This window comes from Bufo gargarizans, chromosome 2 (assembly GCF_014858855.1).
Source record: "Bufo gargarizans isolate SCDJY-AF-19 chromosome 2, ASM1485885v1, whole genome shotgun sequence".
NCBI lineage: Eukaryota > Metazoa > Chordata > Amphibia > Anura > Bufonidae > Bufo > Bufo gargarizans.
In genome coordinates this window covers 398,563,336-398,851,693 of record NC_058081.1, presented here as the reverse complement: position 1 = coordinate 398,851,693, position 288,358 = coordinate 398,563,336, and positions in this window count along the sequence as shown.

Sequence of the window (288,358 nt, the reverse complement as noted above, 5' to 3'; positions counted from 1 at the left end):
TGTCAGTACTATACCATTTAAAATTAAACAAAATAGTATCCTTCTGTAGCGGTCAACACAAATGATAAAACCTCCTATATAGATAGGTAATCCATTGTCAGTCTACTGCTGCTGTGAGGTGATGATGGTATAAGCAAGGTAGTCTTCATTATAACAGCAGGTGTAGACCTACCCCTGAAGTTACGGCGGGCACTTTATATAGAAATTAGATTGTGTCTTGGGTTTGATTTTTGTTGGTACATGTACAAACTGGACTGGATGATCCTTTCACAGTGGCCATTTTCTGTTCAAATTACTAAATGAAACAGAGCTGAAGCCTATAATCCTACAAAAATGTTTGCAGAAGTGTTCTAGCAGATGTGATGTTACACTGATTAGCCTAAAACCTTCCCCTTAAAAATCATACCATGGTTTGCTACCAAATCATTAATCCAACTGGTAAATGTTTTAGGCTGACAGTATTTATAGTAAACCAGACAAAAAAATAGTACAATAAAAGGAGAATACATTGACATGTTCCATTTAACTTCTCCCTGACTGTCCGGGACTTTAAAGATGGCACCCGACAGGGATCCATAGGAAAATTGTATAATTCCCATAGACTCCAAAGCTAATGCATTGAAGTGTATGAAAGAAGCAATCTAATTATTGCCTGTTATAGTTCCCTATGGGAACTATAAAAAAAAGTGTAAAAAAAACCCCACAAAAATATAAAAATTCTAATCATCCCCCTTTCCCCAAAATTAAAATAGAAAAGCATAAAAAAATAAAAATACACATCATTGGCATTGCTGTCTGCGAAAATGCCTGTACTATTAAAATATGAAAAATATTTATCCCATATGGAAAATGACAAAACAGTAAAAAAAAAAAAGTCTACATAGCCGATTTGATGTTTTTTGGTCTCTTCTTATAGGGGGTCACAATATGGCGATGAAAATAAAAAACTCATTTTTTTTCTAGGATTTTTTTTTCAGTATAAAAAGGCAAGAAAAACATATGGGGTATCGCCATAATAGTACCGGCCTGGGGAATGAAAATAACTGGTCAGTGTTCCAGTATGGAACAAAACCCATAAAACTGTTCCAGAATTGCATTTGCTTTACAATTTCACCCCATTTGGATTTTTTCCCCAGCGCTCCACTATATCTTATGCTATATTTAATGGTGGAATTAGAAAGTGCAACTTGTCCCGCAAAAAACAAGCCCTCATACAGCTATGTGAATATAAAAAAATAATAATTATGGTCACAGAAAGGCAAGGAGTAAAAAACATGAACGCAAAAATGAAAAAAACCTTGGGGGCTGAAAGAGTTGAACAAATATACGTGCCTTCTCATCCTGCTGCTGTGTATGATCAGCAAGAGCCACCAAGAAGTTCCAGCAACAGCAAGTCAAATACTGAGTTGTGTCTAACGCTACTGTCACACTTGCGTTCGGGGCTCCGCTTGTGAGTTCCGTTTGAAGGCTCTCACAAGCGGCCCCGAACGGATCCGTCCAGCCCTAATGCATTCTGAGTGGATGCGGATCCGCTCAGAATGCCTCAGTCTGGAACCGTTTGGCCTCCGTTCCGCTCAGCAGACGGACACCCGAACGCAGCTTGCAGCGTTTTGGTGTCCGCCTGGCCGTGCGGAGGCAAACGGATCGGTCCAGACTTATAATGTAAGTCAATGGGGACAGATCCGTCTGTCCTGGCTCCGCTTTGACACGGATCCGTTAGAAACCGTTCACGTCTCTGCGCATGCCCAGTAACTTCCTGTCCCTCCCCCTCATCGTAGGCCATTTTGGATTATCGACTTGATTTGGATTATCGACTTGATGAGTATATGAAGTTTTGTCTGTTTGTCTGTCTTTCTTTTTTACTATCTATCTATCTCTCTATTTCTAGGGTGGGGGGGCTGCTGGCACTTGGGAAGAGGTGTGTGTGTGTCTGGAACAGTGGGGGCTGCTGGCACTGGTGGTGGGGGCTGCCTTTATGGGGGGCTTCTGGCACTGGGGGGGGGGGCTGCTGGCACTGCAGGGGTGTTTGTGGCTGGAACTGTGGGGTCTGCTGGCACTGCGGGGGTGTTTGTGGCTGGAACTGTGCGGTGCTTCTGGCACTGCGGGGGGGAGGGGGGGAGCTGAAACTGTGGTTGCTGCTGGCACTGCGGGGGTGTTTGTGGCTGGAACTGTGCAGTGCTTCTGGCACTGCGGGGGTGTGTGTAGCTGAAACTGTGGTTTCTGCTGGCACTGCGGGAGTGTTTGTGGCTGGAACTGTGCGGTGCTTCTGGCACTGCAGGGGTGTGTGTAGCTGAAACTGTGGTTGCTGCTGGCACTGCGGGGGTGTTTGTGGCTGGAACTGTGCGGTGCTTCTGGCACTGCAGGGGTGTGTGTAGCTGAAACTGTGGTTGCTGCTGGCACTGCGGGTGTGTTTGTGGCTGGAACTGTGTGGTACTTCTGGCACTGCAGGGGTGTGTGTAGCTGGAACTGTGGTTGCTGCTGGCACTGCGGGGGGTGTTTGTGGCTGGAACTGTGCGGTGCTTCTTGCACTGCGGGGGGGGGGGTGTAGGTGGAACTGTGGTTGCTGCTGGCACTGCGGGGGTGTTTGTGGCTGGAACTGTGCGGTGCTTCTGGCACTGCGGGGGGGGGGGTGTAGCTGGAACTGTGGGGGCTGCTGGCATTGTGGGGGCTGAGGGCACTGTGGGAATTTTTTTGGGATGTCACTGTGGGGGGCTGCTGGCACTATGCGGGGCTGCTGTCTCTCGGGGTTTTTTATGGCACTTGGGGGGATTTTTTTATCATTTTATTATTAGGATCGTTTCCCAAAAAATTAAAAAAATTAAAATTTAAGAAAGTTCTGTGGTGGGCAAGCACAGATCTATATTTAAAAAGTAAGTATAAAAAAAATAAAATGTTGATATATGAGGAAATAGTGCTCTACAAGTTCCTTTAACGTTATCTGCATTTTGTCTGGTATTCTGTTGCGTACAGATGTCATCAAAGAAGACAACTATAGACTGGAAAAACCCACCCAGAAGGCGACGTCGTATCCAGTGGCCGGTAAGTATAAAATCAACACTTGGAGTTTTTACTGTTTGATTCATTGCATTAATCAGTATGTGCTCTTATTATAGATTTCTTCATCATCTGCGGAGGGCTCTCCCGAAGTGGCCGGCTCACCTGCCGCATCACCAGCATCCAGGGGAGGTGGACCAAGCCCGGAATGGGGCTGTCAAAAGTAAGTAAATATATATATATATATCTTAATTTTTTATTTTTATTTAAATCTATTCTTAAAATTGTTTTAGCAATCTGCACCTAGAGCCGCCAGCAAGGATCCCCCAGTCCACGGGAATGAGCGTGGCGGTCGTAGACGTATAAGTGTTGAATTAAGTAGTTTTAATTTGCATTTTGTTTTAGGATTTACATTAAATTTTGTATTTCCTTTTTTTCAGGGTTCCGTAGGCTCCACCAGGGAAGATGAGGAGTATGGGGTCCCGACCATCGATAACCTGCTCCTCATCCAACTGGTGGAGGCGCGTCCAGCATTATGGGACCACTCCGACCGCCACCACGCTGATCATTGTTGTACCCAGCGGCTCTGGAGGGACAACTGTGGCAAACTTTTCGAGACCTGGGGGGATCTAAATGCGGTGGCTCAGGAGAAATATGGTAAGTAAAACAATATGTATTTTTATACATTAAGATATTGTTCTTTTCCTTTCATCATGCTGATTTTAGTTTTTATAGTTTTTTTCTATAGTCAAACTGGTTACAACGCGTTGGCGATCTATCCAGGACCGCTTCAGGAGGGATTATAACAAGGAGGTTCAGGCCCCGAGTGGCTCCAGAGGAACCTCAGGGACCACCTACATCCATACGGCGGTCCTGGGATTCCTACGAAAGGCGATGGCACCAAGAAGGTAAATATTTTTAACAACTGTTAAAAAAAAAATTGTAAAGGGGCTGTCCCCTACAGTCAAAGGGACAACTGCTCTCTCCGTCTGAGTGTAAGGGGCTGTCTGAGACAGGGTAGCGTTTGGCTCCGCTGTTTTGGCCAGCCCCCTACAGTCAGAGGGACAACTGTTCTCTCCGTCTGAGTGTAAGGGGCTGTCTGAGTCAGCGGAGTGTTTGGCTCCCCTGTTTTGGCCAGCCCCCTTCAGTCAGAGGGACAACTGTTCTCTCCGTCTGAGTGTAAGGGTCTGTCTGAGTCAGCGGAGTGTTTGGCTCTCCTGTTTTGGCCAGCCCCTACAGTCAGAGGGACAACTTTTCTCTCCGTCTGAGTGTAAGGGGCTGTCTGAGAAAGTGGAGCGTTTGGCTCCCCTGTTTTGGCCAGCCCCCTACAGTCAGAGGGACAACTTTTCTCTCCATCTGAGTGTAAGGGGCTGTCTGAGACAGTGGAGCGTTTGGCTCCCCTGTTTTGGCCAGCCCCCTACAGTCCGTCTGAGTGTAAGAGCTGTCTGAGTCAGCGGAGTGTTTGGCTCCACTGTTTTGGCCAGCCCCCTATGGTATACGGTAGACATAGCATAGAACATGGATGTTTTAATTAAAGAACAATTCCTAACTTTCCTTATTTTTTTCCTACAGAAGTGCCAGCAGCACTCGGGAGCCCGACCAACCTCCTGAGGCGGAACCGGAAGAGATTGCCAGCGCCAGCCCTCCTGTCCCTCATGTATCGGCTCAGGATAATCCCCTACCGGGTCCCTCCGCTCAACAGAGGCTCTTAGGTTTTCGCCAAAATTTGAGAGCCCTGGTGAGCAGGCAGAGATCCGGTAGGCCAAATCGAGCTGATTATGCAAACCTTGTAGATGTCGTTTCTGACACTCTAGAAGGTTTTGCCCAACATCAGATGGAGTTTGGTGCTGACTTGATTTGCCGCTGGGAGGGGGCGGAGTCGGCGTTTCAACGCAGCCCAAACTACCATTATGGGCTAAGTATAATCAGTTTGATGGACTCAATGACGCCCGAGCAGTTGCATGAGTTTAAGATCATGCTAGAGAATGGGTCATGGGAAATCAAAAAATATTATGTTTATATTTATTTTATTTATTTACTGAAAAATAAAAAATGTTTTATAGTTTACTGCACTGTGTCTGTGTTTTTATTGTCCTGTACAGGGAACCTTGGCACTACAGCTGTGTTGAAATTTAAACAACCCTAGTCTCACTACTGTGCGTTTATTATAACACCCTTGGTAGTTTTTATATCAAAACAGCATTAGTGCCAATGTCGTAAGATCCATTAAAACAGGACCATCAATAATGAGCTATCTTTTGGCTCTTTATTGATCGTAGACCCTATGATTGGCACATGAACAAGCAAATGCTTGTTCATTGTTCAATCTTGTGCCCTTTCATATGAGCCCTTGTGGGAGTCACGGTCCATCAGCATCATCAGGAATTCATTAATAAATTGTGATTTTAACGTTTAATGATTTCCCGATGACGCTCTAATATAACTAGTGTGATTACCACAAGGGACACGCAAGGGACATACAGTTTTTAAAGGGGTATTCACAATGAGGGGATTTCACTTGAATATGCCCCCATTGTCTGATAGGTGTGGGTACCATTGGTAGGACTTGCACCTATATCGAGAACGGAGCGGGGAACACTGTTTCTGGAGGACAAGAAATTTCCCATGGTACGTCCACCACCAAGCGCTAATCCCTGCCACTCCCATAGAAATGAATGGAGGGTGGCAAGCGCAGTGCGACCTCATTTACTTTCTTGGCTTCGTTCTCAATATATGTGAGGGTACCAGCCGTGGGACCCGCACCTATAAGACAATGTGGGCATATCTTAGTGGTATGCCCTCATTGTATGAGATGAGAAAACCCCTTTAAGACCTCTTGCACACGACTGTATGCCCCAAGAGACATACGGTCCGTGAGCGGGCCATATGTCCCATAGTGGCATTGATCATGCACACGAGAGTACACAGCATCATAGTGTACAATCATCCTGTGCAAGTTGAGCTGCCCGCGGGGATATTGTCTTGCACTAATAGATCATCTGAGTGCGGGACAATAGCCCAGTTTGCGGCACAACATGGTCAGCATCATGATGCTCTGTACTCCCGTACGCACGATCAATGACGATCAGGGACATATGGCCCGCTAACGAACACTATACATCTTTAAGTGCATGTAGTCGTGTACAAGAGTCCGAAAGGTGTGGTCCATTATCAAAGCCGGATCAACTTTGAATTTCAACAAGATAGCCCTGGAGGAATATAGGAGCATTACGACCCTATGGATCTGAACACATGAAGATGGAACCTATGCTTACTTTGCTTCTCATTCCAAAACGGATCCGCTAAACGGATGACAAATCTAAAACCAACGTGACAAACGGATCCGCAATACATACGGATCCATTCAAACGGATCCGTCTGATTGGCTTCCGTTTGGCTCCGTTTAGTCAGTTTATTGACGGATCCGTTTGAAATGCCTTTCAAACGGATCCGTGAAACGCAAGTGTGAAAGTAGCCTTAAACTGTTCTGGATTGAACTGCACCTCTGCCTGTCACCTCTCCTGACATGTCTTTTGTAGTAAATACTTGCATCCCCCTTGTTATAGCATCTATTCTTATGAATCTATGATGTGTCATTGCTGATAGGCGTTATGATTGAATTAATTGCAGTTTGCAATGAAGGTCCAGTTGGTTCTTACCTGTTGGGGGGTGGCACTGCAGAGGAATAGCACATCATAGAGTCATAAGAAAGATCAGATGCTTCAGAATTGATGTTAAATGGGGAGTGAATGTGGTTACTAAAATAAACATGTCAGGAGAAGTGACAGTGTTCTTCAAACACCACATATTACACATCCCTTAACGAGGGTAGAGAATTACAGGTCATTTATTTTAAACAATAAAATCAGCCTTTTCCTTTTTAATGTGACATTGAAACTTGCCTGAATAGCTGCAAAAATGTAGGTACAATCCAATATCCACTCCTGTGTTGTTCTGGATATATGCTTAGGAAGGTGAATCTTTGCCCCAGTCTGAGGTCCAGAGCAGAAAAAATACTGTTAAAAAATACTGTTACTAATGTGAAGGCTGTTTTGGTTTTGTACAATATATGTTTTTATATGTTACACGAGTCGGTGTGTTCACACTGTGCGGTTTTTTCTGGACTTTCACCTGTTTCCCCTCCCCCTTTTTTAGTGAATGTTCACAGAATTTGGACCAGAGTCCTTAAGGGTTAAATTTTGTTAAGTGCCAGCACAGTCTGCAATGCATTAACTTGGTAATGAATGGGTGGCAACTAGGGTGTGATGCACAGTGAGACGACCAATGGGATTAATGCCGCCTCCCATGGATTGTAGGGGGGAATGGCTATCTTTTTCCTTTATATTGGGGTATCTCACTGTGCAACAACGTTACGACTAAGGGTCTCAGTACCCGAAACGCGTCAACGCCAATCTGTTGTACTATGTGGCAGTCTGTCATGTTTGTATGATGTCCAAATAAAGAAGCGATTTTAATATGGATCCTACTTGAATCTGAGACCTTCTTCCAAATTACCTGCAGCTTGCGACGGGGTCACTCCCCTAGAGTTTCAGAATCGGGATTATACTTACTGGGAGGTGAGCTGGATTTAAGTTTTTCTCTCTGTTTCCCAAGTGGTTTTTCCGTGCAACGCCCCCAGTTCCCGAAAACTATCAGTACCAACAATACTTATATTGCTTCATTGGACGAGTTATTTTGCGGACTGCCACAGAAAGTCACACAGACGCACCTGCCCATCATGGCCTTTCACAGCTCACAAGACCGACAGTTAAAAGCGGACTCAGTCTTCTCAGCGGAGGATATGATTGGCACCAGGGACCTGGATTTAAAAGGTCTAATGAACAACCTGGAACGTTTGCTAAACCAGGAGACTCGGGTCTGGTGGGACTGTACCACGCTCACCAAATACATGGAAAAGAACATGATTCCGCGTGGGTTAAGAATTAAAAAAATACCCACCACAGTTTTTTCAGACGACTTTGTCTGCAAATGGAACGATATTTTGTCAGAGTGCTCTCTGAAGCTAATGAAGCTCATTGTGGATTCAGAAAATGAGAAACTGACTGGCCTACAACAGGATATCCAATTATGTAAAGACAAGCTCACAAAGTTTAACAGCAACACGGAGTTCTTATCCATGGAGGAGGACACCAAGGCTTCAATTAATAAACTGGAGGACACTATAATGGAATACAAACATTCTAAATACCAGCGAGACCTTCATGATTATATGACCAACCAAGTTTATGAATGGGGAAGACGGGAGAACCTTTACTCCACGCCGAAATCTATTTTAAAAAACCGCAAGAAGTCTAAACCACATAAAAGAGTATCAAGAGTCAGTTTCTCTTCAGACACGGAGGTGTCAGATTATTCCAATGTAGCCGGGACCTTTGATCCGGAGTCTGGTGCTTCCGTTCCGCTGGCCTCACCAGAGAGGGTTAATATAGCGTCATATTATAAAAAATCTAAAAATGAAAGAGATAAGAGGGAACTGGTGAATACACCAAAAAACGCAGAGGGAGAGCCGGACGGAGACACCAGACTGCCGCATCCAAGATCCACCCGGCTCCAGACCAGACAAAAGTAAGCTCTGACTACTTAAATGTTGTAAACCTGTCTAGTATAAAACTAAGCAAAGATCAGGAATATGTGTTGTCTCTTGGTCTCAATTTTGCGCCATCTGCGCATTTTGATATGTTCTCCACAATGTTGGATATTAACAAATTTGTGCGCAACATTACAGTTTCTCGGCACTTCCATGATATCCCTGCCCCTCCTGAACACCCGCCAGCACAGATAGAGACTTATGAGGAAAATTCCTATAAGGATTTAATGTTTAAAGAACAGCTGTCTCTATGCTGTCTTGCGGGTCTTCAGGAGGAACAGGGAATCGCGGAGTTAGCCAGACCTGTCATGAGATTACAAACTCGCAATACTAAATTTTATCCGGTAATGTCGCGCACAAGTAGCATGGACATTTTTCAGGGCACATTGGAAAGAGAGTTGGAAAGAATCCAAAAGGAAACTAAGGTTACCAAATGTCCAGATAATTTAGGCCACTCCCATTTTCAGGCCCTTATGGAACTACAGCAATGTAGTGAAATAGTTATCAAGATGGCGGACAAGGGGGGGGCGGTGGTCATCATGGACAAGGATCTATATGGCGGCCAGATGCAGGACATGCTAACGGACGCATCCACATACAGAATATTAACTAGTAACCCACTCAGTGAATACATGATTGAGTATACCTCTCTAATACAAAAAGGAAGAGACATGGGTATTTTTACAGAAACAGAATATAGGTATCTGTGTGTGGATGCGCCCGTGACCCCAATCATGCATGCTCTGCCGAAGATCCACAAGGGTGTCCACCCCCCCCCTCTTCGCCCCATAGTGTCTGGCATGGGATCCCTGACGGAGCGCCTGGGCAGTTGGCTGGATAACATCCTCCAGCCACTTGTCAGGCGCACGCCGGGTTTCCTTAAGGATACATCAGACGTATTGAGAGCCATGTATAGCCTAAAATGGGAAGCCAACTACATATGGATCACGGCGGATGTTGTGGCTCTGTACCCCTCCATCCCCCACGGGGTCGCCCTGATGGCCATGGAATACCATCTCCATAGGTATACGGGATGTGGCCCCAACTATATTGACTACGTGTGTGAGGTCACGGCCTTCTTGCTTATTCATAATTATTTTATGTTCGACGGTGTGCACTACTTACAGACACGCGGAGTGTCAATGGGAGCGAAATTTTCGCCCTCGCTGGCAAATTTAACCATGGCATACTGGGAAGAAAAATTTATATATAATGTGGACAACCCTTTTGGGGTTGGATTGGTCTGGTACGGCAGATACATCGATGACCTGCTCATGATTTGGGCGGGCGGTGTATCTGCCGTCCCGGACCTCCAGATGTACCTTAATGCGAATAATTACAACCTACGTTTCACATGTGCCTTCGGTGAGACCACCATTAATTTCTTAGACCTGACGCTCCGAGGTTGCCCAGGTGAAGTGGTGCACACCCGAACATATAGAAAAGAGGTGGCCGGAAATTCCATCCTGAATGCCAGGAGCCATCATCCCCTACATACCATCAGGGCGATCCCCGTGGGGGAATACATACGAGCAGCCAGGAACTGCAGTCTCCCTGCACTTCTGGATGAAGAATTTAATAAGGTAGATGTCAGATTAAAAGCCAGAAATTACCCCACTTGGATGCTAGAGAGGGGCAGAGCCATTGCACGGAGAAAAAATAGAGGGGAAATGCTTTTTGGCAAAATAGCAGCAGGAGGCAAACGGGATACCCCATCCAGGAAGATGGAGAGGTATGGGAACAGTGACCAGGACAATGTACCAACGTTATCGTTGGCATATAGCAAGGAGTTCAATAAAATCAGCTCCATTATTAAGGGCTGTCTGCCTATTTTGTATGATGACGAAATATTATATAATGCCTTGAAATCAGGTCTCAAAATTGTTTCCAGAAAAGCCACTACATTGTCCTGCTCGCTGTCCCCATCCCTCTTCACAGCCAATAGGATTGGAGCCAGCATGAAGTCTAGTTGGCTCAGATATAAGGGCTTTTCCAAATGCGGGGGCAATCCCTGCAAGACTTGCATCTATGCCACCCCCTCCAAGTCCTTTGACAGATCTGACCACTCCTGCAGCTTTCCAATACAAAGCTATATTAATTGCAACACTGCAGGAGTGGTATATATTATACAGTGCAAGGATTGCGACTTAATGTATGTAGGAAGTACGATCCGAAGATTCAGGAATCGCCTTCTGGAACACTTAAATTATATTAGCAACCCTAATGCACTTAATATTTCGAATGTAGCTAGACATTTTATACAAATACATGATCGTCAAGTAAGGGGCTTTAAAGCCTTCGCGATAGAGAGGGTTTTTGCCCCTAAGAGAGGTGGGGACCACCGCAAGAAACTCCTCCTACGGGAGGCGTTTTGGATCTTCAGGCTGAACACTAGAGTTCCATATGGCCTTAACCTGAAAAAGGAATTGATGTACATATACCAATAACAAATATGTTCATTTATATATAAACATGTGCATTTATGTGTATCATTCCTGCGTGTCTATTCTTTCTCACTGTTTCCCCTTCCCCCCCTCCCCCATTCCTTTCCTTTTCTTGTGTCTGTCCATTTTGGTCCGTAGTTCTTGGTGCCATTATCATTATCAGTGGTTCTCTCCTGTATAATAAGATTACTAAGCGTGGCACTAATGTCCTAAGCAGAAAAAATACTGTTAAAAAATACTGTTACTAATGTGAAGGCTGTTTTGGTTTTGTACAATATATGTTTTTATATGTTACACGAGTCGGTGTGTTCACACTGTGCGGTTTTTTCTGGACTTTCACCTGTTTCCCCTCCCCCTTTTTTAGTGAATGTTCACAGAATTTGGACCAGAGTCCTTAAGGGTTAAATTTTGTTAAGTCCCAGCACAGTCTGCAATGCATTAACTTGGTAATGAATGGGTGGCAACTAGGGTGTGATGCACAGTGAGACGACCAATGGGATTAATGCCGCCTCCCATGGATTGTAGGGGGGAATGGCTATCTTTTTCCTTTATATTGGGGTATCTCACTGTGCAACAACGTTACGACTAAGGGTCTCAGTACCCGAAACGCGTCAACGCCAATCTGTTGTACTATGTGGCAGTCTGTCATGTTTGTATGATGTCCAAATAAAGAAGCGATTTTAATATGGATCCTACTTGAATCTGAGACCTTCTTCCAAATTACCTGAGGTCCAGAGCACACTGGATCTGGTTTCATTAAACCATTGCAACCAGCATCGTATATGTATGGCACTGGGCTGGGCGCCTGCTGTTTTAAACAGAGCCTAATGTCCGCGTCCAGCAGTAATGCCGATCGCTGACTTTTTACCCCTTAGATGCTGTGGTCAAATGTGATCACGGCATCTGGACGTGAAAAAACCCGGAAGCCAGATCCCTGCCATATAGTGTAATCCTCATAGACTCCAATGCTATTGCTATGAGAGAAGCAATCTGATGATAGATTGTTATAGTTCCCTATTGGAACTATTGGAAAAAAGATTTTTACCTCCTAAGGAACACCGTAAAAACAAAACCCATAAAACTGTTGCGGAATGTTTTTTTTCCAATTTCACCCCCTTTGGAATTTTTTTCCAGCTCCCCACTACATTGTATCCAGCATTACTTGGTGAAAATAAAAAAGTACAACTTGTCTCTGAAAAAATAAGCCCTCATACAGCTATGTGAACAGAAAATTTTAAAAGTTATGGGTCCAGAAAGGTAGGGAGTGAAAAACAAAAACGCAAAAATGAAAAAAGAAACCTCTGGCCTAAAAGGTAGTAAAGTTATAAAAAAAATGGATTTGGCTGCTTCACCGGAGTTCACAAAGAAATACGATTTGTAACAAATTAGTTCATCACGAATCACATTCCATTGTATGTAGCTGGCGCAATGATGGGGGAATGGCGATCGCTCCACCCCCTGTCATTGAACCTTTCAGATGCCGGGTTCAACGCTGATGGCAGCATCTGACAGTCACATTGAGGCCTTTCAGGGGTTAATCAGAACTTAAAAACTAAAAAATAGCGTGATGATGTGGTGGCATCACAGGTCAGCGAACGCGAGATTTGGTGTGTTTTCTTCAATCAAGATGGCCACAACTGCCTGTCCGCAAGCAAATGAGCAATTGGATAAAGTGAGTATGTATTTTTTTTTTTTTGTTTTTAACTGCCATTTCAGGAAAAAAATTATTCTTTACCACAAAGTGCAAGGAAATTTGTGACAAATCAAATTTATCCTGAAATTCAAATCAAAGTCCACTCTGTTAATTTTGTTTCATTCGACACTACTGAAAGGGTTAAGAATATCACTATACTTTGCTCCATTCAGCTTTCCCTAAACCCTGACCAGTTTCCCTGTCCCAGCCGTTGAAAAACAGCCCCACAGCATGATGCTGTCACACCATGCTTCACTGACCATAATGGGATCCGGCAGAGATAATATGCCCAGAATCGGGCGGAGAATAAACGCTACACGTTGCAGTCTTTGTTCAGCCGATTCCCGGCATTGTCTGACGGATCTGCCAGCAGGAACACCAAGTCGCAGGTGTGAAAGAAGCCGAATTAAAATATTATCCCCCTCCTCCCCTCTCTCAGCACACAGAAACAGCGGGAGAGGTCCTGCTGCTGCACCCTTCTACTTCCTGTCTAGCATTTACTATTTCAGGGTTTGATTGGATGGATATTTCTGAGTGACGAAGAGGTTTCTGTACCTTTACAGAGAACCTGCGGCCAGGATAAAAAAACGGACCTACAGTCTGAGGAAGATGTTAGGCTATAAAACATATTCTGAGGTCTTGAATTAATTAGTTGTTGAATTTTAACGTGGGGAAACAGGTGGGGATTCTGTTGTATGTTGATACAGATGGGAATTTGTCTTGCTTTAGAATTACCAAAAATGATGTCCTGACTAACGATAAGCAGAGCATATAATGACACTCATAACTTACAAAATTAGTTATGTGACCTTGAGGATGCAAGAACAAAAATGTCTTCTGTTTATCACACAGGGTGTTATCTGTGTTAGGACGAATTAACATGTTTCCAGAATACAGTCACTGTTCTGTTTCTTGGATCAGTTCCAATAACTAATGATAGGTAGTCTATCTGTATAGCTGGGTACTTGCTAGATGAGATCTCAAGTGTTTAAGTCAATTCCTATCTTATTTAAGAGCACTGACTATAGCTTTCCTGCCTTCCTCTAATTTGGCTTATTTCAACAAATAAACTATATGAAATTAATATATAGAGATACATATGACATATGCAAACAGTTTGACAGGAATCACACATAAAACTACTTTCACACTGGCATTTTTGGCTTTCCGTATGTGGGACCCGTTCAGAGCTCTCACAAACGGTCCAAAACGGATCAGTTTTGCCCTAATGCATTCTGAATGGAAAAGGATCCGCTCAGAATGCATCAGTTTGCCTCCGTTCCGCCTCCATTCCGCTCTGGAGACGGACACCAACACACTGCCTGCAGACGAAACTGAGCCAAAAGGGATCCTTCCTCTATTGACTTTCATTGGTGTTCAAGACGAATCCATCTTGGCTATGTTAAAGATAATACAAACGGATCAGTTCTGAACGGATGCAGACGGTTGTATTATCTGAATGGATCCGTCTGTGCAGATCCACGACAGATCTGCACCAAACACGAGTGTGAAAGTAGCCTAACTATGGTATTCTAACAAATCTTATGCTTTTGCTTAAAAAGGTTCTCCCAGGCCAGGAACCCATTTTTACATGTGCAGGTAGGGTGCAGGGGTTAAAAAAAAGACTCATTTTGTCACTGGCAATCCATTACCAGCACCAACATCCCTTCTCTTCCACTTCTGGTGCCCACTAGACTGGAAATGTAAATTGCTGTCTACACGTATGTCACTGCTGTTGGCCAATCAATACCTCCAGCATTGACATCGATTAGGCTTATGTAGACAGCTTGTCACAGTTCTGGTCCAGTATATAACAGAAGCTGCATCCTGCCTGCCCATATGAAAAGGGGCTCCTGGTCTCAGAGATCCCTTTAAATACTCCCAGTATAACACTTTCTTTTTTTATATGCTGACACACAGAGCTGTACTGGCACAGATGTTTGAAACTGTAATGACCAAATACCAGTTAGCACTCCTACTGCACCCTTCCAATCCTGACAATGGAGGGAATACTTAAGAAGTCCAACAACTTGACAGTATTTTGTTATTGCCTATAGTAAGTATATTCTTTTCCTTTACAGCTTTCTTTATGATGGATTGTTATAATCTTGTTATGTTTAGTTTGGTATTTGTTATATTTAGGTTGGTATTTTCATACCAATATAGTTAACAAGAAAAGAATGAAATCGTATACAGACCAAAAAAAAAAAAAAAAAGATAACGCTAACCTGTTAGTGACTGCCAATATGCCTTTTTATGGTGCTCCCTAATGGACTCATATAACAGCAGGGCTCCTGCTCTAATAGCCTGGATTGACAGAATCGCTGTTCTGGGCCATTGAACCTCTTAGATGTCACAGTCAGTAGCATCCGCAGCATCTATGTGGTTTAGAGAGAGGAGGCTCCCTCTCTGTGTCTGTACACTGCAGCTGGGCCCCTAATGAGTGTATGCCTGCGCCTCTCTGACAGTGCTGACAGTATAATACAGTTTACTGCATAAGCAGTACAGTGTATTATATAAACAATCAGAAGATCCCTTGTAAAAGAAAAATATACACCTTTTTCTATTGAAAAAATGCTTTTCAATAGAAAAAAATAAAATCCTCCACCACATGTTTGGTATTGCTGGAATTGTATTGACCCAGAGAATAAGCGTTGCAACATTTTCTCATCTTCCCGACTGAGAAAGAGTTAATAAAAGTTAATTAGTAAGCTATGAGTGCCCCCAAATGGTGCCATTAAAAACTACAACTTGTCCCACAAAAAGCAAGCTCTAATATGGCTACATTGACAGAACAATTAAAAAGTTCCAGCTCTTGAAATGCGACGATGAAAAAAAATTGCTTGGTCACTAAGGCCCAAAACAGGCCAGTTACTAAGAGGTTAATCTTACCTGATCTGGTCAGGATACAGCTTAAGGTTAATAGTTTGTAAATATGGGAGTTTTTCAATATGTTGGACCAGTCAAAACATATTTACCAGCATGATGGTGAGAGCTTACGGGCAGGGCCATCTTTAATATTGATTGGACCCTGGGCAAAAATTTACTTGGGCCCCCTGGATCCCGCCTTCCCACACCTTAGCAGGCAATCACGCCCTCCACCACAACACACACACACAAAAATCCACACATCTGGTAGAGTCTAGTGAATGACTGTAAATACTTCCAGTTCTGAAGACTCCAGCGGCTCAGGATCAGTGTTCTGGGCAGCTGGGCTCAGGCTGGAAGTGGGCACCGCTCTGCAGGAAGGAGACCGGGGCTCGACTCACCCTAGTGTTACAGTGCACCCCAGCACCCCACAGTATGCAGTATAGCACCCTATAGTATACAGCATCACACAGTATGCAGTATAGCACCCTATAGTATACAGTACCTCACAGTATATAGTAGAGCAGTATAGCAGCCCACAGTATACAGCACCCCACAGTATACAACACCTCACAGTATTCAACACCTCACTGTATACAGCACCCCAAACTATACACAATACAGCCCCCCCACACTATACAGTACAGCAGTATAGCACTCCACACTATACCGCACCCAGAGTATACAGACCCCCACAGTATACAGTACAGCAGTATAGCACTCCACAATACACAGCCCCCCACACTATACAGCCCCCCCACACAGTATACAGCCCCCCCACACAGTATACAACCCATCACACAGTATAAGTCCCCCCCCCCCACAGTATACAGGCCCCCACACAGTATACAGCCCCCCCACACAGTATACAGGCCCCCCACAGTATACAGGCCCCCCACAGTATACAGCCCACCACACAGTATACAGTCCCACACAATATACAGTCCCCCACAGTATACAGGCCCCCACACAATATACAGCACCCCACTATACAGTAGTTTACAGTATATTAACATAACAGCCCCTGTCACTTTTTTCTGATGTAATCTTTACACAAAAAAGCTCCACGGTTAACTTCTGCAACACTCCTGCTAGGACCTGTGATGACCTCATAGCCATGTAATTGCTAGGTTACTGGTCACATGGTGATGATGTCATCTAAGGTCCTAGATCACAACGTTAAAGTACACAGACAGCTTGACACCCGGGGCAGTAGCTAGCAGGGCTCAAGAGGCAGCTGCCTTGGGCCCCCCAGGAGCAACTGGGCCCGGGGCAGCTGCCCCTTGGTAAAGACAGCCCTGCATACGGGTTTCTGCATCTTGCATGCCCTTAGAGTTTAAATGATTTTTACTGCTCAGATGAATGTGTTGATGAAGCCTCTTGTACTTCACGTAAAGAAGATCCTTTTTAGATAAGAAAAATAGCATGCATGATTTACATTTCATAATACAAATAATAGATAAAGTCAGCTTGTTCGCATCTGACTCTTTCGTTTTCAATTTAAAGCATCACTAACCTTTCAACAAACTGTGAATGAATCAATAGTGCAATATGTGTACAATTTCTGGCCATTATATAACTTGCATCTGGCATTTTAGTACTTTCCCAAACATGGTGGGTGGAGACTAGCTGCCATCCACTGCACACAGAAAGTAGAGGAGAGGCTGCTTCCTATCCTTCTCTTACTCACTCAGAAGCAGTCCGAGGATTTTGGAAGATAATACAGAGAAGTACTGACCCGTATTGTTGTGAGTAAAGGACTTGTGGTGAGATATAAACTTCCTATTGACATGTGTAAAATGATCTTCCTGTGGAGCTGATCAGTCTAGGATGGGATAAGGCATTTTTCAAAGTGAAAAGCAATTAGCAACAGCTGATAACACGAGAGCTAGACTTTTCTCACTGATAAAACATATTACAAAGTTTCTTGTGGTCTCATGTATTATTACATTATGCAAAGTTATGTGAAAACTTAGCGACCATTTAATAATCTTCATCACCATCAGAATGTTTGTAACTAATACATTCTGTATGTATGTTAGTGTTATTTATGTAGTCATTTAATCTGTAACCAAAGAATTTAACTGATGCTATAATTGCTTCTATCATAAGGCACAGATATACAAAAGTAATAACCAATTAACTATTCAAGCAACACAATTTTTACATACAAACCATTGTCTAAAAAAATTATATGATAACAGAACTCACTGAAGACCTTCTGAGAGATATTTTATCAACATCTGTCATGAGTGACTAAAAGGTCCTTTTAAATAAGCCAAAGACTGGGCTAATTATCATGGATGAGCCTTCTAACAAACGCTCATTACCGATAACTGTGCAGTGTTAATGTGTCACCAATTGCATCTTTCATTGCTTGCCAGCAGCATATTGTCCTGTGTAAAAAAAAAAAAAAAAAAGGATGTGCTACCGGCGAACAAAGAGTGCAGGAACGAGAAGGTGATACACCTCAGATGAAATATTTGCTGTATGTAAATACAGCTATCAACTTTGCTCATGAGCAGGCAATTACAGGGAACATTTGGTTAATTCCAAATAATAGCCTCTTTATTGGCACATGTAAAAGAGCCTTATTGAAGCTAGGTTTTGTAACTCCCTGTAACTCCCTAGCAGAAGTGTAACTTTAAGGTCCTATTTCCCCATCAAAATCATTATTTGAATCCTTCAACTACGCTTAAGTAGTACTACTCTCCGCAAATTGGGTATGGATCATCTGAGCGCCTCAGGCCCCAAGGCTGCAATGCTACAACAACTTTTGCAGAACCTACATTTATGATTATGGCAAAAGTATATGAGTGGAGTCTAAGGTTTGATGGCCAATTTATGGATTATTTCATATGTGTATATGAACACTAAAACTGAAAAAATCCCATCAAAGGTCTGAAAAGTCCTTTATAAATGAATGCCAGTCTTTGATAGTTTATGCGCTGGCTGTAGATATGCAGGAATAAAGACATGGAAAAAACTAAGAGGAAATGAGCAATTTATTGTTTTTGTTGTCCAGAAAGTTGATGGTCAATCCGGCAGCAGATGCTGTATGCAGACTGTGTTCACTCAGATGGAAAGACATTGACTGAAGCCTCAACAGAGGACATTCTGTCCCATCATGAATCCAGTACAAGGAGAAAATAGGTCATTTCATTTAAATGTAACAGCCACTTCACATATGTTACTGTCTCTTTATGACAGACAATAAGAACCAGTAGTGCAGTAAATAAAGCTTTGGAGATGAGCATTTTAATAATGTTTTAAAATAAACAAATGTTTTAGACTTTTATGGACTCTATAGAGGACAATCATATCGAGAGAAATGATAGTAAATATATCCATTTTAATTTAATCACTGATGGATCTGAAGAAGACCTCTCAGGTCTGGGATTTTAATCTAACAACACAACAATGCACTGTTCACAATGTATCCTCACAGGAAATGTTGCAAGTCTTGGGTTCAAATCCAAGTGTCTGCATATAGGCACACCCTATTTGTGTGGGTTCTCTGGGTAGTAAATATAAAAGGACAGTTGATACTTAGCCAAGATTATTAAAATTAGGTTACTTCATTTTTGCTAATAAGAGGAGAGCACATTTAATTGAAAAAGAATATTGAGAGTGTCCTCATTTAAAAAGCATGTTTTTCATTGTATTTGACCTATTTACTCATTTCCCTGGGATTGATAACCTACCATAGAACCACAATAAAGGGCTAATATCACAGATCTGTAATAGAAAATATATACACATATTATTGTGTGTGTGTGTTGGCTTGTAGTACAAACATGTTTGAAAGGGTTATATTAGTTGCTCCAGTTTTCTGTCGCAGGACCATATGCTCACCACTACAAAAACTCCACTTAAATAAACTGTAATTACAGCCTAACATGAGCTAAGGCACACAACAAAACCAAGGCGGCCAACTGAAAGGAATGGGACCATATGGTGCGAGCTGCTCTGGCTTTGCCTCCTAACACTGAAGCTCTTGAATTTTTACACTGCTTTCTGATACATTTCAGCTTTGCAGAGAAAATCTGGTCGTTGTCAGACGTTAGAGACAGTCCATTCACGGTTAACATGCCTTGGCTTCACATTCTAAACTTATTGTCCAGGATACACAGCAGAAGTTAGGAGCTGGGCCAACGCCAAGAAGTGCACAGTTTGGTTCTAAAGAATGCTGTGCAGTCTGCCGCTGCCGGGCTGAAATGACATTCCCATCTGGTGGTTGTTTCCTGAGCGTCCCAACATCACTAAAACTTTTTTCCCTGAGTACTGACTACACATCATGCTAAAATTGTTAAAGACATATGCCTAAAAAGGTTTTAATTAATGTTAGCTCATGCAAAAATAGAATTCTAGCGCAAGACGTTCCTGAGGAAATTTCTAGTATTCTTTATAAAGTGAAATTTTCCATTACAGAGAAGTTATGCACAAAATTCTGAGCATGGGACCACACTGAGTGAAGCTGTCGAGAACCGTGTGCATCCTTTGTAGGCTTTGCTGCTTTCCTTCTTTTACTCTTTATTAAGTGTGTACCGTTGAAGAAGAACCATAAGTAAAATTGTATTTGGTTTTCTTTAGTCTCCACATATTTATCTCTGCATCTAATAATACTTGTTATTATGAAGGACCAGGTTTACATGTAATGATCCAGTCTATGGGTCACTTCGAGGCTTTAGCAGATGATAAGACTTTCATCACCCAAGTAACCCTTTATCGAGCATATGACATATTGGAGAAAAGGTTTATTGAGTAATGAAGTACATAGTTAGAGATTTAAACGGATTGAAGGACAAATATCTGTTAAAGGGGTTGTCACATCTTGCTGTTTCCATGGCAGAGATGGCAAATCAATAGGAATTTTTTAAACTGCGATTAGACAAGAGTGCACCCATCTAACAGCCATTAAAAATGGGTACACTAGTGCAAAAATGGCCTTTTACGGTTTAAAAAAATGATGAGAGGCAGTTATTTCTCTCTTGATGCTGAAGGATATACAGAAAGATTGCGCTCCAAGCGTGACGACATCACCATGTGCTCCTAGCGGGTCATGCTGGCAGAGCATTGTGACATCATCACTCTCAGTAAACAGGTTCTTCAGCAACAAGAGACGAGTGACTGCAAGTGGATGAGGTGAGTTATTTATTTCTTTTTGTTTAGCTTAACCGCCTCCGGACCGCCTAACGCAGGATCGCGGTCCGGAGGCGGCTGTCCCAGGCAGAGTCACGCATATATGCGTCATCTCGCAAGATGCGAGATGACGCGCTTAGCCGGCCCGTGCATGCGCATCGCGGGCCGGCAAAAGTTAGAGGGGGGTCACGTCATCAGCTTGCTAGCCAATGATCGTGGCTGGCAAGCTGATGATTTTAAAAAATGCAAATCAGAAGCCAGTTAACACATTATATTTATAAATATAATGTGTTAAATGGCTGCTGTGCTCCTCTGCTGGTCCTTTTCGTCGGTTGGTCCAGGCAGAGGAGCACAGTTCACAGTGAGTAGCCACCAACAGCACACTTAGCCCTAGATCACCCCCCATCACCCCAATTAACCCCTTGATCGCCCCTGTCAATCACTTAGTGAAAGGAAAAAAGTGATCAGTGTAAACTGTAGTTAGCAATCGGTTAGCGCCCAGCCCACCGCACCGCATTCACAGATTCGCTGATTATCGTATCGCTAATCAGCATTTGTACTTTTAAAGAATCTGTAAGTGATCACAGTCAGATCTATAATAGTATTAGTGTCACCTTAGCTCCCCCTCCTCCCAAAACGCAGTGTTTGCCCGATCAGGCCTGATCGGTCGCCCACACGTGCGTTCACCCACGCCCGCCCCGCCGCAGTGACAAAAAATATATATATATATCACTGCACAATCACTTTCCAAGCGCTGCGGCGATAAAAAAGATCAGTTGGGTAGTCTCAGGGAATACCCCTAAATTTAGTAGTCCAAATGTCAAACAGGGGGTATTCTTCTGAAGAGGCCTACAGGCTTCTGACCCAGTCGGATGAGGAATGGGAACCCTCATCTGACGAATCTAGCGGGTCAGAATATGAACCTGTAGAAAGCAGTGGCAGTCTGACCCAAAGTTCGGACGAGGAGGTTGAGGTCCCTGATACCACCAAGCGTACCCGGCCCCGTGTTGCTAGACCACAGGTTGCACAGGATCTGCTTCAAGGGCAGCAGAGTGGGGCTGGCGCTGTCGGATTACGTGGTGAGGCATACACCAGCAGCGCAGCCCATCCTGGACCTAGTACCAGCACTGCCGTACAACATGGTGAAGTGGCGAGCACCAGAAGGGCAGTTAAAGCTGGTACGGTGGCACGTGCAATAGTTACCCCGTCGCAGCCACCGCACAGACAGGCCCGCAGACCCCCTAGAGTCCCTGAGGTGCTGGCAAACCCTCATTGGCAGTCCCCAACTTCAGCCGCACCATTAGTTCCCCCTTTTACCGCCCAGTCTGGAGTACGGGTTGAGACAGCTCAGATCGGTTCGGCCCTGGGATTTTTTGAGCTGTTCTTGACTGCGGAGCTCTTGGACATAGTCGTGGCAGAAACAAACCGGTATGCCACTCAATTTATATCCGCCAACACGGGAAGCTATTATGCCCAGCCTTTCCGGTGGAAACCAGTCCAAGTTTCCGAATTAAAAAAAATTCTGGGCCTTCTCCTCAACATGGGTCTAACCAAAAAGCATGAATTGCGGTCATATTGGTCCACGAACCCAATTCATCACATGTTCTCTGCTGCCATGTCCAGGGCACGATTTGAGGCCATCCTGCATTTCCTGCACTTTAGTGACAATAGCACCTGTCATCCCAGAGGCCACCCAGTTTTTGACCGGCTCCACAGAATTTGGCCCCTCATAGACCACTTCAACCAGAAATTTGCAGATTTGTATACCCCTGAGCAAAACATCTGCGTAGACGAGTTCCTTATACATTTTACCAGGCGCCTTGGCTTCAAACAATACATCCCAAGCAAGCGCGCCCGGTATAGGGTCAAATTGTATAAGCTCTGTGAAAGGGCCACAGGCTATACCCACAAATTAAGGCTCTATGAGGGTAAAGATCAGACCCTGGAGCCGGTCGGTTGCCCTGACTACCTGGGGAGCAGTGGGAAGATAGTCTGGGATTTGGTGTCACCCTTATTTGGCAAGGGGTACCATCTTTATGTGTAGACAATTTCTACACAAGTGTGGCCCTCTTCAGGCATTTGTTCCTAGAACAGATTGGCTGCTGTGGCACCGCGCGAACTAGTCGCGCGGGATTCCCCCAACGGCTCATTACCACCCGTCTTGCAAGGGGGGAGAGGGCTGCCTTGTGTAATGAAGAACTGCTTGCGGTGAAATGGAGAGACAAGCGTGACGTTTACATGCTCTCCTCTATTCACGCAGACACGACAATCCAAATTGAGCGAGCAACCATGTCATTGAAAAGCCCCTCTGTGTCCACGACTATAATTTGCTCATGGGAGGGGTGGACTTCAATGACCAGATGTTATCTCCGTATTTAGTTTCCCGATGCACCAGACACTGGTATAAGAAGGTGTCTATATATTTAATTCAATTGGCTGCATATAATAGTTTTGATCTCTACAGTAAGGCTGGGAGAACAGGATCCTTCCTCAAATTTCAGGAAGAGATCATCGAGAACCTCCTGTATCCAGAAGGTTCCGTGGCCCCATCCACCAGTGTAGTTAGCCGTCTACACGAGCGACATTTCCCCAGTGTCGTTGTCGGTACCTCAACCCAACCGTCGTGTCTGTAGCAGGAGAGGAATAAGGCGCGACACCCGCTATTTCTGTCCTGACTGCCCTGACCACCGTGGCCTATGCTTAGGGGAGTGTTTCCGGAAGTACCACACACAGGTACACTTAGCATAGGGATCACATCTCACAAAACAGGCACACAGGGCTATTAGGGCCCATTCACACACAGCTGCTGCAAACCTCTCCTTTCATCTGGGACAAAGTGCATAATGTACTTCGCCACATCTTTGGGCGATTTGCGCTTTGCACATTGTCCCATGGGGAAGGAGAGGTTTGTCCTATAAAGGTAAAAAAAAAAAAAAAATCACCAGTAAGCAAAAAAGTTAACGTTATGTTCAAAAAGTTAAATTTTATATGTTCTGTTCAAAAGTTATTATAAAGTTAATACATTTATTGCGTTGCAGCCTGGTTTTTTCTTTTTTCTTTTGTTTTTTTTACCTTTCAGGTGGACGAACCGATCGACTAGCTGCATCACTGATGTGCATTCTGACAGAAGCATTGCGCTGCTGTCAGATTACACAAAAGTCGTGTATGCGGCGCTGCAAGACGAGATTTCTCCTCTGCAGTAAAAGATACGTTTGCCGAGGCATATGAGCTGAGGAGGCGGCGGTGTTCATATGCTTTGGCAAACACTTTGTATATATAAAAAATAAATAAAAAATCCCGGCAATGATTTATTCATCCACATCGATTGATGTGAATGGAGAAATCGGGTTTGCCAGAGCATACGAGCTAAGTGGGTATGGATGTTGGGCGGAGCTCCTATGTCCTGGCAGACGCCTTTCCCCTCCTTTTTTTTTGGGCAGAGATTTTTTCATCCACATTGATTGATGCGAATGAAGAAATCTGTGCCCAAAGGCTGAACGGAAAAAAAAAATCTCATTACCAGTATGCTCAATATAAGGAGAATAGCAGAAACTCCTAATGCTGGCCATACATGGAGACCCTCAAATGCCAGGGCAGTACAAACACCCCACGAATGACCCCATTTTGGAAAGAAGACACCCCAAGGTATTCGCTGAGGGGCATATTCAGTCCATGAAAGATTGAAATTTTTGTCTCAAGTTAGCGGAAAGGGAGACTTTGTGAGAAAAAACTAACATTTTTTTTCTATGAACTCGGCATGCCCCTCATTGAATACCTTGGTCTTCTTTCCAAAATGGGGTCACATGTGGGGTATTTATACTGCCTTGGCTTTTTAGGGGCCCTAAAGTGTGAGAAGAAGTCTGGGATCTAAATGTCTAAAAATGCCCTCCTAAAAGGAATTTGGGCACCTTTGCGCATCTAGGCTGCAAAAAAGTGTCACACATGTGGTATCGCTGTACTCAGGAGAAGTTGGGGAATGTGTTTTGGGGTGTCATTTTACATATATCCATGCTGGGTGAGATAAATATCTTGGTCAAATGCCAATTTTGTATAAAAAAATGGGAAAAGTTGTCTTTTGCTGAGATATTTCTCTCACCCAGCATGGGTATATGTAAAATGACACCCCAAAACACATTTCCCAACTTCTCCTGTGTACGGCGATACCAGATGTGTGACACTTTTTTGCAGCCTAGGTGGGCAAAGGGGTCCACATTCCAAAGAGCACCTTTCGGATTTCACAGGGCATTTTTTTACAGATTTTGATTTCAAACTACTTCTCACGAATCTGGGCCCCTTTTTGGAAAGAAGACACCCCAAGGTATTCTGTGAGGGGCATGGCGAGTTCCTAGAATTTTTTATTTTTTGTCACAATTTAGCGGAAAATGATGATTTTTTTTCTTACAAAGTCTAATATTCCACTAACTTGTGACAAAAAATTTAAACTTCCATGAACTCACTATGCCCATCACGAAATACCTTGGGGTGTCTTCTTTCCAAAATGGGGTCATTTGTGGGGTAGTTATACTGCCCTGGCATTTTAGGGGCCCAAATGCGTGCAAAGTATTTTGAAATCAAAATCTGTAAAAAATCGCCTGTGAAATCCGAAAGGTGCTCTTTGGAATGTGGGCCCCTTTGCCCACCTAGGCTGCAAAAAAGTGTCACACATGTGTTATCGCCGTACACAGGAGAAGTTGGGGAATGTGTTTTGGGGTGTCATTTTACATATACCCATGCTGGGTGAGATAAATATCTCGGCAAAAGACAACTTTTCCCATTTTTTTATACAAAGTTGGCATTTGACCAAGATATTTCTCTCACCCAGCATGGGTATATGTAAAATGACACCCCAAAACACATTCCCCAACTTCTCCTGAGTATGGCGATACCACATGTGTGACACTTTTTTGCAGCCTAGGTGGGCAAAGGGGCCTACATTCAAAAGAGCACCTTTCGTATTTCACAGGCCATTTTTTACAGATTTTGATTCCAAACTACTTTGCACGCATTAGGGCCCCTAAAATGCCAGGGCAGTATAACTACCCCACAAGTAACCCCATTTTGGAAAGAAGACACCCCAAGGTATTTCATGATGGGCATAGTGAGTTCATGGAAGTTTTTATTTTTTGTCACAAGTTAGTGGAATATGAGACTTTGTAAGGAAAAAAAAAAAAGAAAACAAAATTCATCATTTTCCGCTAACTTGTGACAAAAAATAAAAAGTTCTATGTACTCACTATGCCCATCAGCGAATACTTTAGGGTGTCTACTTTCCGAAATGGGGTCATTTGTGGTGTTTTTCTATTGTCTGGGCATTGTAGAACCTCAGGAAACATGACAGGTGCTTAGAAAGCCAGAGCTGCTTCAAAAAGCGGAAATTCTCATTTTTGTACCATAGTTTGTAAACGCTATAACTTTTACTCAAACCATTTTTTTTACCCAAACTTTTTTTTATATCAAAGACATGTAGAACAATAAATTTAGCGAAAAAAACACATGGCCAGTTTCCTAGCGATGACATACTGCATTCACATCACCACTGCAGCCAATCAATGGACTCAGCAGTTCTACATGGCCGATGTGTGTGGAAATGAGGAAAAGAACCCAAGGTGGGCAGCGCACACAGGTTGCTGGTAGTGAGAAAAGCACACATAAGGCAGTCTGCAGGGAGATAATCACAAAGGGTATCTACAAGCTTAGCCATGTCCAATCCTGGGAAAAGGGAGTATGGGAATGACGTCGCACAAAGACACGGTGGTTGGAACCAAAGATCTCAAATTTGGACTCATCAGACCAAAGCACAGATTTCCACTGGTCTAATGCCCATTCCTTGTGTTCTTTAGCCCAAACAAGTCTCTTCTGCTTGTTGCCTGTCCTTAGCAGTGGTTTCCTAGCAGATATTCTACCATGAAGGCCTGATTCACACAGTCTCCTCTTAACAGTTGTTCTAGATATGCGTCTGTTGCTAGAACTCTGTGTGGCATTGACCTGGTCTCTAATCTGAGCTGCTGTTAACCTGCGATTTCTGAGGTTGGTGACTCGGATGAACTTATCCTCCACAGCAGAGGTGACTCTTGGTCTTCCTTTCCTGGGGCGGTCCGCATGTGATCCAGTTTCTTTGTAGCGCTTGATGGTTTTTGTGACTGTACTTGGGGACACTTTCAAAGTTTTCCCAATTTTTTGGACTGACTGACCTTCATTTCTTAAAGTAATGAAGGCCACTCGTTTTTATTTACTTAGCTGCTTTTTTCTTGCCATAATACACATTCTAGCAGTCTATTCAGTAGGACTATCAGCTGTGTATCCACCTGACTTCTCCACAACACAACTGATGGTCCCAACCCCATTTATTTATTAAACCTGACAGGGCACACCTGTGAAGTGAAAACCATTTCAGGTGACTACCTCTTGAAGCTCATCAAGAGAATGCCAAGAGTGTGCAAAGCAGTAATCAAAGCAAAAGGTGGCTACTTTGAAGAACCTAGAATATGACATATTTTCAGTTGTTTCACACTTTTTTGTTATGTATATAATTCCACATGTGTTAATTCATAGTTTTGATGCCTTCAGTGGGAATCTACAATTTTCATAGTCATGAAAATAAAGAAAACTCTTTGAATGAGAAGGTGTGTCCAAACTTTTGGTCTGTACTGTACATCACACACATGTATACATCACACACTGCACTACATACATCACACACATATATACACCACACTCTTCACTACATACATCACACACATGTATACATCACACAGTGCACGATATGCATCACACACATGTATACATCACACGCTGCGCTACATACATCACACACATGTATACATCACATGCTGCACCACACACATCACACATATGTATAAATCACATGCTGCAGTACATACATCACACATGTTTAAATCACATGCTGCACTACATACATCACACATATTTATACATCACATGCTGCACTACATACATCACACACACATGTATACATCACACGCTGCACTGCATACATCACACACATGTATGTGGTGCAGTATGTATTGAATGCAGACAGGCTATTATAGCCAAGTGGTAAAGTACAGGGAGATCCGCCATATTGGACTGGACTTTATTACTTCGGTATAATAGCTTGATGTTATTTAGACCAGTAATGGTCCCCTGCATAAATCCCCACCTCTCAACACTATTTATTTCTGTTGTTCTCATCTAATGGAGCAGAACAACGAAAATAACAGAAGTGCTGGATCGGGCACGTAAGGCTGGGTTTTTGTCATACGATCAACATACACAACAGATGCCATACTGTGACACCATGGAGTTCCATTGTAAAAAAAAAAAGTACTTTTTTTTTTAGGACTCTGCAGGATGGGAAAGTGTAAAGTCCAGCAAAAAACATGTAGGCTAATGTATCTTTTTTTTTTTTTACAATGGTATTCTATGTCTGTCTGAGGCGTATGTTAATGTATACGTTTTTTGTGTGTACATTAAATATATGGCAAAAATATGTGAACGCGGCCTAACTGACAGGAAAGAAGCTGAACCGACCCCTCTTACTATGATAGAGTCCGTTCAGTTTCCATTCACTAGCCTGTCATTTTACCAGACCAAAAAAGTCCTGCATGTGAGGCTCTTTTGTCCGGTCTTTAGACAGAATCTGCAACACACGCTAAAAAACGCAGATGTGAGCAAGTGTAGGCAGATATATTATATGTATTTGAATTACTGCAAATTTCGTACTCCTCGTTTAAAAATGCTCCTCAAAAATGGTTGGAGGTGTATTTTTACTCTTCTGGAAAAATGTAGTGCGACCTCTGATATATATACACTACGTGCAGAATTATTAGGCAAATGAGTATTTTGACCACATCATCCTCTTTATGCATGTTGTCTTACTCCAAGCTGTATAGGCTCGAAATATCTCAAGACTGATTTTTCTAAGGTTTTATGGACTGATGAAATGAGAGTGAGTCTTGATGGGCCAGATGACTGGATTGGTAAAGGGCAGAGAGCTCCAGTCCGACTCAGACGCCAGCAAGGTGGAGGTGGAGTACTGGTTTGGGCTGGTATCATCAAAGATGAGCTTGTGGGGCCTTTTTGGGTTGAGGATGGAGTCAAGCTCAACTCCCAGTCCTACTGCCAGTTTCTGGAAGACACCTTCTTCAAGCAGTGGTACAGGAAGAAGTCTGCAAGGTAAGAAAAACATGATTTTCATGCAGGACAATGCTCCATCACACGCGTCCAAGTACTCCACAACGTGGCTGGCAAGAAAGGGTATAAAAGAAGAAAATCTAATGACATGGCCTCCTTGTTCACCTGATCTGAACCCTATTAAGAACCTGTGGTCCATCATCAAATGTGAGATTTACAAGGAGGGAAAACAGTACACCTCTCTGAACAGTGTCTGGGAGGCTGTGGTTGCTGCTGCACGCAATGTTGATGGTGAACAGATCAAAACACTGACAGAATCCATGGATGGCAGGCTTTTGAGTGTCCTTGCAAAGAAAGGTGGCTATATTGGTCACTGATTTGTTTTTGTTTTGTTTTTGAATGTCAGAAATGTATATTTGTGAATGTTGAGATGTTATATTGGTTTCACTGGTAAAAATAAATAATTGAAATGGGTATATATTTGTTTTTTGTTAAGTTGCCTAATAATTATGTACAGTAATAGTCACCTGCACACACAGATATCCCCCTAAAATAGCTAAAACTAAAAACAAACTAAAAACTACTTCCAAAAATATTCAGCTTTGATATTAATGAGTTTTTTGGGTTCATTGAGAACATGGTTGTTGTTCAATAATAAAATTAATCCTCAAAAATACAACTTGCCTAATAATTCTGCACTCCCTGTATATGAGTGTGATTTAAGATTTAGAATATTAGGGCTCTTTCAGACTTGCGTTCTTTTCTTCCGGCATAGAGTTCTGTCGTCGGGGCTCTATGCCGGAAGAATCCTGATCAGTTTTATCCTAATGCATTCTGAATGGAGTGAAATCCGTTCAGGATGCATCAGGATGTCTTCAGTTCCGGAACGGAAAGTTTTTTGGCCGGAGAAAATACCGCAGCATGCTGCGCTTTTTGCTCCAGCCAAAAATCCTGAAGACTTGCCGCAAGGCCGGATCCGGAATTAATGCCCATTGAAAGGCATTGATTCAGATCCAAGCCTTAAGCTAAACGTCGTTTCGGCGCATTGCCGGATCCGACGTTTAGCTTTTTCTCAATGGTTACCATGGCTGCCGGGACGCTAAAGTCCTGGCAGCCATGGTAAAGTGTAGTGGGGAGCAGCATACTTACCGTCTGTGCAGCTCCCGGGGCGCTCCTGAGTGACGTCAGGGCGCCACATGCGCATGGATGACGTGATCGCATGGCACGTCATCCATGCGCATGGGGCGCTCTGACCTCATTCTGGAGTGCCCCGGGAGCCGCGCGGACTGTAAGTATACCGCTCCCCGGCTCCCCGCTCCTACTATGGCAACCAGGACTTTAATAGCGTCCTGGCTGCCATAGTAACACTGAAAGCATTTTGAAGACGGATCCGTCTTCAAATGCTTTCAGTACACTTGCGTTCTTCCGGATCCGGCGTGTAATTCCGGCAAGTGGAGTACACGCCGGATCCGGACAACGCAAGTGTGAAAGAGGCCTCAGAACAAGTATCGATGTGCAGAAGGCATGGAGATAGGATTATGCGTTTAAAAAACAAGAGAGTTATATTGTATTTTTGAGTTACAGACATATTAAACCGACCACAGTACCTTACAGGATCCCCCAGTGTGTTGCTAATCATGTTTTTCTTTTCTCTTTGGGTTTCTTCATACTTGTTAAAAACGCAGTTTTAATGTCGGTTGGCGCTCTCTCCGAGTCAGGCTTGAAGTCAAGGGGGCAGCGGCCTCCTTGCTTCAAGTAAAGCTAAGCCCACCCCTTACCCCTCCTCTCTACAATTAGATGGACGTGCTGCCGGGATCGCGCTCTTCTAGCGCATGCGCGGTACGCTGCATGTTACAGCGTGACGGCCGGGGCGCGCGATTGAACTGGCTGGCACATCCGCAGTCAGCTAAAGGCAGGCGGGTGAGTGAGGATCGCACTGTAATAGGCAGCGTACTGCGCATGCGCTAGAAGAGCACAATCCCGGCATCACGGCAGCACGTCCATCTAATTGTAGAGAGGAGGGGTAAGGGGCGGGCTTAGCTTTACTTGAAGCAAGGAGGCCGCTGCCCCCTTGACTTCAAGCCTGACTCGGAGAGAGCGCCAACCGACATTAAAACTGCGTTTTTAACAAGTATGAAGAAACCCAAAGAGGAAAGAAAAACATGATTAGCAACACACTGGGGGAACCTGTAAGGTACTGTGGTCGGTTTAATATGCGTTTTCCAGGTGACAGGTTCCCTTTAATGTTGAATTTAAGGTAAAATGAACATCTCCCCCCTTTTTTTGAATACTTTCCACCAATCTCTTGTAAAAGGTTTTTTACATGTGCAACACTATGATTTTTTCTAACAGTTTTTTTTCTGTTTGTATACAGATGGAAACACCAATGTTGATATTAGTGGATTGCCTCCTTGGAAGCCACAAGGCAGCAGGACCAGACAGCCAGACATGGATAATTATCATTTTTGTTTTCTTATGTGTATAATTGTAATAGGACATGGGATGCCACAATCAGGAATAGACCATATTTATTGGAAAGTGGAGTCGCAGACGCTTCGTGTATTGCCCCTTTTTTGGGGGGGTGATGATGATGTGTTTGTTTACCCCATAGTTTAACATATGGTCTTGTGAGGATAGATGCAATTGATAGAGTGATCCAGGAGAGGGACGGAGATGCAGGGTTACGCAACAGTGACACTGGCATCTTCTGGACCCAATAGGGTACATTGTCCCCAGCCAGGTGACCCCTGGGGGGTGACTTTGTGCCCCCTGGATGAGAATGTGGTTGTGAGTTGTTTAGTGAGTGTGCCATGAGGAATTAAACATGGTGAATATATCACCTGAAATAGATGAATAACTAATGTATAAGAGCTGTGATTGACGGCGATGATGGCGATGTGCAATTAGCCCGATTTGTAATTCCAGCCCGTATTCCTTCAGAAGGTGAACATTATGGAGTGAATTGCTTTGTTTTGAGTGGCGGTCATGTGCCGCTATCATGTGATCTGAGTAATACATCAACCTCCTTATGGGCTTCAGCATGCTCAGTCGATTTTCACTACTGGGTCTCCATCTTGGTTGTGGTATCGGATGTCCTTTATGCAAAATGCTAATCTCGCAGGAAGAGAAGCACTCTAACGCCGATCAGGTCCTGCAGTTTCAATCTACATGTGAGACTCTGATAATGAGCTATTTGATTTTAATCACACAATTATGGATATTTTATGTTATGGATTGTAGTACACATATTTATTTATGTAATATTAGCACATTGCACTTTATATATGATTGTTTTGGTATTTTTGACAAAGAATCATGTGCATGTTTATGAAATCACTCCGGAATCATGTATTTTAACACAGTTTTTGAGTATATAGAGATTTAATCACGTAATCACTAGTGTTGAGCGCGAATATTCGAATATCAAATTTTTTTCGCGAATATCGGCACTTCGCTAATTTGAGAATATTTCGAATATAGTGATATAAATTCGATATTTTGAATATTCGTTTTTTTTTCTTTATTGTTATATTTTTTTCTTTCCCACTTCCCTAAAGTTGTTCTTACCTGTCCTTTGGATTCCTGGATTCCTGGCTGCTCCAGTCAGTGCCCGTTGCCGCTTCTGCCGACTTCCGTGCTCATGGAGCGTCCCCATCACCATGGGAACGTCTCCATATACTAGAATGTACTGCTGGATTTGAGAATTACGTTGAAATCGCAATTCGATTATTTCAAGTTATAATAATCGAATTTCGATTTTAACTTAAAGGCTACTCTCCTATTGAAATAGCAATGCGATTAATTCAAGTTATAATAATCGAATTTCGATTTTAACTTAGCACTGCTATATTCCATATTTGTTAATTCTAGCCTAATATGGAATATAGCAGTGCTAAGTTAAAATCTAAATTCGATTATTATAACTTGAATTAATCGAATTGCGATTTCAACTTGGACCTGGTTTACTATGGTTGGCTTGGTAGAATTAGCGAATATGACAAATATATTCGTTATATTCCACAAAACGAAGATAACAAAGTATTCTGCATCTTCGTTTTAGCTACCTACGTCAACTTCGCTAATTCTAGCAATCATATAGGAAAGTTTACTATAGAGACAGCTAAGTTTAATTCACTATGCGATTATATGACTGCTTTTTAAAAAAAAAATAGAATAATTATAATACCTGATAATTATTATAATTATTCTATTTATAAAAAAATCGCATAGCGAATTAAACTTAGCTGTCTCTATAGTAAACTTTCCTATATGATTGCTAGAATTAGCGAAGTTGATGAATAGGTAGCTAAAACGAAGATGCAGAATACTTCGTTATCTTAGTTTTGTGGAATATGACGAATACATTCGTTATATTCGTTTTGTGAAATATGACGAATACATTCGTCATATTCGCTAATTCTACCAAGCCAACCATAGTAAACCAGGTCCAAGTTGAAATCGCAATTCGATTAATTCAAGTTATAATAATCGAATTTCGATTTTAACTTAGCGCTGCTATATTCCATATTAGGCTAGAATTAACGAATATGGAATATAGCAGTGCTAAGTTAAAATCGAAATTCGATTATTATAACGAATTAATCGCATTGCTATTTCAATAGGAGAGTAGCCTTTAAGTTAAAATCGAAATTTGATTATTATAACTTGAATTAATCGCATTGCTATTTCAATAGGAGAGTAGCCTTTAAGTTACAATCGCAATACGAGATTATTTAAATCGCATATTAATCGTGATAACAAGAATAATGACGAATATTTGATTTCAACGAATATAAAACGAATATTCTATCGAATATTCGCGAATTTCGTCAAAATCAAATATGGCACCTGCCGCTCATCATTAGTAATCAATATGTTTAATCATGTATGCTATATAAGCACTTGACTTTGCACATTGTAACATGGCTTGACAAAGGCTCCATAGAGAGCTGAAATGTTGCTATCACATGGGTTAATAAATTACCCACTTTTTTTCACGGATATAAGTGTGCTGCCTTTGTTCTTCTTTTTTGGTATATGCAGCAAGACCTTGGTCCTTGGTCTTTTGAAGGTATTGCAGCGCTGATTTGTTTGTGTGCTGCTCTTTAACTTTTTTTTTCATGTAGATACATATAGAGAGAGATAGAGATGCAGATATTCCTCTTTCTCTATAATACATATATATATATATGTACATAGAGATATAGTTCAGTAAATATGCATCTCTATATACATTATATATATATTATATATGTATATATGTACAGTCGTGGCCAAAAGTTTTAAGAATTACATAAATATTGGAAATTACATAAATATCATCTTGTTAACACAGGTGACAATGTTGACGAGCACAAGGCTAGAGATTATTATGTCAGGCTGATTGGGTTAAAATGGCAGACTTGACCTGTTAAAAGGAGGGTGATGCTTGAAATCATTGTTCTTCCATTGTTAACCATGGTGACCTGCAAAGAAACGCGTGCAGCCATCATTGCGTTGCATAAAAATGGCTTCACAGGCAAGGATGTTGTGGCTACTAAGATTGCACCTCAATCAACAATGTATAGGATCATCAAGAACTTCAAGGAAAGAGGTTCAATTCTTGTTAAGAAGGCTTCAGGGCATCCAAGAAAGTCCATCAAGCGCCAGTATCGTCTCCTAAAGAGGACTCAGCTGAGGGATCAGAGTGCCCCCAGTGCAGAGCTTGCTCAGGAACGGCAGCAGGCAGGTGTGAGCGCATCTGCACGCACAGTGAGGAAGGCGGAAGATGGCCTGGTGTCAAGAAGGGCAGCAAAGAAGCCACTTCTCTCCCAAAAAAACATCAGGGACAGATTGATCTTCTGCAGAGAATATAGTGAATGGACTGCTGACGACTGGGGCAAAGTCATATTCTCCGATGAAGCCTCTTTCCAAATGTTTGGGGCATCAGGAAAAAGGCTTGTCCAGAGAAGAAAAGGTGAGCGCTACCATCAGTCCTGTGTCATGCCAACAGTAAAGCATTCTGAGACCATTCATGTGTGGGGTTGCTTCTCATCCAAGGGAGTGGGCTCACTCACAATTTTGCCCCAAAACACAGCCATGAATAAAGAATGGTACCAAAACACCCTCCAACAGCAACTTCTTCCAACAATCCAACAACAGTTTGGTGAAGAACAATGCATTTTCCAGCACGATGGAGCACCGTGCCATAAGGCAAAGGTGATAACTAAGTGGCTCAGGGACCAAAACTTTGACATTTTGGGTCCATGGCCTGGAAACTCCCCAGATCTTAATCCCATTGAGAACTTGTGGTCAATCCTCAAGAGGACAAACAAAAACCCACTAATTCTGACAAACTCCAACAAGTGATTATGAAAGAATGGGTTGCTATCAGTCAGGAATTGGCTTAGAAGTTGATTGAGAGCATGCCCAGTCGAATTGCAGAGGTCCTGAAAAAGAAGGGCCAACACTGCAAATACTGACTCTTTGCATAAATGTCACGCAATTGTCGATAAAAGCCTTTGAAACGTATGAAGTGCGTGTAATTATATTTCACTACATCACAGAAAAAACTGCAGTTTAGCAGCAAACTTTTTGAAAACTAATATTTGTGTCATTCTCAAAACTTTTGGCCACGACTGTATATTGAGAGATAGATCAGTATATCTCTATATACATATCTATATATATTTATCTATATTTGTCATCTATATATAGCTTTAATCATGGGCATGGACAGAGGCTTAGCTAGAACTGACTTGGCCCCACAGCAAATTTTTGTACATGGCCCCCCACACACACACTTCTTCACAAACCCCTTCCTCCTGTGCAAACCCCTCTCATATGGCTATTTTGTGACTTTTTATTTACTGTATTTATTTATTATGTCATTTTTAGCACAACTTTATTTTTAACATTTACAGTTGCTGACAGAGTTTATATTCAACTCAACCCCTTTAAAACCTATGCTGTAAATGTAATAGACATGTCAGCAGAGGATTCTGGCAGGCAGTTCTGTCACTGGAACTGCCTGCCGGATCTGGCAATCCAGACGCAAACGGATGTAGATGCGGATCCGTCTGACAAATGCATTGCAATACCAGATCCGTCTTTCCGGTTGTCATCCGGATAAACGGATTCGGTATTTTTTTTTCCCACAGATTTAAAGGTCGGTGCATACGCAGACTGGAAGAACGGATCTGTCAATGTGGAAATTTTAATGCCAGATCCAGCACTAATACATTCCAATGGAAATTAATGCCAGATCCGGCACAGAAGCCGCCCGGCAGCAAGATCGGAGAGAGAGGGGCAGGCACCCAGGCTCTGACGTTTCGTGTACAGAGTCGGGCCACTTTCTTCAGGAAGGGATAAAGCCTGTACACCAAACGTCACCACAGGGAGCCTGGTGGATGACGTCGCTGGTCATGTGACCCGCATTAGCGCCACAGAAACAAGACTACATTACAAAGGTATTATTAGATAGGTTATAAGGCACATGGGAATATATTTATATAACTCGGACAACCCCTTTAAACCCTATTGAGAATCTGTGGGGTATCCTCAAACAGAAGGTAGAGGAATGTGAAGGAATTGTGAGCCAGCTCTCTTTGTTTAAAGTTTGTATATAATTGTTATTTGGCATTTTTGCCACTAGATGCCACTGTTTGTTTTGCAGTTACAACCAGTACAGTCTGGGATTTGCATATGTAAAATAGATGATGACTCATGCAGGCTGTTTTTGTGAGGAGAACCAGGAAGTGAAGGTGCTGACATCTTGAGAGGATTGTATGTGAAGGAGGCCATCTGGTTACATTCTGGCTGCAGGGAGTCTGAAAGTGATCGTAGTTGCGGAAAGGAGAGACTGATCGCTGCTTTCTATTTGATCCTGCTTGTTGGAGAAAGGATTGCTTCCAGGAAGGCTGCTGTGAGCTGTGTAGTGAAACATCATCTACCTCGGCTAGGCCTCATTTGTGTAAAGGTACTTGTGGCCATCCCGGTCAAAGCCACCCTCTGATACAGAAGGGACTCAGGTCAGTGAACGCGTTTATGCTTTATGTTGCATCCGTGACTCCAGTACCAGAAACCAAGTTTAGGCCTGTAAGTAGTTAGATAGATAGTGTTCTATTTTTGCTAGATTGCACCGAATTGTTCTGCAAAGTGGTAACGCCTTGCAGGCTCTGCTGTTATGAAAGCACAATGAAATTCCAGCACTCACGATTTTGGTAGCTAAAATCTTCGTCTTTTATTCAGGCAGTAGACATATAAACAGGACATCCACCCACAAGTGCAGCAACCTTGACGCGTTTCGAACAGTAGTTCTTAGTCGTAACAATGAGCAGTGTCTCCTCTGGCACCTTTATACCAGTCTGTACCAAAATGTAATTGCTTTTCTCCTCCACCTGAGGGGTGGGGGAGTGTAGGAGGCAGGGAACATTTTAACCTCTTGTTTTCCAGGTGAGGCACTGCTCATATGTTTCACAATAGAAAATTCATGCATCTATACAAAGTCACTGATTATTACAAAAATTTGTGTTGAAAAATAACCATTAAATAAAAACAGTGAACATATTAAAATTGTCAAAGAATGTCAATTGTCAGGATAGCATCAGAACACCATATTGGTTATATATAGCCAACTTATTTGTATGGATCCACATATATTAGTGCTGTGTTGCTAATTCTGGCATGGATCCCTTTTCTCCATTGATGGAGAAAAGGGATCCATACATATGAGCAGTGCCTCACCTGGAAAACAAGAGGTTAAAATGTTCCCTGCCTCCTACACTCCCCCACCCCTCAGGTGGAGGAGAAAAGCAATTACATTTTGGTACAGACTGGTATAAAGGTGCCAGAGGAGACACTGCTCATTGTTACGACTAAGAACTACTGTTCGAAACGCGTCAAGGTTGCTGCACTTGTGGGTGGATGTCCTGTTTATATGTCTACTGCCTGAATAAAAGACGAAGATTTTAGCTACCAAAATCGTGAGTGCTGGAATTTCATTGTGCTTTCATATCAAGAATATACGGGCTTGCCGGCCTTTTCCGTGCACGCAGGTGGTGGAATAATTGGGTGAGCTGGACTTTTCTTTGTGCATATTCACACCGCAGGCTCTGCTGTGTCTGCCACCGACTAGGTTTGTCCCCTTTTGAAGCACAGCACAACTTGTAGGCTCTGTTGTGTGCGCCTTCGGTCTAGGCTTGTCCAGCGGAGAGGGACACTGACTGGGGGAGGGAGTCTGGAATACGAGATATTCTGGGTGTCTTTATATTGTTGTGTTATTTCTACTGTTAAAGTAAAGTTTCTGTTCTTGCATAAAAAGCTGGTGTGAAACCCCCAAAAAATAAAAAAAACTATAGCTCTCAGAACATGGAGACACTAAAACATCTTTTTTTGGCTTAAAAAATGTGACTATTGTGTTAAAGCGAAAAAAAAAAAAGTATACATATTAGGTATTGCCGTGTCCATAACAACCAGCTCTATAAAAAAAAGCAATTTTTTGTCACCTTGCATCACAAAAATTGCAACACCAAGCGATCAAAAAGGCCTATTTCCCCCAAAATAGTATCAATCAAACTGTCACCTCTTCCCGCAAAAAATAAGAACCTACCTAAGACAATCGCCCCAAAAATGTAAAAAAAAACTATGACTCAGACAATGGAGACACTAAAATCTAAAAAAAAAAATTCTTCACAAATGCTATTATTGTGTTAAAGTGAAATACAAAAAAAAGTAGATATGTTAGATATCACCGTGTCCGTAATAACCTTTTCTATTAAAATATCACATGAACTAACTCCTCAGGTGAATACCATAAAAAAAATTTTTATATAAAAACAGTGCCAAAAAAAGCAATTTTTGGTCACCTAACATAATTTGAAGTGCAATATCAAGCGATCAAAAAATAGAGCCCCCCAAAATAGAACCGATCAAACCGTCATCTCATCCCGCAAAAAATGATTCCCTACCTAAGACAATCGGTCAAAAAATAAAAAAGCTATGGCTCTCAGACTATGGAGACACTAAAACATCATTTTTTTTGTTTCACAAATGCTATTATTGCGTAAAACTTAAATAAATAAGAAAAAGTTGACATATTAGGTATTGCCACGTCCGTTACGACCTGCGCTATAAAAATATCATGTGACCTAACCCCTAAGGTGAACGCTGTAAAAATAAATAAATAAAAACTGTGCCAAAACAACCCATTTTTGGGGTCACCTTGCCTCATAAAGTGTAATATTGAATGATCAAAAAATCATATGTACCCAAAAGTTGTACTAATTAAAATGTCAACTCTTCCTGCAAAACATTAGCCCCTGCACAAGATGATTGGCAGAAAAAAAAATTATTATGTAAAACTGATACAAACAAATACATATTTGAATGTTGTAAAAAATAAAAACAGTGCCATATTTTGGTTACCTTGCCTCACAAAAAACTTAATATAGAGCGATAACAAAATCATATGTATCCCAAAATAGGACCAATAAAACTGTCACCTTATACACTAGTTTATAAAATGGGGTCACTTTTTGGAGTTTCTACTGTAGGGGTGAATCAAATGGGACATGGGACATGGTGTCTAAACCAGTCCAGCAAAATCTGCCTTCTAAAAACCATGCGGCAGTCCTTTCCTTCTGCGCCCTGCCATGTGCCCTTACATCAGTTTACGACCACATGTGGGATGTTTCTGTAAACCTCAGAATCAGGGTAATAAATGTTGAGTTTTGTTTGGCTGTTAACCCTCAATGTGTTAAAGAAAGAAATGGGTTAACAAAGTTTGTAAAATCAGTTTTGAGTAACTTGAGGGGTGTAGTTTCTACAATGGGGTCATTTATGGGGTGTTTCTATTATGCAAGCCCCACAAATTGACTTCAGATCTGAACTGGTCCTTAAAAACTGGGTTTTGGAAATTTTTTCCTAAATTTTTTAGACTTGCTTCTAAAATTCTAAGCCTTCTAACATCCCCAAAAAATAAAATGACATTTACAAAATGATGCAAACATAAATTATAAATATGGGGAATGTTAAGTAATAAATATTTTATGAGGTATTGCTTTCTGTTTTAAAAGCAGAGAAATAGAAATTTTGAAAATTGCGAATTTTTCCAAATTTTTGTAAATTTGTTTTTTTTTCATAAATAAAGGTGAAATATATTGACTCAGATTTATGACTGTCATGAAGTGCAATGTGTCACAAGAAAACAATCTCAGAATGGCTTGGATAAATAAAAGTCTTCAAAGGATATTCCCACATAAAGTGACACATGTCAGATTTGCAAAAATTAACCTGGGCAGGAAGGTGAAAACTGGCCCAGGGTAGAAGGGGTTAAAGCTCTAGTGAATTACATGCCCAAGAGAGTTAAGGCAGTGCTGGAAAATAATGGTGGCCACACAAAATATTGACACTTTGGGTACAATTTAGCCATTTTCACTTAGGGGTGTACTCAGGGGCGTAGCTAAAGGCTCATGGGCCTTGGTGCAAGTGTTTAGCTTGGGCCCCCCTCCCCTCACCTAACCTCATTGCTTTATGGCAAGGGACAGGGGTGCACCTAGCCTTTCTAGTGCCTGAGGCAAAAATTGAAACGTCCCCCCCATGCCAAAATCTCAACCTAACCCATTCCCTCCAGTCCTGCTGTTAAAGGGGTTGTCCTCTTTTTACTACTAATGACCTATCCTCAAGATAGGTCATCGATATCAGACCGGCAGGCATCTCCTGGCACCCCCACCGATCAGCTGTTTTAAGAGGGGGCAGCGCTCATATGAGAGCTGCTTTCTCTGCTCTGTTCACCTGCTCGCCGCTATAATTGCAGTGGTGAGCGGGTAAACAGAGCAGAGAAGGCAGCGCTCATACAAAAAAAAATCTGATAACCCCTTTAAAGACATACTTTGAAAACATTACATACAACGCTACAGAACATACAGGGTAATACAGTGCCACATATCTACCTCTTACATCCAGTGATGTCTCCTCTGATGTAGACATTCTCTTTCCTTATCTCCTCCTTTCAGACTAGGCCACTGTAACGTTACATTACCCTACTTCGTGAGATTTCCCTACCTCCTAACTTCTAACTGCACTGCTAATGACGTGAGGAGGCATTCCTGAGTTTTGACAATCTGCGCATGCGTAAACGGACAGTTTATGGAAAATCTCAGCGGAGTTTAGCTGCACACCGGGACACTGCGCATGCGTCGGAGAGCCTCAGTATGAAAAAATTACGGCCCAGTGCGCAAGCGCGGCTAACTCAAGAAGATCCATCCGATCTCCGCGCCTGCGCAGTGTGGGGGTAGGGAGATCTCATGGCCATATTTTCGGTTAAATATATATATATTTATAAATCCATAATTATTTATCTATAAATGTATCCACACTTTGCCTAGAGAGATCTCATGGCCATATTTTCTGTTAAATAAATATTTTATTTAACAGAAAATATGGCCATGAGATCTCCCTACCCCCACTACCCCAGAGGCCGGGAGGGAAGGGGCCGGCTACCAGTCAAAAAGCGCATGCAAGCCAGTGGGCGTTTCTTTTGTCTGAAGGGGGGGTCACATCGTGCCATGTGTTTACAGGGACCTGTAAACTGCTGACATCACTGCCACCCATGTGACTACAGCTAAGAACTCCTCACAACCCAAAGGACTCATCCATCTGGTAAACTGCCTTTTTGCTCTGTTTAATCCTGCTTGTACCATACTACCTGCATTTGCAACCTCAGACCAGAAACAGCAAGAATTCTGACTCTCAAAGACCTGTTACTGTGCCCTTAAAAGTCCACCTCTACTCCACTCAATCTAACTTAGTAGCACCTGTCTGAGCTCTTTAAAAAACCCTGTTCACCTCACAGTCAGTCAGACGCCAACTACTACCATGGGCAAGACCAAAGAGTTGTCAAAAGACACCAGAGACAAAATTGTGGACCTCCACAAGGCTGGAAAGGGCTACGGGGCAATTGCCAAGAAGCTTGGGGAAAATAGATCAACTGTTGGAGCAATTGTTAGAAAATGGAAGAGGCTAAAGACAACTGTCAGTCTCCCGCGGACTGGGACTCCATGCAGGATCTCCCCTCGCGGTGTATCACTTATGATAAGAAAGGTGAGGAATCAGCCCAGAACTACAAGGGAGGAGCTGGTCAATGACATGAAGAGAGCTGGGACCACAGTTTCAAAGGTCACTGTCAGTAGAACACTACGCCGTCATGGTTTCAAATCATGTATTGCAAGGTTCCCCTGCTCAAGTCATCACATGTCCAGGCCTGTCTGAAGTTTGCCAAAGACCATCTAGATGATCCAGAGGAGGCATGGGAGAAAGTCATGTGGTCAGATGAGACCAAAGTAGAACTTTTGAGTCTAAATTCACTTGTCGTGTTTGGAGGAAAAAGAAGGATGAGTTGCATCCCAAGAACACCATCCCTACTGTGAAGCATGGGGGTGGTAAAATCATGCTTTGGTGGTGCTTTTCTGCGATAGGGACAGGACGACTGCACTGTATTAAGGAGAGGATGAATGGGGCCATTTATTGTGAGATTTTGAGCAACAACCTCCTTCCCTCACTCAGAGCCTTGAAGATGGGTCGTGGCTGGGTCTTCCAACATGACAACAACCCACAGCACACAGCCAGGATAACCAAGGAGTGGCTCCGTAAGAAGCATATCAAGGTTCTGGAGTGGTCTAGCCAGTCTCCAGACCTAAATCCAATAGAACATCTTTGTAGGGAGCTGAAACTCTGTATTGCTCAGTGACAGCCCCGAAACCTGACAGATCTAGAGGAGATCTGTGTGAAGGAGTGGGCCAAAATTCCTGCTGCAGTGTGTGAAAACCTGTTCAAGAACTACAGGAAACGTTTGACCTCTGTAATTGCAAACAAAGGCTTCTGTACCAAATATTAACACTGAGTTTCTAAGGTGTTCAAATACTTATGTTCAGCAGTGCAAGACAATTAAATTCTTTAAAAATCATACAATGTGATTTCCTGATTTTTATTTTATTTTATTTTATTCTGTCTCTCAGAATGATAATGCACCAACAATGCAAATTTCAAACCCATCCGTGATTTCTAAGTGGGAGAACTTGCAAAATCAGGGTGTTCAAATACTTCTGTTCCTCTCTGTATATTCTTTGTGTGTGTATAGTTTTATTTCTAGTGAGCCGTTAAGGCGATTAAATATATAATTTAATCTTGCGCTGTCTTGTAGCTCGATCACGAATCCCCACGTCCTGTGTTTCGGCCTAATTATACACTACTACGGGTTGGTTTCTCCCCCATATAATCCCGTTAGCGGACCGGGCTTATAAATATCAAACAAGAAACTGGTGGCAGTATACTCAGGCTGAGGAAGCGCTGTTTCACTGGGGCAGTGAAAAGGCTCCCTCAGCTTGTTGCCTTTCTGTGCCCATGTGGACAGAAGTCTGTGAACACTGTACCAAGCTGACCTTACCTTCTCCTCAGGGACGGCGTAACGTCTCACGCCTTGGTAACCAGTGACTATACCGTATCTCGCTAGCTCAGCGTATTTGACGTCCGGCGGCAGCGAGGTGCGGTATTCGTCACACTTGTAAAGAGCTATAATGAGCTATAAACAGTATTACTGATAATCTTTATAATCCGTTGGCTGTCCGTGATTTTGAGCTAAGTTGTCCAGAAAAAAAAAAATTACGAGCTGAGTTTTTTTTTTTTTTTTTTTTGTTAATTTAAGGCTCCGTTCCCAAGTAATGGTAATTTTTCTTGATATGCAAATTAGTCCTTTGGTGCATTGAGGGTATCACTGTTGCTCTTGTTGCAGCCAAGCGCCTCTCATTTCTGTTCCCTTCCTGCGCTGTTTTCCACTGCTTGACCCTGTCAATCAAAGCAGCCAGGGAGGACCTGGCCAAAAAAAGCATTAAAGCTTGGGTGCAAGAAGAGAAATGGTAATACCCTCATTGCACCAAAGGCCTAATTTGCATATTAAGTAAAAGTGTCATAACTGGGAAACAGAACCTCAGATCAACAAACGAAAAAATAGCGTTTCGCTCATGTTAACCACAGCTGTGTGTCTATGCAAACAGTTGGATAGGGTGGTCGCTGGTGAGAGATTCAGTTTAAGGCACCATCATCATCTCTTAACCTCGTAAGGTAATGAGCCTTTATAATTTGCTGAAAAATTAAGGGGTTAATGTTTTCACTGGCATAAACTGAACTGAAAATTGGAATTAGAAGAAGAATCATCCCTGTTTAGTCTTCCTGGGCAGCTGCCACAAAGGATTTCGGCTGTGGGCAGAAAATGAGGCAAAGCCTTTCTAAATAGGGCTCTTCATAAACTGAACATATAATGACTCGGTTACAGGATAAAAAAAAAACGTAAGGAGTGCAGACAACACAAGAAGAGGAGACGTGACAAATCTACAAATGGCTGGAGTTAGCAATGTTCTTTTAATTAAACTTTTTGCATGCCCTCAGAAAAATGTAACCTGAAGTTTTATATGCATAGCTTAATGTGACCATAAACAAAGAAAATAGACATGGGAAGGAAGGAGAACATATCCTTACTGCAACAGCTTTTCATAGCATTTCATAAAACTCTGCTAGATATATGAGCCGCACATAGAAAAAAAAAATCCAATTGTCAGGCCGCGTATGTTTCAAATATGATACAATACACTCTCACCGCCCCGCACTTCACCTTAGCCAGCCATGCCTGGGAATGACTACAAGAGCTCCACTAGTGGTGAGAACACTACTTTTTTGTGGCATTCTAATCAATATTCAGAAATAAATTTAACATGGTTGGACAACCCCTTCTTAATGCAAACCTCAGATGAGTCCCCAGACCAGACCCCCAGAATTAATACAGACCCCCATACCAGACCCTCAAATTAATACAGACCCCAGATTAGTCCCCATATTCATATAAACCCCAGAATAAACCCCAAATCAGCCCCCAAATTCATACAGACCCCAGATCAGATCACACCTAAAATGTATAAAGATGCCAAATCAGCTGCCCCAACAGCCCCTGCCCAACCCTCTATCCCCTAAATTCAGACAAAAAAAATAATTATCACAGTGCAAGCCTACGAGCACTACATCCTGAAGCTATACGCTTTCAGAACATGGGGCATGACTGGGTGAAGAGGACCAGGGAGAAGTTATTAAGTGTCAGTGCTGTGCTAACGGTGCCATACTCACCGCTCCCTGGGCCTCCAGTCCTGAACTAATGAGCACTTCCACAATTGAAAAGCTCTTTAGTTAATAGTGTGTCCCCCTTAAGGTATCGCAGGCCACAGAAAACGGCCTCAGAGGGCCAAGTAAGACCCCTGCCATTGAGGGACATGTACAAGTCCATGCACAATAGAACCGTCTTTCCATACTCTTCAGTGTATTTCAGGAGCCCCAGTTATTTATTTTATTTTTTTACCATTGTTATAATTATTACTTATTTTAAAGCAACATTAATTTGAAGGTGCTGTTCAGACTGGTAAAGAAGGAGAGTGGGCCCTGCAGCAATCTGCAAAGGAACGGGACAGTAGGTGAGGGCATACAATACTGATGTGATACAATCCAAAATATGGACGTTTGGGAAGAAAAGAGGGAAGAAAAGAGACACAGAGGATTTTAGATTGAAATATAACCGCTCTGCGCAGAAATGTGAACACATCTACTTTAAAGTATTTTAATGTCACTGACAAATTCCAGTGGCCAAACATGAGAAATGTTTAAACTGGTCCCACTTCCTGTTACGGACCTTTGGACCTTGTCAGCAATATATTAGCCTGTCATGTACTTGCAATATCGCTTTTCTGTTCAAGGACTGCTTGTGTTTTGTAGGAAAACTGTTATCTTGAAAGATAAGGAGTATGTGGTCATATTGGCTGCCTCTCCCTATTTGTCAGGAAAAAATTCTGATAAGTAAAATGTCTATTTCTTTTCTCTAAAGCTCGGGCAGAGCTGTCCGGTACTAGAATTTTGGTGGGTCATTGACAGGCCATATGTTCAAGGTCTATAAACCTTACACCACATATTTATGTGCATAGCATTTATTACTCTGCTGTCTGTTCAATACAACATTGACTCAAACCTATTCTTAGGCTGTTTTTGTGTTTGTTTTGTGCATTGTTTTCCTTCTAACAATTACATATAATCAATTTTAAGGCCGCAACCAATATGATGTACTTCATACTGACTGGTCAAGCTTTTATAATGGACCACGCAGACCAAGAACTGCACCCATACTATGATATTATCATTCAATGCATAGAAAATGCATTCATGACACCAGGACCAGTATCCCTTTTAGAGAAGAAAAAGTTAAAGGGGGAGAGTTATCAAACTGGTGTAAAGGAAAACTGGCTTTAGTTGCCCATAGCAACCAATCAGATTCCACCTTTCATTTCCCAAAGGAGCTCTGAAAAATGAAAGGTGGAATCTGATTGGTTGCTATGGGCAACTAAGTCAGTTCTACTTTACACCAGTTTGATAAATCTATCCTAAAGCCTCTTAATCATTAGCAATTATCAGGAGCTAACGTTTCTACTGATAACTGACCCATGTAAAGGTGCTGCCAATCACCTGATGACCAAGCAAACGCCCATCAGGTGAAAGAATTGCTGATCTAGTCACCTAAATCATCATTTCTTGGCAGCTGACTGTGCAGAATAAGCAGCGACCTGCTGCCCAGATGCAATACACCTCTATGATGACCACTACCATGATCACTAGTCTCCATACAGAGATAATGTCAATATGTAAATGCATGCTCTGACAGCGGGCAAACATAGGAATCAACAGTTCATTCCCAAAAATTGCCTGCTCTGTCCCACGTGCAATTGGCCTTTACTGATGCTTTGTCAAAGTTAAACTAAAGCTGGCCATGAACATTAGACCTATGTCAGCAGAACCTGCCAATATCATTGAGTTTGACCAACCATCTAATGTGTATGGGACCTCTTGACTCTTCCCCGATGGCTGATGTCCAAGGAGATACAGATTGGGATTTTGGATTTCAACTGCCTTGACCTTTTGTTCTCAGAGAGGTAAACATCTGCCAGAGGTGTCTGGCAACAGCTTTCTTCCCTCTCCCCATTCTCTATATATGCATGTTCAGCTGAGGGAGGATCAGGAGAGCTAGCTGTTGGCTGAGAGAGTATTCAGGCGATAGTTTTTTTATTATTAATTTTACTCACTTACAGACATTACCCTCACTCTCTGTCACCAGTGAGGCTCACAATCTAAATTCCCTATCAAGGTGTAGGAGGAAACCGGAGTACCCAGAAGAAAGACAGGGAGAACATACAGACTCCATGCAGATGTTGTCCTTGGTCCGATTCGAACCTAAGACCCAGTGCAGCAAGGCGCCAATGCTCACTACTGAGCCACTGTGCTGCCCACCATGCAGTAACGAATCCATCGGTAAAGCGAACGAGCAATCACGAGACTTCAGACATGAGTAGGTCTTCACTCCCTGGTCCTGTCAGTCAAAGTGGTAAGGGTGTGATCGGGAAGGAAAAAGAGAGGAGCCTTGGGTGCAGTGAGATAAAACGGCACCACCCTCTTTGTACGCAGGGTGTAATTATCATAGAATAGAAAGCCTAATTTCTCCACTAATTTATCCACATTGGGGCCACCGATTAAAATAGGAACAACATATTAAAATGTATTGGCAAGCGTGCATCTGGCGTCTCCGTGTATATCCTGCTGCTGAGGAACCCTAACTTCCTTCATGAGCTATGCCCTGCCGACATCGAAAGTAGAAAGTGGTCATAATAATGTGACTCAATCGTCTGAAATAAATATATTGAATCCAAACTTCTAGAGCCACTTTTCACCCAGTCATTACGATTGTAGCATATAACTAAAAAGGCATTATTCTCCAATATGCTTCCTATTCTATGTAGCAATATACTACAGCATATAGCTGTAAATATCATAAATTCTATGCTTTTTCAAAACATTTTAAAGTCACTAGATCATACTTTCTGAGAAATAGTATAATATACCACAGGTAGAAATGAAAGGAATCCATTTAACTCTTTCAGCTGGGACCTTACATCTATTCTATTCATCCCACCAAAAATGCTTTGGTTTTATTTGCAGTTTAGCATGACAAGATATATTTCCTCCTTTTTGTATAACTACCAATAAACAATAAATGGCATAAGTTTGTCAGGGTCTTTCGGAAGCCTTGACTTGATTAAACATTCCATCAGGCCTGTGCTGCATGCTGGAGTGTCCTTGGCGAGGAGCAGCAGTTCCACATTCCAAAATGAACATGGCTGGCTTTTTATTCGGCTATTAATGAAACAAACAAAGGCGAAGGTTTCATTACTTCCGTTCCTGTTTTTCAAGAATTAGAACACAGAAAGGCACAGATTATTCTTATCTTTAAAAGGGCAAGGGTGTACGTAGTATGAATTATTTCTAAATGCAAGGTGGACTGGCCATAGACACTACTGGGAAATTTCCCAACGGACCGAGTCCTCGTCATGGCCGCCAGCTGGGTACATAACAATCTGATACTCTCATTATAATGATTTTGCTACTGAGAGAAAAACACGTTATTTATACTAAAATGAGCGCGCTGATTCCAAATATGATGGCTGATCGCATACATGTGCTGCGGGAGTCTGCTATTTTAAATAGCATATACACCAATGATAAATGACTCACAAACGTGAGTACCCGTGCTGAGCCTGCACGCAAAGTACAACACTAAAAGAAAGAAAGGCTAGCACAAATTACAATGAATATAACCTTTATTATAGTATCAGAAAGAGACAGAAGATCCAATAAAATGCAATACAATGGTGAGTGGAGAACAGACAGGATAAAAATGGGCCACCACTAGGCAATCCACATAACAATACTGGCAGGGTAATGCAAGTACAGCATAGTATATAAATAAATAACCCAAAGTAGGTATATAGTATACAAATCCAGCCAGGACCGTCAGAACAGTAATAAAATCTAATACAATACATACATGTATAAAATGCAGAGTGCTAAATGCATAGATAATATATACTAAACTGTTACTGAAAAGCCATAGATAGATACCTAAGTGGTGAACCAGAAACCCTAACGCACGTTTCGCGTAAGCTTCTTCAGGATGGGGGACGTGTGTATGAAAAATAGCAGAAACCTGATGGCTATGGCGCCGCTGCACGTGCAAGTGGGTGCCATGTTTGGGGACCGGACTTCCACCGTAAAGGGTTGAGTTATACATGCAAAGCCTATTCTATTAATGCATTATATTGGAGATATTCCAATGGACATGTCCAGACCTGTTCGGACGCACTCAGGCTGATGTCAGCAGTAAGTATATAAGGCAAGCTGGACAGATTTTGATAAAGTGATCTGTTATAGTGCTATCAGTTTAGAAACTTAAGGCTACATGCACACGAACGTTGTTTGTTTCCGTGTCCGTTAAGTTTTTTTTTGCCGATAGAATCCAAACCCATTAATTTCAATAGGGCCTCAAAAAACGCTGACAGCACACCATGTGCTGTCCGCATCAGTATGTCCATTCCGTTGCCTCGTAAAAAAAATAGTGCATGTCCTATTTTTTTCTAGTTTGCGGACAAGGATAGGCATTATTACAATGGATCCGCAAAATAAAAGGCCTCATGCACACGGCCGTTGTTTTGGTCCCCATCCGAGCCGCAGTTTTGGCGGCTCAGATGCGGACCTATTCACTTCAAGTCCACATCCGTTGCTCTGTTCCGTTGCCCCGCAAAAAAAATATAACCTGTCCTATTCTTGTCCGCGCGTTGCGGACAAGAATAGGCAGTTATATTAAAGGCTGTCCTTGTCGTTATGCAAATTGCGGAACGCACATGGACGCCATCTGTGTTTTGCGGACCGCAAAAAATGGAACAGTCGTGTGCATGAGGCCTAAGATGGATAAGTGCAAATGTGTTAACGATTCAGACAATTTCTGCCACATATGTGGCAAATGCACTACTTATGATCAGAACAAGAATCTGACAAAGTGAGTGCGTCTTACAGGTTGGGCTGCATTTGTGCTAGTATTGCAGAACTTCCTTGGGAACAGACGAGCTGCAAACTATGGTGAATTAGTAGACAACATGCTTACAACATATGAACAACTTGGCTGCCGAATGTGATTGAAAGTGCATTTCTTACATTCCCATCTTGACTGTTTCCCACCCAATTTGGGACACGTAAGTGACTAACATGAAGAGCGGTTCCATAAAGATATTTCTACAATGGAGAACAGGTATCAAGGTGGCTGGAATCCCAACATGATGGGGGACTACTGCTGGTTTTTGCAATGGGAAAATATGACCGTTCACAAACGCAAAGGCAGATGTCTGAAGCACTTTTAACAGTACTGGGCCTTGCTCAAGTAAGACATTTAAACTGAAAAACGAGACTTTTTGAAACTGTTATTCCATTACATTCTCGTTTACTACTCAAACTTTGATGTAGATCAGGCAATTGTTGAAGTAAAACTCGTTCTGTTCAAAATGAATCAATATTTTCCAAGTGCTTCATTCATTTAGGCATACTTATGTATAGCAAAATTTTGTGACGTGTTACAACAATTCTGACTTCGGATTTGTAATCTGTACACTCGATTTAGTATGTGAGCCCATTGGGGACAGTTGGATGCTAATGTCTGTAAAGCGCTGCGGAATATAGTAACGCTATATAGGTGCATGAAATAAATAAATAATAGGACAAATGTTTTTTGCCCAGTAGCAGACGAAAATTATTTTTTGTTGCGTGGTGTTATTAATTAATCCCAGGAGCATCAGGCACTTATGTACCTGGCCAACCAATAGCCGCAGGTGCCCTTATGTACTCAGCTGTATCACTGTCCTCAGGACAGGGATACAATTGAATACTTAGTGAAGACAGCAGTATTTTGTGCTGCACTGTGGTATTTGGTTCTACGTGTACCATATACAAAAACCTTTCTATGATACATCAACAATGTCTTTATTGCTTGGTCAGGGGTGAACAGCAGTTTGAGGAGTTTGTTGGATATTTGAATAATATTAATTACATGAATATGACATTATCTAATTTTGGTGATGAACAGGTAGAATTTTTAGATGTCAAGGTTAGTGTAAAAGGTGGGAATATAATTGAATATAATTACTGAAGGTTTTAGAAAGCCCAGTACCTCAAATTCTTTGTTACATTTTGACAGCTTCCACCCAAAAAAATCAATTCTTTATGGCCTATTCATTTGGTCAAGGAGGATTAATGATAATGACAGTAAATTTGATCAACAAGCTCAGTCTTTAGAGAGTGGGTACTCTTGGATAAAAATCTTGGACGAAGCCTTACAAAAAGCAAGAAGGTAGAGTCCCAAAAAAAAAAAAAAGGCAGCAATAAGCAAGCTGTTTTCTCCTTTCAGTAGAGCCCCATGGTAAAAGCGATCAGATTGGCTATTTATAAATATTGGCATATTTTGCTGCATGAAAATTACGTTACAATCAATAATCAAAGAAAACCAATTTTTACATTCAGGAGCAATTGTTCATTAAGGGAGTTAATCGGAACGGGATGCTGGCTGAAATCATTCAGCCGGCATCCTGTAACAACGTATCGGCGATCGCAGAAAGCCGCAGGTCAATTCAGACCTACGGTTTTCTGCGTTTCCGGTCCATTCGGGTATCCTGTGACCCGATGAACCGGAAAAAGACTGCGATCGGTGGCGTGATTATACACCACCAATCGCAGTACGAAGATTTGAAGAGGCGGTGCTGGCTCTGGTGCTGAATGCTGCTGTCCAGGGTGCTGATTGGTGCAGGGGAGAGAGGCGCGAGATTCAAACTTCCTGCGCTCCCCTCCTCTTCCTGTTCTGCACGAGCACCCTGCAGCACCATCCAGCACCAGCTCCTGAGTCCCCCTAATCGGCATCCATCACCCTCCTGCACCCATCGCCATCCAGTTAGGTTAGGGTCAGTGAGGGAGAGGCACCGTTAGGCAGGGAAAGAAGGGAAAAGTTAGTTAGGAAAAATAAATAAAAATAACTTTTATCTAAATCTTTCTCTCAGACCCCAGACCCCCCCTGCCACTTGTGGCTAGACGCCGGTCAGTGCAGCCGAGATGAGGACATTTTGGGGCCTCGTGCTGCATATGGGTCTAGTCCAAAAACCCAGTGTCAGGCAATACTGGAGTGGGGACGTCCTATACCAGACCCCACTGTACAGTATGGTCACGACACGTCCCCGGTTAGAGGCCATCCGGAAATGTCTGCATTATTCCGATAATGCAGCATGTCCCCCTCGAGGTGATCCTGCCTATGACCGTCTGTATAAGATACGGCCGGTCATCGATCACTTTTGGGCCAAATTCATGGAGGCCTACGTACTTGGAAGGGAGGTCGCGGTTGATGAGTCTCTCGTTGCATTCAAGGGGAGACTCAGTTTCCGCCAATACATTCCCACAAAGCGGGCGAGGTATGGCATGAAGCTATACAGAATTTGTTAGAGTACTTCAGGGTACACTTACAAATTTCATGTGTCCGAGGGGCGAGATTCCCGTATTCAACCCCCAGAATGTCCCCCCGCTCTGGGTGTTAGTGGGAAACTCGTGTGGGACCTTATGTACCCTCTGCTGGATAACGGTTACCACTTGTACGTAGATAACTTTTATACCAGCATTCCCTTGTTCAGGTCCCTTGCCGCCAGATCCACGTTCGCTTGTGGGACCGCGCGGAAAAATCAACGCGCCCTCCCTGCCTACCCCCTCCAGGTACCTATCCCCAGGGGTGAGACCCGTGCCCTTACCAGTGGAAACCTGTTGCTGGTCAGGTATAAGGACAAGAGGGATGTCCTTATGCTGTCCACAATCCACAGTAACAGCACCACCCCTGTCTCTGTACGAGGTGCCGCGGCAACGGTACTCAAGTCCGATTGTATCGTCGACTACAATCGGTATATGGGAGGAGTTGATCTCTCTGATCAAGTCCTCAAGCCATATAATGCCATGCGCAAAACCCGGGCATGGTACAAAAAAGTTGGGGTCTACTTGGTACAGGTTGCCATGTACAACTCTTTTGTACCATCCCGAAGCGCTGGCAGCACAGGGACATTCCTTCAGTTCTATGAGGCAGTCCTCAAGGCCCTGATCTTTTCGGACCGGGAAAGAGCAGGCCGGAGTACCTCGGGAACTGGAGGCGCCCGGATCATCCCTGGCCAACACTTTCCTAGGTGTGGTCCCCCATACTGGAAAGAAGGGACGAACCCCCAAAAAGTGCAAAGTGTGTCGCAGGAGGGGGATACGGAAGGACACCACCACTCAGTGCGACACGTTATCGATTGCTTCAGGGAGTATCACACTTCCATGGAGTACAAAATTTTTATAATCCCCAACAGTCCCCTAGAGAACATAAAAAACTATGGCTCTCAGACTTTGGAGACACGGAAACAATTTATTTTTCCCCAAAAAATATTAGTTTTAGTGCAGGCATCCTCAAACTGCGGCCCTCCAGATGTTGTAAAACTATAACTCCCAGCATGCCCAGACAACATACAGCCATCAGCAGGGCATGGTGGTAATTGCAGTTTTACAACATCTGGAGGGCTGCAGTTTTAGGATGCCTGCTTAGTGTCTCCAAAGTCTGAGAGCCATACATATTGGGCATCGTCGCGTGCATAAAAGTCGTCGCTATAAAAATAACATTTGACTAAACCCCTCGGATGAACAGCGTTAAAAATATAAAATAAAAACTGTGCCAAAACACCCATTTTTGGGCAAAATTTCCATTTGAATCCTTTTTTCCGGTAATAAAGCAAGGGTTAACAGCCAAACAAAACTAAATTTGTATTGCCCTGATTCTCTAGTTTGCAGAAACACCCCATATGTGGTCGTAAATGGCTATATAGCTGCACGGCAGGGCATAGAACGAAGGGAACTCCATATTGTTTCTGGAAGGCAGATTTTAATGGACTGTTTTTTTTTTTTACACCATGTCCCATTAGAAGCCCCCCCTGATGTAGTCTAGACTAGAAACTCCAAAAAAGTGACCCCATCTAAGAAACTACACCCCTCAAGGTATTCAAAAGTTACTCTACAAACTATGTTAACCCTTTAGGTGTTCCACAAAACTAAATAGCGAATGTAGAAACAATTTTTGAATTTAAATTTTTTTGTTACCTTGCCTCAAAAAAGAGCAATATAGAGCAACCAAAAATTATTGCCCCTGGGCAGCAGAGTGCAGAGTTTCGACAACATGATCTGCTACCCGGCAACGATGATTTAAGTGTCTGCACCTCAGATTATTTCACCCGATGAATGAGCGTTTTGCTCGTTCATTGGATGACATGCGGCACCTTAACATAGGCAGAATGTGGGGAACAAGCATTCATAGGAGCGCTTGTTCAAAATAACTGGCCCGAACATTGGGCTATGTAAATGTGGCTTGAGGCCTAAGTTCTACTCTGCTTCTAGAAAGTATCTCAGGGGCAGAATTAACCCATACTGTAGTTTAGCTTACAACCTATATTTTAGAGTTATAACAGTAATTTCTATGCAGATTACATACCGTAAATTACTATAGGATATACCTGACGTAACCACTAGCAGTGGCCTAGTGGGACACTGCAATATGAGCTAATGACCTGAAGATAAATGGTAAAAATAAAAAAAAAAGGAAAAACTGAACTGTGTTTCTATATATTTAGAGAAATTACATTATTAAATGTATCTTCTAGTCTTCTGTCATTCCTAAGCACTCTGGCTGTGCAGTACAGCTTGTACCGTAGTGGTGTTGTAAATAACACGTAGAACAGGATGTCTACAAAGCTGTGTATAGTAAAATCTATTTGCCTGCACAGCAAATGTGCACATGAAGCCAGAGAGACGTTTCTCAATAAGCCTTTCAGGGTTATATAATGAAATATTCTGTGTCATTGTTATCGAGCTATTGCTTAATATTTACATATGCAAATACTGTAACTCTCATCTCCAGGTAGGAACAATGGGCCAGATTTACTATAGTTAAGCCCCTAATGCAGTGCACAATTTTCAAGCCAACAATTGGAACCAAGATGCATTCTGTGGAAGCACACATTTCTAAAAACAGCTATAAACTGCCCGTAGGTAAGTTTTTAGACGACTTTTAGTTGACTCACTTTCTTTCAAATTTTGGTGGCAATAGTTGACTCAGGCCCTACCCAATTTCTGCTAAGCTGCACCCTTTTAAAAGCAACGCCCTGTGTGGAATGAGTCTAAGGCCTCATGCACACAAACGTATTTTCATTCCGTGTCCATTCTGTTTTTTTTTTTTGCGGACCATATACGGAACTATTCATTTCAATGGGTCCGCAAAAAAAAAGGAAGGTACTCCGTGTGCATTCCGTTTCCGTATTTCCGTTCCGCCCCAAAATAGAACATGTCCAATTATTGTCCGCGTTACAGACAAGGATAGGACTGTTCTATTAGGGGCCCGCTGTTCCGTTTTGCTAAATACTGAATGCACACGGATGTCATCTGTATTTTTTGCGGACCGCAAAATACATACGGTCGTGTGCATGAGACCTAAGTAAGAGTAGATATGACTTTTTGCATCAGATTGCTCCACATTTTGTGCCAAAATCGAGTCCCAAACACAATAGTAAATCTAGACTAACAGTCGTGTGAAAATCCTTTCACTGCATGAACCTACCGACACCAGAGTTCACTGTAAGCCTGCTAAATTGCTAGATTGCTGCAATATACCCTGGGAAAGCCAATCTCAGATCTTTAGCTATGTCCCATCTGATTCAAGTGGATTAGCACCTCTCAGTAAACAGGATGTAGAGGAGAAGAGAAGAAATATCAGCATGTTTTAATGAGACAAATGTAGACAGCATGTCTGGAAAGCAACAAACTCAAGACCTAATGAGAACTTTGGCTCATAGGAGCCAATACATTCTAATACTGTACGGAGCTCCCGCTCTGTACAGTATTAGAACAAAGTTTTATGCGAATCGACTTCGGATGTTTCATCCAAAGTTGATTCGCTCATCCATCTTCAGCATCATTATGAAGGTATTATTCAGTCAATGCTTCATTACATATCTTTTATCTTAGATATGGTATGGGGGTGTTACACAATCATGTTTGGTGGTGTTATTCAGACATATTATAGTATCTGCTCATTACCTGGTGGCATTATTCAGTTAACGTATGGTGAAGTTATACTATGTTGTGGTGTTATTCAGTCACTGTATGGAGGTGTTATTCAGTCATTGTATGGTGGTGTTTTTTTAGTTATGATCTGGCGTATTACAATACAATTTAACCCCTTTCTGACCAGCACCATACATGTAAATGGCTGGCAAGGTCTTTAAAGATAGTGCCTGCTTGTGTCTGTGACCGGCTTTAATGCCAAATCGGACTTTTAACCCTTCAGATGCCATTGTCAAATGTGACCACGCCATCTGTACAAAGAATAACCCGGAAGCGCACGCTTCTCAGTGTGCTCCGGCCCCTCCCAGCGAGGACCAGGGGAGCTGAATGCAGTGAGCCACAGCCTCTGCCCTCCTGAATGAAAAGAAGCTGCCGCACATTAGTTCCTATGGAGCCTCTGCCTGTGGCGTGCATGGGAGTGTATGAGAGAAGCAATCTGATTAATGCATGTATATAAAAATTCACTCCCCTTTCCCCAAAATCTAAATACAAATATGTAAACAATAAAAAAAAATCGCCACATGCGAAAATGCCAGTACTATCCCACACGGCAAATGGCGCAACGGGAAAAAAAAATGGCCCATTCGCCATTTTGTGGTTACTTCACCTCCCTCCAATTTTTTTTTATAAAAAGTGATCAAAATGTCATCAACACCTGAAATGGATCGCTCTTTTACAGGGGGTCACAATCACAGATTTCTCCCCTGACAATGGGGTTGAAGTCCAAATGGTGCTTTATTCTGGCACTTCAGCATCATCACACACATAAACATAGTAAAATAAAAACCTGCCAGTCTGGGCTCTAGCTAATACAGAGGTCTTCTCCCTGACTCACCTAAAAAAACGCAGTTTACACACAGGGTCTCCGGCTCTAACCCTCTCTGTAGGGTCACTTCTTCTCCCCAGTCATACAGAGGGTTGTCTTATCCCTCCTTGATTATAGCCCAGCTGACCTCATCTATGATCTCCTTGGCTAGAGGTTATATCTGTAGTGTACTAGTGGTGTGGACTGAGAGACTCCCACTACCAACCTGTCTCCCAGTCCAAAGGAATCTGTGAGGGTTGAGACTTGTGCCTTGTACAGCCATTTTATGTTATAAGTCTTAAACCTTTGTGTGTAGAATCTATAATATAAACTGTGAATTTCTCTGTGTAAGATTACTTTGACTTCAAGGTCGCTCCTATCTCCTCCAACTTTGTCCCTTTGAGAAATTTGTATAATTATTAGCAGGACGAATCCGTGATGAACACCCACATTTACGATTAAGTAGACGCTTCAGGCGTATAGCCAAGAAATGCTTATTTCAGATTGTGATTTAATGAGTTATGATGTAAATGCTTGATTATGTCTCCCACTGCGCCTGTTGTCAGTTTTCTCTGAGTACTCACATAAACTTCTAATTTGGAGTCCACCGCCCATCCGGCATTGGGTGTTTTTGCCCCAACAAATCCAGCCCATGCAACTTTAACCCTTTAGGGACTTAGGACATACCGGTACACCACGTTTGCCGAGACCACCACGTTTGCTGCTTTTACCTGGTTTGGCAGCGGTGGTCGGCGGTGCCATCGGGTCCCCATGCGGCTGTGGGGAGGACCCGATGGCATGGAAGGCATCGCGATGTCTAATGAAGGCATCGCGCTGCCTTCCGGTGACGAGCCTGTGAGATCCAGCCCCCTGGATCTTACAGGCCGGAAGCTGTATGAGTAATGCACACAGTATTACTCATACAGCCAATGCATTCCAATACAGAAGCATTGGAATGCATTGTAAAGGATTAGATCCCCAAAAGTGGGACAAAAAATAGAGTGAAAAAAAGTTGAAAAAATAAATTTTCCCCCCAAAAATAAAAAGTTTCAGGTAAAAATAAACAAAAACATAATTTACCCAAATAAAGTAAAAAAAAAATTGGTAAAAAACATATTAGTATACATATTAGGTATCGTCGTGTCCGTATGGACTGGCTCTATAAACATATCACATGACCTAACCCCTCAGATGAACACCGTAAAAAATAAAAAAATAAAAACTGTACTAAATAAACCATTTTTTTGTCACCTTACATCACAAAAAGTACAACAGCAAGCAATCAAAAAAGCGTTTGCCCACCAAAATAGTACCAATCTAACTGTCACCTCATCCCGCAAAAAATGAGCCCCTATCTGAGACAATCCCCAAAACAAAACAAAAATTATAGGTCTGAATATGGAAACACTAAAACATAATTTTTTTTGTTTTATAAAAGCTGTTATACTGTAAAACTTACATAAATAAAAAAAAAGTATACATATTTGGTATCACCACGTTCGTCTCGACCGGCTCTATAAAAATATCACATGAAATAACCCCTCAGATGAACATTGTAAAAAATAAAAAATAAAAATTGTGCTAAATAAACCATTTTTTGTCACCTTACATCACAAAAAGTGTAATATCAAGCGATCAAAAAGTCATATGCACCCCAAAATAGTGCCAATCAAACCGCAATCTCATCCCGCAAAAAATGAGACCCTACCTAAGATAATCGCCCAAAAATTTAAAAAACTATGGCTCTCAGAATATGGAAACACTAAAACATGATTTTTTGGCTTCAAAAATGAAATCATTGTGTAAAACTTACCTAATATGTATACTTTTTTTTAATTATGTATCTCCGCATCCGTTACAACCTGGTCTATAAAAATATCACATGATCTAACCTGTCAGATGAATGTTGTAAATAACAAAAAATAAAAACGGTGCCAAAACAGCTATTTCTTGTTATCTTGCCTCACAAAAAGTGTAATTTAGAATCATATGTACCCTACACTAGTACCAACAATACTGCCACCCTATCCCGTAGTTTCTAAAATGGGGCCACTTTTTTGGATTTTCTACTCTAGGGGTGCATCAGGGGGGCTTCAAATGGGACATGGTGTAAAAAAAAAAAACAGTTTAGCAAAATCTGCCTTCCAAAAACCCTATGACATTCCTTTCCTTCTGCGCCCTGTCATGTGCCCTTACAGCTGTTTGCGACCACATATGGGGTGTTTCTGTAAACTACAGAATCAGGGCTGTAAATATTGAGTTTGGTTTGGCTGTTAACCCTTGCTTTGTAACTGGAAAACAATTATTAAAATGGAAAATCTGCCAAAAAAGTGAAATTTTGAAATTGTATCTATATTTTCCATTAATTCTTGTGGAACACCTAAAGGGTTAACAACATTTGTAAAAATCAGTTTTGAATACCTTGAGGGGAATACTTTATAGAATGGGGTCATTTTTGGGTGGTTTATATTATGTAAGCCTCGCAAAGTGACTTCAGACCTGAACTGGTCCCTAAAAATTGGGTTTTTGAAAATTTCAGAAAAATTTCAAGATTTGCTTCTAAATTTCTAAGCCTTGTAACATCCCCCAAAAATAAAAATATCATTCCCAAAATGATTCAAACATGACGTAGATATATGGGGAATGTAAAGTAATAACTATTTTGGGAGGTATTACTATGTATTATAGAAGTAGAGAAATTGAAACTTAGAAATTTGAAATTTTTTACAAATTTTGGGTAAATTTGGTATTTTTTTTAAAATAAAAATGATTTTTTTTAACTTAATTTTACCAGTGTCATGAAGTACAATATGTGACGAAAAAACAATCTAAGAATGGCCTGCATAAGTCAAAGCGTTTTAAAGTTATCAGCACTTAAAGTGACACTGGTCAGATTTGCAAAAAATGGCCAAGTCCGTAAGGTAAAATAGGGCCGACTCCTTAAGGGGTTAAACATACCAAATCTCCAGCAAGCTATGCCTTGCTGTAGCAGCACTATTTCTGGATTTCAGTTATCTCACCCAGCTAAACTGAACGACTGGTTGAAATACACACCCCCATCTTACCGCTACCATGCATTTTATCACACACAGCAAATGGTATAATTTAAAAAAAAATATTAAAACGTAAGAAATTTTTTCCAATTTCACCCCACTTGGAATTTTTTTCCAGCTCCCCACCACATCGTATGTAATTAGAGATGAGTGAATCGAAGTTGACAAAATGGAATTCAATCCGACTTTCCGGAAAATTTTTATTTGTACTGAAGTCGAATTTCCTCACTCTTCTTGGTAACAAATCATATTTTTTCCTAAAATGGCTGCTGCACATGTTAGAACTTGGAACCAAGAACTCTGGAAACGCGTGATCACCCACAATGCCATGCATGCAGCCAATCAGCAGCCAGCCAGCCCTGTGATGTCACAGCCTTATAAATAGCCTCAGCCATCTTGGATGCTGCCATTTTCCTGCGCACTTAGTGCAGAGAGAGATGTTAGCAGGCGCTAGGGAAAGTAGTAGAAAATACTTTATTCAAAAAAAAAAAAAAAAAGCGATTGAGCAGTTCAGGGAAAGATCATTCATTGTGGGAGGCATTATCCACGCTATAGGAAGAGAGCAGGGAGTGTAAGGCCTAGGTAATAGGAGTTAATACTATTACACCTTGCTGCACTAATTGTGGATCCAAATTACTCTAATACTACTGCTTTTAGGTTGTTTGCACTATATGATAGATTAGTAATTTCATCAATCCTTGCTTGTTATTGGGTTGAAACTGCTGTGTTATACAACCAGTTTTGGGGTGTATTTAGGTGATACAGTGGGATGCGAAAGTTCGGGCAACCTTGTTAATCGTCATGATTTTCCTGGATAAATCGTTGGTTGTTATGATAAAAAATGTCCGTTAAATATATAATATAGGAGACACACACAGTGATATTTGAGAAGTGAAATGAAATTTATTGGATTTAAAGAAAGTGTGCTATAATTGTTTAAAAAAAAATTAGGCAGGTGCATAAATTTGGGCACCACAAAAAAGAAATGAAATCAATATTTAGTAGATCCTCCTTTTGCAGAAATTACAGCCTCTAAACACTTCCTGTAGGTTCCAATGAGAGTCTGGATTCTGGTTGAAGGTATTTTGGACCATTCCTTTTTACAAAACATCTTTAGTTCATTCAGGTTTGAGGGCTTCCAAGCATGGACAGCTCTCTTTAAGTCACACCACAGATTTTCAATTATATTCAGGTCTGGGGACTGAGATGGCCAATCCAGAACGTTGTACTTGTTCCTCTGCATAAATGCCATAGTGGATTTTGAGCAGTGTTTAGGGTCGTTGTCTTGTTGAAAGATCAAGCCCCGGCGCAGCTTCAGCTTTGTCACTGATTCCTGGACATTGGTCTCCAGAATCTGCTGATACTGAGTGGAATCCATGCGTCCCTCAACTTTGACAAGATTCTCAGTCCCTGCACTGGTCACACAGTCCCACAGCATGATGGAACCACCACCATATTTTACTGTAGGTAACAGGTATTTTTCTTGGAATGCTGTGTTCTTTTTCCTCCATGCATAACGCCCCTAGTTATGGCCAAATAACTCAATTTTAGTTTCATCAGTCCACAGCATCCTTTTCCAAAATTAAGCTGGCTTGTCCAAATGTGCTTTAGCCCACCTCAAGCGGCACTTTCTGTGCTGTGGGCGGAGAAAAGGCTTCCTCTGCATCACTCTCGCATACAGCATCTCAGATCTTTGATGCTGGTCTGTGGGTTGACTCTGACTGTTCTCAATCTTTGTCTTCAGGTCATTTGAGAGTTGTTTTGAGACCCCCATGTTGCTACTCTTCAGAGGAAATTAAAAGAGGAGGGAAACTTACAATTGACCCCCTTAAATACTCTTTCTCATAATTGGATTCACCTGTGTATGTAGGTCAGGGGTCACTGAGCTTACCAAGCCAATTTGAGTTCCAATAATTAGTTCTAAAGGTTTTGGAATCAATAAAATGACAACAGTGCCCAAATTTATTAACCTGCCTAATTTTGTTTAAACAATTATAGCACACTTTCTGTAAATCCAATAAACTTCATTTCACTTCTCAAATACAGGTCCTTTTCAGAAAAATAGCATATTGTGATAAAGTTCAGTATTTTCTGTAATGTACTGATAAACATTACACTTTCATATATTTTAGATTCATTACACACCAACTGAAGTAGTTCAAGTCTTTTATTGTTTTAATATTGATGATTTTGGCATACAGCTCCTGAAAACCCAAATTTCCTATCTAAAAAAATTAGCATATTTCATCCGACCAATAAAAGAAAAGTGTTTTTAATACAAAAAAAGTCAACCTTCAAATAATTATGTTCAGTTGTGCACTCAATACTTGGTCGGGAATCCTTTTGCAGAAATGACTGCTTCAATGCGGCGTGGCATGGAGGCAATCAGCCTGTGGCACTGCTGAGGTGTTATGGAGGCCCAGGAGGCTTTGATAGCAGCCTTAAGCTCATCCAGAGTGTTGGGTCTTGCGTCTCTCAACTTTCTCTTCCCAATATCCCACAGATTCTCTATGGGGTTCAGGTCAGAAGAGTTGGCAGGCCAATTGAGCACAGTAATACCATGGTCAGTAAACCATTTACCAGTGGTTTTGGCACTGTGAGCAGGTGCCAGGTCATGCTGAAAAATGAAATCTTCATCTCCATAAAGCTTTTCAGCAGATGGAAGCATGAAGTGCTCCAAAATCTCCTGATAGCTAGCTGCATTGACCCTGCCCTTGATAAAACACAGTGGACCAACACCAGCAGCTGACATGGCACCCCAGACCATCACTGACTGTGGGGACTTGACACTGGACTTCAGGCATTTTGGCATTTCCCTCTCCCCAGTCTTCCTCCAGACTCTGGCACCTTGATTTCTGAATGACATGCAAAATTTGCTTTCATCCGAAAAAAGTACTTTGGACCACTGAGCAACAGTCCAGTGCTGCTTCTCTGTAGCCCAGGTCAGGTGCTTCTACCGCTGTTTCTGGTTCAAAAGTGGCTTGACCTGGGGAATGCGGCACCTGTAGCCCATTTCCTGCACACGCCTGTACACGGTGGCTCTGGATATTTCTACTCCAGACTCAGTCCACTGCTTCCGCAGGTCCCCCAAGGTCTGGAATCGGTCCTTCTCCACAATCTTCCTCAGGGTCCGATCACCTCTTCTCGTTGTGCAACGTTTTCTGCCACACTTTTTCCTTCCCACAGACTTCCCACTGAGGTGCCTTGATACAGCACTCTGGGAACAGCCTATTCGTTCAGAAATTTCTTTCTGTGTCTTACCCTCTTGCTTGAGGGTGTCAATAATGGCCTTCTGGACAGCTGTCAGGTCGGCAGTCTTACCCATGATTGCGGTTTTGAGTAATGAACCAGGCTGGGAGTTTTTAAAAGCCTCAGGAATCTTTTGCAGGTGTTTAGAGTTAATTAGTTGATTCAGATGATTAGGTTAATAGCTCGTTTAGAGAACCTTTTCATGATATGCTAATTTTTTGAGATAGGAAATTTGGGTTTTCATGAGCTGTATGCCAAAATCATCAATATTAAAACAATAAAAGGCTTGAACTACTTCAGTTGGTGTGTAATGAATCTAAAATATATGAAAGTCTAATGTTTATCAGTACATTACAGAAAATAATGAACTTTATCACAATATGCACATTTTTTTAGAAGGACCTGTATAACTGTGTGTCTCCTATATTACATATTTAACTGACATTTTTTATTGTAACAACCAACGATTTATACAGGAAAATCATGATGATTAACACGGTTGCCCAAACTTTCGCATCCCACTGTAAATAACAATTTCTATTCACTCTTGCTTCTTTAAGGAAAGTGTGGTTTGTTACAGCCAGTTTTGGAGTGTATTAATAGACAATATAAGTACATCAACTCGCAGTTCTGTGGTGAAATGACAATGTGATACATCCAGTTTTGGGGTCTATTAATAGGAAATATAAGTACAGATGTAGTAGAGTTATTACACATGCTTTATTAGACGTGTTATTTAAACTAAATGAATTAAGAAAACACCTTCAATTGCTTTTCAATGGCTTTTGTTTCAAGAAAATTGAGTTAAGAGTTTGTGTGTTAACCCTGCTGCATCTGTACATCCATTCGCCGTTCTGCGGTGAAATTACATTGTGATACATCCAATTTTGGGGTGTATCAATAGGGAATATAAGTACATCCACTCGCTGTTCTGCAATAAAATTACATTGTATTACAGCCATTTTTGGGGTGTATTAATAGGAACAATCGACTCGCCGTTCTGCTGTGAAATTACATGATGATATAGCCAGTTTTTGTGTGTATTAATAGGAAATATAAGTACATCCACTCACAGTTCTGCAGTGAAATTACATTGTGATACAGCCACTTTTGGGATGTATTATTAGGAAATATAAGTATGTCCACCTGCCATTCCGCGGTGAAAGCACATTTTGAAACAGACAGTTTTTGTGTGTATTAATAGGAAATATAAGTATATCCATTTGCTGTTCTGCACTGAAATTACATTGTGATACAGCCATTTTTGGGGTGTTATAATAGGAAATATAAGTACGTCCACTTGCTGTTCTGTGGTGAAAGTACATTGTGATACAGACAGTTTTTGTGTGTATTAATAGGAAATGTAAGAACATCCACTCGCAGTTCTGTGGTGAAATTACAGTGTGATACAGCCAGTTTTAAGGTGTATTAATTTACTCTTAATTTAATTTCATTCTTTTAATTTACAGTATTTAAGACAGATGTGTGAGGCCCTTCAAGAGGGGCAGGCAGTGGGCAAAATGTTTCTGGTGCAGGCAGAAGTAGCAGCAGAAGAAGGGGGCGTGGCAGTAGGATTCGCAGCTACAGGCCTGAGCTCCCAGTGTCATCTAGTGGTTGTATCTTGAGCAGCAACCCAGCAGTGCTTGAATGGCTGTCTCGGGCTTCTACTTCGTAAGTGACATCAGACACCCCCAGTCAAAAGTCGGTGGGTTCCTCTGACACAACCCTTAGTTGGTATGGCCCAGAAGCAGGCCCTGTGCCCCCACCTGTCCTCAACCTTCCTCTGTCATGTTCTGTTCCCTCAACTCGAGAAGTATTTTATGCGGTAGGCTTGGCTCCACTTTTCAACAAGGACGAGCTTCTAGAGGACAGTCAGCAGGTACTGCCCAGCCAAGATCTGGAGGAGAGATCCACAGCTTCCTCTGGTAGACAGGCAAGTAGGGATGATGAGAGTTGCATGGGAGCTCGTGTTTCGAGCGGTCAAGCTCCAGGCTCTGAGACCGTTGACGGGGACATCAGTGACATGCAGACAGTAGTGGATGATGATGTAGCCGATCACATTTGCGAGCCAGGTGAAGAGGGGGCTTCATCATCATCAGGAGAAGAAAGTGGCAGCTTGCGAGAGTGGCAGCAGTGCAAGGTCAAGAGCCAAACATGCATGGGGTAGACCACCCTCTTTGCAGGAGACTACGTGCCTGGAAATTAGCGGTGCAGTGGTTCACGGAGGCAGTAGTAGTAGGCAATCAAATAATATGAAGAAAACGGTTCCAGCACTGAAATGTTCTCAATAAAATCTTCCTCTTTATTTTCATAACATTAACAAGTGCAACAGAAAATCTCAGTGCCGGAACTGTTTTCTTCATATTATTCGATTTATCCAAGGACTTGCTGGTTGGAATCCTGAGCACACGGGATAAGACACACCGAAAAGGTGAGCTGGACAAGCAATTATCTACAGTGGTAGCAGGCAGTCAGTGCGGAGTGTTGGAGGGAAAATGCCATAGTCAACGGTGTGGTAGTTTTTTATCAAGCTGCCCGGGGAGGTGAACATGGCCATTTGCCGGATCTGTGGGCAGAAGGTGAAGCGTGGCCATAGTGCCAATGTTGGCACTACTGCCCTGCATCAACACATGCAGAATCACCATAAAGTAGCTGTATCACACTGTTCTGCACCTAGTTTGCCTGTGCGAACGGAGTCACACAGGGGAGGAACTGTTCCACATCCTCTATCAAGAAATCAAATCCTGGCTTTCTCCTCGCCAACTCAAAATCAGAACCATGGTCACCGACAATGGGAAGAACATGGTATCAGCGCTGCATCTAGGAGGGCTGAACCATGCACCCTGTATGGCGCACGTGTTTAATCTGATTGTAAAGAGGTTCCTGAAGTCTTCCACCTACCTGCAAGACATCCTGAAAATGGCCAGGAAACTGTGCATGCACTTCAGCTACTCTTACACTGCAAAGCACACCCTCCTTGAGCTGCAAAGGCAGAAAGATGTTTCCCAACATTGGCTTATATGCAACGTTTCCACCCATTGGAACTCCACCATCCATATGTTGGACCAACTATATGAACAGAGAAAGGCCATGTGTTTTTTTGCACATGTGACAGGAGAGGAGCAGCAGGAGCAGCCGGAGGAGCTAAAGGGCGATGAGAAAGACCAGGCAGATGACCCAGACACTGTGGCAGTATGCAGTGGAGATGGAGGCAGAGAATCCCTCCGAGTCACTTGCATCATGCAAATGGCCAGATGCATGCTTATTTGCTTGCGTAGTGACAGCCAAATTGTCACCATCCGGCAGAGGGATGACTACTAGCTCTCCACCATATTAGACCCTCGATACCAGACCAAAATGGGGGACTTTTTCCCACCCGTTAAGAGGGAGGACAATCTGAACTACTATCGAGAAATCCTCAATGGCCGCTGCCTATGTGCTCCATCACCCATCCTCACAAAGGCCCTCTGCGCTCACGTTCCACTGCCACGGCTGCTGGGGAGGAGGAGGGGGGCAGGAGCAGTACCGGCTCAATCAGCAGCAACTTAAGTCTGGAGTCTCTGATGAGCAGTTTTCTTCACCCCCTTAGTGAAGAAACTACTCACCAGCAACAGCAGCTAGATATGGAGCAAAACCTAAGCCAGCAGTTGGTGGCCTACTTGGACTGCACTCTGCTACCTCACAACGAAGATCCCTTAGACTACTGGGCAGCCAAACTTGATTTGTGGCGGCAACTGTCTGAGTTTGCCATGGGCAAGCTTTCCTGCCCAGCTAGTAGTGTGGCATCAGAGCGGGTGTTTAGTACAGCGGAGGCCATAGTTACCCCAAAAAGATGGTGCCCAAACTTTGTCAATAGAAATGAGCGAATTAATGAAAAGTTTGATTCTGCTGATTCGTGCCGCCCATTCTGTCATTGTACCCCTCAGATACCGTGTTCATACATACATCAAACTTACAGCCTCCATTTGCTTGCGCTGGGCCGGCCACCGCTATCTTGCTTGAAGATCTGGAGCGAAATCTCACTCGGATTTCGGCCAAGATCTTCAATCGAGATGGCGGCTGTCGGCCCGTCACGAGCAAATGTAGGAGGTAGGTATGAATTTTTTTGTTTTTCACATTATTTCACGTTAAATCGATTTGCTAACACGAAGCACAACGAAATTCAGCTTTGAGGCGAATCAAATGTATCCCGAAATTGTCAATAGAGACCTGTTTCTTCTGGCTACTTTCTTCAGCTACTATTCTGATGCTGCCACCTGCCTGATGCCACACACCTGCTGCCTGTCACCACCAGACATCTGAGAAGCTCTGACAGACGTTCTTCAGAACCTCCTCCTTGAGGTTCCTTTTATTTTGCTTTCGTTTTCTCATCTCGTTAGCCTCTCTCAGCTGTCATGTAGTTGCACTGATTGCATACCTTTAAATCCCTTCCCATACTGCATCACTTTGCGGTTTATACAACTTCCTGGAGTGTGTGCATGCTGGATGCTACTACTGAGTCTTCTACAGATAAGTTTTGTTCATTCATTTGTGTTTCTGTTTGCTGGATCCCAGGTGACCCTGACTCCCTCCGTATCAAGTGAAGGGAGCCGGTGGTCGTGTCCCCTCACTATTATAGGGTGTTCAGGTGTTATACAGTCGAGGAACGAGGATATGCGATCATCTACCATTGAGATTTTTGCATAGGCTGAGAAGTTAGGGAGAGAGCCAGGTCTGTTGCAGGGCTCTCCCTTTGGTTCCTTAGTTTTGGATCCAGTCAGTCGGATCTTCATTTTGTGTCTTATAGTTTTCTGTACACCTTCCGTGACATTATAAACCGCCAAAACCGTCTCAAGCATGGATCCGGTTTCACTTTTGACTGAACACATGTAGGGTCTTTCATTGGAGGTAGCAGATCTCCGTAAAACTGTTTCTCAGTTTCAGGGGACCGGTTCAGCTTGCGTTCATGGAGTTTGTTCTAAACCTAAGATCTCGCTCCCGGATACGTTCTCCGGGGGTAGTGAGAATTTTGTTAGTTTTAGAGAGGCTTGCAAACTCCATTTTCGCCTACTTCCCCATTTCTCTGGTGATGAGGAGCAGAGGATGGGGATCATCATCTCGCTGCTCAGGGATAACGCTCAGTCCTGGACCTTTTCGCTGCCAGTGGGGGCACGGCCCCTCTGTTCAGTGGATGAATTTTTTTAGCCCTGGGTCAGATATATGATGATCCGGATCGTATTGCTCTGGCTGAGTCTAGACTACTTTTTTCATGCCAGGGTAAACAGTCCGCAGAGATATACTGTTCAGAATTTCGGAGATGGGCAGCTGATACTGGTTGGAATGATGCTGCACTCCGAAGTCAATTTTGCCATGGTCTTTCAGAAAGGTCTCTCATGAAAGATGCATTTGCCTTTTATGAGAGACCTACCTCCTTGGACTCTGCCATGTCTCGGGCTGTTCGTATTGACAGGCGTCTTAGAGAGAGAGGAGAGATCACTCCTTCCTGTCATACTCAGTCCAAGGACAGTGTGGCGGTCTCATTCAGTGCACAGGGGTCTCAGTCGCTCTCAATCCCTTCTGAGCAGGGGCCCATGCAGCTGGGTTTGCTTGCCTCTGACAATAGAGGATTCAGCTCTCATAGGAAGGTTTGTTTCTGTTGTGGAGGTATAAATGATTTGGCAAATGTTTGTTCCTCTAGGAGATTCAGGCAGTTTTTTGAGAGTAATAAAGAAACAAAAAGAAAAAAATCCTCTAAAAACGTTCCATCTGTTACTATTGGCAAGGTTGATGCAGAAATTGAAGGTTTTCCGTTTGCTTTTAGTTCCCGTTTTGTCCTACCTGCCAGGGTGGCGCTAGAGAGCAAGAACATTTTTTGTGAGATTTTTGTAGATAGTGGAGCAGCTGTCAATCTCATTGATAATCAATTTGCTATAACTCATGGTTTCCAGGTATGCACTTTGGGAAAGGATATACCTGTTTTTGCTATTGATTCCGTTCCACTTTCTCAGAAATCGTTAAAGGGCATAGTTCACAATATCCGTTTGATTGTGAGTGATACTCATGTTGAGGATGTGTCATGTTTAGGGATGAGCGAACCCGAACTGTATAGTTAGGGTTCGTACCGAATTTTGGGGTGTCCATGACACGGACCCGAACCCGAACATTTTCGTAAAAGTCCGGGTTCGGTGTTCGTCGCTTTCTTGGCGCTTTTCGAAAGGCTGCAAAGCAGCCAATCAACAAGCGTCATATTACTTGCCCCAAGAGGCCATCACAGCCATGCCTACTATTGGCATGGCTGTGATTGGCCAGTGCAGCATGTGACCCAGCCTCTATTTAAGCTGGAGTCACGTAGCGCCGCACGTCACTCTGCTCTGAACAGTGTAGGGAGAGGTTGCAGCTGCAACTGTTAGGGCGAGATTAGGCAGTGATTAACTCCTCCAAAAGACTAAAGTCAGTGATCGATCTACAGTTGTGGATCATTGAACTGCTGCTATTCAATTGCTCACTATTCAGGCTGCCCAGAGCGTTTTTCAGTCACTTTTTTCTGGGGTGATCGGCGGCCATTTTGTGTCTTGTGGTGTGCCAGCACAAGCTGCCACCAAGTACATTTAACCATCAATAGTGTGGTTATTTTTTTGCTATATCCTACATCAGGGGCAAGCTGTCACCAAGTGCATTTAACCATCAAAAGTGTGGTTATTTTTTGGCTATATCCTACATCAGGGTCAAGCTGTCACCAAGTGCATTTAACCATCAATAGTGTGGTTATTTTTTGGCTATATCATACATCAGGGTCAAGCTGTCACCAAGTGCATTTAACCATCAATAGTGTGGTTATTTCTTGGCTATATCCTACATCAGGGTTAAGCTGTCACCAAGTGCATTTAACCATCAATAGTGTGGTTATTTTTTGGCTATATCCTACATTAGGGGCAAGCTGTCACCAAGTGCATTTAACCATCAATAGTGTGGTTATTTTTTGGCTATATCCTACATCAGGGGCAAGCTGTCACCAAGTGCATTTAACCATCAATAGTGTGGTTATTTTTTGGCTATATCCTACATCAGGGGCTTGGCTGTGCTTGCTATTTTATTGAGGGGTGAAATACAATTGCCAAAATAGCAGTACCCTAAATCTGGTGTTTCAGCTGTGGCCAGTCAATTGTAATACTGTCTGCTGTCTGGCAAAGGATATATTTTTGTTTGTGGCCTCAAATTTATATTCATCGAAATCTGTGGTTATTGCTGTGGCTGGTCAAGTTATTTAGTGTCCGTCAAAGCACAGTTTTTGTTCTGGGTTGAAATACAATTCCCAAGTTAGCAATTCTCTAAATTAGTGGTTTCTACTGTATCAGGCCTACTTTAAATCTATCCCTAAAAGGGTATATTAGATTCAAGGTGCAGATAGGGTCATTCTCAATAACTTCACACACACGCTACTGTGCATTTCCAAGTCTAATTCTGTCTGTAAACGTATACCTATCACCCAGTGCCTAAATAATAGGCCTCAAATTTATATTCATCTAAATCTGCGGTTATTGCTGTGGCTGGTCAAGTTATTTAGTGTCTGTCAAAGCATAGTTTTTGTTCTGGATTGAAATACAATTCCCAAGTTAGCAATTCTCTAAATTAGTGGTTTCTGCTGTATCAGGCCTACTTTAAATCTATACCTAAAAGGGTATATTAGAATCAAGGTGCAGATAGGGTCATTCTCAATAACTTCACACACACGCTACTGTGCAATTCCAAGTCTAATTGTTACGCTGAGCGCTCCAGGTCCCCTGCTGGCTTCGGAGCGCTCACAGCGTATGCCCCCAGGCAGCACTCCAGCGTCTCGGCGTGTGCGTCCTCGCTCTCTAGGGCGCGCGCGCGCCGGGACTCTTAGATTCAAAGGGCCAGTGCACCAGTGATTGGTGCCTGGTCCAAAGGGGTTATTAAGGGTTAAGATTTGTGAGAGGCAGTGCTGACTTAATTAGGCTGCACCTGTGCACTGCCCATTTATACCTTCTCCTCCCACAGCTTTCTGCCGGATCTTTGTGCCTTGTGCCTCAGAGAAAGCGTTCCCTACTGTGTTAGTTTGCCTTGCCTGTTGCCAAACCCGTTGCTACCGTCTACTCGCCTTTGAACCTTTGCCGCCTGCCCTGACCTCTGTTACGTCCGACTACGCTCTTGCCTTCTCCCTGTGTACCACGCCTTATCAGCTGCCAGAGAGGTCGAGATGTTACTAGGGGACACGACCTGGTAGTTACTGCCGCAGCAAATCCATCCCGCTTTGCGGCGGGCTCTGGTGAAGACCAGTAACTGCTTAGAACCGGCCCTTTAGTACAACCCGCGCCATCGCTTCTCTGGTCCAGAGGATCCACTACCTGTCCTGCCGGTACGTGACAGTAAGATCTGGCCATGAATCCCGCTGATGTTCCCCTGCCAAGCCTAGCGGACCTCGCCACCATTGTGGCCCAGCAGGGTCAACAGCTGGCCCAGTTGACCGCTATGTTGCAGCAGCTCCATCCTTCTCAGCAACGAGCCAAGGTAGCCTTTAGTCTCAGTTTACTGTCCGGGAAAGCCCTGGCCTGGGCTACACCACTATGGGACCGCGCAGATCCTGCCACCGCTTCCGTCCAGAGCTTCTGCCTAGAGTTCCGGAATGTTTTTGAGGAGCCTGCCCGGGTTACCTCCGCAGAGACTGCCTTACTAAATTTGACCCAAGGAGGTTCTTCCGTGGGTGACTATGCCATTCAGTTCCGCACCCTGGCCTCTGAGCTGAACTGGAACAATGAAGCCCTTTGCGCCATCTTCAAGAAGGGACTTAACAGTGAAGTAAAGGACGTTCTGGCTGCACGTGAGCTTCCTTCCACTCTTAGTGACCTCATCTTGCTGGCCACTAGGATAGACAAATGTTTCGCCGAAAGACAAGAGGAACTCCTCCTTGAAAAGGAAAAAGCTCGTCCTAGACGCTTTCCTCGTCTGGCTCCCGTTTTTCTGCGTCCACCTCAACCCGCTACTGGGTTTTCCGCCGTGGAAGCCATGCAGGTGGATCGGTCACGCCTGACTCCGCAAGAAGCCGCTGCAGAAACGAGAACCTGTGTCTGTACTGTGCCAGTACCGAGCACTTCCTTAGAGATTGTCCTCTCCGTCCACCACATTTGGGAAACGCTCGCACCTAGTAAATGTGGGAGAGGCGTTGCTAGGTGTGGATTCTTCCTCTCCACGTCTCATCATACCCGTGCAGTTGATCGTCTCTTCCAAGTCCTCTTTCTCCGCAGCCGCCTTCTTGGATTCTGGTTCAGCTGGCAACTTCATTCACGCCTCCTTGGTTGACAAGTACCGTATTCCAGTAATCCGTCTACCCAAGCTGTTTTTCATCTCTACTGTTAACGGTGAGAGACTCTCTGCCACCGTGCAGTTCCATACCCAGCCTCTGCAGATGGACATCGGATTATTTCATACCGAGACTTTAGAGTTCTTTGTCCTTCCCTTCTGTTCCTCCGAACTCCTCCTGGGTCTGCCGTGGCTTCAACGTCATAGTCCTGTCCTGAATTGGTCTACCGGTGAGATTCTGCGTTGGGGTTCCTCCTGTTCGGACCGCTGTCTCAAGACTGCTCTGGTCAAACAGAACCGGCACGTTTTTCCGCCTTCTGGGCTGCCCAAGCGGATGTCTTCTGCAAGAAACAAGCTGAGGTCCTTCCTCCTCAGCGATCCTATGATTGCCCGATCGACCTGATACCCGGTTCTACTCCACCTCGGGGCAGAATTTATCCTCTCTCACCTCCTGAGACTCTTGCCATGTCCGACTATATACGTGAGAACCTACAGAGAGGATTCATAAGAAAATCTTCTTCTCCTGCTGGGGCCGGTTTTTTCTTCGTGACAAAAAAAGACGTCTCCCTCCGCCCCTGCATTGACTACAGAGGTCTTAATAAAATTACCATCAAGAACCGTTACCCTCTGCCTCTAATCTCTGAGCTATTTGATCGTCTCCGAGGGGCTAAGATCTTCACTAAATTGGACCTTCGAGGGGCCTATAATCTGATCCGTGTCCGTGAGGGAGACGAATGGAAGACCGCCTTTAACACAAGGGACGGCCATTTTGAGTATTTGGTGATGCCCTTCGGTCTCTGCAACGCACCTGCTGTCTTCCAGAAATTCGCCAATGATATTTTCAGGGACTTACTTTACACCTGCATGGTCGTATACCTGGATGATATCCTCATCTTTTCCTCCAATTTGGATCAACACCGGGTCCATGTGCAACAAGTTCTTACTCGTCTTAGGAGAAATCGCCTGTACGCTAAACTTGAAAAATGTCTTTTTGAACGGACCTCCCTCCCTTTCCTGGGATACATTATCTCAGCCCAAGGACTTCAAATAGACCCAGCCAAGCTCTCGGCGGTTCTGGATTGGCCACGCCCCTCTGGTCTCCGAGCCATACAAAGATTTCTGGGCTTTGCGAATTACTACAGGCAGTTCATCCCTCACTATTCCACTCTGGTAGCTCCTATCGTGGCCCTCACAAGAAAAGGAGCTAACCCCAAATCCTGGCCTTCCCAAGCCGAGGAAGCCTTCCAGTCCCTGAAATCCGCCTTTGCCTCTGCACCCGTTCTCTCTAGACCAGATTCCACCAAGCCTTTCTCTCTTGAAGTGGATACCTCCTCGGTGGGAGCCGGAGCTGTCCTCACCCAGAAGTCTTCCCGGGGCAAGACTTCAACTTGTGGCTTCTTTTCAAAAACATTCTCTTCCGCAGAGAGAAATTACTCCATTGGGGACAGGGAACTGCTGGCTATTAAATTGGCACTGGAGGAATGGATACATTTTCTCGAGGGCGCCACACATCCTGTGTACATCTTCATGGACCACAAGAACCTGGCTTATCTCCAGTCTGCTCAGAGATTAAATCCCCGTCAGGCTCGTTGGTCTCTGTTCTTCGCCCGCTTTAATTTTGAGATCCATTTCCGTCCGGCTTGTAAGAACATTAGGGCAGATGCTCTGTCTCGCTCCTCTGATGTGGTGGGCGACGAGTTAACACCTCAATATATTATCCCTCCAGAACGCCTTATTACAGTCACTCCCGTGGACCTGCGCCTTGTTCCTCCTGCAAATTCTCAAGTGGGGCCACGCCTCCCCTTTTGCCGGTCATCCAGGGGTGCTAAAGTCTCTCCAACTAATCTCCCAAAGGTACTGGTGGTCTTCTCTGGAGAAAGATGTCTCGGACTTCGTCCAGGCCTGTATGATTTGCGCCCGGGATAAATCGCCTCGCCAGAAACCAGCGGGTCTCCTCTTGCCTCTACCTGTTCCTGAAGTTCCCTGGTCTCACATCGCCATGGACTTTATTACAGATCTTCCCTCCTCCCATGGCAAGTCCATTATTTGGGTCGTGGTGGATCGCTTCTCCAAGATGGCTCACTTTGTAACCCTGCCAGGTCTACCCTCTGCACCCATGTTGGCCAAACAATTTTTCCAACACATCTTACGTCTCCATGGCCTTCCCAAACATATTGTCTCGGATCGTGGGGTACAATTCGTCTCCAAATTCTGGAGGGCTCTATGTGCTCAGCTCGGGATCAAATTGGACTTTTCTTCTTCGTACCATCCTCAGTCTAACGGCCAAGTAGAACGGGTGAACCAAATTTTGGGTGACTATCTGCGTCGGTTTGTATCCTCACGCCATGACGACTGGGGTGATCTACTTCCCTGGGCGGAGTTCTCCTACAACTACAAACAATCCTCTGCCTCTAACAAGTCTCCTTTCTTTGTAGTTTTTGGCCGTCATCCTCTTCCACCTCTGCCGCAGTCTCCCACTCCTTCTTCTGTACCTGCCATTGACAGTCTTGTACAGGATTTTTCCTCCATCTGGCGAGAAACCCACGCTGCTCTCCTCAAGGCTTCCGCCCGTATGAAGGTTCAAGCTGACAAGAGACGCAGATCTCCTCCGGAATTTCGCCCGGGTGACAAGGTGTGGTTCTCCTCTAGGTACATCCGATTTAGGGTCCCAAGTTACAAGTTGGGCCCTCGTTTCTTGAGACCCTATAAAATCAAGAGTCGTATCAATCAAGTTTCTTATCAGCTCCATCTTCCTCCCTCCCTCCGAATCCATAACTCCTTCCATGTCTCCCTTCTTAAACCTGCTGTCTTTAACCGTTTTTCTCCCAAGCTTGTTTCTCCCACCCCTGTCGCCAGTACCTCCGATATATTCTCTGTCAAGGAGATCTTGGTGACCAAGATCTCCCGGGGGAAAAGATTTTTTTGGGTCGACTGGGAGGGCTGCGGTCCTGAGGAGAGGTCATGGGAGCCGGAGGAGAACATCCTGGACCGCAGTCTCATCCGGATGTCTTCTGCAAGAAACAAGCTGAGGTCCTTCCTCCTCAGCGATCCTATGATTGCCCGATCGACCTGATACCCGGTTCTACTCCACCTCGGGGCAGAATTTATCCTCTCTCACCTCCTGAGACTCTTGCCATGTCCGACTATATACGTGAGAACCTACAGAGAGGATTCATAAGAAAATCTTCTTCTCCTGCTGGGGCCGGTTTTTTCTTCGTGACAAAAAAAGACGGCTCCCTCCGCCCCTGCATTGACTACAGAGGTCTTAATAAAATTACCATCAAGAACCGTTACCCTCTGCCTCTAATCTCTGAGCTATTTGATCGTCTCCGAGGGGCTAAGATCTTCACTAAATTGGACCTTCGAGGGGCCTATAATCTGATCCGTGTCCGTGAGGGAGACGAATGGAAGACCGCCTTTAACACAAGGGACGGCCATTTTGAGTATTTGGTGATGCCCTTCGGTCTCTGCAACGCACCTGCTGTCTTCCAGAAATTCGCCAATGATATTTTCAGGGACTTACTTTACACCTGCATGGTCGTATACCTGGATGATATCCTCATCTTTTCCTCCAATTTGGATCAACACCGGGTCCATGTGCAACAAGTTCTTACTCGTCTTAGGAGAAATCGCCTGTACGCTAAACTTGAAAAATGTCTTTTTGAACGGACCTCCCTCCCTTTCCTGGGATACATTATCTCAGCCCAAGGACTTCAAATAGACCCAGCCAAGCTCTCGGCGGTTCTGGATTGGCCACGCCCCTCTGGTCTCCGAGCCATACAAAGATTTCTGGGCTTTGCGAATTACTACAGGCAGTTCATCCCTCACTATTCCACTCTGGTAGCTCCTATCGTGGCCCTCACAAGAAAAGGAGCTAACCCCAAATCCTGGCCTTCCCAAGCCGAGGAAGCCTTCCAGTCCCTGAAATCCGCCTTTGCCTCTGCACCCGTTCTCTCTAGACCAGATTCCACCAAGCCTTTCTCTCTTGAAGTGGATACCTCCTCGGTGGGAGCCGGAGCTGTCCTCACCCAGAAGTCTTCCCGGGGCAAGACTTCAACTTGTGGCTTCTTTTCAAAAACATTCTCTTCCGCAGAGAGAAATTACTCCATTGGGGACAGGGAACTGCTGGCTATTAAATTGGCACTGGAGGAATGGATACATTTTCTCGAGGGCGCCACACATCCTGTGTACATCTTCATGGACCACAAGAACCTGGCTTATCTCCAGTCTGCTCAGAGATTAAATCCCCGTCAGGCTCGTTGGTCTCTGTTCTTCGCCCGCTTTAATTTTGAGATCCATTTCCGTCCGGCTTGTAAGAACATTAGGGCAGATGCTCTGTCTCGCTCCTCTGATGTGGTGGGCGACGAGTTAACACCTCAATATATTATCCCTCCAGAACGCCTTATTACAGTCACTCCCGTGGACCTGCGCCTTGTTCCTCCTGCAAATTCTCAAGTGGGGCCACGCCTCCCCTTTTGCCGGTCATCCAGGGGTGCTAAAGTCTCTCCAACTAATCTCCCAAAGGTACTGGTGGTCTTCTCTGGAGAAAGATGTCTCGGACTTCGTCCAGGCCTGTATGATTTGCGCCCGGGATAAATCGCCTCGCCAGAAACCAGCGGGTCTCCTCTTGCCTCTACCTGTTCCTGAAGTTCCCTGGTCTCACATCGCCATGGACTTTATTACAGATCTTCCCTCCTCCCATGGCAAGTCCATTATTTGGGTCGTGGTGGATCGCTTCTCCAAGATGGCTCACTTTGTAACCCTGCCAGGTCTACCCTCTGCACCCATGTTGGCCAAACAATTTTTCCAACACATCTTACGTCTCCATGGCCTTCCCAAACATATTGTCTCGGATCGTGGGGTACAATTCGTCTCCAAATTCTGGAGGGCTCTATGTGCTCAGCTCGGGATCAAATTGGACTTTTCTTCTTCGTACCATCCTCAGTCTAACGGCCAAGTAGAACGGGTGAACCAAATTTTGGGTGACTATCTGCGTCGGTTTGTATCCTCACGCCATGACGACTGGGGTGATCTACTTCCCTGGGCGGAGTTCTCCTACAACTACAAACAATCCTCTGCCTCTAACAAGTCTCCTTTCTTTGTAGTTTTTGGCCGTCATCCTCTTCCACCTCTGCCGCAGTCTCCCACTCCTTCTTCTGTACCTGCCATTGACAGTCTTGTACAGGATTTTTCCTCCATCTGGCGAGAAACCCACGCTGCTCTCCTCAAGGCTTCCGCCCGTATGAAGGTTCAAGCTGACAAGAGACGCAGATCTCCTCCGGAATTTCGCCCGGGTGACAAGGTGTGGTTCTCCTCTAGGTACATCCGATTTAGGGTCCCAAGTTACAAGTTGGGCCCTCGTTTCTTGAGACCCTATAAAATCAAGAGTCGTATCAATCAAGTTTCTTATCAGCTCCATCTTCCTCCCTCCCTCCGAATCCATAACTCCTTCCATGTCTCCCTTCTTAAACCTGCTGTCTTTAACCGTTTTTCTCCCAAGCTTGTTTCTCCCACCCCTGTCGCCAGTACCTCCGATATATTCTCTGTCAAGGAGATCTTGGTGACCAAGATCTCCCGGGGGAAAATATTTTTTTGGGTCGACTGGGAGGGCTGCGGTCCTGAGGAGAGGTCATGGGAGCCGGAGGAGAACATCCTGGACCGCAGTCTCATCCGCAAGTTCTTCGGTACCAAAAAGGGAGGGAGACCAAAGGGGGGGGGAGGTACTGTTACGCTGAGTGCTCCGGGTACCCTGCTGGCCTCGGAGCGCTCACAGTGTATGCCCCCAGGCAGCACTCCAGCGTATCTGCGTGTGTGTCCTCGCTCTCTAGGGCGCGCGCGCCGGGACTCAGATTCAAAGGGCCAGTGCACCAGTGATTGGTGCCTGGTCCAAAGGGGTTATTAAGGGTTAAGGTTTGTGAGAGGCAGTGCTGACTTAATTAGGCTGCACCTGTGCACTGCCCATTTATACCTTCTCCTCCCACAGCTTTCTGCCGGATCTTTGTGCCTTGTGCCTCAGAGAAAGCGTCCCCTACTGCGTTAGTTTGCCTTGCCTGTTGCCGAACCCGTTGCTACCGTCTACTCGCCTTTGAACCTTTGCCGCCTGCCCTGACCTCTGCTACGTCCGACTACGCTCTTGCCTTCTCCCTGTGTACCACGCCTTATCAGCTGCCAGAGAGGTCGAGTTGTTACTAGGGGACACGACCTGGTAGTTACCGCCGCAGCAACTCCATCCCGCTTTGCAGGGGGCTCTGGTGAAGACCAGTAACTGCTTAGAACCGGTCCTTTAGTACCACCCGCGCCATGGCTTCTCTGGTCCAGAGGATCCACTACCTGTCCTGCCGGTACGTGACACTAATTCTGTCTGTAAACGTATACCTGTCACCCAGCGCCTAAATAATAGGCCTCAAATTTATATTCATCTAGATCTGCGGTTATTGCTGTGGCTGGTCAAGTTATTTAGTGTCTGTCAAAGCACAGTTTTTGTTCTGGGTTGAAATACAATTCCCAACTTAGCAATTTCCTAAATTAGTGATTTCTGCTGTATCAGGCCTACTTTAAATATATCCCTAAAAGGGTATATTAGATTCAAGGTGCAGATAGGGTCATTCTCAATAACTTTACACACACGCTACTGTGCAATTCCAAGTCTAATTCTGTCTGTAAACGTATACCTGTCACCCAGCGCCTAAATAATAGGCCTCAAATTTATATTCATCTAAATCTGCGGTTATTGCTGTGGCTGGTCAAGTTATTTAGTGTCCGTCAAAGCATAGTTTTTGTTCTGGGTTGAAATACAATTCCCAAGTTAGCAATTATCTAAATTAGTGGTTTCTGCTGTATCAGGCCTACTTTAAATCTATCCCTAAAAGGGTATATTAGATTCAAGGTGCAGATAGGGTCATTCTCAATAACTTCCCACACACGCTACTGTGCAATTCCAAGTCTAATTGTTACGCTGAGCGCTCCGGGTCCCCTGCTGGCCTCGGAGCGCTCACAGCGTATGCCCCCAGGCAGCACTCCAGCGTCTCGGCGTGTGTGTCCTCGCTCTCTAGGGCGCGTGTGCGCCGGGACTCTTAGATTCAAAGGGCCAGTGCACCAGTGATTGGTGCCTGGTCCAAAGGGGTTATTAAGGGTTAAGGTTTGTGAGAGGCAGTTCTGACTTAATTAGGCTGCACCTGTGCATTGCCCATTTATACCTTCTCCTCCCACAGCTTTCTGCCAGATCTTTGTGCCTTGTGCCTCAGAGAAAGCGTTCCCTACTGCCCTGACCTTTGTTACGTCCGACTACGCTCTTGCCTTTTCCCTGTGTACCACGCCTTATCAGCTGCCAGAGAGGTCGAGTTGTTACTAGGGGACACGACCTGGTAGTTACCGCCGCAGCAAATCCATCCCGCTTTACGGTGGGCTCTGGTGAAGACCAGTAACTGCTTAGAACCAGTCCTTTATAAAACCCGCGCCATCGCCTCTCTGGTCCAGAGGATCCACTACCTGTCCTGCCGGTACGTGACAGTAAGATCCGGCCATGGATCCCGCTGATGTTCCCCTGCCAAGCCTAGCGGACCTCACCACTATTGTGGCCCAGCAGGGTCAACAGCTGGCCCAGTTGACCGCTATGTTGCAGCAGCTCCTGCCTTCTCAGCAACAGCCAGCTCCTCCGTCTGCTCCTGCTGCATCACCTCCGCCTGCAGTTGCCACCAGTTCCAGAATCCGTTTGTCCCTACCAGACAAATATGACGGAGATCCTAAGCAGTACCGTGGGTTCTTGTCGCAGTGCTCTCTCCACCTTGAGCTTCTGTCCGACCAGTTTCCTTCTGAGCGAGCCAAGGTAGCATTTATTCTCAGTTTACTGTCCGGGAGGGCCCTGGCCTGAGCTACACCACTATGGGACCGCGCAGATCCTGCCACCGCTTCCGTCCAGAGCTTCTGCCTAGAGTTCCGGAATGTTTTTGAGGAGCCTGCCCGGGTTACCTCCGCAGAGACTGCCTTACTAAATTTGACCCAAGGAGGTTCTTCCGTGGGTGACTATGCCATTCAGTTCCGCACCCTGGCCTCTGAGTTGAACTGAAACAATGAAGCCCTTTGCGCCACCTTCAAGAAGGGACTTAACAGTGAAGTAAAGGACGTTCTGGCTGCACGTGAGCTTCCTTCCACTCTTAGTGACCTCATCTTGCTGGCCACTAGGATAGACAAACGTTTCGCCGAAAGACAAGAGGAACTCCTCCTTGAAAAGGAAAAAGCTCGTCCTAGACGCTTTCCTCGTCTGGCTCCCGTTTTTCTGCGTCCACCTCAACCCGCTACTGGGTTTTCCGCCGTGGAAGCCATGCAGGTGGATCGGTCACGCCTGACTCCGCAAGAACGAAGCCACCGCAGAAACAAGAACCTGTGTCTGTACTGTGCCAGTACTGAGCACTTCCTTAGAGATTGTCCTCTCCGTCCACCGCGTTCGGGAAACGCTCGCACCTAGTAAACGTGGGAGAGGCGTTGCTAGGTGTGGATTCTTCCTCTCCACGTCTCATCATACCCGTGCAGTTGATCGTCTCTTCCAAGTCCTCTTTCTCCGCAGCCGCCTTCTTGGATTCTGGTTCAGCTGGCAACTTTATTCACGCCTCCTTGGTTGACAAGTACCGTATTCCAGTAATCCGTCTACCCAAGCCGTTTTTCATCTCTACTGTTAACGGTGAGAGACTCTCTGCCACCGTGCAGTTCCGTACCCAGCCTCTGCAGATGGACATCGGATTATTTCATACCGAGACTTTAGAGTTCTTTGTCCTTCCCTTCTGTTCCTCCGAACTCCTCCTGGGTCTGCCGTGGCTTCAACGTCATAGTCCTGTCCTGAATTGGTCCACCGGTGAGATCCTGCGTTGGGGTTCCTCCTGTTCGGACCGCTGTCTCAAGCCTGCTCTGGTCAAACAGAACCCGCAAGTTTCTCCGCCTTCTGGGCTGCCCAAACCATACCATTCCTTCGCGGATGTCTTCTGCAAGAAACAAGCTGAGGTCCTTCCTCCTCAGCGATCCTATGATTGCCCGATCGACCTGATACCCGGTTCTACTCCACCTCGGGGCAGAATTTATCCTCTCTCACCTCCTGAGACTCTTGCCATGTCCGACTATATACGTGAGAACCTACAGAGAGGATTCATAAGAAAATCTTCTTCTCCTGCTGGGGCCGGTTTTTTCTTCGTGACAAAAAAAGACGGCTCCCTCCGCCCCTGCATTGACTACAGAGGTCTTAATAAAATTACCATCAAGAACCGTTACCCTCTGCCTCTAATTTCTGAGCTATTTGATCGTCTCTGAGGGGCTAAGATCTTCACTAAATTGGACCTTCGAGGGGCCTATAATCTGATCCGTGTCCGTGAGGGAGTCGAATGGAAGACCGCCTTTAACACAAGGGACGGCCATTTTGAGTATTTGGTGATGCCCTTCGGCCTCTGCAACGCACCTGCTGTCTTCCAGGAATTCGTCAATTATATTTTCAGGGACTTACTTTACACCTGCATGGTCGTATACCTGGATGATATCCTCATCTTTTCCTCCAAATTGGATCAACACCGGGTCCATGTGCAACAAGTTCTTACTCGTCTTAGGAGAAATCGCCTGTACGCTAAACTTGAAAAATGTCTTTTTGAACGGACCTCCCTCCCTTTCCTGGGATACATTATCTCAGCCCAAGGACTTCAAATGGACCCAGCCAAGCTCTCGGCGGTTCTGGATTGGCCACGCCCCTCTGGTCTCCGAGCCATACAAAGATTTCTGGGCTTTGCGAATTACTACAGGCAATTCATCCCTCACTATTCCACTCTGGTAGCTCCTATCGTGGCCCTCACAAGAAAAGGAGCTAACCCCAAATCCTGGCCTTCCCAAGCCGAGGAAGCCTTCCAGTCCCTGAAATCCGCCTTTGCCTCTGCACCCGTTCTCTCTAGACCAGATTCCACCAAGCCTTTCTCTCTTGAAGTGGATACCTCCTCGGTGGGAGCCGGAGCTGTCCTCACCCAGAAGTCTTCCCGGGGCAAGACTTCAACTTGTGGCTTCTTTTCAAAAACATTCTCTTCCGCAGAGAGAAATTACTCCATTGGGGACAGGGAACTGCTGGCTATTAAATTGGCACTGGTGGAATGGAGACATTTACTCGAGGGCGCCACACATCCTGTGTACATCTTCACGGACCACAAGAACCTGGCTTATCTCCAGTCTGCTCAGAGATTAAATCCCCGTCAGGCTCGTTGGTCTCTGTTCTTCGCCCGCTTTAATTTTGAGATCCATTTCCGTCCGGCTTGTAAGAACATTAGGGCAGATGCTCTGTCTCACTCCTCTGATGTGGTGGGCGATGAGTTAACACCTCGATATATTATCCCTCCAGAACGCCTTATTACAGTCGCTCCCGTGGACCTGCGCCTTGTTCCTCTTGGCAAATCCTACGTACCTCCACGTCAGCGGCTGCAAATTCTCAAGTGGGGCCACGCCTCCCCTTTTGCCGGTCATCCAGGGGTGCTAAAGTCTCTCCAACTAATCTTCCAAAGGTACTGGTGGTCTTCTCTGGAGAAAGATGTCTCGGACTTCGTCCAGGCCTGTATGATTTGCGCCCGGGATAAATCGCCTCGCCAGAAACCAGCGGGTCTCCTCTTGCCTCTACCTGTTCCTGAAGTTCCCTGGTCTCACATCGCCATGGACTTTATTACAGATCTTCCCTCCTCCCATGGCAAGTCCGTTATTTGGGTCGTGGTGGATCGCTTCTCCAAGATGGCTCACTTTGTACCCCTGCCCGGTCTACCCTCTGCACCCATGCTGGCCAAACAATTTTTCCAACACATCTTCCATCTTCATGGCCTTCCCAAACATATTGTCTCGGATCGTGAGGTACAATTCGTCTCCAAATTCTGGAGGGCTCTATGTGCTCAGCTCGGGATCAAATTGGACTTTTCTTCTTCGTACCATCCTCAGTCTAACGGCCAAGTAGAACGGGTGAACCAAATTTGGGGTGACTATCTGCGTCAATTTGTATCCTCACGCCATGACGACTGGGCTAATCTACTTCCCTGGGCGGAGTTCTCCTACAACTACAAACAATCCTCTGCCTCTAACAAGTCTCCTTTCTTTCTAGTTTTTGGCCGTCATCCTCTTCCACCTCTGCTGCAGTCTCCCACTCCTTCTTCTGTACCTGCCGTTGACAGTCTTGTACAGGATTTTTCCTCCATCTGGCGAGAAACCCACACTGCTCTCCTCAAGGCTTCCGCCAGTATGAAGGTTCAAGCTGACAAGAGACGCAGATCTCCTCCGGAATTTCGCCCGGGTTACAAGGTGTGGCTCTCCTCTAGGTACATCCGATTTAGGGTCCCAAGTTACAAGTTGGGCCCTCGTTTCTTGGGACCCTATAAAATCAAGAGTCGTATCAATCAAGTTTCTTATCAGCTCCATCTTCCTTCCTCCCTCCCTCCGAATCCATAACTCCTTCCATGTCTCCCGTCTTAAACCTGCTGTCTTTAACCGTTTTTCTCCCAAGCTTGTTTCTCCCACCCCTGTCGCCGGTACCTCCGATATATTCTCTGTCAAGGAGATCTTGGCGACCAAGATCTCCCGGGGAAAAGATTTTTTTGGGTCGACTGGGAGGGCTGCGGTCCTGAGGAGAGGTCATGGGAGCCGGAGGAGAACATCCTGGACCGCAGTCTCATCCGCAAGTTCTTCGGTACCAAAAAGGGAGGGAGACCAAAGGGGGGGTACTGTTACACTGAGTGCTCCGGGTCCCCTGCTGGCCTCGGAGCGCTCACAGTGTATGCCCCCAGGCAGCACTCCAGCGTCTCGGTGTGTGCGTCCTCGCTCTCTAGGGCGCGCGCGCCGGGACTCATATTCAAAGGCCCAGTGCACCAGTAATTGGTGCCTGGTCCAAAGGGGTTATTAAGGGTTAAGGTTTGTGAGAGGCAGTGCTGACTTAATTAGGCTGCACCTGTGCACTGCCCATTTATACCTTCTCCTCCCACAGCTTTCTGCCGGATCTTTGTGCCTTGTGCCTCAGAGAAAGCGTTCCCTACTGTGTTAGTTTGCTTTGCCTGTTGCCGAACCCGTTGCTACCGTCTACTCGCCTTTGAACCTTTGCCGCCTGCCCTGACCTCTGCTACGTCCGACTACGCTCTTGCCTTCTCCCTGTGTACCACGCCTTATCAGCTGCCAGAGAGGTCGAGATGTTACTAGGGGACACGACCTGGTAGTTACTGCCGCAGCAAATCCATCCCGCTTTGCGGTGGGCTCTGGTGAAGACCAGTAACTGCTTAGAACCGGCCCTTTAGTACAACCCGCGCCATCGCCTCTCTGGTCCAGAGGATCCACTACCTGTCCTGCCGGTACGTGACACTAATTCTGTCTGTAAACGTATACCTGTCACCCAGCGCCTAAATAATAGGCCTCAAATTTATATTCATCTAGATCTGCGGTGATTGCTGTAGCTGGTCAAGTTATTTAGTGTCCGTCAAAGCACAGTTTTTGTTCTGGGTTGAAATACAATTCCCAACTTAGCAATTTCCTAAATTAGTGGTTTCTGAAGCTGTCTGTGTCCACCAGCCTAAATGACAGCATTTCATAGGCCAGTAGTTTAGAAATGCTGGCATTCAGGGCCAGGGATCGAGGGTGGCTAGGTGGGAATTTACGCTTTCTCTCAAATGTTTGTCAAATGTTAGGGTCATTCTCAATAACTTCACACACACGCTACTGTGCATTTCCAAGTCTAATTCTGTCTGTAAACGTATACCTGTCACCCAGCGCCTAAATAATAGGCCTCAAATTTATATTCATCTAAATCTGTGGTTATTGCTGTAGCTGGTCAAGTTATTTAGTGTCCGTCAAAGCACAGTTTTTGTTCTGGGTTGAAATACAATTCCCAACTTAGCAATTTCCTAAATTAGTGGTTTCTGCTGTATCAGACCTACTTTAAATCTATCCCTAAAAGGGTATATTAGATTCAAGGTGCTGATAGGGTCATCCACAATAACTTCACACGCTATCGTCCATTTTCAAGTCTAATTCTGTCCGTAAACGTATACCTGTCATCCAGCGCCTAACTACTAGGCCTCAAGTTTATATTCAGCTAAATCTGTCGTTACTGCTGTGCTTTTATTAGTGTAATACGGTACCTAAATAGATAGCCAGATAGTGTTAGGTGTCTGTAAAAAAAAAGGCATGAATTTGAATTCAATACATTGGGCCAAATAATATTTTTTATTGTGGTGAACGGTAACAATGAGGAAAACATCTAGTAAGGGACGCGGACGCGGACATGGTCGTGGTGGTGTTAGTGGACCCTCTGGTGCTGGGAGAGGACGTGGCCGTTCTGCCCCAGCCACACGTCCTAGTGTACCAACTACCTCAGGTCCCAGTAGCCGCCAGAATTTACAGCGATATTTGGTGGGGCCCAATGCCGTTCTAAGGATGGTAAGGTCTGAGCAGGTACAGGCATTAGTCAATTGGGTGGCCGACAGTGGATCCAGCACGTTCACATTATCTCCCACCCAGTCTTCTGCAGAAAGCGCACAGATGGCGCCTGAAAACCAAGCCCATCAATCTGTCACATCACCCCCATGCATACCAGGGAAACTTTCTGAGCCTCAAGTTATGCAGCAGTCTCTTATGCTGTTTGAAGACTCCGCTGGCAGGGTTTCCCAAGGGCATCCACCTAGCCCTTCCCCAGCGGTGGTGGAAGACATAGAATGCACTGACGCACAAACACTTATGTTTCCTGATGATGAGGACATGGGAATACCACCTCAGCACGTCTCTGATGATGACGAAACACAGGTGCCAACTGCTGCGTCTTTCTGCAGTGTGCAGACTGAACAGGAGGTCAGGGATCAAGACTGGGTGGAAGACGATGCAGGGGACGATGAGGTCCTAGACCCCAAATGAAATGAAGGTCGTACCACTGACTTTCACAGTTCGGAGGAAGAGGCAGTGGTGAGACCGAGCCAACAGCGTAGCAAAAGAGGGAGCAGTAGGCAAAAGCAGAACACCCCCGCCAAGAGACTCCGCCTGCTACTGACCGCCGCCATCTGGGACCGAGCACCCCAAAGGCAGCTTCATGGAGTTCTCTGGCATGGCACTTCTTCAAACAATGTGCTGACGACAAGACCCGAGTGGTTTGCACGCTGTGCCATTAGAGCCTGAAGCGAGGCATTAACGTTCTGAACCTTAGCACAACCTGCATGACCAGGCACCTGCATGCAAAGCATGAACTGCAGTGGAGTAAACACCTTAAAAACAAGGAAGTCACTCAGGCTCCCCCTGCTACCTCTTCTGCTGCTGCCGCCTCGGCCTCTTCTGCTGCTGCCACCTCGGCCTCTTCCTCCGCCTCTTCCTTCCTCCGTTGGCACCTGCCGCCCAGCAAACAGGGGATGTACCACCAACACCACTACCTCCGTCACCAAGCATCTCAACCATGTCACACGGCAGCGTTCAGCTCTCCATCTCACAAACATTTGAGAGAAAGCGTAAATTCCCACCTAGCCACCCTCGATCCCTGGCCCTGAATGCCAGCATTTCTAAACTACTGGCCTATGAAATGCTGTCATTTAGGCTGGTGGACACAGACAGCTTCAAACAGCTCATGTCGCTTGCTGTCCCACAGTATGTTGTTCCCAGCCGCCACTACTTCTCCAAGAGAGCCGTGCCTTCCCTGCACAACCAAGTATCCGATAAAATCAAGTGTGCACTGCGCAACGCCATCTGTGGCAAGGTCCACCTAACCACAGATACGTGGACCAATAAACACGGCCAGGGACGCTATATCTCCCTAACTGCACACTGGGTAAATGTAGTGGCGGCTGGGCCCCAGGCGGAGAGCTGTTTGGCGCACGTCCTTCCGCCGCCAAGGATCGCAGGGCAACATTCTTTGCCTCCTGTTGCCTCCTCCTCCTACTCGGCTTCCTCCTCCTCTTCTTCCACCTGCTCATCCAGTCAGCCACACATCTTCACCACCAACTTCAGCACCGCTCGGGGTAAACGTCAGCAGGCCATTCTGAAACTTATATGTTTGGGGGACAGGCCCCACACCGCACAGGAGTTGTGGCGGGATATAGAACAACAGACCGACGAGTGGTTGCTGCCGGTGAGCCTGAAGCCTGGCCTGGTAGTGTGCGATAATAGGCGAAATCTCGTTGCAGCTCTGGGACTAGCCGGTTTGACGCACATCCCTTGCCTGGCGCATGTGCTGAATTTGGTGGTGCAGAAGTTCATTCACAACTACCCCGACATGTCAGAGCTGCTGCATAAAGTGCGGGCCGTCTGTTCGCGCTTCCGGCGTTCACATCCTGCCACTGCTCGCCTGTCTGCGCTACAGCGTAACTTCGGCCTTCCCGCTCACCGCCTCATATGCGACGTACCCACCAGGTGGCACTCCACCTTGCACATGCTGGACCGACCATAGTGGAGTTTCAGCTGCAGCACGCACGGGTCAGTCGCACTGCGGAACAGCACCACTTCACCACCAATGACTGGGCCTCCATGCGAGACCTGTGTGCCCTGTTGCGCTGTTTCGAGTACTCCACCAACATGGCCAGTGGCGATGACGCCGTTATCAGTGTTACAATACCACTTCTATGTCTCCTTGAGAAAACACTTAGGGCGATGATGGAAGAGGAGGTGGCCCAGGAGGAGGAGGAGGAGGAAGAGGGGTCATTTTTAGCACTTTCAGGCCAGTCTCTTCGAAGTGACTCAGAGGGAGGTTTTTTGCAACAGCAGAGGCCAGGTACAAATGTGGCCAGCCAGGGCCCACTACTGGAGGACGAGGAGGATGAGGATGAGGAGGAGGTGGAGGAGGATGAGGATGAAGGGAAAACGCAGGACGATGACGATACGCCTCCCACAGAGGACAGCTTGTCCTTACCTCTGGGCAGCCTGGCACACATGAGCGACTACATGCTGCAGTGCCTGCGCAACGACAGCAGAGTTGCCCATATTTTAACGTATGCGGACTACTGGGTTGCCACCCTGCTGGATCCACGGTACAAAGACAATGTGCCCACCTTACTTCCTGCACTGGAGCTTGATAGGAATATGCGCGAGTACAAGCGCACATTGGTAGACGTGCTACTGAGAGCATTCCCAAATGTGACAGGGGAACAAGTGGAAGCCCAAGGCCAAGGCAGAGGAGGAGCAAGAGGTCGCCAAGGCAGCTGTGTCACGGCCAGCTCCTCTGAGGGCAGGGTTAGCATGGCAGAGATGTGGAAAACTTTTGTCAACACGCCACAGCTAACTGCACCACCACCTGATACGCAACGTGTTAGCAGGAGGCAACATTTCACTAACATGGTGGAACAGTATGTGTGCACACCCCTCCACGTACTGACTGATGGTTCGGCCCCATTCAACTTCTGGGTCTCTAAATTGTCCACGTGGCCAGAGCTAGCCTTTTATGCCTTGGAGGTGCTGGCCAGCGTTTTGTCTGAACATGTATTCAGCACGGCAGGGGGCGTCATTACAGACAAACGCAGCCGTCTGTCTCCAGCCAATGTGGACAAGCTGACGTTCATAAAAATGAAGCAGGCATGGATCCCACAGGACCTGTCCATCCCTTGTGCAGATTAGACATTAACTACCTCCCCTTAACCATATATTATTGTACTCCAGGGCACTTCCTCATTCAATCCTATTTTTATTTTCATTTCACCATTATATTGCGGGGTAACCCAAAGTTGAATGAACCTCTCCTCTGTCTGGGTGCCAGGGCCTAAATATATGACAATGGACTGTTCCAATGTTGGGTGACGTGAAGCATGATTCTCTGCTATGACATGAAGACTGATTCTCTGCTGACATGAAGCCAGATTCTCTGTTACGGGACTTCTCTCCTCTGCCTGGATGCTGGGCCTAAATATCTGACAATGGACTGTTCCAGTGTTGGGTGACGTAAAGCATGATTCTCTGCTATGACATGAAGACTGATTCTCTGCTCACATGAAGCCAGATTCTCTGTTACGGGACTTCTCTCCTCTGCCTGGATGCCTGGCCTAAATATCTGACAATGGAATGTTCCAGTGTTGGGTGACGTGAAGCATGATTCTCTGCTATGACATGAAGACTGATTCTCTGCTGACATGAAGCCAGATTCTCTGTTACGGGACCTCTCTCCTCTGCCTGGGTGCCGGGCCTAAATATCTGACAATGGACTGTTCCAGTGTTGGGTGACGTAAAGCATGATTCTCTGCTATGACATGAAGACTGATTCTCTGCTGACATGAAGCCAGATTCTCTGTTACGGGACCTTTCTCCTCTGCCTGGATGCCAGGGCCTAAATATCTGACAATGGACTGTTCCAGTGTTGGGTGACGTAAAGCATGATTCTCTGCTATGACATGAAGACTGATTCTCTGCTGACATGAAGCCAGATTCTCTGTTACGGGACTTCTCTCCTCTGCCTGGATGCCGGGCCTAAATATCTGACAATGGACTGTTCCAGTGTTGGGTGACGTGAAGCATGATTCTCTGCTATGACATGAAGACTGATTCTCTGCTGACATGAAGCCATATTCTCTGTTACGGAACCTCTCTCCTCTGCCTGGATGCCTGGCCTAAATATCTGACAATGGACTGTTCCAGTGTTGGGTGACGTAAAGCATGATTCTCTGCTATGACATGAAGACTGATTCTCTGCTGACATGAAGCCATATTTTCTGTTACGGGACCTCTCTCCTCTGTCTGGATGCCGGGGCCTAAATATCTGACAATGGACTATTCCAGTGTTGGGTGACGTGAAGCATGATTCTCTGCTGACATGAAGCCAGATTCTCTGTTATGGGACCTCTCTCCTCTGCCTCGATGCCGGGGCCTAAATATCTGACAATGGACTGTTCCAGTGGTGGGTGACGTGAAGCATGATTCTCTGCTATGACATGTAGCCAGATTCTCTGCTGACATGAAGCCAGATTCTCTGTTACGGTACCTCTCTCCTCTGTCTGGGTGCCTGGGCCTAAATATCTGACAATGGACTGTTCCAATGTTGGGTGACGTGAAGCCTGATTCTCTGCTATGACATGAAGACTGATTCTCTGCTGACATGAAGCCAGATTCTCTGTTATGGGACCTCTCTCCTCTGCCTGGGTGCCGGGGCCTAAATATATGACAATGGACTGTTACCACTGGAACAGTCCATTGTCAGATATTTAGGCCCAGGCACCCAGACAGAGGAGAGAGGTCCCGTAACAGAGATTCTGGCTTCATGTCAGCAGAGAATCAGCAGAGAAGTGGTGGGTGACGTGAAGCCAGATTCTCTGCTATGGGACCTCTCTCCAATTGATATTGGTTAATTTTTATTTATTTTATTTTTATTTTTATTCATTTCCCTATCCACATTTGTTTGCAGGGGATTTACCTACATGTAGTGCCGAAAAGTTCGGGTCCCCATTGACTTCAATGGGGTTCAGGTTCGGGACGAAGTTCGGGTCGGGTTCGGATCCCGAACCCGAACATTTCTGGGAAGTTCGGCCGAACTTCTCGAACCCGAACATCCAGGTGTTAGCTCTACTCTAGTCATGTTTCGTCCTAAGCGGGTTGCCTACTCCTCTAGTGTTGGGGCTACCCTGGCTCACTAAACATAACCCCACCATTGATTGGCAAGCGAGGCAAATAAATGGTTGGAGTGACTTTTGCAGAGAGAATTGCCTCACAACATCTGTTTCTGAGGTTTCTACTAAGACTGTACCATCTTTTCTCTCTGAATTTTCGGATGTGTTTTCTGAGAGTGGTGTTCAGGACTTGCCCCCTCACAGGGAGTACGATTGCCCTATTAATCTCACTCCAGGCGCCAAGCTGCCTAAATCTCATTTATACAATCTCTCCCAACCTGAAAGGGTCGCTATGCGTGCTTATATCTCTGAGAGTCTGAGAAAGGGACACATACGACCCTCGAAGTCACCTGTTGCCGCTGTTTTTTTCTTTGTTAAGAAAAAAGATGGTTCTTTAAGAACATGTCTGGATTTCAGGGAGCTGAACAGTATCACAATTCGTGACCCTTATCCGCTTCCTCTGATCCCGGACCTGTTTAACCAGATTGTTGGGGCTAAAGTTTTTTCCAAGTTGGATCTAAGAGGGGCATACAACCTGGTCAGGGTCAGAGAAGGAGACGAATGGAAGACGGCCTTCAATGCCCCTGAGGGCCATTTTGAGAATTTGGTTATGCCTTTTGGTTTGATGAATGCTCCAGCCATCTTTCAGCATGTTGTGAACAGTATTTTTTATCATTTAATGGGGAAATTTGTATAGTGTATCTAGATGACATTTTGATTTTTTCTCCTGATTTCAAAACTCATAAGGAACACTTACGTCAGGTCTTGCTTATCCTGCGGGAGAATAAATTGTACGCTAAACTGGAAAAATGAGTGTTTGCGGTTCCAGAAATTAAATTTCTGGGGTTTCTTCTCTCTGCTTCTGGTTTTCGCATGGACCCCGAGAAGGTCCGCGCTGTGCTTGAGTGGGAGCTTCCTGAGAATCAGAAGGCGCTGATGTGTTTTTTGGGTTTTGCCAATTATTACAGGAAGTTTATTTTGAATTATTCCTCTGTTGTTAAACCACTCACTGATATGACTAGAAAGGGGGTAGATTTTTCCTCCTGGTCGGTAGAGGCGCGTAAGGCCTTTTCTAATATCAAGGAGAGTTTTGCTTCCGCTCCCATCTTGGTACAACCTGATATTTCTCTGTCCTTCATAGTTGAGGTGGACGCTTCTGAGGTGGGTGTGGGTGCGGTCTTGTCTCAAGGTCCCTCTCCTGCCAAATGGCGACCGTGTGCCTTTTTCTCGAAGAAACTCTCCTCCGCAGAGAGAAATTACGATGTGGGACATAGGGAGTTGTTGGCCATCAAGTTAGCTTTTGAGGAATGGCGCCATTGGCTAGAGGGAGCCAGACATCCTATTACTGTGTTTACTGACCATAAGAATCTGGCCTACTTGGAGTCAGCCAAGCGTCTGAACCCGAGACAGGCCAGATGGTCTTTGTTCTTTTCAAGGTTTAATTTTGTTGTCACGTTCCGCCCTGGGGTTAAGAATGTGGAGGCGGATGCCTTGTCATCTTGTTTTTCGGGAGGTGGGAATTTTGAAGACCCGGGTCCCATTTTGGCTGAAGGTGTGGTGGTCTCTGCTCTTTATCCTGAACTGGAGGCAGAGGTTCAGGAAGCCCAGTCAGAGGCTCCTGATCTTTGTCCTCCTGGGAGGTTGTTTGTGCCTCTCGCTTTAAGACACAAGATTTTTAAGGAGCACCACGATACTGTCCTTGCTGGGCACCCGGGTGCAAGAGCCACAGTGGATCTCATCACTTGGAGATTCTGGTGGCCGACGCTTCGTAAGTCGGTTGAGAGTTTTGTGGCAGTCTGCGAGACCTGCGCTTGTGCCAAAGTCCCTCATTCACGGCCATCAGGTCCTCTCCTTCCGTTACCCATTCCTTCCCGTCCTTGGACACATCTGTCCATGGACTTCATTACGGACCTGCCTCGTTCCTCGGGGAAGATTGTGATTCTGGTGGTGGTGGACCGTTTTAGCAAAAAGGTGCATTTCATTCCTTTTCCTGGCTTGCCCAATGCTAAGACGCTGGCACAGGCATTTACTGATCACATTGTCAAATTGCATGGTATTCCTTCAGACATAGTCTCTGATAGGGGCACACAGTTTGTTTCCAGATTCTGGAAGGCTTTCTGTTCTCGCTTGGAGGTTCGATTGTCATTCTCTTCTGCTTTCCACCCGCAGTCGAATGGCCAGACAGAGCGCATCAATCAGAATCTGGAGACATATCTGCGCTGTTTTGTGGCGGAGAATCAGGAGGATTGGTGTTCTTTTTTATCCCTTGCTGAGTTTGCTTTAAATAACAGTCTTCAGGAGTCCTCTGATAAGTCACCATTTTTTGGTGCATATGGGTTTCATCCTCAGTTTGGGACATTCTCTGGAGAGGGGTCTTCTGGTTTACCTCATGAGGACAGATTCTCCTCGTCTTTGTCATCTATTTGGCAAAAGATTCAAGATAATCTAAAGAGCATGAGAGAGAGATATAAGCATGTGGCGGATAAGAGACGTGTGCCTGGTCCGGACCTGAATGTTGGTGATCTGGTGTGGTTGTCTACTAAGAATATCAGATTGAAGGTTCCCTCCTGGAAGTTGGGTCCTAAGTTTATTGGGCCTTACAAAATCTTGTCCGTCATCAATCCTGTTGCCTACCGTCTTGATCTTCCTCAGACTTGGAAGATCCATAATGTTTTTCATAAGTCCTTATTAAAACCTTATGTCCAACCCATTGTACCCTCGTCTTTGCCTCCTCCTCCGATTGTGGTTGATGGTAATCTTGAATTTCAGGTCTCTAGGATTGTGGATTCTTGTGTTGTCCGCGGTTCTCTCCAGTACCTCGTTCATTGGGAGGGTTATGGTCCTGAGGAGAGGATGTGGGTCCCAGTGACGGACATTAAGGCCACTCGTCTCATCAGGGCTTTCCATAGGTCCCATCCTGAGAAGGTGGGTTCTGAGTGTCCGGAGTCCACTCGTAGAAGGAGGGGTACTGTCACCACCAGACATCTGAGAAGCTCTGACAGACATTCTTCAGAACCTCCTCCTTGAGGTTCCTTTTTTTTTGCTTTCGTTTCTCATCTCGTTAGCCTCTCTCAGCTGTCGTGTAGTTGCACTGATTGCATCCCTTTAAATCCCTTCCCATACTGCATCACTTTGCGGTTTATACAACTTCCTGGAGTGTGTGCATGCTGGATGCTACTACCGAGTCTTGTACAGATAAGTTTTGTTCATTCATTTGTGTTTTCCTGTTTGCTGGATCCCAGGTGACCCTGACTCCCTCCGTATCAAATGTAGGGAGCCGGTGGTCGTGTCCCCTCACTATTATAGAGTGTTCAGGTGTTATACAGTCGAGGGACGAGGATATGCGATCATCTACCATTGAGATTTTTGCATAGGCTGAGCAGTTAGGGAGAGAGCCAGGTCTGTTGCAGGGCTATCCCTTTGGTTCCTTAGTTTTGGATCCAGTCAGTCGGATCTTCATTTTGTGTCTTATAGTTTTCTGTACACCTTCCGTGACACTGCCAGGTGATCCTACTGCCACCCAACATCTTGTGCTGGTACTGGCTAGGCTTTTGCTCCCCACTTCCCCACTCTGTCATTGGGCCACTCTGTGGTCTCTTCATGCTGCTGCCCCCTCTCCACTCTGTCAATGGCCACTCTGTAGTCTTTTCATGCTGCTGCCACCTCTTCACTCTGCCACCTCACCACTCTGTTGTCTCCTCATGCTGCTTTCACCTCACCACTCTGTCACTGGGCCACTCTGTGGTCTTTTCATGCTGCTGCCACCTCACCATTGTGGTCTCCTCATGGTGCTGCCACCTCACCACTCTGCCACCACACCACTCTGTGGTCTCCTCATGCTCCTGCCACCTCATCACTCTGTAGTCTCATGCTGCTGCCACCTCACCACTTTGTCACTAGCCCACTCTGTAATCTCCTCATGCTGCTAACACCTCACCACTCTGTCACTGGGCCACTATGTGGTCTCCTCATGCTGCTGCCACCTCACCACTCTATGATCTCCTCACAGTTGATGATGGTGAAAAAGGAGTGCACTATAGAAGAATCTTGGGCCGCTGCACGGTTCTTCATACCTGGCGCTAACATTGACCTATTAGGCTGAGTTCACACTTGAGTTATTTGATCAGTTTTGGCCCTGTAACTGACCAAACAAGCGAAGTGTGAAGTGATTCTAAGAGTGACGCCTGTCATCTGTTTGTCATACTGACAGTATTGTTTTACTACCATAGCAGACTCCCTATGCATGTTTCTGCAAAGCACAGTGTTCTACACTACTATACAGGCTCTCTGCAGCCAGGAAATAGCTGTTTTATAACGCGATTTGTCTCAAATAAATACAGATCGTATCAAATCTTTTTGAAAAATTCGCTTATCTCTATATGTAGTATTAAATTGTGGAATTAGAAAGTGTCCATAAGAGGGCAAAAAAGAAGCCCTCATATGGATATGTTAACAGAAAAATAAAAAAAAGTTATGGTCCCGGGAATTGTGGAAATGTGAGATCTGCACTCCAGTTGTGGTTGATCCAGGTGCTCGTGAGATGAAAGATAATCTGTAGTATAGGAATATCCATGGCACTGCAGGTATATTATTTTCAATTGCTTTTAATAATGATTTTTTTTTTCTATATAGTGTAGTCATAGTCAGGATGAGATAAATTATATTAGCCACATAATATTCCCCGGACGTTTTGGTCTGTAAAAAGACCCTTTTAGTGGGATCACATTGGTGGCAGGAGAGGGTGTCTGGTCTGTGAAAAATGTGAAAAATGAAAAGAACAATCTGATTGGTTGCTATGAGCAACTAAGCCAGTTGTACTTTATACCAGTTTGATAAATATCCCCCATAGTCTGCATTGATCGTCTAGATTATTGTGCCAACAAAAACCAAGGACAACTGCAAAGTATCTTTGTTACAAATTTCCTGCTCTTTGACAAGAAAAGTTGAGAACTAGTATATTTGACCGCTCTCAAATTAGGATTCTAGTTAAAGACTGAGAATTCCTCAAAACCATGAAGGCATAGAAAAGGATGCTTTGTCTGCTTTTTCTGACGTTATGATAAACTTTCTTGGCAAGATCAGGGCTGAATATTATGTAGTCCTAGTTCAAACTTTGTTGACTTCTTTTCATAGACTGGGAGCAAACATGGGTGTCAAGTTGCATTTCCTCCATAGTGATCTAAACTACTTCCTCTCAAAGCTTGGAGCTCTGAATGAATAGCAAGTAGAACGCTTCCACCAGGACATTAAGAACATGGAAAATGGATTTTAAGGCACCTGGAACATACAGTGCCTTGAAAAGTAAAAAGTATTCATACCCCATTGAACCTTTCCACATTTTTCACATTACACCCACAAACTTAAATGTATTTTGTTAGAATTTTATGTGATAGACCAACACAAAGTATCAAGTATGTGTGAAGTGAAAAGAAAATTACACATGGTTTAAATTTTTTTTAATAAATAAGAATCTGGTAAGTGTGGCGTGCATTGATATTCAGTCCCTTTGAGTCAATAATTTGTAGGACCACCTTTCGCTTCAATTACTGCTGCAAGTATTTTGAGGTATGTCTCTTCCAGCTTTGCATTTCTAGAGGCTGAAATTTTTGCCCATTCTTCTTTGGAAAAAAGCTCAAGCTCAGTCAGATTGGATGGAGAGATTCTGTAAACAGCAATTTCCAAGTCTTGCTATAGATTCTCAATGGGATTTAGGTCTGGACTTTGGTCTAAACCATTCCTCCACGGTCTCAAGTGTTTTGCAGCATCTACCAGGTTTTCCTCCAGGATTACCCTGTATTTAGCTAAATCAATCTTCCCATAAACTCTGACCAGCATCTCTGTCCCTGATGAAGAAAAGTTAAATTTTGGTCTTTTCTGACCAGAGCACCATCTTCCACATGTTTGGTGCATCTCCTACATGGCTTATGGGAAACTGCAAATGGGACTTCTTATGGCTTGCTTTCAAAAATGCCTTTTTCTTGCTAATCTTCCATTAAGGCCAGATTTGTGGAGTACATGACTATGCGTTGTCCTGTGTATTCTCCCACATAAACTGTGGATCTCTGCAGCACTTCCCCAGTGACCCTGGGCCTCTTGGCTGCTTCTCTAATTAGTGCTCTTCTTGCCCGGGCTGTCAGTTTAGGTGGACAACCATGTCTTGGTAGGTTTGCAGTTGTGCCATGCTCCTTCCATTTTCAATGGATTGAACAGTGCTTCGTGGGATATTCAGAGCCTAGGATATTTTTGCATAATTTAACCCTGCTTTATAATTCTCCACACCGTTTCCCGGACCTGTCTGGTGTGTTCCTTGGTTTTCATGATGCTGTTTGATCACTAATGTTCACTAACAAACCTCTGAGGCCTTCATAGAACAGCTGTAGTTATACTGAGAATAATGTAGGGGTACAGGGGGCTGAATACAAATGCACACCATGCTTTTCAGATTTTTATTTATAAGACATTTTGAAAACTATGTATTATTTTCTTTTCACTTCACACACACTAGGTACTTTGTGTTGCTCTATCACATAAAATTCCAATAAAATACATATACGTTTTTGGGTGTAACATGACAAAATGTGGAAAAGTTAAAGGGGTGGAAATACTTTTTCAAGGCACTGTGATGGGAAAATGATGGGAGATTACTGTTGGAGTGATAACCCAAATCATAGCTCTGTAAGAAAGTCCAAAACAAGAAAATTTGGGTTAACAATTGGGGTAGATTTATTAAAACTGGTGTAAAGGAACACTGGCTTAGTTATTCATAGCAACCAATGATATTCCCCTTTTCATTTTTCAGAGCGCCTTTGGAAAATAAAAGGTGAAATCTAATTGGCTACTATGGGCAACTAAGCCAGTCTTCTTTTACACCAGTTTGATAAATCTCCCCTAACGTTATTTATAGAACTACTAGCAGAAGGACCCGGCTTTGCACGGGTATATTTAATCTGTTTCGTTTAATGTTTGTGTGTGTCGTTAAAAGATATTGGCAGTATCCCTCATAACAGTGACATCTACAGTACCCCACCCCCTTAACAGTGGCCTCCACAGCCCCCACCCCTTAACGCTGACCTCCCACAGTGCCCCGCCTACTTAAAATGGGACCTCCACAGCAGCCCATGCCCTTAACTTTGACCTTCACAGTAGCCTGCCCTTAACACTGACCATAGGTTACAGTGCCCTAACTGTGACCTCCACCATTCCCGGTCCCTTTAACAGAGACCTTCACAGCGACTTCCCCTTTAACAGTGACTGCCACAATACCCCGCCCCCTTAACAGCCACCTCCAATGTACCCCACTCCCTTAATAGTGACCTTACAGTACCCTGCTGCCCCTTTAATAGTGGCCTACACAGTCCCCTTCTTCTTTAACAGTGACCTCCACAGCGGCCTGCCCCCTTAACAATAACATCCACAGCGACCTCTCCTTTAACAGTGAACTCCACAGCGGCCGCCCCTTTATTAGTGACCTCCACAGTACCCCGTATCCTTAACAATGATTTCCACAATAACCCGTCCTCTCAACAGTGACCTCCACAGCAGCTGCCCCCTTAACAGTAACCTCCACAGCACCCGCCCCTTTAACAGTGACCTCCACAGTGACCGGCCCTTAATTTGTGACCTCCACAGTACCCCGTCTCGTTAACAGTGATTTCCACAATAATCCGCCACCTTAACAGTGACCTCCAGAGAGCTCCGTTCCCTTAAAATGTGACCGCCACAACACCCCGCACCTTAACAGTGACCTCTACAGCACCCCACCCCTTAACACTGACCTCCATAGCAGACCGTCCCCTTAACTGTGACCTACACCGTTCCCTGGCCCCTTAACAGAGACTTCCACAGTGCCCACCTTTTAAACAGTGACCTCCACAGCATCCCGCCCCTTTAACAGTGACCTCCACACCGCCCCTCTCCTTTAACAGTGACCTCCACAGCCACCGCTCCTTTGTTAGTGACCTTCACAGTACCCCATCTCCTTAACAGTGATTTCCACAATACCCCTTAACAGTGCCCTCTACAGCAATCTGCCCCTTAACACTGACCTCCATAGTGGACCGTCCCCTTAACTGTGACCTCCACAGCACTCTGCTCCCTTACCAGTGTCATCCACAGCGCCCTGCCCCTTTAAAGCTGACCTACAGCAGTGAAGAAAAATAGCTGGGTTGTTTTGGAAACCTGGTGTAAAACGATGTGTATGTGGAGACTAGGGGCCTGCAGGCTTCTATTGGCTAATGTAGGTAATTTGATGGTACCATATTTGCTTTTTTTTGGGAATATCTCAGGAACGGTACATGCAAGAGAGATGAGACACAGTCTAAAACATTCCAGGACACCTGATTAGATTGATCTTTTGGTAAATTTACATACTAATCTTTGTATGACACAGAACTAATAGTATGTGTTACTATGTTCTTTACAAAGTTCGGTATTACCTCTAATTAAACAATATGTTAAAAAAAAACTTTCTTTGTTGTAAAAGAGTTTGACCTGACACATCTTCATTCAAATTATGTAAGATCAGTACAAATAGGGGAGCATAAATAAAATTATAGTAAAGTTGTCATTAACTTACTAACTCTCTAAGGATAATAAGATGGCTCTAAGCATTCTGTCCCTGTCTATACAGATAAGCTGATAAGTGGGCTACAGAAAATAATTTATTATGATTGTCTAAGTAGACAGTGTGAAAACTGGAATATCAAGACACTATGTAGTGACATAGAAAATGAAGACTTCCAAAAATGATTAAAATATGTTTATAATAAAACCTTTATTTCACAGTCCCTGTACCAAAAAGAAACCCAATGGTACACAATGATTGGTAGAAATGAGCAGTCAGCTCTGTCTGCCAGATCCTGTATTGTAACAGGTAACTGTAATACACTGTTGCTCAGTGTCTCCAGTGGTCATCTTGCCCACTACCCTACTACCTTTCGTAGATACCTGACTACCCTCCGCTGTGAGTGTGTATAAGTCACATACTACTCTGCACAACACAGTGACATTGTGACACAGTCCAAGTCTTCACAAATATAGGTACCATTGCACAGGCATTCAATTCGTTTCAATAAGGCTAAATGTTCTAACTTTAACTGGTACATGTAGAACATTTGGCAGGTAGCACTGAATAACTCAGGCTCAGACTGTCCCACAGGGGAACAGGGGAATCCACTAGTGGGCCCATAAGTAAGGTAGGCCCCTAGTCTCCAACTCTCTGCACAAGTGGCACATGGCACAGTAGAGTGACTGCACTACATACAGATAGGCAGCATACAACCAACCTATGTTCATATTAAAAAGTGGGTAGATTATTTGACAACCTACTCAGTTTATTATTACAGATGTATTGGATGGCTTAGGTGACTTGTAGGTACAGAGGCAGGCCAGACAGCATTCTCTTTCATCAGGGTCCCACCTTCTCGAAGTCTCTGCAGGGACCCCTATAATCAATCATCTTTAGAGTCTTGCTGCTGCCTGCCACTGTGTGAGCAGATAATATTTGCATATAGCTGCACAGTCGGCCCACAGAACAAATTTTACTGGTGAGCCCAAGGCACCCCAGTCCGACACTGTTCACGTAGCTGTTCACCCCAGTACTGTAGTGATGATCCACTTTGCTCCCCAGTACATTCACTCTTCTTGACTTGGATGGCTAGGCCCCCTCAGTAGGCCACAGGGGAACCAGTCTCTGTCTGTTGAACACTGAAACACTGGGCACCCACAGCCCACTCAGACCCTGCAGTGGCTCAAATAATCGTCAGTATCTTCACTAGCAGCACTCAGGTCTTTCTGCACAGCACTACTAAGGCTCCTTCAGGTCTTCTAGTCTCTGCTTCCAGCCCATCACATTATCTCAAGGTGGCTATACTCAGGCCATGCGGCACAGCACCACTCAGGTACTGTTAGTCTCCTCCTTTACCCCCAGGCTTATCTGTTTGCAACAACACACTGGCAGCATGCCCATTTATGTGGTCACTGCTGTACTCACCAGGGAAGGGGTTTTCAGAGGTGAAATAGCACATTCTCTTCCAAGGACTTAAGTCCTTTCAGCCCAAACTAACCCACGGTCCTTTTTTTACTATCTCTCTATCAGACCTTTTTTAGGGGGATGACCCAACTTTGTTTTGTATTGAGTAGCAGAGGAATCACTACCTGTGTCATGACACGCCAGACCCTACAGACCAGATTCCCTAAATTAATGAACAAACCCATACCAGACCCTATGTCAAAAAAACTGCCTAAATAAATGGACCCCAGATTAGACTCCTCAAAAATATAAATTGACCACCTAAAAGATATAGATCTCAAACGAAACCCCCTAAAATACAGACCGCCCATATACCTATTTACAAACCCCTGATCCCCTCTGTTCATAGATTCCAGACCAGACTTCACAGTTTACAGACCTCCTTGTTTACATCAACCTCAGAATAAAGTGGTTTGTTAAAGAGTCAGTAAAAATTCAGATGCCCTCTGCTGGAAAATACAAATATATATCTTGCATTAGCTGTAAAAAGTTGTTAATGTACAGATAAGCTGTAATGAATCATTACATATCTGTCAGTGAGATAATCCCTGCTATGCTTGAGTGATGATGAATGAGCTCTGCTTTGCATGACTAAAGGTGACCATAGAACTTAGATTAATGCCTGCTGAACACAACAATGTTGGGTAGAATGTCCAAATATCTAAGGCTGGGGCTACACAGCGCCAAGTGTTGCACAACCAATAGCAATTTGTGTGCAACTTGTCTGCAATTCGCTGTTGCATGACTATATTAGAGCAGAAAAGTCGCAGATAAGGCTACATTCACACTGGCGTTTTGATTTCGGTTTGTGAGATCCTTTCAGGGCTCTCACAAGCTGTCCAAAACGGATCAGTTTTTCCCTTAATGCATTCTGAATGTAAAAGGTTGTTCTCAGAATGCATCAGTTTGCCTCAGTTTGGACCCCGTCCGCCTCCATTCCGCTTTGGAGCCGGACACCAAAATGCTGCTTACAGCGTTTTGGTGTCCATCTGACAATACTGAGCCAAACAGATCTGTCCTGACACATAATGTAAGTGAATGGGGACGGATCCAATTTCACTGACACAATATGGCACAATAGAAAAAGGATCCGTCCTCCATTGACTTTCAATGGTGTTCAAGACGGATCTGTTTTGGCTATGTTAAAGATAATACAAACGGATCTGTTCTGAACAGGTGCATGCGGTTATATTATCTAAACGGATGCATTTGTGCAGATCCATGACAGATTCGCACCAAACGCGAGTGTGAAAGTAGCCTAAGTTGCAATCGAACATAACTTGTATTGTGGTCTTTGATGGCAAATCATGTCTCCTGTTTAGGGATGAGCGAACCCGGACTGTATAAAGTCCGGGTTCGGGTTCGGTGTTCGTCGCTTTCTTGGCGCTTTTTGAAAGGCTGCAAAGCAGCCAATCAACAAGCGTCATACTACTTGCCCCAAGAGGCCATCACAGCCATGCCTACTATTGGCCTGGCTGTGATTGGCCAGAGCACCATGTGACCCAGCCTCTATTTAAGCTGGAGTCACATAGCGCCGCCCGTCACTCTGCTCTGATTAGCATAGGGAGAGGTTGCGGCTGCGACAGTAGGGCGAGATTAGAAAGATTAACTCCTCCAAAGGACTTGATTAATCGATCGATCTGCAGCTGTGCATCAATGAGCTGCTGAAATTCAATTGCTCACTGTTTTTAGGCTGCCCAGACCGTTTGTCAGTCACTTTTTACTGGGGTGATCGGCGGCCATTTTGTGTCTTGTGGTGTGCTAGCACAAGCTGCGACCAAGTGCATTTAACCCTCAATGGTGTGGTTGTTTTTTGGCTAATTCCTACATCAGGGTGAAGCTGTCACACCAAGTGCATTTAACCAGCAATAGTCTGTTTATTTTTTGGCCATATACTACATCAGGGGCAAGCTGCGCCTGTCACCAAGTGCATTTAACCCTCAATGGTGTGGTTGTTTTTTGGCTAAATCCTACATCAGGGTGAAGCTGTCACACCAAGTGCATTTAACCAGCAATTGTCTGTTTATTTTTTGGCCATATACTACATCAGGGGCAAGCTGTCACCAAGTGCATTTAACCCTCAATGGTGTGGTTGTTTTTTGGCTAAATCCTACATCATGGTGAAGCTGTCACACCAAGTGCATTTAACCAGCAATAGTCTGTTTATTTTTTGGCCATATACTACATCAGGGGCAAGCTGCGCCTGTCACCAAGTGCATTTAACCCTCAGTAGTGTGGTTTGTCAAGCTGTCACACCAAGTGCATTTAACCATCAATAGTGTGGTTATTTTTTGGCCATATCCCAGTCTAATTCTGTCAGTAAACCTATACCTGTCACCCAGCGCCTAAATACTAGGCCTCAAATTCATATCCAGCTAAATCTGTTGTTACTGCTGTAGCTGGGCGAGTTATTTAGTGTCCGTTCAAGCACATTTCTTGTTCTGGGTTGAAATACAATTCCCAATTTAGCAATTTAAAAATTTAGTGGTTTCTGCTGTATCAGAGCTATTTGAAATCTATCCCTAAAAGGGTAGATCATATTGAAGGTGCACAAAGGGTCATTCAGAATAACTTCACACACCCGCTACTGTGCATTTCCAAGTCTAATTCTGTCACTAAACCCATACCTGTCACCCAGCGCCTAAATACTAGGCCTCAAATTTATATCCAGCTAAATCTGTCGTTAGTGCTGTAGCTGGGCGAGTTATTTAGTGTCCGTTCAAGCACATTTCTTGTTCTGGGTTGAAATACAATTCCCAATTTAGCAATTTCAAAATTTAGTGGTTTCTGCTATATCAGAGCTATTTGAAATCTATCCCTAAAAAGGTAGATCATATTGAAGGTGCACATAGGGTCATTCAGAATAACTTCACACACACACTACTGTGCATTTCCAAGTCTAATTCTGTCAGTAAACCCATACCTGTCACCCAGCGCCTAAATACTAGGCCTAAAATTTATATCCAGCTGAATTTGAATAAAATACATTGGGCCAAATAATATTTTTGTTGTTGTGGTGAACGATAACAATGAGGAAAACATCTAGTAAGGGACGCGGACGTGGACATGGTCATGGTGGTGTTAGTGGACCCTCTGGTGCTGGGAGAGGACGTGGCCGTTCTGCCACATCCACACGTCCTAGTGTACCAACTACCTCAGGTCCCAGTAGCCGCCAGAATTTACAGCGATATATGGTGGGGCCCAATGCCGTTCTAAGGATGGTAAGGCCTTAGCAGGTACAGGCATTAGTCAATTGGGTGGCCGACAGTGGATCCAGCACGTTCACATTATCTCCCACCCAGTCTTCTGCAGAAAGCGCACAGATGGCGCCTGAAAACCAACCCCATCAGTCTGTCACATCACCCCCATGCATACCAGGGAAACTGTCTCAGCCTCAAGTTATGCAGCAGTCTCTTATGCTGTTTGAAGACTCCGCTGGCAGGGTTTCCCAAGGGCATCCACCTAGCCCTTCCCCAGCGGTGAAAGACATAGAATGCACTGACGCACAACCACTTATGTTTCCTGATGATGAGGACATGGGAATACCACCTCAGCATGTCTCTGATGATGACGAAACACAGGTGCCAACTGCTGCGTCTTTCTGCAGTGTGCAGACTGAACAGGAGGTCAGGGATCAAGACTGGGTGGAAGACGATGCAGGGGACGATGAGGTCCTAGACCCCACATGGAATGAAGGTCGTGCCACTGACTTTCACAGTTCGGAGGAAGAGGCAGTGGTGAGACCGAGCCAACAGCGTAGCAAAAGAGGGAGCAGTGGGCAAAAGCAGAACACCCGCCGCCAAGAGACTCCGCCTGCTACTGACCGCCGCCATCTTGGACCGAGCACCCCAAAGGCAGCTTCAAGGAGTTCCCTGGCATGGCACTTCTTCAAACAATGTGCTGACGACAAGACCCGAGTGGTTTGCACGCTGTGCCATCAGAGCCTGAAGCGAGGCATTAACGTTCTGAACCTTAGCACAACCTGCATGACCAGGCACCTGAATGCAAAGCATGAACTGCAGTGGAGTAAACACCTTAAAAACAAGGAAGTCACTCAGGCTCCCCCTGCTACCTCTTCTGCTGCTGCCGCCTCAGTTTCTTCTGCTGCTGCCGCCGCCTCGGCCTGTTCCTCCGCCTCTGGAGGAACGTTGGCACCTGCCGTCCAGCAAACAGGGGATATACCACCAACACCACCACCTCCATCACCAAGCGTCTCAAGCATGTCACACGGCAGCGTTCAGCTCTCCATCTCACAAACATTTGAGAGAAAGCGTAAATTCCCACCTAGCCACCCTCAATCCCTGGCCCTGAATGCCAGCATTTCTAAACTACTGGCCTATGAAATGCTGTCATTTAGGCTGGTGGACACAGACAGCTTCAAACAGCTCATGTCGCTTGCTGTCCCACAGTATGTTGTTCCCAGCCGCCACTACTTCTCCAAGAGAGCCGTGCCTTCCCTGCACAACCAAGTATCCAATAAAATCAAGTGTGCACTGCGCAACGCCATCTGTGGCAAGGTCCACCTAACCACAGATACGTGGACCAGTAAGCACGGCCAGGGATGCTATATCTCCCTAACTGCACACTGAGTAAATGTAGTGGCAGCTGGGCCCCAGGCGGAGAGCTGTTTGGCGCACGTCCTTCCGCCGCAAAGGATCGCAGGGCAACATTCTTTGCCTCCTGTTGCCAGCTCCTCCTACTCAGCTTCCTCCTCCTCTTCTTCCACCTGCTCATCCAGTCAGCCACACACCTTCACCACCAACCGCAGCACAGCCCGGGGTAAACGTCAGCAGGCCATTCTGAAACTCATATGTTTGGGGGACAGGCCCCACACCGCACAGGAGTTGTGGCGGGGTATAGAACAACAGACCGACGAGTGGTTGCTGCCGGTGAGCCTCAAGCCCGGCCTGGTGGTGTGCGATAATGGGCGAAATCTCGTTGCAGCTCTGGGACTAGCCGGTTTGACGCACATCCCTTGCCTGGCGCATGTGCTGAATTTGGTGGTGCAGAAGTTCATTCACAACTACCCCGACATGTCAGAGCTGCTGAATAAAGTGCGGGCCGTCTGTTCGCGCTTCCGGCGTTCACATCCTGACGCTGCTCGCCTGTCTGCGCTACAGCGTAACTTCGGCTTTCCCGCTCACCGCCTCATATGCGACGTGCCCACCAGGTGGAACTCCACCTTGCACATGCTGGACAGACTGTGCGAGCAGCAGCAGGCCATAGTGGAGTTTCAGCTGCAGCACGCACGGGTCAGTCGCACTACGGAACAGCACCACTTCATCACCAATGACTGGGCCTCCATGCGAGACCTGTGTGCCCTGTTGCGCTGTTTCGAGTACTCCACCAACATGGCCAGTGGCGATGACACCATTATCAGCGTTACAATACCACTTCTATGTCTCCTTGAGAAAACACTTAGGGCGATGATGGAAGAGGAGGTGGCCCAGGAGGAGGAGGAGGAGGAGGAAGAGGGGTCATTTTTAGCACTTTCAGGCCAGTCTCTTCGAAGTGACTCAGAGGGAGGTTTATTTCAACAGCAGATGCCAGGTACAAATGTGGCCAGCCAGGGCCCACTACTGGAGGACGAGGAGGACGAGGATGAGGAGGAGATGGAGGAGGATGAGGATGAAGCATGGTCACAGCGGGGTGGCACCCAACGCAGCTCGGGCCCATCATTGGTGCGTGGCTGGGGGGAAAGGCAGGACGATGACGATACGCCTCCCACAGAGGACAGCTTGTCCTTACCCCTGGGCAGCCTGGCACACATGAGCGACTACATGCTGCAGTGCCTGCGCAACGACAGCAGAGTTGCCCACATTTTAACGTGTGCGGACTACTGGGTTGCCACCCTGCTGGATCCACGCTACAAAGACAATGTGCCCACCTTACTTCCTGCACTGGAGCGTGATAGGAAGATGCACGAGTACAAGCGCACGTTGGTAGACGCGCTACTGAGAGCATTCCCAAATGTGACAGGGGAACAAGTGGAAGCCCAAGGCCAAGGCAGAGGAGGAGCAAGAGGTTGCCAAGGCAGCTGTGTCACGGCCAGCTCCTCTGAGGGCAGGGTTAGCATGGCAGAGATGTGGAAAACTTTTGTCAACACGCCACAGCTAACCGCACCACCACCTGATACGCAACGTGTTAGCAGGAGGCAACATTTCACTAACATGGTGGAACAGTACGTGTGCACACCCCTCCACGTACTGACTGATGGTTCGGCCCCATTCAACTTCTGGGTCTCTAAATTGTCTACGTGGCCAGAGCTAGCCTTTTATGCCTTGGAGGTGCTGGCCTGCCCGGCGGCCAGCGTTTTGTCTGAACGTGTATTCAGCACGGCAGGGGGCGTCATTACAGACAAACGCAGCCGCCTGTCTACAGCCAATGTGGACAAGCTGACGTTCATAAAAATGAACCAGGCATGGATCCCACAGGACCTGTCCATCCCTTGTGCAGATTAGACATTAACTACCTCCCCTTAACCATATATTATTGGACTCCAGGGCACTTCCTCATTCAATCCTATTTTTATTTTCATTTTGCCATTATATTGCGAGGCTACCCAAAGTTGAATGAACCTCTCCTCTGTCTGGGTGCCGGGGCCTAAATATATGCCAATGGACTGTTCCAATGTTGGGTGACGTGAAGCCTGATTCTCTGCTATGACATGCAGACTGATTCTCTGCTGACATGAAGCCAGATTGTCTGTTACGGGACCTCTCTCCTCTGCCTGGGTGCTGGGCTTAAATTTATGAAAATGGACTGTTACAGTGGTGGGTGGCGTGAAGCCTGATTCTCTGCTATGACATGAAGACTGATTCTCTGGTGACATGAAGCCAGATTCTGTGTTACGGAACCTCTCTCCTCTGCCTGGGTGCTGGGCCTAAATTTATGAAAATGGACTGTTGCAGTGGTGGCTGACGTGAAGCCTGATTCTCTGCTATGACATGAAGACTGATTCTCTGGTGACATGAAGCCAGATTCTGTGTTACGGAACCTCTCTCCTCTGCCTGGGTGCTGGGCCTAAATTTATGACAATTGACTGTTACAGTGGTGGGTGACGTGAAGCCTGATTCTCTGCTATGACATGCAGACTGATTCTCTGCTGACATGAAGCCAGATTCTCTGTTAAGGGACCTCTCTCCTCTGCCTGGGTGCTGGGCCTAAATATATGACAATGGACTGTTACAGTGGTGGGTGACGTGAAGCCTGATTCTCTGCTATGACATGCAGACTGATTCTCTGCTGACATGAAGCCAGATTCTCTGTTACGGGACCTCTCTCCTCTGCCTGGGTGCTGGGCCTAAATTTATAAAAAGGGACTGCTACAGTGGTGGGTGACGTGAAGCCTGATTCTCTGCTATGACATGAAGACTGATTCTCTGGTGACATGAAGCCAGATTCTGTGTTACGGAACCTCTCTCCTCTGCCTGTGTGCTGGGCCTAAATTTATGAAAATGGACTGTTCCAGTGGTGGGTGACGTGAAGCCTGATTCTCTGCTATGGGACCTCTCTCCAATTGATTTTGGTTAATTTTTATTTATTTAATTTTTATTTTAATTCATTTCCCTATCCACATTTGTTTGCAGGGGATTTACCTACATGTTGCTGCCTTTTGCAGCCCTCTAGCCCTTTCCTGGACTGTTTTACAGCCTTTTTAGTGCCGAAAAGTTCGGGTCCCCATTGACTTCAATGGGGTTCGGGTTCGGGATGAAGATCGGGTTCGGATCCCGAACCCGAACATTTTCGGGAAGTTAGGCCGAACTTCTCGAACCCGAACATCCAGGTGTCCGCTCAACTCTACTCCTGTTGAATCACAACCCCGTGGACAACCCCGTGGACAATCGAGTGAGTGATACGTAGCTGCAAGCTTTGGACTACAGCTGTAACTCAGCAGTTCAAATCAATCAAAACTGCTGCAAGCTCAGGTACGGTATAGCCCTAGCCATAGTTTCTACAAGCACATCAAGCATCTTCTACAGGCTTCCATTATTTGCTAGTAGCATATACACAAAAAAAAAGCAGAGACTGCAGATATCGCAGGCAGGCAGTACCTGAGGCTGAATTTTAATTATACATTTTCAGGAGAAAAAAAAGAAATGACAAAAACTGTAAATTAAATATGAAATGTTGTAAGCCAAGGATCAGCAACCTTCGGCACTCCAGCTTCTGTGAAGCTACAACTCCCACCATGCAACATGCTTGGATGTTCTTCTAACTCCCGTAGAAGTGAATTTGGCATTATGGGAGTTATAGTTCCAAAACAGCTGAAGCGCCGAAGGTTGCTGATCTCTGATGTAAGCAATGGATGTTGCAGTTCAGATTGCCATCCAGTAAGGAACCCTCTCATTATTGCACGGTCAGGACCCTTAACCGCTACGTAATGTGTTATTATCATGTAGTCAATGGCAGTGATTTCCTCTCATGCTTTGCTTACTCTAACTACATGTAAGACGCCATGTAGAGCAGATTGCAGCTCTGACCTCCTGTATTACCCACACTGTGGTTCTACTCCACAGGAGCTGGCATCAAGACAAGACTTGGCGGAACACAGGAGGCAGCTGCTTCAAAAGTAACTTTGGCAGTTAGGGAGTAGGAAACCAAAAATGACTGTGACTAAGTGGAAATCCTTGATTTTACCAGCCTTCCCCTTCTTTCAGCAGTTGGAAGAAAACATAGCCAAGGAACATTAACAAATCTCCTGCTTATAAATATCTAAGCAAGCTACACTTAGCTAAATTAATAGAGAGAATGCTATGTGCAGAAAGCAGGGCGCAAGCCATTATATAATGGCAACCTGCGTCCCACATAATATTATCTTTCAGCACATCCTGATTAGATGCTGTTAGATAACAGAAATGTAAGTACAGTTCTTCAAGTGTTCAACCAGTTCACAGACTACGTAAATACTTCTTTAAACCACCACAGTAGTGCTACATCACTTAAAGTACTTACTATGTCAAAGCCAAAATGAGCCGTAAGAAATATACAGAGAAAATATTAATTGATGTAATCGGTATTACTAATACGGTATGTTAGTATAGATGTGTGTATGTTAGTGAAATATGTAATAGTATACAAGTATGTATGCTCAGGTGCACCTAGCCTTTCTGCTGCCTGAGGCGAAAACTGAAATGACGCCCCTCCTTCCAGAGCAACCACTCTGTGTAGAGAACAACTAGAAAAGTAAAACTTAACTTTTAACTAATAAGTTAAAATATAGCAATGCATAAAGGATCAACCTTAAATCAATAAGTAATAATCCTAGGTCTCCACAGTGCCATACCCTAGTATGTAAAAATGAGAAATAGTCCAGTGCACGTAGAGATAAAACAGTCTGACCATTTTTGAGGATAAAGAATTCAGATAGTTGCCATCTAATAATCCAGGAAAAACCTGGGAGGAAAGCAGGTAACTGTCCCTAGTAATCCCTGTTTGGCATATCTTAATCTAACAACTGGTTAGTGGAGCCCCGCCCTGACAAAAGTGACCTCGATGAATCGTCCCTACAAGCTGGATCAAATTGTTCTAAATGCCAATCTACGCAGGTGGTACCAATCCCGCTCTTGAAGTCTGGTCAACTAATGTGCTTGGCAAAAACACCTTGATGCATTTCAAGAGAGCAATGGCATCCAATCTCATCAAGTGATCAGTATAACTTGGATGAATATATCTTCCAATGCCAGGTCAAAAAAGAAATTAAAAAATGATAATAGTGACATTGTTCAACCTAACTAGGTAAGATGTATATACACCTTGTTTATGTAGATACCCCCAGTATGCAAGGTGTATGGCTCACTGCAGATAATGGGCATACTTATTCATACTCATCACACATGAGATTCTAACACCAGACACTGCTACAAAACCCGCACACATCACTACCAGCTCCCTTAAACATAGTAGAGTCACAGTGTGAGATGAATGGGCAGAGTTATACCTACTCCAGATGCATCACTGCCATGAATATGCAAATTATAAGTGGGTGGACACTGAACCACCCATTACCAGAGGGTCACAGCCTAGGTAATGGCCAAATATTCAGTGGTGTTATATTTTGTAATAGTACTTAGAAGTAATGTGTATGCAAGTATTACGTATGGTCATGTGTGCAAACAAATCGTTCACCAGGTGATTGTTTGTTCAATCGATGTTCAACTATCAACCAACTTCTAGCTAATGTGTATGGCCAGCTTTAAGCAGCCACTTATTGGAAACGAGCATGTGTACCAATGTTCGTTCCCAATAATCTTCCTGATAATAGTCCTGTGTAAGGGGACCATAAGTGTGTGCAAGTTCATAAGAGTCAAGGTTAAGATAATGGTGGTCAAGAAGAATTAGAATAAGGCACTGTCACAAACTTACCTGGCTCCAGTGGCATTCCAGTTAGGGCTAAATGTCTATGTATTCCTGCCTATTGTTGTTCCCATATACTGTAACTGGCCTTAGCATTTTTTCCCGAGTGGCCTTAGTGTTATGGACACCATGGCAGTATTAGTCACCCGGATGGAGGGTATTGCCCAATTGGTCCAGGACTTGGCAGAGAGGGTACAGCAGCAAGTGTCTTTTCTCCCTGTTGTTTTGGCTCCCTTACCAGTAGAACCCAAAGTAAACCTGTTTTGCTACCTTTCAGAAGAGCTGCAAATTGTATTTTATTTATTTATTTTATGCACTTATATAGCACTACTATATTCTGCAGCGCTTTGCAGACATTAGCATCAATCTGTTACAGATTATCTGTACTCAATGGGGCTCACAATCTAAGTTCTCAGTATGTCTTTGGAGTGTGGGAGGAAACCAGAGTACCCAGAGGAAAGAACATACAAACTCCATGCATATATTGTCCTCAGTCGGATTCGAACCTAGGACGGACCCCAGTGCTGCAGGCACCAGTGCTAACCCTGAGCTGCCCATTCCATCTCAGGCCTCACTCATCTGGGACAAAATTCCAAAGGGTGGGAATTATAATGTCCTTACTTCAGGGGGACTGCAGGAGTGGGCATTTTCATGGGCATTTCTCCTGTCACCCCACTCCCTTGAATTAGTTTTTGTGGATCACATCTTTTCCTCATTAAGTCTCCTGTATGATGAGCCAGACAGGGTGGCTTGTGTGGAGAGTCAGCTTCTATCCTTGTGTCAAGGCAAACGACTGTTGGAGGAGTACTGTTCAGAATTCCATAAGTAGCGTACTGCCTCAGGGTAGAAAGACCCAGCTCTTAGGTCACAATTTAGACTGGGCCTTTCTGACACACTGAAATATCTTCTGGTTAGGCATCCTACCTCAGGTTCCCTTGAGGCTATGTCTTTAGCTATTTGATTTGACAGACGTCTTAGGGAACGTAAGTGAGGGAGATCTGTCTATGTCTATCCCTCTTCTATTTACTCTGTCCTTAAACCCTCTGTATCCAAGGCCCCTGAGGAGTCTGAGGAGCCCATGCAAGTCAGTGTCAAGTCCTCTGAGCAGTGGAAGGAACATTGACTGAAAAATGAATTGCGCCTGTACTGCGGCAGCCTTGCTCATCAATTGCGGTCCTGTCTTGGTACACCAAAGGCAGAAAACTTCAGTGTCTGAGTGGCGATCAGGGAGGTCAATCAGATGCACAGGTATTTCCCGAAATATATGATAGAGTTCTCTTGCCTGTTAATTTATCTTCACAGGGAAGGTCCGTCTCAGGTCTAGCTTTTGTTGATTCGGAGGCACAGCAAATTTTGTTAATTGTAATTTTGTATCTGCTTTGGGCCTTGTGGTCTGTAAATTACCTGAACCCATTCCAGTGTCTGGAGTGGATATCACACCAATAGCCAGGGGGTTTATTGAATATTAAACTATTGATTTGGTTATGATGGTTGGATCTATTCATTCCGAAAAATGTCCGTTATATGTTCTAAACAACCTATTTGCTGATGTTGTTTTTTTATTTTTTTTATTTATTTATTCTCTTTTCATTAGGTGTATTTTATTTTAACACAGTACAAGAAGGGGACACCCTGGGACGCAGCCCAAGAGAGGTATCCCATGAGACATATAAGGCACGTAAGTATTAACGTAGGGTACAATATGAAGTAAACAAGTAGGAAATAACAGTGAGGCGCCAATGACGACCAAGTTGCTAAGTGGTCGATTCCAGCATAGGCCGGGATACATCGTAGAGTTAGATCCAGCTAGGCACGGTCCAGTAAACAAGAAACAACAAACGGTTAGTGGGGGGGGGGGGGGGAAGGACCAGGGTAGATAGGGTGGGGAAGTGAGGGAGAGAGGTTGAAAGAAATAGGTCCAAGAAAGAAAGCAGTTTAGAAAGAGTGGAAAAGAGAAAGGAAGGCCGAGTTAGTTGACAGAAAACCATCAGCGTCATGCGGCAAAAAGGAGTTTATACATCGTAGGTACTGTCGTTTGTCTCCAAAGGCATGGGATACAAGCCCGGGCTGCGTTAACCAGATGTCGTATCACAGATTTCTTGTAAGTCGCAATGGACAGGTCGCACTGGTGGAGCAGGAAAAACACCCGTGACTTTGGGAGGTCAACCCTGGTAAACTTAGTTGTGACCTGCCATACTCTATTCCAAAATTGCGTCAGTACCTGGCATTCCCAAAAAACGTGTATTAAAGTTCCTCTAGCTTCGCCACAACACCAGCAAAGTGGAGATACCATAGGGAATATGGTATTCAGTCTGGTGGGTACTCGGTACCATCTGGAAAGTATTTTAAAACCTGCTTCCTGTATGTTACTAGCTATAGTAGTCTTATGTGCACACATGTAGATCCTGTCCTTCTGCTCAGTCGTGAATGTCACTCCCAGGTCCTTTTACCATTGTGTCATGTATTTCGGGGGAGGGAGACCTGAAGGTGAGTTCAGTAAACTGTACATGCTGGAGAGAGTGTGTCGGAGAATACCCCTCTGGTCACAGAGTTTCTCAAAGTCAGTTTTGTCTCTATTATATAAGGTCGCCTGGGGGAGCGTAGAGAAGAAGTGACAGAGTTGTTGGGACTGCCAATTAGTCAAGACTGGCGTGTCAGTAGTCGAGTGTGGAATCGTCCAGGAGTCTGTCACAATAAAATGGTGTGCCCAGAAAGTGTTGCTAGATAATAAAGTCCTAAAGTTGCCCTGGTCGAGCCCCGGTGCAAATTGAGGGTTTCCTAAGATCGGATGCATCGGTGAGGGGGAGGGAGAAATGTCTGCGTTTTCCGCAGTGGAAGTAAAGTGCTGATGTTGTTTTGGGTTTACCCTGGTTGAAAAAACATTGACTAGTTTTCGATTGGAGTTCTAGAGAAATAACTTAATGGGGTCCTCATTGCTCTAATCATTGTTTGTCTGTGCAGCTCTCTGGTCTAGAGCTGGAAGAGGGTCCTATTCCTAGGTTCATCAGGGACTTCCAGGATGTATTATCCAAGAAATTTTCTGAAGTTTTATCTCCTCATCAGGAATATGATTGCACCATTGTAGCTAAACAGCCCAAGGGACAAATTTTCAAGCTTTCTGGGCCTGACAGAAAGGCTACGAAAGACTACATTCAGGACAGTCTAAAAAAAAGGGCACATCTGACTGTATCTCCTATAGGGGCTGGCTTCTTTTTTACTGGGAAAAAGACGGTGGTTTGCGCTCTTGTATTGATTACAGGGATCTCAAAAATTACTGTCCGGAACCAGTAGCCCCTTCCTCTGATTACTGATTTATTTAATCAAATTGTCAGTGCTCAAAGGTTCTACAAAATTGACCTTAGGGGAGCCTACAATTTGATTCGAATCAGGGAAGGGGATGAATGGAAGACAGTGTTCAAAACCCACCAAACGGCACTTTGAATACCTCATGATGCCCTTTGGGTTGTGTAATGCCCCAGCTGTTTTACAGGAATTAGTAAACGACATTTACCAAGAGTTCCTCGGTCAGTTTCTAGTGGTATATCTTGATGATATCCTAGTGTTCTTCCTGGATTGGTCGTCTCATGTTTTACATGTGAAAAGACTCCTGCAAAAAACGGTGGACTATAATTTTTAGCAAAATTTAGCAACTGTAAATTTGGAGTAAGAAAATTCATAAAAAATGTTTCTGTTATTGTCAAACCGCTGACTGACGTAACCTGAGGCTCTGTCCAAGTTTGATACGTTGAAAGGAAGTTTCGTTCAGGCACCTGTACTCATCCATCCAGACGTAACTCAACCTTTCATCGTTGAAGTGGACGCCTCTGAGGTAGGAGTGAGTGCTGTACTATCTCAGGGGTCATTTTCCTTAACTAATTTGAAACCCTGTGCCTTTTTTATCTAGAAAATTATCCTCCACTGAGAGGAATTATGATATCGGCAACCGTGAACTGTTGGCCATCAAGTGCACCTTTGACGAATGGCACCACAAGGGGGCTCAGCACCAAATCACTGTACGGATCCCCAAAACTTGATTTATTTAGATACTGCCAAGTGCTTAAATCTCTGGCAAGCATGATGGGCCCTGTTTTTTACGTGGTTTAACTTTGTGGTCACTTATCATCCTGGGTCTGGTAACATGGGCTGATGCCTTGTCACAAAGTTTTGGTGTTGAAGATTCTGTTGATGCTGAACCTGGAAACATTCTGTCTCTTGTTGTTGTCGCCGCCATTAATCCTGATCTGGTCGCCAAGATTCGATTGTTATGCCCTGCTCAGGCTATGTGCGGAGGTCTGCCAGATTAGCAGCACGTGTGTAGCCTTTTTGTTTTGTTTTGGAGTTGAGCTATATCCGCCTCCCTTCAGGTGCACTGGGTGCGGTCGTTGGTTAGAGTTTAAATTACGCCCACTCCCATTGTCCTGTGCTTCTGTCTGGCTCAGAGGAAACAAGGAAGGAAGGAAGGATTTGCTGTTCCTGCTCAGTAAAGATAAATTGGTTTTTGTTTTCTTGTGGTCGTCTGTCTAGGCTGTTAGAGAGACGCCTGCCCCTCCAGGTTCTGAGGGAGCAGGCTGCCTCTTTCCCCCTTTCACCATCTTAGGGATTTTAGGGTATCTTCAGTCCAGGCACGAGGACACATTATTCCCACCTTCAGGGTCTAAACGTGGGCATAGAAGTCTAGGGAGAGCTGGTAGGGATTTGTCAGGAGGTGACCTTTATCCCCAGCTTCTTGCCTAGACACTTGTTTGTTTGTTTTCTGTGTATATTTTATCCTGTCCGTCGTGACATCGATGTTGTCAGGACTTAGCTCCTAATAACCTTCCCACCCGTAAAGTGTTTGTGCCTCAAAACTTACACGTTAATGTTTTGGAGGAATCTCATTGCTCTGTACTGGAAGGTCATCCAGGTATTGCTGGGACTAAACATCTGGTCTCCCGCCTACTGGTTTCCTACTTTGTCATGCAATGTAATTTCCTTTATCTCTGCATGTGATGTGTGTGCTAGGGTCAAGGTATCCAGGAGACATCTTTTTAGTTTACTTTGTCCTTTTCCGACCCTGGACCCACATCTCTATGGACTTAATTACGGACCTTCCACCCTCCCAGGGTAGGTCTATTGTCTTGGTAGTCATAGATAGATTCTGAAAGATGTGTCGTCTGGTGTCCTTAAAGAAACTTCCTAATGCAAAAGAATTGACAACTTTGTTTGTGGATAACATCCTTAGACTGCATGGCATACCTGTCCATTGTCTCGAATAGAGGTGTCCAGTTTGTCTCAAGATTCTGGAGAGAGCTTAGCAAAAAACCTGGGATCAAACTCTCCTTCTCATTTGTGTTCCTTCCAGAAATTAATAGACAAACGGAAAGGGTCAACCAGGTATTGGTGCAGTTTTTAAGGTGTTTTGTTTCTGACTGCCAAAATGAGTGGAAAAGGTTCATGTCCCTAGCGGAATTCGCTATGAAAAACCATGTCAGCTTCTCTAAGGGCATCTCACCTTTTTACTGCAATTATGGTTTTAATCACAAAAAAACAAAATGGCTGCACTCCATTATATATATATAAACGATAGAGCTAAGAAATGGGGGTCATTCTAGATAAAAGTGGTACAATACAGACTATAAATGAGTAATGGAAGCTCTTAGCGCACATACGTGTCGGGCCCATCTACCAGGCATCAAGGTGGCTTCCGCAGATGGGTCCCTATCACTAAAGATACTGCCTCACTTTGGACTTACTTAAGGCTACAATATTCAGTGCAGTGTAGGAACCAGCTACAAACGTACTCTGCTCAGAAGTCCCAGGTAGATTGTTTTGAATCAGCGTTTTTATTCTGTCTCTAGGTCCAGCTGTGTGAATCCTACAGTGGACGCTATCTCAAAGGATCCAAAGTAAACAAGTTAATAGGAAGCAGTCTGTAGGTCACAACTTTGTGTTGGGTGAGCTTGTATGGCTTTCTACAAAAAATTTGCATCTCAGAGTACCATCTGACAATCTTGTGCCTAAGTTTATTGGACCACATAAAATCATGTCTGTGATTAACCCAGTATCTTTTCATCTTCAGTTGCCTCGCTCAGGATACATGATGTCTTTCATAAGTTATTGCTTAAAAATCATACCTCCTGTAATGTCTCCACCTAAACCTCCTTGATCATGATGGTAATTCTGGGTGAGCTTACATATGAGGTGGAGAGAATTCTTGACTTCTGGAAAGTTCAAGGTTCAGTGCAGTACTTTATCCATCTGAAAGGGTATGGTCCTGAGGAGAGAACATGGGTGCCAGCTCAGGATGTACATGCTTCTTGCCTAATTAGGAAGATCCATTTAAAATTTCCATTTAAAGGGAACCTGTCACCAGTTGTATGGTGTCCTAACTAAGGGCAATATAAATAAGTGACTGATTCTCTTCAAAATGCTGGGTCACTTTTTTTAATTGACCCAGTCAATCTGCCAACATCTTGTATAGAAAAGCTCCAGCTGATAATATTCATGAGCTCCTGACTTTCTCCGCCCACCTGCTGCTGAATGACAGTTATTTTCCATATGAATCAGCAGCAGGTGGGCAGGGGAGTGGCTATAGCTGTTAATTAAATATACGCTGGACTCAATGACATCACGCCGGACTCAAATCAGCTCATTAGCATGCGGCATGCGGCATCTTTGTGTGTATATTATGAGGTAACCATCTGTCACACCAGTAAGTAAATACATCTAAGGCACTTTTTAGTAGTTAATGATTGTATATAATTAGATTATAATCAAATATCCACATGACAGGTTCCCTTTAAGCCTGTTCCCCATATTGAGGGTCCAGTGATCCCTCTTAATAGGGGGCGTAATGTCACAAACTTAGCTGTCCTGGCTCCAGCGTAGAGACACGCTGCTAAGCCATGCCCCTGGCATGACAGTGATATTCATGAACTTCCTAGCTGTGCTCTAAGTTCTGGTTCTGTGTTCATTTGGATTGCTTTTATTATTGACCTCAGATTGCCTTTAGCCACTCTCTGTCTTTGGTACTGTGTTTCTCGTCTGGTTCTAACTTCAGATTGGCTATTTGACTACTCTCTGTCTTGTGATTTGGTATTATATTGTCTGTTTGGTTATGATCTGTTTCCACACGACTCGATCTCTGTGTTGTTCTGTCTCATTATGTCTTGAACTTTAGTAGAGTAGGGAATGTAGACCACTTGCGGACTTACCGCCTAGGGATTCCACTGCAAGTAAGTAAGCAGGGAAAGCAGGCAGGCATTCCAGTTAGGGCTCACTGTCTGTGTATTCCTGCCAACTGTAGTTACAGGTTCAATGGTGATTCCAAGTGAATAGCCAGGAAAGCTAAGCCACAGCAGCAAAGCCGCCAACAGTACTGAATTTGCAGCAACTGTCCCTAATCTTTAGAGCCAGTCCTGGCAAATTGGGGCTGTCCTAGATAGAAATGGGTGGTGCTTATATGCCCTTAAATTAACCAACTACAAGTCCTCACACAAATCACACAGCAATCTAAGGTTTATAAAACAGCTATAGCTTGCACAAAGTATAGCCAATTTAAATATGAAACTTCTATAATAATATGTGTGTATACAGTGCACACATACTGCTCCCTATAACATTTTTTCAAACTATCAATTCTCAAATGCCCTGAAGCTGCTTTCCAAACCGCAGTAGAATTTGGCAGCCTGAATATCCTCCCAGTGTTACATAATGCTTTCAGGGAAATAAAAATAGTCCTACTGCAAGCTAAAAGGCCAATAAAAATATTTGGTGGTATGAGTCCATTCATTAAGTGATAGATTTGTGAAAGAAGAATCATGTCAGTTTATAGCGGAAGGCACACATTAATGTTCTGCTTAAAAAAAAGAACAATTATTCCTGATATTTTCATATATTTGAAACACAGTAGTGTTGGTCCCATGTTCATACTGTATGTGCCCACATTGAGAAAAATTATGTTTTAATATATGCAAGTGAGCCTCTAGGAGTAGCAGGGGTGTTGCCATAATACCTAGAGGCTCTGCTCTCTCTGCAACTGCTATGCCCTCTCCACTTTGACAGGACCAGGCAGTGAAAATCAGTCAAGGAGGAGAGGGTGTGGCATCTGTCAGCATAGTTAAAATATTGTAATAAACTTACCTGTCTGGATGCGATCTTCAGCCTTGGCATGGCCGCATAGGAAGAGACGCGCTGGTGAACCACATCCCCTGGTGATGCAACCGTATCCTTAGCAACAGGATGCAATTCTCTGTTTCTCCCTGCAGTGGGCATGTGCTTCTAACCCTGGCTTGTCTTCTGACCACTTCAGCTCGTCTGGTTCTGATCTCAGCTTGTCTTTCTCTGTCTCTCGTTTGGTACTGTGTAGCCCATCTGTTTCTGACCCATTGCCATAAGACTCTGCTTTTTTTTGTTGTCTGTTGGTGTTTGTCAGTTTCTGAACTTATTTCGAGCAAGGACCATTGTCCAGTTGCGGTTCTGCCAAGTAGGCCTTATACATGCTAGTAGGTAGCAAAAGCAGGCTATGTTCTTGTTTACTGTCCTTGTCTGTTCCTACCTACAGGTGTTACAAATATTCTGACAGATGCCCTTTAAACATTTTGTATTTTTTACATTTTTGTTGTCTTTATTTACATTAAGCCAGGCAATTGTCCAGGGCCACAGTAGTAAACTGATTTATACAATTTAAGCTCAAGGCTATATTTGCTGCATAATTTGTGAGGCAGTAATAGAATGAGTTTATTGCTTTTTTCTTTATAAAAAAAAAGCTATTACCTGGTCATAATTTGTATGACAGTGTAATTTATGCTAGTGCATACATATATGACTGCACTGTATGTAGTGAGTGTGCTTGCTAGTGCATAATGAGTGTGTGTGTATGTACAGTCAGGCCCATAAATATTGGGACATCGTTCCAATTCTAACATTTTTGGCTCTATACACCACAGCAATGATTTTGAAATGAAACGAATAAGTGCAGACTGTCAGCTTTAATTTGAGGTTATTTACATCCAAATCAGGTGAACGGTGTAGGAATTACAACAGTATGCAAATGTGCTCCCACTTGTTAAGGGACCAAAAGTAATGGGAAAAATGTCTTCTCAGCTGTTCCATGGCCAGGTGTGTGTTATTCCCTCATTATCCCAATTACAAATAAGCAGATAAAAGGTCCAGAGTTCATTTCAAGTGTGCTATTTGCATTTGGAATCTGTTGCTGTCAACTCTCAAGATGAGATCCAAAGAGCTGTCACTATCAGTGAAGCAAGCCATCATTAGGCTAAAAAAACACAACAAACACATCAGAGAGATAGAAAAAACATTAGGCGTGGCCAAAACAACTGTTTGGAACATTCTTAAAAAGAAGAAATGCATCAGTAAGCTCAGCAACACCAAAAGACCCGGAAGACCACGGAAAACAACTGTGGTGGATGACCGAGGAATTATTTCCATGGTGAAGAAAACACCCTTCACAACAGTTGGCCAGATCAAGAACACTCTCCAGAAGGTAGGTATATGTGTGTCAAAGTGAACAATCAAGAGAAGACTTCACCAGAGTGAATACAGATGGTTCACCACAAGATGTAAACCATTGGTGAGCCTCAAAAACAGGAAGGCCAGATTAGAGTTTGCCAAACGACATCGAAAAAAGCCTTGACAGCTCTGGAACAACATCCTATGGACAGATGAGACCAAGATCAACTTGTACCAGAGTGATGGGAAGAGAAGAGTATAGAGAAGGAAAGGAGTTGCTTATGATCCTAAGCATACCACTTCATCAGTGAAGCATGGTGGTGGTAGTGTCATGGCGTCAACATGTATGGCTGCCAATGGAACTGGTTCTCTTGTATTTATTGATGATATGACTGCTGACAAAAGCAGCAGGATGAATTCTGAAGTGTTTCAGACAATATCTGCTCATATTCAGCCAAATGCTTCAGAACTCATTGGACGGCGCTTCACAGTGCAGATGGACAATGACCCAAAGCATACTGCAAAAGCAACCAAAGAGTTTTTTAAGGGAAAGAAGTGGAATGTTATGCAATGGCCAAGTCAATCACCTGACCTGAATCCGACTGAGCATGCATTTCACTTGCTGAAGACAAAACTGAAGGGAAAATGCCCCAAGAACAAGCAGGAACTGAAGACAGTTGCAGTAGAGGACAGGCAGAGCATCATGAGGGATGAAACCCAGCGTATGGTGATGTCTATGCGTTCCAGACATCAGGCTGTAATTGACTGCAAAGGATTTGCAACCAAGTATTAAAAAGTGAAAGTTTGATTTATGAATATTATTCTCTCCCATTACTTTTGGTCCCTTAACAAGTGGGAGGCACATATGCAAATTAAAGCTGACAGTCTACAGTTAAATCACATCTTGTTTGTTTCATTTCAAATCCATTGTGGTGGTGTATAGAGCCAAAAATGTTAGAATTGTGTCGATGTCCCAATATTTATGGACCTATTATTATCATCATCATAAATTCTGTTATATCCCAACTCTAGCCAACACTACTGAACAACACCAAGGCCTCTTTCACACGGGTGTCGCGTGTGAGGGCCGGATAGGATGCAGGTGTCGCAGGAAAATGCGCGATTTTTCCGCACGAGTGCAAAGCGTTTTAATGCGTTTTGCACGTGCGGGAGAAAAATCAACATGTTTGGTACTCAGACCCGAACCCGGACTTCTTCACAGAAGTTCGGATTTGGGTTAGGTGTTGTGTAGATTTTATTATTTTCCCTTATAACGTGGTTATAAGGGAAAATAATAGCATTCTTAATACAGAATGCTAAGTAAATTAGGGATGGAGGGGTTAAAAAAAAATGTAAAAAAATTAAACTCACCTCATCCACTTGTTCGCGCAGCCCGGCTTGTCTTCTTTCTTCTTCTTAGAGGACCTTTGGTGACGTCACTGCACTCATCACATGGTCTGTCACATGGCCCATCACATGGTCCATCACCATGGTGATGGACCATATGATGAGCGCAATTACGTCACCAAAGGTCCTTTTCTCCCAGGTCCTTAACAAAGAAAAAAGACAAGCCAGGCTGCGCGAACAAGTGGATGAGGTGAGTATAATTGAATTTTTTTTTAACCCCTCCACCCCTAATTTACTTAGCATTCTGTATTAAGAATGCTATTATTTTCCCTTATAACCATGTTATAAGGGAAAATAGTAAAAATCGGGTCCCCATCCTGATCGTCACCTAGCAACCACGAGTGAAAAAAAAGATTTTCACGTAGCCCCATTGACTTCATTGGCATTGCGTGAAAAACGCACAATATAGAGCAGGGTGCAATTTTCACACAACACACAAGTGATGTGTGAAAATCACCGCTCATGTGAACAGCCCCATTGAAGTGAAGGGGTCCGGATTCAGTGCGGGTGCAATGCGTTAACCTCACGCATTGCACCCGCGCAGAATTCTCGCCCGTGTGAAAGGGGCCTAAGATTTACCTTGTGCAATTCATATACACATTTCTAAAGGTTCCTATATATCTTCAATAACTGTTGGCTGAGCACTCATGTAGCCAACAGTCCTGGGCGGATTGACCACAGACCCTACACGTAAATTTCCCAGTGGGCCAAAGCCCAGGGGTCCGCTCGACTGGGTACATAATGATCTCATGCTCCTAGCATTAATTAAAAGGGTTTTCCAAGTTTTTTTTTGTTTTTTTTTACTGATGACCCATCCTCTGGATCGGTCTTCAGTATCTGGGTGGTCGGGGTCTGACACCCAGGACCCCCGCTGATCAGCTGTTTTGAGAAGGCAGCGGCACTCCTGTGAGCACAGTTGCCTTTTCGTAGCTTACTAAGCACAGTGCCGTACATTGTATAGCGGTTGAATGGGGCAGAGCTGCTCCTAGGCCACGTGATTGATGAACGTGATGTCACTGGCCTAGGAGAAAATCAGAGAGAAGGATGTATTTTGTGCTGCACTGTGGTATCTGGTTCTGAAGAGGCAGTGTAACATGAGGTCACATTTTTTATTTTTTCCAGGGCATCTTTAAGTTCCCAGCCGCTCCTGCCAACAGCTATGTCTCATGACTCCCCTCGGCTGAACAAGTATGTGTTTTAATGTGGAGAGGGGACAAAGCCATGACCAGACAGCTCCAGTGGTGGCTTATGTCCCAGGAAGACAACATTCAGGTGAAAAATTACATTTGCCTAATCTTTCTCTCCTTCTCTCAGCTAATGGGGGGAGGGGGGGGGGGTAGATTCCCCATGCACATTATATTGTTGGAGTCACCAAAAACCGCTGTATATGAGGGCCTTTACAGGTAGAGTTGCTAACGTTGTTTAGGAAAACCTTAGGAAAAGAAAATGTGCAAAAATTGCAGTGAGAAAAGTGTCAGCAGATTAAGGCTGGGTTTACACGGGCGAGATTTCCACGCGGGTGCAATGCGTGAGGTGAACGCATTGCACCCGCGCGATAAAAACTGAACAACGGAACACAGTCGCACTCAAAACTGACTTAAATTGCATACCTACTCGCGCGGGTTTGCCGCAATGCACCCGGGACGCATTCTGAGCCAAAATGTGACGCCCGTGTGAACCCAGCCTAAGAGGCTGTTCATATGACATCTTTGTCCCACATTTAACATATACATCAGGGGGGAAAAAAGTGATACAAAAGTGTAGTACACTATGCATATCCATCGTGAAGAGTCCACCAAAAAAGGTATACTTTAATGTATACATAAGACATATTGAATCTTATTGTCTAGGGTAGCATTAGATGTAACTATGGTCCCGTTCCAGCCCACAGCCAGCTGCAGTAACCTTCCGGCAGAGCATTCACTTACACGAGTGCTTTCCCTGACCATATACAGAACTTGGTTGGTACACTACTAGACCAGCGAGAACTCCATTTACCCCTAAATCTTGTCAAACCATAGGGAAAAGACATTTCCTATTCCACCCTTTTTCCCTTAGAAACACTGGACTGATTCACAGGGGTACAGATGAATCCTCCAGTGGGCCCCTGAACAAGGTAGACCTCTAGTCCCTAAAATCTTGCACAAATGGAACATAATAGAATATACTTACTGCACTACATATACCTAGGCAGTGTATAACATCTCAACCAGCCTATGTTCTTAATGAAACTGAGTGTATTATTTAAGAAACTACCCATTTCATTATTATAGAGACAATCAGGTGGCTGACTTAAAGGTACAGAGCCAGGCCAACCAGTATCCTCTTTTTTCCCAGGGACCCACCTTCTCAAAGTAGTTGCAGGACCCCTATAATCAATCTTCTTGTAGCATCCTGCTGCTGTCTGAGCAAGTAATATTTAGATATGTATGTACAGTGGGCCCCCAAAATACATTTTACTGGAGGGTAGTGTTGATTGAGTATGCTTGGCCAAACACTAGTTTGGCTCGAGTATCTCAATAGAAACATAGAAACATAGAATGTGTCGGCAGATAAGAACCATCTAGCCCATCTAGTCTGCCCAATATATCTGAATCCTATGAATTGTCCCTGGCCCTATCTTATATGAAGGATAGCCTTATGCCTATCCCATGCATGCTTAAACTCCTTCACTGTATTTGCAGCTACCACTTCTGCAGGAAGGCTATTCCATGCATCCACTACTCTCTCAGTAAAGTAATACTTCCTTATATTACTTTTAAACCTTTGCCCCTCTAATTTAAAACTGTGTCCTCTTGTGGTAGTTTTTCTTCTTTTAAATATGCTCTCCTCCTTTACCGAGTTGATTCCCTTTATGTATTTAAAAGTTTCTATCATATCCCCTCTGTCTCTTCTTTCTTCCAAGCTATACATATTAAGGTCTTTTAACCTTTCCTGGTAAGTTTTATCCTGCAATCCATGTACTAGTTTAGTAGCTCTTCTCTGAACTCTCTCTAGAGTATCTATATCCTTCTGGAGATATGGCCTCCAGTACTGCGCACAATACTCCAAGTGAGGTCTCACCAGTGTTCTGTACAGCGGCATAAGCACTTCACTCTTTCTACTGCTTATACCTCTCCCTATACATCCAAGCATTCTGCTGGCATTTCGTGCTGCTTTATTACATTGTCTTCCCACCTTTAAGTCTTCTGAAATAATTACTCCTAAATCCCTTTCTTCAGATACTGAGGTCAGGACTGTGTCAAATATTCTATATTCTGCCCTTGGGTTTTTACGCCCCAGGTGCATTATCTTGCACTTATCCACATTAAATTTCAGTTGCCAGAGTTCTGACCATTCTTCTAGTTTTCCTAAATCCTTTTCCATTTGGCGTTTCCCTCCAGGAACATCAACCCTGTTACATATCTTTGTGTCATCAGCAAAAAGACAAACCTTACCATCGAGGCCTTTTGCAATATCACTTATGAAGATATTAAACAAAATTGGTCCCAGTACAGATCCCTGTGGAATCCCACGAATAACATGACCTTGTTTTGAATGTTCTCCATTGACTACAACCCTCTGTTGTCTGTCACTCAGCCACTGCCTAATCCACTCAACAATATGGGAGTCCATGCTCAATTACTGCAGTTTATTGATAAGTCTTCTATGTGGGACAGTGTCAAAAGCCTTACTAAAATCTAGATATGCGATGTCTACTGCACCTCCACCGTCTATTATTTTAGTCACCCAGTCAAAAAAATCTATAAGATTTGTTTGACATGATCTCCCTGAAGTAAACCCATGTTGTTTTTCATCTTGCAATCCATGGGATTTTAGATGTTCCACAATCCTATCCTTTAGTAGGGTTTCCATTAATTTGCCTACTATTGATGTCAGACTCACTGGTCTATAGTTGCTCGATTCCTCCCTACTACCTTTCTTGTGAATGGGCACGACATTTGCCAATTTCCAATCTTCTGGGACGACTCCTGTTACTAATGATTGGTTAAATAAATCTGTTAACGGTTTTGCCAGCTCACCACTAAGCTCTTTTAATAATTTTGGGTGTATCTCATCAGGCCCCTGTGACTTATTTGTCTTCACTTTAGACAGCAAACTTAGAACATCTTCCTCTGTAAAGACACATGCATCAAACGATTTAGTCAACGAATAGTCATCCTTTCTAGTGGAGGTCCTTCTCCTTCTTTTTCTTTTGTAAAAACTGAACAGAAGTATTCATTAAGGCAGTCGGCTAGCCCTTTATTCTCTTCTACATACCTTCCGTCCTTTGTTTTTAATTTAGTTATTCCTTGTTTTAATTTCCTTTTTTCATTTATATATCTGAAGAATGTCTTATCCCCTTTTTTCATAGACTGAGCTAGTTTTTCTTCTGCCTGCGCTTTAGAAGTTCTTATAACTTGCTTGGCCTCTTTCTGCCTAATCTTGTAGATTTCCTTATCTTCATTGCTCTGGTTTTTTTTATAATTACAAAATGCTAGCTTTTTATTTTTAATGATTTGGGCCACTTCTGCTGAGTACCACAGTGGTCTCTTCCTTTTTTTGCTTTTACTGACAAGTCTAATGCAATTTTCTGTTGCCTTCAATAATGCACCTTTTAAGTAGTCCCATTTCTCCTGGACTCCATGTAATCCGTTCCAGTCTGATAAGGACTCATTTATGACTAATTTCATTTTTGAAAAGTCTGTTTTTCTAAAATCTAAAACTTTTGTTTTTGTGTGGTGGGACTCTTTCACAGTTCTTATATTAAACCACACTGACTGGTGATCACTAGATCCCAAGGTTTCGCCTACAATGACATCATATACCGAATCCCCATTTGTGAATATCAAATCCAAAATGGCCTCCCTCCGGGTTGGCTCCTCAACCATTTGTTGTAGGGATAACCCCAGTAGGGAATTTAGAATATCTGTACTCCTGGTAGAACTTGCTATTTTGGTTTTCCAGTTTATATCTGGAAGATTGAAATCTCCCATAATGATAACTTCTCCTTTCATTGTCATTTTAGCTATTTCTTCAACTAGTAGATCATCTAGTTCTTTAACTTGATCAGGTGGTCTATATATCACACCTACACGAGTTACTGCATGATTAGCAAACTGCAACGTAACCCAAACTGACTCTATGTTGGCCTCACCAACTTGTATTAGGTTAGATTTAATGCTATCTTTCACATACAGGGCCACTCCTCCTCCTTTCTTGCCTTCTCTGTCTCTTCTGTATAAAGAGTACCCTGGTATGGTAATGTCCCAGTCATTTCTTTCATTAAACCATGTCTCCGTAACAGCCACTAAATCTACATTCTCAGATGCCATTATTGACCCAAGTTCATTGATTTTTTTACCTAAACTGCGAGCATTTGTAGACAGGACTCTGAGCTTATCATTTCTTACCCTCTGTGCTTCTGACCTGTTCTGGCATTGTTTCGGGGGGCAACTGGACTCTTTTATTTTCACTCTTTTGCCCCCCCTTCCTAGTTTAAATACTCTTTGGCAAATTCTTGGAGTTGTTCACTAAGTACATTTGTTCCTTTGAGAGAAAGATGCAAACCATCTTTTTTGTACAGTTCCTTTCTATTCCAAGTAGAGCTATCATGAGAAACAAAGCCAAATCCTTGCTCTTGACACCATTTACCAAGCCATATGTTGAACTCCTTTATGCGCCTCTGCCTATCATTCTGAACATTATGCACAGGCAGAACTTCAGAAAATGAAATGGTGGATGCAAAATCCTGTACGTCATTACCAAGTGTGATAAAAGATTTTTTCACCTCTGACACTTCATTGCAAGCCAGGTCATTTGTCCCTAGATGGACAAGAACATCCATGTCCCCTTCCTGCTTTGCTTGCTTAACAATATTAATAATACGCCTTCTATCTCTTCTAGCAGTAGCCCCAGGGAGACATCTCACAAAACCATTTTCTTTAAGCTCCACACTTCTTATGATTGAATCACCCAGCAACAGCTGCTTCCTTTGAGACTTCACTTTATCTTTTTTGTCCTTGGCTGCAGTCTTGCATACATTAGACATAGGAGTCGATGGTTTCTCACCCTCTGTGCTTGAGTCCATATCCATGTTGTCCTTACATTCTGAGAGTGCTGCAAATGAATTTTGGAGAACCACCGACTGTGGGACATGTCTTCTATCCACCACTCTAAGTCTTCCAGAACCTACAGTAACCCATCTGCCATTTCTGGGGGTCCTCTGTGGCAGTGGCATTGCAGCAGTCCTAGCTGGAGTTTGTTTAACAGATAATTTAAATATCTCAGATTTCAAAAATGCAATTTCCTGCTGCAGTAAGGAGAACTGTCTACAGATCTGACAGCATCCGAATCTCCAAAGAGTGGAACATGAAATAAATGCACAACAATTCCTGCACTGAACCAAGTCTGCCATTTTAAAGAGGAAAAAAAAAAAATTTCACTTTAAATCAAACAAATCTTACCTTTTTTTTTTTTGTATTGTTTCCACCTTTCAGCCTACCTCCTGACTATCTCCTGCAATATCTCTTCACTGTACTTAATGTAGTACTTGAAGGTAGAACTTGCAGCTAATGAATTAGGCCAGCTAATGAGTCTGTCTCTATATATGCTCGGCACATGGCGATACTCGGCCGAGTACCGCATGTGCTCTAGCGCAATGCTCGAGTCTCAACCCCGCACATTTCTTGCCTGCTACGCAGCCAATAAACAGGCATGTTGGCTACTGGCATTATAGTGATTGGCTCACCGGAACTCGTCATCAGGTGCTATAAAGCACCCGATGACACGTGTTCAGCTCAGAATTAGGCCTCTTTCAGACGGGCCTTGCGGGAAAATGTGCGGGTGCGTTGCAGGAACACGCGCAATTTTTCCGCGCGAGTGCAAAACATTGCAATGCGTTTTGCACTCACGTAACAGGACCTGTAGTGACGTCACTCCGGTCATCACATGATCTTTTACCATGGTGATGGATCATGTGATGACCGGAGTGACGTCACCACAGGTCCTGTTCCTCCACACAGCTAAGATGAAGACAGAAGGAGATGCCGGCATGCGCGATCAAGTGGATTAAGGTAAGTTAAATTATTTAGAATTTTTTTTAACCCCTCCAGCGCTATTGTACTATGCATTCTGCATTCAGAATGCTATTATTTTCCCTTATAACCATGTTATAAGGGAAAATAATAATGATCGGGTCTCCATCCCGATCGTCTCCTAGCAACCGTGTGTGAAAATCGCACCGCATCTGCACTTGCTTGCGGATGCTTGCGATTTTCACGCAACCCCATTCATTTCTATGGGGCCTGCGTTACGTGAAAATTGCGCAAAATAGAGCATGCTGTGATTTTCACGCAAAGCATAAGTAATGCGTGAAAATCACCACTCATGTGAACAGCCCCATAGAAATGAATGGGTCGGGATTCAGTGCGGGTGCAATGCGTTCAAATCACGCATAACATCCACGCGGAATACTCGCCCGTGTGTAGTTTAGGGAGTGTTATTAGAAGATTTTTATTACAAAAACTTTTCAGAGACCCCAAATTCCTTTTAAGGACTATTTTGTGTGATATTAAGTGGAGTTTAAGAAAAGGAGTTGAAAAATAAGGTTGGATATAATTTCCTTCAGTGTTGTTGGATTAACCCCTTAAGGACTTAGGGGGTACCGGTACGCCCTGTTTCCCAAGTCCTTAAGGACTCAGGGCGTACCGGTTTGTCCTAAGTTTAAATTTACATTGCGGTGGGTGTTAATTGTGACAGGATGCCCCCTGAAATCATTCAGCGGGCATCCTGTCACAATTCAGACCTGCGGCTTTTACCTTATTCGGCAGCGGTGCCATCGGAACCCCATGCAGCTGTGGGGGGGGACCCGATGGCATGGAAGGCAGAGCGATGTCTAAAGAAGGCATCGCACTGCCTTCCGGTGAAGAGCCTGTGAGATCCAGCCTCCTGTATCTCACAGGTCCTGGAAGCTGCATGAGTAATACTCACTGTATTACTCATACAGCCAATGACAAAGAAGTATTGAAATGCATTGTAAAGGATTAGACCCCCAAAAGTTCAAGTCCCAAAGTGGGACAAAAAATAAAGTGAAAAAAGTTGAAAAAATAAAGTTTTCCCCCAAAAAAATTAAAAATGTAAAGTAAAAATAAACAAAAACGTCATCCCGTTAACGTTTCCACAAATAAAATTAAAAAAATTGGTAAAAAATAGGGGGTGGGGGAAGTATACATATTTGGTATCTCCGCATCCGTATCGACCGGCTCTATAAACATATCACATGACCTAACCCCTCAGATGAACACCGTAAAAAATAAAAACTGCTAAATAAGTTTTAAGGCCGATTCATTGGCCTGTATTTGTGGGAGGGGCTCTGCCATGCTATTTAGGTTCCATTCCCCCTCCCCTACATCCTACGTCTGCTCAACACAGATCGTGGCCATATCCGTGTGCGTCTGGTCAGTTGCCTTACTGCTCCTTATTCGCTACGTGCGCTGTGCCCACCGTTTCCACGTCTAAACTCATTCGCCCGCCTTCCTAGGTAAGTTGCCGCCTCAGTCAGCGGCCCGTTGCTTAAAGTCTGGTCGGCAGCGCCGGCTCCCCAGGTAAGGGGGAGTCACGCTGCACCGGAGCGAACTGCCTGGATGCATCGGCTCCCACGCGGCAGTATAGGCAGGGTGCAGGGGTCAGCGTGGTCCCGAAATCGTTCGCAAATGTCTGGCACGGGCCGCCGTGCCATTAGTGAGGCAGGTTTATTTGGTTATATTTGCTGTACTTACCTCTGTGTCCTCTCCGTCTGGTGTCCTCTCCTGCTGCTGCCGGCCGCTTGCTTCACTTCACTCGGCGTCCCAGGCTCCTTCCTGTCTGGCTCCATTCGCCCCCCGAGGCCACATCTGAGAATGCAGGACGGGGAGCTCACTACACAGTGTGTAGCAGGTTTTCAGAATGAAGTCACTCCTGCTACTGCAGTTGAGAAAAAAAAAAAAAAGAGAAAGCACACATTTACTTACCTATGCCATTGTTTTACTTAGGCAAAAAACAAAACAAAAAAAAAGCTTGTATTAACACGATGGGGTATGTATATATATATACATATATATGTATATATGTATATATATATATATATATATGCGTGTGTCACAAAAAAAAAAAAGGGAAAGAAATGCCCTGCACATTTTTTAGGTCATGTTTAGGGATGAGCGAACCCAAACTGTATAGTTCGGGTTCGTACCGAATTTTGGGGTGTCCGCGACACGGACCCGAACCCGGACATTTTCGTAAAAGTCCGGGTTCGGGTTCGGTGTTCGTCGCTTTCTTGGCGCTTTTGTGACGCTTTCTTGGCGCTTTTTGAAAGGCTGCAAAGCAGCCAATCAACAAGCGTCATACTACTTGCCCCAAGAGGCCATCACAGCCATGCCTACTATTGGCATGGCTGTGATTGGCCAGAGCACCATGTGACCCAGCCTCTATTTAAGCTGGAGTCACATAGCGCCGCCCGTCACTCTGCTCTGATTAGCGTAGGGAGAGGTTGCGGCTGCGACAGTAGGGCGAGATTAGGCAGATTAACTCCTCCAAAGGACTTGATTATTGATCGATCTGCAGCTGTGCATCATTGAGCTGCTGAAATTCAATTGCTCACTGTTTTTAGGCTGCCCAGACCGTTTGTCAGTCACATTTTTCTGGGGTGATTGGCGGCCATTTTGTGTCTTGTGGTGCGCCAGCACAAGCTGCGACCAAGTGCATTTAACCCTCAATGGTGTGGTTGTTTTTTGGCTAAAGCCTACATCAGGGTGAAGCTGTCACACCAAGTGCATTTAACCAGCAATAGTCTGTTTATTTTTTGGCCATATACTACATCAGGGGCAAGCTGCGCCCATCACCAAGTGCATTTAACCCTCAGTAGTGTGGTTGGTCAAGCTATCACACCAAGTGCATTTAACCAGCAATAGTCTGTTCATTTTTTGGCCATATAATAAATCAGGGGCAAGCTGCGCCCGTCACCAAGTGCATTTAACCAGCAATAGTCTGTTCATTTTTTGGCCATATACTACATCAGGGGCAAGCTGCGCCCGTCACCAAGTGCATTTAACCATCAGTAGTGTGGTTGGTCAAGCTGTGACACCAAGTGCATTTAACCAGCAATAGTCTGTTCATTTTTTGGCCATATACTACATCAGGGGCAAGCTGCGCCCGTCACCAAGTGCATTTAACCCTCAGTAGTGTGGTTGGTCAAGCTATCACACCAAGTGCATTTAACCAGCAATAGTCTGTTCATTTTTTGGCCATATACTAAATCAGGGGCAAGCTGCGCCCGTCACCAAGTGCATTTAACCAGCAATAGTCTGTTCATTTTTTGGCCATATACTACATCAGGGGCAAGCTGCGCCCGTCACCAAGTGCATTTAACCCTCAGTAGTGTGGTTGGTCAAGCTATCACACCAAGTGCATTTAACCAGCAATAGTCTGTTCATTTTTTGGCCATATACTAAATCAGGGGCAAGCTGCGCCTGTCACCAAGTGCATTTAACCAGCAATAGTCTGTTCATTTTTTGGCCATATACTACATCAGGGGCAAGCTGCGCCCGTCACCAAGTGCATTTAACCCTCAGTAGTGTGGTTGGTCAAGCTGTGACACCAAGTGCATTTAACCAGCAATAGTCTGTTCATTTTTTGGCCATATACTACATCAGGGGCAAGCTGCGCCCGTCACCAAGTGCATTTAACCCTCAGTAGTGTGGTTGGTCAAGCTATCACACCAAGTGCATTTAACCAGCAATAGTCTGTTCATTTTTTGGCCATATACTAAATCAGGGGCAAGCTGCGCCCATCACCAAGTGCATTTAACCAGCAATAGCCTGTTCATTTTTTGGCCATATACTACATCAGGGGCAAGCTGCGCCCGTCACCAAGTGCATTTAACCCTCAGTAGTGTGGTTGGTCAAGCTATCACACCAAGTGCATTTAACCAGCAATAGTCTGTTCATTTTTTGGCCATATACTAAATCAGGGGCAAGCTGCGCCTGTCACCAAGTGCATTTAACCAGCAATAGTCTATTCATTTTTTGGCCATATACTACATCAGGGGCAAGCTGCGCCCGTCACCAAGTGCATTTAACCCTCAGTAGTGTGGTTGGTCAAGCTGTGACACCAAGTGCATTTAACCAGCAATAGTCTGTTCATTTTTTGGCCATATACTACATCAGGGGCAAGCTGCGCCCGTCACCAAGTGCATTTAACCCTCAGTAGTGTGGTTGGTCAAGCTATCACACCAAGTGCATTTAACCAGCAATAGTCTGTTCATTTTTTGGCCATATACTAAATCAGGGGCAAGCTGCGCCCGTCACCAAGTGCATTTAACCAGCAATAGTCTGTTCATTTTTTGGCCATATACTACATCAGGGGCAAGCTGCGCCCGTCACCAAGTGCATTTAACCCTCAGTAGTGTGGTTCGTCAAGCTGTGACACCAAGTGCATTTAACCAGCAATAGTCTGTTCATTTTTTGGCCATATACTACATCAGGGGCAAGCTGCGCCCGTCACCAAGTGCATTTAACCAGCAATAGTGTGGTTATTTTTTGGCCATATCCCAGTCTATTTCTGTCACTAAATCCATACCGGTCACCCAGCGCCTAAATACTAGGCCTCAAATTTATATCCCGCTAAATCTGTCGTTACCGCTGTCCTGTTGTGGCTGGGAAAGTTATTTAGTGTCCGTCAAAGCACATTTTTTGTTCTGGGTTGAAATACAATTCCCAATTTAGCAATTTCATAATTTAGTGGTACCTGCTATATCAGAGCTATTTGAAATCTATCCCTAAAAGGGTATATAATATTCAAGGTGCACATAGGGTCATTCAGAATAACTTTACACACACGCTACTGTGCATTTCCAAGTCTAATTCTGTCACTAAATCCATACCGGTCACCCAGCGCCTAAATACTAGGCCTCAAATTTATATCCCGCTAAATCTGTCGTTACCGCTGTCCTGTTGTGGCTGGGAAAGTTATTTAGTGTCCGTCAAAGCACATTTTTTGTTCTGGGTTGAAATACAATTCCCAATTTAGCAATTTCATAATTTAGTGGTTTCTGCTATATCAGAGCTATTTGAAATCTATCCCTAAAAGGGTATATAATATTCAAGGTGCACATAGGGTCATTCAGAATAACTTCACACACACGCTACTGTGCATTTCCAAGTCCAATTCTGTTAGTAAATCCATACCGGTCACCCAGCGCCTAAATACTAGGCCTCAAATTTATATCCCGCTGAATTTGAATACAATACATTGGGCCAAATAATATTTTTGTTGTTGTGGTGAACCATAACAATGAGGAAAACATCTAGTAAGGGACGCGGACGTGGACATGGTCGTGGTGGTGTTAGTGGACCCTCTGGTGCTGGGAGAGGACGTGGCCGTTCTGCCACATCCACACGTCCTAGTGTACCAACTACCTCAGGTCCCAGTAGCCGCCAGAATTTACAGCGATATATAGTGGGGCCCAATGCCGTTCTAAGGATGGTAAGGCCTGAGCAGGTACAGGCATTAGTCAATTGGGTGGCTGACAGTGGATCCAGCACGTTCACATTATCTCCCACCCAGTCTTCTGCAGAAAGCGCACAGATGGCGCCTGAAAACCAACCCCATCAGTCTGTCACATCACCCCCATGCATTCCAGGGAAACTGTCTCAGCCTCAAGTTATGCAGCAGTCTCTTATGCTGTTTGAAGACTCCGCTGGCAGGGTTTCCCAAGGGCATCCACCTAGCCCTTCCCCAGCGGTGAAAGACATAGAATGCACTGACGCACAACCACTTATGTTTCCTGATGATTAGGACATGGGAATACCACCTCAACATGTCTCTGATGATGATGAAACACAGGTGCCAACTGCTGCGTCTTTCTGCAGTCTGCAGACTGAACAGGAGGTCAGGGATCAAGACTGGGTGGAAGACGATGCAGGGGACGATGAGGTCCTAGACCCCACATGGAATGAAGGTCGTGCCACTGACTTTCACAGTTCGGAGGAAGAGGCAGTGGTGAGACCGAGCCAACAGCGTAGCAAAAGAGGGAGCAGTGGGCAAAAGCAGAACACCCGCCGCCAAGAGACTCCGCCTGCTACTGACCGCCGCCATCTGGGACCGAGCACCCCAAAGGCAGCTTCAAGGAGTTCCCTGGCATGGCACTTCTTCAAACAATGTGCTGACGACAAGACCCCAGTGGTTTGCACGCTGTGCCATCAGAGCCTGAATCGAGGCATTAACGTTCTGAACCTGAGCACAACCTGCATGACCAGGCACCTGCATGCAAAGCATGAACTGCAGTGGAGTAAACACCTTAAAACCAAGGAAGTCACTCAGGCTCCCCCTGCTGCCTCTTCTGCTGCTGCCGCCTCGACCTCTTCCTCCGCCTCTGGAGGAACGTTGGCACCTGCCGCCCAGCAAACAGGGGATGTACCACCAACACCACCACCACCACCTCCGTCACCAAGCGTCTCAACCATGTCACACGCCAGCGTTCAGCTCTCCATCTCACAAACATTTGAGAGAAAGCGTAAATTCCCACCTAGCCACCCTCGATCCCTGGCCCTGAATGCCAGCATTTCTAAACTACTGGCCTATGAAATGCTGTCATTTAGGCTGGTGGACACAGACAGCTTCAAACAGCTCATGTCGCTTGCTGTCCCACAGTATGTTGTTCCCAGCTGCCACTACTTCTCCAAGAGAGCCGTGCCTTCCCTGCACAACCAAGTATCCGATAAAATCAAGTGTGCACTGCGCAACGCCATCTGTAGCAAGGTCCACCTAACCACAGATACGTGGACCAGTAAGCACGGCCAGGGACGCTATATTTCCTTAACTGCACACTGGGTAAATGTAGTGGCAGCTGGGCCCCAGGGGGAGAGCTGTTTGGCGCACGTCCTTCCGCCGCCAAGGTTCGCAGGGCAACATTCTTTGCCTCCTGTTGCCACCTCCTCCTTCTCGGCTTCCTCCTCCTCTTCTTCCACCTGCTCATCCAGTCAGCCACACACCTTCACCACCAACTTCAGCACAGCCCGGGGTAAACGTCAGCAGGCCATTCTGAAACTCATATGTTTGGGGGACAGGCCCCACACCGCACAGGAGTTGTGGCGGGGTATAGAACAACAGACCGACGAGTGGTTGCTGCCGGTGAGCCTCAAGCCCGGCCTGGTGGTGTGTGATAATGGGCAAAATTTCGTTGCAGCTCTGGGACTAGCCAATTTGACGCACATCCCTTGCTTGGCGCATGTGCTGAATTTGGTGGTGCAGAAGTTCATACACAACTACCCCGACATGTCAGAGCTGCTGCATAAAGTGCGGGCCGTCTGTTCGCGCTTCCGGCGTTCACATCCTGCTGCTGCTCGCCTGTCTGCGCTACAGCGTAACTCCGGCCTTCCAGCTCACCGCCTCATATGCGACATGCCCACCAGGTGGAACTCCACCTTGCACATGCTGGACAGACTGTGCGAGCAGCAGCAGGCCATAGTGGAGTTTCAGCTGCAGCACGCACGGGTCAGTCGCACTACAGAACAGCACCACTTCACCACCAATGACTGGGCCTCCATGCGAGACCTGTGTGCCCTGTTGCGCTGTTTCGAGTACTCCACCAACATGGCCAGTGGCGATGATGACGTTATCAGCGTTACAATACCACTTCTATGTCTCCTTGAGAAAACACTTAGGGCGATGATGGAAGAGGAGGTGGCCCAGGAGGAGGAGGAGGAGGAGGAGGAAGAGGGGTCATTTTTAGCACTTTCAGGCCAGTCTCTTCGAAGTGACTCAGAGGGAGGTTTTTGGCAACAGCAGAGGCCAGGTACAAATGTGGCCAGCCAGGGCCCACTACTGGAGGACGAGGAGGACGAGGATGAGGAGGAGGTGGAGGAGGATGAGGATGAAGCATGGTCACAGCGGGGTGGCACCCAACGCAGCTCGGGTCCATCACTGGTGCGTGGCTGGGGGGAAAGGCAGGACGATGACGATACGCCTCCCACAGAGGACAGCTTGTCCTTACCCCTGGGCAGCCTGGCACACATGAGCGACTACATGCTGCAGTGCCTGCGCAACGACAGCAGAGTTGCCCACATTTTAACTTGTGCGGACTACTGGGTTGCCACCCTGCTGGATCCACGCTACAAAGACAATGTGCCCACCTTACTTCCTGCACTGGAGCGTGATAGGAAGATGCGCGAGTACAAGCGCACGTTGGTAGACGCGCTACTGAGAGCATTCCCAAATGTCACAGGGGAACAAGTGGAAGCCCAAGGCCAAGGCAGAGGAGGAGCAAGAGGTCGCCAAGGCAGCTGTGTCAATGCCAGCTCCTCTGAGGGCAGGGTTAGCATGGCAGAGATGTGGAAAACTTTTGTCAACACGCCACAGCTAACTGCACCACCACCTGATACGCAACGTGTTAGCAGGAGGCAACATTTCACTAACATGGTGAAACAGTACATGTGCACACCCCTCCACGTACTGACTGATGGTTCGGCCCCATTCAACTTCTGGGTCTCTAAATTGTCCACGTGGCCAGAGCTAGCCTTTTATGCCTTGGAGGTGCTGGCCTGCTCGGCGGCCAGCATTTTGTCTGAACGTGTATTCAGCACGGCAGGGGGCGTCATTACAGACAAACGCAGCCGCCTGTCTACAGCCAATGTGGACAAGCTGACGTTCATAAAAATGAACCAGGCATGGATCCCACAGGATCTGTCCGTCCCTTGTCCAGATTAGACATTAACTACCTCCCCTTAACCATATATTATTGGACTCCAGGGCACTTCCTCATTCAATCCTATTTTTATTTTCATTTTACCATTATATTGCGAGGCTACCCAAAGTTTAATGAACCTCTCCTCTGTCTGGGTGCCGGGGCCTAAATATATGCCAATGGACTGTTCCAATGTTGGGTGACGTGAAGCCTGATTCTCTGCTATGACATGCAGACTGATTCTCTGCTGACATGAAGCCAGATCCTCTGTTACGGGACCTCTCTCCTCTGCCTGGGTGCTGGGCCTAAATTTATGAAAATGGACTCTTACAGTGGTGGGTGACGTGAAGCCTGATTCTCTGCTATGATATGAAGACTGATTCTCTGCTGACATGAAGCCAGATTGTCTGTTACGGGACCTCTCTCCTCTGCCTGGGTGCTGGGCCTAAATATATGCCAATGGACTGTTGCAGTGGTGGCTGACGTGAAGCCTCATTCTCTGCTATGACATGCAGACTAATTCTCTGCTGACATGAAGCCAGATTGTCTGTTACGGGACCTCTCTCCTCTGCCTGGGTGCTGGGCCTAAATATATGCCAATGGACTGTTGCAGTGGTGGCTGACGTGAAGCCTCATTCTCTGCTATGACATGCAGACTAATTCTCTGCTGACATGAAGCCAGATTGTCTGTTACGGGACCTCTCTCCTCTGCCTGGGTGCTGGGCCTAAATATATGCCAATGGACTGTTGCAGTGGTGGCTGACGTGAAGCCTCATTCTCTGCTATGACATGCAGACTAATTCTCTGCTGACATGAAGCCAGATTGTCTGTTACGGGACCTCTCTCCTCTGCCTGGGTGCTGGGCCTAAACTTATGAAAATGGACTCTTACAGTGGTGGCTGACGTGAAGCCTGATTCTCTGCTATGACATGAAGACTGATTCTCTGCTGACATGAAGCCAGATCCTCTGTTACGGGACCTCTCTCCTCTGCCTGGGTGCTGGGCCTAAACTTATGAAAATGGACTCTTACAGTGGTGGGTGACGTGAAGCCTCATTCTCTGCTATGACATGCAGATTAATTCTCTGCTGACATGAAGCCAGATTGTCTGTTACGGGACCTCTCTCCTCTGCCTGGGTGCTGGGCCTAAATTTATGACAATGGACTGTTGCAGTGGTGGGTGACGTGAAGCCTGATTCTCTGCTATGACATGCAGACTGATTCGCTGCTGACATGAAACCAGATTGTCTGTTACGGGACCTCTCTCCTCTGCCTGGGTGCTGGGCCTAAATATATGCCAATGGACTGTTGCAGTGGTGGCTGACGTGAAGCCTCATTCTCTGCTATGACATGCAGACTAATTCTCTGCTGACATGAAGCCAGATTCTCTGTTACGGGACCTCTCTCATCTGCCTGGGTTCCGGGGCCTAAATATCTGAGAATGGACTGTTCCAGTGGTGGGTGACGGGAAGCCAGATTCTCTGCTATGGGACCTCTCTCCAATTGATTTTGGTTAATTTTTATTTATTTAATTTTTATTTTAATTCATTTCCCTATCCACATTTGTTTGCAGGGGATTTACCTACATGTTGCTGCCTTTTGCAGCCCTCTAGCCCTTTCCTGGGCTGTTTTACAGCCTTTTTAGTGCCGAAAAGTTCGGGTCCCCATTGACTTCAATGGGGTTCGGGTTCAGGACGAAGTTCGGATCGGGTTCGGATCCCGAACCCGAACATTTTCGGGAAGTTCGGCCGAACTTCTCGAACCCGAACATCCAGGTGTTCGCTCAACTCTAGTCATGTTCAGTCGCCTCAAGTACGCATTCACTACGTCAGTTCATTTTCAAACCTCCGTAGTTTACGCATCATACGCGTATTTGTTCATCAATCTCGTCCACATCTCCAGTCGTGTATAGCCGTTCCTTGTCTGTTTATGTTTTTTCTCCATTTCTTTCCAGGAACGTTACTTCTTTTCAGGTCTGCCATCGTTTCTCAGTGACCCAGTATCATATCCAACAGGTAGTATAGGGAACTTTTCAGTACTAGTTTCACCTTCTCATTTTGTCGTCTAAAAAATCTCACGGTTTTATTTAGATATTCTCCTCATTCCCGCTATTTGCTTCTTCCATGCTGTGGGATCATGTCTCTGACATCATGGAGGCCTCGGTCAACGAAAATACCGCCAGGTTGTCCGAAGCAGGTAGCATCCCGTCACTACAGAGTTGGACCGTACCAAGGTTGATGGCAGAGCTGTCCAAGAGGGGTATCCCGTTTACAGCATCGGCCAGAAAAGCGGAATTATACTGCCTACTCATGTCTTCTGCGAGTCCTCAACGTCAGGAGGAAGTCTCGATGGCCACAGTCCAGACCTTGCTCGCTCAGATTCACCTCATGCTAAATAATCTTGCGTCATCTGTCACGGACATCCAATCCAGACTGGACACAGTCGAGTCCCGGAGTGCCGTTCTCACTCCTCCGGGTCCAGAGCTGGCCATCCCGTCCACATCCGCTGCGGGGTGTACTGGTACGACAGTCTCTGTTCCTAATATCACCCCTGCTCATTTCATACCGGCCAACATCAGGAAAGATATTCTGGAAGGCAGGGACGTCAACCTGGCTTCCCTGTTGATTGCTACTCGGGATTTCTCTGACAGCAAAGTCATCGCGTGCGGCGATGTCTCAGTAGTACTCAGGGGCCGCGATCTCAGGCTAAACAGGAAGCTTACCATCCCGGAGTTCCTTTTAGCTTTCAGCCTGTATAGAGACCTAATTTGTTCCGTACGGCCTGATCGCAGGGAAGAGCTAGATCTTTATTTGTTTAGGGTGACAGAATTGGGGTACAAATATGGTGGTAGCTCATTTTACGATTATCACGGCTCCTTTTCAGCTAAAGCCACGGCGGCCCTCAGTCAATTTCAGTTTCTCACAAACTGGTCTAATATCGACACAGATATTTTGCAGATACTTTGCTGGTCTTAGGGCTCCTGCTGGTTCTCTGTGTCAATCCATCTACCACACAGCAAAATGGTGTCACAAAGCCGCCTCTAGTGCCGATATTAGCCCTCCCGCACAGCCGTCTAGGCACCCTGATTCCCTGCATGGCCCTGGTTTAGTCGACAAGTTGGGAAGGCCCATTCAATATCTCGGCAGATCACAGATCTGCAATAATTTCAACTTTTCCTCCTGCAATTATAGCCAGTGTAGGCTGTTACATGTGTGTGTGAATTGTTTTAGAGCCCATCCCAAGTTAGTCTGTACATTAAAAGCGGATAAGTCGTTCCTCAGTGTCCTTAACGTTGATTGTCTGCTGCACTTTCTATGCAACCACCACGACCCTAGCATCGTTCAGTTCCTCATGTCAGGGTTTAGATCAGGTTTTCACACTGGCCTAGTCGCCTTGCCTGAATCGTCTTATGAGTGCAGGAATTTATTGTCAGCAGAGCTCCACCCTTGGGCAGCGGATGAACTGATTTCTATTGAATTGACTAAGGGGTTCCTTATAGGCCCCTTTTTTTCTCCCCCTTTTGCACGGTGGAGAGTTAGCCCTATAGGCGTAGTCACAGGCAAATTTAGTAACAAACAAAGGTTGATCATCGACTTGTCAGCCCCACATGGTCACTCTACCCCCAGTATTAACTCTCTCATACCCTCCGAAGAAGTCAGCATGAAATACTCCTCCATAGATCAGGCCATCGCCATCATACTGCAGTTAGGCCGTAACTCTATCCTGTCAAAAGCTGACATATCTGACGCCTTTAAGCTACTCCCCATCAGTCCGTCCCTGTGGCAGTGGCATGGTATAAAGTGGAGAGATCTTTATTATTTTGCCTCTAAGCTCACTTTCGGTTCAAAAAGCAGTCTGTGGTTGTTTGACAAACTGGCCCAGGCTCTCCACTGGATACTAGTCAACGAGTTCCATTGTAGTTTTGTTATTCATTACTTTCTGTTGTTGGAACGCCCCGAGTCCAATCCAATAGCACTGCAGTCGCTGCTGAACTGTTTTCACCAACTTGACATTCCCGTTTCTCCTAAAAAGGTGGAAGGTCCGTCCCCAGTTATTACTTTCTTAGGTATCATTCTGGACACAGTAAACATGGTCGCTAAATTACCGGAAAACAAACAAACTGGACAGGATTAGGTTCACCCTCCACAATTTCACGCAGACCAGAACCGTTAAAAAAATTGAATTACAGTCTCTTTTAGGCATGTTAAATTTTGCCATGCAAGTCATGCCCCAAGGTAGGCTGTTCGTGTCACAACTGCTAGCTCTCCTTCCTTCAGCTCCCTCCCAAGACAGCCTCGTATGCCTTGACGACCAAATAGTTGCCGACTTAGCCATGTGGGATTATTTTCTTAATAACTGGAATGGTATTTCTCTCCTTATCCCGGTGGTGTCCAATAGTTCCCCTATAGTCTTTTCTGATGCAGCTCCCAGTTCTGGATTCGCAGCCATTTTTGGCACACATTGGCTAGCGGACGTATGGCCTGACGAAGTCAAGATACTGCCAGGGTTTCTTCAGTCTTCAGCTTCCTGTGAGATTTACCCCTTAGTCGCAGCCGCTCATGTGTGGGGTCGCGAGTGGACCGGTCACACAGTGTTGTTCATTTCCGACAATGCAGCAGTTATGGATATCCTAATTAACGGGTCATCTAAATCCCCGCAGGTGTTGCCATTCCTCAGACGGCTAGTGCTTCTTTCATTACAATACCAGTTTCACTACACATGCTCACATATATCAGGACAGAAGAATGTCGCTGCTGATGCGCTGTCTAGAGCTAATTTTGGCCTTTTCTCGCAGGTATTTCCCGACGCAGACGCCAGCGGAGTGACAGTCCCTCCGTTTCCTTCTCTGGTTTGGTCATAAACTCTCACTTAGCTACAGCTCGTTCTCTACTGGCCAAGTCCCTGTCACCCAACATGGCCAGGGCTTATCAAACAGGATGGAGGGCTTTTCTTAAATTTCAAGACAAATTTCCCCAAGGCGTCCTCGATTTTACCAACTACATCCTGGCCTTCATTGGTTATTGTCACTCTGAGTTGAATTTGTCGCACTCCACAGTCAAGTCTTACTTAGCCGGTGTACAGCATTTCCGAGCCTCTAGTCAACCGCAAGCTCCCTCACTGTTCTCCATTCACGTAGTCAAGGCTACACTCAGAGGACTTGAGAAATGTAATCCTAACACGCAGCCGGGCCGCCAGGCCATCACCGGGCAAATATTTCGTCAGTTGTCCGACATGTTAGACCATAGCCCTTTCGGAGCCCAGCAAAGTCTAGTGATAAAAGCAGCCATATACCTGGCTTTCTACGGCTTCCTGTGACCAGGAGAGTTTACCTCAGCCCGTAGCAGCCGCAGGTATATGACTGTCGGACAACTGAAGACTGACACGGATAATTTCATTCTCTTGCTCATGCGCACCAAAACTTCACAGACAGGCCCTCCTACCCAGGTCACGTACTACCCAACCACTCACCGCTGGTGCCCCGTTCAAGTATTTAATCAGTTGTTAAGTAGTATTGACAGTTCGTCACCTCAGAGGCCACTATTGCCTTTCAATGCCGCACACCTCACGAGCTCCCAATTTGTTTCACATCGCTCCCTGATGGCCAACCTAGGTTTAGACCCGGCATCTGTCTCCGGCCACTCCTTCTGGATTGGCGCCGCTTCTGCAGCTTCCAAGAACAGAATTCCTGCTCACGTCATCGGGAAATTAGGGCGCTGGCACTCCTCCTGTTATTCCAGATACATACCTCACCCGAACATTGAAATGTTTCACATCTGTCAGAATCTTGTACTATAAATGCGGTTCGTAAATAAAGTTTCTGGTGGCTTGCTCTTTTGGCTTCCTTCAGTCATCCCTACGACGTTGCGGTTATGGCACAAATCAAACCGTTTAGTTAACTACCAGTTAGGGTCCCGGTACAGGGGTAGCCCCGACCACAAGTTTTAAGGCCGATTCATTGGCCTGTATTTGTGGGAGGGGCTCTGCCATGCTTTTTAGGTTCCATTCCTCCTCCCCTACATCCTACGTCTGCTCAACACACCCACCCTTCCCACCCTCCTTTTCATCATGTCACCAGGGGATGGCCTCCTTCAGTCATCCCTACGACGTTACGGTTACAGCACAAAGCAAACCGTTTAGTTAACTACCAGTTAGGGTCCCGGTACAGGGGTAGACCCGACCACAAACCATTTTTTTGTCACCTTACATCACAAAAAGTGCAACAGCAAGCGATCAAAAAGGCGTTTGCCCACCAAAATAGTACCAATCTAACCGTCACCTCATCCTGCGAAAAATGAGCCCCTACCTTAAACAATCGCCCAAAAAATGAAAAAACTATGGCTCAGAATATGGAGACACTAAAACATCATTTTTTTTTGTTTTAAAAAAGCTGTTATTGTGTAAAACTTACATAAATAAAAAAAAGTATACATATTTGGTATCGACGCGTTCGTATCGACCGGCTCTATAAAAATATCACATGACCTAACCCCTCAGATGAACACCGTAAAAAATTTAAAATTTAAAACTGTGCTAAATAAACAATTTTTTGTCACCTTACATCACAAAAAGTGTAATAGCAAGCGATTAAAAAGTCACACGCACCCCAAAATAGTGCCAATAAAACCGTTATCTCATCCCACAAAAATCATACCCTACCCAAGGCAATCGCCGAAAAATGGAAAAAATTATGGCTCTCAGACTATGGAAACACTAAAACATGATTTTTTTTGCTTATGTATCGCCGCATCCGTTACAACCTGGTCTATAAAAATATCATATGATCTAACCTGTCAGATGAATGTTGTAAATAACAAAAAATAAAAACAGTGCCAAAACAGCTATTTCTTGTTATCTTGCCTCACAAAAAGTGTAATATAGAGCAACCAAAAATCATATGTACCCTAAACTAATACCAACAAAACTGGCACTCTATCCTGTAGTTTCTAAAATGGGGCCTCTTTTTTGGAGTTTCTACTCTAGGGGTGCATCAGGGGCGCTTCAAATGGGACATGGTGTAAAAAAAAAAAACAGTCCAGCAAAATCTGCCTTCCAAAAAACATATGGCATTCCTTTCCTTCTGCACCCTGCCGTGTACCCGAACAGCGGTTTACGACCACATATGGGGTGTTTCTGTAAACTACAGAATCAGGGCCATAAATATTGAGTTTTGTTTGGCTGTTAACCCTTGCTTTGTAAATGGAAAAAAAAAACTCTTAAAATGGAAAATCTGCCAAAAAAGTGAAATATTGAAATTGTATCTATATTTTCTATTTATTCTTGTGGAACACCTAAAGGGTTAACAACGTTTGTAAAATCAGTTTTGAATGCCTTGAGGAGTGTAGTTTCTTAGATGGGGTAACTTTTATGGAGTTTCTACTCTAGTGGTGCATCAGGGGGGCTTCAAATGGGACATGGTGTTAAAAAAACTAGTCCAGCAAAATCTGTATTCCAAAAACCGTATGGCATTACTTTCCTTCTGCGCCCTGCCGTGTGCCCGTACAGTGGTTTACGACCACATATGGGGTGTTTCTGTAAACTACAGAATCAGGGCTATAAATATTGAGTTTGGTTTGGCTGTTAACCCTTCCTTTGTAACTGGAAAAAAATTATTAAAATGGAAAATCTGCCAAAAAAGTGAAATATTGAAATTGTATCTCTATTTTCTATTTATTCTTGTGGAACACCTAAAGGGTTAACAACGTTTGTAAAATCAGTTTTGAATACCTTGAGGAGTGTAGTTTCTAAAATGGGGTCACTTTTATGGATTTTCTACTCTAGGGGGGCTTCAAATGGGACATGGTATCAAAAAAACCAGTCCAGCAAAACCTGCCTTCCAAAAACCGTAAGGCATTCCTTTCCTTCTGCGCCCTGACGTGTGCCTGTACAGCGGTTTACGACCACATATGGGGTGTTTCTGTAAACTACAGAATCAGGGCCATAAATATTGAGTTTGGTTTGGCTGTTAACCCTTCTTTTGTAACTGGGAAAAAAAATATTGAAAATCTGGCAAAAAAGTGAAATTTTGAAATTGTATCTCTATTTTCCATTAATTCTTGTGGAACACCTAAAGGGTTAAAGACGTTTGTAAAATCAATTTTGAATACCTTGAGGGGTGTAGTTAAAAGAATGGGGTCATTTTTGGGTGGTTTCTATTTTGTAAGCCTCGCAAAGTGAATTCAGACCTGAACTGGTCCCTAAAAATTGTGTTTTTGAAAATTTTTGGAAAAATTTCAAGATTTGCTTCTAAACTTCTAAGCCTTGTAACATCCCCCCCAAAAAAATATCATTCCCAAAATTATCTAAACATTAAGTAGACATATGGGGAATGTAAAGTAATAACTATTTTTGGAGATATTACTATGTATTATAGAAGTAGAGAAATTGAAACTTGGAAATTTGCTATTTTTTACCAATTTTTGGTATTTTACCAGTGTCATGAAGTACAATATGTGACGAAAAAACATTCTCAGAATGGCCTGGATAAGTCAAAGCATTTAAAGTTATCAGCACTTAAAGTGACACTGGTCAGATTTGCAAAAAATGGCCAAGTCCTTAAGGTGAAATAGGGCTGAATCCTTAAGGGGTTAATTCTAGGTAGTCCTTCAACTACAGCAGACAAGTCCTAATTCTAAATCATATTTACTGTTTTACTTTTTTACTGTTTTAATCCCCATTTAGTATTTGTTGCACAATTGACACCGCAGTCCAGTGCACATCTTGCATGATGTATGCAGTCCTGGAACTGCTGTTCGAGAGTGTATATCTTTGTTCAAGATGTGAGCAAATTACCTGTTTGGAATCGCAAATCGGGTCTCTAAATGGGCAAGTTGCAACACTGAGAGTCATTGACAATTTGCAAAAGAGTTTGCTTCTCACCGATAAAGCACTCTTTGGGGTAGATGAGGAGAGGGTGACAGGGAGGAGGCTGAGGAAAGTGAGGTAGCTAGCTGGGTAACTGTTAGAAAGCGGGGTAGAGGGAAGAGTGCCAGGGAGGCTAGCCCTGATCTGACACATTCCAACAAGTTTGCACATTTGGCAGATGAGGGGGATGTCAGTCCAGGGATGGCACTGCTGCAGCCGGACATTTCCTCTGACAGTCAGGTGAATGTCAGCTCCAGTAAGCAGGGAACCAGGAGAGCAGGGCAGGCCAGACAGGTGCTGGTAGTGGGAGACTCCATTATTAGGGGAACAGATAGGGAAATCTGTCACAAAGACCGTGATCGCCGAACAGTGTGCTGTCTTCCTGGCGCTAGAGTTCTACACATCGTGGATCGGGTTGACAGATTACTGGGAGGGGCTGGAGAAGATCCAGCGGTCATGGTCCATATCTGAACCAATGACAAAGTTAGAGGTAGTCGGAGAGTCCTTAAAAATGATTTCAGGGATTTAGGTCAAAAGCTTAGGGCAAGGACCTCAAAGGTAGTATTTTCGGAAATACTGCCTGTACCACGAGCTACACAAGAAAGGCAGTGGGAGATTAGGGAGATTAACAAGTGGCTCAAGAACTGGTGTAGGAAGGAGGGGTTGGGTTCCTGGAGAACTGGGCCGACTTTTCTATCGGCTACAGGCTCTATCGTAGGGACGGGCTGCACCTCAATGGGGAAGGAGCAGCTGTGCTGGGGAGAAAGATGTCTAGAAGGTTGGAGGAGTGTTAAAACTAGAGACTGGGGGAGGGAAATTACATTATAGGAGGGGAAAATAGCGCAGATAGAGACCGGGGGCTATGTAGTGGGACTGGGGGAGGAATGGAAGGAGGGACTAGAACAGTTCAGAAGGAAAGGTGTAGGGTAAAAAATATACATAAACCTCTCAAATGTATGTATACTAATGCCAGAAGCCTGACTAATAAAACTGGGGAGCTGGAATTAGTGATGTGTGAGGAGAACTATGACATAGTGGGAATAACTGAGACATGGCTGGATGATAGCTATGACTGGGCAGTTAATGTACAAGGTTACAGTCTGTTTAGACAGGATCATCAAAACCGGAGAGGGGGAGGGGTTTGCCTTTATGTAAAGTATTGTCTAAAGCCCACACTCTGTGAAGATATAAGTGAGGAACATGAACATGTGGAGTCACTGTGGGTAGAGATACATGGAACTAAAAACAACAATAAATTACTAAAAGAAGTTTACTATAAACCACCTAATTCACCAGAGTCCACAGAAAATCTACTACTAAACGAGATAGACGAGGCAGCAAATCATAATGAGGTGGTTATTATGGGGGACTTCAACTACCCAGATATAGACTGGGAAACTGAAACTTGTATATCTCATAAGGGAAACAGGTTCTTGGCAATAACCAAAGACAATTACCTCTCCCAACTGGTTCAGGACCCGACTAGAGGGACGGCCATACTGGACTTAGTATTAACCAATTGGCCTGACAGAACAACAGACGTGCAGGTTGGGGAACATATGTAACATATGTAAAAAACAAATAAAAGCGGCCAAACTAGAGACCGAGAGATTAATTGCCAAAGAGAGTAAAACTAACCCTAAAATGTTCTTCAATTATATAAATGTTAAAAAGTATAAATCTGAATGTGTCGGCCCTTTAAAGAGTAATGAGGGGGGAGTCGCAGAGAGCGACGAGGAGAAAGCAAAGCTGTTAAATATTTTTTTCTCCAATGTATTCACTGAGGAAAATAAACTGTCAGATGACATGCAGAATGTAAAAATAAATTCCCCATTGAAAGTGTCCTGTCTGACCCAGGAAGAAGTGCAACAGCGACTTAATAAGATTAAAATAGACAAATCGCCAGGACCGGATGGCATACACCCCCTTAACCTAAGGGAATTAAGTAATGTCATAGCCAGACCTTTATTTCTGATATTTGCAGACTCTATACTGACAGGGAATGTCCCACAGGATTGGCGCATGGCAAATGTGGTGCCAATATTCAAAAAGGGGCCAAAAACAGAGCCTGGAAACTATAGGCCGATAAGTTTAACATCTGTTGTGGGTAAACTGTTTGAAGGTTTTCTGAGAGATTCTATCTTAGAGCATCTCAATGGATATAAGCAAATAACGCCATATCAGCATGGCTTCGTGAGGGATCGGTCATGCCAAACTAATTTAATCAGTTTCTATGAGGAGGTAAGTTCTAGACTTGACAGCGGCAAATCAATGGATGTCGCATATCTGGACTTCTCCAAAGCATTTGACACTGTGCCACATAAAAGGTTAGTATATAAAATGAGAATGCTCGGGCTGGGAGAAAACGTCTGTATGTCTGTAAGTAACTGGCTCAGTGATAGAAAACAGAGGGTGGTTATTAACGGTACACACTCAGATTGGGTCACTGTCACTAGTGGGGTACCTCAGGGGTCAGTATTGGGCCCTATTCTCTTCAATATATTTATTAATGATCTTGTAGAAGGCTTGCATAGTAAAGTATCAATTTTCGCAGATGACACTAAACTGTGTAAAGTAATTTACACTGAAGAGGACAGTATACTACTACAGAGGGATCTGGATAGACTGGAGGCTTGGGCAGATAAGTGGCAGATGAGGTTTAACATTGATAAATGTAAAGTTATGCACATGGGAAGGAATAATGTAAGTCACCCGTACATACTTAATGGTAAAACACTCGGTAACACTGACATGGAAAAGGATCTAGGAATTTCAATAAACAGCAAACTAAGCTGCAAAAACCAGTGTCAGACAGCTGCTGCCAAGGCCAATAAGATAATGGGTTGCATCAGAAGGGGCATAGATGCTCGTGATGAGAACATAGTCCTACCACTTTACAAATCATTAGTCAGACCACACATGGAGTACTGTGTACAGTTCTGGGCTCCTGTAAACAAGACAGACATAGCAGAGCTGGAGAAGGTCCAGAGGAGGGCAACTAAAGTAATAACTGGAATGGAGCAACTACAGTACCCTGAAAGATTATCAAAATTAGGGTTATTCACTTTAGAAAAAAGACGACTGAGGGGAGATCTAATTAATATGTATAAATATATCAGGGGTCAGTACAGAGATCTATCCCGTCATCTATTTATTCCCAGGACTGTGACTGTGACGAGGGGACATCCTCTGCGTCTGGAGGAAAGAAGGTTTGTACACAAACATAGAAAAGGATTCTTTATGGTAAGAGCAGTGAGACTATGGAACTCTCTGCCTGAGGAGGTGGTGATGGTGAGTACAATAAAGGAATTCAAGAGGGGCCTGGATGTATTTCTGGAGCGTAATAATATTACAGGCTATAGCTACTAGAGAGGGGTCATTGATCCAGGGAGTTATTCTGATTGCCTGGAGTCAGGAAGGAATTTTTTATTCCCCTAAAGTGGGGAAAAATTGGTTTCTACCTCACAGAGTTTTTTTTGCCTTCCTCTGGATCAACTTGCAGGATACAAGGCCGAACTGGATGGACAAATGTCTTTTTTCGGCCTTATGTACTATGTTACTATGTTACATCTCCTGTGTAAAGTGTGCGCATCCCTAAAATATCAGTGACATCCAGTGTACTTTTTCCATAGACGGTGTCCGCTGCAGACAGTTAAATTATCCGCGCTACATCTCCTGCATAAAGTGTGTGCATCCATAAAATATAAGTGACATCCAGTGTACTTATTCTGTAGACGGTGTCCACTGCGTACAGTTAAATTATTCATGCCACATCTCCTGTGTAGAGTGTGCGCATCCCCAAAAAATATCTGTGACATCCAGTGTACTTATTGTGTAGACAGTGTCTACTGCGTACAGTTAAATTATTCGTGCCACATCTCCCGTGTAGAGTGTGCGCATCCCAAAAAAAATCTGTGACATCCAGTGTATTTTTTCAATAGACGGTGTCCGCTGTGGACAATGAGATTAGCTGTGCCACATCTCCCGTGTAGAGTGTGCACATCCCAAAAAATATCTGTGATATTCAGTGTGCTTTTTAAATAGATGGTGTCCGCTGCGGACAGTGAGATTAGCTGTGCCACGTCTCCAGTGTAAACTGCGCGCATGCAAAATATATCTGTGACATCCAGTGCACATTTTCAATAGATGGTGTACTCTGCGGACAGTGAGATTAGCTGTCTCACATCACCAGTGTAAAGTGTGTCCACTGCGTACAGTTAAATTATTCGTGCCACATATCCTGTGTAAAGTGTGCGCATCCCCAAAATATCTGTGACATCCAGTGTACTTTTTCAATAGACGGTGTCCGCTGCGGACAGTGAGATTAGCTGTCCCACATCACCAGTGTAAAGTGTGCGCATCTAAAAAATGTATGTGACATCCAGTGTACTTTTTCAATAGACGGTGTCCGCTGCGGACAGTTAAATTTTCCGTGCCATAACTCCTGTGTAAAGTGTGCGCATCCCTAAAATATCAGTGACATCTAGTGTACTTATTCTGTAGACGGTGTCCACTGCATACACATCTCCTGTGTAAAGTGTGCGCATGCAAAAAAATATCTGTGACATCCAGTGCACATTTTCAATAGATAGTGTACTCTGCGGACAGTGAGATTGGCTGCGCCACGTCTTCAGTGTAAAGTGTGTGCATCCGAAAAATATCTGTGACATCCCTTGTACTTTTTCAATAGACGTGTCCGCTGTGGACAGTGAGATTAGCTGTCTCACATCACCAGTGTAAAGTGTGTCCACTGTGTACAGTTAAACTATTCGTGCCACATATCCTGTGTAAAGTGTGCGCATCCCAAAAATATCTGTGACATCCAGTGTACTTTTTCAGTAGACAGTGTCCGCTTCTCCAGTGTAACACTGTATGCCACAGATAAAAATTTTAGGCACACACGTAACGTGTGTGCCTAAAATTTTTATCTGTGGCATACAGTGTACTATTTGAAGAGACGCTTTGGACAGTGACATTGCCGGTGGTACCTCTCTTGTATAACGTTTCCTCATCCCAAATACTTGTGACATTCCCTGTAATTTTTTATTAGCCGCTGGTGACAGCATTGACATTATCTGCGTGAGATCTCCTGTGTGACGTTTCCACATCCCAAATACCTTTTTAAATTTTTTTGCGCATACACTTCCAAATCCCATGCTACTGTATATGTGACATGCTTTCAAGCATATATCACATTTAAAATGAAGGCGAGCAGTAAGGGATGGGGAAGTGGCCATGATCCTGATGGTGTATGCAGAGACTATGGCCCTGGATGCGTTGAAACTGTGCCTGCTGCCAGAGCACAAGAAAAACCGTCATCCACAATACCTAGCTTCATGTCCCAGTTTGCAGGGCGGCGCATGACACCACTCTTGAAGTCAGACCAGTGCGACCAGGTGGTCTGTTGGATTGCAGAAGATAATGCTTACAGTCAGTTAAGAACCACCCTGTCTTCCACCAAGTCCAGTCTTGATACTCCTTCCTCCCACCATGGAGAGTCTGGCCAAACAAGTGATCCCACACTCGAATATTCCAAGGACCTCTTTTCCTCGCCATTCCTTGATTTGGCCCTCTCGCCAAGCATGATTGAAAAGGTACAGATCTTGTGCCCTAATTCCCAAACTCTTGAGCATCCACAGAAGATGACGGTGGAGAACAGCAATTACTGTTTAATGAGGTGAATGATTATGAGACACAGTTGCCAATAACTCAACAGCAATTAATGTCTCAAGAGGTTGAGGAAGAGGATTAGACACAGTTGTCAATCACTGAGGTTGTGGTTAGTTCAACAAGTCAGGAGGATGAGCAGAGTGAGGAAGTGTAAGAGGAGGTGGTGGAAAATGAAGTCACTGACCCAACCTGGGAAGGTAGAAAGCCGAGCAAGGACAGCATTACAGAGGGAGAGGGATCAGCAGCACCACAACAGGCTGGAAGAGGCAGTGTGGTGTCAAAAGGGAGAAGGCAGGCCACACCAAACAGGCCCGCAACTGTTCCACGGAGCACACCCTTGCAGAAATCTCCCTTGCCAAGAGGTAGGTGTTCCGCAGTATGCCGCTTTTTTGAGGAAAGTGCGGACGACAAAAGAATAGTAGTTTGCAACCTGTGCTGTACCAAAATGAGCCGGGGCATGAACACTAGCAACCTCACCACCACTAGCATGATCTGTCACATGGCATCCAAGCACCCTAATAAGTGGGACGAATGCCTGGGTCCAAAATCGGTGTATGTGGGTCATACCACTGCCTCCTCTTCCACTATGTTACGTGCTGGCCAATCCTCTGTCGAAGGTGCAGGCCCGGATGCCTCCCACCCTGCATCTGGACTTTCGCAAGCACCATCAGCGTCCACATCCACTTCCATGTCCCAGCGCAGCGTCTAAATGTCATTACCCCAGGCCTTTGAACCCTAGCAAATACCAAGCCACCCACCCACAGGCCATAACACTAAATGTGCAGCTTTCCAAATTACTGGCCCTGGAAATGTTGCCATTTATGCTTGTGGACACTGAGGCCTCCCGCAGCCTGATGTCGGCGGCTGTCCCGCATTACGCAGTCCCCAGCTGCCACTATTATTCAAGGTGTGCTGTGCCCGCTTTACACCAGCATGTGTCACATAACATCACACGTTCATTACTGGGAAGGTCCACTTAACCATGGACGCATAGACAAGTGCATTTGGCCAGGGACGCTACATTTCCCTGACTGCACACTGGGTGAATGTTGTGGAGGCCGGGAGTGAGTCGTACCCTGGGATTGCACAGGTGCTACAGACACCAAGGATTGCTGGCCCTACGTCGATCAGGGTTTCCACCAGCACCTACGTTAGTGGCTCCAGCCCCCACTTCTCCTCCTCCTCCTCCACTTCCACCTTCAAATTAACTGCATGCAGCACCAGTCAGCCATCAGTCGGTAGCTGGAAGCAGTGTAGCACCGCAGTGGGAAAGCGGCAACAGGCCGAGCTGAAGCTGATATGCTTAGGGGAAAAACAGCACACCGCCGCAGAGCTGTGGCAGGGGATAAGAGATCAGACTGAGCTGTGGCTCTCGCCACTCAACCTGCAACCAGGCATGGTTGTGTCTGATAATGGCCGTAACTTGGTGGCGGCTTTGGCGACTAGTCGACGTCTTAAACTTAGTGGTTCAGTGGTTTCTCAAAACCTACCCCAATTTGCCTGAGCTACTGGTAACGGTGCGCTGCGTGTGTGCAAATTTCCACAAGTCATCGACAGCTTCAGCCGATCTGTCAACACTGCAGCAGCGCTTGAAACTGCCAGCTCACTGTCTGTTGTGCGACGTGAGCACACGCTGGAACTCGACGTTCCACATGTTGGCCAGGCTTTGTGAGCAGCAGAGGGCAGTAGTGGAATACCAGCTGCAACATGGTAATTTCCTTTCCAGTCAGCTTCCGCTATTCACAAGCGAGGAGTGGGCATGGATGTCTGATCTATGTGAGGTTTTAAGAAACTTTAAGGAATCAACACAGATGGTGAGTGTCTTGGCTGTTGGTACTCTGGCACACATGGCTGACTTCATGTTAGGCTGCCTTTCCCGCGACCTGTGCGTTATACCCTTTTTAGACATGGATTATTGGTTGTGTTCACCCTTCTCAACCCCCGCTACAAAGAGAACTCCTCATCTCTCATTCATCTGGTGGAGAGGACAAGCAAAACGGTGCAATACCAGAAGGTCCTTGTTGAAAAATTGCTCAAAAAATTTCCATCTGACAATGCTGGCGGCAGAGTCTGTAGTTCCTTGTGCAAGGGGAACATACAGCAGTTCCAACAGAGGTAGGGCAACACTCTCCAAAGCCTGGGACAGTTTCATGACACTCCACCAGCACCCTCACCCTGATGGGCGGCCTAGTGTCGCAAGGAGGGAAAAATTTTGGAAGATGGTGAAGGAGTACAGTTGTGTTCAAAATAATAGCAATGTGTTTAAAAAAGTGAATAAAGCTCAAAATCCTTTTAATAGCTTTTATTTCCATACATACAAATGCATTGGGAACACTACACATTCTATTCCAAATCAAAACATGAAGAAAAAAAATATATATAGTGTTTGTTTCTTCTTTACAAACTCAAACATTCACTATATAAACTGAAAAATGTTTGATTTTCCTTTCCTTTGAATCATTTAACTAATATTTAGTTGTGTAACCACTGTTTCTGAGAACTGCTGTACATCTGTGTTGCATGGAGTGAACCAACTCCTGGCACCTGTGAACAGGTATTCCAGCCCAGGATGATTGGACTACATTCCACAGTTCTTTTGCCTCAGAAACTGAGTTTTTTATGTCACCCCACAAGTTTTCTATTGGATTAAGATCCAGGGACTGGGCTAGCCACTCCATAATGTCAATCTTGTTGGCCTGGAACCAAGATGTTGCACATTTACTGGGGATTTTGGGGTAGTTGTCTTGTTGGAACACCCATTTCAAGGGCATTTCCTCTTCAGCATAAGGCAGCATGACCTCTTCAAGTATTCTGATGTATTCAAACTGATCCATGATCCCTGGTATGCAATGAATAGGCCCAACACCTTAGTATGAGAAACATCCCGACAGCATGATGCTTGCACCACCACACTTTAGTGTCTTCACAGTATACTGTGGCTTGACAAACTGTCTCCGACCACTAGAACCAAAAAGAACAATCTTACTTTCATCAGTCCACAAAATGTCTCTTTAGGCCAGTCAATGTGCTCTTTGGAAAATTGTACCCTCTTCAGCACATGTCTTTTTTTCAACACTGGGACGTTGCGGGGGCTTCTTGCAGATATCTTGGCTTCACACATGCATCTTCTAATTGTAACAGTACTCACAGGTAACTTTAGACCTTCTTTGATGTTCCTGGAGCTGATTGTTCGCTGAGTCCTTGCCATTTGGGCTATTCTTCTATCCATTCAAATGGTAGTTTTTTGCTTTCTTCCATGACTTTCAGGTTTTGGTTGCCGTTTTAAAGCATTTGCGATCATTTTAGCTGAGCAGCCTATCATTTTTCTCACTTCTTTACATGTTTTCCCCTCTCCAATCAACTTTTTAATCAAGGTACGCTGTTCTTCTGAACAATGTCTGGAACTTCCCAGTTTCCTCAGAATTTCAGAGAGAACTGCACTGTAACAACATTTGCTGCCTTCCTTCCTTTAATAAGGGCAATAATTGCCACCTGTTTTTCAAAGAATGAATGACCACTGCTATTATTTTGAACAAGCCCCTTTCAATAAGTGATTGAATTACAGAGAATCAGCAGCATGCATGTCATGACTGATGGGTCTGTTGGGTTTCTATTACTCTACGACACCTGCTAGTAAATTATTTGCCATGTAGATATATCATTTTTACCAAAAACAGTGATTGATCAGGTTAGTGATGTCTGACTGCTATTATTTTTAACACAACTGTACATAGCAGACTGTGTCAGCGTCCTCAGTGATCCCTCAGTGTCTTACAACTACTGGGGGTCCAAGCTGGACAAGTGGTATGAACTGGTGCTCTACGCCTTGGAGGTGCTTGCCTACCCTGCCGCCAGAGTTTTGTCTGAGCGGGTATTTAGTACCGCTGGTGGCATTATAACAGATAAGCTTATCCACCTGTCAACTGAAAATGCTGAAAGGTTGACTCTTATAAAAATGAACAAGGCCTGGGTTGCCGCTGACTTCTCGATTCACCAGAGAAAAGCGGCTGTACATAAAGGCTCTTTAAATGTGTGGCTTATAATGAACTGAATACACTGTATTCCCATGCACCCTTTCCACCACAAAAAAGGGTATATGGTTAAATATTCTTTATCTTATCCTCCTCCTCCTCTTCCATCTTATCAACATGCTTATTTGTCGCATATAATGTCCTTGCATATATGCTCTCGCATCTGATGTTTTACAGGGTCAGCTTACCGGCAGGCCTTCGCATATAATTTTTAGAGGGTCAGCTCGCCAGCAGGACTTCACCTATAATCTTTTACAGGGTCAGCTCACCTGCAGGCCCACGCATATAATGTTTTACAGGATCAACTCACCTGCCGGCCCTGGCATATCATTTTTAAATGGGTCAGCTCACCAGCAGGACCTCACCTACAATCTTTTACAGGGTCAGCTTACCTGCAGGCCCATGCATATAGTGTTTTACAGGGTCAGCTTACCTACAGGACCTCGCATATAATTTTTTAGAGGGTCAGCTCACCAGCAAGCCCTCACCTACAAGTCCAGTCGCACTATCCAAGAGTCTGATCAACACAATCCTCACCCTCGGGGGTCGCGTAACTAGTTATCATGGAGGAGTCTCGTTTGTTATCAGAATTAACCAGACAAATCGCTCCACCAACTAAGAACGTCCATGCACCACCACCCACAGAATCGAGGAAGAACTATCAATCTGTCAATCCTTCCTGTGTTGAGTCAAATTAAGGCTGCAGGCTTCACTCCTGGTGGTGCCCTTCCGTCAATTCCTTTAAGTTTCAGCTTTGCAACCATACTCACCCCAGAACCCAAACACTTTGGTTTCCCGGAAGCTGCTCGGCAGGTCATGGGAATAACGCTGCCGGATCACCGGTCGGCATCGTTTATGGTCGGAACTACAATGGTATCTGATCGTCTTCAAACCTCTGACTTTCGTTTTTGATTAATGAAATCATTCTTGGCAAATGCTTTCGCTTTGGTTCATCTTGCACCAGTCCAAGAATTTCACCTCTATCGGTGCAATACGTATGCCCCCGGCCGTCCCTCTTAATTACCGTATGTCCCCAGTTCCGAAAACAAACAAAATAGAACCAGAGTCCTATTCCATTATTCCCAGCTGAAGTATTCAGGCGCCCCGGCCTGATTTGAACACTGTACAGCAGGCCCTCAACCATAATGTTTTATAGGGTCAGCTCAGCAGCAGGCCCTCAACCATAATTTTTTTCGATGGTCAGCTCAGCAGCAGACCCTCACCCATAATGTTTTAGAGGGTCAGCTCAGCAGCAGGCCCTCGCCCTTTATGTTTTAGATGGTCAGATTAGCAGGCCCTTGCTCCAAATGTTTTAGAGGGTCACCAGGGTCACCATCTAGTTATAGATGTCAGTGTCATTGCGTTAGAGAGCTTAAAAGGATGGCGGGGAGACAGAAAGAGCAAACATTCATAAAATAAAAAAGAGATAAAGACAAGAAAGATAAAATATGTCCTATGAGACTAAGAGAGTGTCATATACCAATTTTCAGGGTATTTGGAGCACTTTTGATGTGGGTAGAATCGATTCAGACCCAAATCAATTTCTTTGACAGATTCAGCAAATCGGACATGAAATAAATTTCAAGAAATGTGCTGATCTCTAATTTATATATATATATATATATATATATATACAGGTCCTTCTAAAAAAATTAGCATATTGTGATAAAGTTCATTATTTTCTGTAATGTACTGATAAACATTAGACTTTCATATATTTTAGATTCATTACACACCAACTGAAGTAGTTCAAGCCTTTTATTGTTTTAATATTGATGATTTTGGCATACAGCTCATGAAAACCCAAAATTCCTATCTCAAAAAATTAGCATATCATGAAAAGGTTCTCTAAACAAGCTATTAACCTAATCATCTGAATCAACTAATTTACTCTAAACACCTGCAGAAGATTCCTGAGGCTTTTAAAAACTCCCAGCCTGGTTCATTACTCAAAACCGCAATCATGGGTAAGACTGCCGACCTGACTGCTGTCCAGAAGGCCATCATTGACACCCTCAAGCAAGAGGGTAAGACACAGAAAGAAATTTCTGAACGAATAGGCTGTTCCCAGAGTGCTGTATCAAGGCACCTCAGTGGGAAGTCTGTGGGAAGGAAAAAGTGTGGCAGAAAACGCTGCACAACGAGAAGAGGTGACCGGACCCTGAGGAAGATTGTGGAGAAGGACCGATTCCAGACTTTGGGGGACCTGCGGAAGCAGTGGACTGAGTCTGGAGTAGAAACATCCAGAGCCACCGTGTACAGGCGTGTGCAGGAAATGGGCTACAGGTGCCGCATTCCCCAGGTCAAGCCACTTTTGAACCAGAAACAGCAGCAGAAGCGCCTGACCTGGGCTACAGAGAAGCAGCACTGGACTGTTGCATGTCATTCGGAAATCAAGGTGCCAGAGTCTGGAGGAAGACTGGGGAGAGGGAAATGCCAAAATACCTGAAGTCCAGTGTCAAGTACCCACAGTCAGTGATGGTCTGGAGTGCCATGTCAGCTGCTGGTTTTGGTCCACTGTGTTTTATCAAGGGCAGGGTTAATGCAGCTAGCTATCAGGAGATTTTGGAGCACTTCATGCTTCCATCTGCTGAAAAGCTTTATGGAGATGAAGATTTCATTTTTCAGCACGACCTGGCACCTGCTCACAGTGCCAAAACCACTGGTAAATGGTTTACTGACCATGGTATTACTGTGCTCAATTGGCCTGCCAACTCTCCCGACCTGAACCCCATAGAGAATCTGTGGGATATTGGGAAGAGAAAGTTGAGAGACGCAAGACCCAACACTCTGGATGAGCTTAAGGCCGCTATCGAAGCATCCTGGGCCTCCATAACACCTCAGCAGTGCCACAGGCTGATTGCCTCCATGCCACGCCGCATTGAAGCAGTCATTTCTGCAAAAGAATTCCCGACCAAGTATTGAGTGCATAACTGAACATAATTATTTGAAGGTTGACTTTTTTTGTATTAAAAACACTTTTCTTTTATTGGTCGGATGAAATATGCTAATTTTTTGAGATGGGAAATTTGGGTTTTCATGAGCTGTATGCCAAAATCATCAATATTAAAACAATAAAAGGCTTGAACTACTTCAGTTGGTGTGTAATGAATCTAAAATATATGAAAGTCTAATGTTTATCAGTACATTACAGAAAATAATGAACTTTATCACAATATGCTAATTTTTTGAGAAGGACCTGTATATGCTGCCTTCCTTTATGTGTAGCAAAGGGTGTATTGGAGTGCCGGTTCCTTGTAATTTTTGGCAGCCCTTTCACTTAGTACATTGGCTTTATTAGTGTAGGAGTCCCACTACATGAACAATTGTACCACAATATGAATGAGGCCCTCCTTTATGTGATATACAGGTTGTATCAGAGTGCCTCTTGCTTGTAATTTTTGGCAGAACTTGCACTTTAATCACTGCAAAAGGTGCACCACAATGATATGCAACTGACAATACTGGCTAATCCCTCAGACTGATGTTAAAAACTGAGACTTTAGCCAATGTAATGCAGTCAGGAACACAACGGAGCCCTTTTGCACCACAGTCAAGGTATCTCAGTGTGGCATGGGTCCTACCACTAGACTACCTATGGTGTGTGAACACGGTCTAACTCACTGCCAAGCTCCCACATACCTCCATAGTGAGATCACTCATGCAGTGGGAGAAGGGATAGGGCTGCAAGCCCCACCTATAACCAGGCTACCAGGTGCACTACAATGTTACCAGCATTGCGCAACCGCACATTCCATACATATAAAGAAAAATCACTAAAATAAAGTGGCCTAAATGGGAGGAAATGCTCAAAAACCTCAAACACTGTAACGTGTTTATAACCGGGGGAGCAATTCCTCCGCATATGATCCATTGCTAGCGGCAATCCCCAGCAAAAAATGCATACAATGGAGGATGTCGGCAGCGGACCACATGCACCACAAAGGCATCCTACGCAAGATGAAGTAGTGTGCGGATGAAAATATACAAATACATAAATCACTGCAAAAGGGGCACCACAACTGACAATACTGGCTAAACAATACTTGATATACAAGTAAATATACAGGAAAGAATGATTCCTAACAATTTTTCCTCTAAAATCGATTTTATCTTCGGTTTTGTGTGTATTATTGTCAGTCTGTAAAAGTGGCACACTACTCGGACAACATCGTTCCCAGCAGCAACCTGGGAGTCTAATATGCATCCAGACATCCTCCCCATGCTGTTCCCGAACCATTTCGGTGGTGTTTCCATCAATTTCTGACCTTTTCCTATGAACCAGGTACCCTCCCCTCTTCAGAGCAGAGGGTGCCTCGTTTAATGCTCGGGTTCTCCCATTGACTTCTATTATACATCCGAATGTGTTCGGCCAGAGCACCCGAGCACCAGATCACTTTGGTGCTCGATCAACACTACTGGAGGACCCTGCACATTATACCACAAGGGATACTTGATTAACCCCCTTCTTCCCAATCGGGACCTTGTTCTCATGCTACAGTAGAAAAAAGTAGCATAGTCTGACAGATCCACATTATTCAAGAACATAGCACTAAATATAGAAATGTAAAAAAAAAAAAAAATTAGAAACATCGTTTATGGGTATTTAGCACTGAACACTTAATGTTGATTATGCTCAATTAGCCTTGCCTTGACTTCCTAATCCTATAGGAGAATTTGTGGAAAATCCTGCATTTTATATTTAGCGCAGTAGTTTAAAAGCAGAAAATACAAAAACAACTTCCAGATTTAATTTAAGGAAACTGCTAATGACTAGAATTTTAAAGATCTAGACAAAACATAGATGAAAAGTCAGCAAACGCATTTAGAGAATCCGAATCAAACAGTTTTAAGGCAGTGATTGCTGAGAAATTATTTTGTTTTTCAAAATAACACACAGCGCTCCTGCAAAAACATATTGCCCCATTTTAGACGCCCCCTGTTATTGTTGCATACTTGTCACACTGAATGGTTTCTCATCAGCATGTAACATTAGCCAAAGGAAATATGAGAAGTCACATAAAGGCTTGTTCACATGACCGCTATTATTTTCTGCTCTTCTGCTCTATTATACGATTATAGGATTTGGCATATAACTAATGCAAGTGTAACATAATGGATTCCATTGACTATAATTGGATCCATTCCGTTTCGGTTCTGTTGTACCTTTATTTTAGCAGTTTGTCCAAAATATTGGAATGAAAAGTCCTGCATGCAGGACTTTTCTTTCCGATATTTTGATAAACTTTGTGACGGAGGCTCCAATGCAGATGTGAACATACCTGTACACAGTTTGTAAATTATTTATGTACTTATGTAAAGGACAAATACTCTAGTAAAAAAGTGTTCTTAGGCTAGGTTCACACTAGTTGCGAAATTCTGGTTTTCTGTTCTGTATAGGAATAGAAAACTATTATGGCCAGATCCAGCATATGCCCGACACCAGTGACACCCAACAGATTTCATTGACTATAATGGGGTCTGTTGGGTTTACGGCATGTATTGTACATCCAAAATACTTCTGGAGTAGTGTTGAGCGTGAATATTCGAATTGCAATTTTTTCTCTCGAATATCGTAACTTCGAGATTTCGCAAATATTTAGAATATAGTTCTATATATTCGCGAAATCGAATATTCATCTTTTTTTATTGTTATATTTTTTTCTTTCCCACTTCCCTAAAGTTGTTCTTACCTGTCCTTAGGATTCCTGGCTTCCTGGCTGCTCCATGTGAACAGTGCTCGTTGCCGCTTCTGCTGACTTCCGTGCTCATGTACTAGAATGTACTGTCGGATTTGAGAATTACGTTGAAATCGCAATTCGATTAATTCAAGTTATAATAATCGAATTGCGATTTCAACTTGGACCTGGTTTACTATGGATGGCTTGGTAGAATTTAGCGAATATGACGAATGTATTCATCATATTCCACAAAACGAAGATAACAAAGTATTCTCCATCTTCGTTTTAGCTACCTATTCATCAACTTCACTAATTCTAGCAATCATATAGGAAAGTTTACGATAGAGACAGCTAAGTTTAATTCGATATGCAATTATATTACTTTGCATTTTGTATTATAAATAGAATAATTATAATAATTATCAGGTATTATAAAAATTTCATTTATTAAAAAAAAAGCAAAGTAATATAATCGCATAGCGAATTAAACTTAGCTGTCTCTATAGTAAACTTTCCTATATGATTGCTAGAATTAGCGAAGTTGATGATGAATAGGTAGCTAAAACGAAGATGGAGAATACTTCGTTATCTTCGTTTTGTGGAATATGATGAATACTTTCGTCATATTCGCTAATTCTACCAAGCCAACCATAGTAAACCAGGTACAAGTTGAAATCGCAATTCAATTATTATAACTTGAATTAATTGAATTGCGATTTCAACTTAGCACTGCTATATTCCATATTAGGCTAGAATTAACGAATATGGAATATAGCAGTACTAAGTTGAAATCGCAATTTGATTAATTCAAGTTATAATAATCGAATTGCAATTTCAACTTTTTACGTATATTCTTAATATTGCTCTAACTTCGTCTTTTAGAATATTCGTAATATTCTAAAAGACGAAGTTAGAGCAATATAACGAATATTTTAAAAGACGAAGTTAGAGCAATATTAAGAATATTCTAAAAGACGAAGTTAGAGCAATATTAAGAATATTCGTAAAATACACATATAGATTGTAATTTAGCTAATATACTGCTATAGTAATTTTTTTAATAGTGTACACATTTTACAAAACTTAAGTTCAGAAGAGGCAAAAAAAATTTGAGAAAAAAAATTTGATTATAGCACTATATTAGCTAAATTACAATCTATATGTGTATTTTACGAAAATTTGTAATATTGCTCTAACTTCGTCTTTTAGAATATTGTGAATATTCTAAAAGATGAAGTTAGAGCAATATTTAGAATATTCGTAAAATACACATATTAGCCTAGCCATAGTCAATTAGTCATAGGAACATTGCCTTATACTATCAAAAGAAAAAATCACAATACGCGATTAATTAAATCGCTTATTATTCGCAATAATTGGAATAATTACAAATATTCGATTTCGACAAATATAACACAAATATTCAATCGAATATTCGCGAAATATTGTGAAAACGAATATGGCACCTCCCGCTCATCACTATTCTGGAGTCATGGGTATTTTGTCCTTTATTTCTGCTGGATTCTGCAAAGGAGGCTCCTGCCAGAACCTCCACTGCAGATGTGAACCACCTAGCCTTAACCTCTTTAGAACACAGGGCGTACAAGTACGCCCTGATGTCCTGGTACAGGTCAATTCGGTGTGGGCAGCGGCGGTACCATCGGGTCCCCATGGGGCTGTAGGGGGGTCCCGATGGCATGGAAGGCAGCGCGATGCCTTCCTGTGACGAGGCCGGAAGCTGTAAGAGCAATACACACAGTATCACTCGTACAGCCAATGCATTCCAATACGGAAGTATTGGAATGCAGTGTAAAGGATTAGACCCCCAAAAGTTGAAGTAAAGTGGAAAAAAAGTTGAAAAAATAAAGTTCCCCCCCCCCCCAAAAAAATTAAAAGTTTCAAGTAAAAATAAACAAAACCGTAATTTTCCCCAAATAAAGTTTAAAAAAATTGGTAAAAAATAGGGGGGAAAAGACATATTAGGTATCGCCGCATGTGTATCGACCGGCTCTATAAACATATCACATGACCTAACCCCTCAGATGAACACCGTAAAAAATAAAAAATAAAAACTGTGCTAAATAAACAATTTTTTGTCACCTTACATCACAAAAAGTACAACAACAAGCGAGAAAAAAGGCGTACGCCCACCAAAATAGTACCAATCTAATCTTCACCTCATCCTGCAAAAAATAAGCCCCTACTTGAGACAATCGCCTAAAAAATAAAAAAATATATGGCTCAGAATATAGAGACACTAAAACATCATTTTTTTTGTTTTCAAAAAGCTGTTCTTGTGTAAAACTTACATAAATAAAAAAAAGTATACATATTAGACATTGCCGTGTCCGTATCGACCGGCTCTATAAAAATATTACATGACCTAACCCCTCAGATGAACACCGTAAAAAATAAAAATGAAAAACTGTGCTAAATAAACAATTTTTTGTCACCTTACATTACAAAAAGTGTAATAGCAAGCGATTAAAAAGTCATATGCACCCCAAAATAGTGCCAATCAAACCATCATCTCATGCCACAAAAAATTTGACCCTAGCTAAGATAATCTCCCAAAAACTGAAAAAACGATGGCTTCAAATGGGACATGGTGTAAAAAATAAACAGTCCAGGAAAATCTGCCTTCCAAAAACCATATGGCATTCCTTTCCTTCTGCGCCCTGCCATGTGCACGTACAGCAGTTTATGACCACATATGGGGTGTTTCTGTAAACTACAGAATCAGGGCCATAAATATTGAGTTTGGTTTGGCTGTTAACCCTTGCTTTGTAACTGGAAAAAAAATATTAAAATGGAAAATCTGCCTAAACAACGTTTGTAAAATCAGTTTTGAATACCTTGAGGGGTGTAGTTTCTAGAATGGGGTAATTTAAGCCTCACAAAGTGACTTCAGACCTGAACGTCCCCCAAAAATAAAATGTCATTCCCAAAATTATCCTAACATGAAGTAGACATATGGGGAATGTAAAGTAATAACTATTTTTGTAGGTACTACTATGTATTATTGAAGTAAAGAAATTGAAACTTGGAAATTTGCTAATTTTTCAACATTTTTGGAAAATTTGGTATTTTTTTATAAATAAAAATGATTTCTTTTAACTCCATTTTACCAGTGTCATGAAGTACAATATGTGACAAAAAAACAATCTCAGAATGGCCTGGATAAGTCAAAGCGTTTTAAAGTTATCACCACTCAAGTGACACTGGCCAGATTTGCATAAAATGGCCTGGTCCTTAAGGAGAAGTAAGGCTGTGTCCTTAAGGAGTTAAAGAGTATATAAACTGCTGTAACATTTTTCTTTTTTTGAGTGCATACAAAATAAAAAAAAACAACTTTGCAGATAATATTTATTAAAGTGTTCTATCCTTTTGTGTTTACCGCTTTAAGGAAGACCTATGTGTCCATATTGTTTTTAGTCTGATCCTGCAGTAATTTATTTCATCCCTTTCTCCTACATTTGTAAAATGCATGTTTTACATGTGTGTATATCTATATATATATATTTGTGGTCCTGGCTCCAGTGGCGTTGACCTGAAACCTACAAGCACTAACTACCTGACCTAACTAAGTTGGCTAGTGGTGTGCCTTTAGTCATGAGCGTGGGTAGGCAAAAAAAGGGGGCATACCCTGGAGATGCTGAGGATGAAAGAGGGAAAGGGGGGTCACAGGAAGTTCATGCGGACCCTGGGACGAGGCAGCAGGAGTTTAAGAAGCCCTGCGCCCCTCCCACAAATGCAGGCTCAACTCAGCCTGCTAGATTTGTGGTCCTGGCTCCGGTGGCGTGGACCTAAAACCTACAAGCACTAACTACCTGACCTAACTAAGTTGGCTAGGGGTGTGCCTTTAGCCACAAGCGTGGTTAGGCAAAAAAAGGGTGCAGAAGTAACGTGTAGGAACTAATTTATTGGGAAATTATTTACAGTACCAAACTAGTAAATGCTCTAGCAATTTCATCTTTGGGATGCGGAATGTATCGTGAAAAACATGATGATCGCCAACATCCCACCTTGCGTATGCTGTGAGCTGGGACCCCTTGCTTGGAGGCGGCAGATGCTGCCCTGATCCTGAAGGAGTGGCCAGAGATCAGTTTGGGGTCGTATCCTGACCCGGACACCAGGCTGCGGATATGTTTTATGAATTGTGACGTCATGAGTGGTCATGACGGGAACGGAAGTAAGGGGCTGTCTGGGACCCGAGCACCTACCGATGATAAGAGTTTGTGGAGGACTGCTACTGGACACCATAGATTGAAGTACTCTATCTGAACCAGAGGTCCTACTTGTGATGTCTTGGATATGGGCAGGAAGAGTACAAAATGATCGTGTTTTCGTGCGAGTTGGCTGAAGACCGAGCCCGGATGACGGGCTGATGTACTGGTGAATTCACCTGGCCTTAAAAAAACATAAAAGCTAAGGTATAGGGCGGCCTTGAGGATTGTGCTTTGAAATGGCCCGAAAGGATTCCAGTCTAGGGAGGAGGATAATAACCTAAACAATTCCCCGGATAAGGGCTGCCTGGTGGGCTTCGATTTTGTAGAACTTTTCTGAATACCCCACAAGGTGGCCTTAATAGCCTGAAAAGAGAAAACAGAGCTGCTGCTAGGGTGTTTTATCATGAAGAAATGCTGTACCCCCGCCAACCTGATAGTGTTGCCAAAAAAGCCATGATAATGGTGACCCTGTCCGTACCCCCTCTAGGATGGAGCTGGGAGAATGCCTTGAATGCCTTCCAACTCGCTTGATAATTTCTAACCGAATTGGCCGATAGTGACTTTCGAATGAGTGACTGGGCCGCCGATGTATATGTGTCTAATCCAGAGTGAGAGATTGGAAGGTTGGAGGGGCGATGCCGGTTCTTTTGGCTTCTGGCATGACCTGAAAGAAAAAGGTGAATTTTAGTCGGGACAGTGCATCGGCCGCCACGTTTTTGCTGCCCTGAATGTGTGTGCAGGAAATATGGAAATTATGCTGCAAGGATAGCCATGTGAGTTTGCGGACAAAACTCATGACCCTGGGTGAGCCTGAGCTGCCTTTGACCAGAATATCTACTACAGCTCGATTGTCGGTGATGAAACAGACTGGCAGATTAGCCCATTCGATGAGATAGATCTCTAGCAAGGGTGAGGACCTAACAGCATAAGTATCTGAACATATCTGGGGGGGGCCAATGACCCGCCAGCCATTGTCTGCCAAATATGGCCCCAAACCCGGTGGATGCAGCCGCGTCGGAGTATATTGTTGGGAAGGTCTCTTTCCATTGTGGAATGAATAGCGAGATGCCGTTCCAATCGGACAGGAAGACGTTCCACATGGCAAGATCAGCCAGGGCCTCTCGGTCCAAATGGATGAGAGAATCCTGGTCAGGGGCAGCGGGCAACAACCGAAGGAGCCGTGACATGAAGGAGCAACCCTGTGGCATGATCCTAGTGGCAAAATTGAGGGACCCCAGTAGTGACTGTAATTGAACCATGGAAATTGTCCGGGACCCTACGTAACTGGCAATGACTTCCTTCAGCCTAATCAATTTATCCTCAGGAAGCCTGTCTTCCATTCTTGTGGTATCGAGGGAGATACCCAAGAAGGTGAGGGTTAGGGACGGGCCCTCAACCTTAGCAGGGGCAACTGGGACGTGCAGCTCCGCAAAAATGCTGAGCAGCTTTTCAAGCCCGTCTGGTATGAGATTGGGTTGTTCTATTAACAGGAAATCATCCAGGTAGTGAATTACCCTGGGGCAATTGCCGACATTTATGAGGATCCAATGGAGGGCCTGGGCGAACTGGTCGAAAAGCCACTGGCTGCTTTTGGACCCGAATGTTAAGCGAGTGGCATCCGAGTTATTGGCTTTTGATAACCATGCTCCTGCTCCTAATTGCAGAATCAATTGAATGGCCTCATAAAGAGAAGAATACTGCATGGAATATTCTTCTGATGGGATCAGGGAGTTGAGACTAGGGATATACGAGGCATGTGGAGCCGATAAATCGTAGATCATTCTTTTTTTATTTGATGCTTTTTTACAGACCAAACCGATGGGGCTGACCTAAAAATGCTGAAAGGGGGATCGGAAAAAGGCCCAATCTTAAACCCTTTCTGTAACTCGGTCTGCAGGAGAGAATCTACTGATTCCGGGTCTTCTATGACTGAAACTAAATTAGCAGCCTCCCAGGAAAATTGGGGCAGAGTGATCAGGTGTGGAAAACTTCGCTGAAGCCTGTTTGTAGAAACTGCACGAATGCTGGATTGTGGAAATCTTGAAGGCAAGCAACTAGGAAATCAATGTTGATGTCGGCTAGTCAACTATTTGCGGAGCGTTGGGAACAGGTGGATTGTGGGTGGGCATGGAAACAGACGGAACAAATGTGAAGCGCCTTGCATTTGTTGTAGTTGCAAAAGGAGAGATTATAATTGTTACAAATCAGATTTTTACCCAACAATACGATAGGCCGTCCCAATTTGTCTGCGGCTTTGCTTGGGAAGATGCATTGGAATTGGGGCACCAATCGGAGGAGTGCAGTACCGTCTGGCAGTTAGTGCAATTTGGGGTTTTAAGCCCAGAAAAGTGCCTGCAGAATAGCTCCATATCGAGAGACGCCCAGTTCGTGGTGTACTGGAACTGGGCGAGTGTAGCAGCAGCTTTTGCAGAAAAAAATCGATGGTAGTCGTAGAATGCAAATACTCCGTATTTGTACCCCAATTCGGTGACTCTATATAAATAAATGTCTAGCTCCTCCCTCCTACTGGGTTGTGCTGAACAGATTATGTCCCTGTAAAGGCTAAAGGCTAGCAAGAACTCTGGAACAGTGAGTTTTTTGCTTAGACGTGTATCTCTGGATTTCAGGACCACCGTTACGTCACCGCATGCGATGGTCCTATTTTCCACCATATCGTGAGTGGAGATGAGAATAGTCGCCAGATTGACGTCTTTGCCTGCTAAGATGTCCTTCCTTATGTCCTTCAGGGAGAAAGAAGGATGGCACAATTTGTTGTGCTCCGGGAACCCTACCTGGGAGGGTGGTTGGGAGGAAGCTGGGCCAGACCCGGATGCTACTGGTGAGGTGGGTTAGGCATCACTACTTTCCACCCCCTGTAACCTTGTGTTAATGTCAGAAATAGAACTTGACAGGCTATTGATGGTGGCATGGAGTTTGGTCAAGGATAACTGAATGGTGGACATGGATGGCTCGGGGAACAGTAGGTGATATAATTCGGCCTTGCGTGCTGAAGCTGAATGACGTATCCCCGTTTATTAAGTTTTGAAATTAACTTTGGGATTCTCCAGCTTCGGTAGGAGGCGTTGCTGGGTCTACCGGATATCACAGATTCAATGGTCGAAACTGCGTCCTCGATATCGGAGCCGTGAGACATGGCTGGAGTTGGAAGAGTGACACTGATCGAGCCTAAAGGAGTATAACCTGAAATAAATGGCAGATATTTCCGCAAATGGATAACCGAGCGTCAGGAAATTTGCTGAAGGAACCTGTACTTACCAGAAGGATGGCAATTAAATCTTTCGAAAACAACTTCCGGAATTTTCACACATATAAAACAAGACCGTAGACCTCTAGCTATAGAATTAAAGGACAGCATTAAAACGGGTCCTGGCTGGGATGTAGAACACTAACTGGGCTAATGCAGAACCTAGCATAGTGACTGTGATTGTTGGCTGACTATCATAAAGAGACAAAGTGAACAACGGGCGACATGAACTATTGATAGGAGGGGATGCCTAGATGAGACAAACCATGCTTTGGGTAGGTAGGATCCCAGCCAGGGTGTGCCTGGTGGGGACAATACGATGACACATGCTAGGATTGAGCCTGGGCATACCAATCAAGATGGGGCACCGCAGGACCCGGAAACTATCCCCGAAACGTGAAGGTGAGTTGGAAGTGACCTAAGACCCAAGAGAACAAGGCAACCAAAAACACATCAGAAAGACCAGAGTGAGTTTTTCAGCCAGGCACGGACAGACCTGTGATATGACAGGCTAAGATGGAAAGAAGGACATAAAGATAGAGAAGACTAGAGAGCACATGATGTACAAGAACAAGTTAGATGAAATAGACATGCACCCTGAGCATATCAGGTGAAACAACAAATGTGGCCCGAGTGTATCAGACCAAACAAAGAAATGTTAACAGACATAGGAATGAAACATGACAGCAGACAAGCTAGGCTGGTAACGGAGATACACGGGTGAAAAGCCCATTTACAGATTGGCTGACGGGTGCCAGGGCGTACCTGGCGGGTACCGTGGCATGACATAACGAGAAGAATTAGTGAAGCAGACATGTAGCCTGAGCACATCATGTGCTAGAACGAGACCCGAGCGCATCGGACCCTGGATGTGGAGAGAGGAGACGCGAGGACGTACATGACAGGTAAGACAATATGTTAACGTGTTGGCTGGCAGGCGCCAGGGCGTACCTGGCGGATACCGTGGCCTGACATGACGAGAAGAACTAGTTAAAGGGGTACTTCCATCCTAATGATCACTGCTCAAACCGTGAATGATTCAACAGTGATCATTTTCAAAATATTTGAAAAAGGTGATGAGAATACCCCTTCGAGCAGCCCTGCAGCCTGAGCGTATCAGGTGCTAGGAGGTGGCCTGAGCGCATGAGACCGTGGACGTGAAGGGAGAAGACGTGAGGACATACATGACAGGTAAGACAATATGTTGACGTATTGGCCGGCGGGCGCCAGGGCGTACCTGGCGGGCCACGTGGCCATACGAAACAAGACGAATTAGCTGAACATAGAGCCGCTTGGGCGTAACCGGCGGAATAACCGGGTCTGAACGTATCAAACCCGACAAACATGGATGATACCCAGAGACGTGGAAGACATAAATCAACTGGATGTGAGAAACAAAAGCAGTGGAGTAAACAATGGAGGTGCGTGAGAGGCAGTAAAGCCGAACCCCTGAATATACATATACACCCAGTAGAAAGGCGGAGGAGCATGGCCCCCCTGCAATACCATAAACACCAAGTAGCAGTCTCCCGGGGGAGCCCTGCCATGTGCTGTACAAGGAGCGGTATGGTTCTGTGGCATACGCAAAAGTATGGACAATCCAACCCACCAGCATGGGCATGACAAGACACCTGTATTACTGCTGTGCATGTACTGAACGGCACCACTCTGCAGTACTGTGCGGTATTACATGCCCTTATAATGTACAGGACCTCGTGTCCCCTACATGGAACCTAAGTTACAGCCTTCAGCAGCTGTTTGCTGCCTTCATGACATATGACCGATTGTTCAGGATGTCTTTTATCTTATAGTATATGGTGGTATTATTTATATGTATAGTATGTGGTGACTACTGCCTTGTAAAGAACCTGCCCCGACTGAACTGCTGGTAAGCCGCGGCTGCGCGGCTGCGCGGCAGCGCAACCATTGGCGTGGCCTGCAGCCACGTGCGTAACCATGACAACGGACGTTGATGCCAGGGGAACCTCCCCCCCCCCTTACGCTGCACCGAGTGGTGCTGCTGCCGAAGAGGAAGATAGCCCAGGAGACACATGCAGACGATCAGTGTCCCCCTGGAATGCAAAGATGGGAGGGAGCTGCCTGCAGGTAGCCGCGCGCAGCAGCCACCGGTAGCTCTCCTTACTTACCCGGACGTAAGCTTCCGGAGCGATCACTGGGAGGAAGGTAGGATGCACCTGTCCGGTGAAAGACCAGGGGACCAGAAGTGACGCACAGGAAGTCTGTCGCACAGGAAGTTCATGCCGACCCTGGGACGAGGCAGCAGGGGTTTAAGAAGCCCTGCGCTCCTCCCACAAATGCAGGCTGAACTCTGCCTGCTATATATATATATATATATAGGGGGGGCTTGCCCTGATTCGCTCAGAGGCTAACAGGCTGTGAACAAATCAGGAGCGGGATTTTGTCAATTACTTCAGTCTCTGGTAGAGTTCGCCGAATAAAAAAAAAATTTGTTTCAATCCGAATTTATTCACGGTGAATCATGTTAAAAAATGGCTATTTGCTGGCTGCAGAGAGCCTTTATCGTGGTGTAGAACACTGTGCCTTACAGTAACATGCATAGGGATTCTGCTATGGTAGTGAAATAATACTGTGAGTCATTATGACATGCACATGACAGGTGTCGCTCTTAGAATTACTGCACATTTCACTTATTTGGGCAGTCACGGGCCAAAACTGACCAAATAACTCAAGTATGAACTCAGCCTTACAGGTCAATGTTAGCGCCAAGAAGAAGCACACTCCTTTTACACCGTCATCAGCTGATTCCACATAGATGTCTACAGAACCTGTTCTATTAGCTTATACAAGTAGAGCCCCCCGAAAGAGGGTGTCAGCAGTAAGTCTGTGTTGCCGTCACTGTTTATTTTGCCCTTCCTCTGATCTGTCAGAGCAATAACCCCCAAAAAACGCTGAATGGCAAATATATCTTACTTTTGCCACTAATACACAACAAAAAGGGCTTTAGAACAGATAACTGCACCACTGAACGGCAAATATATTTTACTTTTGCCACTATTACACGACAAAAAGGGCTTTAGAATATATAACTGTACCACTGAACGGCAAATATATATATATTTTTTTGCCACTTTTACATGCCACAAAAGGCTTTAGAACATATAACTGCACCGCTGAACGGCAAATGTGTTTTTCTTTTGCTACTAATACATGCCACAAAAGGCTTTAGAACAGATAACTGCACCACTGAACGGCAAATATATTTTTCTTTTGCTACTAATACACACCAAAAAAGGCTTTAGAACATATAACTGCACCGCTGAACGGCAAATATATTTTATTTTTGCCACTTATACACACCACAAAAGGCTTTAGAACATATAACTACACCGCTGAACGGCAATACTATTTTTCTTTTGCCACTAATACACAACAAAAAGTGCTGTAATTTTAGCACTTCACCACACAAAGGCTAATAAACCCTTTTTTCCCAGTAATACAAGCTATGATTTAGAACATACAGTATAACTGCACCGCACAAGGGCAAATAAGACGTAGAAATATTTCCTTGTAATAAACCCTGTCAATGACTGTAACACCCCAATAACCAGAACAGTTTGCTGGAATTACAGAGCTGTATAATGGCAATTTGGGCCGCCAGTCAGTGCAGCAAGGTGTAATAGGATGGTTTCTATTACCAAGGCTGTAACCTCCCCTACTGAACCCTGTTCAACATAAATTCTGTGGACTGGTTCCTCCCTATCCTTTCCCTATACCTTGAATAATCTTTCACTGCACTTGTATATTGTTTTTTTTAGCACAAGTAAGTCTTTCCTAGCACTGTCCCTAGCGCCTGCTGACGTCTCTCCCTGCACTAAGTACACTGGAAAATGGCAGAATCCAAAAAGGCTGAGGCTATTTTATAGAGCTGTGACATCACAGGGCTGGCTGCTGATTGGCTGCATACATGGCATTATGGGTTATTCCCCCTTCCCAGAGATCCTTGCTCCATGTCCTCACACGTGCAGCAGCCATTTTAGGAAAAAAAGTGATTCGTTACCATGAAGCGTGAGGAAATTTGGATTCGGTGCAAATGAAATTTTTCCTGAAATTCGGATTGAATTCCACTTCGTCAACTTCGATTTGCTCATCTCTAGTCTCTTGGCTTGATCACAAGCCAGAGATGCAATTTTGAGTGCAATTCTTGATCTGAGAGTATGTGTTGGATGTGCCTGACAAAAAGCAATTGCAGACACAAGCTAGCATGCTAGGTCTTGTAGGCACAGTATAGGGACATATTTAGTTATGTAGATTGAATCAATAGGTAGAAAAGCAAGGGTTTAATCAGGGAAAGAATAGGATGGTCACTGTGTGTGTGTGTTTTATACTGAGGACAGGTGCTGGCAGCAAGTGGAAGGTTCATGTATGAACTGCAAATTCTGCAGTTACCAAAATCCTACACGAACCTCCTTTGCCAGCTGTCCTTAATATGTGTTTCGGTGTTCTCTTCATGTGCTACACTTCTACGCCTTCACCCAAATTTTATTCTTCTCTGTGGCTGTCAGCACAGTAGGCAGGGAAACACACACGCACACTGAGCTCTGACTGAACCCAACCTGCTTTCCCTGACTACTTGCAGTGCAAACACTAAGTGGCAAGTCCACAACTGGTCAAAATTCCCTGTATTGTTTACATGCAAGACAGACAGATAGACATGGAACACAACTACAAACCGGATTCCAAAAAAGTTAGGACACTAAACAAATTGTGAATAAAAACTGAATGCAATGATGTGGAGATGGCAAATGTCAATATTTTATTTGTAATAGAACATAGATGACAGATCAAACGTTTAATCCGAGTAAATGTATCATTTTAAAGGAAAAATATGTTGATTCAAATTTTCACGGTGTCAACAAATCCCAAAAAAGTTGGGACAAGTAGCAATAAGAGGCTGGAAAAAGTAAATTTGAGCATAACGAAGAGCTGGAAGACCAATTAACACTAATTAGGTAAATTGGCTACATGATTGGGTATAAAAAGAGCTTCTCAGAGTGGCAGTGTCTCTCAGAAGCCAAGATGGGTAGAGGATCACCAATTCCCACAATGTTGCGCAGAAAGATAGTGGAGCAATATCAGAAAGGTGTTACCCAGCGAAAAATTGCAAAGACTTTGCATCTATCATCATCAACTGTGCATAACATCATCCAAAGATTCAGAGAATCTGGAACAATCTCTGTGCGTAAGGGTCAAGGCCGTAAAACCATACTCGATGCCCGTGATCTCCGGGCCCTTAAACAACACTACACCACAAACAGGAATGCTACTGTAAAGGAAATCACAGAATGGGCTCAGGAATACTTCCAGAAACCATTGTCAGTGAACACAATCCACCGTGCCATCGGCCGTTGCCAGCTGAAACTCTACAGTGCAAAGAAGAAGCCATTTCTAAGCAAGATCCACAGGCTCAGGCATTTTCACTGGGCCAGGGATCATTTAAAATGGAGTGTGGCAAAATGGAAGATTGTTCTGTGGTCAGACAAGTCACGATTCGAAGTTCTTTTTGGAAATCTGGAACGCCATGTCATCCGGACCAAAGAGGACAAGGACAACCCAAGTTGTTATCAACGCTCAGTTCAGAAGCCTGCATCTCTGATGGTATGGGGTTGCATGAGTGTGTGTGGCATGGGCAGCTTGCATGTCTGGAAAGGCACCATCAATGCAGAAAAATATATTCAGGTTCTAGAACAACATATGCTCCCATCCAGACGTCATCTCTTTCAGGGAAGACCCTGCATTTTTCAACAAGATAATGCCAGACCACATTCTGCATCAATCACAACATCATGGCTGCGTAAGAGAAGGATCCGGGTACTGAAATGGCCAGTCTGCAGTCCAGATCTTTCACCTATAGAGAACATTTGGCGCATCATAAAGAGGAAGGTGCAACAAAGAAGGCCCAAGACGATTGAACAGTTAGAGACCTGTATTAGACAAGAATGGGAGAGCATTCCTATTTCTAAACTTGAGAAACTGGTCTCCTCGGTCCCCAGACGTCTGTTGAGTGTTGTAAGAAGAAGGGGAGATGCCACACAGTGGTGAAAATGGCCTTGTCCCAACTTTTTTGGGATTTGTTGACACCATGAAATTCTGATTCAAGATATTTTTCCCTTAAAATGGTACATTTTCTCAGTTTAGACTTTAGTTCCATGATTTATGTTCTATTCTGAATAAAATATTAGAAGTTGGCACCTCCACATCATTGCATTCAGTTTTTATTCACGATTTGTATAGTGTCCCAACTTTTTGGGAATCCGGTTTGTACATAGGAAGGGTCATATGGAATGAGGTAAAAAAAAATAGGAGGACGAAGCTGTATAAAATTGGAGGACAGAGGGTTGTAAAAAAAAAGCCAGACAGGTATCACAGTACAGAATCACAAGACAGATGGGGGTCAAATGGCTAGCCGAGGTCATTATAACAAGCAATCCAAATCCACAACAAAGTGACCCGGGAGCACAGCAAGGGAGTGAAACTTATAACTGGCAAGGGGATGTTGCCAGTAGGGGATTAGAATAGGGCACTGAGTCCCTGAATCAGAACCTGAGTGATAGGTCCAGGGGATTGGCGCCCCTTTGGAGCAGAACACCAGGATACAACAGATAAGCAGGTGGAACTGTCACTCATAACACCCAGCTATGACAAATGAAAACTAGTTCCACCCCAGATCTCCCCCAGCGTGTGTGTTCTCTGCAGGGAGGAGGTGAGCAAGCACTCCATAGCTATGGACGCGCTCGCATCACCAGGGGGCATGGTTAGGCTGTGCATCACTGGGGGCGGGGCCAGGCAGCGTGTCTGATACGCCGCGGTTGTGCCCAAGAATCAGACCGCGACGCTCGAGCCCGGACAGGTAAGTTGGTGACAGTGGCATTCATACTTATGGCGGCTGTCTAAAAATTGTCTTGTCGTTCTGGAAATGTCGCGCATTTTAATGCCTTCACTCAAGTTTTATTCTTCTCTATATCATTCATACTTCTGGCTGGATGTCTGTAAAATTGTCTCTTCTTTCTGGAAATGTGGCAAATTTCAATGTCTTCACCCAAATTTTATTCTTCTTTATGGCATTCATACTTTTGGCCAGATGTGTATAAAAATGATCTCATCGTTCTGGAACTGTGCCGTAGTTCTACACCTTTGCCCAAATTATTCTATTCTACTCTATGGCATTCATGATTCTGGTCAGCTGTCCGTAAAATGTGTCTCATCATCCACGCCTTCGCCAAAATTATTTTATTCTTCTCTATTGAATTCATACTTCAGGCCATCTGTCTGTAAAAATGGTCTTGATATTTTACAAGTGTGGTACACTTCCACACCTTCACCCATATTAGGCTACTTTCACACTTGCGTTCGGAGCGGATCCGTCTGGTGTCTGCACAGACGGATCCACTCCTATAATGCAAACGACGGTATCCGTTCAGAACGGATCCGTCTGCATTATATAAAAAATAAAAATAAAAATCTAAGTGTAAAAGTTATTCAGATTATTACATTGTAAGTCTGGAAGAATCTGTTTGGCTCCGCACGGCCAGGCGGACAGACTGAGGCGGACATCCTGCTGAACGGAACGGAGGCCAAACGGTGCCAGACTGAGGCATTCTGAGCAGATCCGCATCCACTCAGAATGCATTGGGGCCGTACGGATCCGTTCGGGGCCGCTTGTGAGAGCCTTCAAACGGAACTCACAAGCGGAACCCCGAACGCTAGTGTGAAAGTAGCCTTATTATTTTTCTCTGTGGCATTCATGCTTCTAGCCAGCTGTCCGTAAAGCTTGTCTGTATAAACATTGTTCTGTATATGTGGCACACTTCTTCGCCTTTACCTTAAGTTTATTCCTCTTAATGGCATTCAAACTTCTAACCAGCTGTCTGTAAAAATTGTCTTGTCATTCTGGAAGTATGGTGCAGATCTGTGCCTTCACCCCAATAAGGGACAATTTTTTTAACTTTTTTTAATTTTAAAAAGCATAGGTGCTGAATAGCTGCGTCTGGCTGAAGCTCCTGCTTTCAACCTGCTGTGGGGATGGCATTCTTCAGCAAACCCTTCACAAATATGGAGGACCTAAGCATGGGGATCCTACCCTTCAAACAAAAGTGTTTCCAGCTGTGTCAGACATGACAAAATTCCTGAAGAAACAGCATGCAGCCGGACCAACCAAAGATCCCAAGATGGTCGCGGCTCCCTGCTGCACCGCGAGCTCACGCACTTTAGGCCAATCCGACTGTGAAGACGAGTCTGGAGAGACCGGTGAGTCACAAAACCTCCCGATCTCTCGCCGCTTCATTAACCAGCTCAGCTCCCGTAGCTTAAACCCCCTTAATGACCAGACCACTTTTTACAATTCTGCACTACACTAATTTCAAGGTTTATTGCTCGGTCATACAACTTACCACCCAAATTAATTTTGCTTCCTTTTCTTCTCACTAATAGAGCTTTCATTTGGTGGTATTTTATTGCTGCAGACATTTTTACTTTTTTTGATATTAATCAAAATTGACCGAAATTTTTGCAAAAAAATGACATTTTTCACTTTCTGTTGTAAAATGTTTCAATTAAAACTACATTTCTATATAAATATTTCTCTAAATGTATTGTTCTACATGTATTTGATTTAAAAAAATGCAATAAGTGTATATTTATTGGTTTGGGTAAAAATTATAGCGTTTACAAACTATGGTGCAAAAATGTGAATTTACGCACTTTGACTTTCTGAGCACCTGTCATGTTTCCTGAGGTTCTACAATGCCCAGACAGTAGAAACACCCCACAAATGGCCAAATTTCGGAAAGTAGACACACTAAGGTATTCGCTGATGGGCATAGTGAGTTCATGGAAGTTTTTATTTTTTGTCGCAAGTTAGCGGAAAATGATTTTCTTTTTTCTTACAAAGTCTCATATTCCACTAACTTGTGACAAAAAATAAAATTTGACATGAACTCACAATACCCCTCACGGAATACCTTGGGGTGTCTTCTTTCCAAAATGGAGTCACTTGTGGGGTATTTATACTGCCCTGGCCTTTTAGGGGACCTAAAGCGTGAGAAGTAGTTTGGAATCCAAATGCGTAAACAATGCCCTGTGGCTGCAAAAAAGTGTCACACATGTGGTATCGCCGTACTCAGGAGAAGTGTGGCAATGTGTTTTGGGGTGTATTTTTACATATACCCATGCTGGGTGAGAGAAATAACTCTGTAAATTGACAACTTTGTATAAATTTATTTAAAAAGTTGTCATTTACAGAGATATTTCTCACACACAGTATGGGTATATGTAAAAATACACCCCAAAACACATTGCCATACTTCTCCTGAGTACGGTGATACCACATGTGTGACACCTTTTTGCAGCCTAGGTGCGCAAAGGGGCCCAAATTCCAATGAGTACTTTTAGGATTTCACAGGGCATTTTTTACGCATTTGGATTCCAAATTACTTATCTCGCTGTCACGACCCATGGTTTGGGTCGTGACCCTGGATCCGCATGCGGTTGCCTGAGGTTCGGTTCTGTTGTCAACCACATGGTGAGGGCTGCTTGTAGGTTGCCTCACGTGTGGTTGCCGCTGGCAACTTGATTGGGTACTTGGCAGTATAGCAGCCTGAGCTGTTGCTAGGCAGCTTACTGTCAAGTGCATTCGGTTTCACCTGTTGTGTGTGTGTATGTATGCACTTGGGAGCCGCATGCAGTTGCCCGCGGTCTGGGTGCTTGTCAACCGCAGCTGGGGGCACTTAGTTGTATGCCTCAAGTGCGGTTGCCGCGGACAACAGATGTGCATGCGGTTGTCTTTGGCAACGTGTAGTTTTATGTATGCACTTTGTCTGTTTGTTGTGCATGAGGTTATGTTTGTATGCATGAGAAGAAGTCTGGAATATAAATGCCCTCACTGGCAGATGGTAAGTAACCAGGAGGATGTCTCCAGCAAGCATGGCTGAAGAACCCTCACTGACTACTGCTCTAAGCAGAGGCTTTATAGCCCAAAGTAGCCACACCCATACTCAGACACACCCAGTGCACACACAGAAAGAAGGGAGTTAACCCTTCCTACACCAGGCAGGGTAGTGAAGCCACACAAAGGGAAAAGCACACAAACACACTCACCTGTTACTGCCGGCAACGGCATGCGTGGCAACCATGTCCTGAAGAACAGCCAGCAGGCCGAGACACTGCCACCACATGCACACAACACCAGACCTTTCTGCGGACAACTGCAAGTGAAGGGAGGTGTCACGAGGGTGTCAAGAGCCACGTCTGACTCCGTTATACCCGGGGTCAGGAAGTCGCAGCGGGTGGCTGCGCGCTCTATGTCTAAAGATCACGGTGTTTCTTAGTGTTTGTTTTCTGTGTTTGCCTTGCTATCCTTTTTGTCTCACTCAGGGATCTGTAGCTTCTCCTCCTCAGCTGTTTCTTGTCTGCCACTCCCAAACTCCTTATATTCTCCTCTCACACTTCTCTTGTTGCCAGTTATAGAGCTTCCTGCCTGGACATCTATGCTGACCCACTGGAGCTGAGAATCTGGTTGTTGTTCCAGAGTGCTACCCTCTGGATCCCTGTTGGGCTTTTGTTGTCTCCTGTTGTAGCCCACCTGGGATTATATGTTTAGTTTGTATTGTCTGTCCTCCCCTTAGTATTTTCCTTTAGAGCTAGTGGACTAGTGCTCCCACCGCCCTGTTCACTATCTAGGGCTCATCCTAGGGAAAGCCAGGGTTTTAGGCACGTGATCGGCGTACGGGTGAGGAACCTGTCTAGGGACGACAGGGCAGCCAGGCGCCAGCCGCAAGGTGAGTCAGGGGTCACCACCTTCCCTCTCACTAGGGCAGGGCCTCCCTCTTTTCCTCCCTCCGTGTCACGTATGTGACAGTTAAGCCGATCGTGATATTATAACTGGCCCTTATTTTTTTTTTTGAGAAAAAAAAATAAAAAAATAAAAAATATATATAATTTTTTTTTTTTCTCTCTACTTAGAATCCAATATGGATCCTATTGCTGCTTTGGCAAAACAGCTTCAAGGCCTGTCTTTGGAGGTGGCAGGATTGAAGGCGTCTGTCCTCCAACAGCAGCAGCAAATGCAGCAGACCGTAAGCCCAGCGGTTGCTATGGGTAACCAGGTTGTTACAGAACCCAAGGTTGTTCTTCCTGACAGATTCTCTGGGGGAAGGGACAAATTTGTGTTGTTCCGTGAGGCCTGCAAATTATATTTTAAGCTGCGCCCTTACTCCTCAGGTAATGAAGAACAGCGGGTGGGGATTGTTATTTCCCTGCTTCAGGGGGACCCGCAATCCTGGGCGTTCTCGTTACCCCCTGGTTCCCAGGCTCTCCGGTCAGTGGAGGGATTTTTTGGGGCTTTGGGTCTCATATATGATGACCCTGACCGTGTCGCCCTGGCTGAGTCGAAGTTACGGAGACTCCTACAGGGAGATCGGCCAGGAATATTGCTCAGAGTTCCGCAGGTGGGCTACGGATACTCAGTGGAACGACCCGGCTCTCAGGAGTCAGTTCTGCTCTGGGTTATCTGAAAGGGTTAAGGATGCGCTGGCGCTGTATGAGACCCCCCTTTCCCTTGATGCTGTTATGTCCCTCTCTATCAGGATAGATAGACGTCTTAGGGAGAGATCGAAAATTCCTGAGCAATCGGTAACCTCTCCCAAGCAGCAGTTAGTCTGTACTGACTTGGATGAGCCAATGCAGCTAGGAGGAACTTCTCGTCAGGTCCGTCCTCCTGAGGTTCGCCGTAGGTGGGGGGCTTGTTTTTTCTGTGGGGGGAAGGGTCATTTCATTAATGTCTGTCCCTCCTTTCCCAAAAACAAAAGACCGTCGGAAAACTACTAACCCCAGGCTGTGCGGAGGATGTCAGCCGGGGGGTATACGTTTCCTCCATACGAACATCTCAATTTGTGTTGCCAGCGGTTATTATTTTTGGTGTTAGACGGAGTCTATTTGGTGTTAGACGGAGTCTATTTCTTTCTTTCTAGACAGTGGTGCAGGGGTAAATTTGATAGATGCTCATTTTGCCCGCACTATGGGTTTGTCTCTCTGTACGCTGCAGAGACCCATTCCCATATTCGCTATTGACTCTGCTCCTCTGTCTCAGAGAAACCTCACTCACATTGTCCATAACTTACATCTTCGGGTAGGGGACCACCATAAGGAGCGTCTTTCATGTTACGTTCTGGAGGGCCTTCCCTCTCCTGTGGTATTGGGTCTTCCCTGGTTGGTAGCGCACAATCCAGTGGTGGATTGGCAGGCCAGGGAGATATTGGAGTGGAGTGAGCATTGCAGAGAGAATTGCTTAAATAACAATTGCTTAATCGCCTCCATAGCTTCCCTACCTACATTTATTTCGGACTTTGAGGACGTTTTTTCTGAAAAGGGTTGTCAGAAGCTACCACCTCATCGTCCTTATGATTGCCCGGTTAACCTGATTCCCGGTGCAAAATTACCCAAGTCCAGGTTGTATAATCTTTCGGGTCCCGAGAGACAAGCCATGAAAGATTATATCTCCGAGAGTCTGGCCAAGGGACACATCAGACCCTCTTCTTCACCCGTGGCTGCAGGGTTTTTCTTTGTTAAAAAGAAAGATGGGGGCCTGCGTCCTTGCCTAGATTTCCGTGAGCTAAACCGGATAACCGTCCGAGACCCATACCCTCTTCCTCTCATTCCTGACCTTTTTAATCAGATTGCGGGTGCTAGGTGGTTCTCCAAACTTGATCTTAGGGGGGCCTACAATCTGATTCGTATCAAGGAAGGGGATGAGTGGAAGACAGCTTTTAACACCCCTGAGGGGCATTACGAAAATTTAGTCATGCCTTTCGGTCTGACCAATGCCCCTGCTGTCTTCCAACATTTCGTTAATGATATTTTTAGTCATCTCATCGGCAGGTTTGTAGTCATATACCTAGATGATATCTTAATTTATTCGGCTGATCTGAAATCACATGAAGTACATGTCAGGCAAGTACTGCAGGTCCTACGGACGAATAAATTATATGCGAAAATTGAAAAATGTGTCTTCGCCGTTCAGGAAATACAATTCCTGGGATATCTATTATCTGCTTCAGGTTTCCGTATGGATCCTGGGAAGGTCCAGGCAATTTTAGATTGGGATCTTCCTGAGAACCTTAAAGCTCTACAACGGTTTTTGGGTTTCGCAAATTTCTACAGAAAGTTTATTAAAAATTATTCAGTGATCGTTAAACCCCTTACTGACATGACTAGGAAGGGGACTGATTTTTCTAAATGGTCTGACGCCGCTAAAATTGCATTTTCCTCTCTAAAAGAGAGATTTACCTCGGCACCTGTCCTAATTCAACCTGATGTCTCCCAGCCTTTTATTGTTAAAGTTGATGCGTCGGAGGTGGGAGTGGGGGCTGTATTGTCTCAGGGTCCGTCTCCTGGCAAATGGCGTCCTTGCGCTTTCTTTTCCAAAAAATTATCTGCAGCAGAAAAGAACTATGATATTGGAAATAGGGAACTGTTGGCGATTAAACTGGCGTTTGAAGAGTGGCGTCACTTCTTAGAGGGAGCAATCCACCCCGTCACGGTAATTACGGATCACAAAAACCTTCTGTACCTAGAATCAGCTAAGCGTCTCACCCCTAGACAAGCTAGGTGGTCGCTATTCTTTACCAGATTTAACTTTGTAATCACCTATCGTCCTGGGGCAAAAAATACCAAGGCAGACGCATTGTCTCGTAGTTTCCCTGGAGGGGGTAATGTTAGTGATCCGGTACCTATTTTACAAAGAGGAGTGGTTGTCTCTGCTGTACACTCTGTTCTAGAGGGAAAGGTGTTAGAGGCCCAGGGGGACGCCCCGGCCTCTTGCCCCTCAGAGAAATTGTTTGTACCGTTAAACCTGCGTCTTGAGTTATTGAAAGAACATCATAATTCGGCACTTGCTGGGCACCCGGGTAGTAAAGCAACCTTGGAGCTATTGTCTCGTCGTTTTTGGTGGCCAAGGTTGCGTCAGGATGTAATAGATTTCGTGTCTACTTGTTCTACTTGTGCACGCGCGAAAGTCTCTCATACACGTCCAGCAGGGTCTTTATTGCCACTTTTCATCCCCAATAGACCATGGACACATCTATCAATGGATTTCATCACTGACTTACCTTTGTCTGCGGGTAAAACAGTTATCTTGGTAGTAGTAGACAGGTTTAGCAAAATGGTACACTTTATTGCGCTACCCGCACTTCCTAATGCTAAGACTCTTGCTCAGGTGTTTATCAGTGAAATCGTGAAGCTTCACGGGGTCCCTTCCGATGTGGTTTCGGATCGGGGAACCCAGTTTATTTCTAAGTTTTGGAAAGCTTTTTGTACCCGTTTAGGGGTACACTTATCCTTTTCCTCAGCTTTCCATCCTCAGTCGAATGGACAGACTGAGCGTACCAACCAAAACCTAGAAACATATTTAAGGTGTTTTGCGTCTGAAAACCAAGAGGTGTGGTCATCATATTTACCGTTAGCCGAGTTTGCCATAAATAATCGCCGTCAGGAATCCACTGGCAAGTCACCATTTCTTGGTGCATACGGTTTTCATCCCCAATTTTGTACTTTCAAAGAGGGGGGGGTCTTCTGGGGTTCCCGAAGAGGAACGGTTTTCTTCATCTCTTTCATCGGTATGGCAGAAGGTGCAAGCTAACTTGAAAAATATGAGTGGTAAATACAAATGCATGGCCGATAAGAAACGGTCGCCAGGTCCGGACCTAGGAGTGAATGACTATGTGTGGTTGTCTACTAGGAATATTAAGTTGAAGGTTCCCTCTTGGAAACTGGGTCCTAGGTTCATTGGTCCTTATAAAATTGTAGCCGTCATTAACCCTGTGGCTTTTCGCCTGGAGCTACCTCAGACTTTTAAGATCCATAACGTCTTCCATAAATCGTTGCTCAAGAAGTATGTTCCACCTCTAGAACCATCACCGCTGCCACCTCCTCCTGTTGTTGTGGATGGTAATCTGGAGTTTCAAATATCCAGAATTGTTGATTCTCGTCGGGTCCGCCGCTCTCTTCAGTATCTGGTGCATTGGAGGGGTTACGGTCCCGAGGAAAGAATGTGGGTTCCAGCGTCAGAGGTAAACGCCAACAGGTTGATTCAGGCTTTCCATGTCTCTCATCCGGAGAGACCTGGTCCTGAGTGTCCGGAGGCCCCTCGTGAAAGGGGGGGTACTGTCACGAGGGTGTCAAGAGCCACGTCTGACTCCGTTATACCCGGGGTCAGGAAGTCGCAGCGGGTGGCTGCGCGCTCTATGTCTAAAGATCACGGTGTTTCTTAGTGTTTGTTTTCTGTGTTTGCCTTGCTATCCTTTTTGTCTCACTCAGGGATCCGTAGCTTCTCCTCCTCAGCTGTTTCTTGTCTGCCACTCCCAAACTCCTTATATTCTCCTCTCACACTTCTCTTGTTGCCAGTTATAGAGCTTCCTGCCTGGACATCTATGCTGACCCACTGGAGCTGAGAATCTGGTTGTTGTTCCAGAGTGCTACCCTCCGGATCCCTGTTGGGCTTTTGTTGTCTCCTGTTGTTGCCCACCTGGGATTATATGTTTAGTTTGTATTGTCTGTCCTCCCCTTGGTGTTTTCCTAGTGGTGCGGACTAGTGCTCCCACCGCCCTGTTCACTATCTAGGGCTCATCCTAGGGAAAGCCAGGGTTTTAGGCACGTGATCGGCGTACGGGTGAGGAACCCGTCTAGGGACGACAGGGCAGCCAGGCGCCAGCCGCAAGGTGAGTCAGGGGTCACCACCTTCCCTCTCACTAGGGCAGGGCCTCCCTCTTTTCCTCCCTCTGTGTCACGTATGTGACAGTTAAGCCGATCGTGATAGGAGGTGTCTTAGTGCATACAAACATAACCTCGTGCACAACAAACAGACAAAGTGCATACATAAAACTACACGTTGCCAAAGACAACCGCATGCACATCTGTTGTCCGCGGCAACCGCACTTGAGGCATACAACTAAATGCCCCCAGCTGCGGTTGACACAACACCCAGACCACGGGCAACTGCATGCGGCTCCCAAGTGCATACATACACACACAACAGGTGAAACCGCATGCACTTGACAGTAAGCTGCCTAGCAACAGCTCAGGCTGCTATACTGCCAAGTACCCAATCAAGTTGCCAGTGGCAACCACACGTGAGGCAACCTACAAGCAGCCCTCACCATGTGGTTGACAACAGAACCGAACCTCAGGCAACCGCATGCGGATCCAGAGTCACGACCAAAACCATGGGTTGTGACACTCGCTTTAGGGCCCTTAAAATACCAGGGCAGTATAAATACCCCACAAGTGACCCCATTTTGGAAAGAAGACACCCCAAGGTATTTCGTGAGGGGCATGGCGAGTTCATGTAAAATTTTATTTTTTGTCACAAGTTAGTGGAATATGAGACTTTGTAAGAAAAAAAGAAAAAAGAAAAACATTTTCCGCTAACTTGCGACAAAAAATAAAAACTTCCATGAACTCACTGTGCCCATCAGCGAATACCTTAGTGTGTCTACTTTCCGAGAAAAAAACAAAAAACATTTTCTGCTAACTTGTGCCCAAAAAAAATATTCTAGGAACTCGCCATGCCCCTCACGGAATACCTTGGGGTGTCTTCTTTCCAAAATGGGGTCACTTGTGGGGTATTTATACTGCCCTGGCATTTTAGGGGACCTAAAGCATGAGAAGTCTGGAATATAAATGTCTAAGGGGTATGGTGAGTTCATGTGAGATTTTTTTATTTTTTTTTCACAAGTTAGTGGAATATGAGACATTGTCAGAAAAATAAAAAAATTAAAAATTTCCGCTAACTTGCCCCTCAAAAGTGATCTTTATAGCGCTGCAGCGATTTTACGGTGTTTTTGCAGTGATCAGAATAATTCTGTCACTGCGGTGGGGCGGACTGAACGCAAGTGTGTGCACAAGATCAGGCCTGATCGGGCGGACACTGCGTTTTTTGTAGAGCCTATAGAACATGTCCTATTCTTGTCCACAATTGCGGACAAGAAAAGGCATTTTCTATATAGTTCTGGCAATGTGCGGATCCGCAAAATGCGGAAAGCACATTGCCCGTGTCCGTGTTTTGCAGATCCGCGGTGTCCGTGGATCTGCAAAACACATACGGACGTCTGAATGGAGCTTTACAGGAGGGTGATCAATGACAGGGGGGGTGATCAGGGAGTCTATATGGGGTGATCAGGGGTTAAAAAGGGGTTAATAAGTGACAGGGGGGGGTGTAGTGTAGTGTGGTGCTTGGCGCTACTTACAGAGCTGCCTGTGTCCTCTGGTTGTCGATCCAAGCAAAAGGGACCACCAGGGGACCAGGTAGCAGGTATATCAGACGCTGTTAACAAAACAGCATCTGATATATCTTTCCAAGGTTAAAAAAATCACATCTACAGCCTGCCAGCGAATGATCGCCGCTGGCAGGCTGTAGATCAACTCGTTTACCTTCCGATCCTGTGAACGCACGCTCCTGTGAGCGCTCGTTCACAGGAAATCTCGCGTCTCGCGAGATGACGCGCTGATGCATCAACGAGGAATAACCCGGCCGCCCGCAGGACGCATCCCTGCGTTAGGTGGTCGGGAGCTGGTTAAGCAAGCCTTGGAAGAGGCTCTGAACCCTATCTACTCCAAATTTCAGGAGGTGGCCCAAGACGTTCAGCAAGTAGGCCACAGGGTAGACTCATTAGAAGCCGCACAAGCCGCTACCTTAGACCATAGCGCGGCGGTCTCACAATCTCTCTCACTTTGCCAAACGCATATAAATCAGCTTAATTCATCCCTGGAAGACCAGGAGAATCGTGGCAGACAAAACAACCTCCGGTTCAGGGGGATCCCTGAATCGGTCTCAGACACAGACATTCCAGCAGCGATTATGAAGATAGTCGCCGCCTTACTTGTGGACTTTGACCCTTCTATGCTAATTATAGAAAGGGCACACCGAGCTTTGCGCCCGTGCCCTAAAGAAAATGACCCACCAAGAGACATTATTAGCCGCTTTCTGAACTTTCAGGATAAAGAAGCAATACTTAAAGCAGCCAGAGCTGCGTCATCCATCCTCTTGGACGAGGTTCCTATCCAGATTCATCAGGACCTATCTCCTTCCACCCTACAAAAAAGAAGAATCCTGCGACCCCTCACATCCTTCCTCAAAGAGAGACAGATTTAATACAGGTGATCCTTTCCTTTTGGACTAACATTCATAGTTTCTGGCAAGAGTATCAGCATTTCTTCTTTTCCGGACCTCCCAGAAGCATTCAGTTTGCTGGATATCGCCCCACTGGATATACTAGACTAGGATAAAGTGCAGGACATCACATCCTTACCCTCCCTTCCAGTCCTACAACCCTGGGAACTTTCTATCACACCTAAGAAGCAAAAGTCCAAGAAGAACAAGGAATCTACAACTCCCAAGAAGCCGCATGCTTCTCAAGATGGATCCTGATTAATCCTCAACTATCTCAGTATTTAACCACTTCTGGGTTCTCTATCTCTATCTTTAATTTGATATGATCCTACCTCAATCCACCTTCTCTCTGTATTTCCGCTCTTACTTATTCCTCCCTATCCTATCCAGTAACTTTCTTTTCCCTAAGTGTTGCTTTCCATCCTGGTCCATGTATTATTTTTCTACGTCTCATATTGTCCTCCTTCCTTCCTCCATTTTTTGATATGCTGTCTTTCGTGATTTCACCTCCCCACTCTACTGCAGGTTTCATGTGAATTACCTTTCACCCCCCGTACTGTCCTTTGTTACCATCTGTACAATTTTTCTTATCATAGTAATGATCTCCTCACTATGGTTATCAGTTTTGACTGTTTTTCCCTTAGTTAAAATGTTGGGCTTTTTGTATTTGCCACAATACCTACACACAGCTATGTTTCTTGCCACTGACCAGATGAGTTATGGCTGATTTGAATATAGTATCCTACAATGTAAAGGTCTAAGGTCTCCCTCTAAATGTTGCCAAATATTCTCCCTTCTATGGAAAGAAAAATGCAATGTAGTATTCCTCCAAGAAACTCACTATAAGCATAACAATTACCCTAACCTTTCCTATTATAAATTTCCGACATGGTACCACTGTGGTGCAAATGGCACTGCCTCTAGAGGGGACAGTATTGGGTTTCGCAGAGGCACCCCCTTCACCTATCTAAACCATATCCAAGATCCAGAGGGCCGCTACATTATCCTGAAAGGTCGTGTAGGCCAGGCACTTTACACTTTTGTTAACGCCTATACCCAATTCTGATCAACTCCTTAGTGGAGACTCTTAGGGAATGCATCCTTATCCTGGCAGGTGATTTAAATTTAGCTCTCAACCCTTTGATTGATACCTCCTCAAAGAAATCTGCCCTATCATCTAGGGCAATCCGTGCTACTCTGGCTAGACTGTTTAATCTAGGACTTATTGATGTATGGAGATGTTTGAATCCAAATGTCATTGACTACTCTTTTTATTCTCCAGCTAACAACTCTTACAGCAGAATTGTCTACATACTGGTGTCAAAGGAGCATCTACAACTCTGTTCCTCAGCTCGAATTGGGGTTATGACTCTTTCCGATCATGCACCCATCTTCTGCACCCTCCGTCATCCCACGGGACTGGGTAGGTCGCCCTGCTGGAGGTTCAACGAGTCTATCCTGGGTAAAGATATCCATAAAAAACGAATATCATCCCTCCTGAAAGAATATTTCACCATTAACCAAACCCCTTCCATCTCCCCCAATGTGCTTTGGGATGCACATAAAGTCTTTATCAGAGGCCAAATCATTAGTCTATGCTCCTTTCTAAACAAAGAATCTGAAAAGAAACTAAACTCCCTCCTCTCACAGATTAACTCTTTGGAAAAAAACACATAAAATCTCTCTGCTCCAGCTCCATTTGTCCGAATTGACATCTCTTAAAACTGAACTGAAGAACTTGCTTAATGAACGTTCTGCTAGATTCTACTTATCATCCCAACAAAAGATTTTCGCACATGGAGATAAAGCCACAAAATTTCAAATGCAGAGAATCAAATGTAGAAAACTTGCTAATTTTGTCCAAAACATCACTACCCCTTCAGGTAAGACACTTTTTAGATCAGAAGACATTGCAGAACAATGGAGGCGCTCAACTCCTCCCCCACGGGGAAATGCCCAGGACCCGATGGCCTTCCACTGTCTTATTACAGATCCTTTTCAGAAACACTTTTACCTCATTTTCTTCCGGTCTGTAACGGTGCATTACTCAATTCCCCTGTTTCCGCAGATATGACTAGAGCCACCATAACAATCATCCCCAAACCCGGTAAAGACCCATCCTCTTGTTCTAATTACCGTTCCATTTCCTTACTAAACACTGACTTTAAACTATTGGCCAAAGTGTTAGCTAATAGGCTGCAGCAACTACTCCCCTCCCTGGTCCATCCAGACCAGGTAGGATTTGTTAAAGGAAAAGAAGGTAAGGATAACTTAATGAAAATATGAAATGCCCTATACTTCTCACCCCATAAAGAAAGCGTTTGACAGAATCGACTGGTCATATATCAGGCTCGATCTTGCAAGGTTTGGTATCCCAGAACAATTCTCCAATGCAGTTTCGGCTATGTACATCCTATTCCCCTGCTTCCATATCAAAAACGGCACCAGGCAAGGTTGCCTCCCTTACCCCCCTTATCTTCGTACTGGTCATGGAAACATTATTGCAAGCCTTAAGGCAACAGGAAGATATTGTTGGTCTTTGTGTTGGGGATCAGGAAATTAAACTGGCAGCCTTTGCTGCTGACCTACTAATCCTCACGACAAAACCAAAAAAATCCTAGCTATCTTATCCACACTAGACTTATTTGGCTCCCTCTCCAATTTTAAAGTCAATCCAGCTAACTCCCAACTCCTTTATAGGGGGTTCTCCTTGTCAGCTCTTATATCTCTCCAATCCCAATCTCCATTCAACTGGTCCACACAACAGCTAACATATCTAGGCGTGAAACTTTCCCCTAACACTGCAGACTTATATAATCTCAATTATCTTCCACTCTATGGTTGCCCAGCTGGACTCGTTGGACCTCCCGTACCTCTCCTGGTTTGGCAGGAAGAACATGGTATCTGTACTGGTTTTACCCAGACTGACTTACTGTACCTTATGCAATCCCTCCCAATCAAAATTCCAAAATCCTTCTTCATTACTTTCAACAGACCAATTTGCAAGTTCATCTGGAAAGGACCATGTCCTAAAATCTCCTTCAACACTCTCACTAAACCTAAATGGCTGGGAGGAATTGGCCTTCCTGACCCAGAAATGTATATGAGAGCTATACATCTAGCCAGAGTAGTAGACTGGATCATAAAGCCTGGGTTCGCATGGAAAAAAACATTTCTCCACTCCCCTCCTCGAGCTCTCCTGCTATCTGGTAAACCCCTCCCACCACTACAGAAAATTCCAAATCCCATGATACAGAGCTCACTATTAGTCTGGGATTGGCTCTCCTCATATAACAAACAATTAACAACGCCCTCACCCTTAGAGACATAATTGATCTAGCTCCTAGTGCTCTTAAAGAGAGCTGCCCCCCTTCCTAATCACATTTTCAACTACACCCTTACCTGACCTAATAGATAATGAAGACTATGTTAGACCCCTGCAGGTCCTCATTGAAGGCTTGGGGAATTCTACAACTCTCACCTTCCTGCAAAGGTTCCTCAACTTTGAAATAATTTCCCTTCTTAAAAAGTCCCTGCCACTGCCCCTGTCTTCCTGGTTTGACATGACACTGTGTACAAAGCAACCCCCTAAGAGAACCATTTCAACTATATACTTAATTGCAACCATATATTCCAAACTACTCTTTCTTGCTCCCCTGACCTAACCCTCCTCAATTTAGGCCTCAAGGAGAAGTATATAGTGGGCTCAGCATGCATGTTGGTACTTGCATCCCTGGATCCGATGAAAGCTGTAATGGCACCGGACGGGGTTAAAAGCGGAGTGTGATTGGCGTGCATGCTGTGCCTGCGCTCTCTGGACTTTGTGTGGCTGTCGTGGCCCATAACAGGTAGGAACTATGTAATTTATTGTTTATTATCATATGTCATATGACTTAAAAAAACAATACAAATTTTTAATAATAAAAATAAAAATAAAAGCTTAGCAAATGCGACAGCGCAGTGTGTTTTTGAACTGGCTGTTTGTTAACAAAATCATCCATGCATTTACCCTTAGTTATAGATGTCAGTGTCATTGCGTTAGAGAGCTTAAAAGGATGGCGGGGAGACAGAAAGAGCAAACATTCATAAAATAAAAAAGAGATAAAGACAAGAAAGATAAAATATGTCCTATGAGACTAAGAGAGTGTCATATACCAATTTTCAGGGTATTTGGAGCACTTTTGATGTGGGTAGAATCGATTCAGACCCAAATCAATTTCTTTGACAGATTCAGCAAATCGGACATGAAATAAATTTCAAGAAATGTGCTGATCTCTAATTTATATATATATATATATATATATATATATATATATATATACAGGTCCTTCTCAAAAAATTAGCATATTGTGATAAAGTTCATTATTTTCTGTAATGTACTGATAAACATTAGACTTTCATATATTTTAGATTCATTACACACCAACTGAAGTAGTTCAAGCCTTTTATTGTTTTAATATTGATGATTTTGGCATACAGCTCATGAAAACCCAAAATTCCTATCTCAAAAAATTAGCATATCATGAAAAGGTTCTCTAAACGAGCTATTAACCTAATCATCTGAATCAACTAATTAACTCTAAACACCTGCAAAAGATTCCTGAGGCTTTTAAAATCTCCCAGCCTGGTTCATTACTCAAAACCGCAATCATGGGTAAGACTGCCGACCTGACTGCTGTCCAGAAGGCCATCATTGACACCCTCAAGCAAGAGGGTAAGACACAGAAAGAAATTTCTGAACGAATAGGCTGTTCCCAGAGTGCTGTATCAAGGCACCTCAGTGGGAAGTCTGTGGGAAGGAAAAAGTGTGGCAGAAAACGCTGCACAACGAGAAGAGGTGACCGGACCCTGAGGAAGATTGTGGAGAAGGACCGATTCCAGACCTTGGGGGACCTGCGGAAGCAGTGGACTGAGTCTGGAGTAAAAACATCCAGAGCCACCGTGTACAGGCGTGTGCAGGAAATGGGCTACAGGTGCCGCATTCCCCAGGTCAAGCCACTTTTGAACCAGAAACAGCAGCAGAAGCGCCTGACCTGGGCTACAGAGAAGCAGCACTGGACTGTTGCATGTCATTCGGAAATCAAGGTGCCAGAGTCTGGAGGAAGACTGGGGAGAGGGAAATGCCAAAATGCCTGAAGTCCAGTGTCAAGTACCCACAGTCAGTGATGGTCTGGGGTGCCATGTCAGCTGCTGGTGTTGGTCCACTGTGTTATCAAGGGCAGGGTCAATGCAGCTAGCTATCAGGAGATTTTGGAGCACTTCATGCTTCCATCTGCTGAAAAGCTTTATGGAGATGAAGATTTCATTTTTCAGCACGACCTGGCACCTGCTCACAGTGCCAAAACCACTGGTAAATGGTTTACTGACAATGGTATTACTGTGCTCAATTGGCCTGCCAACTCTCCTGACCTGAACCCCATAGAGAATCTGTGGGATATTGGGAAGAGAAAGTTGAGAGACGCAAGACCCAACACTCTGGATGAGCTTAAGGCCGCTATCGAAGCATCCTGGGCCTCCATAACACCTCAGCAGTGCCACAGGCTGATTGCCTCCATGCCACGCCGCATTGAAGCAGTCATTTCTGCAAAATGATTCCCGACCAAGTATTGAGTGCATAACTGAACATAATTATTTGAAAGTTGACTTTTTTTGTATTAAAAACACTTTTCTTTTATTGGTCGGATGAAATATGCTAATTTTTTGAGATAGGAAATTTGGGTTTTCATGAGCTGTATGCCAAAATCATCAATATTAAAACAATAAAAGGCTTGAACTACTTCAGTTGGTGTGTAATGAATCTAAAATATATGAAAGTCTAATGTTTATCAGTACATTACAGAAAATAATGAACTTTATCACAATATGCAAATTTTTTGAGAAGGACCTGTATATCCCAAAACAAGTCAGCACTCCAGAGTCAAGTGAAGATGGTGGACCCTTTATTGACCCCTCTTGGCATTCACAGTTGCCATGCATCAGGTAAAATGGTGCCTGCTATGGAGTCTGGACACATTCACCAAGGGACAACAGCACAAGCAGGATGAATCTGTACAATTCTAGCTCAAAAAGACAGAGCTCCAATTTCCATTGCCTTAAAGGGTTTATACACCTTTAGAGGCAATTTTTGTTTGTGATTGCATTTTACTCATTTTTGTCTCAAAATCATAATTTTAGTTGGCCTTTATTAAAAATATTGAGCCATTCTGTCACAAAGGGTTAACTGTTTTTCTAACTGTGTGACTGGCACTTTAACTTTGTGACGGTTATCTAATAAATCTTATTTCTAAACTACTAAGAGGTGATAAACACTTATTTAAGCCAAACTAAAGCCAGTAAGATAAGGATTGTGCTTTAATGAGTGTTTATAATGTCAGAGAGCAGAGATAAGGAGCCAGTCTGCTCCCCAGATGACGGAAAAGACAGAAAATCCACTGGCTGCTTTCCACCAAAAACATTCTCTTCACCTTGAAAACCCATCAATCCCTTATTTCATCAGAGAATGGGAAACAGAGTTACAAACCAAATTCTCACCCAACCCCCCCCCCCCCCCCCAAATTACATCACTTTTACGTATCCACAAACATATTTTCAGGTGTGTGAACATACAGTACAAGAAAACTCCAACAAAATCCTTTCAAGGTGGTATTTAACACCACTCAGGTTGAGTCAGATGTATGACACAACGAACGCAAACTGCTGGAGATGCGAGTGAGCGAGGGGTTCCTTTTTACATGTCTGGTGGGACTGTGAGTCAATCAAACCTTTCTGACATCAGACCCTCAGGATTATTAATAAGGTATGTAATACCTCTCTCTCGCTCATACCTAATATAGCTTTGCTCTCGCTCTCTCCCTCTGACATACCTGAGAAAACTAGACAGCTTCTTAACCACATGTTGGCATTGGCCAGGCTCTTAATCCCACTTCACTGGAAGTCTAGAGAGGTTCCCTCAATCTTACACTGGTTAAACAAGATAGACCAGTTTTCCAGGTTTGAAGAAATTTCTCACTGGGAATTGAGGTCTTATCAAGCTTTCTCCTATATTTGGGCACCTTGGTCCCACCACAGGGGACTTAACTCCTGCCCCTCGCTCGCTTCCCTCTAATCTTCATTGGTTCACACCTATAACCCCATTTTGAATAAACACATTACTGCATTTTACAAGTGGACATCCAAGGAGAATGGTGAACTCCTTGCCGTTCAGCCAAATGCTTAGAGCACAGAGAATAGTGGATAAGGATGAGAATATGAATTCAGCATTAATTAATATGGAACAATCCTTCATAAATAGGGGTTACCCTAGCAGGTTGGTGAAAAAACATGCTGATAGAGCAAGAGAAATCCCGAGAGAGGAATTGCTAACGTCAAAACAAAAATCGACTAGTGACAGATTACCTTTTGTGTCAACATACAACGAGTTGAGACCAAATATTGAGAGGATAATGAGGTGCCATTGGGGGCTGCTTAGCAGTGGGCATCCCAGTATAGCTGCCTTTAAAAATCCACCTATGATGGCATACAAAAGAGCAGGCAATATTAGGGATAAGGTGGTGCACTCTAGACTGCCCGAAAGGGGTCAGTTAATACAGATTTTCTGAGGACAAGACATATGGGATCTTTCCCATGTCTGGGATGCGTGAATTGTAAACTGATGCATAAAGGATCTGCATTCAAGCATCCAGACACGGGAGAAATCTTCAACATAAAACATGGTGCCATATGAGCAATTACTAAACTGGCATCACATTCAAATTAACTGATAAAATAAATAATAAATAAATAACACCAAACAAAAAACTGTGGTATAAAATTGGCCGTGGTCCTTTATTAAGGGTTACATAAATAATACTGCTGATAATAATAATAACCATCAATAATTAAATAACCAAACAATAAATACTCATTAAATCTTCATTAAATTCCAGAATTGTCCCCCCAGCAAAGCTGGGTGACTAACCCCCCTCTAATTCGGGACCACGACTTTAAATGGGGAGGGTGGGCGGGACGACGTCCTCTTCTTACCAGGCTCCGCGGCGACAAGCCCCGGACCTGCTGCGCTCCTCATTAAATAGTTGAATTTCCCGCCCTAAACCTCCATCCACCAATCAGCAAGTGGCAGAAAACAGGTACCTCTACAACAGGTAGGCAACCAGGTACCAATCAGAATCCTCCAATAAATTCACCTCAGAATGCTGAAAAAGAACACATATTAACCCAGAGAAAAGGGCGGGAAAAAAGGGGGGAAAATTGGATGATTAAGAAACCACTACCCCCAATATGCTCAATGCCACCATGGTGGGCATTCCGTATACCCTTCATGCCCACTATCATGGTGCCATATGAGCAATTACTAAACTGGCATCACATTCAAATTAACTGATAAAATAAATAATAAATAAATAACACCAAACAAAAAACTGTGGTATAAAATTGGCCGTGGTCAATTATTAAGGGTTACATAAATAATACTGCTGATAATAATAATAACCATCAATAATTAAATAACCAAACAATAAATACTCATTAAATCTTCATTAAATTCCAGAATTGTCCCCCCAGCAAAGCTGGGTGACTAACCCACCAGACATGAGGGTATTAACCCACATGTCCCCCCCTAAAAACCACGGCCTTCTCAATCATGTCCTGCAAACCCGAATTAAATATATCAAGACCTATTTCTGACAGATGAACCAAATCATTCCGATAAAGACCTACAATAAAACCCTCTAGTTCAGTGTGTCTTAAGGACCACCCCCCCAATTTAGGAAGATATTTCTCTAGGCTCCTATTGATTCTTTTCCTAATTTTCTCCATAAAACCGAGCTGCTCACCCTTCCAAATCAACCTTGGGATAATTTCAGAGAAAATCAGTGTAACATGCGGAAGTAATGATTTAATATGATCGAGATCACATTTCATCTGATCCAATAAATCTAACGTTCTAATTCTTCCTAAATCATTACCACCAGCATGGATTATTAGAACATCCGGTCGTGGCAATGACCTTAACTCACCTTTTAAAATCGGAATGATTTGGTACCATTTTAAACCCCGAAAACCTAACCAGAAAATAGAAACAAACAAAGAACCCATATAACTCTCTTTAGAATAATTACGCTCCGCAGCCCTTCTTTCTGCCCAGAACACGAAAGAATGACCCAGAATCCATACGATCATTTGTTCTGTACCTGAAAAAGATTTAATAAAATTAAAGTACCAGATTAGGTCTAACATATAACTTATATCTATTAGAATCCCAGCGACCAATTTTTTTAATTATCGCCTCATTTAATCCCAGGCCAGCGGCAACTGTTGCAGCCCCAATTCGGAAAGAATGAGACGAATAATTCTCATTAGATAAATCCAATAATGCTAAACATTTTTTAAGAATTGCATTGAATTGATATATTGTCAACACAGAACCATCTTCATGAATTAAAAAAGCACCGCCTCTCTGAGGCCTGACATCAAAAAATTCTCTAACTGTTTCAACTGGGCATAACGGTGACTCTACTAACCTTGCCAACTTAATCTCTCTCCCTTTCGCCAGCTGATCCGTTTTTGATTTTTTGATGAAAATTACGACTGAATTATTATATAAATTAATATCCTCAACCTCTAATGGTGACAATGACTTCCTATTTGCCGCAGCTAGTTCTCCTATCCGAAATGCCCCAAAAAATGATAACACAAATGATACTTTAAAAAGCATAGCTTCAAATTTTGAATAAGTGCACCCCTTTAATACCGATACTAGAGAACCAAGCAATTCAAATGTGATTGGTCGTCTAACATCGGCACTATTTAGGGACCTCCTGACCCCTTTCAAGAATTGTTTTACCACAAATTGATTCGAAAATGACTGACAACCTGCTAATTTAAAAAAGAACGAAACACCTGCAACTGTCAAATGCAGCACAGAATAACCAAAACCTTCTTCTAATAAGGAGCAAAGAAATTGAAAAAATACATCTAACTCAAACAAAAAACATGAAACATTCCTAACTGAGCAAAATTGATACCACCTCCTCCAAGCCAAAGAGTATCCTTCCCATGTCCGAGGCGCTAATGACTTCTGAATGAACTTGCTGATTATATCCGGATAAGCTCCCAAACCCGATCCGGGCACGGAATTCCCACCTTCTCTGCTTGCGGCACTAGATGAAAAAATCTTTCCCACTGTGCGCGGGAAAGTGAATCAGCTATCTTATTTTCTTTACTAGGAATATATTTAGCTTTCAGCCAAACGTTCAACTCTAAACAAATATGAACTAAAACACGCAACAATCTAATAACAACTTCTGAATGAGACGACAAACAATTAATTGCAAACAACACCCCTTTATTATCAGAAAATATTAGTACTCTCCTATTCTTAAAAACATCACCCCAAATGACTAGCGCCACAACAATAGGAAATAACTCTAACAACACCAAATTCTTATTCAAACCTAACTCAACCCACCACTCCGGCCATGGTTCAGCAGACCACTGACCATTTAAAAATGCACCATAACCCCATGACCCTGAAGCATCAGTAAACAAACCTATAGATCCTGCCTCCTGAAATTCTGCTTGCCAAGCACAACAACCATTAAAATGGGTTAAGAAATCCTCCCATACTCCCAGATCGTCCCTGAGAACCCTTGTAATCCTAATATGCGCGTAGGGAGATTTCAAACCCTTAGTTGACATATATAATCTTCTAGAAAAAACACGACCTACTGGGATGACCCTAGACGCAAAAGCTAATACTCCCAACAAACTCTGCACTTCCTTCAACTGCGCCTTTTTTACCGAAACTATTTTCTTGATCAATAATAATGCCTTTTCCACCTTAACCATAGGAAGCCTAACTTCCATATTCACTGAATCGATTACAATACCTAAAAATTCAATCACTTGACAAGGCCCAACTAACTTCTCCTGTGCTAATGGGATATTAAAATACTGACAGATCCGGATAAAGCCATCTAATAAACGTGAACACTCATTAAAAGAACCTACAAACAGAAAATCATCTAAATAATGTAACACATTAACAGAACCCAACTCTTTAATAACAACCCAATTCAAAAAGGAAGAAAACGATTCAAAATAAAAACACGACCAAGAAAATCCCATTGGCAAACACTTATCAAAGAAAAATTGCCCGTTGAACTGAAAACCTAAAGAATTAAAGCCTACAGGATCTATTGGTAACAAACGAAACGCTGCCTTAATATCCGCTTTTGCCATAAAACACCCTTTCCCTGCCGAACGGACTAAAGAAACCGCGTCATCAAAGGATGAATAAGTTACTGACGCAATCTCTTTATCCAACGAATCATTGAGAGACTCTTTGGCAGGGTATGACAAATGATGAATTAATCTAAATTCATTAGGATCCTTCTTTGGAACAATCCCCAAAGGAGATACCCTAAAATTAGGAAAGGGTGGAGAAACAAAAGGACCCGCTATCCTACCTTCCTTTAACTCTTTAACAATCTTACTTTCTACAACATCTAAGTGCTTATTAACTGATGGCAAATTATCATACACTAAACAACCTTTACCTGTAAATTTCGGAACGTAAAAACCATTAATAAAACCTTTAAGAATTAACTCCGCCTTCAGACGGTCTGGAAACAAATCTAACCATGGCTGCATTCTTACCCAATTCACTGGCGTCTGAGCTTTTTGAAAAATCTCTATTGGATTGAGTCTGTAAAACGGCTTGGTTTGATCTTTTAAAGCACCGAAAAAGGGGGTGCGCACCTGAACAAAATGAGCACTCATGTCGGTATCTGCAATTGCTCAGCCATCTACACGCCGACTCATTATAGGCGAAACAAAAACCTTTCTTGCTAACCGTACCAGACGCCACTGAATTAAACGGCCTAGTTTGAAAACCGCTTTTCTGCGGTAACATCAAACTAAGCCACAGTCCCACATCCTTTGAGCCCCACTCCATACCATTATGCACTGCTAATTTTTGCCGAAAAGTTTCATCATATGTAAACCAAGCGAGGCCACCGAAATTACGGTAAGCCTCCAGGATAGAATCCATATGCTGAAACAAACCAACACTGCTCTGAGGATGCTTTGCACAATAAACTGAAGCATAAATAAAAAAGGACTGCAACCAATTATTAAAGGATCTTGGCGCAACCCTTCTTCTATCCTCATCTTTTTCAAAACCTTTTTTCTCAACCTTAAAGGACTCTTTGGCGGAAGGGAGTAACGATAAAATATCGATATAATCCCTTCTCCAAATTTTTTCCTTTATAGATTGGGATAAATGAAACCCCAAAGGAGACCCGTCACACGTTAAGGCCTCCTTCAAGCAAGTTTCACTTATACCCGCACCACTATCTACAACTACTGCATTTACTGATTTATCAACACTTATATTATCAGCACCTGCATCAGCTGGAATATCCCTCCACACTGCTGCAGGCTGATCTACTGACACAGGCACACTAGCTGTAGCCCACTCAGAAAATAATTTAGCTAAACTATTCAATAACTTATTCTCATTTGTCCCTATGTTGGTAGGCAAAGCAAAGCTCTGCCTACATATCTCCTCACCAGTCTCCGGTACCGGATCCATGCTGTGCGCGCTGGAGGCCGGCTGCGGCGCTCGACTCAAAACCCCAGGCTGCGATACCGCACACCTGGGGGAGGAGCGCATACTGCCACCTTTCTTGTTCTTTCCTTCAGACGGTGAGTACGCCCTCCTCGGCCTCTTGGTCCTTTTTGACATCCGGACTTCAGCGCTATGGGGAGCGCTTCTTGATGACCTCGCCGCCGCCGTCGCATCTTCCGTGACGTCACTACGCCGAGCGACGTCACTTACTCCCGCCTCCTCCTCTTCAGCTGACAGGCCGTCAGCCAAGCACCGCTGAAGCCACGCCTCTCCTCCTCTTGACTCGGCGCGCTGTATCAGCCTCTTCAGCAGCTCCTCCATTAAACCGGTAAGTCTTGTCCGCTGCCTTTAATATTCCGCCACCCAGGCCAGTCCACTCTTCCTCCGCCTGAAGTTGCCGAACCTCCGGAACTCAGCGCCGCTAAAGCCTTTGCCGTCGCGCTGCTTCGCTGCTCACTCGCCCCACTTCACAGCCGCCGCTCTTCACAGCCGCCGCTTCTTCACAGCTGCCGCTCCGCTTCTGCCTAGTAATGCCGGCACAGCTTAATAGCTCTTTTGCAGCTTATGCCGGCAATTCACCAGGGCTTCCGACGACGTCCTCTTCTTACCAGGCTCCGCGGCGACAAGCCCCGGACCTGCTGCGCTCCTCATTAAATAGTTGAATTTCCCGCCCTAAACCTCCATCCACCAATCAGCAAGTGGCAGAAAACAGGTACCTCTACAACAGGTAGGCAACCAGGTACCAATCAGAATCCTCCAATAAATTCACCTCAGAATGCTGAAAAAGAACACATATTAACCCAGAGAAAAGGGCGGGAAAAAAGGGGGGAAAATTGGATGATTAAGAAACCACTACCCCCAATATGCTCAATGCCACCATGGTGGGCATTCCGTATACCCTTCATGCCCACTATCATTATCTCACATGTGATTCATCATGGGTGATATATGTGTTGTGGTGTCCTTGCAAAATGCTCTATGTGGGCGAAACCACATGTGATATAAAAACTAGGTTAAATAACCACAGACAATCCATCAGGAACAAAAGACGAGATTTGCCTGTGTCGAAACATTTTTTGTAAAACAATCATAAGGAGAATGATCTGAGATTTATGATCTTGGATCATGTAAAACCATTAGACAGAGGAGGTGATCGATTAACCATTTTAAAGAAAACTGAGCTTAGGTGGATCTTCCGGTTGGATACTCTGAAATCCAAAGGGTTAAATGTCGAATTTAGGGTGACAGGAGGGATGGTTAGTTAATACCTCTCTGCGGTTGCTATTTCTGTTGTATCTAGCATGCTGTATGGGGTGGACCTAGAGTTGAGCGAACACCTGGATGTTCGGGTTCGAGAAGTTCGGCCGAACATCCCGGAAATGTTCGGGTTCGGGATCCGAACCCGATCCGAACTTCGTCCCGAACCCGAACCCCATTGAAGTCAATGGGGACCCGAACTTTTCGGCACTAAAAAGGCTGTAAAACAGCCCAGGAAAGAGCTAGAGGGCTGCAAAAGGCAGCAACATGTAGGTAAATCCCCTGCAAACAAATGTGGATAGGGAAATGAATTAAAATAAAAATTAAATAAATAAAAATTAACCAAAATCAATTGGAGAGAGGTTCCATAGCAGAGAATCTGGCTTCCCGTCACCCACCACTGGAACAATTCTAGTAAGAAGCAGGGCGGCAATACCAGAGGGTTAGACGGATCGTTAGTGATAGGGATATGTGTCAAACAAGATTAGACGATATGACCAATAAATTTAGAGAGCGAGGCTACCCCCCTGATCTATTGAAAATACAGTGTAATAAAGCTGAGATTACACCACCAGATAGAACTAAGAAAGAAACAAGGATCCCCTTAGTGATTAAATACCATCCCTGGTCCCAGCGCCTTAGGACTATTGTTAATCAACATTGGCACATATTATCTAAGTCCTATCCACGGATAGGAGAGTTCCAGAGGCCACCCATGATATGCTATAAACGGGCAGAAAATATTAGGGATAAAATAGTCCGGGCGGATGTGGGAAGTAATAAAATAGAAAGAGGACAGAGTACTTTATCTACACCTAGACGGGGCACTTTTCCTTGTTTAAACTGTGTCAATTGTTCCAGCGTTATAAAGGGTTCATGTTTCTCCCACCCTCACTCAGGTGAAAATATTCCAATAAGGGGCACGTTCACTTGTGATAGTAGATTTGTGGTTTACATTCTTAAATGTCCATGTGGATTACTATATGTGGGGGAAACCTCAATGAGAATGAAGGACAGACTAAGTAAACACAAATCTACTATCCGTAAACAGAATTTATTACTCCCAATACCCCTTCATTTTTATGATAAAAAACACAACATCTCGCAGTTGAGGTATCAGATTATTGAAGGTGTATCATTACCCCGTCGAGGGGGTGACAGAAATAAATTGTTATTGAAAAGGGAGGCTTACTGGATCCATCGTCTTCAGACAATGGAGCCCAGGGGCCTCAATCGTGAGTACAATGTGTCCTGCTTCCTATAAGGCATTCGGCCTTATGCAATCTGATAAATATATTTTTTTTTTTCTTCAGCGTGATTAATCACTGCAAGAATGGACTATGTGACTGAAAATCTTCGCCAGTATAGAGTGGATATGTTTTTTGCGAATTTTCAATTGCGAATTTTCAGTTGCGAATTTTTAGTTGCGAATTTTCAATTGCGAATTTTCAATTTTCAATTGCGAATTTTCAGTTGCGAATTTTCAATTGCGAATTTTTCAATGCGAATTTTTCATTGCGATTATTTGATATGCGAATTTTATTTAATGAGGGAGGCGGAGCTTCTTTGATGATGTCAGTTCCTTTGTGTTTCATTTATGTATAAATAGCTGGAGTGTAAGATGTTTTATGCAGTCTGATGAAAGCACATCTGTGCTGAAACGCGTCACTATGCCATTTTGAATATGTGACTGAATAAATCTACATTGTGATCTACATCAGCGAAGTGCCGGTCCTTTCCTTTGAAACCACCACTGGAACAGTCCATTCTCAGATATTTAGGCCCCGGCACCCAGGCAGAGGAGAGAGGTCCCGTAACAGAGAATCTGTCTTCATGTCAGCAGAGAATTAGTCTGCATGTCATAGCAGAGAATGAGGCTTCACGTCAGCCACCACTGCAACAGTCCATTGGCATATATTTAGGCCCAGCACCCAGGCAGAGGAGGGAGGTCCCGTAACAGAGAATCTGTCTTCATGTCAGCAGAGAATTAGTCTGCATGTCATAGCAGAGAATGAGGCTTCACGTCAGCCACCACTGCAACAGTCCAATGGCATATATTTAGGCCCAGCACACACACAGGCAGAGGAGAGAGGTCCCGTAACAGAGAATCTGGCTTCATGTCAGCAGAGAATCAGTCTGCATGTCATAGCAGAGAATGAGGCTTCACGTCAGCCACCACTGCAACAGTCCATTGGCATATATTTAGGCCCAGCACACACACAGGCAGAGGAGAGAGGTCCCGTAACAGAGGATCTGGCTTCATGTCAGCAGAGAATCAGTCTGCATGTCATAGAAGAGAATCAGGCTTCACGTCAGCCACCACTGCAACAGTCCATTGTCATAAATTTAGGCCCAGCACCCAGGCAGAGGAGAGAGGTCCCGTAACAGACAATCTGGCTTCATGTCAGCAGAGAATTAGTCTGCATGTCATAGCAGAGAATGAGGCTTCACGTCAGCCACCACTGCAACAGTCCATTGGCATATATTTAGGCCTAGCACACAGGCAGAGGAGAGAGGTCCCGTAACAGACAATCTGGCTTCATGTCAGCAGAGAATCAGTCTGCATGTCATAGCAGAGAATGAGGCTTCACGTCAGCCACCACTGCAACAGTCCATTGGCATATATTTAGGCCCAGCACACACACAGGCAGAGGAGAGAGGTCCCGTAACAGAGAATCTGGCTTCATGTCAGCAGAGAATCAGTCTGCATGTCATAGCAGAGAATGAGGCTTCACGTCAGCCACCACTGCAACAGTCCATTGGCATATATTTAGGCCCAGCACACACACAGGCAGAGGAGAGAGGTCCCGTAACAGACAATCTGGCTTCATGTCAGCAGAGAATCAGTCTGCATGTCATAGCAGAGAATGAGGCTTCACGTCACCCACCACTGCAACAGTCCATTGGCATATATTTAGGCCTAGCACACAGGCAGAGCAGAGAGGTCCCGTAACAGACAATCTGGCTTCATGACAGCAGAGAATCAGTCTGCATGTCATAGCAGAGAATGAGGCTTCACGTCACCCACCACTGCAACAGTCCATTGGCATATATTTAGGCCTAGCACACAGGCAGAGCAGAGAGGTCCCGTAACAGACGATCTGGCTTCATGTCAGCAGAGAATCAGTCTGCATGTCATAGCAGAGAATGAGGCTTCACGTCAGCCACCACTGCAACAGTCCATTGGCATATATTTAGGCCTAGCACACAGGCAGAGGAGAGAGGTCCCGTAACAGACAATCTCGCTTCATGTCAGCAGAGAATTAGTCTGCATGTCATAGCAGAGAATGAGGCTTCACGTCAGCCACCACTGCAACAGTCCATTGGCATATATTTAGGCCCAGCACCCAGGCAGAGGAGGGAGGTCCCGTAACAGAGAATCTGTCTTCATGTCAGCAGAGAATTAGTCTGCATGTCATAGCAGAGAATGAGGCTTCACGTCAGCCACCACTGCAACAGTCCATTGGCATATATTTAGGCCCAGCACACACACAGGCAGAGGAGAGAGGTCCCGTAACAGAGAATCTGGCTTCATGTCAGCAGAGAATCAGTCTGCATGTCATAGCAGAGAATGAGGCTTCACGTCAGCCACCACTGCAACAGTCCATTGGCATATATTTAGGCCCAGCACACACACAGGCAGAGGAGAGAGGTCCCGTAACAGAGGATCTGGCTTCATGTCAGCAGAGAATCAGTCTGCATGTCATAGAAGAGAATCAGGCTTCACGTCAGCCACCACTGCAACAGTCCATTGTCATAAATTTAGGCCCAGCACCCAGGCAGAGGAGAGAGGTCCCGTAACAGACAATCTGGCTTCATGTCAGCAGAGAATTAGTCTGCATGTCATAGCAGAGAATGAGGCTTCACGTCAGCCACCACTGCAACAGTCCATTGGCATATATTTAGGCCTAGCACACAGGCAGAGGAGAGAGGTCCCGTAACAGACAATCTGGCTTCATGTCAGCAGAGAATCAGTCTGCATGTCATAGCAGAGAATGAGGCTTCACGTCAGCCACCACTGCAACAGTCCATTGGCATATATTTAGGCCCAGCACACACACAGGCAGAGGAGAGAGGTCCCGTAACAGAGAATCTGGCTTCATGTCAGCAGAGAATCAGTCTGCATGTCATAGCAGAGAATGAGGCTTCACGTCAGCCACCACTGCAACAGTCCATTGGCATATATTTAGGCCCAGCACCCAGGCAGAGGAGAGAGGTCCCGTAACAGACAATCTGGCTTCATGTCAGCAGAGAATCAGTCTGCATGTCATAGCAGAGAATGAGGCTTCACGTCACCCACCACTGCAACAGTCCATTGGCATATATTTAGGCCTAGCACACAGGCAGAGCAGAGAGGTCCCGTAACAGACAATCTGGCTTCATGACAGCAGAGAATCAGTCTGCATGTCATAGCAGAGAATGAGGCTTCACGTCACCCACCACTGCAACAGTCCATTGGCATATATTTAGGCCTAGCACACAGGCAGAGCAGAGAGGTCCCGTAACAGACGATCTGGCTTCATGTCAGCAGAGAATCAGTCTGCATGTCATAGCAGAGAATGAGGCTTCACGTCAGCCACCACTGCAACAGTCCATTGGCATATATTTAGGCCTAGCACACAGGCAGAGGAGAGAGGTCCCGTAACAGACAATCTGGCTTCATGTCAGCAGAGAATTAGTCTGCATGTCATAGCAGAGAATGAGGCTTCACGTCAGCCACCACTGCAACAGTCCATTGGCATATATTTAGGCCCAGCACCCAGGCAGAGGAGGGAGGTCCCGTAACAGAGAATCTGTCTTCATGTCAGCAGAGAATTAGTCTGCATGTCATAGCAGAGAATGAGGCTTCACGTCAGCCACCACTGCAACAGTCCATTGGCATATATTTAGGCCCAGCACACACACAGGCAGAGGAGAGAGGTCCCGTAACAGAGAATCTGGCTTCATGTCAGCAGAGAATCAGTCTGCATGTCATAGCAGAGAATGAGGCTTCACGTCAGCCACCACTGCAACAGTCCATTGGCATATATTTAGGCCCAGCACACACACAGGCAGAGGAGAGAGGTCCCGTAACAGAGGATCTGGCTTCATGTCAGCAGAGAATCAGTCTGCATGTCATAGCAGAGAATCAGGCTTCACGTCACCCACCACTGCAACAGTCCATTGTCATAAATTTAGGCCCAGCACCCAGGCAGAGGAGAGAGGTCCCGTAACAGACAATCTGGCTTCATGTCAGCAGAGAATTAGTCTGCATGTCATAGCAGAGAATGAGGCTTCACGTCAGCCACCACTGCAACAGTCCATTGGCATATATTTAGGCCTAGCACACAGGCAGAGGAGAGAGGTCCCGTAACAGACAATCTGGCTTCATGTCAGCAGAGAATCAGTCTGCATGTCATAGCAGAGAATGAGGCTTCACGTCACCCACCACTGCAACAGTCCATTGGCATATATTTAGGCCTAGCACACAGGCAGAGCAGAGAGGTCCCGTAACAGACAATCTGGCTTCATGACAGCAGAGAATCAGTCTGCATGTCATAGCAGAGAATGAGGCTTCACGTCACCCACCACTGCAACAGTCCATTGGCATATATTTAGGCCTAGCACACAGGCAGAGGAGAGGTTCATTCAACTTTGGGTAGCCTCGCAATATAATGGTAAAATGAAAATAAAAATAGGATTGAATGAGGAAGTGCCCTGGAGTCCAATAATATATGGTTATGGGGAGGTAGTTAATGTCTAATCTGGACAAGGGTCGGACAGGTCCTGTGGGATCCATGCCTGGTTCATTTTTATGAACGTCAGCTTGTCCACATTGGCTGTAGACAGGCGGCTGCGTTTGTCTGTAATGACGCCCCCTGCCGTGCTGAATACACGTTCAGACAAAACGCTGGCTGCCGGGCAGGCCAGCACCTCCAAGGCATAAAAGGCTAGCTCTGGCCACGTGGACAATTTAGAGACCCAGAAGTTGAATGGGGCCGAACCATCAGTCAGTACGTGGAGGGGTGTGCACACGTACTGTTCCACCATGTTAGTGAAATGTTGCCTCCTGCTAACACGTTGCGTATCAGGTGGTGGTGCAGTTAGCTGTGGCGTGTTGACAAAAGTTTTCCACATCTCTGCCATGCTAACCCTGCCCTCAGAGGAGCTGGCCGTGACACAGCTGCCTTGGCGACCTCTTGCTCCTCCTCTGCCTTGGCCTTGGGCTTCCACTTGTTCCCCTGTGACATTTGGGAATGCTCTCAGTAGCGCGTCTACCAACGTGCGCTTGTACTCGCGCATCTTCCTATCACGCTCCAGTGCAGGAAGTAAGGTGGGCACATTGTCTTTGTAGCGTGGATCCAGCAGGGTGGCAACCCAGTAGTCCGCACAGGTTAAAATGTGGGCAACTCTGCTGTCGTTGCGCAGGCACTGCAGCATGTAGTCGCTCATGTGTGCCAGGCTGCCCAGGGGTAAGGACAAGCTGTCCTCTGTGGGAGGCGTATCGTCATCGTCCTGCCTTTCCCCCCAGCCACGCACCAGTGATGGACCCGAGCTGCGTTGGGTGCCACCCCGCTGTGACCATGCTTCATCCTCATCCTCCTCCACCTCCTCCTCATCCTCGTCCTCCTCGTCCTCCAGTAGTGGGCCCTGGCTGGCCACATTTGTACCTGGCCTCTGCTGTTGCCAAAAACCTCCCTCTGAGTCACTTCGAAGAGACTGGCCTGAAAGTGCTAAAAATGACCCCTCTTCCTCCTCCTCCTCCTCCTCCTCCTGGGCCACCTCCTCTTCCATCATCGCCCTAAGTGTTTTCTCAAGGAGACATAGAAGTGGTATTGTAACGCTGATAACGGTGTCATCGCCACTGGCCATGTTGGTGGAGTACTCGAAACAGCGCAACAGGGCACACAGGTCTCGCATGGAGGCCCAGTCATTGGTGGTGAAGTGGTGCTGTTCTGTAGTGCGACTGACCCGTGCGTGCTGCAGCTGAAACTCCACTATGGCCTGCTGCTGCTCGCACAGTCTGTCCAGCATGTGCAAGGTGGAGTTCCACCTGGTGGGCACGTCGCATATGAGGCGGTGAGCGGGAAGGCCGAAGTTACGCTGTAGCGCAGACAGGCGAGCAGCAGCAGGATGTGAACGCCGGAAGCGCGAACAGACGGCCCGCACTTTATGCAGCAGCTCTGACATGTCGGGGTAGTTGTGAATGAACTTCTGCACCACCAAATTCAGCACATGCGCCAAGCAAGGGATGTGCGTCAAATTGGCTAGTCCCAGAGCTGCAATGAGATTTCGCCCATTATCACACACCACCAGGCCGGGCTTGAGGCTCACCGGCAGCAACCACTCGTCGGTCTGTTGTTCAATACCCCGCCACAACTCCTGTGCGGTGTGGGGCCTGTCCCCCAAACATATGAGTTTCAGAATGGCCTGCTGACGTTTACCCCGGGCTGTGCTGAAGTTGGTGGTGAAGGTGTGTGGCTGACTGGATGAGCAGGTGGAAGAAGAGGAGGAGGAAGCCGAGAAGGAGGAGGTGGCAACAGGAGGCAAAGAATGTTGCCCTGCGATCCTTGGCGGCGGAAGGACGTGCGCCAAACAGCTCTCCGCCTGGGGCCCAGCTGCCACTACATTTACCCAGTGTGCAGTTAGGGAGATATAGCGTCCCTGGCCGTGCTTACTGGTCCACGTATCTGTGGTTAGGTGGACCTTGCTACAGATGGCGTTGCGCAGTGCACACTTGATTTTATGGGATACTTGGTTGTGCAGGGAAGGCACGGCTCTCTTGGAGAAGTAGTGCCGGCTGGGAACAACATACTGTGGGACAGCAAGCGACATGAGCTGTTTGAAGCTGTCTGTGTCCACCAGCCTAAATGACAGCATTTCATAGGCCAGTAGTTTAGAAATGCTGGCATTCAGGGCCAGGGATCGAGGGTGGCTAGGTGGGAATTTACGCTTTCTATCAAATGTTTGTGAGATGGAGAGCTGAACGCTGGCGTGTGACATGGTTGAGACGCTTGGTGACGGAGGTGGTGGTGGTGGTGTTGGTGGTACATCCCCTGTTTGCTGGGCGGCAGGTGCCAACGTTCCTCCAGAGGCGGAGGAAGAGGCCGAGGCGGCAGCAGCAGAATAGGCCGAGGCGGCAGCAGCAGAAGAGGTAGCAGGGGGAGCCTGAGTGACTTCCTTGGTTTTAAGGTGTTTACTCCACTGCAGTTCATGCTTTGCATGCAGGTGCCTGGTCATGCAGGTTGTGCTCAGGTTCAGAACGTTAATGCCTCGCTTCAGGCTCTGATGGCACAGCGTGCAAACCACTCGGGTCTTGTCGTCAGCACATTGTTTGAAGAAGTGCCATGCCAGGGAACTCCTTGAAGCTGCCTTTGGGGTGCTCGGTCCCAGATGGCGGCGGTCAGTAGCAGGCGGAGTCTCTTGGCGGCGGGTGTTCTGCTTTTGCCCACTGCTCCCTCTTTTGCTACGCTGTTGGCTCGGTCTCACCACTGCCTCTTCCTCCGAACTGTGAAAGTCAGTGGCACGACCTTCATTCCATGTGGGGTCTAGGACCTCATCGTCCCCTGCATCGTCTTCCACCCAGTCTTGATCCCTGACCTCCTGTTCAGTCTGCACACTGCAGAAAGACGCAGCAGTTGGCACCTGTGTTTCGTCATCATCAGAGACATGCTGAGGTGGTATTCCCATGTCCTCATCATCAGGAAACATAAGTGGTTGTGCGTCAGTGCATTCTATGTCTTTCACCGCTGGGGAAGGGCTAGGTGGATGCCCTTGGGAAACCCTGCCAGCGGAGTCTTCAAACAGCATAAGAGACTGCTGCATAACTTGAGGCTGAGACAGTTTCCCTGGTATGCATGTGGGTGATGTGACAGACTGATGGGGTTGGTTTTCAGGCGCCATCTGTGCGCTTTCTGCAGAAGACTGGGTGGGAGATAATGTGAACGTGCTGGATCCACTGTCGGCCACCCAATTGACTAATGCCTGTACCTGCTCAGGCCTTACCATCCTTAGAACGGCATTGGGCCCCACCATATATCGCTGTAAATTCTGGCGGCTACTGGGACCTGAGGTAGTTGGTACACTAGGACGTGTGGATGTGGCAGAACGGCCACGTCCTCTCCCAGCACCAGAGGGTCCACTAACACCACCACGACCATGTCCACGTCCGCGTCCCTTACTAGATGTTTTTCTCATTGTTATGGTTCACCACAACAACAAATATATTATTTGGCCCAATGTATTGTATTCAAATTCAGCGGGATATAAATTTGAGGCCTAGTATTTAGGCGCTGGGTGACCGGTATGGATTTAGTGACAGAATTAGACTTGGAAATGCACAGAAGCGTGTGTGTGTGAAGTTATTCTGAATGACCCAATGTGCACCTTGAATATTATATACCCTTTTAGGGATAGATTTCAAATAGCTCTGATATAGCAGAAACCACTAAATTATGAAATTGCTAAATTGGGAATTGTATTTCAACCCAGAACAAGAAATGTGCTTGAACGGACACTAAATAACTCGCCCAGCTACAGCACTAACGAGAGATTTAGCAGGATATAAATTTGAGGCCTAGTATTTAGGCGCTGGGTGACAGGTATGGGTTTAGTGACAGAATTAGACTTGGAAATACACAGTAGCGGGTGTGTGTGAAGTTATTCTGAATGACCCAATGTGCACCTTGAATATTATATACCCTTTTAGGGATAGATTTCAAATAGCTCTGATATAGCAGAAACCACTAAATTATGAAATTGCTAAATTGGGAATTGTATTTCAACCCAGAACAAGAAATGTGCTTGAACGGACACTAAATAACTCGCCCAGCTACAGCACTAACGAGAGATTTAGCAGGATATAAATTTGAGGCCTAGTATTTAGGCGCTGGGTGACAGGTATGGGTTTAGTGACAGAATTAGACTTGGAAATACACAGTAGCGGGTGTGTGTGAAGTTATTCTGAATGACCCAATGTGCACCTTGAATATTATATACCCTTTTAGGGATAGATTTCAAATAGCTCTGATATAGCAGAAACCACTAAATTATGAAATTGCTAAATTGGGAATTGTATTTCAACCCAGAACAAGAAATGTGCTTGAACGGACACTAAATAACTCGCCCAGCTACAGCACTAACGAGAGATTTAGCAGGATATAAATTTGAGGCCTAGTATTTAGGCGCTGGGTGACAGGTATGGGTTTAGTGACAGAATTAGACTTGGAAATACACAGTAGCGGGTGTGTGTGAAGTTATTCTGAATGACCCAATGTGCACCTTGAATATTATATACCCTTTTAGGGATAGATTTCAAATAGCTCTGATATAGCAGAAACCACTAAATTATGAAATTGCTAAATTGGGAATTGTATTTCAACCCAGAACAAGAAATGTGCTTGAACGGACACTAAATAACTCGCCCAGCTACAGCACTAACGAGAGATTTAGCAGGATATAAATTTGAGGCCTAGTATTTAGGCGCTGGGTGACAGGTATGGGTTTAGTGACAGAATTAGACTTGGAAATACACAGTAGCGGGTGTGTGTGAAGTTATTCTGAATGACCCAATGTGCACCTTGAATATTATATACCCTTTTAGGGATAGATTTCAAATAGCTCTGATATAGCAGAAACCACTAAATTATGAAATTGCTAAATTGGGAATTGTATTTCAACCCAGAACAAGAAATGTGCTTGAACGGACACTAAATAACTCGCCCAGCTACAGCACTAACGAGAGATTTAGCAGGATATAAATTTGAGGCCTAGTATTTAGGCGCTGGGTGACAGGTATGGGTTTAGTGACAGAATTAGACTTGGAAATACACAGTAGCGGGTGTGTGTGAAGTTATTCTGAATGACCCAATGTGCACCTTGAATATTATATACCCTTTTAGGGATAGATTTCAAATAGCTCTGATATAGCAGAAACCACTAAATTATGAAATTGCTAAATTGGGAATTGTATTTCAACCCAGAACAAGAAATGTGCTTGAACGGACACTAAATAACTCGCCCAGCTACAGCACTAACGAGAGATTTAGCAGGATATAAATTTGAGGCCTAGTATTTAGGCGCTGGGTGACAGGTATGGGTTTAGTGACAGAATTAGACTTGGAAATACACAGTAGCGGGTGTGTGTGAAGTTATTCTGAATGACCCAATGTGCACCTTGAATATTATATACCCTTTTAGGGATAGATTTCAAATAGCTCTGATATAGCAGAAACCACTAAATTATGAAATTGCTAAATTGGGAATTGTATTTCAACCCAGAACAAGAAATGTGCTTGAACGGACACTAAATAACTCGCCCAGCTACAGCACTAACGAGAGATTTAGCAGGATATAAATTTGAGGCCTAGTATTTAGGCGCTGGGTGACAGGTATGGGTTTAGTGACAGAATTAGACTTGGAAATACACAGTAGCGGGTGTGTGTGAAGTTATTCTGAATGACCCAATGTGCACCTTGAATATTATATACCCTTTTAGGGATAGATTTCAAATAGCTCTGATATAGCAGAAACCACTAAATTATGAAATTGCTAAATTGGGAATTGTATTTCAACCCAGAACAAGAAATGTGCTTGAACGGACACTAAATAACTCGCCCAGCTACAGCACTAAGGACAGATTTAGCTGGATATAAATTTGAGGCCTAGTATTTAGGCGCTGGGTGACAGGTATGGGTTTAGTGACAGAATTAGACTTGGAAATGCACAGTAGCGGGTGTGTGAAGTTATTCTGAATGACCCTATGTGCACCTTGAATATTATATACCCTTTTAGGGATAGATTTCAAATAGCTCTGATACAGCAGAAACCACTAAATTTTTAAATTGCTAAATTGGGAATTGTATTTCAACCCAGAACAAAAAATGTGCTTTGACGGACACTAAATAACTTTCCCAGCCACAACAGGACAGCGGTTTCGAGAGATTTAGCGGGATATAAATTTGAGGCCTAGTATTTAGGCGCTGGGTGACTGGTATGGATTTAGTGACAGAATTAGACTGGGATATGGCCAAAAAATAACCACACTATTGCTGGTTAAATGCACTTGGTGATGGGCGCAGCTTGCCCCTGATGTAGTATATGGCCAAAAAATGAACAGACTATTGCTGGTTAAATGCACTTGGTGTCACAGCTTGACCAACCACACTACTGAGGGTTAAATGCACTTGGTGACGGGCGCAGCTTGCCCCTGATTTAGTATATGGCCAAAAAATGAACAGACTATTGCTGGTTAAATGCACTTGGTGTGATAGCTTGACCAACCACACTACTGAGGGTTAAATGCACTTGGTGTGACAGCTTCACCCTGATGTAGGCTTTAGCCAAAAAACAACCACACCATTGAGGGTTAAATGCACTTGGTCGCAGCTTGTGCTGGCGCACCACAAGACACAAAATGGCCGCTGATCACCCCAGAAAAATGTGACTGACAAACGGTCTGGGCAGCCTAAAAACAGTGAGCAATTGAGGATCAGCAGCTCAATGATCCACAGCTGCAGATCGATCAGTTAATCAAGTCCTTTGGAGGAGTTAATCTGCCTAATCTCGCCCTACTGTCGCAGCCGCAACCTCTCCCTACGCTAATCAGAGCAGAGTGACGGGCGGCGCTATGTGACTCCAGCTTAAATAGAGGCTGGGTCACATGGTGCTCTGGCCAATCACAGCCATGCCAATAGTAGGAATGGCTGTGATGGCCTCTTGGGGCAAGTAGTATGACGCTTGTTGATTGGCTGCTTAGCAGCCTTTCAAAAAGCGCCAAGAAAGCGTCACAAAAGCGCGAAGAAAGCGACGAACACCGAACCCGAACCCGGACTTTTACGAAAATGTCCGGGTTCGGGTCCGTGTCACGGACACCCCAAAATTCGGTACGAACCCGAACTATACAGTTCGAGTTCGCTCATCCCTAGGTGGACCCAATGGATGTTACATGGATTGATTCACGTCATAATGTGATGAATTTTGTACAATTGTACTCTTTGAAAGTATGGTTCAGGTGTTTACCTTTGCTGGTTAGTAAGTGGTAAGAGGGAATAGAAGGAGAAAGAGGCGTAAGGTATTGCCCAAATGAGTGCCCTAATGAAAAATGGCGGAATAGACCTGTGACAGGGCTCGGATTACTGCTGCAGCGTACTGGCACGCGTGCGCGCGTGTTAGGCCTTGACGGAGTGGATCTGATGTCATGACGCTGGGTCTCCGCCTACTGATGACGCTAAGGGGTTATGTACTGCGTCGTAAGTGGGGAAGGAATTGACATATGCGCACTGAGGAGGAAGAGACGCGGAGCAGTGGCGTGCCTCCATAGAAGTTTAAACGCCATCTCCTTCTGTTTCATCACATGAATCCACAGCAAGGTATTTTAGTATGTAGAATTTACACTGCACTTTGCACTTTATCTTATGCACTTTTATTCACCCAGTATGATGATGAATAATCATGATCGATATGGAAATGATGAGGAAGCACTGTGATCCGTCTTTATGTGTACACATGGAGTTAATGAATGAATTGTAACATGCCTTAAATATGGGAGTGTACTGGTTTTGTATTGGTTGATGAATTAATTGGTAACAATGTGATGATGTATTTATACTAGCACATATGCACTTTATGTTCACCTGACTTGAGAAAGGTTCTGTGAGAGAACCGAAACGTTGTCAAATTTTGACATGTGTGAATAAAACTACACAATTTTTATACTTCAAGGAGTGCTGCGGATTTTCTTTGCTGTCTTCGTCCTAAATCGACGGACTACCGCAGGCACCTTACAGCTATAGCTGCATGTCAAGGGAGTGCTGGCTGACCTTTTCTATGGACCCATTTTAAATAGATATTGAGCACCACACACAACTATTCTAGTTGTCCCTTTTCAGATATTCCAATAAACGAGTTTCCTAGGGCTCATCCAGGAGACAGCGGCTCCCCCCCTCTCCCCCCCCCCAAGTCTCTTATCCCTTCCTTCCCTACTCTTTCTAGTTATGCGTTTCTAATTGTAGAGTGTCGAGACCTGTTAAGGCTAGTTTCACACTTGCGGCAGGACGGATCCGACATGCTGTTCACCATGTCGGATCCGTCCTGCGGCTATTTCGCCGTGCCAGCGGACCGCCGCTCCGTCCCCATTGACTATAATGGGGACGGGGGCGGAGCTCCGGCGCAGCACGGCGGTGCACGGAGAAAGGCCGCCGGACTAAAATTACTGCATGTCAGGCTTTTTAGTCCGGCGGCTTTCTCCGTGCACCGCCGTGCTGCGCCGGAGCTCCGCCCCCGTCCCCATTATAGTCAATGGGGACGGAGCGGCGGTCCGCTGGCACGGCGAAATAGCCGCAGGACGGATCCGACATGGTGAACAGCCTGTCGGATCCGTCCTGCCGCAAGTGTGAAAGTACCCTAAGACGAAATGTACGTAACTCTGCTTACTTTAATTGAGCATTGTAACAATTAATTAATGTACCAATTTGTACTATTTTTGGCTTTATTCCTCCGCGATGACCTGATGCACTGACACAATGCGTTCATTTCCTCTGTTGTGCTGTTTATTTTACCTAACTTTAAAAAAAAAAAGCAGATTTTGAAAAAAAAAAATCCACAGGCTGCTACTACAGCATCTAAGCTGTGTACACAAAATTCCATATTTTTTTATAAAAAATTTGTCAACGTGGGCAAGATTTAGCAAAAGAGACAAGGCTTCTCCTACAGGTCAACATATTTGATATTTCTTATGTCTGAAATTGGTGCAAATTACAGAGCAAGTCTACATCTGCTCATAGCAGGCATATATTTTAAACGAGGAACAGAATCATGAACTCATATATCAATAGTCAATTATAATTCACCAGTCATGCATATTATCAGACAACTCAGTAATTCATATGGATATAAAAAAGTTAAAACATGGCTGAGAACACCATTACGCAAAGAACAATTTGAAACTAGAGCACAACACACAGAAATAAGTAATGTAATGACACTGAGTATGCATGGGTCATCTAAAGCAGTTGTCCTCAACTCTAGTCCTCAGGTCCCACCTACCGGTCATGTTTTCTGGATTTCCTTAGTATTGATCAGGTGATATAATTAGTGTCCATGCATCAGGTCTTACCATAGGTGTTCATTCTGTCGGATATTCTCAAATCATGACCGACAGTTTGGCCCTGAGGAATGGAGTTGAGGAAAACTGATGTAACAAAAAGGTTAAACTGTATAACTATACACTTTTTACGAAAGTAGATGTGGATTAAATGGCATGGGAACCCATAAGCAGTGTATCTCGAACTGTATCATACAGAGGCATTTATATGACAAGGTATTAATGAAGGTCCCTGGTGGTAGAGTGGACCATTGATCAAAATATAATTTCTGATTAACACAAATTCTAATAATATAATAACTAGCGTGTTATGTTTCTGTGAGAAACCCAGGTAAATATAAAGTACGTGAGTGGTCCACATGGACCTTGCTATATTGTATCGCCTTGTTATTGGTTTTCCACGGCGCTGACTGTAAATAGCCTACGTTGGTAATCTTTGGAGCCCACAGGTATCTTTTTGCATCAGGTCGTTGCTCCATGCTATTTATGCTCAAGTATTGCTCTGTAAGGTCTCCAATAACAGATGATTATCTTATCTATTGTTTATGTTGTATTGCCTACTTTGTCCCCTAATAAACCTTTATCAATCTTCTTGGGGAAACACGTCAGAATTTAGGGTATTATTTTTTTTAACAATTTTGTTAGGGCTTCTAGGGGCACATTAGGCTTAGGTACGAGGACAGAGGGCATCCCCCATCAGGGTGTGCCTCTAGGCTGAACCATTATCTAGGGTTCCGACAGGGTCAGATTTCCCGCTATGTAGCCCTTATTTGCCCCTGATGCCAAGTTTATCACTGATTATCGGTATAGAAATGCTACGTTAGGATATACACTGATAGGCTGAATTGGGCTCTTTTTATATAATATCTATTTAAAGTTATGTTTTAATTGGTTTTTACTTTCTGTGATAATATTTACATTTTCGCATGACCGACACATGTGATTATCTAAACTTAAGTTTTTAGTATTTCTATATTGTTAAACCAGAAATCACTTTATTATCCTTTGTCTCTTGCAGTATATTCAGAAATTCTTGTAAATATAATTTAATTGGATTGCCAGGCAATACCTAAGGCTACTTCCACACTCGCGTTTTGGCTTTCTGTGTGTGAGATCCGTTCAGGGCTCTGACAAGTGGTCCAAAATGGATCAGTTTTGCCCTAATGCATTCTGAAAGGAAAAGGATCCGCTCAGAATGCATCAGTTTGCCTCCGATCAGTCTCCATTCTGCTTTGGCAGTGGACACCAAAATGATGTCTGCAGCGTCTTGCTGTCCGCTTGACGAAACTGAGCCAAACGGATCCGTCCTGACACAATCTGGCACAATAGAAAATGGATCCGTCTCCCATTGACTTTCAATGGAGTTCATGACGGATCCGTCTTGGCTATGTGCAGATAATGCAAACGGTGCATGCAGTTGTATTATTGTAATGGATCCGTTTTTGCAGATCCATGAGGTTGTCCCACAAAAAATGTTCTATAGTTTTCAAACCAGTACCTGGATCTTAATACTTTTGTAATTGCTTCTGTATACCGCCACCTGCTGTTTTTTTTTTTTTGTCCAACTCACTAAGATGGCCGCACATGCTTCATCCTTCAACTGCTTCCTGAACTGTAATATGGCTTGTGCACACAAACTTATATTTTTTTCATGTCCAGTTTTTTTTGCAGCCAGTACACGGAACCATTCACTTTCAGTGGGGCTGCAAAGAAATGACTCATTGTGCATTCCGTGTACATATGTACTCATGGCCGTTTCGCAAAAAAATAAAACATGTCCTATTATTGTCCGCATTAGGAACAAGGACAGGACTGTTGTATTAAGGGCCGGCCGTTCCGTTTCACAAAATGCGGAATGCACATGGCAAGTTTCCATGTTCTGCAATTTGTGGACCGCAAAACATCCAGCGGTCGTGTGCATGAACCCATTGGGAGAGAACTGCAGCAGAATGGAAACAGCCCCTGAGCTGCAGAAAAAAGGACACGCCCCTTCAGCTGCCAGCTTGATATAAATCTAGCAGATAAATTGGAGCAATGAATGGGGATATCTCTGGATCCATGTGAGGTACAGGGCTGGTTCTAGCTTTGTTAGAAAGAGATTGGCATGTACTATATGATCTCTCATTTTCTTTTTTTACATTAATTATGGGATAACCCCTTTAAAATGCACACTTCTTTATACACCATTTTCTGTCCAGTAGGACCACATTCTCAGATTTTATTATCAAGTTCTTGATCTCTTTCCAAGGACCTCAAGACTTCCAATTTTCCACTGGTCAAGGATTTTCATAGTTCTAAGCATTTCCTTCTTTCGTGATATAAAAATAAAAAATTTGGCTTAACGTCAGTTGAACTTTGCTTTTTGGTTACTGTGTGTTGAAGTTCTGTTCTCTTCTTCTGATTGCTTTTGTAAATGGGCAGAACTTAAAAGAACAAGCCTGTACATAATCCTCATTACAGTATACTGATGTTCTCAAGGGTCCCACAGACAATGTAAAGAATGCACTTTCTTTGTCACCTATCTAGGTGGGCACTGTGTTATACAACATTTCCACTGCAGAGTAAAATTGTAGCCTGTTATGCCAGTGGGTCTTCATTTGACTGCTGGAAATAGCCAGGAATAGCACTCTGTAGATCAGGCATCCTCAAACTGCAGCCCTCCAGCTGTTGCAAAACTACAACTCCCAGCATGCCCGAACAGCCTACAGGTATCAGCCTACAGCAGGGCATTGTGGGAGTTGTAGTTTTACAACAGCTGGAGGGCCACAGTTTGAGTAAGTTCTTATTTTGGCAGAAAAAAGCTTTAACTTGGACTATAAAGGAATTGCAATTTTTTAAGAACATTTATCTGCTTCTGAAACATATTGGACCTTTTTAAATTTTCATATGATTTAATCGTAAAATAAATGAACAGTGCTGTAGGATAGGTCATCAATATGAGATTGGTAGGGGTCTAGCACCTGGAACCCCCACCAATCAGCTGTTTGTGGCTGGCGCAGGTTCCTGACGTAAACAGTGAATGGAGCCAGAACATGACCAGTCAACACACATGTAGTGGCCATTTTCGGGTACTGCAGCAGATGCAACTCTTAAAGTGAATGGGCACTGAGCTGCGGTAAGAACAGCCGCTACACAGCGTACAGAGCAGTGGTGTTTCGGTTCCACACACTGTTTGCTTCCATAAACTGTAGCTGCCAATAACAGCTGATAAGTGGGGGTGCTTCATGTTGATGACATCATATGGATGGTCCTGAAAAAACCCTTTAACTAACGGTATACAATATTAATGAATCCAAAGTTAGTTGAATTATGTCTTGGCTCATCATGTGTGCATCATGTTTAACACAACAGTTAACATGTTCACTCTATTACAAAGTGAAATTATTGACCATACATTTTTTCAAAAATAAAGTATATCCTGGTGAAGAAAATGTGCACAGTGAAAAACAGCTGGAACTTATACACAAGATCCTATTGCATAAAACTCTGGAGAAACAGCAGCCTCTGTGTAAGCTGGGATCAGGGACACAGGAAGGCCTGAGGGACCGGTTGCTTACTGTTTGTTATGGGGTGAAAAGGAAGCTACAAGTGACCCTCCTTCTATTAACAGCAGGATGGAGTCAGTCTGGAGCCGAGAGACTGAAAACCTAGCTGTGCTCTTTAAACATACATGGCTGGATCTAGCTGTTATTCACTCCCTTCTAAAGCTTCCTATGGTTTTTCTTATAGGCTTCTTGTAGGATTTAATATAGAAATTTGTGTCTGGGGTGTAGCTATGGGAAAAACTGTATATGTCCAGGAAGATAATCAGGAAGATAACGGTTTTCTAGAAAAACACTTGACTTATGAATAGTCTCTTATTTGCACATATGAACACTTTCTAAAAGTATCTCATGTGACTGTTGCATTGAGATTTCTATAGGATGACATTCTTCGACTGTGGGAGACTTCCTACAACCACATATAATGGTATATTTGTGACCAAATTCTTTTCTGTAAAGGTATCCACATCTTAACAGAAACAAAGCATGTTTAGTAAATCAGAATTCTACCCAAAATGTAATGACGCCATTTTCTTAGTGTATGCGGCATGATGGCTTGGTGGTTAGCACTGTCGCCTTCGTTTGAATCCAAACAAGGGCAACATCTGCATGAACATTTTATATATTTTCTGTATTTGTGTGGGTTTCCTCTCACACCAAAAAAAGCATACTGATTAGAGATGAGTAAACTGATTCTAAACAATTTTATGAATTTTACATAAATTCATCTGCCAAACAAATCCGAAGTTTTGGCGATTCATTGGACAAATCACGTAAAAATGTCACTCAGCACCACTTTACTGTGAAAATTGATGGGGAAAATAAAGGAAGTAAGAAGATAGAGGATCACTTGACGATGAGAGAGAATAGGGAAAGGCTTGGTCTTGGTTAGCTCAGAGGCTGACGGACAGCTTTCTGACAAGTTCTATCCTGCAACAAACTCAATTTTTTGCTGTATATGGCGCGTCAGCCATTTTTTTTTTTGTAAAACTAAAAACCTCAAGTTTCAGTTCAACAGTTTATTGCCAGCACCCCAAAAACATACATTCTGAAGCAAATGCTGAGCACCTGCCCGTTTTTGTCCCTTAAACTCTCAATTTACCATTTGTAATTAGGCATTTTCAGCGCACTGAATTGCTTCAATATACCAGTGTTAGTCAACGTGTTGTATTACTTCAAGATACTGTTCAGTTACAGCAAAAGCATTTTACTGCACAAACCGCATTACTGTACCCGTGTTAGTGGATATGTTTTGCTGCAAAAACCGCATTACTATAGCTGTGTTAGTCAATGTATTTTATTGTAATAACTGAATTACTATGCCCATGTTAGTGAATGTGTTGTATTACTTCAAGATACTGTTTAGTTAGTGGAAAACCATTTTACTGTAAAAACGACATTACTATAACCATGTTAGTGAATGTGTTTAACTACAAAAACTGCATATGCTGCGCTCCACTAGCTTATGTGGGAACTGCAAAGGCTTTTTGTTATCATCTGTATATCTTGCTGTATGGTGTCATCCTGTGATATTCCTATTTACCAGGCTGTCCGGTGCATTACATACATCCACCACTAGATGGGGCTAGCACCACAGTATAAATAGTGCAGTTCAGGCCTAGTTAGGGGAGATTGTGGGTTCTCTCTAAGGAGATGGAGTGAGGAGCTACAAGTGGAAGGAGAGGTCTCCCCTCCTCCCCGCTCTCTGGAGCTTCAAGGCCCAGCAAAGCCATCATACACCTCAGGATCTAAGCCAGGAAGACAGGGGGAGAGAAGTCTACCTTTATTCTTCAGGAGCAACAAGTGAATTTCTTGTATTTAGCGGATTGAGACAAAGGAAGGACAAAGCCATTGTTATAGGTTCTAGGCACCTTTGTAATTTGGTGAAGGACTTAATAGCTTCAGGCAGCCTCATCGTATTTCTTAAGACAGATAAGGATTCTGTCATGTCACTTGTGTAGAAGATCAAGTTTGGAACTACCTCAACTAAGCAAGGAGAAGAGCTGTTTTCCCATTGAGTACATAACTTATCACCCTTGCCTGACACAGTATCATCAGCACAGCCTGTTACTAGGATTCATCACATCCAACTTAAATGTTTATCAGAGATGGTCTTATTGCTGGATGTAAACTGTTATCAAGAACCTGGTTATAGTAAAATTGACTGTTGGATTTTAATCTGCCTCATTACTCTAACTCCATACCACTACCACTCCCAACATTTTGCACCACCAAGGTGGTGGCGTCACGACATTACTTGAACCAGGGGCCCAGCCGCACAAGCACTAAGCATCCATCCACTATGAGGGGCACCTCAATTACCACCTGTCCGGTGTCCCCTGTAATCGAAAGTGCCCCGGAGAATGCAGTGCTGTTCTCCCCTTCACTGCACTGCTGGCCCAGGGAGGTGACTGCTAAACAGTGAGTAACCGATGAACTGTATGTACATTCCAGCCCACCGTGCACCTCACATGTTCTACCCCGGCGGACTGGCACGTTGCACATTACTATACCCATGTTAGTTATGCATTTCCCTGCAAAAACTGCATTATTATACATGTGAACATGTATTACTTCACAATAAAGTTCAGTTACAGCAAAAGCATTTTACTGCATTGCCATTGAAAATTGTTACCAATGGGCAGTGTGTTTGTAGAAGGTAAGGGACATTGAAATACTCCTATGTCTTTAAATTAAAGAAAAAAACACTTGCAAACACACGCAACTGCTACGGGGCCCGTATATGGCTCTTCTTCCGTCACAAGTCCCTATCTGGGCCATGTGCTCAAGCCCCCCTTCCCTCTTCTTTTACATACATTTTGTTGTGTGCAATGGAAACACAGTGCACTGACCATGTCTTCAGCCAGGTGAGCATGACACTCGCTCTCCTCTGTATGCTGGGCGTTGCACTGGCCAATCAGCTTTTAGCAGTGCTAGGCTCCTGCTGCTGATTGACTAGTGTATCGCAGCAGCAGGAGAAAAAAGTGAGCGGGCGGGATGTGCTCACTGCCTGGCTCAGTCAGCCATCGGACTCCAGCCCCCACAGAGAGAGTGAGTAACTCCTGGGCTGCAAATTCATGACCTGTTGGTGGGGGAGGAGGGGGACAGAGATTCCAGTAGCAGGAATAGAGTATATTTGGGTGGGGGAAGACACACTGTTCTCCATATAAGCATCAGCAGCAAGCAGAGTTCACGGAGTTCATGTTGCTGCTGATACATATCATAGAGAGAACAGTGTGCCCAAGGACACCCCCCCCCCCATAAACTCTGATTGCTGCTTATATAGAGGACAGTGTGTGCCCTAGGCAGCCCCCCAAGCATCAGAAGCAAGCAGAGTTCATGGGGAGGTCTGCTTGGGGTACACACTGTCCTCATAAGCATAAGTATATATGTGTGTATGTACAGTACAGACCAAAAGTTTGAACACACCTTCTCATTCAAAGAGTTTTCTTTATTTTCATGACTATGAAAATTGTAGATTCACACTGAAGGCATCAAAACTATGAATTAACACATGTGGAATTATATACATAACAAAAAAAGTGTGAAACAACTGAAAATATGTCATATTATAGGTTCTTCAAAGTAGCCACCTTTTGCTTTGATTACTGCTTTGCACAATCTTGGCATTCTCTTCATGAGCTTCAAGAGGTAGTCACCTGAAATGGTTTTCACTTCAAAGGTGTGCCCTGTCAGGTTTAATAAGTGGGATTTCTTGCCTTATAAATGGGGTTGGGACCATCAGTTGCCTTGTGGAGAAGTCAGGTGGATACACAGCTGATAGTCCTACTGAATAGACTGTTTGTTAAATTTGTATTATGGCAAGAAAAAAGCAGCTAAGTAAAGAAAAACGAGTGGCCATTATTACTTTAAGAAATGAAGGTCAGTCAGTCCGAAAAATTGGGAAAACTTTGAAAGTGTCCCCAAGAGCAGTCACCCAAAAACCATCAAGAACTACAAAGAAACTGTCTCACATGCGGACCGCCCCAGGACAGGAAGACCAAGAGTCACCTCTGCTGCGGAGGATAAGTTCATCCGAGTCACCAGCCTCAGAAATCGCAGGTTAACAGCAGCTCAGATTAGAGACCAGGTCAATGCCACACAGAGTTCTAGCAGCAGACACATCTCTAGAACAACTGTTAAGAGGAGACTGTGTGAATCAGGCCTTCATGGTAGAATATCTGCTAGGAAACCACTGCTAAGGACAGGCAACAAGCAGAAGAGACTTGTTTGGGCTAAAGAACACAAGGAATGGACATTAGACCAGTGGAAATCTGTGCTTTGGTCTGATGAGTCCAAATTTGAGATCTTTGGTTCCAACCACTGTGTCTTTGTGCGATGCAGAAAAAGTGAACGGATGGACTCTACATGCCTGGTTCCCATCGTGAAGCATGGAGGAGGAGGTGTGATGGTGTGGGGGTGCTTTGCTGGTGACACTGTTGGGGATTTATTAAAAATGGAATGCATACTGAACCAGCATGGCTACCACAGCATCTTGCAGCGGCATGCTATTCCATCCGGTTTGCGTTTAGTTGGACCATCATTTATTTTTCAACAGGACAATGACCCCAAACACACCTCCAAGCTGTGTAAGGGCTATTTGACCATGAAGGAGAGTGATGCGGTGCTGCGCCAGATGACCTGGCCTCCACAGTCACCGGACCTGAACCCAATCGAGATGGTTTGGGGTGAGCTGGACCGCAGATTGAAGGCAAAAGGGCCAACAAGTGCTAAGCATCTCTGGGAACTCCTTCAAGACTGTTGGAAGACCATTTCAGGTGACTACCTCTTGAAGCTCATAAAGAGAATGCCAAGAGTGTGCAAAGCAGTAATAAAAGTAAAAGGTGGCTACTTTGGAGAACCTAGAATATGACATATTTTCAGTTGTTTCACACTTTTTTTATGTATATAATTCCACATGTATTAATTCATAGTTTAGATGCCTTCAGTGTGAATCTACAATTTTCATAGTCATGAAAATAAAGAAAACTCTTTAAATGAGAAGGTGTGTCCAAACCTTTTGGTCTGTACTGTATGTATATGTAAATATATATCTATATATATATATATATATATATATATATATATATTACTTAAATTGTGCTTTATATTTGTGTGGGGAGGGAGGGGCCCCAACATTTTTTGCTATGGGGCCCCAAGATTTCTATGTACGTCCCTGGATGCTGCAGAAACGTTTTAAATATTAGAAATCTGTTAGTATAGTGCAGAAGTATTGCCGTTTATGAATAACTAATCAAACCATTCGTTTCAGTTTCCACCCCCTTGGTGGTGGGCCAGATTTGTCTATGATTATATGTAGTGTTATAAAGATGTATCAGTGTGTGGAATAGAGGAGACAATCTGATTACGCAGTGTGTTTGTGTCAGCTCTCTGAGTGTTCATAATGACACTTCAATTGGGACCCCGACAATTATAGAGGTAGGGGGTTTTGCCCCAACAAAACTTGTCGCCCAATGTCATGCTTGACTAAAGGACACTTCATTGATCTCCCGACAACTTGGATAATCCGGACCTGGATGGACAGATATAAAAGACAGCGCTGCAAGGTAAGAGACTTTATCTTAAATTATATCTATGCCTCCATGACCGGTTGCCTGGTTCAAGGGATTGTTAAAGGAACGTACGTATAAAGTCCTTTTACAGTCGAGTCCATATTGATAAAGAATAGTGTTTTTCGAGCATCCAAGTGCTCAGGTGCTCCAGTAGAACACCTCGGGATGCTTAGGTGCTCTACTGAGCACCTGAGAACAATGGAAGTAAATGGGAGAACCCGAGCATTAAACCAGGCACCCCCTGCTCTGAAGAGCGGAGAGTGTCTGGTTTATAGGAAAAGGTCAGAAATTGAACGTTGTGAACGGTGTTGTCCAAGTAGTACGCCACTTTTACAGACAGACAATAATACGCGATAAAACCAAAGATAAAATCGATTTTAGAGGAAAAATTGTTAGGAAAAATTATTTCCTGTATATTTACTTGTATATAAAGTGCAAGTGCTGCCAAAAATTACAAGGCACTCCGATACAACCTGTATATCACCTAAAGGAGGGCTGGCCTCATTCACATTGTGGTACAATTGTTCAGGTAGTGGGACTCCTACACTCATAAAGCCTATGCATTAAGGCAAGGGCTGCCAAAAATTACAAGGAACCAGCACTCCAATACATCCTTTATTACACATAAAGGAGGACATCATACACACCCTTGAAAAATTTTAATTGATGGCCTGCTGATGACCCTCACAAACATTAGGTGCAAGGGCCTGCTGGTGACCCTCCCTCTAAAACATTAGGGGCGAAGGCCTGCTGGTGGCCCTCTAAAACATTAGGGGCGAGGGCCTGCTGCTGAATTGACCATTGTGGAGATTTGCTCTGGTAGGCAGGTTAGCGGACGCAGTATAGAGGCAACCACAAAGTCTTTAACTTAAATGGTTCAGTGTTTATTCACACAAAAGGCAAGGCAAAATGACAGTTTGAAGTCTTGGTGTTCGTTCACACCACTGAAAGTCCACAGAACAAAAACATTTACCTTGTTAGCAGGTTTTTAGCAGCGCAGCGGTCTACGGCAGGCTTTAGGGGCCTGTTTTCCAGCATGCGGCTCTCAGCCCTTTAGCACGGCACACACCTTCAGATCCTAGAACACAGAGACAACTTTCTGCTGAGCCAAGCAGTCTTTTAAGGACAGCTAGGTGTTGTCAAAACGCGGACTGGGACTCAAAATCCAGTCCGGTGCTTGACCCCATCTGGCTCTAAATCAGCCCAGCAGCACACACTGGTAGGAAAATACCTGTCCTCCCAGACCATACCCTTCACTGTGTCACACCATCTAAAACATTAGGGGTGTGGGTCTGCTGCCAAGCTGACCATCTAAAAAATTTTGTGGGCGAGGGCCTGCTGCTGAGCTGACCATCTAAAAATCTAAAAATAATTGTGGGCGAGGGCCTGCTGCCGAGCTGACCATGTAAAAAATGTTGTGGGCGAGGACCCGCTGCTGAGCTGAACATCTAAAAAATTATGGGTGAGGGCCTACTACCGAGCTGACATCTAAAAATATTGTGGGCAAGGGCCTGCTGCCGAGCTGACTATCTAGAAAATTTGGTGGGCAAGGGCCTGCTGCTGAGCTGACCATCTAAAAAATGTTGTGGGCGAGGGCCTGCTGCTGAGCTGACCATCAAAAAATTTTGGGTTGAGGGCCTGCTGGAGACCCTCAAAAACATTATAGTTAAGGGCCTCCTGGTGACCCTCTAAAACATTATGGGTGAGGGCCCGCTGCTGAGCTGACCCTCTAAACCATTAGGAGCGAGGGCAGCCGAATAAGCATGTTGATATGATGGAGGAGGAGGAGGACGAGAAAAGGGAGATTAAACCATATACCTTTTTTAGTTGTGGAAGGGGTGCATGAGAATACAGTGTATTCCATACACCATAAAAGACACATTTAGAGTGCCTTTATGTTCAGCCGCTTTCCTCTGGTGGAATAGAGAAGTCAGGGGCAATCCAGGTCTTGTTTATTTTTATAGTCAACCGGTCAGCATTTTCAGTTGACTGGCAGATGAGCTTATCAGTTATTATACCCCCAGCAGCACTAAATACACGCTCTGAGAAAATGCTGGCGGCGGGGCAGGCCTTTACCCCCAAGGAGTAGAATGCTTGGACACCCAATAGATGTAAGGCACACAGGGATCACTGAAGACGCTGACACGATCTGCTACGTACTCCTTCACGATCTTCCAAAAATTTTCCCTCCTTGTGACACTAGGCCGCGCATCAGAATGAGGGTGCTGGCGGGGTGTAATAAAACTGTCCCAGGCCTTGGAGAGTGTTGCCCTGCCTCTATTGGAACTGCTGTGAGTTCCCCTTGTCTCCCCTCCTCGATTGGCCAAGGAACTAAATACTCTGCAGCCAGCATTGTCAGCTGGAAATTTATGGAGCAATTTTTCCACAAGGACCTTCTGGTATTGCACCATTTTTCTCATCCTCTCCACCACAGGAATGAGAGATGAGAAGTTCTCTTTGCAGCGGGGGTCGAGAAGAGTGAACAAACAGTAATCGGTGTTGGCCAAAATGAGTCCAAACAGACAAGACTTCGCTGTCCTCATCAGGAGGATGTCTCTCAATCTCCTCATCCTCTTCCTCCTCTTTTTCCCACCCACACTGAACCGATGGAATAAAAATTCCATGGGTACTACCCTCTGTAGCGGAGGCAACCGTCTCCTGCTCCTCCCCATCATCCAATTCGCGCTGAGACAACAAACTGAGGGTGGTCTGGCTACCACCCTCAGTACTTTCTTCCCCCATTTCCACCTCTTCCACATGCAAAATGTCTGCCTTAATTGTGAGCAGCGAGCGTTTGAGTAGACACAGAAGTGGGATGGTTACGCTGATAATAGCATTGTCGCCGCTCACCATCTGCTTTTATTCCTCAAAGTTGCGTAAAACCTCACAGAGGTCAGACATCAATGCCCGGTCGTCACTTTTGAAGAGCGGAAGTTGACTGGAACGGCGACGACTATGTTGCAGCTGGTATTCCGCTACTGCCCTCTGCTGCTCACAAAGCCTGGCCAACATGTGTAACGCCGAGTTCCAGCGTGTGCTCACGTCGCACAACTGTCGGTGAGCTGTCAATTGCAAGCGCTGCTGCAGCGTTGCCAGACCGGCGGAAGCTGTCAATGACTTGCAGAAATAGGCACACACCTTTACCAGGAGCTCAGGCAAATTGGGGTAGGTTTTAAGAAACTGCTGAACCACTAGGTTCAACACGTGGGCTAGGCATGGTATGTGTGTGAGCTTGCCAAGCTCCAAAGCCGCCACCAAGTTACAGCCATTATCAGACACAACCATGCCTGGTTGTAGGTTGAGTGGCGAGAGCTACAGCTCAGTCTGGTCCCTTATATCCTGCCACAGCTCTGCGGCGGTGTGAACTAAGCAGATCAGTTTAAGCGCGGCCTGTTGCTGCTCCCCCACTGCAGTGCTACACTGCTTCCAGCTATTGACTGGTGCTGCAAGATGATAATTCAGAGGTGGAAGTGGAGGAGGAGGTGAAGGAGGAGAAGTGGGGGTTGCATCCACTAACGTAGATGTCGGCGGAAACCCTGATGGAAGTAGGGCTCACAATCCTTGGCATCGGTAGCACCTGTGCCATCCCAGGGTATGACTCACTCCCGGCCTCCACAACATTTACCCAGTGTGCCGTCAGGGAAATGTAGGGTTCCTGGCCAAAAGCACTTGTCCATGTGTCAGTCGTTAAGTGGACCTTCCCAATAACTGCGTTGGTCAGGGTACATGTGATGTTATCAGACACATGCTGGTGTAAGGCTGGGACTGCACACCGAAAATATTGGCGGCTGGGGACAGAGTACCGCCATCAGGCTGCGGAAAGACTCGGTGTCCTCAAGCCTAAATAACAACATTTCCATGGCCAGCAATTTGGAAAGGTCCACATTTAGTGCTATGGTCTGTGGGTGGGTGGGTGGCTGGGTATTTCCACTTTTGTTCAAAGGCCTGGGGTATAGACATACAGTACAGACCAAAAGTTTGGACACACCTTCTCATTTAAACAGTTTAAACAGTTTTCTTTATTTTCATGACTATGAAAATTGTAGATTCACACTGAAGGCATCAAAACTATGAATTAACACATGTGGAATTATATACATAACACAAAAGTGTGAAGCAACTGAAAATATGTCATATTCTAGGTTCTTCAAAGTAGCCACATTTTGCTTTGATTACTGCTTTGCACACTCTTGGCATTCTCTTGATGAGCTTCAAGAGGTAGTCACCTGAAATGGTCTTCCAACAGTCTTGAAGGAGTTCCCAGAGATGCTTAGCACTTGTTGGCCCTTTTGCCTTCACTCTGCGGTCCAGCTCACCCCAAACCATCTCGATTGGATTCAGGTCCGGTGACTGTGGAGGTCAGGTCATCTGGCGCAGCACCCCATCACTCTCCTTCATGGTCAAAAAGCCCTTACACAGCCTGGAGGTGTGTTTGGGGTCATTGTCCTGTTGAAAAATGATGGTCCAACTAAACACAAACCGGATGGAATAGCATACCGCTGCAAGATGCTGTGGTAGCCATGCTGGTTCAGTATGCCTTCAATTTTGAATAAATCCCCAACAGTGTCACCAGCAAAGCACCCCCACACCATCACACCTCCTCCTCCATGCTTCACGGTGGGAACCAGGCATGTAGAGTCCATCCGTTCACCTTTTCTGCGTCGCACAAAGACACGGTGGTTGGAACCAAAGATCTCAAATTTGGACTCATCAGACCAAAGCACAGATTTCCACTGGTCTAATGTCCATTCCTTGTGTTCTTTAGCCTAAACAAGTCTCTTCTGCTTGTTGCCTGTCCTTAGCAGTGGTTTCCTAACAGAAATTCTACCATGAAGGCTTGATTCACACAGTCTCCTCTTAACAGTTGTTCTAGAGATGTGTCTGCTGCTAGAACTCTGTGTGGCATTGACCTGGTCTCTAATCTGAGCTGCTGTTAACCTGCGATTTCTGAGGCTGGTGACTTGGATGAACTTATCCTCCGCAGCAGAGGTGACTCTTGGTCTTCCTTTCCTGGGGCGGTCCGCATGTGAGACAGTTTCTTTGTAGCGCTTGATGGTTTTTGGGTGACTGCACTTGGGGACACTTTCAAAGTTTTCCCAATTTTTCGGACTGACTGACCTTCATTTCTTAAAGTAATGATGGCCACTCGTTTTTCTTTACTTAGCTGCTTTTTTCTTGCCATAATACACATTCTAACAGTCTATTCAATAGGACTATCAGCTGTGTATCCACCTGACTTCTCCACAAGGCAACTGATGGTCCCAACCCTATTTATAAGGCAAGAAATTCCACTTATTAAACCTGACAGGGCACACCTGTGAAGTGAAAACCATTTTAGGTGACTACCTCTTGAAGCTCAACAAGAGAATGCCAAGATTGTGCAAAGCAGTAATCAAAGCAAAAGGTGACTACTTTGAAGAACCTAGAATATGACATATTTTCAGTTGTTTCACACTTTTTTGTTATGTATATAATTCCACATGTGTTAATTCATAGTTTTGATGCCTTCAGTGTGAATCTACAATTTTCATAGTCATGAAAATAAAGAAAACTCTTTGAATGAGAAGGTGTGTCAAAACTTTTGGTCTGTACTGTACGTGTGCAGCACCAACCACACTCAGGATCACGCTTCTTTACGGCACAGGTTGCAAAAATTCTTTTATCATCCGCACTTTCCTCAAAAAAGAGCCAGAATGTGGAACACGTACCCCTTGGCAAGGGAGATTGTCACAAGGGGGTACTCCAGGGAACAGTTGCGGGCCTGTTTGGTGTGACCAGCCTTCTTCCTTTTGCCACCCCACTGCCTCTTCCAGCCTGTTGTGGTGCTGCTGATCCCTCCCCCTCTGTACTGCTGTCCTCGCTCGGCTTGCCACCTTCCCAGGTTGGGTCAGTGGCTTCATCGTCCAGCACTTGCTCTTCCACTTCCTCATTCAGGTCATCCTCCTGACTTGTTGACCTAACAACAACCTCAGTTATTGACAACTGTGTCTCATCCTCATCATGAATGTCTTGAGACACTAATTGCGGTTGACTTTTTGGCAACTGTGTGTCATCATCATCATCCACCTCGTGAAACACTAATTGCCGTTCCCCACCGTCATCTTCTTCTGACTGTAGATGCTCCAGAATTTGGGAATCAGGGCAAAATATCTCCTCATGTCCCTCTTCAAGCGGGCTTGGCGAGAGGCCCAAATTAAGGAATGGCGATGAAAACAGCTCCTCTGAATATCCGAGTGTGGGATCACTTGTTTGCCAAGACTCTCCATGGTGAGTGGAAGGAGTATCAGGGTGAGGATTCTGTTGACCAGACTCTTGCTTACTGAGACTGGACTTTGTGGAAGACAGGGTGGTGCTTAACCGACTGGAAGCATTATCTGCTGCAATCCAATCGACCACCTGGTCTGACTTCGAGAGTGGTGTTCTGCGCCGCCCGGCAAACTGGGACATGAAGCTAGGTATCGTGGATGAGTGTGCTTCTTGTGCTTTGGCAGCAGGCACAGTTTCACCACGCCCAGGGCCATGGCCTCTGCGTGCACCATCAGTAGCACGGCCACTTCCCCGTCCGTTACTGCTCACCTTGAGCATATCAAATGGTACATATGCTTGCAAGTATGTCACACGCAGGGTAGCGCAGGATAAAAAAATTACACTGAATGAATGTCACTGATATTTAGGATGCGTACACGTTAAACAGGAAGTATAGCACAAGTAATGTCGTTGTCACCACCGCCTAATGAAAAATTACACTGAATAAATGTCACTAATATTTAGGATGCACAAACGTTATATAAGAGATGTAGCACAGGTAATGTCGCTGCCACCAGCAGAAAAAAAATTTGACTGAATGGCACTGATATTTCGGATACGTAAATGTTATTAAAGCTGGCCAGCTAAGACCTGTCCTGGGTTGCTAGTATAGCCTATATGTGTCTATAGCCAGACCTGCCAATAACCTTAATACAGTTCCTATGTTTCTGTGCAAAAGACAATAGCAGAGTTATTTACTGTGACATCATGTTTTGGATGTCATATAACTGTTATTTTTTGTGTTCACAGAAGCAGAAAAAGATAATATGCCTTTAAGATTCATTTTTGTAATGTAAGGTAAGCTCAGTGACAAAGCAGAAACAACAGAAAGTATAGTGTTAATCTGTTGTTGCTGGGCAGAAGTCTAGACCAATCACAGCCAGCTTCTCACATAGCAAGAGTTTTCACCAATCACAGCCAGCCTTACAGTTTTATAGGAACAAGAGGCCAAAATAGGTATTTAAAACAGTTATATAATGTTCATATTGTTAGTATTGTGATTAGAACTGTATACTGAACCAGTTATATGTGTGTTTACTTTTACAGTTCCACCAAATTGCAAGCTACAAATTACAAGCATACAATTGCAAATTGATTACAATTGTAAACTACAAAGTTCACAATCCAAATTCAAATTCCATATTGCAATCCAAATTGCATACAACCATACCAGATCAAACTCAGCCAATCTGCAAATAGTTACTTCTAACTGTATACGGCAAATTGTGACCACATTCAGCAAGTAGAACTATTAGTTAAATCTCAGCTATACCTCTCAGAGAGATCATAAAGTGCTTAAATAACTTAAAGTGATAGTACAGATACTCAAGAGAGAAATATATCCACCATTTTATGTTGAATGACAAGATTGAACAGTTGAACCACCATCTTAATCATACCGCCATTTTGTGATATCTTTTCAACACTTATTATGTACATGGACTATTTGCTGCGGAGGCGGCAGTGTTATATGAAGAAAAGTTGAAGTTAATAAAAAAAGTAATTTCAAGCATTTGGTGTGCTCTTTAAACCTACTGTTTCCATAGAATGGTGCTATAGGAATTACAGAGTAATAGACAGTCTGGTTAGACTAAAAGACTAAAAGAGATACCAAAATTCTTCTAATGCCACAGCGCAAAAGGCACCTCATAGTGCTGCGCCTGCCACAGTGGAACTATTACCCTCTGAGGGCGAAGCAATAGCGCTCCTCAACTTGCACATTATAGAGCGCATTAGTGCAGCAGAGCGCCAGCATATACCACTGTGCAGCAACTATTTCCTGAGTGAGCAAGAAAAGTCACCTCAGCGAAGCTACCATAAAGGCCATAGAACGTGTGCCATAGAACTGCAGCTGACTCTTAAAGTGGCAGAACGGCAAAGACAAGATAGAGAAAGAGCGGCAACCCTCCTGCGATCCCTAGAGAGAGAAAGAAACGCATGTAGGGAGGCCAAAGTGCAGAGCTAGAGTGCCTGCACTGGTATACATGGAGAGACCACATACTGCAATCAGCTAGTTTCCCGCCACTAGGCCCAAAGCCTGCAGCAGCGTATCCAAGTCAGTGCATCACAAGTCATCACAGAGCATCGCAAGTCATCACAGATCATTGCAAGTCATCACAAATGCATCGCAAGTCTGCACAGAGCATCACAAGTCAGCGCAGAGCATCGCAAGTCTGCACAGAGTATCGCAAGTCTGCACAGAGCATTGCAAGTCAGAGCAGAGCTTAGCATCAAGAAGAAACAAGTCTCCAAGACAGACATTTGTTCCAGCAACCTTCAGATCACAGTATCCTGCTCTTCAGAATAAGGTCAGAACTTTACTTTTATTCTTGTCATTGCATATAGGCTTTGGCATAAAGAGACATTTTTGTGTTCAGATAAAGACTTTAAATTAAAACAAAGGACAGTTTGTAATACACGGACTCAATTGCATTTAAAGTGAAAGTCATTTATTGCCTGCATTAATTGCTGTTGTATTTAAAGTGACAGTCATTTATTTCTGCATTTGTCAGTATTGCATTTAAAGTGAAAGAACTCTTAATATTCGTATTGATTGTCAGCATTGCATTTAAAGTAAAATGTCTGAACATAGTATTACCATGACACTGTTAGAGGATGCAAAGATAATTGGAGCAAGAAGCAGCACTGAAAGGAAAAAAGTTCACCAGAATGTATGTGTCACGGCTGCGGATGGGGAAAACCCTCAGCCGTGCGGTATCAGCAGATGGAGTCGCTGCAAGGCCAGGACAGAAAATTCGGGAGCTGGTCACCTCCTACATATCCCTAATTCTGACCCTGTCTCCTATCCGTATGAGCCAACCCTGAAGGTAGGAGGGCTCATACTCTGGAACCTGATATTCCTGCTCGCCCTCAGGGTGGCCCTGGACTAGGAGCAGGGTAAGACGACCCGTTCCTCCTAGACACGGAGGAACAGGAGTCTCACTGGCCAAGCTACATAGAAAGGGGAAACATAAACAGACATATGGCATTGGCAGGTAAGTGAGACTAGTACCACACTTACCTGCCACAGACATACAACCTGGAACCCACGTGCAAGTGTTGTTATCCACAACCAACACCAAGGACACAGCACACAACAGATATCACACGGGATCCTAGTAAACCATATGCTGCAATAACACATAAACCATAAACTAAGACCAGACATAAAGTTTATGACCACCAGGGTGGCCCTCACTGGCAGATGGTAAGTAACCAGGAGGATGTCTCCAGCAAGCATGGCTGAAGAACCCTCTCTGACTACTGCCTTCCACTGAGGCTATATTGGGCCAAGTAGCCACACCCACAGTCAGACACACCCAGTGCACACACACACTAGGAAGGAAGTTAACCCTTCCAACACCAGGGAAGGGAAAACATCAACTTAAAGGGGAAGTGCACACAACACATATAACACCCCGTGCAAACTGATAAAAGGCACACCTATAAGGAGAGGTTGCCAGGTGCAACCGCATGCCTACTGCAGCAAGCTGCCTAGCACCGCTCAGGCTGATCTGCTGCCACATACCCAATGTTGCCAGCGGCAACCACAGATGAGGCAACATACAATAGCCCTCACCTGTGATTGACAACAACACCAAGACCGCAGGCAACTGCATGCGGCCACAAGAGTCACGACCATGACCAAGGGTCGTGACAGTATGATAAATTAAAATTATACATTAAAGACATTTGTAAAAGATAAAGCAAGATAGTAGAAAAGGGAATTTGAGTGATATGGTAGAGACGGTAGAAGAATCTGAATCAGAGCTTATGGCTGCATATGTCAATCTGCGGTCGTTTATGACACATTCCCAGGATATTGTAAGGAACATGGACACATGTACTGCAGTCACTAAAGATTTAGTAAAACTCATGAGAGATCTATCATGTGCAGCAAACTATGATGAAGTTAAAGCAAGAAGTAGAATGAACAAGAGACTATGCTAGGTCCTTAGGAGGAACCATAATTTCAAGTGTGACTTCCTTCACTAGCAGAAGTGCCACCCACATATCAGAGTCTGTAAATACTTTAGCCAATAGAATGAAATTAGCTGAACAACTTGCTGTCAAAAAAGCAGAAATTGAGATGGAAGCTGCCATCGAGGCGCAGCGTCAACTGATGGCTGAAAAGCAAGCTGAAATGGATGCACAACGTCATCAGATGGAAGCTGAAATAGATGCACAACGCCATCAGATGGAAGCTGAAATGGATGCACAACGCCATCAGATGGAAGCTGAAATGGAGGCACAGCGCCATCAAATGGAAGCTGAAATGGAGGCACAGCACCATCAAAGGGAAGCTGAAATGGAGGCACAGCACCATCAAATGGAAGCTGAATTAAAAAGTCTGGAAAGGCAGAAAGAAATTAAGATCATAGAAGCCAGACTCAGAGTACATGAGGAGGATATGAGTCAGAGTAGTCATAGATTAAAATCTGTACTAAGTAAAGAAAATGACTCTTACTTTCCTTCATATGCCCAGGAGAATGGAAGGAAATCTCCAGTATGGAGTGAAGAAATAAGTTATTATCCTTACATCCCTGCTCATAAAAACAAAGAGAGGCCTAGTCCAGTGTTAGGAATAAGGTGTGTGAATTTACCCTCTATCTCTATCAGAAAAGATAAAGAAAAGTACTCACCTAATTCAGAACTAAGTAAGAAAATAGAACCAGATGATTCTATTCCTAGATGTCACGGCAATGCTCAGGAGAGTGTTACAACTATTGTTCCAACAGAACAACAGAAAACAGTCCTCGCTAGACTTCCCGTGACGGAACCCCTATGTATATTCAGGAGACATACTGAAGTTCATAGAGTGGAAGGCAAGTTTTGAAATGATCATTGAGCATCATTGCTTCAGTTCAATCAACAAGTTATTCTACCTTCATAGATATGTTGGTGGGGAAGCAAAGAAAGTTCTTGAAGGCAACTTCTATAGAAAAGACGAAGAAGCCTACAAGCAAGCTTGGGAAATTTTTTATTCAATATATGGTCATCCTTTCTTAGTACAAAGAGCTTTTAGAGAGAAATTGAATAACTGGCCTAAAATACGTCCTAAAGAACACTTCAGACTCCAAGAGTACGGTGACTTCCTGCAAGCATACAGCAATGCCATCGCACACATTCAAGGACTTGAAGTACTGAACGACTATCTAGAAAACCACAGAATGCTAACTAAGCTACCTGAAGAAGTGGCTTCTAGATGGAATCGCTATGTGACTGAACAGTTAGATCTAGTTAAGGACTTCGCAAGCTTTAAAGAGTTCTCTGAGTTCATCAATAAGAAAGCACGGATAGCATGTAATCCAGTAACAGCATTTTACGTCTTAAAATCTTTAGAAGACAGGCCTGTGAGAGATATAAGACGCGCAAGAGCAACTAGCTTTGCAATCAACACAGCATATAAAGGTCCAGATACCTACAAGAGCAAGTCCTAAGTCACTACTGGGATCAGTAGAGAGACAGAACTGACAAATCTTCAGACTACCTTCAAGTGTATGTTCTGTGGAGAGAACCACTCCATACGTAAGTGCCAAAAATTGAAGGCGAAGTCCCCAGAAGAAAATAAAAAATTTGTGCTGCAAAACAAACTGTGTTTCGGATACCTAAGAAAAGGCCATGTTACCAAGGAGTGTAAGAAAAAGGCCAGATGCAGCGTTTGCAAAGGACGCCATCCTACACCACTACATGAAGAACGTCCAAAGAAAGATAGATCCTCAATACCTAAATATACTGAGGAAGGAAAGAAAGTATCGGAATTCTCTTGCAGAGTGAGGGAAGGAGAAAGCAATGGCACATCAATGGTTGTACCAGTGTGCATATTAAATCCTAAAAGGAGGAACAAGAAGGTATACGCCTATGCGCTACTGGATGGCCAGAGTGATGTCACCTTAATTGATCAAGAAATCTGACAGAAATTACAAGTGGCTACAGAACCAGTGATACTCAAACTCACCACAATGATGGGGAGAGACACATTAGTGAACAGTCAAAGGGTCAAAGGACTGAGAGTTAGAGGACTTCATTCAAACTGTACATTAGATCTACCACCAGCTTATACAAAAGACAATATAACTCTAGATCGAGATTGCATACCTACCTGTGAATTAGCCAATGAATGGGAGCACCTATCTGTCATATCTCATGAAATGTCCCTGCTGAAGGAGTTTGGTGTTGGACTGTTATTAGGCTGTGACTGTCCCGAAGCCTTGGTACCACAAAAGCTAATCACAGGAGGAAAGGGTGAACCCTACGCTGTTCAAACTGACCTAGGATGGGGTATTGTTGGAGGAAAACAGCAGATTGCAAACTCAAGACAGGTGACAGGTTTGTGTCATCGAATATCTGTCCAAGAGTTACCAACTGTAAGTCCAGCAAAATAAATCAAGATCCTTGAATCCGACTTTGCAGACATAAGTTCTAAAGAAATCAAGTGTATCACAAGAAGACAAAGTTCGTACACACTCTAGAAGAAAGTATTCAGCAGAATCAACAAGGTTATCTTGAAATGCCCTTACCCTTTAGAGAACAACCTCATCTGCCAAATAACTGAAATCTTGCCCTAGCAAGATTGAAATGTTTGAAGAAAAAGATGGGAAGAGATCCCAAATTCAAGCAGGATTATTTGAAATTCATGGAAGGCATCCTCGAAGAAGGACATGCAGAGAATGTTAATAACAAACCTAAAGAAGGAAAAGTGTGGTACATCCCACATCAAGGTGTTTACCACTCAAAGAAACCAGATAAGATAAGAGTAGCATTTGATTGCTCAGCAAAGTACAGGGTGGGCCATTTATATGAGTACACCTTAATAAAATGGGAATGGTTGGTGATATTAACTTCCTGTCTGTGGCACATTAGTATATGTGAGGGGGGAAACTTTTCAAGAAGGGTGGTGACCATGGCGGCCATTTTGAAGTTGGCCATTTTGAATCCAACTTTAGTTTTTTCAATAGGAAGAGGGTCATGTGACACATCAAACTTATTGGGAATTTCACAAGAAAAACAATGGTGTGCTTGGTTTTAATGTAACTTTATTCTTTCATGAGATATTTACAAGTTTCTGACCACTTATAAAATGTGTTCAATGTGCTGCCCATTGTGTTGGATTGTCAATGCAACCCTCTTCTCTCACTCTTCACACACTGATAGCAACACCGCAGGAGAAATGCTAGCACAGGCTTCTAGTATCCGTAGTTTCAGGTGCTGCACATCTCGTATCTTCACAGCATAGACAATTGCCTTCAGATGACCCCAAAGATAAAAGTCTAAGGGGGTCAGATCGGGAGACCTTGGGGGCCATTCAACTGGCCCACGACGACCAATCCACTTTCCAGGAAACTGTTCATTTAGGAATGTTCGGACCTGACACCCATAATGTGGTGGTGCACCATCTTGCTGGAAAAACTCAGGGAACGTGCCAGCTTCAGTGCATAAAGAGGGAAACACATCATCATGTAGCAATTTTGCATATCCAGTGGCCTTGAGGTTTCCATTGATGAAGAATGACCCCACTATCTTTGTACCCCATATACCACACCATACCATCAATTTTTTGGTTCCAACAGTCTTGGAGGGATCTATCCAATGTGGGTTAGTGTCAGACCAATAGCAGTGGTTTTGTTTGTTAACTTCACCATTCACATAAAAGTTTGCCTCATCACTGAACAAAATCTTCTGCGTAAACTGAGGGTCCTGTTCCAATTTTTGTTTTGCCCATTCTGCAAACTTAGTGCGCCGATCTGGGTCATCCTCGTTGAGATGCTGCAGTAGCTGGAGTTTGTAAGGGTAGCATTTGTGAGTAGCTAATATCCACCGAAGAGATGTTCGACTTATGCCACTCTCCAGTGACATGCGGCGAGTTCTACGCTGTGGGCTCTTGCTGAATGAAGGTAGGACAGCCACTGATGTTTCTTCATTAGTAACAGATTTCATGCGTCCACATTTTGGCAAATCCAACACTGAACCAGTTTCACGAAACTTAGCAAGCAGTTTGCTAACTGTAGCATGGGAGATGGGTGGTCTCGTAGGCTGTCTTGCATTGAAATCTGCTGCAATGACCCAGTTACTGTGTTCACCAGACATCAACACATGTAACCTCGGCGACATGTCAATGGCTGTAAACAAAGAGAAACTTGTAAATAACTAATGAAAGAATAAAGTTATGTTAAAACCAAGCAGGCCAAGCGTGCAATAAATTAACAAGAAATCGCACGCATGGTGGGATGGGTCTTCCTGATGCCCAGTTGTACTATAAAGCAATCCAACTAAAAAGATGGCTGCATCTGTGCATTCCTCATTTTAGAACATCAGGCTCAGATATAGAATTAAACACACTAACCAACTGTCAACTTGCGGGATTATGGGGAGTTTGAAAACCTCATCCTCCTATAGGGGGTTTGACAAAAGGAATCTACTCGGTGTTCAACGCCCTGTCTAGTCACTCGCCTCTTCTTTCAGTCCCCTCTGTACTCATGCCTTCCTCACTCAGCCCTTTCCTGATATTTCCTAATGTCACCAATCCCTCAGATCTCTGGAACACACTTTTAAAGACTTAAATGTCAGAGATCTTTTGAGCCGCACAAAAACAGCAACTGATCTGGAAGCATTATTTTCCCAACGCTTGAAACAAGCTACCTTTTTAGATAAAAAAAACCTTCAGAGACATTTGCCTTAAACTCCAGGATAAATATGAATCTGTAGATGAATCTACTTGGTTTGAACAACTGATTCTAAAACGCACATCACTTAAACATATAATTTCTGATATCTACAAAAACCTAATAGGTTCATTAAAAATAAACAAACCAGACTATATTATCCAGTGGGAAGAGGATTTAGGAGTATATTTTAGCCCTGCAGATATTGATCTCATTCATCTAAGATCACACGGTTTCTCTAGATGTGTAAAAATTCAAGAACATTCATACAAAACGATGGTCAGATGGTACAATGACCCTAATAAACTTTAGAAAATGGGCTTATCAAACTCGAATGTTTGCTGGCGCTGTTATCAGGATAAAGGCACACTTGGCCACATATTCTGGTCTTGCCCGCTAATTACCAGCTACTGGTCTCAAATTGAGAAAGAGATCAACAAGATATGCAACTCCTCCCTTCAGCTCACTGCAAGCTCAGTTCTCTTATGGCTGCCCTCTAAGGGTTGGTCCCCTAGACCATATGATTTACCCACATGGCTGGTCCAAGCAGCTAGATCGCTTATTCCGCTACTGTGGCTTAGCCCAGACCCTCCCTCCATTACCCAGTGGAAAGCAAAAGTTGACCAATTATGTCTTATGGAGGAACTCAGCAGCTGGGCTAATAGGTCTCACTCCAGGTTTCTAAAACTATGGAACCCTTGGAAGAAAGACAGAAATCCCTAATTATGTCACAAGTTTTCTAATCTACACTATTTACTCTAGTTGACCAACTTATAAACTCATATATTCTCACACCTGCATGTTCACATTTAATGAACAACTGAGTTACGTGGGGAGCTATGCGTTTACAATTTCTTAATTTCACTACAATTTCGGATGACATTAAAATAGTGATGGATTAGTTTGATATATCTGTGGTTGAACCTTATGCTGATGTGGTTTGTCATGACGATGGAACCCCCTACTCTACAGAGGAGGCTAATCTTTCCTTAGCTACTCACAACTCTCATCCCACCAGGACGAGACAAAAGACCTGTGTGTGATTTGCGAGCTTAGTGCTGTTCGGAGGATGTTCTTAACCTCCACTTGTTTGTTATGATATCTGTAAACTAAAGCCATTCACCAAAGTCAGCTTAGTTAAATCCTCTTTCGACATATCTTGACATCTTTGCTAAGCTCCAAGATAAGGTCATATGAATAGAATATGTTCTTAACTTTTCGCTCCATAAACCCTAACTAGTAATTTTTGGATGGACAATAAACATATATGTTTGATTGCACTGTAACTACAACTGTAATTGCAATTGCTGTAAAACTCGCTTTTATCTTTACTTACAAGATGTCAATTTATGCTTATGATACTATTGTAAAATCAATAAACAGATATTTGTTTAAAAAAAACAAGCACGCCATTGTTTTTCTTGTGAAATTCCCAATAAGTTTGATGTCACATGACCCTCTTCCTATTGAAAAAACAAAAGTTGGATTCAAAATGGCCAACTTCAAAATGGCCGCCATGGTCACCACCCATCTTGAAAAGTTTCCCCCCTCACATATACTAATGTGCCACAAACAGGAAGTTAATATCATCAGCCATTCCCATTTTATTAAGGTGTGTCCATATAAATGGCCCACCCTGTACAATGGTGTTGTATTGAATGATCATCTACTAAAAGGACCAGATCTTACAAATGCTCTCCCTGGAGTACTCTGTAGATTCAGAAAGTATCCTGTAGTAGTCATGTGTGACGTTTAAAAGATGTTCCACCAGTTTTATGTGAAGAATGAAGATAGAGACTTCTGAGGTTTCTATGGTGGGAGGATGGAGATACATAAACAGAGCCAGCAGAATACAGAATGAAAGTACAATTGTTTGGAGCAGCATCCTCTCCAGGTTGCGCCAATTATGGTATGAAGTACCTGGCTAATCAGAATGAAAAGGATTGCCCATCAGCAGCAAATTTTCTGAAGAAAAACTTTTATGTAGATGATCGGAAAAGGAAATCACACCCAGTAAAGGTTACATAGAATTGTCTATGGGTGATCCAGAAGTAAAAGTTGTACAAACATTGAGCACTTCTGCCAAGTGTCAAGATTACATACTGTAAAGACAAAAATCCTAGAATTAAGATAATAATGCACTTAATAAAGAAGATGCAAGCATTATATCTGGACAAAGTCTTCACTCTGATATGATAAAATCTGAGACACTTAGCCAATATATTTTGATCAAAACACATCTGTGCCCGCCTACCAAGCGCCAAGGTGGTCTCAGGTCAGACGGGTCCTACGCTAAACCTACCTAAGCCATTGGGCTTCTATGTTCAGGAGCGCATACGCCGAACATATGGTGTGCTGCTCCTAGGCACCTCCATGTGCGTCAAGCAACCGATGAGAGGAGGAGCACATGGAGGTGACTAGGAGAAGCACACCATATGTTCAGGAGTCTGCGCTCCTGAACATAGAATCCCAATGGCTTAGGTAGGTTTAGCGTAGGACCCGTCTGACCTGAGACCACCTTGGCGCTTTGTAGGCGGGCACAGATGTGTTTTGATCAAACAATATTGGCTAAGTGTCTCAAATTTTATCATATCATAGAATTATAGGCAATTTTGGTGGGAGTGTAGCTGGCCAGCTAAAACCTATCCTAGGTTGCTAGTATAGCTTATATGTGTATATAGCCAGACCTGCCATTAACCTTAATGCAGTTCCTATGTTTATGTGTTAAAGACAAAAGCAGTTATTTACTGTGACATCATGTTTTGGATGTCATATAACTGTTATATTTTGTGTTCACAGAGGCATAAAAAGATAATATGCCTTTAAGATTAATTTTGTAATGTAAGGTAAGCTCAGTGACACAGCAGAAACAACAGAAAGTATAGTGTTAATCTGTTGTTGCTGGGAAGAAGTCTAGACCAATCACAGCCAGCTTCTCACACAGCAAGCGTTTTCACCAATCAAAACCAGCCTCACACACAGCCTGTCTGGGAATTCCCTCAGCTGCTGCTAGACAGGAGACAGGAGCTGAAGAGATATTCACTCCACTGAGAGCTGAGTTTTATGGGAACAAGAGGCCAAAATATGTATTTAAAACAGTTATATAATGTTCATATTGTTAGTATTGTGATTCGAACTGTATACTGAACCAGTTATATGTGTGTTTACTTACAGTTTCATCAAATTGCAAGATACAAATTCCAAGCATACAATTGCAAGTTGCATACAATTGCAAACTACAACCTTCACAATCCAAATTCAAATTCCATATTGCAATCCAAATTGCATACAACCATGCTAGATCATACTCAACCAATCTGCAAATAATTACTGCTAACTGCATACTGCAAATTGTGACCACATTCAGCAAGTCGACCTATTAGTTAAATCTCAGATATACCTCTCAGGGAGATCATAAAGTGCTTAAATAACTTAAAGTGAGAGTGCAGATACTCAAGAGAGAAATATATCCACCATTTTATGTTGAATTAAAAGATTGAACAGTTGAACCACCATCTTAATCATACCGCCATTTTGTGATATCTTTTCAACACGTGTTATGTACATGGATTATCTGCTGCTTCAAGAAAAGTAGAAGTTAATAAAAAAGTAATTTCAAGCATTTGGTGTGCTCTTTACACCTACTGTTTCCAGGAATTACAGAGTAATAGACAGTCTGGTTAGACTAAAAGTCAGAGATACCAAAATTCTTCTAATGCCACAGCGCAAAAGGCACTTCATAGTGCTGCGCATGCCATAGTTATGCAGGAGATGTAGCGCGGGTAATGTAACTTTCTGCAACGGATACCGTCTACAGAAAAAGTACACTGGATGTCACAGATATTTTTAGACTGTACACACGTTACACAGGAGATGTAGCACAGATTTTGACGCTGTCACCAGCGGCCCAAAAAAATTACATTGAATGTAACTGATATTTCGGATGCGCTAACGTTATACTGGACATGTAGCGCAGGTAATGTCGCTGCCACCAGCAGCAAGAAAATTTGACTGAATGACACTAATATTTCAGGTACGCAAACTTTATACAGGAGATGTAGTGCATGTAATGTAACTGTCATCAGCGGACACCGTCTACGGAAAAAGTACACTGGATGTCACAGATATTTTTAGGCTGCGCACACGTTAGATAAGAGATGTAGCGCAGATAATATCGCTGTCTGCAGCGGCCAAACAATTGCAAGCTATTTAGCGCATGTTGCGCAAAAAATATATATTGCTGCCAGATACAACTATAGTCTGGGTCTTAACAATTCCACATATAAAAATATTAGGATTTCACTCCCTACACTATCTGTCCCTTCTTCAGCACAGCTCTCCCTGACTAAGACTGAGCCGAACATGTGTCATCCGGTGCTATATAGTACCCGATGACGCATTCCAGCCAGCCAATCACTGTAATGACAGTAGCCAACAAGGCTACGGCATTACAGTGAATGGCAGCCAACATATGTGTGGGGATGAGACTCGAGCATCGCGCTCGAGCACACGCAGTGTTTGGCGAAAACCGCAATGTGCCGAGCATCACGATGCTCGAGTAAAATTTGTGTTTGGCCGAGCATGCTCGCCCAACACTAATAAAGAACTTAAAAAGTTTAAAATAGCTATGATTGTTGGGTTTAGTTTCTGATCATGAGTAACTTTGATTGGGATGTTTTTGGTCTGGCTTTAGGAGTCACAGTATACGTTTTGTTTGTTCTTTACTGTATTTGGAAAATTGCAGAACATTATAGAAAGGTTCTGGTACAGTTGAAGAGCAATAAAGGGGAATAATATTAGTATACCAGAAGGTTATAAGACAGCCAAAACATTGGTGAAGGAAAGAGGAGGTAAGGAAGGTCTGAAGAATGTGGACAGAGCATCAGAGAAGGCAGGGATGAAGTATGGGAATCTTAACCTAGAAGTCTGGGAAAGATTCAGTAGTGGTTGGATAAAGGATCATGGATGTGAAGAAGTGATTGATATATGGATAAAAGTAGCTTGTGAGGTTGAAACTGAGGGATGGAGAGGAGAAGTTGTGTGAGGTAGAATGTTGTATACTCAGAAACAGAAAGGCAGTACCATTCCTGGTTGACACAGGGGAAGCCAAAACAGTAGTAGACCACAGTTTCTTGCGACCACATCAGTTAACCCCTTGTTATGTACCAGCTGTGTGATTTACAGGAGAAACTGTTTTTCTCCATGAATCTGAGCCAGTTAAACTAAAGATAAAAGACAGTACGGTTGTTACCCAATTGTTAGTTAAAGAAAACCTGCCAGAACCTCTTTCAGGGACTAATGTTTTGCAAGCACTGGTAGCCTACGTAGATTTTGACCCCAAGGGCACTACCCATGTAGATTTTGGGGCCCCAGAGTAAGTATTATGTCCCTTAATAGTGACACTGGCTCTGCCTGAGACTGAACCATCAGAATTAACACTTGTAGACCAGGCTGTTCTTGAGGTGGTACCAAAAGATTTGTGGGCAACATCAAAAACAGACATAGGGAAACTCCCTGTGTCTCCAGTCACAGTGCATATTAAGCCAGAATGTCAGCCCCCTCAAGTGAAGCAGTACCCCCTCAGTCATGCCCAGGAGATAGCAGTGGCCAGTCAAATTGATGCTTTTCTCCAGGCTGGTGTATTGATATAAACAGTTTCTCCCACTAATACCCTGCTGTTCCCAATAAAGAAGAAACCAGTTGAGGAACAGCCTGTCAGTTACAGGATGGTTCATGATGTTAGAGACGTTAACAAGGTTACAGTTTTACAAACTCCAATAGTGCCAAACCCACATACCTTACTGTCAAAAGTTCCATCCACTGCTACGTGTTCAACTATATCTCTTTTAATTTTCCTACATCAGAACAGGTGTAAAGACTCAAAACAAAAGCTGCAGCTTTGTAAAAACAAGGTTGTATTACTAGGACACTGCCTCTCCCATGGAGCTCGCCGCCTCAAGTGAAGCAGTACCCCCTCAGTCATGCCCAGGAGATAGCAGTAGCCAGTCAAATTGATGCTTTTCTCCAGGCTGGTGTATTAATATAAACAGTTTCTCCTGCTAATACCCTGCTGTTCCCAATAAAGAAGAAACCAGTTAAGGAACAGCCTGTCAGTTACAGGATGGTTCATGATCTTAGAGATGTTAACAAGGTGACAGTTTTACAAACCCCAATAGTGCCAAACCCACATACCTTACTGTCACAAGTTCCATCCACTGCTACGTGTTTCACAGTGATAGACCTGGCAAATTCTTTCATTAGTGTCCCACTGCATCCTGACTGTCAGTATCTGTTTGCCTTTACATTTAAGGTAACTAGTATACTTGGACTGTCCTGCCTCAGGAAGCTCAGAACTCCCCGACCATGTATACACAGGCTCTGCAATCTGTCCTTACAAACTGGGTACCGGTCGGCTCAGTGGGTATTCCAAAATACACCTGTTCTGTTCAGAAATGCAGGGTCACAGCACGGCTGTAGTGACACATGGTGACCACCTGTGGTGTACTTTCCGGCCAGATTAGATCCTGTTGCCAGAGGCGCCCCCACCTATGTCAGGGAGGTAGTGGCAGTGCAGGCAATGATAGAAAAGCCTATGAAATTGTGTTAGACTACCTGGTGATCGTACAAATACCTCATGACATACAGGGCATATTAACATAGGTTCAACCTAAGCATATTTATATAGCTAGTCAACTCAGAATCCAGTGTGCACTCCTCATGCCCACTAACATTTATTTTAACATTAACTCCTCTGAATCCTGCTACTTTGTTACCAATCACAGACTCAGAAATGGGAGAAGGAGGCATAGAAGGTACAATGAGCCTCCTAAATGACATGATGGAACATGACCCCCATGACTGTGTACACTTAATGCAACAAAAAACTTCAGGATTTATTCATGCACATCAAAAAGCCCTTGATAACCCTGATTTTGAGCATTTTGTAGATGGAAGCAGGTTCATGGCAGAGGACGGCCGGTTCCACACTGGATATGCAGTGGTCACACAGCATGAGGTAGGGATAGCTGAACCACTCCCACCTCACATGTCAGCGCAAGAGGCGGAGCTGAAGGCACTCACTGAAGCATGTAAATTGGCCAAGGGGAAGAAGGTGAACATCTACACAGACTCAAGGTATGCTTTTAGTATTGCACATGTCTATGGACCTATATGGCAAGCTAGAGACTTTCTAACATCAGCAAGACAGCCAATTAAAAATAAAGACTCTGCACTTGAACTTATGAACTCTCTGTTATTACCAGAGGAGGTTGCTATTATTAAGGTAAAGGCTCACACAAGTTGTGCCACAGTAGAAGCAAAAGGCAATGATCGAGCAAACAAGGCAGCCAAACAAGCTGCACTCCAACCACTAAATGCTGATGCCACCCCGGTGAGAGCCTTGAGACCTGAAGACATTTCCGTAAGTATATTTCAAAGAATGCTCTAACAAGCCCCTCCTGAGGAAAAAGAACTTTGGGCAAAACAAGGAGCCAAACCTAATGAACATGGAATTTTGAGAAACAAGGACAAAATTTGTATATCACGCCCTCTATACCTAGCTATGGCTCAGGAGGCCTACAGGCCCACCCACCTATCAAAAGGTGCCATGGTAAGTGTGGTTAATGCAAGGTGGATTGCTCCAGGATTTTCTACAGTAGCTGCTTGGTTTGTACAAGGATGTATTGGTCTGTGCATTGAACAATCCCGATCAAGTGGTGAAGACTCCACGCAAGCACACCCCCTACTTTAAAGTGACCTACTTTACCCATTCCAGAGACTGCAGAAAGACTATATACAACTGTCTAAGGTAGGAGTATTTGAATTTGTCCTTGTGTGTGTTGATTTCATTTCATGGTGGCCGGAAGTCTTCCCAGTAGCAAAGGCAAATGCAAAGAACACAGCAAAGAAGCTGGTCAGTGAACTGGTGTGCAGATATGGTGCCCCTGAAGTTATTGAATCAGATTATCCCCATTTGAGATTCTGTTTGGAAGCGCCCCCAGATTAGGATTGTATTTTTCACGACATTTGCAAATGAACAATGATAGCCTAACAAGCTACATGTGGGCCCTCACAAAGAGGCTTGAGCATTCCCATAAACAAATGTTTGCTTCCCTTCCAGATCCAGATTCAGTAGAAGGAACACACAATCTGCAACCAGGAGACTAGGTGGTGATAAAAAGACATGTGAGGAAAGGCCTTGATCCCAGATTTGATGGTCTTTTCCAAGTCCTGTTGACTACTCATACAGCAGTAAAGATTAAAGGAAAGCCAAACTGGATACACGCTTCTCACTGCAAGAAAGTTCTGACGCCCGAGGATGAGGATCCTCCTGCTGATGGTCACCCGAATTCTGGGAACAATGGCCCTGTACCAACAACTCAAGTATAACTGGGATAATGCACTTATCCGACACCACCAGGTGCTGTTTAGAGGACTCAATGACACTGACAGTAAAATTAAAGACTTTTGGATCTGTACTTACAGTCCCGTGAGTTCAAGAACTATGCCTTATCTGGCAATCCCTTTGACTTTCAAAGAACTTATTCATATGTCTTGTTGGCAATTTCTCTCACAAAGAAGACCAGGGCCTGATAAACAAAAGTATAACTCCACTGCAGTCCCTCTCCCCATAGCAGGGTGGGTGGAGGCTCCCTGGTGGCAAGACGAACAATAATGCAAGTAGTGTTGATTATAATAGTAGTATATGCTGTGATTAAGCTTATGTTTATGTGTGCCAACAGGTTCTGTACCAAAAGGAGAAACTACCAGGAATATTGTGAGGTCTTGGAACTGCATCGATACCTGGGAGGGAATCTGGCCTCCGGCTGGCAGTTAGACCTATCCCAACTGAAGTACAGGTACCTCTGGGTTAAGATGTCAATTCCAAGATATCTCAAGATGGGTAAATTGTGAGGGGTAAGAATCCATTTTGTTTAAAAATGTCCTCCATCTTGTGCATGTCAACTTTGAGATTAGATGCTAAAGAAACTTTTTAATTATAAGAATTATGTTAGCATAGTGCAGAAGTATTGCCTTTTATGAATAACAAATCAAACAATTCGTTTTGATTAACACCCCCTTGGTGGTGGGCCAGATTTGTCTATGATTATCTGTAGTGTTATAAAGATGTATATAGTACAGACCAAAAGTTTGGACACACCTTCTCATTCAGAGAGTTTTCTTTATTTTCATGACTATGAAAATTGTAGTTTCACACTGAAGGCATCAAAACTATGAATTAACACATGTGGAATTATATACATAACAAAAAAGTGTGAAACAACTGAAAATATGTCATATTCTAGGTTCTTCAAAGTAGCCACCTTTTGATCTGATTACTGCTTTGCACACTCTTGGCATTCTCTTGATGAGCTTCAAGAGGTAGTCACCTGAAATGGTCTTCCAACAGTCTTGAAGGAGTTCCCAGAGATATAGCACTTGTTGGCCCTTTTGCCTTCACTCTGAGGTCCAGCTCACCCCAAACCATCTCGATTGGGTTCAGGTCCGGTGACTGTGGAGGCCAGGTTATCTGGCGCAGCACCCCATCACTCTCCTTCATGGTCAAAAACCCCTTACACAGCCTGGAGGTGTGTTTGGGGTCATTGTCCTGTTAAAAAATAAATGATGGTCCAACTAAACGCAAACCGGATGGAATAGCATGCCGCTGCAAGATGCTGTGGTAGCCATGCTGGTTCAGAATGCCTTCAATTTTGAATAAATCCCCAACAGTGTCAACAGCAAAGCACCCCCACACCATCACACCTCCTCCTCCATGCTTCACGGTGGGAACCAGGCATGTAGAGTCCATCCGTTCACCTTTTCTGCCTCGCACAAAGACACGGTGGTTGGAACCAAAGATCTCAAATTTGGACTCATCAGACCAAAGCACAGATTTCCACTGGTCTAATGTCCATTCCTTGTGTTTTTTAGCCCAAACAAGTCTCTTCTGCTTGTTGCCTGTCTTTAGCAGTGGTTTCCTAGCAGATATTCTACCATGAAGGCCTGATTCACACAGTCTCCTCTTAACAGTTGTTCTAGAGATGTGTCTGCTGCTAGAACTCTGTGTGGCATTGACCTGGTCTCTAATCTGAGCTGCTGTTTCTGAGGCTGGTGACTCGGATGAACTTATCCTCCGCAGCAGAGGTGACTCTTGGTCTTCCTTTCCTGGGGTGGTGGTCCGCATGTGAGCCAGTTTCTTTGTAGCGCTTGATGGTTTTTGTCACTGCACTTGTGGACACTTTCAACGTTTTCCCAATTTTTGGACTGACTGACCTTCATTTCTTAAAGTAATGATGGCCGCTCGTTTTTCTTTACTTAGCTGCTTTTTTCTTGCCATAATACAAATTCTAACAGTCTATTCAGTAGGACTATCAGCTGTGTATCCACCTGACTTCTCCACAAGGCAACTGATGGTCCCAACCCCATTTATAAGGCAAGAAATCCCACTTATTAAACCTGACTACCTCTTGAAGCTCAACAAGAGAATGCCAAGAGTGTGAAAAGCAGTAAGCAAAGCAAAAGGTGGCTTCTTTGAAGAACCTAGAATATGACATATTTTCAGTTGTTTCACACTTTTTTGTTATGTATATAATTCCACATGTGTTAATTCATAGTTTTGATGCTTTCAGTGTGAATCTACAATTTTCATAGTCATGAAAATAAAGAAAACTGTTTGAATGAGAAGGTGTGTCCAAACTTTTGGTCTGTACTGTACGTGTGTGCAATAATTAAGAGAATCTGATTCAGCAGTGTGTCTGTGTCAGCTCTCTGAGCGCTCATAAGGACACTTTAATTGGGACCCCGACAATTATAGAAGAAGGGGGTTTTGCCCCAACACTAACCTACAGTTCTGCCTGGGTTCCGATAGGTGGCACATTATTATTGAGGACAAAGACAATGAGATTGCCAACTTGATGGCTCACTCCTCCTCTTAGTCACAGCTGGAGGATGTTGAGGTCACCACAAGTCTGATATTGTGCTTTGGAGCCAGGAGCCACAGCTTTTCTCCTGCTCCTCTTTCTTTTGGCCCCAGAAAAGCCTTTCAGTTGCATCATCTATGTCTTCAGTGCCCCCTCCTAGTGAGGTGCCTTCTTTTTTCCATACAAGAGGCAACAAATCCCAACACGCTATGGAAGATACTCAAGAGAGTCTCTCTGTTGTTGACTTATATGAGAACAGTTAGCGTTTGGACTGCCATGAGGAGGAGATTCCGGGGGAGATGGGGACCCCATGCATAGCTATATTGGTGGCGTGGTAGTAGTAGCACTTGTAGCCAAAGAGATGGCAGTAGGGGCAATGGTAGTGACAGTGGCACTCGGGGCAAATATAAAGAAAGGAATCAGGAGTGGGCCATTGAGCCCACAATGACATATCACTGTCTTATAAAAATGGCATAGAGGGTAAGGAGTCTGACGTATCCTTCTCCCGGTCTCCTTTGCGGCAGCCAGGCTGCATCCACATGCAGTACAGTGTCCTTGTCATCATCAGTTACTGCTTCTCCAGGACCACCTACTTCGCATCCTCCTCCTACTTCACTCGATCATCAGCCACCAGTAGGGGAATGTGTGGCCAAGAAACAACTCTACATGCCCAGCATTTCAATGGTGTGGATGATTAACTCCAACCTGGCCAAGTTGCATCTGTACCACTTGGTAGATTCTGATGCCTTTAGGGATCTGATGGCATACAGCCTTATTGAAAGATTACTAGTCAAAAAAAAAAGCTCTCCCTGACTTGTATTGTCACGTAGAGGAGAACGTGGGCCATTTTTTGCAATTGTCTCTGTCCTGCAAGGAATGGCCACCATGGACACTTGGAGCAGCTGTTATGGCAGGACAGGACATGTCTTTCATGGTCCACTAGGTCAATGCTTTTCGCAGCAGTGGCAACACTGTGCCGCAGCAAAGAGCTTAGATCATATTGACACCTCAACATTTGTGTCGATCTAGTTTCCTCCTTGGAAATCCTCCTATGTCTAACAGAAGAAGAGCAGAGTGGTGCTCCAACTTCCCCCCCCCCTTCCTAACATATGTGTAAAGTGAAGTGTTGCCATGCAGTGTTAGAGCTGATTAGCCTGTGCAAGTGTAGCCATGCAGTCGATCAGTTTCTAAAGTGCATCAACAATATTGCTCACTACCTGGTCTAAAACATAACTCAGCAGCTGCCCCCCGACATGTTTCGCCGAATATCCGGTGTCTTCAGGGGCTAGGCAGTCTAAAGTGCATCAAGCAGCAAATATCCCGCTGGCTGTCTGCTCGCCAACTCCAAATGAGCAAGGTGGTCAGCAACATCAAGGCCATGCTGCATTTATGGGAAATAACAGATGCGTACATGATAAATTTAGTGGTGCAATGTTTTTTGAAAAACTACCATGGCTTGCAGAGGGTGCTGACCGTGTCCAGGAGGCTGTCCTCACATTTCAGCCATTCTTATGTGTCAAGGAACTCCCTCCTGGACTTGCAGTGACAAAATAGTCTGTCTTTGCACCACTTGATCCACAACAATACAGCTCACTGGAATTCCACCTTGCATATGCTAGAGCCTGTCTATAAGCAGCATAAAGCAGTGAATCCTTCAGCAGGAAGCATGTGTTGTTATGAGGTCATGCAGTGGCAGCTCATTAGAGATGCGTGTTGCCTACTCGTGCCCTTTGAAGAGGCCATCACATTTGTCAGTAAGGACAATTGTGGCATCAACAATATCATGCCCACGCTCATGCTAATGCAAGGGTCAGCGGAAGAACAGCTCCCAAATCTTCCTGGTTGCCGTGTAATGCTAGGAACCCACACGGACATAGTCCAATGGAGAAGGAAGTGGAAGATGAGAATGAGGAGCTACCACTGGAAAAGGCGGTTGAAGAGCAGGAGTCATTGGTGGAGGAGCATGGGGCTGATGATGACAACGACACTGGCCATGACGACTAATCAACAAAGTCGGAGGCTGGAGCTAGAAAGAACTGGGCCCTAAGGCGCGCTGGCAAGCATGGGACACTGTATGCTTGCTTGTTTATGTATTGACAGTCGTATCGTTATCATCAAGCAATTTGATGATTACGGGATAGCCATACTTTTAGATCCTCGCTATCAAAGCAAAATAGGAGAATGTTTTCCTGTTGCCAAAAAGGATCCCAAATTTCTGTATTACCAGGATGTGAAAGGATAATTGTAAAAACATAAAACACTGCGATACAGAAGTATAAAATAGGGATTCAAATAAAGCAGAAATATATTTAATTTAAACACTTTTTTGTCACAAAAAAAAGGAATAAAAAAGTGGTCTAAAGGTTTTATGTATCGCAAAATGGTATCACCAACCAAAGAACAGGCCCTCCCACAGCTCCGAGGTACAAAAAGTTATGGGTGTCACATAACTACATATACAACAAGGGATGAGCAAATTGATTTGTCTTATCAACAAAAGTTCTCAACCTGTGAGAGTCTGTCTCCGCTGCTGAAGAAGCTCCCCCTACCGCTTGATTGACAGTCAAATGCCTCTGCCGCTACTCCAAATAGTGATGCAGAGGCTCTGCTGCTGTTCCCATAGCAGAGACTGTGCATGTTCACTTCTGGGTAGCAGCACATGAACTGTTTCTGCTCCAGAAGCATAGGCACATGATTGTCAGGACCAGGTGAGATTTCATTAAAGTGTCAGGCAGAGATTACTCAGCAGCGGGGGACAGCCCCTCAATATAAGACACTTTCTAATGTATTGTTATTGTCCATATTGCTTTGTTTGCTGTCTTAATCCATTTTTCCATCACATTATACACTGCTCATTTCCAACAGCGGTGGTGATACATGCACACTATAGAAAAAAATGCTGCCTCTCTGGTGGCCGGGAACAGATTTTCCATGAATGTAAAACGGACACAAAAATGTGAACAAGGTCTTACTGTAGGCATACTGACTGAGAAATACTTCAGGGCGCTATTGCAAGGACATGGTGAATAGATTGGGGGTTGTGAAAGAATGGGGGCCCCACTTGGGAAAGATTACTTACTTGCTTCCAGGGGCTGGCTTCCCACTCCTTCTTCTCCAAGCCTGCGATGCTCTGGAGCAGGAAGCATGGTTGATTCTTAATCCATGTACACAGTGCCCATCGAGCACTGTGTATACAGCAATGGGGGAAGGCAGAGACGGTAAGAAACCATCCCTGCCTTCTCTATGGTGTTGAAGAAGAAGAGAAAAAAAGAAGGGGGATTAAACACAGTAAAAAGGGAAGGAGGAAAAGTATTCTCTGGAGCACCAAGAGGACTAATTAGAAGTGACGGAATGTTGGGGATCGGATGTAGGTGGTTTGGTGGGTATTCACCGAGGCAGCACCCTAAAGCAGTGTACGTCAGTGCACGCAAGATAATATGGAGAGAATTTAAAAAAGTGCTGGGGGGCTTGCCCAAATATAGTGGCCCGGGGAGGGTAGTGGGCAGTAGCACAGGGGCGCCAAGGTGAAGAAAAAACAGATAAGGGCGGTGTAGTAAGTCTATGGAAGGTTACTACTTTGCTAGTTGGATTTGTGCTTCTGCTTCACAGTATCGATATATTTCAAAGGCATATATATCACTGTGTCTATATAGTTAGTGGTTCTATTTCACAGTCTCAGTATATGGTAAGCCTATATATCACTGTGTCTCTTTATATTTTGTTATATTGATTCTATTTCACAGTATCGATATATGGCGACACATGTATCACTGTGCGGGTATTTAAAAGATAATAAATAATATGGATAATAATAAATAATGGTAAAATAATTATATGAGAAAGAAACGGAAGGTGACTTACTTCACCAGGGAGGGAGATATAGGATAAGCAAAATACACCTATACCTGCTCCTCCCCCGCCGATATAGGTGTATTTTGCTAATCCTATATCTCCCTCCCGTCCCTGGTGAAGTAAGTCACCTTTCGTTTCTATCTCATATAATTCTTTTAACATTATTTATTATTATCCATATTATTTATTATCTTTTAAATACCCGCACAGTGATACAAGTGTCGACATATATCGATACTGTGAAATAGAATCAATATAACAAAATATAAAGAGACACAGTGATATATAGGCTATATATAGGCTATACTGAGACTGTGAAATAGAACCATTAACTATACAGACACAGTGATATATATGCCTTTGCAATATAACCTTCCATAGACTTACTACACTGCCCTTATCTGTTTTTTCTTCACCTTGGCGCCCCTGTGCTTCTCTATGGTGAGCTTCCTGCTCCTGCAGCTGCATGCTAATCGTTCAGGATATATATATCGCCCCAAAATATATAGTCAATGGGTAGTCTGCAAATGGTTAAATAATGTTACATTTTAACCAATAATAATGTTAAAAGGGACCTAAACCTTTGGTAAAAGCATTATCATGCAGCAGAGCTTCTCAGTTTCATTGGCTAAGAATTTGGTATTTCCAGCATAGCATGTGGTGAATGCATCCATAGAAAGTATATGGGATCTGCATACTGGAAACACAAAAACAAAGCTGATGAAACCCAACATTGCAAAGCGCTCTCAGAAGCACTACAGCATGATTGTGCTTTTATCAAAGCTTTAGGTACCCTATAAATAATAACCTTTAAGAATATTAAATAATAACCAATGTATTGTGCCTCATATATGAGGTAAATTACAGTCCACATTATACTGTACATTTACTAAAATAGGCTATAGAAACCCTGCTGCTAGCTGCTGTAATTTTACTGGAGAAAGGTTGAATACTTGACAACTTAGGCTACTTTCACACTAGCGTTCGATCGGATCCGTTCTGAACGGATCCGATCATATTAATGCAGACGGAGGCTCCGTTCAGTACGGATCCGTCTGCATTAATAACTTAGAAAAAATTCTAAGTGTGAAAGTAGCCTGAGCGGATCCGTTCAGACTTTCAATGTAAAGTCAATGGGGGACGGATCCGCTTGAAGATTGAGCCATATGGTGACATCTTCAAGCGGATCCGTTCCCATTGACTTACATTGTAAGTCTGAACGGATCTGCTCACCTCCGCACGGCCAGGCGGACAGCTGAACGCTGTAAGCAGCGTTCAGCTGTCCGCCTGTCCGTGCGGAGGCGAGCGGAGCGGAGGCTGAACGCCGCCAGACTGATGCAGTCTGAGCGGATCCGCTCCATTCAGACTGCATCAGGGCTGGACGGAGGCGTTCGGGTCCGCTCGTGAGCTCCTTCAAACGGAGCTCACGAACGGACCTATGAACGCTAGTGTGAAAGTAGCCTTAAAACAATTCTTTGAAGTTCAAATACTAAAAAAGTGTTTTAACGTCAACAAAAAAATAAGAAATTCATTTTTAGAACCAATGGCAAGTTTCACTCCTTCCAGACAGCGTCACTAAGTGTCAAAATCCTTCATTACATTGTCCATTGCACTTCCTTTGGTTACTTGCACAAAAACGACTGAAGAATATTAAAACGACAGTGGCATAATTAATGACTTTGGCTAATGACCTAACTTTCAATTTGTTTATTTAGTTATATAGTGATTATATATTCTGTAGCACTGTACAGAGTTTATTATTACATGAGAACCTTTCCACACATTAAATTCTAAATTTATTTTTCAATATTAGAGGTGAGTGAACTTCTTGAAATTTGTTTAGTGCCCGATTAGTTAAATGTTTAAAAAAAAATTAGATTTGTGGTTGTTTCAATTCTACATAAATCAAAAGTGTTCATTGAGCACTGTGTATATTGTTCAAGAATCAGCAATGCTTCCTGCACTGGTCATAGTGATCATGTGAATGCTGGTGCCTTGGTGTTTCCATGAGCTTATGGGTCTTAGTAGACCCTTATAAGCTCTACAGTGAAGCCGTACAGCCTTGTATAAGCTGTCTGGGGGCTGTATTCCCTCCTGTAACTGATGCTAATACATCAACCCTGATTCAGAAGAAATCCACAATTAAAAAACAAAATGAAATGTTAAATGTCTCTCAAAGGCAAGTCTTCAATGCAAAATGTAAATAAAAAAGAAAAAATTTTAAAAAAGACCACCTCATGCCACCATGCAGCTTCTAGCCTCACCTATGGCAAACATAACCCATACACTGACCATATCAAAATGATCGTTATAGAAAGGGAACATACTGTAGTTTACAATTACAATTTAGGTGCATGTTGTGCTATTAATAAAAAAAATAAAAAATGTATATATATATAGATATATATATATATATATATATATATATATAGATATATAGATATATAGATATATATATATATATATATATATAGATCCATAAAAGAAGTTTCAGGCAGCACTCCTGTCGTTTTACTCAGCCGTAGCTGTGTGGTGCCGGCGGTGGTCCCTCGATTCGAGACGTAAAACAATGAAGAAAATCCGCAGCACTCCTTGAAGTGTAGAAAAAATGTGTAGTTTTATTCACACATGTCAAATAAGACAACGTTTCGGTTCTCTCACAGAACCTTTTTCAAGTCAAGTGAACATAAAGTGCATAAGTGCTAGTATAAATACATCATCACATTGTAATCAATTAGTCATCAACCAATACAAAATCAGTGCACTCCCATATTTAGGGCATGTTACAATTCATTCCTTCTCTCTCTGTGCCTAGATAGAGACTAATCACAGTGCTTCTCCATTCATGATTCACATTTACTACATACAAGTGCCAAAATTAAAGTGCAAAGTGCAATATAAACCCTGTTTCCTAAGTTACCTTGCTGTGGTTATATATGAAGGAACAGGAGGAGATGGCGTCTGAACTTGTGTGGAGGCACGCCACCGCTCGCGTCTCTCCCTCCTCAGTGCGCATGTGTCAATTCCATCCCCACTGACAACGCAGTACATAACCTCTCTGCGTCATCCGAAGGCGGAGATCTAACGTCATGACGTCAGATCCACTCCGTCAGCCACCACCACGCACGCATGCGTGCCAGTAAGCCGCGGCAGTGATCCACGCCAAGTCATAGATCTCTTCCGCCATTTTACTCTAGGGCAATCGTTTGGGCATTGTCTTGCGCCTTTAACTCCTTCTGTTCCTTCTTACCTCTTACCAACCAGCAAAGGTACAGGCTTGAACCATATTTTCAAAAAGAGCATAGAATATTCTATCATGAATTCGTCATGTAACATCCATTGGGTCCACCCCATACATTATAATGAATACACACAGAAGTTAGATCAGTGAAAGGGCATTATCCAACCATCCCTCCTGTCACCCTAAATTCGACATTTAACCCTTTGGGTTTCAGAGTATCTAACCGAAAAATCCATCTAAGCTCAGTTTTCTTTAAGATGGTTAAACGGTCCCCTCCTCTGTCCAATGGTTTTACATGATCCAAAAGCATGAATCTCAACTCACTCTCTTTATGATTTTTTTCGGCAAAATGTTTCGATACGGGCAAATCACGTCTTTTATTCCTGATAGATTGTCTGTGGTTATTCAACCTCGTTTTTACATCGCATGTGGTTTCGCCCACGTATAACATCTTGCATGGACACCATAAAACATATATCACCCATGCTGAATCACATGTGAGATAATGCCTTATCTTGAAGATTTCTCCCGTGTCTGGATGCGCAAACGCTGATCCTTTTTGCATCAGTTTGCAATTAACGCATCCCAGACATGGGAAAGATCCCAAGCGCATCGTCTTCAAAAAAGTCTGTCTCAACTGACCCTTTTCGGGCAATCTGGAACGCACCACGTTATCCCTAATATTGCCCGCTCTTTTATATGCCATCATAGGCGAAACCACATGCGATGTAAAAACGAGGTTGAATAACCACAGACAATCTATCAGGAATAAAAGACGTGATTTGCCCGTATCGAAACATTTTGCCGAAAAAAATCATAAAGAGAGTGAGTTGAGATTCATGCTTTTGGATCATGTAAAACCATTGGACAGAGGAGGGGACCGTTTAACCATCTTAAAGAAAACTGAGCTTAGATGGATTTTTCGGTTAGATACTCTGAAACCCAAAGGGTTAAATGTCGAATTTAGGGTGACAGGAGGGATGGTTGGATAATGCCCTTTCACTGATCTAACTTCTGTGTGTATTCATTATAATGTATGGGGTGGACCCAATGGATGTTACATGACGAATTCATGATAGAATATTCTATGCTCTTTTTGAAAATATGGTTCAAGCCTGTACCTTTGCTGGTTGGTAAGAGGTAAGAAGGAACAGAAGGAGTTAAAGGCGCAAGACAATGCCCAAACGATTGCCCTAGAGTAAAATGGCGGAAGAGATCTATGACTTGGCGTGGATCACTGCCGCGGCTTACTGGCACGCATGCGTGCGTGGTGGTGGCTGACGGAGTGGATCTGACGTCATGACGTTAGATCTCCGCCTTCGGATGACGCAGAGAGGTTATGTACTGCGTTGTCAGTGGGGATGGAATTGACACATGCGCACTGAGGAGGGAGAGACGCGAGCGGTGGCGTGCCTCCACACAAGTTCAGACGCCATCTCCTCCTGTTCCTTCATATATAACCACAGCAAGGTAACTTAGGAAACAGGGTTTATATTGCACTTTGCACTTTAATTTTGGCACTTGTATGTAGTAAATGTGAATCATGAATGGAGAAGCACTGTGATTAGTCTCTATCTAGGCACAGAGAGAGAAGGAATGAATTGTAACATGCCCTAAATATGGGAGTGCACTGATTTTGTATTGGTTGATGACTAATTGATTACAATGTGATGATGTATTTATACTAGCACTTATGCACTTTATGTTCACTTGACTTGAAAAAGGTTCTGTGAGAGAACCGAAACGTTGTCTTATTTGACATGTGTGAATAAAACTACAAATTTTTTCTACACTTCAAGGAGTGCTGCGGATTTTCTTCATTATATATATATATATATATATATATATATATTGTTATACAGCTGAATGGAACAAGAAAACCTATGGTTTTCAAAGGCACGTGTACTAAAAAAAGGTAAATCCACCTGGTCACGAAAATTCACCTGGTCAGGAAAATGTCCTAGTCTTAAAAAAAAAAAAGGTATCAAAGTGACAAATGAGTACCAAACAGTAAGTCTTCTTATTGGCTTGTAGATTTTTTAATGCTGTCACTTGATAATTGAAGGCAGATAACGCTATAAATATGTCTGTCTACCGTGGTTTTGTGAATGCCGTTCAATATCAATGTCTAATTCCTGGATAATGTCTATGCTGGCCTGTGACTCCCTTTAAATTCTCTGCCTCTGCTATAATATTTTGCTGTTATTAAGCCTTCATGTCAGTGATGGTTGACGTAAAAGGCTCCATACATTAGTTACACTTACACAAGAAAATAAAACCTTCTCATTTGCGTGTTTTACACAGAAGTTCTTTCCTGGGAAGAGAAAAGCACATTATGTGTCTCTGAGGTAAAAGTATTCAATTTCTGCATGGTCCTTTCATTAGTTTATCTTTCTAAGACCTATTTATGCCCCCCCTTATTAGTTCAAAGGGAGAGCAGCAAATAGCAGAGCTGAAATTATGCGTAATTCTTCTTTTCCGCATAGTAATTGTTTCCCCATGCAAATTACAGAAATCCGCAAACACTAAATGAACATTTTGTTTAAATATAAACTAACTTGAGATTAAGGGAGGAGAACTGTCTCCTCCAATTAGAGAGTGAACCACAAAGGTCTTCTGAGATGGTTCTACTGAGGCCTAGGAAAGGGCAAGCTCCCTACTAACAGTATAGCAACCAAGCCAAGCACATTTACATATTCATAAGGTCTGTAGCTGGGGCCCTCGTGAAAGGAAGTGTTGTACAATGAACAGTTTGTCAGTGGTAATGCAACACTGAATAAGAAGAAAAATAAGATTTTATGTCACATTTTAACCCTTTAAAACTCATGCAGAATTTAGGGTTTGCAAACTATGATCTATGATTTGTGTCACTATAACTGGAAAGAGTCCCAATTTATAGAAAGTCAATGACAGAGGGTATTAGCTTGAAACTGATAGATATTTGTTGCTTATGCACATGCAGATGTTACGTGTGATTATCCCTTATGGCCCTTACATGTAAGAACTAAATTATAATATTCTTTGTATAGCCTCAAATATATTCCTACAGCATAGAAAGGGGAGCTCAGATAGCCTACCTCCATCTTGCAAGGGTCCTTAGAAATGATAAATAGAATACAGATGGTGGAGGAAGAGGGAAGACAAGGGACAGTGGATAATGGAATACAAAACCCCGAAATCCCAAGGGAGAAAAACATCATAATAATAATCAAAATGCCACTTTCCAGAACCAGCTTGTTGCCCATTTCTATCTTGATGCTGTGGGGCTCCATGCACAAGTTTATAAGTAGGGCCTCCCATGCTTACTTGTTGCAGCCCCAAGCAACATATAAGAACACAGTGCTGATGTGAGCATGAGGATACTGAATTATTATCTATATTAGGTTTCATATAGCTGCATTTTAATGTGGTTATTATGTGGTAATATGTTATATTTTGTATTTTTGTTATATTTTAGAGCCTATGAGCAATAGTTTCCACCTCTACATATGATCAAATCAAGAGAAGGCTCTCCATGCCGCTGACAATTGACCCTGACCGTGATATTTTCAAAATTCATAAACCAATGAAGTTTTCATTCACTATAGTGTAGTATCCCAGCAACTATTTTTACAGCATAGTATCTAATTTTATGGAGAATACATTTACATGTGCTGCAGCCTCTATCATGCAGCACTAAAAGTTGTCACCTATTGAGTTGGGTACAACTCTAGAACCAGAGATCATGACCAAAGGTAACAGTAAGCCTGTAATCATCAGTAGAAAAACCACCAAGCCCTGTGCTACCATATTGTGTGTAATCATGAAGCTTATTGCCTCTAAAGAGACTCTTGGAACCACTAAAAGCACTATTACATGGGAAGATTATCGTTAAGTTGTCAATAACGAGTATTCGCATGATTGTTCGTTAGCGATCATCTGGCAGTGCAATACTGCTGCCGATTACCCAATGAACGAGCATGTATCAGTCAGATAAGGAAAAGACCACAGGTTCAAATACAGTACAGCAGACAAGGAGGCTGAAGCAGATATCGGCTTTATTAAAGAACAAAATATACAAATGACAGGAACAGTGTTAACAGGTTTACATAAATTTACAGCAAGAATAACTGAACTTTGCATCCACAAAAATGCGCTCCAAACAGCGAACACATAAAAATGCAGGCTACACTCCTCTAATATTTGCCTGTCTGCCCCTACTAACCAGGGCACGTATATACAACGCAGTAACTAAAATTTCCTGCTCTATGCCCTACCACAGATTAGCACTGGTGCACACTCACAGTTTTGTAGGTAGCTGCTTGTCTTGGTCTGGTACGTGTAGCCAGGTGCAGTCTGGCGCAGTCTGGCTTCTGATCCAGTCACTTGCTTGTCCCAGCGTGGTCTTTTCCTCTCTCTGTCTGGACTGCAGGTACAGGCTTGACCATAGTTCAGCTCTGACAGGAGTAACCCGTCCTGTACTGGTCTCTGAATTGCACAATCGCACTACACTCGGACACACTTTACAGTCTCTGTTGATCTGTCCCACAGCAGTCGGGAAAAATCACTTTATAGTCCCTGTTGATCTGTCTCACAACAGCCAGTCTCTCTCTGGCCACCTCAGCAAGGTCACAGCACTCCTGCTCTTTCAGCTCAGGAACTTGAACTCCTCCTACATCCTCTGGGATCAACAACAACATTTCTTTCTTTTTTTCTTTCTTTCTTTCTTTTTTTAAAGACACAGTGGCCTCCTGTGGCTGGAGGAAGGCATTACAGTCTGTGTGAAACCTTATCACTACCAATACAGCGTCCTGTAACTTGGTGTTTCTACAGGCTGACCCTTACAAGCAAACACTCGTTCTTTGGATAATCTGGATCTTTTAACAAGAAATCCTAGTTTGCCGGCAGCAGATAGGTGCTCTGCTGCTGGCAAACAATGAGACAGTATATGATGTAATTTGCAAAAGATCCACTGGACCCAGGAGATCAATATTTATAATCCAATGGTCAAAAAGACCAATAATACCTGTTTCAGGTCAATTTTAAAATATAACTTTTATTGTTATTTATTAGAATAATTTTCCCCACATATAATACAAACAAACAAACAAGAAACAACTCTATTGAGAGTGTTTAAAAATATATATGTAAGGGATGGTGTCCACGGGGTGATTATGGTACTGTATCAATACCTATTCCCGGATTGTATCCTTCTGAGAATGATAGTTATGTTAAGTAAGTGCACCTCAAAAGGATGTTAGATGTTCCAAAGAGAAAGGCATATTAACTATATTCCAAGTTTTTTAGTTTTCTTTTTTTCTTTTTTTCCCTTCATTTTTTCTCATTTTTTCTCTTCTTTCTCTTTTTTTCTCTTCTTTTTTTCTCTTTTCTTTTTTTCTTTTCTCTTTTTTCTCTTTTTTTCTCTTTTTTTCCCTTCTTTTCCTTTCTTTTTTTCTTCTTTCAAATTTACATCTTAATTCTCTATGAAGCTTCTCACTTTTATTATCATGATTTTATATCATCTCCATACATTGTGGAGCTCTCTATGATAGTTCTAATTTTCCTTATACCATCGCTGTATGTATTTAGAACCCAATTGGATGACTATTGCCATGTATCCGTATCATTGCGGATTATTTGTGCCCCCATTATCTCAACTATTATTCCCAGTTTGATTCTTAGATATTATCTTTTATCTTTGGTGGTTAATATTCTCAATGTTCATAATTGATATACTTATTATTCATAATTCACAAGAGAATCAAATCAATACTCGGTTTTTATTCAATCTTCCAAGCTACTTCAAGCTATATTCAAACCTCTATTAGTACTATTTGTATTCTGTACAGGGTTTATATCTGGAAAATCTGGAAAAATAGGAATAACATCAGAAATACCTATCAAAGGCGTACAGAGACCTCTGATACTGATACATCAGGCACTGAGGGTTCAGTCCGTAGTCTGAGCACCCAAAATAGTAGGACAGGAACAAAACGAAAAACAAAGAAGGGCAGATACCAACCACCTAATAAAGCGACTCAAGAAAAAAGAGAAACCTTCAAAACATGTCCTCCGGAAAAACAGAAAAATATATATCCAGGAGGGATGAATACCGGTGCCAACATCAATCCCCATACTGGTATGCCCTCTACATCTATGTATCCCTTCTCATTTGGACATCAGATAAATACAGGGATCAATTTAGGGACCAGTCAATCCAGCAGTCTAGGGACCAATCAACCCAGCAGTCAAACAACTACTATACAGTCCAATGCACCTATAGCCCCCCTTTTTTTAGGACAGGCAGGGACTCAACAAAGGGATCGGGAGAAATGGAGTTTCAGCAAACTGAACTAGAGGACAGTAATAAAGAAGAAGATTTAAAACAAATCATCAATCTGTCTGGACTTGCTATGACTGCGTCACAAAGGAGTTTACTTAGTAGAGGTCTTACCTTCTCACCAGTACCACAAAGCGATAAATTTCTGTGGGTCAAGGACATCAACTTATTTGCACGCAAATTGGCCCTCTATAAAGTCCATAAACAGGCGGAGTGGGATGTGAGAAAGATCTTTGAAACTGAAAAGAGATGTGTCCAAGATCTTGAAGACCTCCTGAAGGAAAATGATGGGCAGTTGATACCTTTAGATCCTCCGTTCTCGACCCTAAAACCAAAATCTAAAATCACACCGTCCTTCTCACAATTTAAAGAAATTGATACCTTTGTAAATCTTGTTACACGGGATATTAAATCCCTCAAAATGAGAAAAGATCATTTTGAACGGAACCTGAACCCCCAAGAAGAACTAGCTCTTGAAGAATTAAAGAAGAATGAAGACATTGTCATCAAACCTAATGACAAGGGGGGCAATATAGTCATCCAAAATCGTGATGACTATATTGAGATGGTACAGACTTTTGAGGGATAAAAAGACTTATAAAATTCTTCCAAATGATCCCACAAAAGTATATACGTCAGAATTAAAAACACTTCTTTCTGACGCAAGAGAGAGACATCTTATTACAAAGGACGAATTTCAATACCTCTTTAAGAAGGATCCCACAATTCCCACTTTCTATGCACTTCCGAAGGTGCACAAGGACAAAGTGCCGGTCCCAGGTAGACCTATTGTGTCTGGCAATGACAATTTAACTCAGGGCATCAGCGAATATGTTGATCAGATCCTGAGACCCTTCGTGACTGGCCTCCCATCTTATATCAGGGACACTAAAGACCTTCTCCTGAAAATCAATGATATAACCTTAACATCAAATACTATCTTGGCAAGCTTGGATGTAGAATCCTTATACAGTAATATACAACATCCACTTGGTATAAAAGCCACCAATAATTTCCTAAGCACTAAAAGTAGTAATTTCGCAGAGCACAATCACTTAGTATTATCTATGTTAGAATTTATTTTAGAGCACAATTATTTTATTTTTCAGGATAAAATATATCAACAAATTAACGGTACCGCTATGGGTACGTCATGTGCACCAACTTATGCAAATTTGTTTTTAGGGTGGTGGGAGGATAATTTAGTTTTCACGGATGGGATGTCGTCGTATACCTGCCACATTATATTTTGGGGCAGGTATATCGACGACATACTCATCTTTTGGGAAGGAGATAAGTCACTTTTTCATGATTTCACCCAAGCACTAAATGATAACAATATAGGTATGAAATTCACATATGAGATTCAGGAGAGGGAAATAGTGTTCCTGGATTTAAAAATCAAAATCATCGAAGATGGGCACCTGAGCACTGAGATACATAGAAAGCCGAGCTCCACTAACAGTTATTTACACTGGTCCAGTTGGCATCCAACACCCCTGAAAAGGGGAATACCCACTGGCCAATATCTGAGGGCTCGACGCAACTGCTCAGATGAGGCCTCCTTTATGAAAGAAAGTGGGCAATTGTGGGAGAGATTCAAAAAGAGGGGATATCCTACGGCCCCCTTAAAAAAGGCCTTTAATAGGGCGAGAACGACGGACAGAAGGGATCTCCTGAAGTCACCCGCCATAAAAAAGAATGAGGTCATCAGGTGCATTGGCACCTTTGATGGCTATAATAAAGAGATCTGTAGTATTCTGGACAAATATTGGCACATCATTCAGACAGAAAGAGATTTAAAGACCGTACTTACCCCACATCCAAGTATCACCTATAGAAGAGGTCCAAATTTGAAGGACCAATTGGTTCATAGCCATCTAAAAGAAAAATAAAAATAAATGGGAAATAGATCACTGAGAGCAAAATATAGTGGCTCAACCCCTTGTGGAGACTGCTCCTTCTGCAAGTACATCCCCCGAATAAGGAAATTCACTAATCCTGGAGACAGGAAAGAATATACTATTAGAGAATTAATTACATGTAAGACCACGGGGGTTGTATATATAGCATCGTGCCCTTGCCCCATGTTATATGTGGGCAAGACCACGCAGGAGTTGAGACGTCGCATATCTGGCCACCTCAGTTCCATTGAGACAGGCAAAGATACCCCAATTGCCAGACACATCAAATATGTACATGAAAATAAAACATCAGTATTGCGGTTCTGGGGTATAGAAAAATTAAATCTGGGCCCTAGAGGCGGAAATTTGGACAGAAAACTTCTGCAGTGTGAAGCACGATGGATAGATCGATTAAACACAATGAGCCCAAATGGTCTCAATGAGGGCTTCTCTTTCACAGCATTTCTATAGACACTGAGATAATGGGACTCTGTTTTAGATTATAGAAATACTAATAGTGAATGGAAAAAGAGGAAAATAAGACAGAATACAAATAGTACTAATAGAGGTTTGAATATAGCTTGAAGTAGCTTGGAAGATTGAATAAAAACCGAGTATTGATTTGATTCTCTTGTGAATTATGAATAATAAGTATATCAATTATGAACATTGAGAATATTAACCACCAAAGATAAAAGATAATATCTAAGAATCAAACTGGGAATAATAGTTGAGATAATGGGGGCACAAATAATCCGCAATGATACGGATACATGGCAATAGTCATCCAATTGGGTTCTAAATACATACAGCGATGGTATAAGGAAAATTAGAACTATCATAGAGAGCTCCACAATGTATGGAGATGATATAAAATCATGATAATAAAAGTGAGAAGCTTCATAGAGAATTAAGATGTAAATTTGAAAGAAGAAAAAAAGAAAGGAAAAGAAGGGAAAAAAAGAGAAAAAAAGAGAAAAGAAAAAAAGAAAAGAGAAAAAAAGAAGAGAAAAAATGAGAAAAAATGAAGGGAAAAAAAGAAAAAAAGAAAAAAAGAAAACTAAAAAACTTGGAATATAGTTAATATGCCTTTCTCTTTGGAACATCTAACATCTGCTATGAATCACAGCTCGGAAGGCACTATTATGTTCATGTGGATATAGTAAGTTCCGAATGGTTATTTTTCCCATATGGATTTAACAAGTTCCGAGTGGACATCTCTCCTCTCTATATATATTGATAAGTGTGCTCCGATCTAAACCAATGAAGATCTAATGTATATTTTGAACAGACCTGGCCGTCTAAGTTCGGGAGCATGCGCAGTAGGAAGAGGGTATTGACGCAGGCGCATGAACCCGTACCTCCTGACCTCTAGTGGATGACGTCATAAGTAATAGACGGCAATTTGATTGGCCCCCTTAGACGCTTACAACACGAGCAGGAAGGCTATGATTGGCCTTCCTCCTTGATGACCCGCCCTGGGATTATAAAACACTACGCACCACAAGCGCTCGTGTTGCATGTAGCTCCATCCCCCTGAAGAAGCCGCGCGAGCGGTGAAACATGTCGGGGGAGCTTCGTCGTAATAATTTTTAATCGTATGTCAGGGAAAGCATATCCACAGCACTGCGAGCTGCAGACGCAGTATGCTCTGGATTATGACCACGAGGGTGTAGATGTAGCGAGTCGATTTGGAAACAGATATTAAGCTGAAACAAGCAGCGAGACACATTGCTTCAATAAATATTTAATGTTGCAAACAGCAGACCGCACACATCGCTGAATGATAGAGTAATCTGGTGGCATATAACACCAGAGCACCATCAAGGGTGAAGATAACCTTTTGAGGTGCACTTACTTAACATAACTATCATTCTCAGAAGGATACAATCCGGGAATAGGTATTGATACAGTACCATAATCACCCCGTGGACACCATCCCTTACATATATATTTTTAAACACTCTCAATAGAGTTGTTTCTTGTTTGTTTGTTTGTATTATATGTGGGGAAAATTATTCTAATAAATAACCATAAAAGTTATATTTTAAAATTGACCTGAAACAGGTATTATTGGTCTTTTTGACCATTGGATTATAAGTATATGATGTATTAACAATCGCTTGTCCCTACACTGAGGAGGAGATTGCTGCATGTAGTAGCATTGGTCTCCTCCTCTAGTGAGAAGGCGATTGACAGGCTACCTGCCCATGAAATAGGGCCCTAAGCCTGTTGCCTCTTTTGAGACTGAGGGCCAACCAGCCCAGGAGGGGCAGAGTGGAGCATGAAAGTGGCAGTGGCTCTGGCTGTAACAGTCAATCACAGGGGAAAGCCTTACTCTGAAGCTCTCTAGGGTCAGAGTAGAGGGTGCAACATTTCTTCCCTCAGGGCACACCCTGAAGTTGGGGCTCCTGCCTGATAGCAGTTGGAGGGTCCTTGATGTTGTAGGTCTGTATAGGAATTGTAAGGATGCAATGGCCAGTGTATGGTCCAGGAGTCAATAACCATGCTGCAATGAGCCAGACCGTGGTACGGTTACACGGATGCCAAATTATGCAATGGTTCAGGATATGGGTATAATAGTCTATAGTTTTGTTTGTGACGCCAATTTCAGCGTGCTCAGGGTACTAACACATTTACATTTGGTAAAATTCAAACTTGTCTTGTAGCTTTCATCCAAGCAAGATACAGCATTAGTCTTTGGTCCCAGCAGGTATTAGCAATGTGTGGCAGGAATATATCTTCTGCTCTATCATGTACCTGGAGCTTGCAGGAAAAGACATCTGCTTTGTAGCTCTATACTGTGGCAGGAATGTAGCTTCTGCGCTTTCTATCTTCTGTTGTCTGGGGACTGACTAGCTAAGGAGGAATATGGCTTCCCCTGGGTCTCTGGACTTTCACTCACAGTTAGCTTCACAGGGTATGGTTCTTCCTGGAGTTGGATTTGTCTGTAACTTTCTGCTTTCTTCTTCCAGCAAGTCTCAGGCTGGGGATGATGATCAATGTGTCAGCCGAGACAAGATCCTGGCCTTGGACCCCTAATTCTGGGAGCTCCTACACGCACAGCCTTCCCCTAGCAGGTGCTGGTGAACATGAAGAATGAGAACAATATACATTTAAGGCTACTTTCAGACATGTGTTAGGTGCGGATCCGTCTTGTATCTGGCATAGACGGATCCGCACCGATAATGCAAACGCTTGTATCCGTTCATAACAGATCTGTTTGCATTACCATGAAAAAAAAAATATATTTTTGACTTACACTGAAAGTCATTGGGAGGCGGATCCGTTTTCAATTGCACCATATTGTGTCAGTGAAAACGGATCCGTCCCCATTGACTTACATTGTATGTCAGGACGGATCCGTTTGGCTCTGCATCTTCAGGCGGACATCAAAACGCTGCAAGCAGCGTTTTGGTGTCCTCCTCCAGAGCAAAATGGAGGCTGAACGGAGGCAAACTGATGCATTCTGAACGGATCCTTATCCATTCTGAATGCATTGGGGCTAAACTGATCCGTTTTGGGCTGCTTGTGAGCCCTAAAACGGATCTCACAAGCGGACCCAGAAACACCAGTGTGAAAGTAGTCTAACAAGGCTTTCAATGCACATTGGTGAGAATATTATGTGAAATTACATCTGATGACAAGGAAAATACTCTTAACAGGTTGTAGCGGGGTAAGGCTGCTTTCACACTAGCGTTCGGGTGTCCGCTCGTCAGCTCCGTTTGAAGGGGCTCACGAGCGGACCCGAACGCAGCCGTCCAGCCCTGATGCAGTCTGAATGGAGCGGATCCGCTCAGACTGCATCAGTCTGGCGGCGTTCAGCCTCCGCTACGCTCGCCTCCGCGCGGACAGGCGGACAGCTGAACGCTGCTTGCAGCGTTCGGGTGTCCGCCTGGCCGTGCGGAGGCGTGCGGATCCGTGCGGATCCGTCCAGACTTACAATGTAAGTCAATGGGGACGGATCCGTTTGAAGATGCCACAATATGGCTCAATCTTCAGGCGGATCCGTCCCCCATTGACTTTACATTGAAAGTCTGGACGGATCCGTACGAGGCTATTTTCACACTTAGCTTTTATATGCTAAAATAATGCAGACGGATCCGTTCTGAACGGAGCCTCCGTCTGCATTATTATGATCGGATCCGTTCAGAACGGATCCGATCGAACGCTAGTGTGAAAGTAGCCTAAAAGAGTTTCGTAACACAACTCTGGGGTGTTACAATGCCAGATGTAGAAAATGAATGCCTCTATTTACAGAATGGGAGTTGTAGTACATCCAACGGTATTAAAACACAGTTGCAAGAAATGACAGTGCAAATCTCCATAGAAAGCAATGTATGAATTTGAGCAATGATGGGAAATGTAATAATCTTTTCTCTGTAATCTTTACAAAGTCTCTTTCGGCAGAATCTATGGCTGGCAATATTATTCTTGCAATGTTGGCTAATGGCTATAACTGAGGGATACAGAGTCAAGATATGACTGGCCAGGTCGTGTCCAAGTGTTAAGGTTGTTTAAGCAATGTCTAACAGCTTTGATCAGCAAATACCTATCTGACTGACTTCAATGCTTGGCCATGCAGATTCTGGACCTTTATTGTTCCTTCCTTTATCTCTCTCTCTTTCCTGACTACAGTAGAAATGGTGCAGTCTTTTACTCAGTCCTATGAGGAGTGAAGCACATGGAACTTACTTTCTCTTGCACTGCTAACACTAGATTGAGCTAGGGTGGATCGAGAATCACCAAGCTTGTTGCACCATTTGAGTCCAGTAACACTATTGTTCCATGTTATAACTATATCTGACTAGCGGTGGACTGACCATTCGGGCACTCGGGCATGGACCGAGGGCCCGCGGCCACTAGGGGCCCCATGAGAGGCTCCTCCTGCAGGGCCGGCAGCTGCCCTGCCGGGTCTACTGTCTACTATTACTACTCACTATCAAAGTAGCACAGCAGGCAGGCCTGGCCGGAGGGCAGCGCAAGCGTAACGTGACGTCACTCACTTCGTCACGTGCCTGCTCCACCTTCTTCATTAATAGAGTGGGAGGAGCAGGTGCATGAGTCCGTGACGCAATGAGTGATGTTACACTGCTATCCGGACGGCCTGCTTGCTACGTAACGCAACACTACTGTGAGAGTCAGTAGAGTAGTATCATGTCAATATTAAATCATTCAATCAAACCTTAAACCTCCTTCACCAGGGTGTGTGTGACATCCAGATTGAAGCCCCTGACCTTATCCCTGACAGGAGATGTCACAGGGTGACGAGCACACTGCCCATGCTGCAGTCATGCTGCAGGCTGAATGGAGGAGAACTAGCAGAGGGACCGGAGCGGGGCTTCCCCTCCTTCCAGCCGAGCTGTGGGCAAGGTCACTTAGGCAGCTGCAGCCGTGCCCGCTGCTGTCACCCAGGCGGAGATAAGGCTGTGAAGGGGCTGTGAGGGGGCGTAGCGTAGCTTCACACAGGACATGCCCCCTGGTAGCGAAGACAGGGGCGGGCGGGGCAGGAGCAGGTAGATGAGGAGGACCCTGGAGCCGCCTCACTGCTGTCACCTCACCACATGCCACTACTGCTGAGCATGTCACTTCTTAGTTCTCACCACACCGTGACATGACGGGGCTCTAGTCATACCTGCAGCAGTGAGGTCATTGTGCCGAAGAGGCTGAGGGTTCTGCTCAGTGACCGCTATCTGCCTGGAGATTGTGCCTGTAACCTGCCCAGATGATGAGGGTGATGTCTATACGGACGGAAACAGATGAGACACAGAGAGTGGAGATGGGAAGAGATAGACAGATAAAGGGATGCATTAGATGAATAGGCATTGATAGACCGATATAGATTGATAAGTGATAGATATAGAAAGAGAGATAACAGCTAGACAGATATAGATAGATGGATAGATAGATAGATAGATAGATAGATAGATAGATAGATAGATTTGAAATGTAACACTTTACATATACAGACTGCTGTGTATTGGGGGTCACTATTTACACAGGGACACTGTTATGGGGGCATCTGTGGATGACACATATATAGCATAAGATGCTATGTGTCATCCACAGATCCCCCCCTAACAGTTTCATCCACAGATCCCCCATAACACTATCATCCACAGATGGCCCCATAACAGTGCATCATACATAGATGCCCCTATAACAGTGTGTCATCCACAGATGCCCATAACAGTGTGTCATCCACAGATCTCCCATAACAGTGCGTCATCCACAGATCCCCATAACAGTGTGTCCTCCACAGATCCCCCATAACAGTGTGTCATCCACAGATCCCCCATAACAGTGCGTCATCCACAGATCCCCCATAACTGAGGAGAGACAGAAAGGAGAGGAAAGAATCTGCAGAAGCAAGCAGAGTGCGGCACAGCAGACGACTGAATAGCTTCTTTTGTAAGTAAATTGTTTTATTATAAATGTAGTTAAGTTTAATGTCAATTTTTGTCTTTTATTATATTCTGGCTTTTGTTTAAAGGGACAGTAAAAAATGTTTTATTTTTAGTTATGTATGATGCTTTTTGATAATAAATAAATGTAAATGTAGTGGTGCTATAATGTGGACCCCAGGCCTCTCTGATGTCCTTCAGGCTGTGCTGGCACTGTGGCAGCATACAGTTGGCCAGGCAGCAGAAAGGTTCTGGGGCTGTCATTGTGTGCTCTGGAACCAAGTGTAGGTGATGTGGGTGGTGTGATATGTGGGTGGGGCTGTGTGTGGGTGTGGCTTGAGCGTGGGCTGGGACACAGGAGCCCCATAATCTCCTATTGCCTGGGGGCCCCATGAGTTGTGAGTCCGCCCCTGTTTCTGACTACTTCCATCATCCTTGAGTGGGGAACCCATGTACACCGCTCACTGGCTAAAAAGTTCTGGGTTAAGGTCTGAGAGACCAACTCCTTTAGATCCATCATTATTTCCTTATTTCATAACGTCCTTCCTTTCTTCCTTCATTTCTTTCCTTTCGTCACCTTCCTTCCTTTCTTTCTTCTTTCTAATAAGATTAGTATCTATCTTGCCCTTACAACATACATCATATGCCTTATCAGTGAGACTATGTCATTCTCAGTGAAGGGAAACAGTGTCCAACATAAAAGACAGTTTCAGAAGCTTATGGACAGTTAACATGAGGAAATAATTAACTTCATCACAAAGCTGCATGACTCCATTTTTATGGTCCATTCATAAACACAGGCAGCTTGCAGGCTACTGGTGAAGTCATATAGTAAACAATGCGAGTTTATAGGTAGGAAAATAAAAATTACCTGGCCCTCTCCCAGAGTCAGGATGGTGTTATCTTCTTACAATGTCAGCACAGATCTCAATATACAGCAACAATCATTATGGCAGATGCAGAGCACTTCACTTTAAGAATAATATGGTTTAAACAGGGTACTTGCTCTCTATAAAGAGACCAGCTGTGTATGAAGACCTACTGGCAATGATCCACGGCAAAATAATATAAAAAGAAGTAACTGCAGGGAAAGAGACCCATTTTTCTAGTGCCACCTTTTAGAAGAGGCTCTCTATGAGTCTGGGAGATAACTCTTTGCATATTAATCTCCAATGGAGCATTTCCAATAAGTCTCCATATACAGCTGGTGTCTTTAAGGAGAGCCACTACCCTGCCAAGACACCGCATTCAGCCAACTAGAGTCCTACTATGTATTGATGAGGGTCAAGCACCCCAAAACAGCTAGCTGTCTACAGATGGATATTAGTCTTGGCTGTTTCTCCTTGGTATGTCCCAAGGCTTGTTAAAAATTTGGATCCATAGGAAGCCACTTCCAAAATGTGGCATTAGCAAGATCATTCTCTTTCCCTGGGAGATACATCTTTACACATTAAATAATACATGATTGATGCCTGCTAGACATCTCAGGTTTTATAGGCTATTAATACAGTATATCAGTCCATAAAAAACTTCAATGAAAGCATTAATTAAACACATTGGGGGATATTTCATAAGCAAAATAAACCAGAAATATTTCACCAATTGTGCTAATCCATAAGAAATTTACCCTATTAGGGTTATCTTGCTGAAATTTTGCAGCCTTTGTTGTGCCAGAGACTAGGCCCACCAGAGGATCCTCTAGTACTCCCATGGTATTTCAGAAAAAATGCAGTTTAAAAATGAGTTACAAATGGGGAATAATTATCTGGACACCCAATACACAAATACACAATCTTTATAAACACACCATTTTAAACTATGTTTTCTCTGAAACGGTCCCCCAATCAAAGTGCCACTGCTGAAGCCCATGGTGAACAGCAATAATCTGTGTAGGATCCCAGTAGGTCTTTACTGCCCATGTAGTGCCACCATGGAGGTCAATAACACAGTTCGCAGTGAAATAAATGTGATTTCCAAGTGTACATATACAATATATCCTGAAATCCCAGTGAAAGATCACAGGCTGCAGTTGACATTTCTTTACATTAGCATTTAAAACCTTTTTTCCTATATAAAAAATAAGCAATACTAATAAAAAGCCACAACCCTGTAAATATTTTATTAGCAACTGAACACCAGGTAAGTGTGAGAAAACGTGATACAATATTCAAGTTTAAGGACTAAGAGCGAAATTTATCACGCCCTGCACTCCAGAATTCTGGCTTAAAAAAAGTTGCAAAATAAATTTTGCAACCTTTTGGTGTTACATGCGCAAACATCTTGTAACTGCGTTTTTAAACAGCTCTCTCCAGTTTTTTAAAGTGGGTGGTGAAGTGGATGTGTTTAGCTATGTTTATTAGTTTCCAGATTTATTACTGCAACTTTTTTTAAAAGTCGTAAAACGTACTCCAGTAGGGCGTTGGTGTAAAATATACTGGAGTGGCATTTCTAGATGATGGTGTTAGGTTTAAAGATGTACAAAATTTGCAACATTTGATAAATTTGGTTCAGTTTAAGTAGATGCCTGAGGGACAAGCTCCTCCACAACAGTCCAAGCAGCCTAAAGATCACTTTTTACAGCCTCAACATGGTCAAATATGGCAAAGACCGAAAGTCTGAAGCTCCTAGTGCACAACAACCCCAAAAACACTTGTCAGACATCCATAAATTCCTGCAACAAAAGACTTTGTGCCCCCAGCCGAGGTCTCCCAAGATGGTGGAGCCGGAAACTTAGCTGCAGCTGGGAGCGAGGATGACTCAGACCAGCTCAGTGGTGGAGCAAGTGAACAAGGTGAATCAGACCTGGCCACTACCTCCAAAGCTTTCTTCAAGCCAACCATCACCCAGGCCCTACACCCTGTTCTCTCTGAACTGTCTGAGATTAAAACCGAAATCAAACATGTTGGAGCAAGAGTGGAGGGGTTGGAGACCACATGCACTGCCATCATAGCACACTCTGTGGCCCTTGAGTCCCGATCTACGGATCAAATTCCTAAAAGTGAGAGAGAAGACCCCTGTGATATATGCGGGTGTAGGGCTTGCGCTCTATCAAGATGTGGCCCGATCCACCCTCACTAAGTGGAGAATATGGCCTCTACTAGAACAGCTACGTCAGAAAAACATCGCCTACTTCTGGCTCTAGCCGTTCAGCCTCTCCATCATGCACAATGGTCGACGTGTACGCATCCACAGCCCAGAAGATCTCACTAAAGCATGGCCACTGCTGGACATGGAGCCGATCAAAATTCCATCTTGGATGCCAGCAGAAACCACTGCCACCCTGCCTTCTTTACCAACTCAGGAACCTTGGCAACTGGCCCCCAAGAGCAAATGCCCGCGTCCCGACCACTCGCGTCTCAAAATGCCTTCGCCCCGACCTGATGGGACTATATGTTACCCCAAGGTATCTAACAGTAACCAGGCCTGATTGAGACCTAGGAGTTTTCGTTACTCCCCTGCTCAGGGCACTTGCACATACAAGCAAGTACTCAGATCACTGTCACCACATGTTACCCTATTGTTACAGTCATGGGCCCAGACACTATACCTTGCCGCCCAGGCCTTGCATCTACAACCCACTTTGCATAAATGTGTTTTAGTTCTCATATTTGTTATCCATTTTTTTTTTCTTTTTTGCTATGGTTTTTTCTTATGGCATTGGTTATTTCCCTCTTATCTAGTGCACACGGAGCCTGTGCCCATAGGTCCTCAGTTCATGGCTCGGTGACCAGCAGGACCCCCTTTTTACCATAATGTTCACAGTCTCCGTGGACTATATATACCTTTATATGGCTCTCAGACAACCTATTTCATTGCCCTCATCCTACTCCACTGACTATAAGATCAATAGATAGTTTGGTTTGCTGCCCCACCACTCTGGTATTTGTGAGTTTGTGCCCTCGTTGTTCCTAGCACAAGAGACCATTTTCCGCCTATTTAGAACGTCTAACTGTAATATCTCAGGCTTTCATGTTATGCCATACTTTGTATTGACATGTATTGTTCTTAGTTATCATGTCTACTTTTAAGTAGGTAATGTTTGTATACTGTTGGTCAGGACAGTTTATTATTTTGCTCCCTCTTCCACCCCTTTATTATCCCCCCCCCCCCCATTTTCTTTACGCTCCCACAATCACCGACATAAAGGTTATTGACTTTTTTCCCCACCTGAATCTTACTCCCTTCTCCCTTAATATCTCCCCTTCCCCTCTTTCCACCTTCCTACCTAAATGGACTGCACAATAACTACCCTCAATGTGAGGGGCTTCAATTCTCTCAATAAGAGAAGCCACATATTTCTGTTACTCCGCAAGTTGAAGTCCCACATTCTCTTTCTACAAGAGACTTGTCAACGTGAAGACAGGACAGCACCACTTGTCAGTCGATTTCAATCAAAAAGTGGCGGTGGTGCTCGCAGTGTCAGGCCCCGACCTAAGGGACCCCTTGGTAACCAAAGAAGATATGAAAAACCGCAGCACTCCCAGTCTTGAATCCAATCTTGTGTTTATTAACACCGAAAAAGAGACTCATTTCAGAAAAAATGCATCTCCAAACTCACTAGATCCCCTTTCACACACTGGCTCCACATTAGTCATGCTTCCTCCAGAGTGTCCATTGCTATCCATAATTCCATGCCATTTACCTTGAAACTACAGTACAATGACACAGAAGGGAGACTCTTATTGGTCAAAGGAGAGATCGGATCGCAGATGTACAAGCTGGCTAATTTTTATGCACCCTACTTAGGCCAAGTCCCATGGCTGCTGAAAGATTTAGACAACCTGCAACTGTTTGCAGAAGGCACATTAATTCTGGGATCCAATTCGAATGTTACTTTGAATCCGAATATAGACTCCTCTACATCCAAATCTCATATCCCCATTAGATCGATAGGCAAACTCCAGGACAAATTTCATGATCTGCGTTTAGTAGATATTTGGAAATCCTGCAACCCATCCACGAGAGACTTTCCACTCCATCCCCCATAACTCTTTTCAACGTTTAGATTACATATTTGTCTCAGCACCTGCTCTTTCCCTCTTCTCTTTGGCTCCATCACTATCTCAGATCATGCTCCTTGTTTTGTGACGTGTCATCTATCTCAGCTCCCCCGTCAGGAGTGGATATGACGACTCAACGAATCCCTGCTTGACTCAGACAACATCTTCAATGGTTTTTTGAGAATAACTCATCTCCACAGACCTCACCCTCATTGCTATGGGAGTCTCATAAGGTCTATGTGTGTGAAGTGTTTGTCGCAATAGGGATGAGAGTTAAGAGGGAGAGACAGCAAAATATAGATTTGCTTTTGGACCAAATAGCCACAGCTGAACAACTTAATAAGACTTATTTCTCACAGGCTAGGCTGGAAGAACTGGTAACCCTTAGGCAACAGCTTAAACAAATCCTTGATCTCCATCATGCCAAACAACACTTATACTTCAAGCATAAACTGTATGCCTATGAGGACAAAGGAGGTAAACTCATGTCCTCCTTGATCAAAAAGACAAAAGATAGGACTATAAAACTTACAAAACACCTCAGATCCCTCTATCACACTGCTTATATGGTCCTTCTTAGACTCACTATACCTTCTCACTATTTCCCCAGTTGAAGCCTCCAACCTCTTGACTCTGGTCACAGGTGATGAACTACTGTCCATACTACGTAGTTCCCTCCCCCCCTCCCCCGGGAAAAGCCCTGGTCCAGACGGCCTTCCACTTCTCTACTTCAGGAAGTTTGAAGATGTATTATTACCCCATCTAGTCACCCTCTGCAACCATTTACTCCAAGGCTGCACCCTCTTCTCACAATCACAAGAGGCACATATCACATTAATCCACAAAACTGGAAAAAAACCATAACTATGTGGGAATTATAGACCCATCTCATTGCTGAACCTTGACTTAAAAGTGTGGGCTAAACTATTAGCTATCCGCATTAGCTCATTGCTCCCGCGTCTCATTGGAAATGAACAAGCAGGCTTTGTTAAGGGCAGAGAAGGCAGAGACAACTCCTGTAAACTGTTTCACGTTATACATCTAGAACATAAACGCAAACTACCCTTTGCACTATTGGGAATAGATGCTGAGAAAGCATTTGATTGGGTCAGTTGGATTTTTATGTAGGCCATAGTGTTGATCACGAATATTCGAATTGCGAATTTTAATCGTGAATATCGGCACTTTGAGAATTCGCGAATATTTAGAATATCGCTAAATATATTCGTAATCGTGAATATTCGTGTTTTTTTAAATACCAGTTTATGCAAATTTTTATGCACATTTTTATGCAGAATTTAATGCGATTTTTTCGCAATCAAGAAAATAATGCCTGGAGATGACAAATTCGCGAATTCTTAAATATATGGCGAATATTCGCCCAAATATTCATGAAATGAATATTTGCCTCTGCCGCTCATCACTAGTAGGCCACTCTGTGCAAGTTAAATCCCCCCCCCCCCCCGAGCTGATCGCTGCCATTTTTACCCTTTACGCACAACCCTCTGCCCGTATCAAAATAAATGGCACCCTATCTGTCACCGCCAGTTCTGTAAAAAGGTCTGTTAGTAGCGATGAGCGAACCCGAACTGTATAGTTCGGGTTCGTACCGAATTTTGGTGTGTCCGTGACACGGACCCGAACCCGAACATTTTCGTAAAAGTCCGGGTTCGGGTTCGGTGTTCGTCGCTTTCTTGGCGCTTTTTGAAAGGCTGCAAAGCAGCCAATCAACAAGTGTCATACTACTTGCCCCAAGAGGCCGTCACAGCCATGCCTACTATTGGCATGGCTGTGATTGGCCAGTGCAGCATGTGACCCAGCCTCTATTTAAGCTGGAGTCATGTAGCGCCGCACGTCACTCTGCTCTGATCAGTGTAGGGAGAGGTTGCAGCTGCGACATTAGGGTGAGATTAGGCAGTGATTAGCTCCTCCAAAAGACTTAATTCCGTGATCGATCTACAGCTGTGAATCATTGAACTGCTGCTATTCAATTGCTCACTGTTTTTAGGCTGCCCAGAGCGTTTTTCAGTCACTTTTTTTCTGGGGTGATCGGCGGCCATTTTGAGTATTGTGGTGCGCCAGCACAAGCTGCCACCAAGTACATTTAACCTTCAATAGTGTGGTTATTTTTTGGCTATATCCTACATCAGGGGCAAGCTGTCACCAAGTGCATTTAACCATCAATAGTGTGGTTACTTTTTGGCTATATCCTACATCAGGGGCAAGCTGTCACCAAGTGCATTTAACCATCAATAGTGTGGTTATTTTTTTACTATATCCTACATCAGGGGCTTGGCTGTGCTTGCTATTTTATTGAGGGGTGAAATACAATTGCCAAAATAGCAGTACCCTAAATCTGGTGTTTCAGCTGTGGCCAGCCAATTGTAATACTGTCTGCTGTCTGGCAAAGGATACATTTTTGTTCAGGGTTGAAATACAATTCCCAACTTAGCAATTACCTAAATTAGTGGTTTCTGCTGTATCACGGCTACTTTAAATCTATTCATTAAAAGGGTATATAAGATTCAAGGTGCAGATAGGGTCATTCTCAATAACTTCACACACACGCTACTGTGCAATTCCAAGTCTAATTCTGTGTGTAAACGTATACCTGTCACCCAGCGCCTAAATAATAGGCCTCAAATTTATATTCATCTAAATCTGTGGTTATTGCTGTGGCTGGTCAAGTTATTTAGTGTCCGTCAAAGCACAGTTTTTGTTCTGGGTTGAAATACAATTCCCAACTTAGAAATTCTCTAAATTAGTGGTTTCTGCTGTGCCTTTATTAGTGTAATACGGTACCTAAATAGATAGCCAGATAGTGTTAGGTGTCTGTAAAAAAAGGCCTGAATTTGAATTCAATACATTGGGCCAAATAATATTTTTCTTATCGTGGTGAACGGTAACAATGAGGAAAACATCTAGTAAGGGACGCGGACACAGACATGGTCGTGGTGGTGTTAGTGGACCCTCTGGTGCTGGGAGAGGACGTGGCCGTTCTGCTACAGCCACGCGTCCTAGTGTACCAACTATCTCAGGTCCCAGTAGCCGCCATAATTTACAGCGATATTTGGTGGGGCCCAATGCCGTTCTAAGGATGGTAAGGCCTGAGCAGGTACAGGCATTAATCAATTGGGTGGCCGACAGTGGATCCAGCACGTTCACATTATCTCCCACCCAGTCTTCTGCAGAAAGCGCACAGATGGCGCCTGAAAACCAAGCCCATCAGTCTGTCACATCACCCCCATGCATACCAGAGAAACTGTCTGAGCCTCAAGTTATGCAGCAGTCTCTTATGCTGTTTGAAGACTCCGCTGGCAGGGTTTCCCAAGGGCATCCACCTAGCCCTTCCCCAGCGGTGGAAGACATAGAATGCACTGACGCACAACCACTTATGTTTCCTGATGATGAGGACATGGGAATACCACCTCAGCACATCTCTGATGATAACGAAACACAGGTGCCAACTGCTGCGTTTTTCTGCAGTGTGCAGACTGAACAGGAGGTCAGGGATCAAGACTGGTTGGAAGACGATGCAGGGGACGATGAGGTCCTATACCCCACATGGAATGAAGGCAGTGGTGAGACCGAGCCAACAGCGTAGCAAAAGAGGGAGCAGTGGGCAAAAGCAGAACACCCGCCGCCAAGAGACTCCGCCTGCTACTGACCGCCACCATCTGGGACCGAGCACCCCAAAGGCAGCTTCAAGGAGTTCCCTGGCATGGCACTTCTTCAAACAATGTGCTGACGACAAGACCCGAGTGGTTTGAATGCTGTGCCATCTGAGCCTGAAGCGAGGCATTAACCATCTGAACCTTAGCACAACCTGCATGACCAGGCACCTGCATGCAAAGCATGAACTGCAGTGGAGTAAACACCTTAAAAACAAGGAAGTCACTCAGGCTCCCCCTGCTACCTCTCCTGCTGCTGCCGCCTCTGCCTCTTCTGCTGCTGCCGCCTCGGCCTCTTCCTCAGCCTCTGGAGGAACGTTGGCACCTGCCGCCCACCAACACCACCACCTCCGTCACCAAGCATCTCAACCATGACACACGGCAGCGTTCAGCTCTCCATCTCACAAACATTTGAGAGAAAGCGTAAATTCCCACCTAGCCACCCTCGATCCCTGGCCCTGAATGCCAGCATTTCTAAACTACTGGCCTATGAAATGCTGTCATTTAGGCTGGTGGACACAGACAGCTTCAAACAGCCTATGTCGCTTGCTGTCCCACAGTATGTTGTTCCCAGCCGCCACTACTTCTCCAAGAGAGCCGTGCCTTCCCTGCACAACCAAGTATCCGATAAAATCAAGTGTGCACTGCGCAACGCCATCTGTGGCAAGGTCCACCTAACCATACGTGGACCAGTAAGCACGGCCAGGGACGCTATATCTCCCTAACTGCAAACTGGGTAAATGTAGTGGCGGCTGGGCCCCAGGCGGAGAGCTGTTTGGCGCACATCCTTCCGCCGCCAAGGATCGCAGAGCAACATTCTTTGCCTGTTGCCTCCTCCTCCTCCTACTCAGCTTCCCCCTCCTCTTCTTCCACCTGCTCATCCAGTCAGCCACACACCTTCACCACCAACATCAGCACAGCCCGGGGTAAACGTCAGCAGGCCATTCTGAAACTCATATGTTTGGGGGACAGGCCCCACACCGCACAGGAGTTTTGGCAGGGTATAGAACAACAGACCGACGAGTGGTTGCTGCCGGTGAGCCTCAAGCCCGGCCTGGTGGTGTGCGATAATGGGCGAAATCTCGTTGCAGCTCTGGGACTAGCCGGTTTGACGCACATCCCTTGCCTGGCGCATGTGCTGAATTTGGTGGTGCAGAAGTTCATTCACAACTACCCCGACATGTCAGAGCTGCTGCATAAAGTGCGGGCCGTCTGTTCGCGCTTCCGGCGTTCACATCCTGACGCTGCTCGCCTGTCTGCGCTACAGCGTAACTTCGGCCTTCCCGCTCACCACCTCATATGCGACGTGCCCACCAGGTGGAACTCCACCTTGCACATGCTGGACAGACTGTGCGAGCAGCAGCAGGCCATAGTGGAGTTTCAGCTGCAGCACACACGGGTCAGTCGCACTGAGGAACAGCACCACTTCACCACCAATGACTGGGCCTCTATGCGAGACCTGTGTGCCCTGTTGTGCTGTTTCGAGTACTCCACCAAAATGGCCAGTGGCGATGACGCCGTTATCAGCGTTACAATACCACTTCTATGTCTCCTTGAGAAAACACTTAGGGCGATGATGGAAGAGGAGGTGGCCCAGGAGGAGGAGGAGGAGGAAGAGGGGTAATTTTTAGCACTTTCAGGCCAGTCTCTTTGAAGTGACTCAGAGGTACAAATGTGGAGGACGAGGATGAGGAGGAGGTGGAGGAGGATGAGGATGAAGCATGGTCACAGCGGGGTGGCACCCAACGCAGCTCGGGCCCATCACTGGTGCGTGGCTGGGGGGAAACACAGGACGATGACGATACGCCTCGCACAGAGGACAGGTTGTCCTTAGCTCTGGTCAGCCTGGCACACATGAGCGACTACATGCTGCAGTGCCTGCGCAACGACAGCAGAGTTGCCCACATTTTAACGTGTGCGGACTACTGGGTTGCCACCCTGCTGGATCCACGCTACAAAGACAATGTGCCCACCTTACTTCCTGCACTGGAGCGTGATAGAAAGATGTGCTAGTACAAGCGCACGTTGGTAGACACGCTACTGAGAGCATTCCCAAATGTCACAGGGGAACAAGTGGAAGCCCAAGGCCAAGGCAGAGGAGGAGCAAGAGGTCGCCAAGGCAGCTGTGTCACGGCCAGCTCCTCTGAGGGCAGGGTTAGCATGGCAGAGATGTGGAAGAGTTTTGTCAACACGCCACAGCTAACTGCACCACCACCTGATACACAATGTGTTAGCAGGAGGCAACATTTCACTAACATGGCGGAACAGTATGTGTGCACACCCCTCCACGTACTGACTGATGGTTCGGCCCCATTCAACTTCTGGGTCTCTAAATTGTCCACGTGGCCAGAGCTAGCCTTTTATGCCTTGGAGGTGCTGGCCTGCCCGGCGGCCAGCGTTTTGTCTGAACGTGTATTCAGCACGGCAGGGGGCGTCATTACAGACAAACGCAGCCGCCTGTCTACAGCCAATGTGGACAAGTTGACGTTCATAAAAATAAACCAGGCATGGATCCCACAGGACCTGTCCATCCCTTGTGCAGATTAGACATTAACTACCTCCCCTTAACCATATATTATTGTACTCCAGGGCACTTCCTCATTCAATCCTATTTTTATTTTCATTTTACCATTATATTGCGGGGCAACCCAAAGTTGAATGAACCTCTCCTCTGTTTGTATGCCGGGCCTAAATATATGACAATGGACTGTTCCAATGTTGGGTGACGTGAAGCCTGATTCTCTGCTATGACATGAAGACTGATTCTCTGCTGACATGAAGCCAGATTCTCTGTTACGGGACCTCTCTCCTCTGCCTGGGTGCCTGGGCCTAAATATCTGACAATGGACTGTTCCAGTGTTGGGTGACGTAAAGCATGATTCTCTGCTATGACATGAAGACTGATTCTCTGCTGACATGAAGCCAGATTCTCTGTTACGGGACCTCTCTCCTCTGCCTGGATGCCGGGGCCTAAATATCTGACAATGAACTGTTCCAGTGGTGGGTGACGTGAAGCATGATTCTCTGCTATGACATGAAGACTGATTCTCTGCTGACATGAAGCCAGATTCTCTGTTATGGGACCTCTCTCCTCTGCCTGGGTGCCGGGGCCTAAATATATGACAATGGACTGTTACAGTGGTGGGTGACGTGAAGCCTGATTCTCTGCTATGACATGAAGACTGATTCTCTGCTGACATGAAGCCAGATTCTCTGTTACGGGACCTCTCTCCTCTGCCTGGGTGCCTGGGCCTAAATATCTGACAATGGACTGTTCCAGTGTTGGGTGACATGAAGCATGATTCTCTGCTATGACATGAAGACTGATTCTCTGCTGACATGAAGCCAGATTCTCTGTTACGGGACCTCTCTCCTCTGCCTGGATGCCGGGGCCTAAATATCTGACAATGGACTGTTCCAGTGTTGGGTGACGTGAAGCATGATTCTCTGCTATGACATGAAGACTGATTCTCTGCTGACATGAAGCCAGATTCTCTGTTATGGGACCTCTCTCCTCTGCCTGGGTTCCTGGGCCTAAATATCTGACAATGGACTGTTCCAGTGTTGGGTGACGTAAAGCATGATTCTCTGCTATGACATGAAGACGGATTCTCTGCTGACATGAAGCCAGATTCTCTGTTATGGGACCTCTCTCCTCTGCCTGGGTGCCGGGGCCTAAATATATGACAATGGACTGTTCCAGTTTTGGCTGACGTGAAGCCTGATTCTCTGCTATGACATGAAGACTGATTCTCTGCTGACATGAAGCCAGATTCTCTGTTATGGGACCTCTCTCCTCTGCCTGGGTGCCGGGGCCTAAATATATGACAATGGACTGTTACAGTGGTGGGTGACGTGAAGCCTGATTCTCTGCTATGGGACCTCTCTCCAATTGATATTGGTTCATTTTTTTTTTTTTTTTTTTTTTTTATTCATTTCCCTATCCACATTTGTTTGCAGGGGATTTACCTACATGTTGCTGCCTTTTGCAGCCCTCTTTACCTACATGTTACAGCCTTTTTAGTGCCGAAAAGTTCGGGTCCCCATTGACTTCAATGGGGTTCGGGATGAAGTTCGGGTCGGTTACGGATTCCGAACCCGAACATTTCCGGGAAGTTCGGCCGAACTTCTCGAACCCGAACATCCAGGTGTTCGCTCAACTCTATCTGTTAGATGTTCTTCTCTACCTCTTGCATGACGTTCTTTGTTTTGGTTTCACTTTGTCATCTCCTTTCCTTCTCCCAGCTGTCACCTTTTTACACTAATTGTCTCCCTTTATATTCCCTCCCATACTGCCTCTCTTTGCGGTTTATACTTCTTCCTGGATGAGTTGTTCACTGCTGGAGGCTGCTACTGCTGATTCCTCAGATAAGTATTTTTCCTTTATTTGTGTTTCCTTGCTGGCTTGATTCTAGGTGACCCTGACTCCGTCCGTATTAAGTGCAGGGAGCCGGTGGTCGTGTCCTCTCACTATTATAAGGTTTTCAGGTGTCACATAGTATTACGTGGGCATGCAATTGTCTACCATAAAGACCTTTGCATGGGCATAGCAGTCAGGGAGAGCTCTAGGGGTTTTATAGGGCTCACCCATATGCTCCTTAGTTTGGTATCAAGCCAGTCGGATGTTTATTTATAAGTTCCAGCTTTCTGAAACACCATCCGTGACACTATCTCCCTCCTTTCGAATCACAAATAGAGCAAGACAGGGTTTCCTCCTTCAGAATTGGCCCTCTACAGCTCAAATGTGTCGCCTTTGCAGACAATTTCCTGCTCTCTAATCCTGTCTCTGATCTCCCACTTCTCACGAAAATCCTGGAAGACTTTGGCCTTCCATCCAACTTCAAGGTGAATTTGACAAAATCAGAAGTGCTTAACATCACCACCACCACTGCACGAGAAGTCTCTATAGCCAAACAATACTCCCCTTAACCATAGGTCTTCACTAAAATAGTTAGGTATCCAACTCCCGAACCAGCTCACAGAACTATACAGACTTAATTTTCTTCCCCTTTTAACAGAGTTTAAGTGCCTCTGACAAGACTATGACTTCCCTTATATCTCGTGGATGGGTCGCAAGAATCTACTCAAGACATATATTGTGCCGACGAAATTATATACTCTCTCATTCCTATTTACTTACCAGCAACTTTCCTTAGCTCCATTAGATTCCTACTCTCTAAATTCCTCTGGAAAGGACGAAGACCCAGGCTACCTTACAACTTGCTTATGAAAAGGCAATAGCATGGAGAAATAGGATTACCCGATATCATATCATACTACAAAGCCGTACATCTCAACAGATTGCCCAAAACACTCAAACCTAGCAAACAGCTAGACCTGGATGGTGTGGCGCAGCAATCTCTGGGCTCCTCACTACCTAAAGTCCTTTGGCTGCCGGCGGCAGGGGTCATTAGACATTCTGACTTCGACCCACTACTGAAAGGTACATGCGCAGTCTGGCTTTCCCTGAAAGACACCCTAGCACCCTTTCCATCTCCACTACTCTCCTCAAGCTTACTGCTGAGAGCCCTCACTAAACTAAAATAAACTCTCCCTACTTTTCTGGGAGAAATTCCATCTTCACTGATGACCTTTTTCATTAAGACAAATTACCATAACAGAAGGCACTACAAGATTTACTACGACCTGCACAAATTACCCCACTTAACATGGAACATTTCCAGAGAGTAGCAGGAGATTCACACAGGCCTTTCCCTTTAAAAGACAACTTACCCCATTTCAAATCACTCTGTCTACTGTCTTACCATTACCTAGGAAGGTGAGAAGAATCTATTCTCTACTCCTCACTCCCCAGGCCCCATCTAGACCCACTTTCAATTTCTCTTGGAAGAGGAAGCTGAACATATCCCTTGCAGATGAGGAGGTTTGGACAATTCTACATAAATCTCATGGTTTCTCCTCATGTGTAAGATTGCAGGAGAATCACTATAAGCTACTAACTCGTTGGTATAAAACCCCAGAGTTTATTTTCACTCACAAACTCTCTCAATCTAAAAACTGTTGGAGATGCGGGACACATGTCGGCTCCCTCTCCCTCTCGGCGCATGCGCAATATAACTAGTGGTTCCTCAGCCCATAATGGGCAGAGCAGTGCGCATATGCAGGCTAACCATGGAACGGTGCACAAGTGAGATCTGGGAGTCAGAGGGGGACGTGATAGT